The sequence below is a fragment of the Ovis aries genome, chromosome 20, assembly GCF_016772045.2.
Source record: "Ovis aries strain OAR_USU_Benz2616 breed Rambouillet chromosome 20, ARS-UI_Ramb_v3.0, whole genome shotgun sequence".
In the NCBI taxonomy this organism is placed as follows: Eukaryota; Metazoa; Chordata; class Mammalia; order Artiodactyla; family Bovidae; genus Ovis; species Ovis aries.
This window is the reverse complement of record NC_056073.1, coordinates 50,996,513-51,280,723: the sequence shown is the minus strand read 5'-3', so window position 1 is coordinate 51,280,723 and position 284,211 is coordinate 50,996,513. Positions and strand designations below refer to the sequence as shown.

At 51.6% G+C, this 284,211-nt stretch overlaps 2 protein-coding genes and 1 long non-coding RNA gene across 11 annotated transcripts; 1 reads left to right on the top strand and 2 right to left on the bottom strand.

Moving 5' to 3' along the window:
- Window positions 1-70,659: 70,659 nt before the first annotated feature.
- Window positions 70,660-86,210, bottom strand: LOC132658327 (uncharacterized). Its single transcript, XR_009597786.1, has 3 exons — window positions 80,759-86,210; window positions 76,970-80,099; window positions 70,660-76,240 (listed from the first exon to the last, which is right to left on the bottom strand). It is a non-coding gene; the product is annotated as an uncharacterized LOC132658327 (long non-coding RNA).
- Window positions 86,211-86,258: 48 nt separating this feature from the next.
- EXOC2 (exocyst complex component 2) lies at window positions 86,259-213,286 on the top strand. 6 transcript variants are annotated; one of them, XM_042237317.2, is made up of 28 exons: window positions 86,259-86,627; window positions 109,632-109,789; window positions 114,305-114,481; window positions 117,196-117,322; window positions 124,290-124,403; window positions 125,700-125,824; window positions 127,014-127,094; window positions 134,246-134,391; window positions 134,522-134,603; window positions 135,333-135,435; window positions 138,567-138,685; window positions 146,219-146,344; window positions 151,575-151,699; window positions 158,815-158,880; window positions 159,054-159,211; window positions 159,553-159,674; window positions 161,052-161,113; window positions 166,467-166,547; window positions 166,785-166,844; window positions 167,565-167,626; window positions 169,067-169,133; window positions 172,464-172,580; window positions 178,557-178,698; window positions 203,519-203,574; window positions 205,529-205,651; window positions 208,807-208,868; window positions 210,131-210,190; window positions 211,740-213,286. In XM_042237317.2, the coding sequence occupies exons 2-28, from the start codon at window positions 109,672-109,674 to the stop codon at window positions 211,855-211,857; spliced, it is 2,799 nt and encodes a 932-aa protein (XP_042093251.1). In that variant the 5' UTR covers window positions 86,259-86,627; window positions 109,632-109,671; the 3' UTR covers window positions 211,858-213,286. The 6 variants fall into 6 exon arrangements, 5 of the variants coding, with proteins under 5 accessions (XP_042093251.1, XP_042093252.1, XP_060259804.1 ...); XM_060403821.1 differs by lacking the exon at window positions 86,259-86,627 and adding an exon at window positions 87,097-87,203; XM_060403823.1 differs by lacking the exon at window positions 86,259-86,627 and adding an exon at window positions 87,135-89,329.
- Window positions 213,287-244,003: 30,717 nt separating this feature from the next.
- Window positions 244,004-261,277, bottom strand: IRF4 (interferon regulatory factor 4). 4 transcript variants are annotated; one of them, XR_009597785.1, is made up of 10 exons: window positions 261,218-261,277; window positions 259,772-260,047; window positions 258,603-258,789; window positions 257,744-257,832; window positions 256,952-257,096; window positions 254,862-254,969; window positions 252,515-252,868; window positions 249,163-249,275; window positions 246,418-247,270; window positions 244,004-246,252 (listed from the first exon to the last, which is right to left on the bottom strand). XR_009597785.1 is itself a non-coding variant. In XM_060403818.1 (9 exons), the coding sequence occupies exons 2-9, from the start codon at window positions 259,985-259,987 to the stop codon at window positions 247,127-247,129; spliced, it is 1,356 nt and encodes a 451-aa protein (XP_060259801.1). In that variant the 5' UTR covers window positions 259,988-260,047; window positions 261,218-261,277; the 3' UTR covers window positions 244,004-247,126. The 4 variants fall into 4 exon arrangements, 3 of the variants coding, with proteins under 3 accessions (XP_060259801.1, XP_060259802.1, XP_060259803.1); XM_060403818.1 differs by having other exon boundaries at window positions 244,004-247,270; XM_060403819.1 differs by having other exon boundaries at window positions 244,004-247,270; window positions 256,952-257,093.
- Window positions 261,278-284,211: the final 22,934 nt, after the last annotated feature.

Genomic DNA, 284,211 nt, shown 5'->3' with positions numbered 1-284,211 from the left:
CTCTTAGGGATGAAGACAGACTGGTGGTTCCCAGAGGTGGGGCCGGGCAGAGGGACCAAGGGCATCAGAAGGGGCAAGTCATCAGATAAGCGAGTCCTGGGGACAGGATGCTGCAGGACGGCTACAGCTAACTGCACTGAGCTTGCTGCATGTTTGAAGTTGCTAAGGGAGTAGGTCCTACAAGCCCTCATCACAAGGGGACACGTAACCATGTCATCACAAGGGGACACGTAACCATGTCATCACAAGGGGACACGTAACCATGTGCACTGAGGGACGCTAGCGAGACGCCGTGGTGATCAGCTCACAACATGAGCGAGTGTCCAGTCATCATGCCCTACACCCTGACCTGATGCAAAGCTCTATGTCAATCACGCCTCCACAAAGCTGGAACACAGGAAATAAAAGTGAGATGGGGGAAAGGGTTAATGAGACAGCAGTCGTTTGCGCGTGTTTGTGTGGGCATATGGTCTCTTAGTTATCTACCTGAGACTGGAATTGCTGAGTCATTCAGTAATTTTATGCTCGACTTTTTGGGAAACTGTCAAACTGCCTTTCAAAGTGGCAACAGCGTTCTGCATCCCCATCTGCCACGTCCGAGTGTGCACACCCTCGCGTCCTCACCCCGCCCGCTGCGGTCCGTCTTGGTTGTTTGGCCACCCTCGTCTGGGGACGCGCTCACGTCCTCACCTTGCTCACTGCGGTCCGTCTTGGTTGTTTGGCCACCCTGGTCTGGGGATGCACTCACGTCCTCACCCCGCCCACTGCGGTCCGTCTTGGTTGTTTGGCCACCCTGGCTGGGGGACGTGGTGTCTCACTGTGGCTTTGATTTGGGGCCCTGATGGCTCACCACCATCACCTTTTCATCGTGTGATCGTGTGTGGACTGCTCTTGAAGAGCCATCCAGATTCTTCACTTGCTTTTGATTGCATTATCTTTTCTTCATTGAGCTATAAGATCTCTAAGTTCTAAATCTAAATATTAGAAATTCTCATTTTCTAAATCCATGTCTCTTGTCAGATTATGATTTGCAAACATTTTCCCCCAATTTGCGGGTTGTCTGTTCATTTCTTTTTGTGACAGTGTCCTTGGCAAGCACAAAAGGTTACGGTTTCAATGAGTCTAGTTCACCCATTTTTTTCTTTTATTGCTTGTGATTTTAAAAAAGTGAAATTTGATTTTTTCCTTGATTTTCCTTATCCTCACATCTGTTTCTTCTTTTTTCTCCTGAACCTCGCGTCGTGGCTTGCCTGCTGTTTCTGCTCGTCTTAATCATGGTGTCATTAGAACTGCAGATTCAGTCAAACAATTAACTTCATCTTCAGTGAAAACAAACCACTTGAGCTATTTCCTTCTTTGACGAGACTCAAAGTTCCCAGGCCGTGGAGAGCACGGGTCCCTGCAGCCTGGATGCTGCAGCTGTGAGAACCTGTCCCCTGTCGCAGTGCTCCGGGAGGAGGGTGGGCTTCCTGTGACGCTCTTGTCAAGCCTCAGTCCAAACAGATCTGAAGGCGTCTGCAGGCCGGAAAGACAGAGGGCAGCGAGCTTCTGTGGGACCCCTGGCGCATTTGTTTTCCTAGTGCCGGGCTTGCCAATCAACGGAGTAAGCGAGCCCTGCCCGGCATGGCACAGACTAAACAGCGGGGCCGGGCGGGAGCTTGCTTACCCTGGGATTTCCTGCGTGGCTGGGAGGTCAGTGGTGGTGGAAAAATGTCAGCTGAGGGCCTTGATCTGTGACTCAACATATGTTCCTGAACATAAAGCCCCACGTTTGCAGCCAAACACGGCGAGCAGGACGAGGAGAGGGGTGCCACTCAAGGCCACCTGCCAGAGGCAGAGCCCTGGCGACAGTCCCCTGAGGGAGACACCTCAGGCTGGTCTCCTGCAGAGCAATGAGGCTGGGGCACATTTTCCGAAATGGACTGACTCGCAGCAAAACTATTTAACTAGAATTTACTTCTCATGAGTATTCTGCCAGTGAGTAATCAGGACCAAAATTCATTTCTCCTAGTGCTAAACTGAACTGCCATGGATAAGAGTCCAGTCCCCGAGGCTTTCTCTATTAAAGCATAGAAACACTGGGCGGGGGACACTGAAAAGTGGAGTCCTGACTTTGGAAGGTCCGTGCTTAGCCTCACCCAGCTCTCTGAGGCCCCAGGACCGCGGCCCGCCAGGCTCCGCTGTCCACGCGAGTCCCAGGCCAGAGCGCTGGCGCGGGCTGCCGTCTCCTCCTCAGGGGTCTTCCCCGCCCAGGGCCGAGTCCAGGCTTCTCGGCCTCTCGCATCGCCTGCCTTGGCAGATGGATTCTCTGCCACTAGCGCTGCCTGTGAAGCCCTTTAATTTGCTAGACTTTTTCAAATTCTAACTTTTGTGTGGAAATGACTTTTAGTTGGATATCTCACCAAAAATGTAACATGCCTTAACCAAAAAAATCTTTATTCCAGAATAACATATGCCACATAAGATAAACAGAGACTTCCACAAGGGAAAATAAATTTGGTTAAGTGGCAGTAATAATGAATCACAAAAGAAGTGAGGGAAAACACGCCATGTGGTGGGGGGCTGGCCAGCACCCCCAGCCTGGACTTCCAGCCCTCTTCCCCACCCCCAGGTTCAACTTTTCCACCTGGTCAACTGACACGTCTTTAAAGCATCTTCGTCCAAAAAGTCCCCATTCCCAGAGGAGGGAATGATTTCCTCTGACCTCCTGAGATACCAGGGAATGACCGGGCATCATCCACCTCCCTGTTGGACGCAGAGCTCCTGGAAGGCAGGGTCAGCGACCTGCTGGTCTCTATTCCAACCACCCAGCTAGGAATCTATTACATCATCACTCCAGAATGAATAAATGCATAAACACACAGAACTGATATACACAAATATGGCTCCCACCACGAGGATTATGATCACAGCCTACCCCAAGTAATCTAGAAAATCCAACACCCCATCACAGGTGACTGAAATATAGTTCATATAGGAAGCAACATCTCTTACTTTAGAGGTTAGTAAAACTGTTCTATGTTGAACTAATCACTGAGAACAAATATAATGACTTAAAGTGAGTGCATCATAAAATGGGGCTTCTCTTGTTACTCCTTTTCTCAAAGAAGGAAAGGAAAGATATAGCCATCTGAATGAAGAGTTCCAAAGAATAGCAAGGAGAGATAAGGAAGCCTTCCTCGGTGATTAATGAAAAGAAATAGAGGAAAACAACAGAATGGGAAAGACTAGAGATCTCTTCAAGAAAATCAGGGATACCAAGGGAACATTTCATGCAAAGATGGGCACAATAAAGGACAGAAATGGTCTGGACCTAACAGAAGCAGAAGATATTAAGTAGAAGTGGCAAGAATACACAGAAGTACTACACAAAAAAGATCTTCACGACTCAGATAACCGCGATGGTGTGATCCCTCACTCAGAGCCAGACATCCTGGAGTGTGAAGTTAAGTGGGCCTTAGGAAGCATCACTACCAACAAAGCTAGTGGAGGTGATGGAATTCCAGTTCAGCTGTTTCAAATCCTAAAAGATGATGCTGTGAAAGTGCTGCACTCAATATGCCAGCAAATTTGGAAAACTCACCAGTGGCCACAGGACTGGAAAAGGCCACTTTTCATTCCAATCCCAAAGAAAGGCAATGCCAAAGAATGCTCAAACTACCACACAATTGCATTGATTTCACACACTAGTAAAGTAATGCTCAAAATTCTCCAAGCCAGGCTTCAACAGTACATGAACCGTGAATCTCCAGATGTTCAAGCTGGATTTAGAAAAGGCAGTGGAAACAGAGATCAAATTGCCAACATCCGCTGGATCATGGAGAAAGCAAGAGAGTTCCAGAAAAACATCTACTTCTGCTTTACTCACTATGCCAAAGCCTTTGACTGTGTGGATCACAACAAACTCTGGAAAATTCTGAAAGAGATGGGAATACCAGACCACCTGACCTGCCTCCTGAGAAATCTGTATGCAGGTCAGGAAGCAACAGTTAGAACTGGACACAGAACAACAGCCTTGCTCAAAATCAGGAAGGAAGTCCGTCAAGGCTGTATATTGTCACCCTGCTTATTTAACTTCTATGCAGAGTACATCATGAGAAATGCTGGGCTGGATGAAGCACAAGCTGGAATCGAGACTGACGGGAGAAATATCAATCACCTCAGATATGCAGATGACACCACCCTTATGGCAGAAAGTGAAGAGGAACTAAAGAGCCTCTTGATGAAAGTGAAAGAGGAGAGTGAAAAGTTGGCCTAAAGCTCAACATTCAGAAAACGAAGATCATGGCATCTGGTCCCATCACTTCATGACAAATAGATGCGCAAGCAATGGAAACAGTGAGAGATTTTATTTGGGGGGTGGGGCTCCAAAATCATTGCAGATGGTGACTGCAGCCATGAAATTAAAAGACACTTGCTCCTTGGAAGAAAAGCTATGACCAAACTAGACAGCATATTAAAAAGCAGAGACATTACCTTGCCGACAAGGTCCGTCTAGTCAAAGCTATGATTTTTCCAGTAGTCCTGTACAGATGTGACATTTGGACTATAAAGAAAGCTGAGCGCTGAAGAATTGATGCTTCTGAACTGTGGTGTTGGAGAAGACTCTTGAGAGTCCCTTGGACAACAAGGAGATTCGACCAGTCCATCCTAAAGGAAATCAGTCCTGACTATTCATTGAAAGGACTGATGCTGAAGCTGAAACTCCAATATTTTGGGCACCTGATGCGAAGAACTGACCCATTTGAAAAGACCCTGATGCTGGGAAAGATTGAAGGTGGGAGGTGAAGGGGACGACAGAGGATGAGATGGTTGGATGGCATCACCTACTCAATGGATATGAGTTTGAGCAAGCTTCAGGAGTTGGTGATGGACAGGGAGGCCTGGTGTGCTGCAGTCCATGGGGTCACAAAATGTCGGGCACATCTGAGTGACTGAACTGAGCTGAACTAGTGATTCAGACGGTAAAGAATCTGCCTGCAATGCCAGAGACTTGGGTTTGATCCCTGGGTCGGGAAGATCCCCTGGAGGAGGGAATGGCAACCCATTTCAGCATTCTTGCCTGGAAAATTTCATGGACAGAGGAGCCTAGAGGGCTACATTCCATGGGGTCATGAAGAGTCAGACATAACTGACCCACACTTGTTTACATCATAGAATGTAACGTAAAAGTGGTAAAGAATTACTTTTTAAATTCTAGACATTGTCTTAATATATTCAAGCATAATAGCACTGGTTACTACATAGGTTCTGTATGGTCTGTGCTGAGTGATTTGTAATTAACTGCGTTTGTACAGAAGATTTTGAAAAATGCATTTTATTTTTTCTGGAGCTCCTTATGATACCAATCTGATGAGCAAACAGCTTTCTAGTGAGTAATTCAGGGTCAAATTTCAATCTGGTTCTTACAAAATTATGAATTAAGGTGAACTGAAATAACTAGTATTGCTTAGCAAATAGAGCTGGTTTTAGGAAATAACTAGCGAGAAAGTAATTGGATTGCCATAAAATAATTCTCGTCTACTTTTGCGTGTTGATTTGCTTTATTTATTTACTTTTGGTTTGTTTAACTTTAAAAAGACACAAACACATACCTTTAATTTACATCTTCTAACTTTTTAAACAATATATAGGCTTCTTTGCCAAAAAAAAAGCTATTTTAACTTAGCTATCTCTGGGCTCATAAAGTTTCAGTTCCAACAAAGTGAACTTAGCTTGATTAGCTCTGAACAACTATTTTTAATCACTACCACATTAAAACCTATGGCCATCTGAAGTAGCGTAACTTTGAAAAATGGAGTCCAACAAAAACAAAGGTAATTTCTGAAGCCCTGATATGTCCCAACTAGATCTTACCATGTTGAAGTCTATCACTCAGTCTATGATGGAAGGGAACCCAAAGCTTCGATTCGAGGCCAGGCCATTCCCTTACTAACGGTGAGTTTTCGTGCCAGTGTTTCTACACACAGCTTCATCACCACCAGCATCCCGCTGCCTGGTACGCTGCAGGAGAAAGCACTTGACGCCTAACTTTCGTAATGTGCTTAGTACATGCGTTTCCCTCACCAGCCTCACCATAGAAATTGCTCAGAAATCTATTAAAAACATAATAAAGAGCCCACAGCCCTCCCCTCCCCCTGGATCAGGATCTCCAGGGGCCGGCCCTCAAGTCTTTCTTTCTGCTTATCAAGCTCCCCCAAGTGGTCCCTGTGGTGGGAGTCTGGGAAACAGCTCAAGGATCCGAACGTCACTTCCTTACGTCCACATAATGCTCATGAGCTGAGCAAGGCAGGGACAGTGATCCTGAAAGCGCAGAGACGCGTGTAGAATCTCACAGACCAGATTCTAATATCACAGAGGGGAAAAGACGGAGGTCATTCCAGCCCGTGCGTCAGACCACGAGGGCTCCAACGGTGACTTCCGCCTTCACGCTCACTCACCCAGGGCGACGAGAGCAACAGATGGAATCTCGCTGCGAAGCCAGCACCCACAGGAGCGGCTGCGCTCAGGAAACGGCTGCTTCTGCCCGAGGGGCTGCTGTGGCTGCGGGGCAGGACGTACCCGCAGAGCAGACGCCTGGAGACGCCCGCCGGCGAAGCGGCCCCAGCCCCGGGCAGCGGCGGCCGAGGCCCTGCCTGCAGGACGGCTAGGGCAGCAGCTCGCCAGGAGCCTCGTGCCCTGCAGCGGCTCCTCTCTCCACCAGGAACGCCCTCTCGCTGCTTCTCCAGAGACCCGGGTGGCCTGCAAAGTGCACCGCAAATGTCACCCCCTGCGACGGCGGCCTGACCCTCCCGTGCGCGGCCGTCGCGCCTCCGCCCGTGGCCTGACCACGTGGTCGCTGGGCCCTTTATCTCCGGCCCGCTGCGCTCGGGGCGCGGGGACGGGCCTCAGAGCACCGGGCTCAGGTCTGCAGGAGGCTGGGGCTGACGGGTGGTCGCGACTTGTCAACATCTCGAGGCTCCTGGGGTGGTCACAACGCTCTGCTAAACGAAAGGTCTGTGAACGTGTTGAAATGGGATTTGTCTCCGCATAAAACAGGCTCTTTCCCCAACCAACCGAGCTTCCCGAGTGAAGACGCGTCCCCTTCCTGCCGCGGTTGCCGTCCTCGTCTCTGCGTGTGCAGAGGAGCCGGAAACCTCCCCGGTGAAGCCGCCAGAAGCTCCAGGCCTCTGTGATTTTAGAACCTGCCGAAGAGGGGCAGGTCGAGACCTCGGGGCCAGACGGCATTCCTGAGCAAAACTGATGCCACTGACGGGGGGTTCAGGCAGCTGTGCTGGGGACATGGCAGAAGCCCGACTGCCTTCACTGCCCACAAAAACGGCAACACCACTGAAGTCTTGGGAGTATGAAAATGTTAATTAAATCTGCTAAAAAGCTGTGTTCTTTGCTTATTGTTTCCACCCACCTCCAGGGCCCTGTGAAATGAAGCTGCAGTAGTCAAACCTGGTGTTCAGAAGAAAACTAAAGTGCTGCTATTTTAAGATTTATAAACCACTCAGACCCTTCAATGCAGGACCGGACGCTCAGCAGTCAGGGCCTCCAGCTGCTTGCAGTCCCACCAGCAGCCCTAGGATGGGCCTGGGCTCTGTGAACACGGAGGCCGCCCGGGGCCTCTGGGTGTCCCCTGCACGCGCCTGTCCCCTCATCTGCACAATACTTCTGTCCCACCTCCTGAGAGTGCTCGCGAAATTAGGATTGCTGTTTTGGTCTTTCTACTAAAATGTCTAAATCTTGCTGTGTCTCCTTTGGCATAGACACTGGGCAGTCACCCACGGCGCTCTCACCCTGCGCCTACACTCCCCGCTCCTCTTTACGCGCTGCGTGTGTGCCTACAATGCTACTTCACGCACACTTTACACACACGGAGTGTTGATTAAACGTGAAATAAACACAGCTTTGGGGCTGGTGCAGACCCTCAAACACCTCGGCTGCGTGCACAGAGACCAACGTACAAGCCACAGGGAGATGATGTCCCCAGCTGGATCTAGATGTCCTCAGCTGGATCTGGGTCTAAGAAAACAAAAGCCAACCACAGGAAGTAATTTCTCCTGAGCTCTTGCCTTAGCAGGGGCTCCTTCAGCTCCACTGGTCAGAAGCTTTCCTCCATGTGAGAATCTTCCTGGGACTTTGCAATGAATGAAAGACTCTGTAAGTTTCATAACAGGCATAACCAAGAGCAACCGTAAAACTCTAGGATTAGGCGAGATATCCACTGGAACATTGAACATGTGTATAAACCCCCACAAAACCCTTCAGATGAAACTCTACGCCTGCAGACCTCGAGGCGGTTAGTAAAGAGAGATTACTCCTGCCTGACATGGTGGTGAGAACAGAGCTTAGCCCCTCTGATAAGGGTCTTATTCAGACCCCAGAGCACAAACGTCTGTCAGTAATGGAGTCTCTGGAGGGATGGGAGCGGGGGAAATGCAGAATGGATTCCATGTAAATCCCGATTAAAACATCATCTTGAGCACCAGTGACCTTTGAGCTAATTCATTTAAAAACAATGGGAACCATGGAGATCAATTTCTCTGAAATCCCACGAAAACTAAAGACCTTCAAATCTGTCCGGTGTCACTGCCTCTGATTCTGAGAAACATCAGAACAGGTGTGTTGTCTGTCACTTGGCCTGAGGCCTCACTCGCCTGTGTGGCACTGACCGCGGAAGGAAGGATGGGACGGAGGGACGTGGGTTGCGAAGGTTTTCCAGCAACATGCAAAAAAAGAACAGCCCACCTTCGAACAACAATAAATCTTCAAACTCTACCAGGTCTTGCATCTACCAGCCAGTAGGTGTCCATCCAGAAAAGCACCTTAAGGGTTAACACTTGCAGATGCTGAAATCACAAGAGTCTGGCTATGTTCGTGAGCACAATCCTCACAACAACCGTTCCTGGTAAGTTTTATTAGCATCCTCATTTTATTGATATAAATGAGATAACTCTAACTCAGAGACGCTCGGTAACTGACCCAGGCACACAGCTAGAAAGTAGCAAAGCTCGAGTAGCTCAGACAGTGTGGTTGCGGAGCCCATATTCTTAAATACCACCCAACCTTTGTGAGAAGTTACATCACCTGCTGCACAAAAACGGGGTGTGTGAGCAGGCAGGGGTGCCTGCTTGACTCCCCAAGTCCAGCATCTCTGAGTGGCAGGTCCCCACCCACAGGCAGGTTCACGTGACCAGTTCAGGCCAACAAGGTAGGATTTTTTTTTAGGTGGCTCAGAAGGACCTTGGAGAAGGAAATGGCCACCCACTCCAGTATTCTTGCCTGGAGAAGTCCATGGACAGAGGAACCTGGTGAGCTATAGTCCATGGGGTCGCAAAGCGTCAGACATGACTGAATGACTAACACAAAAGGACCCGGTCTTTCCTCGTTACTGATGTAAATGTAGACGCAGACGCTGATCTGCAGGACGTTCACTATCATCAATTTGTTTAAAATTAGTTTCTCTTTATATTGGCATTTCTACCTGAATTGTTTAATAGAAGGTTCTAAAATTTTCATGTTTTAAAATTTGAAAGCAAATTTTTTAAAAGGACGTTTCTGCTCTAGTCTTGGCTCACCATTTTTAGCTTTCTTGCACTGTGCCCAGACAGTGCCGCTGGAAATATTATCTTCTAACTCTTACCTTTGCGTTGTGACAGATGATCAATTTTTATTGAATGAAGTAAGTATTGGATTTTCATATGAATGTAGTAAGAACTAGCACTCATCCATGCTTGGCGAGAGTGGTTTCCTGGGAACAAGCTTCATTCACAGGACAGGTCATTGTTTCCAGACTCCTACAAGCCTCAGAAGATGTCTGGGCTACAGAATTAAAGATGGAATTCGCTCAGGCCGGGCGGTCACAGTGCCCAGACTTCGCAGGCATCTGCTCTGTGATGTAGCCGTGCCTGACGGCACCCACGTGTGGGAACCGGCTCTCACATGTTCACATCGCTCCCCTCTGCTCGGCTTCCCGGGGGCCCAGGGTCGGACTCTCCTCACTGATCTGTGCCAGGAAGCTTGGTCCCCATCAGACTGCAGGATTTGGTGGCCTGAGAGAGTGTGTCCACTGAGTGTCCACCGGCCGCGGCTGGACTCACACAGGCTCGGCCTCAGGGACCCGCCGGGGCCACGCAGCCCCCGCTGGGACGCGCACGTCCAGCCTCCCTCCCCTCCAGGTCTCGCTTCTGCATCTCCGTGTTGCTTCCTGACGCTGCGTGCTCCCAGAGGAGACACAGATGTGCACGGGGCTCTTTCCACGCCCCTGGAATGGGTTCCCTGTGCCCAGCTGGTGATAACCATTGCTGGGGAGATCTAGAAACCAGGCTCCTCAGAACCCACGCCTGGGGCGGAGGTGCTCAGCTTCAGGCTGGGGGCCAGGAGAAGGGCTCCGCGTCCCCTCCGAGCTGCGGCTCACGGACCCAGATGCCCAGACGGTGGTCCTGCAGCCTGAGGCGTCTGTCCCCACCCAGACTGGGGCCTGGTTGGAATTCCACTGAGTCTTAACTTCTGGCATTTCTTCTAGCATGATGGTCCTAAATGCACCAGCATCCCTTCCGGGTACTTGGATGAATCCAAACAAGACAAATGATGCACAGACTCTACAGAAAAGGCAAACTTCAAGCCTGGAGAGAGCGTGCGTGTGGCTCTGCCCGAGCTTTATCAAGTCACGTCTCTAGCTCACTTCTTACCTGAGTTTCACGCCCAGCCCTCTGCAGGCTCAGCTCATCCCTCCTTAAGGAGCTGGCAGTGAGCAACCTGGGGCACCTGCCAACTTGAGCTAAGCGGTCTGCACTGCACGAAGCCTGAGCACTGAGGCCTGGAGAGGCGGGGTTCTGGGAGCTCAGCGATCCTAGGAAGGGCGTGGGCCGCGGCGGGGGGAGCTAGTCTCGAGCCCTGGAGCCCCTGTCCACACCTGGGCGTCTGCGTTATCTTTATCACACTTGTCTCCTCAGCCTTGTAAACAGAAGTGATACCATTAACCTTTTCAGCACACAAAGCAGAAACACTCACTCCATATATAGAGGGAAAACGGAGCGAAGAGAGAATGAGCGATTATCCTGAGGTTGGGGAGAGTTTCGCCTCTGATTTTAGAGAAAGATTCTTCCTTTACAGTGGCCAGCGATGCCGGCGGGAGCAGGGCAACGTCACGTGGCAGACGTGGGCGAGAAGAAAGGGTCCCAACGGGGGCACGTTGAGGCCACCATGCAGGGTTTTGGGGTCCCCCTGGGGTCTCGGTCTGAAACATCTAATAGATGTTTCTTTCATTGGAAACCAGCCAAATGTCCTTTAATGGGTGTATTATTAGCCCAGTGGTGGTACCTACACAGCAGGGAACACTCCTCAGCAGTAGTTACAGACATGGAGAGCAGGCCTGCGGCCACGGAGGTCAGCTCAAGTGCCTGGGCGTCTGCCACACGTCTGAGACCCACAGAGGTCCCAGGGCCGATCCCCCCAACCCAACTCCGGGCCCTGACTGTGTCTCGGGACCCTGCACTCATGATGTGTCTAGGTGCCGGCCCAGAACTGGGCAGTGCCAGGGAGAGTCTGGGGGTGGCACCCGAGCCCATTTGCAGACGGCCCCTCTCCACCCCAGGGGGAACTGGAGTGAGAGTGCGTGGCTCTTTCTGCATCATTTCTTATAACTGCATGTAAATCTACAGCCATCTCAGGATAAAACCACACTGATACAGTTAAGGAGAAGACCTCAAGAGCTCAGTGGAAGACAGCGGCGTCCACGACAGAGACGGAGCCCCCGACCCGCTGGTCTCTCTGGGAGCCGCCGGGGGGGTGGGGGCTGCCCCAGCCCCACATCCCCTGCGAGAGTCCACGGCAGCCCTGGCTGGACGCCGGGCTCTCGTGCCCGGGTCTCACCTGCAGAAGTGTCACTTGTGGAGGGTGGGCTGGGCACGTGGGTTTCCTAAGCCCCTGGCAGTGCAGGGCGGGTGTCAACGTGCTGCCGCCCCGCCCCGCCCCACCCTGCCTCCTTCACTCCTGCGCGCTGGTGCTCAGATCAGGGACTCCAGGGACAGCTGAGCAGCAGAGAAGGAGCTAGCCCCACCATCCCCCGGCCGCCAGGTTCCCCTGGGCCTCCTGGGCTCGTGGCCGCCATCCAGCCACCCACGCAGAGAAGGTGCTCCCCTCTAGGCCGTGAGGGCCAAGCTGATGCCTATGGCCCGGCTGCCCCATCAGCTGCACACCTCAGACTTGGATTTCCACCCCAGTGTCTCCCGGGCCTTATCTCGCACTCTGTTCCGAACACAGAAGCCGGGGGGCGGCGAGTGCTATTTTTTGGTCTTCTCAAAACCATAATAGTTATAACCAAGTTAAGAAATCTCCTGGACTCCAAGGAGATCCAACCAGTCCACCCTAAAGGAAATCAGTCCTGAATGTTCATTGGAAGGGCTGATGCTGAAGGAGAAACTCCAATACTTTTGGCCCCCTGATGGGAAGAGCTGACTCATTAGAAAAGACCCTGATGCTGAGAAAGACTGAAGGCAGGAGGAGAAGGGGACGACAGAGGATGAGATGGTTGGATGGCATCACGATGGCGATGGACATGAGTCTGAGTGAACTCCGGGAGCTGGTGATGGACAGGGAGGCCTGGTGTGCTGCAGTCCATGGGATGGCAAAGAGTCGGACGCGACTGAGCGACTGAACTGAACTGAACTGAAAGTGAAATGAAAGAGCTTAAGTTGTTATGCCTAAATAACCCCCAAGCCTGTTTCTTTAATCCTCAGGCTCTGAGCGCCTCCAGCTCCTCCAGCGCCTCCAGTCCAGGGCCCTGAACTCTCCGTGGACTCACGCGGCCAGAGACCGGGGTCACAGACGCCTCTCTCCAGGCCCCCTTTCCAGCTCCTTTTCCAGGCTCCCTTTCATGACCTTGGGAGCATTACTTCCCTTTCCAGTCTTGAGCCCTTTTCATTTCACCAGAAATCATCGCTCACATCACCATTGAGTAGATACAGCTTCTGAAGAGCCTAAAGTCGCTCCATGAACTATTAATACAAGGCACTTGGTTTCTGGTGTAGAGCATAGGTTCAAGGGACAGATGCCAAGTGAGCTCAGGCAAATGCAGTTAATTTTGTGGACACAAATCCTGTAATATAAGGGGAACAAAACTGAAGTCACAGGTCAGGAAACCCCTAGGATCTCAGCCCATGGAGTTGGGGTTGGGCCATGAGACACATTTGCTTTGTAAGCCTTCATCAAGAAGTCAACACATCCCCGGGTTCAGAACCATGTGAGAGAGACAGAGGCATAAATGATACTTCGTGTTCATAGAAGCCGGACCTGCGAGGGGCCAAGCTGGCCTGCACGCAGTACCCGTCAATTATTAAAGCAGTTTGCAGCCACGAACATGCACTTCTGCCCCACTGAACCCTGCAGTACCAACCTACAAAGCGCATGAGAGTAAGAATATTACCGCGCTCCAAGCCACATCTTTAAAGGGCATTCTACCTGCAAGTGAGCATTCAGACATGGACAGTAAGCATGTGTGAGTCACTTCAGACGTGTCCGACTCCGCAGCCCCATAAACTGCAGCCTCCAGGCTCCCCTGCCCATGAGATTCCCCAGGCAAGAATGCTGTCGTGGGTTGCCACGCCCTCCTCCAGAGGATCTTCCTGACCCAGGGACTGACCGCGCATCCCCTGCATGGCAGGCAGAGTCCTCACTGCTGAGCCACCGGGGAAACCCAGCAATAAACACGAACGCCTTGTAAGTGAAACAGACCTTGTCAAGCCTCCCGGGTGTGATGATCATCCTTATCGCTGGCCGCACAGATGCTCAGACATGACTCTAGATGGACATCTCCCGTCTGGTCTTCTAAAGGCTGAGACCCAAACCAAGGTGAAGACAGACTTTGTCTGGATCTTGGGGCATCTGAGCCTCAGACCTGCCTCAACAAAGAGAGATAGAAGGTGCAAGATGAGCTCTGGGATGGACCAGCCAGCAGAAAGACGGTTTAGTGTCTAGAGCCTCCTCACAGCCATGCAGAGCCGCCTCCCGCAGACCCTGAAATCTGGTCATTTCATCACTGGTTATAGACAGAAGGTATGCAGGGTCAAAGGGAAAAGGTCAGCTCCATCACAGTCTGCTTCACTGATATTCAATACTTCTTGCAAAATATTGGAAAGCAAGATCATTACATAAAGACTAAAGTTAGAGGTTTGCGGTCAACTGTGAATTTCAGTGACTCTTATTTCCCTTCACGGTAATAAAAAAAAATGGTTGTATACGAGCACACCTGGGTTTGGTTATAAGACTTCGAATCTTCCCCACTTGGAAGCACTTCACAACAATCTTTTAAAAAATATGACTAATATGCTTTGCTTGGAACTCTTGGCATGGGTTACCCGAGAACAATTTCACTATCCTGGCTCATGGGCTAAGAAGTAGCCACTTTGACAAAGTTGCTGAGCAGCGTGGAGAACAGAAGAGGCACAGACTGAAAGCATCTTCCCTCCGTTTCAGCGTTAGGTTCGGCCCACGCTGCTGCAGGCTTGGAAGAGGGAAAGATTCCCATGCAACCTATTGTTTGATTCCATTTCCAAGTCGCATAGATGGGCATGTTGAAGTTCCTCCTCACCAAAGGTTCTGTGCAGTTTTTAAATGCATCTTCTCCTCTGAGACCACAGCCTCTTCTCTACCAAGGAGCCTGAATCTTGACCTAGCCCAGAGGTCCTCCTCTCCTGATTCAAGATCATCGTACAACAAAAGGCAGGTGGCACGTCGTATCCAGCATCCCTCCATGAGCTGTGCTGACCTTCACACCCTTCCGACTCAAACTCCATGGGAGCCTCCAAGATGGTTTTACATTTAATGTTCATTAACGATCCCAAGATATTCTGCTAATGTGGTGGTCAAAATCACATGACGACTGTTTTTCAAAATAACAATGAGATGCTCCTGTGTGGAGTGGCCCAGAGTCTTCACGGGGCCCCCAGTGGACACAGCCTTGGCCTTAGGAATTGAGGCAGATGCGGAGCATCGTGAAGCCGACAGTGTGACTTGACCGGGGACACTGCAGGCTGCGTGCGGGCGATGGTGCAGTACCGCTTGGTGTCTTCAGATGGTGCGGAGAATGCCCAGAGGTCAGGCCTGTCCTCTCTCTGAACTGAAGACCACAGAGGTGTCCACGAGCTTCTTGGCGACCGAAGCGGGCCGTTACCAGTTTATGCTGGACCCAGTCTGTAGATCTCATGAACACATATTTTAAAAAATGGTCACAGGAGATGAGTGCTGGCGAGTACGTTCCCCAGCGTGTGCCCACAAGACATTGGGAAGCCAGTCAGCACTGAGCAGTTCACACTCACCTCATCCTGAGGACTCACCACCAAGAATCACATTTTCCAGAGAGCTTGACAGCGGCCAGTGGTGAGGAAAGACACCGACAATGGAGGAGGCCTGGAAGATCGCTGGGCTTTGGGCTGGGCACAGATAAATTCTGCAGGAATTTGGGCAACAAGTAGCAACTATTTGTCTCTTGTGTTTGCTTGGAAATTTGTTGGATCAAAATCGTAGTGTTTTCCTGACACCTTTTCTGATAAATTTTGTTGACTTACTAATGAGAATAACATGGACTGGGGTACCATTCATTGCAAACCTGTTTTGCCCCTCACCATAAAGAAGCATGGAGAGAAATGCTGCCCCTTATTTGAATTCTCTTCCCAGATGTTTAGGGTAATAATGTGCAGAAACTGGGCAACCTTAAAAGGTGCAATAGATGTTACTAAGTGAAAGTGTTCGTTGCTCAGTCATGCCTGACTCTCTGCAACCCCATGGCCTGCAGCCCACCAAGCTCCTCTGTCCATGGGACTCTCCAGGCAAGAGGACTGGAGTGGGTTGCCATTTCCTCCTCCAGGTGATATCCCAACCCAGGGCATGAACCTGTGTCTCCTGAAGTTCCTGCACTGCAGGCGAATTCTTTACTGCTGAGCCCCTGGGGAAGCCCCATGCCATGTACATCCTGTTAAACAAAGTTGTAAACACACTTGCTCTCACGACTTTAACGCGCAGTGTTCAATGCATGTTAACTGTCTGCTCTGACTCCTCCATAATGTTATTCTGTAGTGCTGAGATTTTTAGTCACTAATTTTCTTATGAACATTCCCAGCTCTCAAGCAATGGTCAAATTAAAGTCTGAAAAGCTTAAAAACCATAATAAGATGCATGTGTCCTTCTAAAATTTGTGAGATGCTTATGAACATCCTTTTAAAGCCTCATCCATAAATCACAGAAGTGCTTTTCCTAGGAAGGGTGTGGTGTGATATTTATTCACCACATTTCGGTACCATTTCTTCCAAGAAAGAGCAGAAGAGTATCCGAAAGGCCCAGCTACAGCAGGTAAATATTTCCATAAAGAACATCTGGCTTTTTGCAAAACCTTAGGTGGTTTCATGAGGGCTCCTCCCTTTCCCTGGCATGCTCCGCGCTCGGATGGTGCAAATCCACTCCATTTGGGCTGCAGAGAATGTTTCCCTTTTGCCTGAAAATCAATTTCTTTTGACTTGTTTTCTCTCCTCAGTGTTCTGGTGCGTTCTGGGCTTCAGGGCCTGACCTGAGGTTTGGCGCTTCATCCTCCTGTCGTGTGCGTTCATCTGCGTGTTTCCTTTACTCTCTAAGCTTCATTTTGTGTATGACTATTTGACGAGTACAATATACCAGTTAATATCTATTACTTCCCAGACCCAGTTCTGTCTCAGGACGCCAGGCAGTTTACGTCTGTGAGGCTGACTCTTGGGGTCGAGACGGCAGGTGTAGCACAGTCTAAAGTCCCTCTCCTCCTCTCCGACCAGATGAAAACGTCAGGCAGACCGCAGAGTGCCACAGCCGGCCTGCAAAGCACGAAATAAAGCACCGGAGGAAGCAGGGGCCCACGGCAGCCAGCAGGATTACGACTGCAGTGCACGAGGGGTTGCAGGAGTCGGGGGTTGACACTTGCTCAAGCAATGAGTCAAACAGCAGGTCCCGAGCCTAAACGAGGAGCAGGCCTGTCGTCCGCTGGAGGCCGGGATCCCACAGCGCTGCCCGTGCGGACGCGGCTACGAACCTCTCCGTCCACCCGCGGCGGCTACTCCAGCTCCACCCTTGGCGCTGGCGGTGGCTCGCGTCTGGTGCCAAGTTAGTGAATGGAAACGACATTGCAAGATCTCCCCGCGCTACACCCACACAAAAATTCCCTTCAGCCTAAGCGTCCGCCAGTAAATGAATGGATAAAAAGACGCATAAACCCGGAATGTCATTTAGCCGATAAGAAGGAATCTTGCCACTTGCAGCTACATGAATTTCAGGGGTTTTATGCTCCGTGAAATAAGCCAGTTACAGAAGGAAAAACACGCATGACTCCACATAAAGGAGGAAGCCAAGCTGATCAAGAGGACAGAAGCAGAGAGTGAGGGGCTTCCAGGGGCTGGAGGACGGGAGACAGTGAACTGTGATTCAACAGGCACTAAGTTTCAGGCACACAGGCGAACAGTCTCCAGAGGTTGGCTGTCTGCTTATGAGCTTAGAGCGGGCATCACTGTGTGCTTACGGTTTTGTTATCAGGGCAGGTCTCATGTTCTGTGTTATTACCACAATGTAAAAAACATCTACAGAATAATTTCATCCTATACATCTTAAAATCCGGCAACCGATGAAAGAAACAAACGGTTCTGGAATAAAGCATCAAATTCGGCAACTAACCCTAACCTCCTCTTCTTGTCTCTCCTCAAAAGAAGCCCAGTAAGTGAATCAAGTTTTTTCAGTGCTCAGCACCACCTCAGAACAGAAGGCAAGCAAACTGTCGGGGAGCTTACTCCTGCCCCCTCCCCTTCTGAACAACTGTGCGAACTTTACACGTCAAGGAGCCAGGCAAGACCAACAAAGTGAGTAGAAGGGAAAAGACAGACAAGTGTGCAGCAGAAATAAATTAGATAAAAAATAGGAAAGCAATAGGAAAACTCAATGAAACTGAGCTGGCTTTCTGAAAAGACAAAGTTGACAAACTCTTAGCTAGACTAACCAGAAAAAAAGAGAGAGAAAACTCAAATAAATAAAACCAGACGTGTAAAAAGAAACCGATGCCACAGAACTACAAAGGGCCGTGAGAGACTCTTACAAACAATTATGCACCGAAAAACTAGAAGGGATGGCTAAATTTCTAGAAACATACGCCCTTTCAAGAATCGTGAAGAAATACAAAGTCTAAACAGGCCTTTAACTAGTAAGGAGGTTGAATCAATAAACAGAACCTCCCATCCATGAAAAACCCAGGACCAGATGGCTTCTGGTGAACTCTACCAAACGTTTAAAGAATTAATGCCAATTCTTCTCAAACTCCCCCCTCAAACTGAAAAGGAATGAATACTTCCAAACTCATTTTATGGGCCCTGATATTAAAGTCAGACAGAACCATCCCAAGTAAAGAAAATTACAGGCCAATATTCCTTATAAATACATGCAAAAGTCCTCAGCAGAATACTAGCAAAATGAGAATTCAACAGCACATTCGAAGGATCAAGCACCATGGCCACGTGGACGCTACCCCTGGGATGCTAAGATGGCTCAACACACAAAAAGCGAGAAACCTGGCACGAAAGCAGCAGAATGGAGGGTGAGGGCACAGCCTCCTCAGCAAAAGAAAGAAAGGTCTGCCGAGATCCAACACACTTTCGTGAATGAAAGCTCCCAGAGAGTAGGAGTAGAAGAGACGCACCACAACATCACGAAAACCGTAAAGGAACGCTCACAGCCAACAGCGTGCAAGGAAACCAAGCTTTTCCCCTGAGGCCAGGACTAAGACAAGGGCGCCAATCTCAGCGCTTCTGTCAACAGAACACTGGGGGTTCTAGAAACCAAGCTTTTCCCCTAAGGCCAGGACTAACACAAGGGCACCAATCTCAGTACTTCTGGTCAACGGAACACTGGGGGTTCTAGAAACCAAGCTTTTCCCCTAAGGCCAGGACTAACACAAGGGCACCAATCTCAGTACTTCTGGTCAACAGAACACTGGGGGTTCTAGAAACCAAGCTTTTCTCCTGAGGCCAGGACTAACACAAGGGCACCAATCTCAGTACTTCTGGTCAACAGAACACTGGGGGTTCTAGCCAGAGCCGTGAGGTGAGAAAAAGATGCACGAGGCATTCAGCTCGGAAAGAAAGAATGTGCCTCTTCGTAAATAGCATTCCTCGTATACAGAAGACCGCAAGATCCCGCTGAAAATACCTGTTAGAGGCAGTGCGCAAACTCACTGAGGCTGCAGGACACAAAATCAACATTCAAAAGTCAGTTCCACTTCTAAACACCAAACACAAACTTTCTGAAAAACAAATCAGGAAAACGATCCCATCTACGATAGCACCAAGAAGAATGAAACACTCAGGAGTGTAGTTAACCAAGGAGGCAGACGGCCTGGATGTTGGAAACTATTAAACGCTGATGAAAACATTGAGGAGGACACAAGCCAATGGACACACGCCCTGGGACCTTGGGTTGGAAAAGCTAGTCTTGCCAACATGTCCACCCCCCAGAGAGCCGCAGGGTCAATTCAATCACTGGCAAAGCCCCCCGACCTTTTCTGCAGAACTAGACCGCACAATCCACGTGGAGTCAGAGAGGATCGTGGCTGCCCAGTCCATCCTAAGAGAGAACAATGCCGGGGGCATCGCACTTCCTGACTTCAAAATGTGTTGCAAAGGCCGGGGGATCACAGCAGCTTGGCGCTGGCAGGAGGCAGACGCATAGGTCGATGGGACAGAGAGAGGTCAGAAGTAAGTCGACACACAGAAGGCCGACTGACCTTCAGCAATACTCAAGGGGAAAGAGATCGTCCCTAGCGCTAGGAAAACCGGATCACCACACGCAAAAGAATAAAACGGTAGTCTTATTGTCCCACACACACGCATCAACACAAAATAGATTAAAGACTTAAACTTAAGGCCTAAAACTGTGAAACTTCCAGAAGAAAACACAGAGGGAACGCGCCATGACATTGGCCTTGGTGATGATTTGACAGAAAAGCAGAAGCAATAGAAGCAAAGATTCACAAAAGGGACAACGTCAGCCTAGGAGCTTCTGCACGAAGGAAACAGCAAAACGGAAAGGCGACCTCCAGAGTGGTGGGGGCCGCATGTCCCACAAGGGCTGACCTCCCAAACACAGAAGGAAAAGGCAATAGCAATAAAAACGAATGACTGATTTTGAAATGGGCTAACAACCTGAATAGTCATTTCTTCAAAGAAAGCATAGAAATCTCCGACAGGTATACAAAACTGCTCCGTGTAACCAAACAGCAAGGAAATTCAAATCAAACCTCAAGGAGACACCATCTCACACCTGTCAAGGTGGCTGTTATCAAAAAATAAAAGCCAACAAGCATTGGTGAGGACACAGAGAAATTCAAATCCTTGTGCAGAGACAGGGATGCGAAATGGTGCAGTCGCCATGAAAACAGCATGGATGTTCTTCAATAAATACGAGAACCACCACATGAACCAGCATTCCCAGGTGGCGCTGGGGATAAAGAAGCCGCTGGGGATAAAGAAGCCGCCTGCCAGTTCAGAAGACATAAGAGACATGGGTTCAGTCCCTAGTTCAGGAAGATCCCCTGGAGCAGGGCATGACAACCCACCCCGGTATTCTTGCCTGGAGCATCCCATGGACAGCAGAGCCTGGGGGGCTACAGGCCACGGGGTCGCACCGAGCTGGACACGGCTGAGCGAGTGAGCGTGCAGAAGCTCGTCGAGGTGCTGCGGCTCACGCCCTTCCTCGAGGGTGACCAGCACTGAGCCTCTCGCACAGTCCACCCTGCAGGCCCCTCGATGCACACCCGGGCCTCCTGGACTCCTGCCCTGCAAAGCGAGGTGTGATTTCTTCAGTGTATAAGCCCAGGAGCAGAACTGCTGTGTAAATCAGTGTGTGTGTGTTTAACTAAGCACTGCCAGACGTTTTATTTTTACAAGAAAATACTGAAAAGAACATTAATATTTTTTAAATTAAAGAAAAACACTTTAAATGCTGGCAAAAAAAGAGAGAAAGATTTGTTGTTTAGCCACCAGCCTTTTTTTTTTTTTTTTAAATAAAGCTATCAGCCTTTCTTTACCTTAAAAGCAGCGTTTCTGCTTTTTAGACCAGCGTTTCAGCGTTTTTAGACCAGAAAAAAGAAAGCTTTCTCCACTGAATCACAGCCTGAGGCTGAAAACATGTTTATCCTCAGAGAAAGACACCCGTTTCCTGGCGGGGACGCGGCAGGGCGGCGTCCCCACGTCCCCAGGGCCCGAGATCCCCTGGGCCTGGACCCTCGGAGGCGCCTCAGCCAGAACCTGCCAGGGAGCTGCGAGCTGGCGGGCCCAGTTTCACAAGGTGGAAGCTCAGACGCCAGGCGGCCTAGTTCAAAGCGGACTTCTGGCAACTCTAGCAGCAAATCTAGTTGTCTTTCCTCAGAGAAAATTCTGCATGTCACATAATTCCTGAAATTAGGTTAGACTGCAGCAAATTGTGGGGTGCAGAATTGGTAAATAAATGCAGCAGACGGACACCCCACCACCTAGCTCGGCTCTGCAAGTGACACCATGCCTGACCAGATGTGGTTAGACGCTATCGCTGTTTTACGGTCTACCCCATAGACACACTGCGTGAATAACCTGCGAGAAATCTTGCCTCTGTAGCTCATGGGTTTATCTTGGTGTTAACTTCAAGAGTGACTACAAATATGTACGTAAAATGTTTGCATAATTAGACCACCTCTGCTTCTCCAGCACGCCCCTCGCCCAACCTTCGCGCGTCAGGGTGCCTGTCCTTCACGTGCCGAGCGCAGGCTCCCTGACCCCAGAGGCGCGGCAGCCGGGGCCTGCAGGGGCTCGGGGGCCCTCGGCAGGTCAGCCCCAGAGTCACTGCTCAAACCAACACCTCCATCCTCGGCGTGTCCTCCGGCACTTCCAACCTCAGGCGCACCGCTGGCTTCACCCGCCTCAGCATCCAGGCACCGCGCGCCTGTGCACGCACGTGAGGCTGAACGGTACTAAGATGGTCCTCACGTAGGTGTCTAAATTGTGCGCAGCTTGAACGTCTCATTTCACCATCTCTGCATCATTGCAGCATGATTCCAAGCCTCCTTACTGTGTAAGCTACACTAGCCCGGAGGACAGACACCGACCAACAAGTTCTCTGTGAAACCACAGAGCAGGCACGAAGCCTGTCACTGCCAGGAGGTGCCTCTTGATTGTGAAGAAGAAACCTTTTAAGGCAATTGTTCCCAATAAAAGTACACGGATGCATCTCATGATTCTGAAGTGAGCAGGAGGGTTAGTGTCGTATTTATACTATAACACAAATTATATGAGTAAGGGGAGCCCACCACTCAGGGCAGCCCAGGTTTGTACCTGCGTGGGGAGCAAGGGTCTTCCCTGGTGGCCTTCCCTCAGGTCTGAGTGGCACAGCCGGGGTCTGAGGCAGTCAGCTGCCCTGGCTTCAGTGGGGGGTCGGGCGACCTGGGGGTGACAGGCAGCCTTGGACAGGTAGGGAGGCCCCTGTGTGAGGCAGGGCAAGCCTTGGCATGTGAGCTGTACAGCAGCCAAAAGCAGGTAGTGGCTGCTTGTTCCTGGAAAAACTAAGGCCGTATCCTCCACTCGGGGTTTGACGAGAGCACTTGTATCACAGGGTTGAGGGTGGGCCAGGCGACCTCTGAGCCCTCTGCCAGCTCTAAGACGCCAAGATTCTCCTCGTACATGGGAGATGCTCTGCATGCTGGAGAGCGGACACGGCCAACACAAAGAAATAGCCTCCGGAGAGACGGGAAGGTGCGGCCGCTGCAGCCGAAGGCACCGACAGCAGAGACTCGGCCGCCGCGGCGCCACGGCGGGAGGGGCCGCTCCTGCAGGCCCGGCCCTGCCGCTGCGGCGGGGGCGCCAAGCCTGTGTGCACGCACGCCTGCTGCTGGGGCAGCCCTGAGGGACGGGCGGCGGGGAAAGTGCGGCGTGGAAGCCGTCAAGGCAAACGTCGCTGCTTCACTCTCATCTCCAGGACGCTGAGCGCCGGACACCCCTGCAGACGGAACCCCGTTCCGGAGAACCAGAGGGGCGACACTGTGTTTTGATGTCTTTAAAGTGTTTGTCCTGAAGAGGAAGAGAAAACAAATAAGCTAGTATGTTCCCAGTCGCTGACCGTGTAAGGATCCATTGAAATGAAAGATTTTTCTTCATAAAGAAAGAATATAAAGTTAATCAATTTGGAATTTTTCTTTCTGTGATTCGAAACACATTTCTCCAAAAATTTTCCTATGTCTGAAAAATACATATCACCAGTTTTCTGAGTTTAAAAAACGCTGAGTTAAAAAGTCAGGCAGTGCAGTTAGACGTATATTCATGAAATATATATGAATCTGAGTGCCTGCTATATCATTTATTACACATAAAATTCCAATTTTGGAAATTCTTATGATTTTAATTAAATATTTTAATAAAAAACTAATTTTATTAAAACTTTAAAATATAAGTAATGTTTTATTCAGACGTCCAAACCCTAGTAATTGAACAAAAGATTCAAACATCTGCTTCCAAAGTGGGCTCAGCAAACGCTGGACAATAAAACCGTTCCTGCGCCCTCCCTCGGATGTGCGAGCGCTGCACAGAAGTCTCGGAGGGTCGCAAAGCCCCCTCGGCTTCCAGCCCGTCTGCCCGGCAGCCCGGCAGCCCGGCGCGCGCAGCGCGGAGACCGCAGAGCGCGAGCGGATGCGGCGCCCGCGCGGACGGCGGGCCCCGCGGAGAGTCCAGTCGCCAAGGTGCGTATACCTGATAAATACTCGCCAGAGACGCGCTCCACGCGAAGATGTTTCAATGCCACGAGTTTCAAGCAACAGTTTTGTAAAGACACAATTCTTACACCATGTAATCCATTCACTTAAAGCGTAGACTTAAACGACTTGTCCTATTTTAGACTCGTAAATCCACCTCCACAATTAGAGGATGTTTCCTCCCCCACAACACTGCTCCCGCCCGCATCCAGGCAACCGGCAGCTCCTCCCCCGGGAACCCCGGCCCCCCAAACCCCCGATACACACACACCTCACACGCACAGCACACACGCGCAGCACACACACACAGCACACGCACACAGCACACAACCACAGCACACACACACACACAGACAGCACACACACACACCGCACACACACACACCCCACACACCCCACACACACCCCACACACACACCATACACACACCCCACACACAGCATGCACACACACCCCACACACACACACCACACACACCATACACACACACCCCACACACAGCATGCACACACACCCCACACACCCACACACACCCCACACACACACCACACACACACCACACACACACATAGCACACACACACACCCCACACACCCACACACACACATAACACACACACCCCACACACACCACACACACCATACACACACCCCACACACAGCATGCACACACACCCCACACACCCACACACACCCCCACACACACACCCCACACCCCCCCCCCCCACCCCCACACACCCCACACACACCCCACACACACACCCCACACACACACACACACCACACACACACACACACCCCACACACAGCACACACACACACCCCACACACACCACACACCCCACACACACACCACACACACACACACACACACACACACACACACACACACACACACACCACACACCCCACACACACCCCACACACCCCACACACAGCATGCACACACCCCACACACAGCACACACACACACCCCCACACACACACACACACACCCCCACACACACACCCCCCACACACACCATACACACACACCCCACACACAGCATGCACACACACCCCACACACCCACACACACCCCACACACACCATACACACCACACACACACATAGCACACACACACACCCCCCACACACACACACACCCCACACACACCATACACACACCCCACACACAGCATGCACACACACCCCACACACACACACCACACACAGCATACACACATAGCACACACACAACACACACACACCACACACACACCCCACACACCCACACACCCACATGCACACAGCACACACACACCACACACACACAGCACACACACACCCCACACACACCACACACACCCACACACACCCCCCCCACACACACCACACACACACACCCCACACACCCACACACACACACACACACACACACCCCACACACACCACACACACACCACACACACACATAGCACACACACACCACACACACACCACACACACACACACACACAGCACACACACAGCATACACACATAGCACACACACAACACACACACACCACACATACCACACACAAAGACCCCGCACATACACCACACACACACACACACACACCACACAGCCCGCACACATACACCATACACACACCACACAGACACACCGACACACACACACCCCACCCCAAACCCCTTCCACACAGCCCCCACACACACCCCTCTCCCCACCTCCCCCTCCACCCCACCGCATCCGGGCCCATCCCATGCCCACACCCCCATTCCCCCACAGTCACCCCCTACCCCCCACCCCAGCGAACCCTGGCCCACCCCCACCCCACCCCACCCCACCCCACCCTAACCCAGGACCCTGCGCCCCTAACCCCCTCTGGACCCTGCACCCCTAACCCAGGACCCTGCGCCCCTAACCCCCTCTGGACCCTGCACCCCTAACCCCCTCTGGACCCTGCGCCCCTAACCCCTCTGGACCCTGCGCCCCTAACCCAGGACCCTGCGCCCCTAACCCCTCTGGACCCTGCGCCCCTAACCCCCTCTGGACCCCGCCCCACCCTAACCCAGGACCCTGCGCCCCTAACCCCCTCTGGACCCTGCGCCCCTAACCCCAGGACCCTGCACACCCCTAACCCCCTCTGGACCCTGCGCCCCTAACCCCAGGACCCTGCGCCCCTAACCCCCTCTGGACCCTGCGCCCCTAACCCAGGACCCTGCGCCCCTAACCCCCTCTGGACCCTGCGCCCCTAACCCAGGACCCTGCACACCCCTAACCCCCTCTGGACTCTGCACCCCTAACCCAGGACCCTGCACACCCCTAACCCCCTCTGGACTCTGCGCCCCCTAACCCAGGACCCCGCCCCACCCCTAACCCCAGGACCCTGCGCCCCTAACCCCCTCTGGACCCTGCACCCCTAACCCCAGGACCCTGCGCCCCTAACCCCCTCTGGACCCTGCGCCCCCTAACCCAGGACCCTGCGCCCCTAACCCCCTCTGGACCCTGCGCCCCTAACCCCCTCTGGACCCTGCACCCCTAACCCCAGGACCCTGCGCCCCTAACCCCCTCTGGACCCTGCGCCCCTAACCCCCTCTGGACCCTGCGCCCCTAACCCAGGACCCTGCGCCCCTAACCCCCTCTGGACCCTGCGCCCCTAACCCCCTCTGGACCCTGCGCCCCTAACCCAGGACCCTGCACCCCTAACCCCCTCTGGACCCTGCGCCCCTAACCCCCTCTGGACCCTGCACCCCTAACCCAGGACCCTGCGCCCCTAACCCCCTCTGGACCCTGCGCCCCTAACCCCTCTGGACCCTGCGCCCCTAACCCCTCTGGACCCTGCGCCCCTAACCCCCTCTGGACCCTGCGCCCCTAACCCCCTCTGGACCCTGCGCCCCTAACCCCCTCTGGACCCTGCGCCCCTAACCCCCTCTGGACCCTGCGCCCCTAACCCCAGGACCCTGCGCCCCTAACCCCCTCTGGACCCTGCGCCCCTAACCCCCTCTGGACCCTGCACCCCTAACCCAGGACCCTGCGCCCCTAACCCCCTCTGGACCCTGCGCCCCTAACCCCCTCTGGACCCTGCGCCCCTAACCCCCTCTGGACCCTGCGCCCCTAACCCCCTCTGGACCCCGCCCCACCCTAACCCCCTCTGGACCCTGCGCCCCTAACCCCCTCTGGACCCTGCGCCCTAACCCCCTCTGGACCCTGCGCCCCCTAACCCCCTCTGGACCCTGTGCCCCTAACCCCCTCTGGACCCTGCGCCCCTAACCCCCTCTGGACCCTGCGCCCCTAACCCCCTCTGGACCCTGCGCCCCTAACCCCCTCTGGACCCTGCGCCCCTAACCCCCTCTGGACCCTGCGCCCCTAACCCCCTCTGGACCCTGCGCCCCTAACCCCCTCTGGACCCTGCGCCCCTAACCCCCTCTGGACCCACCCCAGCCCTTTCGCCCGGTGAGGACACTTCACGTAAGCGGAACCAAACAAGACAAAGTCCTTTCAACTAGTTAAAGCCATTTTAAAACAATTCACAGCCAGAAACGTCCTCAGACCTCGACACCCTCTCTGTCAATGATTGGGGCTCCGCAGGGCGGGCACACGCGGTCTCCCGGCGGGGAGCCCGGCTCTGGGGGGCCCCGGGCTCTGGGGGCCCCGGGCTCTGCCGCCCCCTGCCGGCGCGGCCCGCCTTCCCGCGAGGCTGCACAGCACCATTAACTGGCATAAGATGGACGTTTCCTATCCTTTCCCTAGAAATTATGAAGCTTTCAGTTAGTCCTAAAGCTCTTATCAAAACCTCGCCCCAAAATGCCACCTTTCCTTTTTATCTTTCACAGGGACAATGCTGAATCTTACAGAATTTCGTTTCAATCCTAACAAGAATATAAACTGGAAAGCTCCTGCTTCACTGTTTAAAAGAATAAGACCCTGGAGAGATGAAGATTTTAGGAAAACCATGTGTGAAGACTACTGATTAAAAAGGAGGAAGCATAAAAATTCAAAACATGCGTAAATAAGAGCACCTTATGTTAAATAAGTCGCGGTCGGCAACGTGGACACGACTGAGCGACCCAGCTGAAGGCTCAGAGCCCCGTGTGAAGCTATTTTTAGTTAGTTAGCAGTGTCTATTGCTCTTTCAGAATTTCTAAATTTTTAAGTGGTTTTAAAATTGAAACTTTAATATTTACTGAACTTTTTTAACCTTAAGGATTGAAGTTTTTTGAAATTTGAATAAACATTGAAAGAAAATAAAATTTACAAACCACTTTCTGTGGCCTTCATCATGTAATGTTTAGCACTCTAGCTTTGTAAACATCACAATTATTTCTGATTTGCTAATAAAACGGCATAATCCTAGGACTAGTGCTTCAGATTCCACAGTTAGCAATGTCATTAGGCCTTTAGCCATTTTTTCAAAACCGTCATCTCCAACCTTGCAGAAACTTTAAGGAACTTTCAGAAGTGAATGCTCTGTTTAATACACATCACTCTGAATTTCTCTCCTGGTTTTAAAACAAAGAAGAAATACATCAAGAATTCCTTTGGGAGCAGATGCTGCATTTAGGAGGATTTCCGCTGCTTCACTGTTATTTGTGAGTCCTGGGTAAGTTCACAGCAAGTACTTGATTCTGTCTTATGGAAATTTTAAAACATAGCCATGTACCGCCTGAGGCAAAGAAACTTTTAATCAGTTTATGTGTAAATAAATAAATTTTGAGTTATAGGATGTGCATTGGGTTTACTATACTTTAAGTTTTTAATAAAATATTTTAATGTATAAATAAGATATGGATAATAAATTATGTCCTTTGAAAAATACCAAGTTTTGTATATGTGCAACGTACAGGAAGAGGGGATTTCGCGTTGGATCCGCATTTGGACATAAAGCTTTCTTTTCTGAAGGCTGACAAAGCAGACCGGCTCTGGAGCCCATTCCTGCGCTCTGCACCAGGGACCTCAGTCAGCAGCTGTCACTGGGGAGGAAGGGGCCAAGCGGTGGCTCCAGCGACATCCCAGAGGAGATCAGGGCATTTCAGGGCTGCCAGGGGGACCTGTGTGTGTGTGTGAGTGTGTGTGTGTGTATGTGTGTGCATGTGTGTGTGTGTGCTGCCACATTTAAAGCATGTTTCCCTACTCACTACCATCAGTTCCTCTTGCTTGTGGCAAAATGCACACACTTTAATATAGAAAATAATGCTGGGTGGGTCCCCTGGCCTTCTTTATTACGTAGCACTGCCCACAAAACTGATCCAGCCTGTCCCCTCTTAAATAAAACAGCCTCGTTTCTCATATATTTCAAGCCTACAAAGAATATTAGCTTCTCTCATTTCCTGTGGGTTCTCTTTTAAACAAATATTTCCGTGCTTTTGCGTCTTTGCTTTCACTTTTGTCAAAAAGTCAAAGAGAAACTCTTAAGTATTTTTTTTCAATCAATTTATTTCGCATTTGGTCAGAAACTAGCTTAACCATCCTTCCCACCTAAAGAAAAGTCCTGACAATCAGAGGGTGCTTTCCTGTCCAGGCTGGGGATGCTAGATGGTGGCGTCTAGCTCTGAGGGCTGTGGGAGGGGAGGAGCTGTGCCGCAGGAGCTCTTTCCTCGGAAAGCAGCCGGCCACCCTTCAGGCTCCACAGGCTGTGATGAGCCCGGGGAGTCCTCTGTGGCCCTTGGACACACTGGTGTGTACTGAGGAAGCGGCTGGAGTTTCAGTGCAGCAAAACACGCATTCTGCTGAGGACGCAGAGACTGAGGACCAAGACAAAGGCAGCATGGCAGAAGCAGCTGTGCCAGCAGCGGGCTCCCGGGCGGGCGACGCTGCGGACCAGAAGCCCGGCCGCAGGGCACGCAAAGGGGGAGCGCCTCCCGGAGACAGACGTGCTGTTCTGGCCTCTGGTGACCCCGGTAAAGCCCCCGACAGAATTCACCGACGACCCCGAGAGGTCCTGAGCGCCTCCACACCGCTAGGAGCTCCTGTTTTTGCTTCAGGGTGTCTGGTTGTAGCTCATCTCTCACCAGCCTGCTCATACCTGCTTCTGTGTCTCAGACCTAAGTCCATATGGGGACCCAGAAGCAGGCGGCAGTGACGGGCGTGTCCTGTCTGCAGGCAGGGCCAGGGGCGACGGGAGGTTTGCCAGTGACCAGGGTCCCAGCTCCATCTGCACAGTGGACACTGGCATCTTCTTCTGAACCAGTGACAAGTGACTGTGATGTTCCCTAAAGACCTCCCAGGATTATCTTGAATGTATCTCTCACGAACATGGGTACAAAGCCCTATGTGCCATCAAACCTGTGAAGAAACCATTTTTTAATTTCCCAACAAAATGTAAAGATGTAACCTCCAAGTCTTCCTCTCTCAGTTTTGCTCTCTGCACCAGAGGACTGGGGCCTGACAGCGTCTGGGGCTTCCCAGACAGACGACAGGACACCCCTTCTCCCCAACAGACAAGTAAGTAGGCAAGAAGGAGGCAGAAAGGGCTGGAGAGGGGCCCGCCCGCCTGGCAACCCCACCCTGCTCTAGCAGACCCCTCACTGCCTCCTCAGAGCGGACGTCACGGTCATCCTGGGCTCCCACGCCACGCCCCACCCCACACAGACCCTCCCCAGCAGAGCAGCCCAGTCAAGGGACGGGTGAAGCCACCGTCACGAAAGGCACTCAGGAATGTCCAGTGTTAAGGAGGCATCTGACCAAAGCCGCTGCTGATCTGTGGGAGAGTCCACTGCCTAGATTAAACTCAGAACCTATCATCACTTCTCATGACACATCCCAGACCAGTGTGCACGTCACAAACTCACGCTGATGTTGAACACTGATGTGCTTCCTATGAACACAATAAAGAGCCACAGGTATACACGTATTTGGGTTTCCCTGGCGGCTCAGACGGTAAAGAATTTGCCTACAGTGCAAGAGACCCTGGTTTGCTGTCTGGGTCAGGAAGAGCTCCTGGAGAAGAGGATAGCAACCCACTCCAGTTTCCTTGCCTGGGGAATTCCATGAGTAAAGGAGCCTTTCAATGCATATGAAAACTGATCTAATTAATTCCTTTAAATTTTGCTAAAAGCAGCAAAATGATTTCTAAGTGCCGTTTTACAAAGAAAAGTCACCTTTCCTAAGCAGAATATAGCTGGGGTCTAGGGCCCTGGATACTCTAAAGAAAATTCTGGTGAACACGCTGAATAACCAAGACTCCCTCTGCCCAGTGCTCAGAAGAGAAGGCTCAAGGCAAACTCCCGCTCACCCAGCTTGAAACTGCCAGTTCTGCCGGTTCTAAGCTTCTCTGCCACAAATGTATCACATCACTAGATGGCGAGATCGGAGGTGTCCCCAGATCATGGGCGTCAACTATTTTCAGATCTATAGCACAGAGACCCAATCCCGGAGGGATAGGGTGCGCATGTCTCCACCGCCCCCCCCCCCTCATTGTGGGTGAGAAGGAGGAGGATGTTGTCTGTAACAGGCTGACAGTCCACGGGAGAGCACACACTCACAGGCTTCTGTACAACTGACCGGGCAGGTGAGCACACTTCTCCTCCCACGGAGACCAGGATTTAAAGCTACATTGATGACCCAGGGGGCTCAGCAGGAAAGAATATTCCTGCAATGCAGGAGGCATTGGAGACACAGGTTCCACCCCTGGGGAGGGAAGATCCCCTGGAGAAGGAAATGGCAACCCACTCCAGTATTCTTGCCTGGGAAATCCCATGGACGGAGGAGCCTGGAGGGCTACAGTCCACGGGGTCACAAAGAGTCAGACACGACTGAGCAACTGAGCGTGACGCCAATCACAGCTGACGAAAAACATATGAAGACTGGCACAGACCTCCCTTGGAAGAGCTACCTAAGAGACCCTCCTAGAATTAGCGACCGGCACCAGCTGGTTCTCCAGCGCTGGCTGTGCACCCACGGTTGTCTCGTTGCCAAGAGCGCGGAAGGGGGTCTGAGTCTGCTAACCACCCAGCCCTGCTGCTTCCCTTTCCCTTTCTGCCGTGTTGAGCAACTTCTCCTTTTAGAGCTCCAGCCCCGTTAGACCCTCGCACCCCTCCCAGCCTCGGGGTCTCTCCAGTGAGTCAGCTCTCCGCATCAGGTGGCCAAAGTACTGGAGTTTCAGCTTCAGCATCAGTCCTTCCAGCAAATATTCAGGACTGGTTTCCTTTCAGATGAACTGGTTGGATCTCCTTGCTGTCCAAGGGACTCTCAAGAGTCTTCTCCAGCACCACAGTTCAAAAGCATCAATTCTTTGGCACTCAGCTTTCTTTATAGTCCAACTCACATCCATACATGACCACTGGAAAACCATAGCCTTGACTAGATGGATATTTGTTGGCAAAATAATGTCTACTTTTTAATATGCTGTCTAGGTTGGTCATAACTTTTCTTCCAAGGAGCAAGTGTCTTTTCATTTCACAGCTGCAGTCATCATCTGCAGTGATTTTGGAGCCCCCAGAATAAAGTCTGTCACTGTTTCCACTGTTTCCCCATCTATTTCCCATGAAGTGATGGGACCGGATGCCATGATCTTCGTTTTCTGAATGTTGAGCTTCAAGCCAACTTTTTCACTCTCCTGTTTCACTTTGATCAGGAGGCTCTTTAGTTCTTCACTTTCGGCTGTAAGGGTGGCGTTATCTCCATATCTGAAGTTGTTGATATTTCTCCCGGCAATCTTGATTCCAGCTTGTGCTTCACCCAGCCCAGCGTTTCTCTGATGTACTCTGGCCGAGGATAAAGAAGGCACTGCTAGGTCGCAGGTTTGAGCACTGAAAATCTTTCAGCAAAGACTGTAGGATTGCTGGTAAGGCAAGATGCAGAGAGGACAGGAGTTGGGAGAGGACTGTTTCTAAGTCTCCTCGCAGCTGTCATTTTAGAATTCCCTTGCCTTCCGTGAGCTCCTGTTCCTTCTGCAGTCCCTCCCTGCCTCACCCTGGTTTCAGGTAAGTTGTCAGACCTCTCTACACAGACTTCGGGGAACTCAGTACTGGTCGGCTGATCGATGGCTCGACAGCTTTCCGTCGTTGGTGGACTTGCCCGGTATAAAGCGCTGTGCCCTGCTCCCCACAAGGCCACAGTTCACAGCGGTGCAGCAGGCGGGGCCGAAGGACAAGAGGTGGAGAGCCTGGCGCCCGGGTCTGGGGAGCTGAGCGTGCCGAGACAGAGGGCGTCTGCCACTCCTCAGAACTTCCGCTCACAGGGGAAGCCTCTCTTTGGTCTCACATCCACAGCTAATCAAAATCGAGACAGGGTCAGGATGAAGACCCCGTCCCACAGCACCCCATGTCTTCGTCCTCCTTTCAGAGTCTTCTGAGAGCGACTTTGAGCTGGGTTGTGTACTGTTCGGGGGCCCTTTGACCTGTTCCCGTTAAATCAGAAGGAAACTGGGTCTCAGTCTTCACCACACGGCCGCCTGCTGAGGTCTGCGTGCAGCACCCTCGACCCCTGACGCAGCTGTGGTTCCAAGAGCTTCCCTGCCAGTTGGTCCACACAATAGACTGCTAACCTAGTTCCCATCAGTGAGTAATTCTGGAATCAGACGCCTCCAGGGAGAGTGGGTAACGGATGGGAGTTTACAGGGGACTTTACGGACCTTGGGGCTTCCCTGGTAGCTCAGCTGGTAAAGAGTCTGCCTACAATGCAGGAGATCTCGGTTCAGTTTCTGGGTCGGGAAGATCCCCTGGAGAAGGGATAGGCCACACACTCCAGGATTCTTGGGCTTCCCTGCTGGCTCAGCTGGCAAAGAATCCACCTGCAATACGGGAGACCTGGGTTCAGTTTCTGGGTTGGGAAGATCCCCTGGAGAAGGGAACAGCTATCCACTCCAGTATTCTGGCCTGGAGAATTCCATGGACCATATAGTCCATGCGGTTTGCAAAGAGTCGGACACAACTGACCAACTTTCACTTTAAAGACCTCGAAGATGGACAAACAAGTCCGAGGCAGGAGAGGGGGGAGGGGAGGGGAGGGAGGGGAGGCAACTGACAGGGCCCCAGACCCCTTCCAGCCCCACCCGTGTGTGGGCGACCCACATGGCACCTTGACTTTTCCAATATTGAGAGAAAAAGCCGCCAAGCTTTTATGTGAGAACGAAAAGCCTGAAGCACTTCAATTTCCTGTGCTAAACGAAAGAAGACACGCACGAGAAAAGCCAGCTCAAGGGCACACCAACGGCGGGACAGAAGAGGACGGGCATCAGCCTGAACAAAAGGGAAGCAGAAACGGCCTCGCTATTTGGATGGCGCGGCATTGCCTCGCAGGTGTCTTTTCATAAATCCCTTGGGCGTCAGGGGTGGGAGAGCAGGCCCGCGTCCCTCAGAGAGAGAACAGGCTCAGCCCTGCGTGATGGCCGAGCGCAGCTGTGGAGAGGGAAAGTCTTATCAGACGCGGACTGTGGTCTTAATTTCAGCCTGGGTGGGCCTGGAGCCCAGAGACACCCAGATTTCTCCGCGGGCCCACAGCCCCCGGGGAGCAGGGCCGCCCGCCCCCCAGGGCAGATCTTCTGTTAAAGTGCCCGTCAGGCAGAGTGGAGTCAGGAAAAGCTACAAATCGATTCCAGGCCTGCTTCTCTCAGGCCTTCCTGGGGTCGCTTGCTGGAGTTACTGCCAGGCTGTGACTGCCAGCTGCCGCTCCCGCATCTCCGGGGAACAGGCTGGGGTGGCGGGCGGTGCAGGAGGACCTGAGGCTTCCTGCAGGTGAGACGCGGGTGCCTCCTGAGGGCCTTGCGGCCACCTGCTCGTGCCCGGGAAGCACCTTCCCGGCACCTTTCACTGGCGCTTGGGTGCAGCCCCTTCTGGGAGGCGTACGTGGACCACATCTAGTCGTCTCTGGGGAATCAAGGAGAAACGAGAGCTGAGGGAAACTGTCGGGCGTGTCTGTCGGCCGGAGACTCCCTGTGGCCTGGGGGGGGGCGGCGTCGGTGACGCCGCCGCAGCAGACACCGGGCCGGCAGGGACAGCCGGTGCAGGGGACACGGCCCACGCCAAGCGCCGCCGGGCCCAGAGAGAAGGGGCGAGAACAAACCGCCGGAATTTATTAGAAATGCGAGTTTAAGAGACAGAGTTCTGACTGCAGTTTCACAGAAATAATTACACGGATCCAGTACAGACAGCGTCGCGCTCTGGAGGAAGGCCTGGGGTGAGGGGCCGCAGAGACGGACAGAGGCGCTGTGGCTGGGCGCTCGGGGTCCCATCACAGGGTCCGCGGGCCCCCGGCCCTGAGCGCTCAGCCCGCGGCCAGACCGCCTTCCCGGCTCCGCACCCGACTCCTCCTGCGGCCCCCTCCTCCCCACCGCACCCAGACGCCGGCCACACCCACGTGCCACGCTTAGCTGTAACGAGGTCTCTCCCACTCTTCAGCTTTGAAAACAGGACAGCACTGTCCATTTCAAGGCCAAGCTCAAGCCCCACCTTCCCTGCCTGGTTCTCCTTTTCTCACCAGTAGATGGTCCGTTCCCACCGCCCATGGACGCCACGGCTTGGGGTCCCCGTGATGCCCAGCAGGCTCACCAGAAACGGTCTCATCCAAGACCGATGGTTGCCTGTTACGGGTCCTGAACGGTTCTGCCGGCGGCTGAGTATGTAAACTGTACTTTCAGAGTCTGCGCTGGTCACATAGGCCTATCTGTATGATGGGGACGGAGGGGGTCCTGTGGCCACAGTGGGCTCCCACCTCCGTAACCCCAGGAGGCGGGGCTCCACTCGGTCACACGCCACATAGTGCGTGACGCCGGCCGTTGCCATGAGGCTGTAGAGCTCTGCATCAAGGTGAGGGTCAGCCTGCACACGCCTTGAGAGAGTCAGGCCCTGAGCTTGTTGACCGCCAGTTCCGGGTCTACACGGACGGACGGGCCCCTTACAGTCCCACTGCTGTCACGGCCCCTCCACCCCCGACCGAGGCGGGTCTCCAATATGCCCCCAAAGAGAACCTCAGTCCACAGGCAGCAATGCTAGGTGCAGAGAAAATCAGCAGTGATTTATTAAAAGGTCAGGGGGATTTGCAAGCATTTTCCCCCTGAGGCATATGTAGACAGAACTAGAAGAAAATTGGAGCATAAGATATATTACATTTCAAGCCAGTAAGCACTAGTTCAAAAAGCTGTAAAGAGGTGTGGCTACACAGTGAACCTGGGAGCCGGTCTGCCCAGCTCTGCTCCGGGCCTCGGAGGGTGCTGGGGAGGGTTAGGTCCGTGATCAGGGCTTCCATTAATAAACCCAGTTTGTTTTGGAAGCAGATTTCTTCTAGAACATCTTAGTGGGCTCTTACCATTTCTACTGAATCTCTCTCCTTCCTCCTTTTTGCTGGGATTTCAAGTTTGTCAACCACGGCAGGTTCAGGTCTGTGGCTGATGCCCATGAACCCTGTGAACACAGCCCTCCCTGGTCCTGGGTCCCTGGGACGGACTTACATACAAACTCATCCGAAGGGGCTCTGGGCGCGGGTCTCGCCTGACTCATGTCGTGATGCAGAGTGAGTCTGAGCTTCTCCTGTCAACCTTGAACTTGGATGTGAACACTTCTGGGAACAAAACAGATTTGTTCACCACTCCAAGCGACCCAGGGATCCCAAGGTCACCTGACCCAGGCTGACAATGAAACAGTCTGCCCCCTTCTTCTACCAAGATGGCTTTGCTCAGACGTGAAGACTCGGCCTGTGAGCATCAGTTGAAAGAACTCTCATTCCACCCCTGCAGACCCCACCCATGAAGACCCCGTAAGGGTTTATAGAGCCTGTGGAGCTCTAACACAGACACATTGTTGATGGAGAATGCTGGGCACTTTGCCTTATTTCCTGCTTCGAATTTATTCTTTTCTCCTTTTAAAATATTTTTTGCAGAGTGTAAAATTTGGATCAAGCGAAAATCTCAATCTTTATGTTTTATTTCTGAACATATTAACAGTAGACACTTGAAAATAAATGTTGAAGCACTTGGTCTCTTTTAACTAATCCATAACAAAGAATTTAAAATAAACTTCCCGAGACGCTTATCAATTACATGATGTACAAAAATTCCGCAAACACATGAAAATCTTACTTTTAAACATGTTATTTACATTATGAAAAAGATATCTTCAACATGTTTTTCTTCGACCTCCAGACAGCTTTTCAGATGAAGTACCTCTAAATTTAAAGCAATGATCCTATTGTTAATCTGAAACAAAATTGCAATAAGTACACTCCAAATATTCTGGAAACATGGGGGAAATAGTATATTTATTGTATTTTTTCAGGCTAAAGATCAAACTTCTTATTTTAAATTTAGTTACTTTACCTAAAAGGTGTCTGGAGGTTGAGGGGAAACATATTAAGTATATTATTTGAAAATGTAACTAATAAACTATTTGAAATAAGTTTATCCTCTGTTGCCAGACTTTTCAGACAGCCTGGATATTATTTTGGCTCAAATAGCAGAGCATTTTACATGCTAATGAATTACATATGGGTCGCAGAATTACTGCCCAATAAAAACTAAAGACATGAGCTTACATATCGATCTACAGAAAGAGGTTGGTTAGGCAAGGGCAGGGCCAGAGTCTCTCTGAACCTTCGTCAGAGAAAAGAAACTTCAACAAAAGCTGGGTGGACACCGCCCCCGGGGACTGCGGTTCTGGAAGGTGAGAGGTTCCTGAAGGCCTGGGTCGGTCAGCGATCCATCAAGCAGGCCCGGCACCTCTCAGCCCTGCTCTCCATCACCTCACTTATTCCACACACACCCTGAGTCTCTACTCTGCACCAGCATCACCATCCCGGGGAACCTCTTTCGGGCATTTAGGCACCAAGTTCCTGAAAGGCACAAGGCTCTACAGGCGGCAGTTCTGCTCACAGCACTGAGGCCCCTGCCCCAGAAGCTCCAGGGATGTGGGCCCAGGGTGCCGGTCACATGGGGCACCCAACAGAGGAGACGTGGTCCCCAGGTCCTTGGGAGGGGGCTCTTGGGCACCCCACTGCTCACTGCCCCAAACCATCCCTGGGATATTAATTAGCTGGCAGATAATGCTGATTTGATGCTTCTGATGAAGAGACAAGCCCTATACCCAGTGCTCAGTCGTGTCCAGCTCTCTGCGACCCCATGGACTGTAGCCCAGCAGGCCCCTCTGTCCTTGGGGATTCTCTAGACCAGAACACTGGAATGGGTTGCCATGCCCTCCTCCAGGGGACCTTCCCAACCCAGAAGCTGAAACCAGGTCTCCCAACTGCAAGCGGATTCTTTACCAGCTGAGCCACCAGGGAAGCCCGAGAACACTGGAGCGGGTAGCCTGTCCCTTCTCCGGGGATCTTCCCGACACAGGAGTCAACCCGGGGTCTCCTGCACTGTAGGCATGTTCCTTACCAGCTGAGCTACCAGGGACACACAGTTGGTGCCTTGCTTCCCTGGTGGCTCAGACGGTAAAGAATCTGCTTGCAGTGAGGGAGACCCGGGTTCGATTCCTCAGTTGGGAAGGTCTCCTGGAGAAGGGAATGGCAACCCACTCCAGTGTTCTAGCCCGGAGAATCCCATGGACAGAGGAGCCTGGTGGGCTAGAGTCCACGGGGTCGCAGAGTCGGACACAGCTGTGCGACTAACGCTTTCACTTTCACACTTTTCACTTTCTTTAATTCTAATCTCAGTTTAGAACAAGCATCACAAAGCCACTGAGGGTGAAAGCACATTCACCTTTCATCTCTGATGGGCTGTGTTACACGATCTGGGCTATGTTACCTGGTTGGATTGTAAATAGGCAACATTACAATTTATTAACTGCCTGATGCCCCCTGGGGCTTCCCCGATAGCTCGGTTGGCAGGAAAGAGTCAGACACGACTGGGTGACCAACACTTTCACTTTCAACGCCAGCTTAAGTGGCTTAACATGATTGCTCCCGCAACTCCTACCGGGAAGCACCAACCGTCCGTTTCCTCAGCCGGGTGCACCCGTCAGTCACGGGAGCCAACACTCACATGCGGGCACATGCGTGTGAAAACCCTCTGCCCTGGGAGACGCGAGGATGGTGCTGGGGGGCACACAGGAGGGCCTCCACACCTAGTCCTTTCTCGTGTGTCTCTGCCCAAAGTCCCCCTATCGACACAGTCCACGAGGGACCGGGCCCCGTGCCCTGCTGCTCATCAGACTTCCTTCACCAGCTCAGGCTCTCAGGAGGAGCCCCGAGACCAACCCCCCAACCTTCCTGACTGTCTGTAAAGGTCGCCCCTCACCGCGTCCCAGGAAGGCCCCCCCTCCTCTGAACTCCGCCACTTGCTACGCACACCTTCACCTAGTGATCACAACAGCAGGTGTCACAGAGGTCCCGACTGGTCCTCTGCGCTTGCCAAGAAGCTGCTGCCAGAACCTGCCGCTTTCCCACTGGTCCCGCCTGGAGGGGGAGGCCGGGCACGGCTGCCGTCTCCGCGTGGGGGTGGACCAGCTTCAGGCCGTCTGTGCCGTGCCCGGGGAGTCCTGGTGGGACTAGCTGGTGCCCATGGCTGGCCTCCCCTCTTCTGTGATTCTGCCCTGGCTCTGGGGTCACCCTAAACACATCCAGGTGGTCCTCAACCCTCACGCCAGCATCTGCTTCTGGGGCCCAAACGGAGACCAGCAGGCCCCACCGGCCCCCCTCCCTGGAGCTCTGGGAGGTTCTCCCGCCACCCTCTTGCGCTCAGCAGAGGCTGGGGCTTTGCAGAACTGACTGGGTCTGCATCCTCCTTCTCTGCCCTGAAACCAGTGTGGTAACTCGTGAGGTCAAGACCCAGGGTGCCCAGGAGAGACGGCTGCACGCCCAGAGGCCGATGGACCAGGCAGGACTGGCCTGCTGCTGACCACGCGGGTTCCACCCAGAAGGCGGCTCCTGGGCTTACAAAGCACAGCTAGCGCTTGGGCTTCCTCAGCACCACTTCACTAGGCAGGTCAAGGTGAAGTTCTCCGTTGGATGGCCCGGCACCAGGCTTTGCTCATCTGCCGAGTGAATGCGCTGATTCTGATTCACAGAATCCACTGTTTCCATGAAGACCCACCGTCCACTGTCCGAATGAGAGCCCCAGATGGCTCCACAGGGCTGAGAGCCCCCACTAGGCACCCTCCCCGCCTGGAGGGGGCCCAGGAGACAGGACCCTTCCTCTCAGGCAAAGCCGCCCATGAGCTGCTTGGACTTCCACCATCACTTTTGCTGTCTCTCTGGATCATTTCTAAATTTTTTGCAGTTGTGTTTGGTCACACGTGGAAAATTTTTTCAAGCATTTTGAATTCTGTAAAAATCCAGAAGAAACGTTGCCAAATCTGTTCCCTTCTTGCATTTTAAGCCCATATACATTTAAAGGGATATTCAATCCTTTTGGTTTTGAACTGGTTACCCACACCCCCATTAAAGCATTGTCTTTTAAAAGCTGTTTGCTATTCAAGGAATCTTGGAAGCCCATTTAAAATCCTTTTTAAGTCTTTCTCTGAAACAGGAAGCTGCGTTTTGCCCGCAGTAAACACTCCGGCCTGAGAGCAAGCTCAGGTGTGTGAATCCCCAGGGAAACCTCGACCCAGGTGGTCAGTGTCAGAGAGCAACAAGAGGGAAATTAGAGGCTAAAACGCCACAAGGAGCTTGTTGTTCTTCAATGACCAGAGAAGACGCTCGTTTCTCAGCATCTCGGGAGCTCCCAGGGCGGGCGGGCCGGAAGGCTGGCCTTTGGCTCCTTGCCCGGCGGCCTGGACTGCAGCCAGCTGGATGGTATGCGGCCCCAGTGACCATCTGGACTGTCTCACCCCTCACACTTCATGTCGCCTGTCACCGGCTCTTGGGGGGCACACGCCACCCAGACCGGAAAAAGCATGGTGATCTCCCCTTTCTCTCGCTGCTTCCTGCCTCTTCACGGAGACGTGGACTTGAGGAAACAAACGGCCACAAGAACAAGCACTCACCAGACGACTTCAGACGGCAGCAGTACGTTCCTCCTCCCGCGATTCTGGAGCTGGCCACCCGGCCTCCGCCCTGCTCAGGTGTGACCACATCCTAACTACGAACACCTGCAAAGACCCTGTTTCCAAACAGCATCACGTTCTGAGATCCCAGGGGGATGTGGCTTCTGGAAGGACAGTCTTCCAGCCTAGAGCAGCCCCACGGCCCCCAAGTGTGCTCTGTGTGCAAAGTGCAATTCACACTCACCTCGCCCCGGCGTCCCCAAGGCCTTACCTCAGCGTCACCTACGAGTGCAAAAGTGCAAACAAGTCTCATCGTATCAGCCAGATATGGGTAGGACCCTGGAAACTTCGGAGGTGGGCAGACTGGCTTTCTAGTCAAGGCAGGGGGCCAAAAGGGCCGCCTGTCTCAGGCAAGTACCAAACAGAGCAGGTAAATTCCATCAAGTTTCGAGGCCTGGTATAATATACTAACAGAATTCAACAGTGTAATAACGCCCTGGTCTCCGTGCTCTGGTGCCACGGAGACCTCAGGAAAAATCCAATCAGCTGGGAGGAGCCCCGGCAAAAGGACTTCACAAATAAGCCAGGGACATGTGGCAGGTTTTCCGCACAGGTATTCACAGTTAAATCACTGTACTTACCCAGAGATTTCCCAGCTTACGCTGAGTGGCGGCAGTTGGGGGCCCACGGGCTGGGCACAGTGGGCAGGGGCTGGCCCTGAGCCGGCACAGTAGGCGAAGAAGAGGGCGGAGAGTTGATCCAGCCTTTCTTTCATATCCTGCTGTCCCCACGTCCAGTTCCTCTCCCATCAGCTTGGCTAATTGTGCAGCTGGTTTTTCAGACCGACGACAGGACCTAGAGACAGAGGGGACCCAAGGCAGCAACTGTCGGCAGAACAACAGGAGTCAGCTTTGGAGTGGGCCGCCCTCACGTGGACACGTGGTGAAGAGGCCAGAATGCACCAGCCAGCTGGTGATCGGGGGCCTCCCAGGAAAGCGGCGTGGGCAGCCCCCTGCCCCACACCCGCCCCTGCAAGCTGGCATGCAGAGTCTTCATCCTGGGAATTCCAGCAGAGCAGAGAGCCTCTGCAGAGGCCATCAAAACCGAAGCACGCCTCTGCCCTTCCCAAAGACCCCCAGGCTCTGCTTTACTTGGAAGCACCACTTCTCCTTGTAAAAGACAAAACCAAGAGTTTCATGGCTGCACAAATGCGTCACTGACTCTTGACCAGGCCCAGGACTTGAGGTCCTTCCAGATCCGGCTCCAGCCCACGGCCGCCTGTGTTACCAGGGGGAAGCCCCCACCCCGGACCCTCTCTTGTGCCGCCCCCCTCTCTCCCCCCAGGCGCGATGCCCCGGTCTCCGGGCCACTTTGGTGACTGAGGGCCGCCGCTGGGGCTGGTGCCAGCGCAGTTCTCTCGCCATCGGTGGGGATGGAGTCGACGCAGGCTCCTCGGGCTCACATCGCACGTTTGACCGGGCTGAGGCCCTGCTGGGCTTCTGCGAGAGACTCCGTCTTCTTTCCAGCTCCTCGAGGCCCCACATCCGGGGCTCAGGATGCCTCCTCATCTTCAGAGCTGGCCGTGTCCATCTCTCTGACCTTCCGTGGTCACGTCTCCCCTGACTCACTTTTCCTGCCACCGAACCCACTTCTAGGGACACTTCTGGTGACCCCGGGTCCCCCGAGACAAGCCAAGATCATCCCCTTCCTCAGGGCCAGCCAGTTAGCAGCCTTAATTGCCCTGGCAACCCGAGCTGCCCTGTGCCGTGGGAGGCAGGCTGCGCCCAGTCTCCAGGATCGCGGCGGGGCAGCTTGAGTCAGGGAGGAGGGGAATGTTTCGTGGCTCCCACACCCGGGGCACCACGTCTCTGCCATGAGCACCTGCCCTCTTCCATCACGGCCTCACCGCAGGCTGGTCCGCACCATTGGTTGCTCGCTCATGGACGTATGCTTCGCGCACTTGCTTCTTGAGGGCGAGGACCACGCTTCAAACACGTCCTGTGTCTGAGGTGACATCTAGATGTGGGCATGAAGGCTCCTCTGACGACTGCAAAGTCTGCCCTTCCTGCAGTTGTCTTGCAGCCAGAGAGTCCCGTCATATGGCAGATCACGTGATGACCACAAAGCCATCATCAAGGCTATCAGGCTACAAACACCCTAAGTCACCACCACCTATCAAAGATTCCGAGGAGTGCTGCTGCTTTATACGCTCTCTAAAAATGAAGCCGATGGATTTCAAGGCTAACAAGTTCAGACTCACTTTAGCAAACCGACTTAACTGTAGCAACAGACCCAGGATAGAGGAATCTTTTCACACTTTTCCTACAAATCTTGGTTTAAAAAAGGTGTAAAGCTTAAGACTTGATAGTGTGGGGTAGTTACGGAGACTTTTTTTCTATTATTCTCTATACTTTGTGTTTATTTAAATTATTTTATAATTTAAATATACTTATATTTCAGGAGTGCTCAGAAGTAATACAATTAGCTTTGAGTTTAACAATTAAGAAGTCCCCCCAAAAAGCACACGAAGAGTGTCAGCATTAAGGAACAACCATAGGAAAGTGGCTGGAATTCGGGAAAGCACTCTTTGAGTGTCCCAAGTAAATGGACGAGAAGCACATGTTAGATGAGTCTCTCTGTGAAGAAACTGCCAGGCCGGCCTCAACTTCTCCCAAAGTCAGAAGTGACTCAGGAGACAGGTGACGATGCCTGTGATGGCTCAGTGACACGGGAGAAGGCCTGAGAGCGTCACGCCGACTGAGCTCTCACATAAAAAGTCAACTGCAGAAGCGCAGAACGTGAAGGAACTCAGTTCCCACGACCCTGAACTAAGGAAGTCACTGAAGGGTGGACTCTGGCCGAAAGCTTGCAGTGAGCACCGAGTCCATCAAATGGCAGGAGCAGGAGCTTGAACGTGGGTCGAGAACAGTGAACCCATGAATCTTGTCCGTGGAGACAATCCACAAATGGCGTGAGAAGGAAAAAGAAGAAAGTGCAAATAAAGCATGCATTTGCTGGTTTCGTCCACATCTTTTACTCTGGACAGACTGTGATGCCACTTGGAGCCGATGAATCTGGTAATAAAAGTATGTTTAAAGATATAAGATAACATAAGAATAAAATAAAATTGCGTGATGGGGGAATAAAAAGGTGAGAAGGGAAAATACATCAATCATAATACTGTTAATAGAAGGAAGACAAAGGATATTGTCTAAAGAAGGGGAAACTTATAAAGTTGATCATTAGAACAAAAATTTAACCCATCCAAGTTATCAGAAGAAATAGTGAAAAAGGAAATAAAACAAACCATATTATGAAACATTTAAATAAGATAAAAGGTATATTGTCACCCTGCTTATTTAACTTCTATGCAGAGTACATCATGAGAAACGCTGGGCTGGAGGAAGCACAAGCTAGAATCAAGATTGCCGGGATAAATATCAATAACCTCAGATATGCAGATGACACCACCCTTGTGGCAGAAAGTGAAGAGGAACTCAAAAGCCTCTTGATGAAAGTGAAAGAGGAGAGTGAAAAAGTTGGCCTAAAGCTCAACATTCAGAAAACGAAGATCATGGCATCTGGTCCCATCACTTCATGGGAAACAGATGGGAAAACAGTGGAAACAGTGTCAGACTTTATTTTGGGGGGCTCCAAAATCACTGCAGATGGTGATTGCAGCCATGAAATTAAAAGATGCTTACTCCTTGGAAAGAAAGTTATGACCAACCTAGATAGCATATTGAAAAGCAGAGACATTACTTTGCCAACAAAGATCCATCTAGTCAAGGCTATGGTTTTTCCAGTGGTCATGTATGGATGTGAGAGTTGGACTGTGAAGAAAGCTGAGTGCTGAAGAATTGATGCTTTTGAACTGTGGTGTTGGAGAAGACTCTTGAGAGTTCCTTGGACTGCAAGGAGATCCAACCAGTCCATCCTAAAGGAGATCAGTCCTGGGTGTTCATTGGAAGGAATGATGCTAAAGCTGAAACTCTAGTACTTTGGCCACCTCATGCGAAGAGTTGACTCATTGGAAAAGACCCTGATGCTGGGAGGGATTGGGGGCAGGAGGAGAAGGGGACGACTGAGGATGAGATGTCTGGATGGCATCACTGACTCGATGGACATGAGTCTGAGTGAACTCCGGGAGTTGGTGATGGACAGGGAGGCCTGGCATGCTGTGATTCATGGGGTCGCAAAGAGTCGGACACGACTGAGCGACTGAAATGAACTGAACTGAAAAGGTGTAATGTTAATAATCGTAGCATGTAGCAATTGGTATAAGAATCAGATTAACAAATACAACAGGCAAAACATGCTTAATAATAGAATAGACTTATGAGTTGTACCACAAAGCAAAACCCAACGTTATGTCATATGTAATCTAACCATAGACTCTCCCACATAGCACAGTGGTAGAGAATCCCCCTGCCAAGCAAGAGACAAACAGGTTCGATCCCTGGGTCAGAAAGACCCCTGGGAGGAGGGCATAGCGACCCATTCTAGTGTTCCTGCCTGGAGAGTCCCCATGGGCAGAGGAGCCTGGTGGCTACAGTCCATGGGTTGCAAAAGAGTTAGATATGACAAGCAACTGAGCAAGCAAGCAATCTAACCATTAAAATAAATGATGGTGAAAGATTTTAGGCAAATACAAACCAAAAACTTTGTTTTTAATATTATTTAAGGCTGATTTTAGAGCAAAAGTATTAAGCCAAGGAAGGTAAATGCATTAAATTCTATAAACCAAATAATATAATACCCCCGTTCATAAATCAAACTAATAATTGCTGTAAGAAGAAATATACAGAAGTGCATTATTCTCAGAAACCTTTATTTCACATGTCTCAGCCCAGGACAGATCAAGCGATCAGAAGAGATCTAATTAGTACAGTGAGGCACACCACCGCAGCGACGGGATATACCACGCAGGTAACCTGCCGGGTTCTGGTCAGATGGTCCTCCCCGACTCGCTTGTCACCTGGATGGGAGGAAGCCCCTGGCACAACCTTCCCGAAACCCCACGGGCCAGCCCCTCTCCCCAGCTGCGCTGCAGTCCAGCCAGACCCCTGCAGGTGACACTGGGCTGTCCACACAGAACCCCAGGCACATGGATGAGGGTCCCAGCTGCACACAGCCAGAAGGGAGGGTAATGAGGTTCCCATTGAGCAGCGTCCTCCTTTCCCTGGGTTTCCTTCCCTGAGAACGACCTCAGGTCCCACCTCCTCTTTCCCTACAAGACCGGTGACAATTCCTCCCCAAATCCACTTTGCAGAGCCCACTCAGAGCCTCGCAGTGACATCCCCCTTCCCCGGGGTGGGTCTCATCTCCCAGGGCGGCAGCTGCGGATCGCACCCCCAGACACACACGCCCAGGTCTTCTTTCTTAGGAGACCTTTCCCCGGGCAGGGTCTAAACTGGGCTTTTTCCAAAAGGTTTTTATACAAATCCTCTACCTAGTATCCACTGCAACTCTGAGTCTACAGCTCTACAGAAGCTACAAAAACGAACCGAACTTTAGCTCCACTTGAGATGGGGAAGCCAGGTCCCTGGAAGAACGGGTGTCCCGTTCAGCCCTGAGAGCCGACGGGCGGTCAGCCTCTCCTCAGCCCATCCTGAGACTTAGAGCCTGACCTTCTCACCACGAAAGAGCACCTCCCAGTGAGCCTCACCTTTCTGATTAACTTGGCTCCTTCCTCTTTATTTTCTCACCGATAAACTGAAGCTATACTTTATCCTGGAAAATTCAAGTGGCTTCTCTGAGGACACAGGCTGTGAATGTGTACACGCTGTGTGTTTCTTAGAAGAAAGAGCTCTAATCAGTTCAAGGTGTCACTCTAATAAGATCGAGTTTTGACCCCGATACATGTCAGTGACCAATGTCATGCATTTCAAAGCAAAATGTAGCCCGATATTGTCTGGGTAAACCAGGCATGTAAATTAACTCAGCCGTAAAACCTTCTTAAAAATTTTAAAAGAGACGGGCCTCGGCAAGTCATTAAACTGCAGAACAGCGTAAGTACTTCAGGCTGTGGGCGCTGCCAGCGGCAGGCCTGGAGGTTACGGCGGCAGCACCCGCAGTCTGGCAAGGCCGGCGCCTCCGCGGATGTAGACACGCCCGCACGTGTCCCTAAGGTCATTGAGGCCAACCCCGCTCTCACGGAGGAGAGGACACGGAGAGGACCGTGAGGTGGGCGCCCAGCGCCTCCCGCCTCCGGCTCCTGCGCTCGGCCAGTGGAGAGGAGGCGGCAATTGGAAGCGGACGGACGACCGTCCCCCCTTTTCCTGTCCCACGCGGCCGACTTCATGGCCGAGGCCGTGACGGCGTTCTAACCCACGTGCGGCAGCTGGTGAACGGCACGGCATTCATGTCATGCCCAGAAATCTGAAATTGCGTTTTGTTATGCTCCGGTTTTTAATGCAGAAACACATTTGAAATATATTTTCCTGGTAGGGAATGAGATTGGCATAAAGGTAAACAACCGGCAGACTGTTCATAGCAATGAATTTGTGCAGCGGATTTTCATTCCAAAGCTTCAGAAATTAGAGACTGTTCACCAGATGTTGTTAAATTTTTTTTTTTTTTTTTTTTTACTAATTAACTACTAAATTGCTAAAAGGTACACTCTGGTAAGTTCTCTTTTAGCTGAAAATGTCTGCGAATTGTTAGCTGTTTATTGAATAGAGTAATTATACTGCTTTTGCTATTAAATGATATTGACATTTTTGAATGAAGGCTTTTGCTCAAGAGAGTTGAATGAGCCTTCTGGCAGTAACCTTACATGCGACATTGAAACAAGCGAAAAGCGTGGACATTTCTGTTCTTTTCCCATTTCTGCCCCAGATTCTCCGGGTGTGATCCACGTCAGAACACACCTAAACATGAGGACTTTCTCACTTATCATGGAGATGGTCGGGGTGTATCAGTAGTGAGCTGGTGGCTGCTGGAGCTGGGGTCCATTTAGCCATGAAACAGCTGCTTTGCAGATGCTGGGACAGCTGCTTGGTGATGGCAAAAAAGGGAAAGATGATTCTAAAATAGACAATACGACCACCGATCTTTACAACGTCGCCAGACTGTAACGCTTCGTGCAACAGGCTTCTTAGGACTAGCGCACCGCAGCAGAGGGAAGCTAGTCTCCAGGTGGAACGTCAGTTTGCCGCAGGCCTCGTTCCCCACGCAGAGCGTTCTAGTTCGAGAATCTCTCACCGTATCTGTTATGTGACTAGCCCTCCACAAAGCCGCTATAATTAGGCCACAGGAAGAGGGTCGCGGCGGGCCGCCCCTTCGCCCTGGCACACTCCTCTCCTCTCTGTTCCCATTCCCACTGGGTAACAGAGCTTGACAGAAACGTGGCTCCGCTGTCCCCCAGAACGCCTCCTTCCTTTAAAGACACAGTTCCGATTCCTGTGGAAGACACGAGTTGAATGCAGCCCTGTCTCACAAGGAATCTGTGCCGTGGTTTCCATTTCAAAATTCAAGGCAGATTTTTTTCTTTTAGGTTTCCCTGTCAAAAAGTAGATTTAGATGTCAGAATAAGTCAAATACAATCCCATGCAAAGGCCTAACACCAGCTGCGTCTACACAGCAAAGCACCAGTTGACAAACCAACTCCTTTAATCCAAGCCCGAGTCTGGAGGCGTTTGCTCCTTTTGAGCGCCCAGAGTGGCTCTCGGGAAAGCCCCCGGCGGCCAGCGTCTCGGGGTGCTGTTTGCTTTGCTCACTTAAGCCTATTCCTGCACAGCCAAGGCTTGACCTTGAGGCCGAGAGACCGAGTCCCGGCCAGTCTGCGCCCCAGCACGGCTGCTGGGATGGCCTGAAATAAACAGGAAGACCCCAGCCCTGCAGTCCCAGAACAGGCCCCTGATCGCATGATCTCTGCTAGCTATGCACACAGGCCCGGAAACGCGGAGGGAATTGACAAAGGCTCCAAGTCCATCACAGGACGGGCGATAAAAACCACAGGGCGTTTGCGGTGGAAAATGGGTGGATCTAACGGCTCCGAGTAGGAGGCTACGTTCAGTCTGGAAAGACACGTGGGTGGCCGGTGGTGGGTGGACACGCAGCACGGCTGAGTTAGCCAGGCAGGTGAGGGTGACTGCTGCGGTCCGGCAGGCTGGAGCAGGACCTCTGGGAGTAGACGGGGATGACCTTACCTTGGCCTGAGTCAGGCAATGGAGTCCCGGGGCACGCTGGGGAGTGTGACTTTTGTCCAAGTGGCAGAGGTGTCTGGCTAGTCTGTGTTTTAGAATGATCGCCCTATGACGTTGTGGAGGTGGGTCGGAGGGACAGTAAAGAAAGACCAAGTGGGAGGAGAAGTTCTGAAAATTCCAGGCCAGGCCCCCTGTTAGGTGGAAGAGGATGGTGGTGAAGGTGGTTCAGATCGCCGCCTCCATGGAGGGGCTCATCCCAGATGCGAGGTAGGAGTTTGATCTGAGACCGGATGGTCTTAGGCGCTTGTGAAACACGGCATCTGAGGGGCTTTCCTGGCGGTCCAGTGGCTAGGACGCTGCACACTCACTGCCAAGGCCGCAGGTTCAGTCCCGGGTGGGAGCTAAGATCCTGCAAGCTCCTTGCTGATGCCTAAAAAAACCGACAACCACCAAAAAAACCGCATCGCTGAATTCCAGCAGATGGGACTAGAACTCAGGAAGGGCCACCAGAGCGGAGATACGCATCATGTATATGTGTATGCACATGTACATACGTAATATGTCTAAGATAGGGGCTTCCCTGGTGGCTCAGCTGGTAGAGAATCTGCCTGCAATGCAGGCGGCTCTGGTTTGATTTCTGGGTCGGGAAGATCCCCTGGAAAAAGGATAGGCTACCCACTCCAATATTCTTGGGCTTCTCTTGAGGCTCAGCTGGTAAAGAATCCGCCTGCAATACTGGAGACCTAGGTTCCATCCCTGGGTGGGGAAGATCACCTGCAGGAGGGAACGGTTACCCATCCAAACTGTGTGAATATGTAGTTTATATAGAATTATTCTGCATCTCTAAAAGTAATACAGGCTTATTTTAGAAAGTTTAGGACAATCAGCAAAGTGTGGAACATAAGCTCTGCAGTGGGGCTGGACGTACGGATTCAGCACTGAATGTCCTGAACGATCATTGCCCTCTTGTTCACATGTGAAGCATACATTTTCAAAAATTCATCATACGACAAAATGCATTTAAAAGCAAAACTTAATTGTATACAGGACGTAGTTTGACTTTCATGCCCTGAGAACAACCTTTAGAAATGGAGTCGTCACGAGAAGGAAGAGATCTGCATTAACTACACGGAATCTAAATAACATTCACATCAGCCAAACTGAGGCTTTGGGTGTGTGGGAACATCCTCGCCACTCACCTGGCCCAGCAGGCCCTTTGGACACGGTACCAAAACCTCATAGCCTCGAGCTCATCTACAGTTGACACAACTCCTGGGAACACCCTTCTGTTGTCTGTGGACGGGATTCTGAGGTCTCAGGTAGTAGTCACCCTCCACACGAGCAAATCCAGGCTCCCAAATCCAAGAACTTGGCTCTGTCTTTGGTCGTCTCTACGGCTAACGTGCATGACGAGGTGGGTCCGGGCTGGCAGGTGGGTCCTGGCTGAGGCGAGAGGGAAGGCCAGCCCCCACCAAGTCCACAGGCGCGTCTCACCCCTGTGGAACCTATGCACTCCAGCTCTTCACAAGCAGCCCGATTTGTCCAGGGGTGCATTCCACGAAGCGCACAGTCTGGAGTGGACAGCTAGATGCCTTCTCACACATCACCTCCAAGGTGTAGACGGAGGACCCTTGCACTCAAATGCCTTCCTTCCCTGTTCCTGAGGGCTGGTGGGAGGTGCTGGGGAGAAGCCACACTTGGGGGACCCCAGGGGACATGGGTAAGACACTGCGAGTCCATCCCATGGAGTGGTGTGCAGATGCAAGCTGGGGGCGTAGGAGGCTGAGAAGTGGGAAGACGCCCCAGTGGGGCTGAGGCTTGGCAGCAGCCATGGAACAGGACCCTTGAGGACCCTCTTGGGTTTAACAGCCCCCACCCCAGGGCCCCTGTCTCTTGAACTCAAGGGCCTTGCTCCAGGCCTCCCTGGAGCCCCAGATGCATGACTTAGGAGTTAATACTGAAGAAAACATGAATGCCTGGTGGACAAGGGAACAGAGGACAAGTTAAACAGCAGAGCCCCAGAGTCCAGAACCTCGGCTCCCCACTGAAGGGAGCAGGAGACGCTGTCTGACATGCATCCCTAAGTGGTTTTATAGAAACCAGATTCGCCCTGATGGAAGCAAGCACACGGACCCCGACAGGTTAGGACCAGAAGGTTGAGGATGCGGCGTCCCAAAACTCCACCCTGTCACCCCACCAATCCGGAGGGTCCACAAGCCGATCGCGCTTCCCGAAGCCCTCCCCCTCCTCCTGCTGCAGAATGCCTTCCCTGACAACCACCACCACTTCCCGGCCTTCCAAGCCTGAGCTGCCCGTTCTCCTTGCTGGGAGCCTTCAGTAAACCGGGCTTCCCTTCAGCACAACCCCAAGTCGGTAGATCGGCTTTGCCGGGCAGGGGACCCAGTTGAGTTCAGAAACAAGAGGTCAGGGAGGAAGACAAGTGGTCTAGTTGTCAAGAGGGTGTCCAAGGTGTCGGTTCTGACAGTGCAGACGCTGGAGACAGGGTGAGTGAGGTGCACATGGAAGGAGAGATTCCAGGACAGTTCTCTGAAACGCAAGCAGGCGGGATCTAGAGAAAGAAAGAGCCTGCAGAGAAGGGCCAGCCCCCTTCATGGAAGGGTCTGCGGGGGAGGCACAGAGGGAGAGCCAGGCTTCAGATGAAGAAGGATGAAAAAATGTTGAAACAAGTGTTCAAGATATAAAGGAGTTCACTAAAAATTAAATGCGGGAGTCATAAGAACAGTCCAACTACTATTTAGATAAGGAGTTAATTAATGAAAGCAGAAGGCCAGCGATCCATGTTAAAGCTGCCCAGCACTTCCCGCTGGGCAAGCCTGAGGCTGTACCACCCTCCTCCCCTCATCTGGGTGCTGAGTGCTGACGTGGAGGCAAGTGCTTCACTGGGTCGCTCTTTGCAAATCACAATTTTAAATCAAGAACTTAGCTTGACTGTCCGACATCTTGTCAAATGAATTCTAATTGATAGCAGTATTTAATGCCCTTCGGCCAGAGCTTCAAACATCAGGGTAGAATTATGGGAATTGACCCACTTTCCCAGGGTTAAATCTCCTCCCACATAAAAGCATGTTCTCCATCAGTGAAGCTTCGTACGCCGGTGACACATTTAAACACTGCTAGAGTTCTGATGTGAGGTGAAAAATTGACTTACGAGTACAGTGCTTTCCCACTAAAAACTCTCCTAGACGCTTTCTGATTTGGTGCATCAGGAAAACCAAGGAAATAGGCATCTGGCTTTGATGCTGTCGTTAAATAAGTCCTAGGAAGGAACATATTACTTTTGAAATTATTAGACTTTAGTGGCACTTAACTTCTCCTTGCGCTTATTTCCCTTGCTATATTCTAGCGTTCTTCTTTAAAAATGACTGCTTTCCCTCGTTACAGAACACTCAGCTGACGGCAGCGCCTGGAAGCCGGCTTTTCCCCTTTGTCATGAAATTGTTGGCGTCATATCATCCAAAAAGTGTTCACTGAGTAAAGGAAGCCAAAAGTGCTACAAGACCATCTTTCAGAGCTAGCTGTTCCTACAGTGGCAGGCCAGTGGCAGCCTGGAGGACTGCATGTCCACAGAAACCAGACCCTGAGGGAGCAGGCGGTGCAGCGGAGGTGCCGGGTGCCGGAGGACGCCTGCCCCCCTGCCGAGAGCCGGGCCCTGGTCCCCAGGCGGAGGCAGGCTCTGGAGCCTGCGGGAGGGCCTTCGGGTCTGCCCTTGTCCCGGATGCCTCAAGTTTAAGCTTCCGTGGACTGCCCCCAGGAATAGAGGGACAAAGCCAGGACCTGCACTGCTGGAAGATTCGCTGAGACACTAGAAAACAGCTGGAGGAGGGGCATGCTTCCAGCCAGGAGGGAGGGGGACACAGGAGAAGAGGAGGCCTGCTGCACTCTGCTCCCCCTCACCTTAGTGCTGGCACCCAAGGGCTCACTGTATTTTTATTCCCCAAATTACCCACGCATTCTTTCCATCAGGTTGTTTTAGCTCGATGTGGAATACCTTTACTGAAGTCAAACCCATGTCGAAATATCAAGGGCAATTTCAATTTAGAAAATGACCTTTGTTGCCCACAAAAAGCGCAGGTAACATGTTAATATCTGTGTATCTACAGTCACTCCAGAGGACTTGCTTTCACGACAGTTTCGCAATGACTTGCCTCTCTGCTTCATCACCAGTGCCCTGCTCTTGGGGAATCAGAGACGCACTGAGCCGGGCCTTGTCTGATGCTGAAGCTGCCTGTCTCCTCGCTTTGCCGTCATACCCTAACAGGTGACCCTTCAGAATCACCAGGATCGCTAAGAATGACGTGCAAGTTTCTAAAAACCAAATTCAGATACCCCAAGCAATGGCCACAAATGGGGTTTTATTTTAATTTTCCAATACTTGAAAATAACCCCAAATAGGAGACGTAAAGTACTCATTTCAAGGAATGGCTGCTCACCAGAATATGGGTCCAGCTTCCCACACAACAACACTGAGGAGGCCAACGTTCATTCCAAGTTCAAAAACTTTGTGTTATATTTTTAAAGTGATTTCCTTAATTTATATTATAACCAAATAATGTTTTATTAATGGAGAGTTGTTTCTGACAGCCCACAAACCACTTATAGAAGATGCCAGCTGTTGAAATAGTAAAGTTAATATTTTCTCTCTTAAGTACTTGAAGAAATTAAAGTAGATGTTGTGATTTGCAATTTTAATTAGATTCAATTGAAGCATACCCATAGCCTTCAGACCTAGCATCCTGAGGACAGCTGCAAGCCAAGAGCAAATGGCCCTGCATGCAGCTCTCAAAGGCAGGACCAGCCGCTCCGCCTCCTGCTCACCCCACACCCACGGGGGCACTCCAGCCTGGGCACCTGTGCTGGTCCTCCCACACAGACAGCTCCAGCCTGGCGCCCACGTCCAGGTCTGTGCGTCTTCCCTCAATGTCCTCACTTTATGTGAGCCCCTCCCCAGCCCCCCGGCCCCAGGCCTCCTCCTTATCTTCTTCTTTGGTGAGAAGATTCAGGTCCTGTTCTCTCAGCAAACGTCTGTATGTATCATGGAGCAGTCACCGTCTGCACACAAGGCCTCCAGACCTTGCCCGTCTTGCGGCTGGACGCCTGCGCCCTGGTCCGCAGCGGCCGCGCCTCTCCCCACGTCTGTCAACACCTGCTTCGCCTGTCTGGGAGTCCCGTGTTGTGTGCACAAACCTTTAAGACATCACGGCCTCTTGTGGGACTGACCCTTTGTCACACAGGAGCTTTTTTGTCTCTGCTCACCGTGTTGGCTTGAGGTCCTCGGCACGTGCTCCTTCACGGTCCCCGTCGCGGCTGACGCCTTCACACTCCTCACGGGTTTTGTTGTCCGCGTTCCCTGCTGGAGTGTAAGCCCTGCACCCGCAGGGAGTTCCGTTTTGTTCCTGCTGTGTCTCCAGCACCAGAAGAGAGCCCAGAACTCAGCAGACAGCAGGGAGTGTCCTCAAGTGAGCGGATAGAAGGGGGCCGCCCAAGCTCACCTGCTTCAGGTAGAAGCACCGAGGGCCTTCGGGGCGCCCAGGGTGTCTGACTCCGAGGCCGTCAGGTGGCCTCTGAGCCTCACAGCTGCACCAGGATCGTAGAGCAGGGGACACTCTTTAGCACTCACACCCCGCTTTGCCCACCTGTTGAATCAGGTGAACATTAGAGAAAGCTCCCTGACATCAGCAGATGTTGCCAACCCCCCCCCCCGCCCAGTAACTCCAGGGCAGCCCCCCAGAGCCGGAGCCCAGGGCCGGGAGCAGGCGCAGCGGCCGTCCGTGGCCGCGTCTCGGGCGCTTTCCACACCGCATTCCTTTCTCTTCTCTTCTGCTGCTTCTGCTGGCATTTTCCGTGGTGCATGTTCACCAAGGAATGATGATGGCGGTTAGGATCAGGACGGGAGAGCTGAGGCCTGCGTGGTGACCAGGAGCCCCGAGCGACAGCTCCCGCTGGCAACACGGGGCGGCCCCTGCTCTTCAGGCTCAGCCATGAACCGGCAGTGATGCACCGCATGCAGAGTAGCGGAGATTGGCGCGGCTTCCTCCGCCGCCCGTGGTTCAGCCGCTGCCCGAGCTCCTGCCTGGCACCCCTTGAGCAGGCTCCCCTGCTTCATCTGGAGATCAAGGATGCCAAGAGCTTCCTCCTGGGGTCCCTAGAGGCATCTGCGGGACAGGTACTGCCCTGCCCAGGGTAGTCCTGCCAGACAGCGAGCCAGGAACGCCCAGTGTCCACGAGCATCACGGGGCCCGGCCCTGCCTCTTCCCAAGGTGATCACAGCCAACAGCACGGGAGCGGTGGCCAGGGTCAGGGTCAGGGCCAGGGTCAGGGCCAGGGTCAGGGTCAGGGTCAGGGCCAGGGTCAGGGTCAGGGCCAGGGTCAGGGTCAGGGCGGGGCTGAAGGAGCCTTTCCACTTGTCACTGTTTCCACCCTCAAGAAGAGCCGAGGTTTTATTGTTCACTCATTTTAAAATCGGGTAGTTTATAAACAGAAGCAACACTGATTCACCGCCAATGTGGGGTGTGTTCCAAATGACTCCACGCTTCCAAGTTCCCAGAGGCATTTGCTCCTTGTTCCCGCAGGTGAGACGGCAGCTGGCCGACCAGCACCGCCTGCTCCGAGAGCCCACGCAGCAGCATGAAGCTAACCCAGGTGCCCCGGCCGCCAGAGCGAAAACAGAACGCGTTCTGAAAGGGACAAGACGCCGCGGCTCAGAACACACGGCTCGGACACCTGCCTCACGGAGGAGCGGCTCCTCCCGGCCGGCCACCTGGCTTCCCTTGTCTCGTTTATTATTACTAACCGTTTCAAAACACTTCGGAGATTTTCAAGAAAGGGGTAGATTGTGATCTCTGCGTCGAGTGTGGTCCAGCAGAGAGGCCCACTGGCTTTTTAAAGGTCCCAGAGTGACATGGTTCGTCTTAACTGATATTTTCCTTTTAAAAACAACAGTCCTTTTGGGGAGTGCCCAGAAAGGATATTAAGGATTATGTTTGAATAAAAACACTGGAACTTTCTTTCCTGTGTCCCTTCTTTTTCAGGGAAGAAATCCTCTTGGAATGTGGAAAAGAAATGAGTTTGAGCATGCTAAATCCAGACCCCCTCCCTGACCAGCCCTCGTCACAGGTCAGCACAAGAGCAGAAATCCCGGGATGTTCGCCGCCCTCCGGGAGCGGGACCCTGCGTGAGACGAGCGGGCAGTCTGCAGCTCGGGTCCTCCCGTGAAGACAAGCGCACACTCACACGCTCAAGGAGCCCCCTGAGGGGCCTTCCGGGCTCCCTGGCCCCCAGTCCTTCTGGCTGCAGCTGAGGAGCCTCCTGCTGTTCAGCCTGTCCCTATGCGTGCGCGTCCCCAGTCGCTCAGTCACGTCTGACTCTTTACGGCCCCAGAACTGCAGCCCGCCAGGCTCCTCTGTCCGTGGGATTCTCCAGGCAGGAACACTGCCTCCTCCAGGGCACCTTCCTGACCCGGGGATGGGACCCGCGTCTGTTACCCCTCCCGCCTTCGGGAGGCGGGTTCTCTGCCACTGGTGCCACCTGGGAAGCCCTCAGACTCTCCCTAAGTGCCCCCAGGTGCCAGGCTTTGCTGTGTCCTCCTAACATGACGCTTACTGGACTGGCCTAATCCACCCCTGTCTGAGAATAACCTCCTCGCTTCATACTTGATTCTCTTCAAACCCTAAACGGTGGTGGCCTCTCCTCACCACCCTCCAAAATGATCGTGAACCGGTGGACTTCAGGACAGCCAAGCCCCGGCTCAGTGACCCACACGACTCTTTGGTTCAGCCCAAACTTACCTGAGAGCACTTGCAAAGTGCTCACTCAGTGTGACAGCCGGGGCCACAGGCAACCTCGATCGTGGGAGGAAAAAAGCAGGTAGTCACGAGGGGTATCGCCTTCCAACACTGCCCCCGCGCCCCCCCCCCCGCCCGCCCCGAACAACACACAGGTGTTAGCAGTCTCCTGGGAACCGCTGAGAAGCTGATTTCTCTACCTGGCATAAGTACTTCTCCTGAATTCTTGTACTAGCTGAATCGCTTCACATATTAAAAATGTAATAAGTGCCCCCAGTTATGGAGAATTTTACAGCTAAAATGTAGAAATACCACAGTCAGAATATTTTATGAAAAAGCCAAAACACGTGGTAAATTAAGATTGATTTGCATGAAACTTTGCAGATGCCCAGATAATATAAAAAGGAAACACACTTTGCTTGAACCGTGTGGCTGTTTTATTCGATTGTCCCGTCTGCCCTGACTCCTGCTTCTGATCTAACACCTGTAAACGGCCGTGGAAATTGTGTATAAAATGTGCATTTCATATTGCAGAGGTAGGAAGTTCAAGCTGTATGAGAGCCTGCATTTTATTAGAGATTCTTGCTCACGCCTTTGCCCAGCCTTGAAAATGAGGTCAATCATTTCGATCACTTTTTGTAACTGGGAGGTTTTGGCAGGAGTTCCCAAAACAGTCAAGCAAGCTGGGAGACGTTGCTGGGCGTGAAGCACAGCCCAGGGGTGAACCAGATGAATCTGAACTTAATAGTCAACTTAATCTACTTTTAAATTAATTTCTTGAACAAACAGAAAAATTGGAGAAGCCCCCTGGTGGCTCCTGGAGTCAAGGGGCCGGACGAGGAGAGGCAGGCAGTCTGGCCCCACGGCTCCCAGGCAGCGGGGGCTCTGTGCTTTCTGGGGTCCATCCCAGCTTCCCTCCTTCCGTGGTGGGACTCGATCCACTGCGGCAAGCCTCCGAAAGCTAAGGCGTCGATCAGAGCAGCTCTTTCCCAGGTCGCCACTGTGCGCATCCCTCTGGCTATGGACTCAGCCGGAGTCTTCTAGCCAGAGAGCTGGGCCACGGCTGTCCCTGCCAACGTGCTGCGTCTCCTCCAGCTTCTTGTCTGGGCCCCTCTCTCTCCTCCCTCTCTGAATCTCCATCTGTGTCTCTCTCCGCCTCTCTGTCTCTGTGTCTCTAGTTTCTCTCTCCAGCTCTGTGTCTCTCAGTCTTTCTGTCTCTCCATCTTCATGTCTCTCCTAGTCTCTCTCTCATCTCTGTGTCTCTCCTCGTCTCTCTGTCTCCATTTCTCCATCTCAGGAGGATGGTGCCCAGTCCCCATGACAGTGTCTAGGAGAAAAGTACAGCCTGGGTCTGGAGGAAAGGGAAGCGGCCCGAATCCTTACTGGCAGCCACAGTCGGGAAGGGGCTCCTCAGTCCTCATGTCTCAGGATCAGCAGCACATGGACAGTCACCCAAGAATGCCCCCAGCCAGACTCCCAGACATGCTGCCCTTGTTTTTAATGCAAGAAATTCCCTACGATTTTCAATCTGGAAACAAATGAGAGAGCTTTCCGAGTGCAGGCGCTGGCGGCCCTGCAGGTCTCCCCGGCGCGCGCGCGCGTCTGCCTGCCCAGCTGCTCAGTCACAGCCTCAGTCCCAGGACATCACGGGCGCAGGAAGCAGTGCCGTGGCCACCTTCACTGTTACTACTGTGAACAGCTCCTGTGGCGAAAGTTTCAGCAGCTACTTTCCAAAATGACTGAATCTATTGCCAGGCTTCAGCAACACGTGAACCGTGAGCTTCCAGATGTTCAAGCTGGTTTTAGAAAAGGCAGAGGAACCAGAGATCAAATTGCCAACATCCACTGGATCAGGGAAAAAGCAAGAGAGTTCCAGAAAAAAAAAAAAAAAACCATCTATTTCTGCTTTATTGACTATGCCAAAGCCTTTGACTGTGTGGATCACAATAAACTCTGGAAAATTCTGAGAGAGATGGGAATACCAGACCACCTGACCTGCCTCTTGAGAAATCTGTATGCACGTCAGGAAGCAGCAGTTAGAACTGGACATGGAAAAACAGCCTGGTTCCAAATAGGAAAAGGAGTACGTCAAGGCTGTATATTGTCACCCTGCTTATTTCGCTTATGTGCAGAGTACATCATGAGAAACACTGGGCTGGAAGAAGCACAAGCTGGAATTAAGATTGCCAGGAGAAATATCAATAACCTCCGATATGCAGATAACACCACCCTTATGGCACAAAGTGAAGAGGAACTAAAAAGCCTCTTGATGAAAGTGAAAGAGGAGAGTGCAAAAGTTGGCTTAAAGCTCAACATTCAGAAAACGAAGATCATGGCATCCGGTCCCATCGCTTCATGGCAAATAGATGGGGAAACAGTGGAAACAATGTTGGACTTTATTTTTTGGGGCTCCAAAATCACTGCAGATGGTGACTGCAGCCATGAAATTAAAAGACGCTTACTCCTTCGGAGGAAAGTTATGACCAACCTAGATAGCATATTCAAAAGCAGAGACAGTACTTTGCCAACAAAGGTCCATCTAGTCAAGGCTATGGTTTTTCCAGTGGTCATGTATGGATGTGAGAGTTGGACTGTAAGAAAGCTGAGCACTGAAGAATTGATGCTTTTGAACTGTGGTGCTGGAGAAGACTCTTGAGAGTCCCTTGGACAGCAAGGAGATCAAACCAGTCCATCCTAAAGGAGATCAGTCCTGAATATTCTTTGGAAGGACTGATGCTGAAGCTGAAACTCTGGTACTTTGGCCACCTGATGCAAAGAGCTGACTCATTTGAAAAGACCCTGATGCTGGGAAAGATTGAGGGCAGGAGGAGAAGGGGACGACAGAGGATGAGATGGTTGGATAGCATCTCCGACTCAATGGACATGAGTTTGGGTAGACTCCGGGTGTTGGTGATGGACAGGGAGGCCTGGCATGCTGCGGTTCATGGGATGAACTGAATTGCTGAACTGGAACTAGAACCTAACTATCTGAAAAACCCCATCTGCCTGCTGCAGCAGCTCCATAAGCTTTGTTTGGTGTGAAAACACTCAAATCTTCTGGCGCCTCCGGCAGCGGACAGGGGAGCTCTGGCCGTGACCAACGGGTGGGCATCAGAGCCTTAGGGACAGGGTGACCCCAGAACATTAAAGCTGTGTAGCTCTTCCTCCTGCATAAATGCGAGCTTCCCATTCTTTCTTTCTTAATTAAAAAAATTGCTCTTCATCTAAATAGCAAAATGAGAACTATTATTTTAGAATTGACTTTTTAAAATCAAAGAAATGAAAGCAGAAATCTAACCAGTTGTTACCTTTTCCCCATCTACCACATATAATCTAGGCCTTTATTTTCAAACCTCCCTTCTGCTAGCAGTTTGTGGTGAATGTCTGGGCTGCCCAACCTACCACTCAGGGCGTGGGCAAAGGTCCTGCAGCTTCAGAGGCTGGTGGGAAGCTCTTGGGTGCTGGGCAATGACCGGGAGATCCTGATGCCACAACTTGGATCCCCAGCAGAAAGTGACTGTTTCACTCCATTTATTTTGAGTTTCCACCACCTGTTAGTTGCTCAGCTTCAGTAACAGCCCTAATCTGTGTGTTATACTCTGTTTATTGAGCTTTAGTATTGACAACAACCTAGACTTACAAACTGCTTAACTAAGAAAAGTCTGAACAAAATGAACCAGTCCCAGGACAGGCCCGTGCACTAACTGGATAATTACACATCCACTTCTTGAAACTGCCACACACACCCCCACCCGCCCCCAGTCACCAGAACCCCCTGCTGGGCTCCAGAAACACAGTAGAGCTTTGGCTCAACTGCAGGACAAGAAACCCCAAGGGTCACTGTGATCCACTTTTAAATTATAATTTCCCTCTGTGTGGAAGAAAATACTCAAGACCTATATCATTCACATACTTAGCAATGAAAACAACTTATTTTTGCCCTACTTTCTCAAATTGCTTGGAGGTGAAAAAATGTTAAACGGATAATATCTTTCAACACTGAATTGATTTCTCAGCTTAATTTAAACATGGAAATTATGTGCCAGATGGCACAATCAACATGTTCTGTTGAAAGACTGCAATTTTATTCCTATAAGAAAAAATAAAATAAGCGTTTTTCCACGTGGTCTGCTCAGCAGGAAGGAAATTTCATACACTCTGCCTCCGACAACGCCATCTTTGACAAGAAAAATGACAATAGCTTCGAATGTATGAACGCTGCCCTTTGTTCCACCCTGCCGCAGGCCCACCCGGGAGGAAGAGGAGCAAAGAGAATCATCGTGAGTGCAGTAGAACTCATCTTAGCGCCGCCCGACATTTAAAGGCTTTCAGAAAAGCGTTTCGTTTCCAATCATGTCATAACTGTGTTTCGCTCAATATCCTGAGCCTCGTGCTATAAAATTGGAATATGCCGTGGCGCTCCCCTCCTGGGAGGTTGTCCAGAGATCTCCGAGTCTGGGGAGAGATGGGAACTGCCTGTTTTCACAACCCTTTCCATTTTATGTGACATTCCCTCTCCTGCACGACCGTAAAGCGCTTGGCTGAGGAGCTCAGTCATGAGCTAAAGAGAAAAGCACGATGTTTACGAAGAGTGACCTGTGCAGTTCATGGTGCAAACATCTGAGTGTGAAGAGAGGTGGGTCAGGGGAGAGGAGGCAGGCACAGCCCAGCGACTGACGGGCGACCGTGTTCCCGCGGGGAGAGCAGCCCTCTTCCCACGCAGATCAGCTATTGCTAGGGAAGACGGGCCGCTTCTGCTTACTGTGAACAAGCATTTAATATCAGAGCAGATCCTGGGGATCTAACGTGCTCCAATAAAACAGTGAGCTCTCAGTCTGCACGTTATGGGTTCAGTCGACGCGCATAAGGTCACAGGGGCAAGCTCTTCTTTCAGCTCCAGGTTGAGACTGTTCCCTTTAATCTTTAAAACACCCGTATTTTGATGCCTCATCAACTCTAGGCACCTCTGGCCCACAAATGACACCCTGCTTGGCAGTATTTTGCTAAAATGTTTTCCAATCTTCTCATATAAAAATAACTATTGAAGATGCATTCACTTATCATATAAAATACATCTCAGAAGAACCATATTATGTTTATTCAGGCATCTAAATCTTATTCTGGAGTTTCAATTTTTCCCATCATTCTCATGATTACGTACTCATCACCATATTCTCTTACACAGGATTGCACGATAGACCATCTTCTTTGAAGTTTACTAGGTGTCAAACAGACCACTATTTACACATGGTTCACAGATGGCAAATCGCACCAGTTGGCACATTAATCGCTCCGTACCTGCGATGTTACGAGTTCTGCAGGCCTGGGGTCAAGCATAAATCTTCTAGGTGTTCCAACCATATTTCTATCCCCACATCAATGAAAATAGTATGAATCAAGGAAATTTATTTTCAAATGGTTGCTTCTTAGCTTACATTCTAGAATAAGTAGCCCGAATAAGTGGAACGTGGGGTGGAGGGAGCAACTTTTATTTATCAGACAAAGCGACAGAAGAGCCGCACTTTAGGAAGTGAGCAGCGTGAGGAAGAACGAGGTGCAGAGACCGCGGAGCCTGTGTCCGGAGCAGGGCACGTTTCCAGGAGGAGGCCGCTGCGGGCGATGTTGCTGTCGAAGGCAGTGCAGGGTCGAGGGTTCGGCTCATCAGAAGTCGCTGCTCGGGAGCTAGGCTGTGAGGTGAGTCTGAGCCCAAGGAGCAGGGTTTGGGGTGTGAGCCTGCCATGGGAAAAGCGGCGACAGAGAGCCTTCCGCAGAATTTAGAGCAATTGCTCTCCGTTTTTCTCCCTTGGAAGGAGGAGAGAATGCCTGCTCCGCCGTTGCAGCTCCGCCCTCAGTCCTTTAAGCACTGCGGCGCTTCTCAGGGCTTTGAGCCACTTTTGCACTCTACTTCCTCTGCATCTGAGTGATATTGAGTAGTCTGCGTCCTAGTGTGGACTTTTCCCCAGGGCAGAGCCTGAGAAGACTTGGGTGCAGAGAGGGCTGAGCGAGAGAGAGAAAGGGGAGGCGGGCAGAGGGTGCAGAGCCGGCTGTGCGGATGGAGCTGAGTTCTGCTGAGATCCAACTGGGCACCGGCTCAGCAGAAGTGCCCTCTTGAATGAAGCCTTACCTTAACAACCTTTCCTTAACGACCCTTCACAGACACACCAGCTTGAAAACTCTGAGGGTGGGGCACAGCCCTTGGGGGTTTCTGGTGATGAACTCAGTCTGAGACCCTGCGAAGGGCACTTTCCTGTTGCAGAGACAAGAATGGGGGCTAGCGCTGGGGCTGTGGCACCCTCTTTCCCACAGCGTCTCCAGTCACAGAGGGCTCCATCTGAGGGGGCGCCCACCTGAGAAAGGCTGGCCCGGGGCCACTAGAGAGACAGCGACCGTCTAAGTATCAGACGCTCTTCATCTACGATCTGGCTGTAGGCACAGAGGGCCTGAGACGCTCTTCATCTACGATCTGGCTGTAGGCACAGAGGGCCTGAGACGCTCTTCATCTACGATCTGGCTGTAGGCACAGAGGGCCTGAGACACTCTTCATCTACGATCTGGCTGTAGGCACAGAGGGCCTGAGACGCTCTTCATCTACGATCTGGCTGTAGGCACAGAGGGCCTGAGACGCTCTTCATCTACGATCTGGCTGTAGGCACAGAGGGCCTGAGATGCTCTTCAGCTTCCCTGGCGGCTCAGAGGTTAAAAGCATCTGCCTGCAATGCGGGACACCTGGGTTCAATCCCTGGGTCAGGAAGACCCCCTGGAGAAGGAAATGGCAACCCACTCCAGTATTCTTGCCTGGAGAAACCCATGGACAGAGGAGCCTGGTGGGCTACAGCCCATAGGGTCATGAAGAGTCGGACACGACTGAGCGACTTCACTTTCACTTTCTATGATCTGGGTGTAGGCTTGGAGCCACCTGTGGCTCCGAAAACCCTGCAGGACAGTGGCTAGAATGCCAAGTGTGAGGATCAGTTCTGTGGTTCTGGACTGACCTGTGGTTTCACATGAGAAAGACCCACAGCTGTAGAGGAAACCACAAAGGTCTGGGGACGGCAGGCAGAGGTAAACAGAGCCGCAGAGCATTCTGCACACCATCACAAGGAACCAGAAAAACATCAAGGGGAAAGTTCATTCCCTGGCTGGGAACTTCAATTGCTCAGTTCAGTTGCTCAGATGTGTCCAACTCTTTGCGACCCCATGGACTGCAGCACGCCAGGCCTCCCTGTCCTTCACCATCTCCCAGAGCTTGCTCAAACTCATGTCCATTGAGTCAGTGATGCCATCCAACCATCTCATCCTCTGTCGTCCCCTTCTCCTCCCACCTTCAATCTTTCCCAGCATCAGGGTCTTTTCCAGTGAGTCGGCTCTTCCCATCAGGTGCCCAAAATATTAGAGCTTCAGCTTTGGCATCAGTCCTTCCAATAAATATTCAGGGCTGGGGACCTACTGACTGTTTAAAGTCAGGGAGCGGACTGCTCAAAAGGGGAAGGGGTCTCCTAGGTTTCAATTCCACAAAGAAATAGCAGCTGACGCCTACATTTTTAGTCCCATTAAGGCCAGTTAAGAGCATAATACAGCAGAGGGTTTATTTCAGAATATGTCATTGTTTCCCTTTGGATTTGGATCCCATTTTCACATCTCTACAGACATTAGGAAAGGATGTGTCTTTGCAAACTTTGGAAAATACTGAAACTTTGTTAACAAATGTGCTTTTACAGGAGAAATATTCGAATAAAGAGAAATTTTACTTTCCCAGCTTCAGCTGTGGCATTACCACCAAGTCGACCAGCTAGCAGACAGTGGCCAGAGCGAGAGGCGGCTGCGGGAGGAAGGTCTGCGCAAGGCTGTGTGCAGCCTGTCCTCCCAGAACCCTTAGGCTCCCTCTGCTGGCAGCTCCTTCAGAGCCAGGGAACAGGGCGTCTCAGAACTCCGCAGACAGAACTTAAGGTGGACTTTCAAGTCCCCAGACAGCTCCACAGCTAATGCCTGACCCCTCTGAGACAAAAGCACCTTTTCCTGACTGCACTGGAAATATAGGGACAGGGTTTTACTTTGTGGCAAACTCTGGTGCAGCATTTGCTTAACCATTCTTTAAACTAGTCCTTAATATTATAATTTTAATGTTAATACTTAGACATCCTATCAGGGACAGTGTTTAATATTCAAAGCACAGAAAGACAAAAGTTAATTCTTTAATTATGAATTGTCTGCTCTACAAAAATTAGGAAGACAGAAACTGTATATCTTTGCAAAGGTTTAGAACATTTAAAATTAGGAGAAACTGCAATTCTCTGACTTCAGTTTCTTTTTTTCCCCTTATTTAAATTGTTTTATATTTAATTCATTTAATTTTTAAAATTTTATTCATTTTAATCGGAGGCTAATTACTTTACAATTTTGTGGTGGTTTTTGCCATACATTGACATGAATCAGCCATGGGTGTACATGTGTCCCCCATCCTGAAGCCCCCTCCCATCTCCCTCCCTCCCCATCCCATCCCTCAGGGTCATCCCAGTGCACCAGCCCTGAGCGCCCTGTCTCATGCATCAAACCTGGACTGGCGATCTATTTCACATATGATAATATACATGTTTCAATGCTATTCTCTCAAATCAAGATCAATATAGTGAAAATGAGTATACTACACAAAGCTATCTATAGATTCAATGCAATCCCTATCAAGCTACCAATGGTATTTTTCAGAGAACTAAAACAAATAATTTCACAATTTGTATGGAAATACAAAAAAATCTCGAAAAGCCAAAGCAATCCTGACAAAGAAGAATGGACCTGGAGGAATCAACCTGCCTGACTTCAGTTTCTTTGGCACCGTTGTTTAAGCGCCAAATCCCTCCGTCCAGACCACCCTGGGATGAAGCCTCTTCCCACAGCCCGGCCCCTGAGCACAGCTGTCCACTCAGCTGCCCTGGCCCCTTCCTCCCCCGCCCCCTTCTCTCCTCGGTGCGCGCTAGCTTGTGCTGCTTCGTCTGGCCACATCCAGGGCTCCTTCGATGCCCTTCCTACTTCCTAAGGGGGTCTGGGCCCCACTAAGCCCCCAAGTCATGAACCTCTACCTGCTGCCCACTGCAAACGGAAGGAAACGCAGTCCCCGAGGCCAGTAAGATGCTGGGTCATCCAGCACCCGCCAGACCTCTGCTCCCGCCCCTCACACCTGCCCCTCACACCTGACCCCTCACACCTGCCCCTCACACCCACCCCTCACATGCCCACACACATGCCCCCACACATGCCCCCCACACCCACCCCTCACATGCCCACACACATGCCCCTCACACCCGCCCCTCACACCCGCCCCTCACACCCGCCCCTCACACCCGCCCCTCACACCTGACCCCTCACACCTGCCCCCTCACACCTGCCCCTCACACCCACCCCTCACACCCGCCCCTCACATGCCCACACACATGCCCCTCACACCCGCCCCTCACACCCGCCCCTCACACCTGACCCCTCACACCTGCCCCCTCACACCTGCCCTCACACCCACCCCTCACATGCCCCTCACACCCGCCCCTCATACCTGACCCCTCACACCTGCCCCCTCACACCTGCCCCTCACACCCACCCCTCACATGCCCACACACATGCCCCCCACACCCACCCCTCACACCCGCCCCTCACACCCGCCCCTCACACCTGACCCCTCACACCTGCCCCCTCACACCTGCCCTCACACCCACCCCTCACATGCCCCTCACACCCGCCCCCTCATACCTGACCCCTCACACCTGCCCCCTCACACCTGCCCCTCACACCCACCCCTCACATGCCCACACACATGCCCCCACACATGCCCCCCACACCCACCCCTCACATGCCCACACACATGCCCCTCACACCCGCCCCTCACACCCGCCCCCTCACACCCGCCCCTCACACCCACCCCTCACACCTGACCCCTCACACCTGCCCCTCACACCTGCCCCTCACACCCACCCCTCACACCTGCCCTCACATGCCCACACACATGCCCCTCACACCCGCCCCTCACACCCGCCCCTCACACCTGACCCCTCACACCTGCCCCCTCACACCTGCCCTCACACCCACCCCTCACATGCCCCTCACACCCGCCCCCTCATACCTGACCCCTCACACCTGCCCCCTCACACCTGCCCCTCACACCCACCCCTCACATGCCCACACACATGCCCCCCACACCCACCCCTCACACCCGCCCCTCACACCCGCCCCTCACACTCGACCCCTCACACCTGACCCCTCACACCTGCCCCTCACACCCAACCCCTCACATCCACCACTCACACTCGCCCCTCACACCCGCCCCCTCACACCCGCCCACACACGCCCCCCACCCCCCTCACACCTGCCCCCCACACACAACCCCGCCCGCGCTGCATCACCTTCTCGGCCTCCAGGCGCCTCCCCCCTCGCATCCTCCTGCCAGTTGCTGGGGGGGGCTCCGCCAGTGGAACGAACGCTCATCCCGGCCAAGGGTCTCTTCCTGCTCAGCCACCACCGGGTGTGGGTGTCAGGCGCTCGAGACGCGGCCTGACTAGTGAACCGAACAACGAAGGAGCCGATGGGCGGTGCCCCGCCGGAGCCTCTGCGTCCGGGGCCTGGGCCTGCGGCCATCCCCACCTCGGCCCCGCGTCCCGGGCACCAGGCGGGCCTCCCACTCCTGCTCTCCTCCCGGCTCTGGTCCCAGAGGCAAACGAAGGATGAGCGGAGACAGACACGGAGGCGATCCCAACAGTCTAGGAAAGAGCTGAGTGCCTGAGGCACGGCCCCAGGATGACGAGAGGAGAGGGATAGCTGGACGGGTGGCAGCGGTAGAGCTGGCGGCTCGGTGAGAGGCGGGCAGGGCCCCCAGCGGCGGGGCTGCGGCGGACGCTGCGCCAGCGAGCCGCGTGCGCACCCCGCTCTGAGGCAGGGCGAGACCAGGCGTCCCGCTTCCTCCTGGCGCCCCCTCTCTCCTGGGCCTGCTGGAGGCCACGTCTCACACTGTGCGTCTGTGTATGGACAGCAGTCCTTGGGATTTAGGGCCCCACCAGTGACCTCCTCTAACCTTAATTGCCTCCTGAAAGGTCCATCTCCAAATACCACCACACTGGGGTGAGGCTTCAACATGAATTTGTGGGGAACATGATTCAGTCCATAACAGGAAGAAGACTCATTTAGATTAAGAAGCATTTATAATGATTTCCAAAATGATATGAGCTCCCTGATATTCTTCATTGCTATTACAGATGTCTTTTATTTTATATATTAAGGACATTCAGTTCAGTTCAGCTTAGTCGTGTCTGACTCTTTGCAATCCCATGGACTGCAGCATGCCAGGCTTCCCTGTCCATCACCAGCTCCTGGAGTTTACTCAAACTCATGTCCATCGAGTCAGTGATGCCATCCAGCCATCTCATCCTCTGTCGTCCCCTTCTCCTCCTGCCTTCAGTCTTTCCCAGCATCAAGGTCTTCTCCAATGAGTCAGTTCGTCACATCAGGTGGCCAAAGTATTGAAGTTTCAACTTCAGCATCAGTCCTTCAAATGAATATTCAGGACTCATTTCCTTTAGGATGGACTCGTTGGATCTCCTTGCAGTCCAAGGGACGCTCAAGAGTCTTCTCCAACACCACAGTTCAAAAGCATCAGTTCTTCAGTGCTCAGCTTTCTTTATAGTCCAACTCTCACATCTATACATGACTACTGGAAAAATTAGGACGTATGGTCATTTTAAAGGGCAAGAAAACCTTCTGTTACTTGAAGAGCATAATCTATAGATTAGCTTTAGAACATAGGATCCCTCAGCTTCCAAACAACACCTGCAAACCTCTTCGAGCAAGTTTCTGTGTCATTTGGATAAATGTGTCTAGCGTCTTCACTCTTTAAGTGCTTGAACTATCACCGCTGCCTCTCAATTCTTCTTGGAAATATTGGGAAGTGCTGAGAACACCATGGTCCCTACAGAAGTGCCAGCTGAAGGCTGAGGGTTTGAAGATTGGAGCTTGCACACCCCAGGTGGGACAACATGAGTGATGGAACCAGGGTGCTGACCCCAGGGGCCCCTGCACCTCCTCTACTCCTCCTGCGAAGCATACACAGGCCACCTCTGACCTCATGGAAGCCCCTTCAGCCCCAGTCTCCAAGACCGCCATGTACCACACTCCACTGTACTGACTGCTGCGGCAGAATAAACACAGCCAAGCACGCCTCTGCTTGAAGCTCCATCACCCTCCAGCCCGATGGGCCCTCCTGCACCTCTCCTGGCACCTCCATTTCCCCAGCTGCTCCGTGCTCTCGATCGTCCTCAGGACCCTTGCTTTCAAGATCACATCTGTGTCTTTAGCTCCGCCCTTGTCCGGCCACTCCCGGCCTAGCCTTCTTCTACACAATACCTTCAAGCAGGATTCCTGATGGTCCCCTCCAGGCGTCTCCATCACCACCCTGAACTCACTCTTAATGGTGGTAATAATACCCACTAATACATATATGCCTATTAGAGGCAAATCCTGTTCTCAGCAGGAAACCTGCTCGCTTTTAAGGCTTTACATGTTCTGCTCTGGGCTTCCTTTGTGCCCTGGTTTCTTAGGAAAGTTCCTTCTGTAGATGGAAGAAGCACGATCACAGGACAAGGTCCCAGCTATGCTCCCATCGCAGACCTCCCACCTGTCGGACCGCGGATGCTGCAAGTCTGCACCTGAGCAACTTTGCCCCACCCCCACGAGAGCCGTGCTTTCTTCTCCGTGAGAGGATCAGCTGATGGAGATAATTCCCACAACTTCACACCCAGGAAAGAGAGCCCACAGGAGATGCTGCCTCTCAAAACTGCAGCGGGGAAACTGTTCACACACAACCTCAAGAACAGGCTTTGGCTGCAGATGCAGGGGGTCTGCGATGCTCCGGTCCACTCTCCCAGCCCGCCTCCACCCCACTTCCAGCCCTGGAAGGCACTCCGCTGCTGGCCCCGTCCCAAGTCGGTGGGCACAGGGTGGTGGCTGTGGACACACGTGTCCCTCCATCCCAGCTGCGGGGGCGTCTCTGTTGATGGGCTCAGGCAAGCGGCTCAGTTTCATAGCCGTCAGGACTCCGGGTAAACACGCTTGACTGATTAATGATAACAGCTCTTAAACCCCACAATCGTTTCCAGTACCCAGAAATGTTTATTTTTAATACTAAATTAAATTCATTTTTCCTCTCACTCCCTCTAAGGAAAATGGTGACAAATTCAAACCCAGAGTGGCCTGCTCCCCTGGAGGTGGCCCTCTGCCATGACCTCTGAATAGGCTCTGGTTTGGGTTTGTCTTTCAGCAGGAGGCGGGGGAGGGGGTTGAAGGGCAGGAAAAGGGAAGTCCCGGGCAGCGCCCTGAGCCCACCTCTCACGCAAGAAGGAACCTGATGAGTATCTCATAGTTACCACGTACGTGGTGAATAATTACTTAGATGGAAAAGAAGGAGCAACTGCCTTGTGCCAGACACCACGATGCTGGAATCAGAAGACATGGTCTCCATGGCTGATGAGTGGAGGGCTCATGTACCCAGAGCACCGCCAGGCAGAACCAGGGCTTCACATGTGTCTCGGGTCCTGAGGCCCATTCCCATCTCTGCATGTTTGTCTGCACCGCCTCCAGTGAGGAGGGCAGCAATGCACTCTGACTTATATGGTGACTATTTTATTTATATAAATCGTTCTGGTCTGGTCATTTTTCTGCTAAGAAATTTGTTACCTTTTGGAAATCTGTATTGGACTAGACAGTCTTTGTGGTTCTTTCCATGTTGACCCAACCTGGCAGTTCCCACCAGCTGCCCACTGACCAGCAGACAGATGCACTCGGACAAGCACGTTCCTGCAAGAACTGCCTGCCCTGCACGCCAAGCCTCTATCTCTGGACTCAGGGACATTCTCAGCTCCTCCGGGAGCTGAGACAGGACAAGAAATTCAGATTTGGGGGAACATCATTTTATTTATTTATTTTTTTGGGGGGAACATCATTTTAAAACACTGAGCTGAAATAAAGTAAAAATAAAAATTTGTTTAAAAAAATAAATAAAAGAAAATAAAACCAGTTTGAAAAAAAAAAAAAAAAAACACTGAGCTGAAAAAAAGCCACAGTGTGTCAGTCAATTTCTAAGGACAATCAGACATTGCTTTTTTAAGGTTTTTTTTTTTTTTAATTTTAGTCATTGATGAAATTGTAAAGGCACATACAGTTCCACATAAAATAGGAATATATACAGCTTAGCTGTGAATTCCGATCTTCATGGAAAGAAGACACGTGACTTGCTGCTCAGGAAAAGTCGTAAATGTTGGGCAAATCTTGACGTCTCTGGTTTTTTTCTACATGTTAAGCACAGCCCTGGATTTTCTTCGCTTCTTAAAGTGTGACTATTTCCTATGTTATGTTTACGTGAGGAAGGCCGGCAAGTTGGACTGGTTGCCCTTCACTGAGCGCCCGGGTTCAGGAGCGCGGCTTAGCCAGACACTGCCCTGTGCTGAGCGCCTGGCACTGGGTGGACACACAGGAGTGAGAGCAGAGGAACCGTGTGAATGCAGGACTTGAGCCAAACTGCCAGCAATTTCTGGGAGAGACAGATTGCATTTTGCTCCTTGTCTCCCGTCTAAACAAACACACACTTGCCCTGATGTAGTAAATACGGATTCTTCGAGTTTAAGGCTCACTCTGGAAGGATTCAGGCCTTCCTCCTGGGCCTGGGTTCAGCACGGTGAACCCATGAGCTTGGAGTGCGAGTTCCCGCTCATTCCTCAGAGCCCGGCAGAAAGGCCGCCTCCTCCAGGAGGGTGCTCTGTGCAGGCTCTCCTGCTGCCCTAGCAACAGACCATCCTCTGCCCGACATGGCAGCCTTCTCTGGCGTTCGCCTGCGGGCCACACGGCCCTGGTGGAGACGGCCTGCAGGCACCAAAGGCAGAGAGCTCTCCTGCCTCCTTCCTTCTAAAGACCCTCCTCTCGTGGCGCCTAGCTGATGCTTCTGGCATTTGGTCAGATGAGGTCTCTGAAGACGGGGGTGTGGGCCTCTGCCCTCCATAAGCCCACTGTTTGAACTTAGTGCAAAAGACTGGGACAGTGACGCAGAGAATCCCGATCGCAGTGAAGCAGCGCCTTTGCAGCAACACCACGTCGCCTGAGCAGAGCTTTGCTGCCGTAACAATCCTGGACCCTCAGAGCTGACGATGGCAGCGCTTCTCTCTGGCTCTTGGGGTCCCCATCCTGGCTGAGGCTCTGCTCCACCCAGTCCTTCTCCCAGGACCCGGACTGAAGAAGCCGTCTTCATCCAGAACGAGGCAGACGTCCTCCAAGAGGGGAAGAAGGGGAAGCGCCGGTGATGGCCATCCCTCCACTGCTGCCGCAGCTCCCCTGGGGAAACAGGCCTGGGGAGACCAGGCCTGGGGGACGGGGCACCGCAGGGAAGGGAAGACTTCCCCCCGCCATGACCGGTGAGAAAGACAAGCCACCAAAGCCACTCAAAGAAACTAGCCCAGCAGGCTCCTGCAGAGTTTTACTGAAAACAGCCACTGTCCCGGCTGTCAGGTTCTAGGCCTCCACTTCTTGATCCATAAAATCAGAGGCTCAGTCCACGCGGTCTTGAGTCGAGCCTGAAGACTTGCCACTTGGTTATCTGTTTCAGTGTCTTATCCAAAGGGCAAACACCAATGTCATTTCTGTATTTCACACCAAGTGTGGCGCGTGAGAACATTTGCTGAATAAATAAGCTCAACCTAACGAATAACGCCAGAGAAGGCGATGGCACCCCACTCCATTCCTCTTGCCTGGAAAATCCCATGGATGGAGGAGCCTGGTGGGCTGCAGTCCACAGGGTTGCACAGAGTCGGACACGACTGAGTGACTTCACTTTCACTTTTCACTTTCACTCATTGGAGAAGGAAATGGCAACCCACTCCAGTGTTCTTGTCTGGAGAATCCCAGGGACAGGAGAGCCTGGTGGGCTGCCATCTCTGGGGTCGCACAGAGTCGGACACGACTGAAGCAACTTAGCAGCAGCAGCAGCAACCAATAACACACTTCAGTGGGAATCCCTCAGGTGGCTTCCTCGATAGCCTCGGTCACGGCAAAGACGGGAGAGAAGAGGGAGAAGACACAGGGAGGCGGCAGCCGGGGGCCTGGGGTGCCCGGCTCACGGGGACCCCCGAGAGCAGCTCCCTCCCCGCAGGGCTGGACCCCAGATCTCCCCAGGGCTGGAAACTGCTTCACTTACCAAATGTGAAGGCATATATATATACATACATAGAGAGAGAAACTATTGCAAATGGAAAGAGGTTTCTTTTCTTCCCCTGTTTCTTATTTTGTGTAGGAAAACTGGGAGCACACCAGCAAACCATAAGCTTTCAGTTATCGTGTAGGAAAAGCTGCAGCATTGTGTGAAATGGGCATTCGTGGCTTCACTGTGAAAAGGAAATGATAGCCTTTCGACCCTAACAAAATAGCTGATTTGCCAAGAAAATGTTTCCAACAAGAAGGAACTCTCCAGGAAGAAAGAGAGCCACTGCTCAGGCCTCCTTGACTCTGTGTTTGTAAGGTGGTGAATAATCGGTGTTTAGAAGCTCTCCTGTGTTTACAATAAGTGCACGGTATCCTCGCTTCAACAATGACAAAGCATCTTGTGGGTTTCATGCTTTATCCTCAGCTGCAGAGCCGGGCATAGTCTTCCACCAGCCCTGGCCCACCTGTGAGTTCCCGCCTTGTTTTAACAATTGTAGTCCACAGTAATGCCTCAGTTATTATTTCACTCCTTGTCGTAAGAGTAAATCCAGTGCGTAGATTGACTTTCCATCAGGGTAGTGTGAAGGTGACCCAAGGCTTTAGTGTGGATTGAAATTAAATACAAGTAGACGCACAGCACAGATAAAACCCATCAAAATATCAGGGGCTGCTTTGGAGCTCAACCAACATCGTGTGGCTGGAAAACAACCCTTTTTCTTTAACTAACTTCAACATGATGAGCTGCAAAACTCCAAATGCCGTAGTGAAACCTGAGAAGTGAAAGAGAACGCCAGCGAGGGAACGTGAGTCAGGTACAGACACACAGCCCTGAAGAGTCTGCTGTCTTCCAGCTCTCCTACTTTTAAACCAGCGACTGAGCATCTCAGAAACACACTTAAGGAAAGGAAGTTCTGCAGCGTGACTGTCTACCCCTCAGACACCTGTCCTCAGAAGAAGCCGGCCCTCGCTTTGGGGCAGGAAGGGCCCCAGATCCCCGGCTCACGATACACCCACGGGCTGCAGGCTGTGCCACCACGGCGAGGCCACCCACCTGCCTGACACCGTGACTCACGAGCATGTTCTAATTTTTACCGAGTGTCTGCAGCATGTCTGTTTCCAGCGGCTACTACTCCGTATGTGAGGGACAGTGAGCATGTTCAGGAAGCTTGGGATTTAATACATAACGCAGCAGAACTTTCAAGTGTTCCTCCACCGCTACACCCACAAGCTGTGCAGCCTGGCAGCTCCCGGGCAGGGTGGGAGGCCGCCGGCAGCCCCAGCCTCAGCGCCCCCAGTGGGCTGCAGTTTTCCTTGGAGGCAGGCCATCTCTACACGGCCCTGCAGCCCCTTCCAGCCTCCTGCACCGCGTCCGCGACCTTGCCTGGGGCGCTGGGACGGATCTCCTGCCACTTCCTGCATTCTGCACAGCTCTAATTGAAAATTTGGGTGGCCTTGCTTATTTATTTTCCTGGAATGCAGTAGGTTATATTTTCATGGCATTTTCTCAGCAGTTCAGTGTTTCCATTTCAAACTAGGACAATGAGATGAAAAGCCAGTCCCCGTCAGCAAAAGATGACTGTGCCCCATTTGGCTTTGCAGGACAGCGTTTATAAATTGCAACTAAATGTAAACCATCAGAAATGCCTGTTTTTTTCAGGAAACTAAAAAGACAAGTTGGCTTTCTCCTTTAAAAAAAAAAAAAGGAAGAAAGAAAGAAAACCCAGTGATGGACTCAGTTACCAGAGAAGATGAACAATAAATAGAAGGTAAAATTCAGAACTCTTTGGTAAAATTCAACAATTGACTGTCTGTGTCTGAATCTTCATAAGATGCTTTGGCTCAAATCCTCTGTTGGACTCATGCATGTAAGGCTTCATGGCAGCACTAGAGTTTCTTAAAGATCACAGCCTGGCTGGCATGGGCATTTCTCTTTAGGAATATGAAGGCTAACAGTGGAATTTTTAATTTTATCAAGATGTTATCCCATGTTGTTCTAATAATCTACCACTGCTGTAAATTTTGTATTGCCTAATATTCAAAGGGGAATCTACTTCAATGAAGTTGTATAAAAACACAATGTTGGCAAAAATTGAATTATACACATGGCTTAGAGAATTTACACCTTAAAACTGACTTTCCATTTCATCCTGAATGTGTGCGTCTTTTATTTCTGAAATGAGTGTGCAGAGTGAATTTTTAACATCTGATACATTTTGCATGAAATATTTTAAAATCATAATTTAGAATAGTTAAAAACAAATATACATGTTAAGTAAATTAGTTAACAAAGACAAGTACTTTAATTTGACTCCCTGAAAGAATGCCAGTTGAGGGTGGAAAAATCTCCCATTTTGAGTCTTATGCGGGGCTGGTCTAGGCCGCTTCCTTAGTCGGGAGAGCTGCCTTCCCATGGTCTCTACGTGTTTCTGCCCCTGGCGTAACTGATGGGCACACTCGTCACGTGTCAATTCACCTCAAACGGGAAGTTAATAAGACCTTTCTGTGGAGCAAAACTGCCAAGGCTGCGATCTGAAAGTAAAATCTTCAAACATATTTGTTCTAATTAGTTTGGACAACTGATATGGGAAATAAAAGTTTTCATCTGTTCATCTTAATCAAACAATAACATTAAATTGCTATTCTGAGTTACTTTTTAAAAAAATGAGAAATAGTGCTAAACTGTCAAAAAAATCAATGACGATGGCACATATCTTCACATGAAAATAAATTCATAAAGGTGTCTGGCTGCTCAGGTGATCAAACTTGTTAAAACGTCACTATAATTCTTAAATAGAATTCCTTTTCCATATATACTTTGTCTTAAAATTAAAGGTGCTAAAAGAGGAAAATGTCTGCTTGGACTATGCAAATATTGCTGAAGTTCTGATTCTGAATGTACAGATGTGAGCTGAACAACATAATTATGGTTTTTCATGTGCTACTGATTATGTATTTGAAAGTCACTCTATAAGAAATGCTGTGCCTGTAATAACGGTAACACTTGATGTTTACACAGCTCTTCATAAACTACAAAAGTCTTTTTCAACATATGTAATTGAGGTTCACAATAATTCTCTAAGGCTTGCTTGTTTAAAAAGCACATTAAAGTACGTGCTTTAAGAAAAGGTACTAAAGGAAAGTAAGTCTATGTTTATTAAAAATATAGACATAGTAATGGAACCAAGCATGAAAATAGGAAAATATTACAGTTTAAATAAAGAAGACACTTGACCCTGGATGGCCGTGCCAAACGTTTAATCCAGTGTAGCTCTTTTGACCTTCTGAACAGCTTAGAAAACAGGCTGGCAGAACTTCACTAATTTGGTAAATTCAGATAAATTTTTAGGAGTTTTTCTTTTCATTTCACTTGTTTTAATAAAATGTTAAAAAGAAATCACACCATCCACATTCATATCGCTTCTCCCAGTAGTGGCCTCTTCTCGTGTCTGTCTTGTTGGGCAAATCAGGCCTTTAAAGAAAATAAATGCCGTCAGATGCAGGGCATTAGGAGACTCGCCTTCTGCGCTGAGTCAGAACAGACTCGGGGGAAGGTGTCGCTCCACTGTGTGTACAGAGTCTCAAAACTAACTTATATATTTAAGTTAGTTCTAATATTTCCCACTTCTAATATTTCCCACTATCGTTTCCACTTTGCTGGAGTTAACGATGAATTTTAGCACGGCTGATGATTTCTTCCCTAGATGTGAAATGGCAAAATATTTTAAAAATGAAATGTACTTCACAGGAGAAACGAGAACCAAACCCCTGCTTGTGACCAGCCCTGCCCCGTGTCTGGAGAGAGCTGCTGCTGCTCCCTGAGGTCGGGCTGTACGACGCTGAGTATACTTTACAACTTGTGCGTTGACATAGCTCACAGCGGAATTTAGGAACTGCCCAGCAGACATTAATTCTGAAAATGTCTAAACTACTCCTGGTAAAACTCCCAGCCTGGGCTGAGGGTTTCTATGACGGGGTGGCTGTTACCTGCAGTGTGGGCTCTGGGGGCACAGGCGGCCAAGAGGGTCGCGCAGAAGAGAAAACTGAAAGCCTGACTGTGAACGTCTCGTCTGTGCTTCCTCTTGGAACGTAACGACTCGGACAGCAAACGAGGCGCACGCACACTGCTGGAGAACGGGCCTGTTGGATCTGTGTGCCGTTTTCTGCGCCTGACATCCAACTGTACACACTGACAACTCACCTGATTCTGATCAGTTTATCCAAAGCGTAAGGCAAAACAACCCAGTTTGGTCCTGATTTCTTTCTCTTGAGAAAATAAGCTGGTTCTTCTGAACACTATCCTGTAAGAGAGGCAAACTGCAGCGCAATATGCTAAGAGAACAAGACACTACCAGGCTTCCAGGCCAAGGCTCCGCAGCGAGGGCTGCCCGCCCAAGGCTCCGCAGCGTGGGCTGCCCACCCACTGCAAGACGGAGAGCTGGAGCCCAGACCCTCCCAAGCGTGGCTCTCCAGTTACACGGCCTCCGACGCGCTCAAGAGCTGCTGAAAGCACAGCGCGGTTTGCAACCTCCCTGTGCTGAGGAGGCAGCCACAAAAGAGAAGGGTGTCAATCGCAGAATGTTTTAAAAATTAGAACACCGCTGTCAGCATTCTTTTCATACACACAGAATTCTGCCGAAGGCCTCAATTCACAGAAAAGATTAAAGAGATGCAAGGAAAATAAATATTTGAACTGTGATTGATGAGACAGGATGAGGCAGGTGGGTTAAACCAGGCTAAGACAGTGGAATCTGAACATCCAACGCCTGCAGCCCCCACGGCACCCCAGTCCTCACGCCGGCATCCGTGGGATTGGGCCTCCCAGGGCAGCCCCCCACTGTCCTGTAGTCTTCTCAGCTGCCGATTCCTCCAAACTCGGCTTTCCATTCTGTGGGTGTGTGTCTGGATATGGGTGTGTGTGCATACATACATGTGGCCGTGTACATATACACGTGTGCACACGTGTGGGTGTGCTTATGCGTGTGCATACGTGTACATGTAGGTGTGCACGCGTGTGGGTGTGTGCGCACGTGTGGGTGTGCGTGTGTACATGTGTGTGCATAAACGAGGTGGCCTAAAGAAGGTGAAAGCCAAAGCCCCTGCAGTCACTTAAGACTCTTTTCATTTTCTCAGAAGCGTTTGCTCTGCTGAGAAATGGAAGTGGGAGGGGAGCGTGGAGGAGCGTCCCCATATGTGGACGCCCCTGTTCCCACTCCATCTGATCCCCCATCCTCACTCGTCAGCTGAGGGCCCTTGTCTGCCCGCTATTACAGGTATGTTAAAAAGCTAAGTCAGCCTAAATTCATATGCCATAGTTACTAAAATGTTTTATTTTTAATTTTTTCATCTTTAAATCAGCTGCTTGTCTAGTCTTCTTAGAAGCGCAGTTCATTAAAATGCTTCTACAAAGAGAACTATTCTAATTTCCACTTTAAAAGATGTAAAGTTCCTAAAGGTTATAAGTTAATTTGCTGTTGCTGTTTAAATGCTAAGACAATATGAAATCTCACTGGGTAAAGGAGATAGCTTTGATTCCACAAAAGAGTTACCTGCAACCTATATTTTATAAGCAAGGCCAGTGTTCTAAATAATTTAGGTTCATAAAATGTCATGAAATATATAACATTTGTAGTAATTTAAAACTGTTTAACATGTAGTTATTAGATTTCTAATCAGGATGGGCATACAGTTTCAAAGCACGTTTGAATGATTTGTTATTGTCCTTTTCCAAAAATAATGGTAATAGTGTATATTTAATTGCAAATGTATTCTCATATGAAGCTTACCAAAGGCCTATATTTCTACGTCTCCATAGAGTTCACAACAATGTGGCTGTGTGTGCATATAATGTGGATATATATATTGCTTCCTATACGAATAAGATTACTTTAAAAAATTCAAAGGTTAATAGTGTATAGGTCACTCGCTTTGAAAGCAGCAAGTTTATCAGGGTTATTTCCACCCCTAACATGGCTTACATAACTATCAACTCAAATCTCACCAATGTCCCAGTCCTTTACTTGTTTCCAATCAAAATTTGCTGATTTAAATATGTTAGCGTATGCTTGAAAAACAAGCAGGAGTCAGATTCTTCAGTGTTTAGCTGCTATTTTCTTATTTGTTAAATGTCTTCCCCCAAAAGATTCTCTCAGGCAATCACTTTGTTTTGGCCTGAACTGTAAATATTTATGAAACAGGACCTGCACACAAAAAATACAAAGACGAAAAGCAGGATTTTCCATTTATCATCCTCACCTCCCACCAATCCAAAATATATTTTTCTTACTTTACTTTTGAAAAATAAATCTTGCAAAAAGTGACAATTATAATGTCTTTAATGGCAGATAAGCTTAATTCGCAGAAACCAAGAAAGGGTGTGCAGGAGAGGAGCGCAGCACCCAGACTGTGAGGCACGGCGCCAAGGCTCGCTGACCTGAGGAGTGAGCTCGGACGGCTGCCAAGTGCTCGTGTGGAGACAGCGTCTGCATCACTGGTTGGACGATCAGTTTCGTGCAGAAAATAAACTTCTGAAAGTGCTTTCTAGAATTCAACTGCCTCTAGCATCTATTAAACATAGATATCTTAGACATTTTTTAAAAAATTACTACCAGCTCTATTGAGGTAGAATTGAACACAAAAATCACACATGTTTAATGTATACAATTTGGTGAGTCTGGAAATTAGACATCTTTAAAGGAAAGAGCGTGATGGTGTGTAAACCAAGCAAGGAAAGCCACGTGAACATTCTGTAAGTACAGGAGATAAACTAAAAATTCAAAAAGCTTGCCTCAGGAAGACATCCTCAAGTCTTTAAGAATTAATTTGTCTCCATTTCTCTTAAAGTATGCCAACACCCCGGGCGGGGGGGGGGGGGGCAGGGCACGGGAGGGCCAGACAGGGCTGTGCAGCAATGCACTGCACGCTTTATTTGGAGGATGTTCCATTTTGCATCATAATTTCTGGTCTGAAATTATATTACCAGAAAACCTGCTGCCAAATTTAAAGTCAGTCACTAGCTAGGCCTCCTAGGAGGCTCATCGATAAAGAATCTGCCTGCCAGTGCAGGAGAGGTGGTTCGATCCCCAGGCAGGGAAGATCTCTTAGAGAAGGAAATGGCAATCCATTCCAGTATTCCTGTCTGGGAAATCCTATGGACAGAGGAACCTGATGGGCTACAGTCCATGGGCTCGAAAAGCGTCAGACGTGACTCAGTGGCGAAACTGCATCAGCAACAGCAGCAAGTTTATGCAAAGCACTATTGAACTGGATGGTGCTTACCTTTTTTCTATTAATCCATATTGTGTCTTGTCACACCATGGCTGGTCGCTCTCCTGTTAGACAGCGAAAGAGAATTAGCACTTCAGACCAAGCCAGCATTGTAACCAAGGAAAGTATGTTTTATAAATTCTGGTTCAAAAATTATTCATTCACAGAACAAAAACCTCCTTCTAAATGTGTTCTGACAAATACACGCTCACAAACAGAAGCCGCTTAACAGCAGCGAGAGTGACATTTAAACATAGCGAAGCTCGAATGGCGTGAACGGGCTGCCAGCAGCCGCTGGTTTCCTTCCACACCCTGAAATCAGCAAGCAGAGCATATTCGTTTATAGGATAAAATACAATTACAGCATTAGAGACGCGGTCTTCACAAATTCTCAGACAGAATTTTGTTAGGGAGGCTCACATGTCTACAGTTTGAAAAGCTCTTGAGTATTAGAAAGACAGCATATGCACGGGGGAAGTGTGTCTGTGTGTCTGCGCGTCTGAGCGCCTCTGATAGCGGGGTGTGTACACAGCATGGCGCGTGTATGTAAAGCGCAACAGTGCGAATCAACACTGCCCCGCACACCTGGGGTCCAAACACACGAGGCCAAGCTTAGAAGGAATTACTTTATGGAAAGGGAGGAATTCAGTAAAAACACAAGGCTGACAATCACCCCTCCTGTCTACAGTACACTGCTCTCCTCTTATTCCCCTTCACAGCTAACCTGTTGTTGGCGTTCCACTCAGCACCGGGCCAGGGGGAGAGAAGCAATGCAATCAGCTCACAGGGCTGCGGGCAGCTCGGAGGGGTGCATGTGATTCAGGATGGAGGGGCAAAAGTCAGGCAGACAGCGCAGGGTCAACGACTGGCTTCAAGTTCAGAGAAAGTAACCCAGGAGTTCTGTTTTAAAATGCACTGCCTCAAAAAAAAAAAAAAATAAATAAAATAAAATGGACTGCCTCATAGGCGGCAGATTTAAGGAACAAAATATTCCTTTAATTGAATACCAAGAACAATTAATGCGACCCACTACCATCGGCACATAGTTCTTTGGGAAACCTCCACTAACTCCTCCCGCATCCTGTCCTATACATACGGTCAGATGGCGTTGCCTGAGGAAGGCCTGCAGTGCAGCCAAACTTCACTGTGGAACAGCTGCTTGTTGGAAGAAGGGTCAGGAGATTTGAGAGCTTAAAGGACTTTTCAGTGTCTCCAACCCACCACCTTATTTTAAAAATGAGATGACCAGAACTCTCAAGGGGTCAGAGAATGTCTCTGATCAGGGTTCACATAAGGCTGGCTCAGAATGTGGGTTTCGGACTCTCAGTGTGATTAGCCTCTATCCCTATCTACCTTCCTGTCCATGAAAGTGAAAGTGTTAGTGTCTCAGTCGTGTCTGACTCTTCGCAACCCTGTGGACTGTAGCCCACCAGGCTCCTGTCCACGGGGCTCTCCAGGCAGCAATACTGGAGTGGGCTGCCATTCCCTTCTTCAGAAGGTCTTCCCAACCTAGGGATTGAACCCAGGTCTCCTGCATTGCAGGTGGATTCTTTACCATGTGAGCCACCAGGGAGTCCCACTATTAATATTTAAACCAACAGCAATATAGTCAATTCCTGGTTTTTCAGGGACCGTGGATATTTGTTTATTTTTAGTATGTCTCTGCTCAAACTCCACCAGGAGCACAAAAATAAAGTGAAAGTGAAGCTCGCTCAGTCGTGTCCACCTCTTCGTGACCCCGTCTACACAGTCCATGGGATTCTCCAGGCCAGAACGCTAGGGTGGGTAGCCTTCCCTTTCTCCAGCGGATCTTCCCCACCCAGTAATCAAACTGGGGTCTCCTGCATTGCAGGCAGATTCTTTACCAGCTGAGCTAACAGGGAAGTGCGCAAAAATAAGTCCTTACTCAAATCAGGTGCCCACACTTTATGTCATCACTTTTGCTATGGGGTCCAGTCAGAAAGAACAAAGGTACAGGCTGCTATCTGCAGAGTGGGTTGGACATTCCCTTGGCTTTTGACTTTTTGGGTACTTGCCCCTCTGTGCTACGCCAAGTGCAGAGGGAGCTTCGCCCTGCTGGGGGCCGGCTGCTGCTTGCAGAGGGCAGAGCTCCCAGCGGGAGGGGGCTGGGGGCCCGGACGAGCCCCCCAGTTCATGTTCACTACCCAAGAGGGGACAGCTTAGTTCACAATGTAGGTGAAACCTACCGAAGACAGGATGAGAAAACTGCCTTCAGGGAGTTTAAAATCTCTAATCAACTTTGTGGCAAACAAGGTGTTAGCCGAGCAATGAAGACTCAGATATTAATCAAAGGAATAAGATCTGACGCCAGGCTATGTGTGCATATGAGGCTTTCCTGAAACTCCTGAGAAGTGGGAAGCCTTCACGAAGAAGCGTCCAGAGGACTGGGATCCTACATGAAAGCCGAGAGGCTGGCAACACCTCTCCCTGCCTGGGTGGAACCGAAATGGTGACATTCCTGCACTGCAGAGAAGGGCCACCCAGCCAGCCGGCGGCTCTGAGCCCCAGCTCATCGGGGCAGGGTCGCGTCAGTGGGATCGGCTAGAACCACGGCGCCACTTCCCGTGGCCGCCGGCAGAGGCGAGGCACACAGGGCCTTCGGGCAGGAAGCCTGAAGACAAAGCACACACACGCAAAAGCCTACAAAGCAAAGCAGCCCCCAACCGCCTCCCACTGCCTAGCGGGTTAAAATGAATTAAAACGCAGCCTTATATTCAGGGAAGGCCTTCAGTTAGAGCATAGAGAGGTCTAAATTCCTAGCTGGAGATCCCCAGCAGCAGGAGGACCTAGCAGGGCTGCACACCTCTCGTCCCCACAGCAGTCAGTGACTTCCCACAATTCCTCTGTTCTCTTCCAGACCACCTACAGACACCCAGGAGAGAGCCCGAAATAAACACAGCTGCGTCTTTGTGCTGGGTGGCAGCCGTGGAGTTACGCCATATCCTTGTGTAGACCAAGCTTTATTTACAGTTTTCTTAACAAAATATGCAAATAGAAGGTAAGCAGAAAAATATAAGGGCTCTGCTTTGCAGTAAAACTAGGGACATTTACTTTGAGGCCTTTGTGCTACAGAGCTTTGAAGCTGGAGACAGATAGATCAAGCGCCACAAAGGCATTTGCAAGAGTACAGGGTAGCAAGACTCCTTAACCAGTAGACCCAATCCAAGAATCGCCGAAACAGCCTCATGACCATTACAACCTTGGAGGGTTTCAAACCGTCTTTGTGGTCTTAAACCATAAAGGATTCCACCAAAGAATGACAAAGTTGGGTGGTACTCGATAAAACATCTCCACAATTCACATATGGTCAAGATTTACAGAGCACACTCGGCTTACCATTGTTGCTTCTAAGTGAGCCTTAGGCATGTTTTGAAACAGAACTTCTCTCCAACTCTGCCACTATCATAACGTATTGTCATGATACTTTCAGTTTCCAACATTTATTTAGGTTGTGGTTAGTGCTATTACAAGGCAGCTGGCCCGCTGGATTGGACACCTGCTGTGTAAGACTCTGTGGTATCTACAATACAGACAGGAATTTGTCGGCAAGGGGCTTTGTTAAGCTGTGCGTTATCAGAACAAATGACGGTCCGTCTTTGGTAAAAAGGATCTGCTATGGCAGATCACAACTGGCCTGAGGATTAGAATCTGTACTGGCTGTGGTCCATTACGAACTGACATGCGTGTAGCAGGAGACACTTCCGGTGCTCTTTATGTTAAAAAAAGAACACGACCCTATAGAATCGCGAACTGTGACATCAGTGTTTCCTGACTGAAACCAAAGGAATTCCATGCTTCAGAATTATTTTTTCCTCTAGGTCAAACGAAATCTGATGTGGAATTGAAAACACAAGCTATACAATGGTATTTAATTGCTTCAACAGCTACTACAGCGATTTGGGGTTTAATGCTTTCATTTCCGGCCAGCTTCTGCACGCACGGCACTAACGCTTGCCAGCTGGCTCCAGAATGTGGACCAGAAGCCTAAGAAGAAAGAAGGGAAACACTACCCGTAATTTTTACATTCGTAAAAGACTCTCTCTCCTTCTGATTGTTGTCTCAGGGATACAGTATTGCTTGTCTTTTTTTTGATCCAGGAGAGACCTGTGAGTCCTCAAGTCATTCAAACCAGTTTAATGGCAGGATCGCCTGACTTCGGCATGACGCATCATGGAGACAGAAGGAGCAAGAAACAGGTTCAGCTTCACCACGAGGAGGTAGTGCCAGCTGCCTGTGTTTAAGGTGGCTGATCCTGGGGCAGCTGAATTACTGCACACGGGAGGGAGCACTTCCTCCGAGGTGAGGGGGAGAAAAACTGAGTCACACCAAGTCCCACAACCCAGAGTGTTTGTTCAAAATTATTACCTTTTTCTCAGGATGTATTTCTCTAACAGGTGTTCAACACATATTCAAATTGCAGTTAAGTATAGGTTCCTTTTTTTTCTGTGATGACAACTATCTTGGCTGGATTCCCCAGAAGCTGACCCTGAGATATGGTTTCCAGGCTAGTATTTAACTTGGGAAGTGAGGCCAGGAGTCAGTGGGAAAGGGGAGGAAGCAAGAAGAGGTGTGGGTGAAGGGGGTCCCCTGGGTACCCGGCCCCAGCCAGGAGGGGAGCTCTGGACATGCTGATCCGCTTCCCAGCCGCCCAGGGAGCCAGGCAGCTGGTCTTTTGCTGCAGCCTGTTTTCAGCCGCTGGAGAAGGCAATGGCACCCCACTCCAGTACTCTTTTTCTGGAAAATCTCATGGACAGAGGAGCCTAGCAGGCTGCAGTCCATGGGGTTGCACAGAGTCGGACACAACTGAGCGACTTCACTCTCACTTTTCACTTTCATGCATTGGAGAAGGAAATAGCAACCCACTCCAGTGTTCTTGCCTGGAGAATCCCAGGGATGGGTGAGTCTGGTGGGCTGCCGTCTATGGGGTCACACAGTCGGACACAACTGAAGTGACTTAGCAGCAGCAGCAGCAGCTTTCAGCCGCCATGTGTCCAGGGGAAAAGTCCCGAGGCACAGGGGCAGCTGTGAGAGCAGAGGGCAGCAGAGGGGTGTGCATGGGCTCTGGGGAGCGCTGCTGCACCCTGCTGCGCTCAGGTGGTCCTTTGGCTCTTCACACTGATGTCACACCCACACCAGGAGTGTTGACAGGTGGAGCTATGGGCTCCTGCCGCAGCTGGTCCTGGGGCCGGATTCATCTTTCTCCTTTTATCACTCTTTCTGGATTTCGCTCACCCTCCACCAGCCGGCCTAGGCTGCATGCTTGACGATGAGATCAGACCTTTGTCCTTGTGGGGTCTGAACTGTTGCCATGTCTGCCAGGCCAGGGGTGCTGCTTTACCCATTTGCTGGAATCACCAGGCACAGAAAAGATGCCCAGGGAGCGCCCTGAGTCCAGAAGTATCCCTCCCTGCCCCGATTTTCCCCTAACGAGAAGGGGCATTTGTCTGTGGCCCGTATGAGGAGCCCAGAGGAGAGTTCTTAGGGTCGAGGGGACTTTCGTACGCCCTGGCAGAGCATCCTTCCCTGCCGCGGAAGCCACGGCTCTGCTGGAGACACCGCACCAGTGTGGTACGAGGTTCACAGGAGCCCGTGCGGCCCACAGCACCGCACCCAGCGCGGCAAGACGCTGTTCCCGGCTGGAGCCACAGCCGTGCCCTTGAGGCCGTTCTCCCATCCCAGGGGGAGCGGCTTCTGGGTGCGCGGTGCGGGGCAGGGCAGTGCGTCCTGCGCCGCCGGCCCCTCTGTCACAGCGCTTTCCCTCTGAAAGGCCTGTCCCAGGCGCCACCCGGGACTCTCGGGATGATCCAGCAGACACCAGGAGCGACGCTCGGCGCCTGCTCGAGCCCTGCCGTCACGGGAGACTAACCCGAACCCGGGCCCGTATCCGGCTCCGAGGAAACCGCCAGCCACCAGCTGCTGCCTGACCTCCGGGGAGGGGGGCCCGGTTCCCCGGCTGCACCGCCGCGGTCAGCACCGCGACACCCCCAGGGCCCGGGGCGACACCCGGGCCCATCTGCCGGGGCACCCGCTGGAGTGACCGCGCGGCCGCGTGGAGAGGAGGGCCGGGCAGGCAGCGGCAGAGGCCCCGGCCGCCCCGCCTGCCCCGCCGGACCGCAGCCCCGGACGCGCGCCGAGCCCGGCGGCCGGAAGAACACGCCCCCTTCCGGCCCCGCCGCGTCCGGGGCGGCGCGTCACTTCCGGCCGGCCCGCGGCGGCCGCCCCGTCAGGCAGCCGGTTTCCTCTGGCCGGGCCGGCGAGCGCCGTCTCTCCGAGTCCGGGGCCGGCGGCCGCGTCCGAGTGTCCGCGCTCAGGGCTCCTGGCCGCCAGCACCGCGCCCTCGCGGGCTGCGTGTCGCTGCTGCCAGACGCGGGTCAGTCCGCGGCTTCTGAGGGACCGGGGTCGCGGCCCGGCCCCCACCCGTCTCCCAACCCCTGCCCCCGCCCCGCCCCCGAGGCCCGCTCATCGGGCGCTCGACGCTCGGTCGCGCGGCCGATCGACGGCCTCGGCGCTCCGACGGCGGAAGTGCGGGTGCGGGCCGCCGCGGCGCGGGGTCCTGTTCTGCGGGCCTGCAGGTAGGTGTGGGGGCCGAGGCCTTGGAGAGGCTGCCGGGGGCGCGGGCGGCGGGCGAGGGCGCCGGCAGCCGCCGTCAGGCCCCAGTCGCTCTGCAGCCCGGACTGTTGGAGTGCAGCTGCGGGCGTCCCGAGCCCCAGCCCTGCCTACCAGGGAACCGAGAGGGTCCTGGAGCCGGGCCCAGCTTCCTGGGCAGCTGCGGGCGTCCCGAGCCCCAGCCCCGCTGACCGGGGGACCGAGAGGGTCCTGGAGCCGGGCCCAGCTTCCTGGGCAGCTGCGGGCGTCCCGGAGTCCGGCCCCTCCTCTCTGCTAGCGCCCCTGGAGCGGGCTGACGCTCGGGGATGGGTTGCAGTTGGCCTCTCCTGCCACTTGGCGCACCTGCTCACCTGTCACTCTGTAAAGTTTGAGTATTTATTGGTGAAGAGCGAATCCCAGAGGCAGGTTTTGCTTGTTTCAACCTTCGGTTGCGTCACTGGAGATCTATACTGAGACTTAACTCGGTGCCGGTCAGGGTTTCTCTGGGTTGAAGGTATCATCAGCGTTTTACAGACCGGGAGACGGAAGCTCAGAATGCTTGTGTAAGTACCCTGAAATCGTGCAGTTACTCAGTGTTTATCTGCCAGTGACAGCCTGCAGTGAGGCCCTGGGCCCGAACTCTTCTTGTGTGCTCTCCTAAGCAGCAGCTGTCTTTGAATGGAAGTAAGGTTTTCTTACATCGCTGAAGACTGCTCCTTCTAATATGTGTGAGAAAACGTGTCTTTTTTTTTTTTAGTCTGAGTAAACTTATAAGGAAAATTTAAAAAAAAATACTTAAAAAAGCTTAACGAGTTCATTTGGGTGTACTGTTTTGAAAAGCTAATTCTAGCTGAGGTTGTGTGGATTCCTTTTCCAATGCCTAGTAATGGTTTAATTATTTTCTAGGCAGGCTTCGTGTCAGGGTGTCTGGGATTGGAAGCAGAAAGCTTCCTAAGGGACCTCTGTGTTAAAAGTTGCTGACCCACAGGGAGGCAATAGAAAGAGGATGATGTGTGCTTAGTACTGAAATCTTTTCTGTCTGGTTAAGTAAAAATTTTGTGGTTTTAAACAGAAAATCCCCCAGTGTAACATGGAACAATGCTTGGAAGTTTCAGAAAATGATGTTTTCTTCTTTTCAGGTATTTAATTTCCTAAACTGAATATCATTTTGAAAATTACCTCTCTAAAAGATATTAACCTGATAAGTTAAATTTTCATTCATTCCACGAAAATTTGAGAGCCTGTTATGGATAAACCTGGTGGGAAATGAAATTAGTACTTAATATTTTTGCGCAGGCAGTCCTTTAATACCTCTTTAATACATCTAGAACAATTTCTAGTGTCAGGCCTGGCACCTTTAGGCAATGTAGGCAGTGCTGCTTGTACAGTTAGGGTCTCCATTACTTCCCACCCTTTCTCTAGTTTACTCATCTCATCTAGCCCAGATTCCTAGATCAGCACCTCCATAGAGTGGAGCTTACATGTTTGCTGAGTAGGTGAGTTTCAGGCCAGTTTTAGGTTGGCGTAAATTTAGGATTTAAGAGGATTTTAGATTGACTGGAATGGGAAGTAACGCTGGTAACTCTGGTGAGCAGTGTGCTAGGGCCTTGCTTATTCTCAGGTTCCCAGGAAGGTGTTCCTGAGTCACCTGGAGTGGTCCCCTGGTAAGACCGCATGGTGGAAGTATTGAGTTACAGTCACGTGACTTCCCACACTGTTATGTTAGCTTAAAAGAATTATTGATACAAACAGACAGACTCACAGTGACGTGAAGAAGTTGCACCCCGTGGAGCTGTGGACACGCCTGCCCGCGCCCTTAGGCTTCAGGCTGGAAAGCACAGAGTGGAAGCTCCGCGCCCTGGCCCGTGTGCTGCCCCTCCCCGCCTTGTAGCGTGGGCTGAGGTGCTGAGCAGTCTTTTTGGGCCTCAGTTTTCTTGTTCCCGAGAATATAGAAAACCAGATTATCTCAGAGTTTCCTGCTCTGAAAGTTTCCAGCTCCGTGGATCCTGTAACCACTTAGCACGTGTCCTGTCCTGTGTTATCTCAGGGGTTGCAGCTATTTACATGTCTGTCAAAAGAAGAAGCTCTTGCCAGACAGGGATTAGTCTTAGTCATTTTCGTGTCTCCCGATTTTAACATACGCCTGACACATGTTAGAAATAAAAGCGGTCTGGATTCAGAAGGGAACACTTTTGTCTACTCCATTAAATAGTCAAGAACTAAGCTGCGATAGTCAGTGTAAATACAGTAGGAATTCGGAGAGGGGAGAGGATGTTTCGGGGTTGAAAGAATTGGGAAGGCTTCATGGAAATCAGCGGAGAAGGCAGTGGCACCCCACTCCAGTACTCTCGCTTGGAAAATCCCATGGACGGAGGAGCCTGGTAGGCTGCAGTCCATGGGGTTTTAAGAGTCGGACACAACTGAGCGACTTCACTCTCACTTTTCACTTTCATGCATTGGAGAAGGAAATGGTAACCCACTCCAGTGTTCTTGCCTGGAGAATCCCAGGGATGGGAGAGTCTGGTGGGCTGCCGTCTATGGGGTCACGCAGAGTCGGACACGACTGAAGCGACTTAGCAGCAGCAGCAGCATGGAAATCAGACCCTAATGGGGGAGAATGTGGCCCTCTGGAGAGAAGGCACGTGAGTGTCTGGCTGGCTTACTAGGAACAGAGGCCCAGAGCTGAGAGGTGAGTGCATTTTAGATTATGGAATGCCTGGAGTTCAGGCAGAGGGAGTTTGGAACTGACTTAATAAGGCTGTTTGTGTGCTGTTGTTTTTTTCCTGGAAAATTGTACTGGGTTTGTTCAAAAGCTTCATTAACACCCTTTAACACTGTCGGTGGCATTTAAGACTGGGGTGGACTATACAGTTTGCATTAAGTTTCGGCTTTGGTGTTCGTGGTTCCGTCCTTGCTCTTTCCCACTTACAGCTTGGTGCCAGGATGGAAAGGACGGTGGATCGCGGGGCTCAGGAAGCCTGGATCTTTGTTAGAATGTAAGCTGCACAGTGTAGGTCCTCGGCCCAACCTAGGGTGTGCCTGCCGCAGGGTAGCTCTCAGGAGTCCTGCAGCCCTGAAGAGCTGACCCTCTGCCTCTTGCCCATGTCAAGGCTGGCTTCTGTGAATTGTTCAGGACCATACCCGCTTGTAAAGTGCTGTGATTAGGCAGGGGGGGTATGATGCTAGCTTCTGTTGCATTCTTGTTGCTCAGTTGCTCAGTTGTGTCCGACTCTTTGCGACCCCGTGGACTCCAACATGCCACCCTCCCTGTCCTTCACCATCTCTCAGAGTGTGCTCAAACTCATGTCCACTGAGTCGATGATACCATCTAACCATCTCATCCTCCGTCATTCCCTCCTCCTCCTGGCCTCAGTCTTTTCCAGCATCAGGGTCTTTTCCAATGAGTTGGCTCTTCGCATCAGGTGGCCAAATTACTGGAGTTTCAGCATCAGTCCTTCCAGTGAATATTCAGGGTTTATTTCCTTGAGGATTGACTGATTTGATCTCCTTGCTGTCCTCTAAAGAGTCTTCTCCAACTCCACACAGTTCAAAAGTGTCAGTTCTTTGGCACTCAGCCTTCTTCATGGTCCAATTCTCACATCCATATAGGACTACTGGAAAACCATAGCTTTGACTATGTGGACTTCGTCTGCAAAGTGATGTCTCTGCTTTTTAAAGCACTATCTAGGTTTTTCATAGTTTTTCTTCCAAGGATCAGACGTCTTTTAATTTCATGGGTGCAGTCACTGTCTGCAGTCATTTTGGAGTCCCTGAACGTGAAGTCTGTCACTGTTGCCATTTTTTCCCCATCTCTTTGCCATGAACTGATGGGACCGGATGTTTATGTCGTGTCCTCAGCTGTAGCCTCTCTTCTAAAGTTTGTGCCTGCCCCCTTCTCTGTTTCAGTACCTGATTGGGAAAGATCACCTGATCCCTTGGTTTGTTCACATTTCCTGTCTGCTATTCAGATAAAAATTCTTCCATACTAAATAGTTTTAAAAAATTGATTTAATCCTTTAAAATTGATTTAAATCCTTTTAATCCTATTTTTATGCTTACATTTTCTGCTTTTTCTCCCCTAATGCCACTACTTGTTATTTTTTCTATGTATATTTACTCTGAAGTTATGTACAAAACCATTTACTGTCTTTTATTCTACCAGTAAGTCTTTTGAAAAATTAAAGATTGTTCCACAGTGAAATACGGAAAAAGTACAGAATTAAAATGCTCTGATCTCTGTTGCAGAAACACTTCCCATTCGTGTTGTGTGTTTCATTAAAGGGAAAGAGGAAGGCAGGTTAAAGTAAACGGTGATATCGATCTAAAAGGATGTGCCCTTATCTAAGTATTTATTATAGATTATAGGAAAATGCATCTGTCTTTTTCGTAATGAAAGGCTTTTATAATGGTAATTTTCTCTTTTGACCTGTGATGGACAGGAGGTTAATTGATGTTAAATGGATGCTTTGTTAATCCTTCATCAGCTACTAAATTGGTTGGGGGAGTGCAGGTCAAGGCCACGCCGGGCCTGGCGGCTTGTTTTCTCAGGAAACCGCACTTCACGGCGGCTGCGCTCCGCCCCGCCCGGCCCCTCTTCCCCTCCCTCCCTCCGGAGTGTCCCTGGTGGACGCCCGCTCCCCTCCGCCCGCCTGCTCTCCCCTCCCGTCCCTTCCCCTCCTTCCGTCTCCCCTCCCCCGCAATGACAGCTGGTGGACGTTGCGTGCGAGTTGAGCTGGCGCTGTGTGGTCCGAGTGTGTGGTCTCCCTCAGCCAAGAGGCTGCTAACAGGCTGGATGGGAGGGAGCCCGACTGTTTATGTTACTTCAGATGCCGGGACTGTGCCCAGAGTTCCTCCTAAGCCGGCTCCGCTGCAGCAGCGTCATCCTTCACAGCTGGGCTGCAGCCTCCTCCGGAGGCGTCTCCCCGTTTGATCCCCAGGCTCAGAAATCACGGCGCTGCTGAGTGCGGCGGGATTTTGCTTTCACTGTGTCAAAATTTGTGGCCTTGGGGAAGTTTCTTTTGAGATAGAGCTAGGCAGTTAAAGCAGAAGTTTTAAGATAAGTGACAAAGTTGATGCATTTTTAGAAATTGGGAAAGCCATTCTGTAAAATTTGGTCAAATTAATCCAGCTCTGCTCATGTAAAGGAATCTGGGAGTTAAGTGACATCTTGTCATGTTTAACAGTTTCAGTAAAAGTGACCAATTTAAACTGACAGTTGATTCCTTGACCTTTTTTGAAAATCTGCATTGATTTTGGCATACCCGTTTACTGTAGTTGTCTGTTAACAGTCATATTGACTTATTCGTAGTAAAGATTCCACAAGTCAAGACTAGCAAGAAAAAGAGACAGCAGGCCCCATATGGGAGTGCGTGTGCTGAGCCTGTCGCCGTGGACCAAATGGAACTTTGTTTTCATGCAGCAGTCTGCATTTAGGACACTGTCTTTTTCCCTGACTTGCTCATTGTGAACAATTGAGCAGTAGTTTCTCGGTTGCATTCCTCGGTCATTCCTGAACAGTCTCGCAGAGAAGGCTGAGCGTCTCGCGGTTTAAGTGAGCACAGGTAGACCGTCGATGGTGTTGGGTTTCCACTTCCTGCCGCTTCCTCTTCCCGGCGGTCTTGCTGGGATGGGGTCAGTGCCGCCAGTGCCTGTCAGGAGAGGAGGCTGGGCCACTGGCGCTCGCCAGAGGAGCTCACATAGGCGGCTGGTTGGTCTGCTTTTCCTGCTGACGCTGACCCTGAACTTCGGTGAATGATCTGAGAGGGAAAGCCTCCCTCCTGTCCCTTGCTCGCTTTCCATTCTGCCCTTGGAAATGAAAGGCACTCAGTCGTGTCCGACTCTTTGTGACCCATGGACTATACTGTCCATGGGATTCTCTTGGCCAGAATACTGGAGCAGGTCTCTAGGGGATCTTTCCAACCCAGGGGTCGAACCCAAGTCTCCTGTATTGCAGGCAGATTCTTTACCATCTGAGCCACAATCAGAAGATTTTAGAAGTTAGCCATGTCAGAAGTTTTTTTTTTTTTTTTTTTTTTTAAGTGCTGCAATGCTGTATTTCCTCTTTGTGTCCTTTTTTGAGGGGTTCTGTGTTCGTGGTGATAGTGATAACCTAATGCTCCCAGGAGTTCTTAAGCACAGTTAGCGTATCCCTTTACAGAGTCACGCTGAAGTGTTTATGGGTGAGACGGTGTACCTGGGATTTGCTTTAAAGTGCTCACTGAAAACAGCATAAACGTATGTTGAGGAGATGTGGTTGAAAACGGACAAAATGGGAATGTGGAGGTTCCTTATGCTGGGCTCTGTTCTTTTACGTATGTTTAAAATTTCCATAATAAAAACTTAATCACACGGAGAGTCGAATAGCGTGGCCCTGAGCCTGGCTTTGGATGGATCTCAGCTCTGCTGCTCTCTCCTGTGACTGGACAAGCTGATCTCTGAGGTCTCACCATTACTAATCAAACTCTCAGCATGTTAGAATGCTGAACTTTTTCTGTACATTCTAAAGTCAATATATATATATAAACTATATAGTAACATTTATCTGTATAGATTATCTAATTTTTTTAAAAAAGGAATTATATTTTTTTTATTTGCAAGAGTTGAAAGTGCTCATATAAATTACTAGCTCAGAGCTTGAATTTCCATTCGATTGATTGCAGGAAACAAGAGTCAGTCACTTCATGCCAGCTTTGGGGCCCTTTTCTAGGACTTTCTAGGCCCTCTTTGAGGAAGCTGATACTCTTCAAACACAGCTGGCTGAGGTGGCCGGCCTGCTTCCTGCATCTGGACCTGCAGGTTGGCTCTGGCCCCAGGGGCCAGGAGGGGCCGTGGTGCTTGCCCAGCATCACTCCTGGGGGTCCCAGGCCTCCAAGGTCAGGACCAGGCTTACCTGTTCCTGGAGGCTCTCTGGGGTTTCCCTAGTAACTCAAGGCTCTCTGTGCGGAGCTGCTGCCAGCTGGGCAGGTCTTGCTCTTTCTTCACAACAGGGTCTCACCCGGGAAGGGCGGCTGCTGTGCAGGCTGCAGCTTCTCTGAACATACGGTCAGGAAGCCGCCCCGTGGAAGCTTTGTGCACTGTGTCACGTGTGTGTGTGTGCACACCTACATCCGTGTGTGTGTGTGTGTGTGTGTAGGTATTTTTGGTTGTTTAGTCGCTAAGTTTATGTATTTAGTTGCTAAATACATGTATTATAAAAGTTACAATATATAAGTACGTGTAATATGTATATATAAAAATATATAATCTAAAATTTATAGAAAAAGTTTCTGGCACTAAGTATTCTGAAACGACAAATATTTAGCTAAATATGTGTGTGTGTGCGCGCGCGCGCGTGTGCCTACCTATGTCTTTTTTTAACCACTTTTAGTGTTCTCTTGGCCTTGCATTCTTTTCAGAACATTTAGAGTATCACCCTGTCAGCTAATTCGTGGCATCACTTGAGTTCAGTTCAGCCGCTCAGTCTTATCTGACTCTGCGACCCCATGGCCTGCAGCACGCTAGGCCTCCCTGTCCATCACCCACTCCTGGAGTTTACTCAGACTCATGTCCATTGAGTCAGTGATGCCATCCAACCATCTCATCCTCTGTCATCCCCTTCTCCTCCTGCCTTCAGTCTTTCCCAGCATCAAGGTCTTTTCCAGTGAGTCAGTTCTTCACATCAGGTGGCCAAAGTATTGGAGTTTCAGCTTCAGCATCAGTCTTTCCAATGAATATTCAGGACTGATTTCAGGATGGACTGGTTGGATCTCCTTGCTGTCCAAGGGACTCTTAGGAGTCTTCTCCAGCACCACAGTTCAAAAGCCTCAGTTCTTCAGCGCTCAGCTTTCTGTATAGTCCAACTCTCACGTCTGTACATGACTGCTGGAAAAACCATAGCTTTGACTAGACGGACCTTTGTTGGCAAAGTTGGACCAATCACTTAGCTTAAAGAAAAGGAGTTAGAGTGCAGACATTATGAGCTATTTCTGTAGCTTTCCACACTAGAAGTGAAAAGCCACTTAAGCATCCTGTGTTGTGTGTGTGCTCCGTCATGTCTGACTCTCTGCAATCCATGGACTATGGCCCGCCGGGCTCCTCTGTCCATGGGATTCTCCAGGCAGGAATACTGGAATGGCTTGCCATTTCCTTCTCCAGGGGATCTTCCCAGCGTAGGGACTGAACGCACATCTCTTAGTCTTCTGCAGTGGCCGGCCGATTCTTTACCACTGGCAACAAGTGGGAAGCCCTGAAGCACCCTACAGGTGTAGATTTCTAATAAAGTAAATATTAATTGCCATCACTTACATAAACCAAAGGTCCTTTGGGGGAGGTCCCCCTCTCTTTTTTAAAAAGAGTTTAAGGGGCTTTGCGACCAGAACAGTGAGAAAACCACTGTGGATTGCCTCCAGCTACTGTTGGCCCTTTTCTCGCTGTGACCTTATAAGAAACCACTGTCAGAAGCCACTTTAAAGGATTGTTGTTGTTATTTTCTTATTTAGCATACAGTTTAGGGGACAGGGTGGAGGGGTGGAGGGATGAACATGGGCGGCAGGGTCTAGGTAGCAGGCGGGTGAGTCTCCTGTGCATGAATGCCTCTCTGTGGAACGTCGTGAAACAATAGTGACTGAGACTCTTCCAGTATTAAAGAATCCGTAGAACCAGGAAGCTTGGAGAAGGCCAGGCAGGATCAGTGCTAGAAAGTGTGCATCTGATCATGTTACATTCAAGCCACAGAGAATCACAAAGCGGACATCTTGAAGTGAGCCAGAGGGAAAGCATCCTTACCTGTGGGGGTCAAGAGTGAGAATTATATTGGATTAGAACAAATTAAGTAAGTGTTCAGTCCAGACAGATAGAAAGGCAAAGTAAAATACAAGGAAGAGGAATTAACACATGCTGAAGTTGTCAGAAATGAATTAGTAATGTTGCTTCTGAAAAAGAAGATAGAATGGATAGCTTACATCAGGACTGTGATAAAAGGTCATTAAAACAAAGTGTTGATGAGTCTAGCCATGAAGAGATGTTATAGATGCTCAAGGCAATGGAAGACATAATAAAATCATGGCTCTGGGAGAAGTAGTGTGAAATTCAACTTGAAAATCAGAACAAAATAACTGCCTTTCTGAAAAAAACACTAAAATTGTCTTAAGATTTATAACCTGTAGACCCAGGATCATTAAGATTTATAAACTACAGACCCAGGATCAAGCTTAGGGTTAGGCTTCCCTGGTGGCTCAGCTGGTTCAGAATCCGCCGGCAGTGCAGGAGACCTGGGTTCGATCCCTGGGTTGGGAAGATCCCTGGAGAAGGGAACGGCTCCCCACTCCAGGATTCCAGCCTGGAGAATTCCGTGGACTGTGTAGTCCACGGGGTTGCAAAGAGTCGGACACAAATGAGCGACTTTCACCTTCATGATCATGAAGGAAATAATCATACCCAAATAATACCCAATCACACCCAATAATTATACTCAGTGTGCTACTAGAATGAGATGGTTTTATAGGCCAGTAACAGAAACCTACAAGGAATAGAAAATTCCTATGCTGTGTATAAAACGACAAATATGAAAAACTTCAGATTCTTTCTGTAAGCCAGCATAGCACTCTGGACAGAGTGAGTTCTCAGTGACACTTGTAAACTGCTGCATGCTTCTGGATACTACCGCAGACAGTGGAATAAAAGAGAAGGGAGTTGCTGACTAATGGTGAATGAGATTGGAGATGCAGGGCTCCTAAATTAGCAAATTAAATCCAGGAATGCCTGAAGGACTAGCAAAACTGAGCCAAGTACGCTTACTCTTAGGACAGAGATAATCCATCGATAGGGAGATTATCTCAGTTCCTTGTATTAATGAGTAAAAGATGCTGGAAAAATATTTGATAAAATCGGTTTCTACTTTAAAAAAGTAACTTTCAGTAAATGAGAATAAAGATTTTCTGCAGTATAACCACATGATAGTAGTAGCAGACGTCTTAGTGGTAAAATGCTAGAGCATGTATTCCTAACAGGCGCAGTGACGGAGAATTAGCTCTTGAAGGGACCAGAAATTCTCAAACCTTGGTGTATAATGTGCAGATAGACATAGACACGCGATGCAGGTTTCGCAGTATGTTTGTGAGGTGAAAACTTCTTGGGGGTGACTCGGGAAAAGACCTAAGTGGAAAGGCTTCTCCTGGGGCGATGCAGTAAGACGGACGGAGGAGCGTGGCTCTCGAGGGCTGCCTGCTGTGGTCGGCCTGCTTGTGAATGCCGTGGTTGGCACCGTTTGGGACATCCCAGCAAACGCAGTAAAGCAGTTGAAACAAACGATGCAAGTGCTGATGATTCAGGGCCAGAGTTGTTACCGTATTTGAAGGCAGTAAGATTTCCTGCAGAGACAACATGAAAGATCTGTTGGGAAATGATTTCAATTGAGAGAGACTCAATAAGTTGGTTTCAGATTAATTACATGAACTTTTCCTGTGAACAGAGCTGAATAGTTTCTTGATAGTCATTAAAAAAAATGAGTATGTGGGAAGATTCAACATTGTAGACATTCTAACTGTTCTGAAATTACCCAGAAATGCTGTGCAGTTGATACATTTGTTCATTTAACAAGTGTGTCTTAAGTATTCCTTGTATGACACTCTGTTCTGCATTCTGGACGTACAGCAGTATATGGGGCAGACAAAACCCCTTCTCTGCTGGAACTTGAGTCAGTAGACACAGACGAAAAAATAATGAAGTGTTTCAGGGTGGTGATACTTGCCATCCGAATCCTGGTAGGATTAGTTTTATAATGAAATAAAATAGTTTAGAGTTCATCTGGACCAGTGTCTGTGTGCTGTGGCCAAGATAACTTGTTAAAGGTTAATCGTACTATCAGACAATTGATTATAATGTAGAATTATGTCATCGGTGCAAATTAGGTCAGCAGGGTGAAAGACGTCCAGAAACAGACCCAAAATGAGAACTTTCGTCAGTGGTGAAAGTGGCATTTCAGATCAGTGGAGGAAACTGGGTCATCTGGTGAGATGCTGTTGTGGTCAGCCAGCTAGTCTCAATACTCCAGAATGGATTCCAAATGAGTTAAATAATCTTAAAGGTAAAACAGCATTAAAATACCAGGACTCGACTTTGAACGCGTGACTCTGGGCTTGCTGTTAAAAGACCAAGGATTTCTGGAGGGCCAAGAGCACTGTTGTTGCTTAGTTGCCAAGTCGTACCTGACTCTTTCGACCTCATGGACTGTTGGTAGCTCCCCTGTCCATGGGATTTCCCAGGCAGGAATACTGGAGTGCGTTGCCATTTCCTTCTCCAGGGGATCTTCCTGACCTAGGGATTGGTCGAACCTGCGTCTCCTGCTTGGCAGGTGGACCCTTTATCACTGCACCACCTGGAAGCCCTCAGGAGCAGCATGAGCAATGTGGAAAACCGGTGATAACCGGGAAGATTGGACAGTGTAGACAGAGAGTGAGCATTCTCACTAGAGGTTCTATAATTAAGGGACTTAACCCTAATAAAAAGGTGCAAAGGTGACGAAGATGGGGTGGCGCACAGTGGGAGCTGAAGCTCTTGGTTGCGCTTTGCCTGTCAGATAGCTGCAGGTGAGACGGGTTGCTGACGCCCGCCACTGCTGGTGGGAGGGTGTGCTGATAGTGTGCAGGGCAGCTTGGTACTCATGTCACACCCTTCGGCAGCAATCCCTCTTCGAATGTTTTGAAAGGAACTGTTAATAGCTGGGTAAATGTGCAAAAACCTTTTGTGGTCAAGTGTTCATTGTTATGGTCCAATAACAAAAAATCGGAAGCCATCTAAATGCCACTTTGATGATGTATCCATACAGTGGAATACTGAGGAGCCTGAAACTAGTGTAGATTTGTATTTGCAGACATAGGTGGAGACCGGGCCCAGTGGGCTCACTGGTGGGTAGAGCAGGTTCCTGAGTATCTTCTGCAGGGTCCTGGGGGCCCTTGAGCTGATGCCTGCCCACTGGTGGGTGGGGCCCGTGGCTGACAGGGCTGGGTGCAGACTCCAGGGCACCCCAAAGCTGGTGTTGGCTCACGGTGGGCAGAGCTGGGGCCCAGCGCCGCTTATTCACACAGGGATTCAAAGAAACAGTGAAGTTGATGTGCACCAAGATGTTTTATGGGTAATTTATGCAAACCAAATTCCCTTGTTTTCCCCATGGTATTCTGTATTCTATTTAGAAAATAATTTTTATTGCTTTATTAGTTTAAGAGGAAGAAGAGATCATAAAAGGCTAGTACAGTGAGTTAAAATCTTGTGAAGAGGGGAGGTTCATGTTCTTTGAATGTTCGTTTGTTAATAACTTAGGCAATAAGCACTAACTTGGCAGCCTTTATTTTTGCATACTCAGTAAATTCCCACAACTCTATTTCCATCAGTAATGAATAATTTCCTACTAGATTTGGTGATAAAATACTTTGTTAATGTGTTTTATTTGCTGATTTCTGAATTCCGATCCTGGTGTTTTGAAAAGAACACAGGAACGCAAGACCTAGGCCAGTCCCGTGAAGTCTGGCTGCTCCAGGCTGCTTCCGGTTTGAGTGGATTCTGATTCTCTGCAGGTTATAGTATAGGACAGTTAAACTTGTTTTCAAAAGTAGTGTCTTAAAATTAATGCATAACCATTTCAGAGTTAAAGTTTAAGCTTTGTGAAGCTGTTTACTTTCTGATTCCTGAGTTAAACTCAAGTGCTTGGTGAATATTTTCAAAGCTGTTTGTGAAGATTGTTTTAAAAACTACTTTTAATGCTTTAAAATTCCTTGACCTTGTGGGCATTTTTATAGACCTTAAATGAAAGATAAAAAAATACAAAACAGATCTTTAACACAGAAAATTATACGATCTGTATTTTTTTTTTATTGTGCCATCACACAGAAATGACATATCATGCTTGATTCTGGTACCTTTTCCACATTTTCCTTTGGTTTATTAATTAGATGAGACTTTCTGCGCTGTAGTTAAATTCCCTCTTTCTATGTAAATGACCCATCCCATCCCCCCTCCTTCCCTCCCTCTGTCTGTTCATCTCATTCTCTGTTTCTTCTTTAATGAAACTGGGGAAATGAGAAGCCTGTGGCTCGTTTCTGAGCAAGTAGCTGTGCGCTTCAGTCTGTGGCGACTGTGGCTGTGCTTTGTTGCTGTTGTTCAGTTGCTGAGTTGTGTCCTCTTCTTTTGCGACCCCATGGACTGTGGCCCGCAGGCTCCTCTGTCCCTCGAATTCTCCAGGCAAGGACACTGGAGTGAGTTGTTAGGCCTTTCTCCAGGGACTCTCCCCAACCCAGGGACTGTGCCTGCGCCTCACGCCTCTCGTGACTGCTCCGGTAGCAGGTGGGTTCTTTACTGTCTGAGCCACCGGGAAGCCCACTACAGTGCCTTTCTTCTAATAATTTATTTCTAGAAGTGTCTGTAAAAGCTTTGCAGCCTAGACATAAAGTTACATTGCAAAGATAACTTTGGAGTCTTTGCAATATAACTTTCAGAAATGAAGGGAATAATTAGGCTATCAAATACCCTAACATTGAAATATAAGATCTTAAAAATTCAGATTCTTCTGATATACAGAAATTTTTATAATAAGTACAAGAATTTTTAAATGAATAACAACATGCTTTTATAGCTTAATTGTTAAAAGCTAGGAAGGACAGTTTCTATAGTCCTACATTAGTAATTGAATTTAAAACCTTTGTCCTAATTAGTAAGACTTTCATAGAATCAAGAGCTAAAAAGTGAGCTTAAGAGTAATCTCATCCAACCGCCTCATATGCAGACGAGAAAACTGTTTGATAGCACATGGAAGAAACCAGGGGCTCGCAGCTGTCGGTGCCAGAGCCCAGCCCAGAGCCCAGAGCCCAGATCTCCACACTGTTAATAGATGTTCAGTTTTTGAGGCTGTTCTATCAGAGCTTCATTCAGAGACCTACAGCTTGGAATATTTTTGGTTTATTAAAATATGTCTAGATTACCATGTGATCTGTTACCTAAAAAGATACAATTTAAGCGACTGTCTAAACCCTTTTTGAAGATGCCCTTATTGTCCTAGGATGATGGCCTTTTTTCTTATAGGTAGGAAGGAATTTATTTACCACAAAATGATAACTGTGTGGTAAACCAGAACCTCACATTAAAAAAAAAAAAAAAGGCATCAAGTTTAGAATTTATTTCAGCTTCTTCCAGTTCTTTATGTTAGAGAAACAGCGCTGAGAAGCAAGAGAACACTTAGGTTCTAACTTTCAGTTTATCTACAGAATAAGTCACTGACAGAATGTAGTATTATAGTGCTTCCTTATATCCAGAAATGTGTCAGTGTAGTGTTTATTGTTCCACTAAATATAATTCGCTAAAAACTAGACCAGCAATTCATAAGATACAGTGACTTTTTAATTCCATTACTGAAAAAAAAAATCACTCTTAAGTGTATGTTTTTTTCAGGGTAAACATACCAACACCGTACCAACATAACAAGAGATGAGAGAATTGTCTGTCTAATCCCCGTAAGGGTCCTCCTAGTCCTGTTTATCCCCATTCAGGTTCAGGTAGTTGAAAACTTCTTGGTAAATTAACATGAGTCTGGAGACATGTCAGAATTATTGCTGTTTAAAATTTTCAAAAATTTTAAGTTGAATATAATTGACTTGGGCTACCCTGGTGGCTCAGTGGTAAAGAACCTGCCTGCCGATGCAGGAGACACAGGTTGGGAAGATCCCCTGGAGAAGGAAATGGCAGACCACTCCAGTATTCTTTCCTGGGAAATCCCAGGCAAGAATAGAGGCGCCTGGCAGGCTGCAGTCCATGGGGTCACAGAAGAGTCGGACATGAGTCAGCAACTAAACAGCAGCAAATAATCGACTTACACTGTTGCATTAGTTGCCTCCTGAGAAACCTGCACGCAGGTCAGGAAGCAGCAGTTAGAACTGGACATGGAACAATAGACCGGTTCCAAATAGGGAAAGGGGTATGTCAAGGCTGTACATTATCACTCTGCTTATTTAACTTACATGCAGACTACATCATGCAAAACTCTGGGCTAGGTGAAGCACAAGCTGGAATCAAGATTGCCGGGAGAAATATCAGTGACATCAGACATGCAGATGAGACCACCGCGATGGCAGAAAGCGAAGAACTAAAGAGCCTCTTGATGAAAGTGAAAGAGGAGAGTGAAAAGGTGACTTAAAGCTCAACATTCAGAAAACGAAGATCATGGCATCCGGTCCCAACACTTCATGGGAAATCAATGTGGAAACAGTGAGAAACTTTATTTTTTGGCTCCAAAATCACTGCAGATGGTGACTGCAGCCATGAAATTAAAAGGCGCTTGCTCCTTGGAAGAAAAGTTATGACCAACCTAGACAGTGTATTAAAAGGCAGAGACGTTACTTTGCCAACGAAGGTCCGTCTAGTCAAAGCTATGATTTTTCCAGTAGTCATGTATGGATGTGAGTTGGACTATAAAGAAAGCTGAGTACCAAAGAATTGATGCTTTTGAACTGTGGTGTTGGAGAAGACTCTTGAGAGTCCCTTGGACTGCAAGGAGATCCAACCAGTCCATCCTAAAGGAAATCAGTCTTGAATATTCATTGGAAGGACTGATGCTGAAGCTGAAACTAATACTTTGGCCACCTGATGTGAAGAACTCATTCATTTGAAAAGACCCTGATGCTGGGCAAGATTGAAGGTGGGAGGAGAGGGGACGACAGAGGATGAGATGGTTGGATGGCGTCACTGACTCGACGGACATGAGTCTGAGTAAACTCCAGGAGTTGGTGAAGGACACGGAGGCCTGACGTGCTGCAGGCCATGGGGTCGCAGAGAGTCGGACACGACTGGGCGGGTTGTATTGGTGCCAGGTGCACGGTGTGGCGGCTCGGTGTTTATAGATGGTGCCGCAGGTAACATTATTATAACGCAGTTCTGCATTTCCTGCCTGTACTTTGCACCCTTTGATTTACACGTGGTGGTTCGCTCTTCTTCCCCATCCCCGTAAGACTCACCCCATTCCCCCCTCACCACTGGCGACCGCCGGTTTGGTGTCCGTATCTGTGAGTCTGTTTCTGTTTTGTGGTTTTCATTCGTTTGCTTTCTTTGTTAAATCCTATTTATAAGTCAGGGCTTCCCAAGTGGCAAGACTGGTACGGAGTGTGTGTGCCAGTGCAGAAGGCATAAGAGATGGGGGTTCGATTCCTGGGTTGGGAAGATGCCCTTGGAAAGGGCATGGCAGCCCACGCCAGTGTTCTTGCCTGGAGAACCCTATGGGCAGAGGAGCCTGGTGGGCTACAGTCCATGGGGTCATCAAGAGTCGGACACGACTGAAGTACCTTAGCACACACATACAAGTGAAAAGATACAGTGCTTGTCTTTGTTTGTGTGGCTTTTTCCTCTAAGCATGATATCCTGTGGGTCCGTCCATGTTGTTGCAAATGGCAGACTTTATTCTGTGTAATAGCTGAGCAGTGTTCCCGTGTGTGCGAATGTGTGTGTCTGTGTGTGTACCTGTGTGTGTATCTACACACACCCACACACCCCGCATCTGTATATCTGTTCTTCTGTTGATGGGCACTTGGACTGTTTCCGTATCTTGGCTGTTGTAAATAAAGCTGCCATAAACTTCGGCAGGGGGCGTGAATCTTTCTGAATTATTGTTTTTGTTTACTTCAGATACAGACCCAGGGTGGACCCTCTGAATCGTATGATAGTTATTGTTAGTTTCTTTCGAGGAGCCTCTGTGCTGTTTTCCGCAGTGGCAGCAGCAGCTCGCATCCCCACCAACCCGGCCTGGCCGGCGCTCCTCTCTCCTCTGCCTGTGAGTGGCCACTTTGACTGATGGGAGGTGACCCTTGTTGTGGCTTTGATCGGCACTTCGGTTGGTGGCGTCGAGCATCTTTGCGCGCCTCTTCACATCTTTGCGCGCCTCTTCACATCTGCGTGTCTTCTTTGGGAAAGTGCCTGTTGGTCCCTCTCCGCAGCCTTTATTCAGGTTGTCTGATACTGAGCTATGTGAATATATTTTGTGTAGTAGCCCGTATTAGACATTTTATTTGCAAACATCTTATGTTCAGTAGGTTGCATTTTTGTTCCGATGATGGTTTCCTTTGCTGTGCCAGAGGCCTTTGGTTTGCTGTAGCTCCGTGTATTTGTTTTTGCTTTCGTTTCCCTTGCTGAGAAGACAGAGACAAAAAGCATTGCTGAAATCAGTGTGAAAGAGTGCAGTTCTTGGGCTTCCTTGCATACCGCTCTTTGGTCCATTCTGAGTTTCTGTTTATGGTGTGAGAAACACAGTTTGCTTGTTTGCGTGTCCAGTTCTCTCAGCAGCATTTGCTGAAGTGGCCGTTTCCCTCGCTGTGTAGTCTGGCCTCCTGTGCCGTGAATAACTGTGTGTTTCTGGGCACTCTGTTCTGTGGATGTGCATATCTGTTTTCATGCCAGCATCGTCGCTTTGTAGTACAGTCTCAAGTTGGAGCGTGCTTCCTCCATCTCTGTGCTTTCTCAAGAGTGCTTCGGCTATATGAAGTCTTCTGTGGTTCCGTACACATTGTAGGATTGTTTGTTCTAGTTCTGTGAAGCATGTCATGGATAGGAATTTGACAGGAATGGCTTTAAATCTGTATTTTGCTGTGGGTAGTGCAGACATTTTGATAAAATTATTTCATTCTGTCTGTGAACATGGGATATCTTCCCATTTCTTTGTATCATCTTCCATTTCCTTCCTGAATGCTTTATAGTTTTTGGAGTATTGGCCTTTCACCTCCTCGGTTAAGTTTTTTCCTGAGTATTTTATTCTTTTTGGTGTGATTTTAAATGGGGTTATTTTCTTTCTAGGCACTTAAAGACCACTGTAGATGAAAGCTGTCCTTTAAAAACACTCTTGCTAGTTTGGCGTGAGCTGTGAAACTAAAGATGTTTAGAAACAACATTCTGCTTAGCAACACAGCAGATTTTTGTATGATTCCTTTTTAGCAAACCTGTAGCCCTGATCGGCCCCAAGTGTGGAGCTGAGGCTGAGAGCCAGTGTGTAGTGACGTGTGGCTCCCCTGCCCACGCCTGTGCGTGTGTGAAGTTCTGCCCCGTGCTGTCCGCCTTTGCCACTTGTCTCTTTGTATCACTGAATCCTTTATTACTAGTGTGCTTGGGTGAGGATGTTGCCCTGAAAACGGCTTATTCTGTGTCTGTATTGAGTCTCCTTACGTGAGTAGCGATGGCTCCTTTACCCCCTGCCTTTGTCATTCTGCTTTCAAAAGATAGAGTTAGCCTGTGGCGTGTGGTCTTAGATGGTCACTGCTCTTCCTCACCTCTTTCGCTCTCGCATGGCTGTGTATTGTAAAGGCTGGACATCGCTTTAATTAAAGAACGAGGCTTATGACAGCAAAGTCAGACTTTTGCTAACCTCTGTTCAGTGTATTTATATAAGAAAGATCTTATGACAGAGTTTCAGACTATTGCTTCATCGAGTTTGTAAAATCCTTGTGAGGAAAATCCGTAGGCACTTAATGACAACCGTAGATGAAAGTTTCCCTTTGAAAGTATCCTTGTTAATTTAGCATGAGTTATGGAACTGAAAATGTTCATAACCTAAATTCTGTTTTCTTGAGGCTTAGAGTCTTTCTTGAGAATGATAGTAATATATTTCATGTATTTCTGATTTTAAATTTTAAAACATTAGTTTTAACGCTAGATGTTTCTAATTGGAGGTGGGTTGAAAAGAGACATCTTCCAGGATTCATTCCACAGATAATTACGGAGTGTGTACCTTGTGGGTGGGCACTGTCCTGTGCATTGAGGGTGTTGGAATGTAGACAGCGGACACTCTTGTGTTTGCAATCTAAGTGGCTCACTGATCTTGCTGAGGTCAGGGTCTGTCCGCGCTTGAAGATACGTAGATGATGCTTCATGGTAAGGGAATGCCAGCTTAAGCTTTGCATGTGAACCAATGTAATGAACGCTGGATTTTCAGCTGCCTTTGATGTGTGTGTCTGGAGTAGAGCTGTACTTTTTCAGTCATGAATAAGAAAATAGATTTTGTGCTTGTGATTCAAGGCTGTCCATTGTGGCCCGGATAATTACCTGTTATTACCAGACACCACTTTGTTTTACTTGGACAAGCTTTGAGATGTGAAAAGTAAGATTATGCTCCTCTGTAAATGCCTTCAAAATGGATTTAGAAATTTGGGAGTAAACTGAATTGTCTGTCCTAGCTGTTTTGTGTGTGTGCGTGTGTGTGTGTGTGCGTGTGTGTGTGTGTGTGTGTGCGCGCACATGGATTTAGAAATTTGGGAGTAAACTGAATTGTCTGTCCTAGCTGTTTTGTGTGTGCGTGTGTGTGTGTGTGTGTGCGCACATGCTTGCTTTTCTGAATTTTTTTGAGTCCAGAGGTATTTTAATTTCAGTTCTGTTTCACAGCAGGATGAAGTTCTGTGGAAGGAGGGATCCAGGAGACTTCTTAGAGAAAGTGACCTGAGGGAGAGAGCCAATCAGCCAAGAGGGTGGTGGTCAGGCTCTGTCGCCCCACAGCCCTGGCCCTCACCCCTCGTTTCGTAAATGCGTCGTGACGCAGCAGCTGAGATCACTCATAGCGCTGCGCGTGGACGCTGGGCCGCGGGCTGCTTTTGCTCTGCGAGCATGTAAGCGCCACCTGAAAATGCCTTGTGGCTACGCTGTGGCTGCTGCGCCAGTCAGCGGAGAACAAACGTGTCTGCGGTCGCTACAGCTTCTCGAGTCTTACCCCAGCTCCCCGCGCACCTTGCCCACCCCAGGTTCAGCGAACAGTGAGCGCAGTGGGTAGATGTTACCGCGAGACCGTAACATGTAAGCTTGACTTTGAAACATTGGTAAGGATCTAACAAACTCGGAAAGCCGTTCCATTCAGTCGAATCAGGCAGATGACATCAGGGAGGCTGGCTCGCGAGAAGTGAGGGGCTTGTGCAGCTAGTGTCAGGTGGATGACGGAGAGCATGAGGTGCCGGGTAGGGTAGACAGGTCTGATTGCGCAGGTTTAATAACTGCTGAGCGTGTTGTGGGCACTGGAGACCACTGAGCGGTGGGTGTCTTGGAGGCTGTTTTTGAATCAGGGGTGATTATTAGGCCTCTAATTGGAGGTCTGACAAGTTGGAGAATTGACACCAGTGTTTGCTGAGGGTGGATTGCAGGGGAGGGCTGGTGGGGGCAGAGCGGCCAGGCAGGAGCTGGCTGGCTTTGGCCTCTCTGGAGAGGAGCAGTCGGCCTAGCGCTCTGCAGGGGGACTTGATTCACGGGGCGCGACGGCGAGGGAGGGGAGTTGGAGAGAGCCTCGGCTTGCAGGTCTGGTTTATGGAGGGACAGTGGCGTGCTCTGGCCCGACACCCTCTGCTGCTGCTGCTTTGCTGTTTTAGTCGTGTTGGGTGAGTCACACAGGCTGACTGAACCCCGTCTCCAGCATCCTCGCTTTTTCCAGAGGAGCAAGCTGAAGGCACTTGGCTCAGAACCCCAGCCCTCCACTCACAGGGCTGCTCTCTCAGGGCTGGTTTGGCAGCCCTGTTACTGGGCAGCCCCGAGGAGCACGCGCAAATGGTACTAGGGCTTGTGGAAAGTGAAGACACTCCCTGGATTTTGCATCTCCCACCAGAACCCGGGGGCAGAGGCCCGTCACCTCCTCATTATCCCCCACACCCCAGACTCGCTGAGCTCTCTGCCAGCACCGCCTGTGTGTTTCCAGGCCCCGTGGCTAATCTGCCAGTGTCCTGATGGTCACTTCTGGATGAAGTTTAAAACTCCCTCCTTCTCCCAGAAACACACCTGCCTATCTGCAGCCTTGTTACCACTTTGGTTAAACCAACAGTCAGTTCCTACATTAACAGGACAATATAAATCTTGTTTCTTTTGCCTCTTTTGAAGGTGGCATCTTGTTCTTTTAAGCGTAAGAGTTTTCTCCTTCTGCAGATACTTATTTGGGGTCAAAGTTTACAGTACTTTTGAAGGGTGTGTCAGCCACTGTGTTAATTTGCTGGGGCTGCCATAACAAAGTACAGTAGGCTGAAACAACAGACATCATTTTCTCACAATCTGGAGGCTAGAAGTCCAAGATCAGGGTGTCACAGGACCGGCTTCTCCGGCGGCCTTCCCCCTGGGCTCGCGGGCGCCACCTTCCCCCGTGTTGTCATGTGGCCCTGCTCGGTGTGTCTGTGTCCTCGCGCCTCTTCCCGTGAGGACGCTGGTCCTGTGGGATCAGAGCCCACCTCGTGACCGCGTCTCCCTCACTTTAAAGAGGACGGTCTGTAGAGTCCCGACTCTTAAACACAGTCACTCTCTGAGGCCCTGCCTCTGGACTTGCTAGAGAAAGAGCAGATGAGCCAAGACGGCGCGGCCAGGCTCTCTCGCCCCGTGGCCTCTCCCGCGTGCCCCGTGTTTCGTGGAATACGACTGTGGACGCTGAGATGGCGTGCAGCCCTGCGCACAGCGCGTGCACGCTGCGGGGCGCTCTCTTGGCCCCACGCTGCTTCTGTGCTGTAAGCATATATAAGCGCCACCTGGAAGGCACTTGGAGTTATTTGATGGCTGCTGCTAACGGCTGCTGCCTCAGCCGGGAGAGAAGAAACGTGTCTGCAGTCCCTGCGGCTCCTTGCATCGTCTTCCAGCTCCTTAGCTCGTGCCTTGCCTACCATGGGTTCAACAAACAGTGTGCACAGTTAGACACAGAGAGACAGACTTCAGCACAAGTTTGGGGGAAACACTTCTGCCCACACCACCAGCCTTATCTCTGTTTCCTCTGGGTCTTTCTTAGATCTTTCACCTCTCGCATCTTCCCTGACCACCATACACTTTCTTTCTGTCCTTGAGTATTTTAGGACAAGGCTGTGACAGCTGTTTGTCTCATCTGTGCGTGGGCAGAATTGGTCTGTGTCTGGGTTTTCTCTGGGTGATGTGGCTGCATGAGGCCTTCTTCTCGGGAGGACCTTCCCTGTTGAAGTCTTTGGTTCCCTCTTCTCAGGGCCCCTTAGCTTCCCCAGAGTGGCTCTTGTTGCCCGGACAGGGTGGAGTTAGGCTAGAGGGTGGGCACCCTCCTCCCCCCATGCCTGATGTCCCCGAGCCCTGTCCTTTCTGTTGGGTCACATCAGAGACTGAACTTCTCACCTGGGCAAAGGCAGGGGCCACAGTCTAGCTCACGAGACTGCCCGTGAAGACAGGCAGCCAGCACGCCCCCCTGCTCTTCCCCTGAGCCCACCCTCCCCTCGTCTTCTGGGGCATCTCAAGTCTTCAGCCCTTAAAGAGTTCTCTTCATTTACCGGGCTGCCAAGGTGGCGCTGGTGGTAAAGAGCCCGCCTGCCAAAGCAGGAGACAGACCGGGTTCGATCCCTCGGTGGGGAAGATCCCCTGGAGGAGGCTATGGCAACCCACTCCAGCGCTCTTGCCTGGCGGATCCCGTGGACAGAGGAGCCTGGCGGGCCACGGTCCACGGGGTCACGAGAGTTGGACACGGCGGGGCGCCCTGTGCGCTCGGTGCTGCGCCTTGCAGGGGAGCGCCAGGGCTAGAGGGCAGAGCCTCTGACCCAGGAGCGTCATGCCCGCTGCCCTGCGCGGGGGCGCACGGCAGGTCGCTGCTCCCGCCTGCCTGTTGGAACTGTCAGTGTATTGATCTGAGCACATTTAAAAGTTGCTGTGCTAAGTCTAATACGAAAACAAAATAAAGTTCCATACACCTATGAGAACAGAGACGTTCTTTAACTGTCATGAATCTGTTTAGGTCAGAACCTCCTCTTTGAGGCGCTTCCAGCATGTGTCTGGGGTGCAGAGGTGGTGTGCAGAGCTCAGGGGGCCTCTGTCTTTCCTGATGTGAAGTCCACGTGCCTGCTTTCCCTCCCCACATGAGCTTGTGTCCTGGGTCACTCGTGTTCAGGAGATGTGGCCAGTGGGCTAACCGGCCGCTGAAATCCAGCACCAGTGTGTGCAGAAGGCGGCCGGGCGTGGCCCTGTGTGCGTCTCTGGCCTTTCTCGTGCGTGCTGGTCTCAGTCGGCACTAACTCTTCTTTTTCTTTTAATAGGTCATTTCTGTAGCGCGACCTCGTTTCGTCAACAAGCACAATGTCTCGATCCCGACAGCCCCCTCTTGTGACAGGCATCTCTCCGAATGAAGGCATCCCGTGGACGAAGGTCACGATTAGAGGAGAAAACCTGGGGACGGGGCCAGCGGACCTCATAGGTAAGGGCAGGGCCGGTGCTGTGTGTTCCCAGTACAAGCGTCTTTATGTTGGCAGCGAGGCAAGGTGCCAGGTCATTGTTGGAAATAGTGACGGTGTTAGGAAAGCACCCCTGGTCTGTGCAGGGTCACCTGGATGGAAATGAAAGAATTATTTGGTTTTCTGACTTTTTGTTAAAAGCGTTAGTTTATCAACTCTTGTCTGTGCTGTCTTTCTCTTGGTCCTGAGACAGACCCCGGCAGTGGGGAGCTGTCTTACCTGCTCAGTGCTGGCTTTTCCTGCTGGGATCGCCAGTGCAGCTGCCCGGCTCGCTTCCTTGTCCTTGCGTGGCCATCTGCATTCCTCTTCAGGCTCAGCTCAGCGTAGCCTCTTCTGGTCCTGCTGCTCTTGGAACCAAATCCAAATTCCCTCCACCTGGAGGAGCCTGTGCTCTCTGCCTGGCCACACCTGGGACCTGCGGGCCACCTGTCTGCACGAAGATGCCCTGCAAGGTGGGGATCGCCAAGGCTCCAGACGTACAGCCACAGGCTGTCCGTAAACTTACGCCCGTGGATAGAGAGCAGACCGTCAGTGTCCATTGTGTGGTCAGTTGTGAACAACTCTGTGAGGGTGTGCAGATACGTTCCGGGCGAGGAAGGGAGGCATCTCAGGATGTGCTTCTGAATATGTATTCTGATTTCCCACTTTAATTTATTTGGACTCAGACATTCTGTTGACTCATTTCGTAATTTATGAAGGAACCAGAGCCTCTTGATGAGGGTGAAAGAGAATGGAAAATCTGGCCTGAAACTCAAGATTCAAAACACTAAGATCATGGCCTCCAATCCCAACACTTCATCTCAAACAGAAGGGAGAAAGTGGGAGCAGGGACAGACTTTGTTTCCTTGGGATCCAGAATCACTGCAGACAGTGGCACCTAGGGAATTAAAGACACCTGCTCCTTGGAAGGAGAGCTATGGCAAACCTACGCAGCATATTGAGAAATGGGGGACGTCACTTTGCCGACAAAGGTCTGTATACTCGAAACTATGGTTTTTCCATTAGTCCTGCATGGATGTGAGAGTTGGACCGTAAAGAAGGCTGAGCACCAAAGAACAGATGCTTTCAAATTGTGTTGCTAGAGAAGACTTGAGAATCCACTGGACAGCGAGGAGATCAAACCAGTCAGTCCTAAAGGAAACCAACCCTGAATATTCATTGGAAGGACTGATGCTGAAGGTGAAGCTCCGGTACTTTGGTCATCTGATGCAAAGAGCCGACTCAATGGAAAAAGACCCTGATGCTGGGAAAGACTGAGGGCAGGAGAAGAAGGGGACGAAATGAGGATGAGATGGCTGGATGGCATCACCGATGCCATGGACACAAGTTTGAGCAAACTCCAGGAGATGGTGGCAGATGGGAGCCTGGTGTGCTGCAGTCTATGGGGTTGCAAAGAGTCAGACATGACTTAGCAGTTGAACAGCGACGCCATGGGTAAACACTGGAGGGTATGAGTTGGCGCCTGTTTCTTTTGCAGTATAGCTGCTGGTTGACATTGTTTTGTGGCTGCCCAGAAATCCCTTGCGGAGGAGAAAGTTGACTGGAGCTGGGTGCCATGTTTAGTTATTGAGTCTTGCCCTCCCCAGCTTGGTCTTTTCACTAGTGCCACTTAAATGTGCCTCATTTTAAGCTGCTTCCTTTAGCTGTAGTTTGTGATTGTTACGTAAATAAAACTTAAGTTTATTACCCTTATGAAAGTAGTCTAATTTTGTGTCTTGGTTCTGGACAAAGCTCATTCCAGATTGTTCTTTATAAAAATTGGAAACATCCCTAGAATTCTTGGAAATGACCGTCTAGCTGGAAGTTCTATCCCGCAGTTAAACTGGTGGTCCCCGAGCCCCCACATGGGACGGTCACAGACCTGTGTGGACGCTGACTGCGTCTGCTGGACCAAGTGTTTTGGACTTGTGTGAACCTGATAGTTCAGCTTCCAGCTTGTCCAGGTATTGCCAAGAAACCATTTTTTTAAAAAGCAGATTTAACCTACTAAATAATTTAAACATTTTTAACTCTGATGACATCTATACTAGCCAAGTAAAACACTTTAAAAACACTTTATTTGGAATTCTACAAGGTATTTTAAAAAATGTTATAGTTCATGAAGCAGATTTCTTAGCAGAACATGCTTAAGAAATAGATCTTATGGTTTTATTTAATTTCCATAACATTTAAAATGACCTGTTTAAATCTGTTTTAAATAATATGATGATTATTCTTTTTTTTTTTTTTTTAAGTTAAAATACAGGGCCTGTTGAGTCTGAGGCTGATGCCGCTGCGGTGGGATGAGCGAGCGGCTGCTCTGGCTCTTTCCCTGCGAGCGTGGGCCATCGTGGCGGTCGTGCGCGCCTGCTTATCCGCGTGTGCTTTCACGACTCGGCACGTCTGAGGTCTCCCAGTTCTCAGTGCGAACTGGAAGCTGGCTCCCCAGCAGTGACCTCACATTAGGACCTGTGGTACATTGAGTCCTGATGTTTACCATTGGGTTGTTTCCTTTCTGAAGTTTTTCAGATCATAGAATCTTGATATTATGAAACTTAAAAATATCAACTTAGGTATTGACCTACAGTGATATCAAAATACCCAGCATCTGTAATTAAACAGTTCATAAAGTAAAACGTTTATCTCCACTTATTTGAATGCATAGTCTGATGAATGTGTGCATGAAAGGTACTTGAGGAAATAAGTATTGAAGTGGTTTTCGGGCTTATCTTGCAGATGGAAAGGTGTTCCAGGGGTGCTTACAACTTCTTAAATTGCTTAGATTTTTCATAATAAAAACTAAGAATCAGGAAAACTAATAAACATTCCCATTTTGAAAAATAATTTTGAGTTATGATTGCATTTTAAACTATGTCAATGTCATCACTTTAAAAACAACAGAAAACTTAACTCTAAAGGAGCTTTTAAGCGCTGCTGCTGCTAAGTCGCTTCAGTCGTGCCCGACTCTGTGCGACCCCATAGATGGCAGCCCCCAGGCTGGCAATAGAAAAACTAAATTTCTTATGTGAATAAATAATAATAGATCTTATAGGAAAATCTCTGAAATTAATTATTTCAGTTATTATTCACTTAGTCTTATCTGACCGTGCAACCCCATGGACTGCAGCACACCAGGCTCCCCTGTCCTTCACCCTCTCCCAGAGTTTGCTCAAGTTCCTGTCCATCGAGTCAGTGATGCCGTCCAACCATCTCATCTTCTGTTGCCCTCTTCTCCTCCTGCCCTCAATCTTTCCCAGCATCAGAGTCTTTTCTAATGAGTTGACTGTTGGCATCAGATGGCCAAAGTATTGGAGCTTCAGCATCAGTACTTCCAGTGAATATTCAGGGTTGAATATTATTTCAATAAATTATTATAATTTATAATTATTTTCAGTAATTATTTCAATAAATAAAATGGAGTTTTTATTCTTTTATGGTTAATATAGCATTCTTACTAAATAGTGCTTTAAGTTGTAACAAAAGATGGCTTGAATCCCTCACTGCATTTTTTAAAACTGAATTTGGCATAAGTTGAGGTGTTCCTGGTATCTGATTTTTTTAAAAAAATACTACATTTGTCACACTTGACTGCTAAGCAGTATCAGAAGTTAAATGACGAGAAGGAAAGGTGCGTGTGTTTGCCACGTACACTTTGGTCTCTTTTCTCCCTGAATGTTCACCACGTTGGTATGTGTGCTGCAGAAACGTGCGTGGGGGGATGTTGGTGCCCTGCTGGGACCACGTCTTCCCTGTGCATTCACTGCCCCACAGTTCACGTGGGTGGGCAGAGATGCCAGGCGCGGGCTGGGCTCTTGGAGCAGAGTGTAGCGCAGCGACAGGACCTTGGGGAACACTGAGGCCGGTGGGCCGACAGCACTGCAGGAGTGACGCGCAGCCGCGAGGGGCGCGCCAGCGGTCCAGTGGGGCCTGAGGACACTTGCCGACCCAGCAGACGCCAGGCTGTGCTCAGCGTGACGCTTGCTGTATTCTGTAATATTACGTGTAACTAAACACCAGGGGAAGCATCTGCAGACTTGTTAGGAAAACGGTAAATTTTTTTCCCAGAATGATGTACGCGTTTATTAATAATACACTTTAGAACTTTATAGCAATAACTTAGGCTTCTAAAAATAGAACAGTTTCCTTTCTAATTCCTATGAAAGCAGTTCAAGACTCTTATAGTTAAGTAATCTGGAATGCTTAGAGCTGTTGTCATGTTATTAGTTCCTTATTCCACTCATGTTTGCAGAAAATCAGCTGTAATCTAGAGGAGTCTTAAATGTTAGAGAGAAAACAGACAGAATCCAGTCGAGGCCGTAGTTTATCTGCAAATAATATTGGGTACATTAAAAAATGAGAATAACCAATGAACCAGGATATGTTATTTCTGTGTTTGCTTTTCAGTTCATGGAAAAGGCCTAGCGACACTAACAGAGTTGTCTCTTCGTGGAAGCAGTCGTCGGTTTGGACTTTGTTACAGTGCGTGCTTTTACTTTCAGGTCTGACAATCTGTGGGCATAATTGCCTCCTGACAGCAGAGTGGATGTCTGCAAGTAAAATCGTGTGTCGAGTGGGACAGGCCAAGAATGACAAAGGGGACATCATCGTCACGACCAAGTCGGGTGGCAGAGGAACCTCCACGGTGTCTTTCAAGCTGCTCAGACCTGAGAAGATAGGTATCGCCTCCTGCGACTTTTCTCTCAAGAATAAGCTGAAGTTGGGTTTTGTCTTTTAAAATTGACAGTCGATAAATTAGTATAAAATTTATTTACTCTCAGATTTAGTTTCTTTCTTTCTTTAGGAATAGGATATTGGTTAAAATTTGTATTACTTTTGAAAAAGCAGTGTACTGAGCTAACGTAAACCCTAAGGGTGATAATCCTTAGAACAAATCTTGTTTTAAGTTCTATATAAAGTCTGCTCATTTAACATGTCAAAATGCCAGTTTTAGTTTCTTGGTCGTGATACAATAATGACATTTCTTTCTGGGACACAAATTAGCCAGTGATACCATCTAAATCGGGTTTCATTTTTCTTCCCTTCCTGTGTTCCTGGCCTGGACAAGACTTGGCTGGCAGAGGTGTGCCTCTCGTCTCCAGATTAGAGAAGCCCGCTGCTTGGGCCCCAGGCAGCTCTGTGTTCCCTCTGTGCACTTAGCTGCACTTCCTCGTCTGGGGCGGAGCTTGGTGTGAGACAGGACTCGGGATAGCCTGGGGGCAGCCCCAGCTGTGGCACAGTGGCACCTGACCTGCCTGCCAGCGTGGAAGACGCAGGGGCTGCAGGTGCAGTCCCTGGGTCAGGATGGTCCCTGGAGGAGGGAATGGCAACCGACTCCAGTGCACTTGCCTGGAGTGGACAGAGGAGCCTGGCGGGCTACAGTCCGTGTGGTCGCAAAGAGTCGGACGCAACTGATCATACACGCGGCCCGCAGCTGTGGGTGGGAGTGGCGTCCCAGGGTCGCCTCCGCCAGAGGTCTGATGAGCTGGGACATTCAGGGGCGAGCCTGGCGAAGGCCTTCGCGTGGAGTAGGAGCCAGTGCTCCGCAGACGATCGTTTGACCGCTCTTTCCAGCTCTCCATGCGCACAGCGTCTCCGCTGCTTTGTCTTTGTGGTTTTGTAGTGCCTGGCACGTGGTCAGCAGATAGATACTTATTTAATGTGGAGCTCTCACAGGCAAAATTAAACCCAGGCCATACTTCTCTCATATAGAAAAGCAAAGAATTTTGCAAATATTGTGTTCTGTCTTAGAGCATAAAACCTTTCTTTACCATTATATCGTTAAAGTTTTTAATACATAAATGATTTTTAAATTTTTTAAATAAAAGTTTGAGGGATTTAAGGGAAAATTCAAAATGTGATTTACATATAGGTACTTGCTGTACTGTGCTTAGTTGCTCAGTCCTGTCCAAGTCTTTGTGACCCAATGGATGTAGCCCACCAGGGTCCTCTATCCATGGAATTTTCCAGACAGGAATACTGGAGTTGCCATGCCCTCCTCCAGGGGATCTTCCCAACCCAGGGATTGAACCCAGGTCTCCCACATTACAGGCGGATTCTTTACTGTCTGAGCCACCAGGGAATCCCTGTACATAGGTATACAAATGTATATGCAAATATGTGTATACATTTTTATATGCACAGTATTCTTATTTTTGCTTAATTTTGTTTAATGTCTTTGAAAACTGAACTATGAAATTACAAAGTAGGAGCTTGTTTTCAGTTTTCTGGAGGAACCTTTTTGATTTTGTCAAACATTTTGACAGAACCTAGTACCATCTTGTCGGAGAAGGCAATGGCAACCCTCTCCAGTACTCTTGCCTCTAAAATCCCATGGACAGAGGAGCCTGGTAGGCCGCAAGTCCATGGGGTCGCTAAGAGTTCGGCATTACCGAGCAACTTCGCTTTCACTTTTCACTTTCATGCGTTGGAGAAGGAAATGGCAACCCACTCCAGTGTTCTTGGCTGGAGAATCCCAGGGACGGGGGAGCCTGGTGGGTTGCCGACTATGGGGTTGCACAGAGTTGGACACGACTGAAGCGACTTGGCAGCGGCAGCACCAGCAGTGCCATCTTGTATCATGTTTGTACAGCAGACACAGAGAACTTATTATCAAGTATTGATTTTATCCTAAAGTGCTCTGCCCAGGACTCAACACGTACAGGCTCAGGAAAGGCTCACGGAGCCGCACTTGGGAGTGTCTGGACCTGCACTTCCCTCTGACAGCCTCCTTGCGTCCTGGCATGAGTGTGGTGTTGATCGAAACAGAAGGTTCACCAGGGGTCCTGCCACTGAAGGCTGCCTGGGCCCAGAGCCCTCCCTTCAGGGGGCTCGGGCCCCGCCCTGCATTCTGCTTCCCCCATCTCCCTGCCCAGCCCCTGGGTCTGAGAGTGGACCATGGGGAGCATCGTGCCAGGGAGAGTGAAGAAAGACTCAGTCACGTGAGAGAGGGTGCTGCTTTCAGAGACGACGTTTTGTTTTTCCTGAATGTCTCAGCCATTTCCATCACCCAAGCTGTGCGTTCCTTGGAACGTGTTTGACTGATTTCTTTATATAAGGAATTGTTGGATACTTTCTTGATATACCAGATTCACTGTACTGCTTATTACTTGTAAAACACATTTGTTTTAGCAGAACTTTTTCTCAGATGTTAATTTATTTTCTGTTTTGAATAATGAACGGTACAGTGAAGAGGTGTTATTTTTGCCTTTCTGTGGATTTTTAGTGCTTTTAATTAAGAAAGAAATTAAAGTTTTTGTGCCCTCAGATCTTTAAAAAATTACTTTAGTGTGCATTTTGTGTTAGGTATTAAACCAGTAAAGCAGTAAAGTAAGGTTTAGACAGGGCCTGGGGAGTGTGTGCCCTGTTAAGCCCGTGTTCCTTGTCTCGGCAGGCATTTTGGATCAGTCCGCTGTGTGGGTTGATGAGATGAATTACTATGACATGCGCACCGACAGGAATAAAGGGATTCCTCCCTTGTCCCTGCGTCCTGCCAACCCACTCGGCATCGAGATTGAAAAGTGAGTCCTGCCTCGCCTCAGTTGCCTTGCTTTCCATGTGCTGAGTTTCATGTATTCAGGCTCCAGAAATATGCAAGGAAGCACAACTGAAGATGCCTCTATCGTTGGGAGTCAGCGTCATTTCTGGAGCCTGCCAGAGAGAATGTTCCAATTAAAATGTTGGCAAAACTACCTGCCTCTTTAGTTTTTGAGTTTTCATTTTGTGAAGGAAAAAAGTATTTTGAAATTTTTAATAACATACTTCTAATGATGTGAGAGTTAGTGTGTTGTCTGGAGCTGTTAAGTTTAAATGTTTAGATGGTATTTGAGATTAAAATAGAAATTTCCATGTGCTTGATTTTTCAGGAAACATTCCACAGTGATTAGACCCAGTGTAGTCTCGTCATTCTGTTCATGTCCTCTACCTGTAATTCACACTTAATTCAGACTCACTTTACCAGCGTTACGGCAAGTAAATGGTATCTTTCAAAATGTCTCGGGCCAGACCTGGTGTTCCCGGTTCTTCGTCCCGAGCGCGGTGCTCACAGCTCTTGTGCCAGCGCCTGGGTCCTTGCATCTTCCCACACAAGCTCCCTGCACAGCAGTCCTGTCTGATCTCTCTCTCGGCCTTGGCGGCTCTGCTGGCAATAGTGCTGCTGAGTGCTGCTTCATGAGCACTCCTGCAGGCTGCGGAGCAATCTGCTAGCCGTTAGCCTTGCTTCTCTAGGAATGGGGAAGGTTGACCACTAACCTCGATGTATTTAACCTTCAGGCCTCCCCTTGAAGACCACCAGTCGGCCACCAGCTGGCTGCTTTCCCCTGCTAGGGTTTCTGCCAGCTGAGGGGGTAGGGGGCACCTGTGTGTCTTGAGAGGTTGTCCTGTTTTGAAAAAGGCCGGAGGGTTTTAAAAGGCGGTTTCAGTGAGTGTGGACTGTTCTGGGTCACAGCTGTGAAGCTCTTTGGCCACCATGGGTCATTCTGGAGCTGTTTGAAGGGTTTCAGTGCCTGATAAATTAAGAGTTTAAGGATTAAGAACATCCAGGAAAGAAAGGTAATTGCTGGGTCTTTATTTGAACAGTGTTTCCTGCACAAGGGGACCTTGTGGTTGAGAGTAAATCCTCCAGTGGCCTGCTTCAGCGCCCTGGATTCCACTTCTTTCTAAGGTCCGCCGCATGCAGTGTGGAGCAGAAGGGCCCTCTGGGTTTTCTTCTGAATAAGATTCACACAGGAGTGTAGGAATACATTGTGACTTTTGTTTGAGCTTTAGACAGAACTATCAAAGTTAGGATTAAATTGGTTATTTCCTGTCATATAATGAACTTCCCTTGTGGCTCAGCTGATTAAGAATCCACCTGCGATGTGGGAGACATTGTAGGTTTGGTCCCTGGGTTGGGAAGATCCCCTAGAGAAGGGAAAGGCCACCCACTCTAGTATTCTGGCCTGGAGAATTCCGTGGGCTGCATAGTCCATGGGGTCATGAAGAGCCGGACGCGGCTGAGTGACTTTCACGATCATAAAAGGATTTCCTTGAGTTTTCGTTTACCTTGTGATCCACCCACAGTTCAATCTCTTGACCTTTTCATGCCCTCTCACCTTCTGATTGTCTTGTCACTGCCGCTGCCGCTAACCGTGAAGGGGGCTTGAACTGTCTCTTACTGCCCTCTTCCTTTAGCTTATTTTTCAAACCGTAAACTTCATTTTGTATTGAGGTATAGCCAATTAACAATGTTGTGGTGACTTCAGGTGGACAGTGATGGGACTCAGCCGCACGTGCACCTGGGTCCGTTCTCCCCCAGACCCCTCCCATCCAGTCGAGCCCTCTTTCTGAATAGGCTTCAGGATAATCCTTACGTAATGGTGGCCAGCCAGAAGGCACTCAGAGTGCGACTCTTTGGGGATGGTCTTCCTTTCTCCTCTGAAGGAGCTGGCTGGGTCCAGGCCCCTCTCTCAGTCGGCTCCGGGCCCTCCCGCTGCCTGCAGGTGACTTGGAGGCTGCAGGCAGGGGCCTGTGTCGCTCGTGCTGCGCGGGTGGGGCAGGGGCGGGTGTGTGCTCGCAGCCTGCTGGTCAGGGCTCTGCTGCCCAGGAGGAGAGTCCTTCCTTGACTCAGGATTTCAGGTGATGCGTTGTGTTCAGATCTTAAGATAGTGACATGTGCATTCGAGAAGTGCTCAGACGGTGAGAAAATTGACTATAAGGTTTCTTCCAAGCTGTTCTTGAAAGTTTCAATAATAATTTGCTCAGCCATGGAATAACTAAAGGGTAGTTTTGGAAAAGGTAGAAGCTTGACTGTCATACAAATACAAAATGCAGACATGTCCAAGCTTTTGTTTAATTCATTAATTAATGGGGAGCCCAGTGGAGCGTTAAGCCAGCTGAGAGGGAGTCCCAGGGCACAGGCAGAGTGGGCAGTGCTAGGTGGCGCCGCGCCGGATCCCCCCCGCCCCCGCCTGGCGGTCTCCTGGGCGCACCCGCACCGGACAGGCCTCTGTGCCAGCCCCCCAGTTGCTCTCAGCCCCCACTTCCGCTTCTGTGACACAGAGAGCAGGCACGCCTGGACGACGTGGGGCCCTGGCAGGCCTCCACACTGCGGAAGGACGGCCCATGTGAAGTCTCTCACAAGTGTTCTGATCAAAAGGAAGAATGAATAGAGATTCCAGAAAGCAAGAAAACAGAAGGCGAAAGTTGGAAAATGTATGGAAACCAAGATAAGAGTGGTTTTGGCCAGAAAAATGCTTTTCAGGTTCCTTCTTAGCTTTTAAAGATACTGTCAGGAAAGCTGCATTTGTTTTATTGAAGTCTGACCTCAAATAGAGAAGCTGTATTTTAGAAAAAGAGGATGGGAAAGGAAGAACAGATGTTAAAATGTGGGTATGGATTTTATTTCCCCGGCTCACTTCATGTTTTTTAGGGAAAAGCTTTGGTCCCTGTAGAGAACGGTGTTGCACTCAGGCTAGAAGCCCTGGGAATATTTCCTCTTACTGTCTCTTTCATTTCTGTTTATTAATGTCATTGGGGCTTCTTTTATAATTAGAAGATGGGAGGCAACCTATTTTTAATTTTTTAAAAAATGTCATCAGAGAAGGAATAACAGGATTTAATTACTTGCTTGTTGAAATATATTAATTGAGAAGGTTTGAAGAATTACAGCTACTTGCTGTAAAGTGCTGTGGTCCTGATTTATTCCCAGACAGAAGTGCTGAGGCCGCCTGTGGGAGAGGAGTCGGCTCCTGTCTGGCGGTGTGAGTATTTATGGGGGTTCTTGCCCCATAGCCGCACGCGCAGGATGGAGCCCGGGGGCCCTGCGGTGCCTCTGAGTGGGAGCCGCCAGTGAGAGGCAGCGAGGGGGGCTCCTCCCTGTGTGCGCGGCGGGGCGCGGCTGCCCTTCTGCCCACAGGCCTAGCGGCGGGCGTTGATGGCCTCCTTCGGCTGCTGAAGGCCTTCACCGTCCTAGGCTTTTAACTGATGTTTTTCACACGCAGAGCCTTGAAACTTACAAAGATGTTACTAATAACTTGGAAAAAAATAACTTCACTTGAACTGAGACTAGAATTTGCTCGTAAAAAGTCTGTATTTCTAATTTATTATACTGATTGTCACAAATGGGCATTTTTTTGCACTGCTTAAATTATGATGGAGACGTCATAATTTAAAAAGAAAAGAAAAAGAAGATAGAAACAGGTTCATATTAATAAGTGAAAGCCTTCCCTAGGTTTTATTTCTTAAAAGTCCTTTCTACCTAGTAGGAGAGTATTTGTAAGTGAAACTTTTGGAGATGGTACTTTTATGGATGAAGCACAAGCTGGAATCAAGATTGCCGGGAGAAATACCAATAACCTCAGACATGCAGGTGACAGGACCCTTATGGCAGGAAGTGAAGAAGAACTAAAGAGCCTCTTGATGAAAGTCAAAGAGGAGAGTGAAAAAGTTGGCTTAAAGCTCAACATGCAGAAAACTAAGATCACGGCATCCAGTCCCATCACTTCATGGCAAATAGATGGGGAAACAATGGAAACAGTGACAGATTTTATTATAATTTTGGGCTCCAAAATCACTGAAGATAGTGACTGTAGCCATGAAATTAAAAGACATTTATTCCTTGAAAGAAAAGCTATGACCAACCTAGACAGCATATTAAAAAGCAGAGACATCATTTTGCCAACAAGGATGCATCTAATCAAAGCTGTGGCTTCTCCAGTAATCATTTATGGTGTGAGAGTTGGACTATAAAGAGAGCTGAGCACTGAAGAACTGATGCTTTTGAATTGTGGTGTTGGGGAAGACTCTTGAGAGTCCCTTGGACTGCAAGATCCAACCAGTCCATCCTAAAGGAAATGAGTCCTGAATATTCATTGGAAGGACTGATGTTGAAGCTGAAACTCCAATACTTTGGCCACCTGATGCGGAGAGCTGACTCATTGGGAAAGACCCTGATGCTGGGGAAAGATTGAAGGCGGGAGGAGAAGGGGATGACAGAGGATGAGATGGTTGGATGGCATCACCGACTCGATGGACACGAGTCTGAGTAAACTCTGGGAGTTGGGGATGGACAGGGAGGCCTGGTGTGCTGCAGTCCATGGGGTCTCAGAGAGTCGGGCACGACCGAGTGACTAGACTGACTGGCGTGTGTGGGAGTAAGGGCATCACAGTGGAGCGTCTCCCCCCACACCACACCCCGGTTTTGTATGATTCACCGTTTGTTGGGAGTTACTGCCTGGGAAGAGGTGTCCCGAGCAGTGCATTGATGCCCGCCTGGCCTCTGGGTTGTGTCCACAGAGGCTTTGTAAACCGTGCAGTCTGGTGTGTCCTCAGTAGGCTGCCTTCCAGAAGCAAGAGAAGGTGACCAGTCTTCCTGCTCCAGTCAGAAAGCAGGGGAGGGTGGCAAGTAGTTCTTAGTGTGAGTGCGGAAGGGAAGCGCCTTGGAAAAGAGGGCCATCTAGAAGTTTCAGAAACAGGCTTGTGGACTGTGGTACAGTGCCTGCGCCCAGAAACTGTGTGAGACCAAAACAGGGAAAGAACGCGCAGCCTCCAGCAGGCTGATGACACTCAACGCACAGAGCAGCTGGGGTGAGAGCCGTGCGGCCGCGTGCGGCCCGGCCGGGGCAGGGCGTGAGGCCGCGTGCGACCTGGCCGGGGGGCGGGGGGGGGGTGGCGCGCTCCCCAGCACCCCCATACCCCTGCAGCTCCTGCCTGCAGTCGGGAGCTGTTGCGCGGGCCTGGGCGCAGCCGTGCTTGCGCCCAGCCCTCTCTGCAGAGACGGGGAACTCTTTTCAGAAGGGCTTCTGTTGCTCTGCTGACTGGGGTCTCCAGGTCAGTCTCCTCTTTGAGCGTGAAGCTGCTGAGTTGAGGACATTGCTGTAGTCCTGCACCTGACCCCTGTGCCTGGGTCCTCATGGCCAAACCCTTCGGAAGGTGTAGTCTGAGCTCACACTGCCGTCTAATGGGGAGCGTGCGCTGTGGGGGCACGGCTGTCAGCTGCTAGAACTGTTGGTTCCCTAGTGAAAGCACTGCGCATGTTACACGTCAGCCTGTTGCTCGCACGCTCTGGTTCGTGAGGTTGAAGTGTGGGTTTAGTCCGTCGCTTAGAGTGTGCCTTGCTGTTCATCTGTGGCTTCACATGGAGGGTCAGACCCAGGGCCCAGTCGCTCAGGACCAAGGGCTAAGCCCCCAGACCGCATATGCTCCTGAGACAGCGCTGCTGCTCTTGCTCGTGCCCCGAGCGGGACCGCCAACAGCTCTCTGCATTCGAAACCTCCCCTCACTTTCTGTGTTCCTAGACTTACAGCTGCGTATGCAGACGCTTTTCATAAGATTCTCCGGTTCTTTGTTTGACCATTGAAGTACTGGGGCTGTTTCTTTGTAAAATGGGGTTCTATAACTCATCATGTTGTTAGAATCAGATAAAATGGTTCTTAATGAAAGAATCTATTAAATATAGAGAACCAAGTGTAAACAATAAAGGTAACAAAGTAACATTGTTGAGCATTTATTAAGTGTCAAAACCTGTTAAACCTTCCACATGCATTATCTACTTTACTCCTCAGCATTTTCTTAAGAGGAAGAGATGATGATCTCATTATCCTCCTGAATAAATGGAGCCTTAGGGAGGTAAAGAGGTTTCCTCAAGGTTATTCAGAAACTCTGTGAACCTGTGCACACTGCCCTGAGCTGCCTCTGCCCCTGCGGGCGTGCTCCCCACGGGGCATTGCTGCTTCAGCGGTGTCACTCACTGTCAGCTTTCTAGGTGTTTGTGTAACAGATCTTATTTTGGGGTAGATTCAGGGTGCCTTCAGCTGTAAGTAATAGAAAACAAAAATTCACTGTGGTGTAAGCAAGGAAGATATTTATTTCTCATAATATACGAAGTCCAGAGATAGTGGGTTCCATGACTGGTTGAGTCAGAACCCAGAGGTGTCGCTGAGCTGTGAGGAGCCTGGCCCTGCCGCCCTCCGCCTGTGACGGCACAGACTCCCTCCTGGCTGCAGAGGGGCCGCAGGTAAGGGACTGTCCCTCAGCGTCAGCTCTCCGTGGACTTGATCTAGACGTGTGCATAGAAGCGTGCGTGCTGAGTGGATCTGCCTGGGTCAGCAACTGCCGTGCGTCGGCATCAGTGTGTCTTAAGCCAGCTCTCACATAGGTCTTTGACAGAAAGTATTTTAACAGGTTGATGTACTGTTTTTAATGTCAGTGTACCCAAATTTTGTCTATTGGATAGGAAATGATTTCATATTTGCATAGATTTCATGAAGTATCAACGCAGCCTCTTCAAGTTTTATATTCTTTTATTGATACAATTTCTGCATTTTAACTAATTTGCTATCTTATATATACACAAAGTTTATATCTACAGTTCTGTGGGCTACGCACAGACTTAGACTCCGTAGTGCATCGTGTATCGTTGCAGTGATGTGTGTCCGTGTTTATTCCTGTTGGTTACGTCTTTGTAGCAATAGCACTCTAAACGCATCTTAAGCCTTTTTCCTCCCTCAGAGGTAAATTTCCCCAGAAGGACTTAGAAACGCTGTTCCCTGGAATGAGTGCTGACTTTACAAGTGAGAACTTCTCTGCTGCCTGGTACCTGATTGAGAACCACTCCAGCGCGAGGTGAGGAGCGGGCCATGCCGTGTGGCTTCTCGGGGTGCTTGTGAGCATGTCAGAGTGTCTGGCTCCTTACTTGTAAAATGGGATCGTTACTTCCAGGAGCCCTGTCTCCTCCTCCCCTGACGCTTCTGTATGTTTCGTTGTTTGTGCCGCCCGGTGAAGCTTGGGTCTCAGCTGTTGTCCTGTGTCTGCATGTGACCCCCTCCTTGCTCAGGTAGCAGAGTTCTCAAGTACTGGTCTGAAACAAGGAAGACACCTCCTTCTTGACCAGAGAGCAAAGGAAGATGAGTTGTTTGTCATTTTTCAAAGACTTGACTTAGAATCAGCAGAAGGTACACATGGGCCACCCACTTACAGGGCCCCTTGTTCCTGCTGCCTAAGAGCCTGCCTGACCTCTGGGCGACAGCAGGCCTGTGGCTCGCATGCAAGGCTAGCTGGAGCACTCTGCTGTAGTAGAAATGCTTGACTAAATGGTTTATTGTTTGAAATTGGTATCCTTGAAACACCCCAACTTGTTAAAATACATCTTAGAAGAAATTCTTCCTTCACCTATGGGATCAAAACCATCATAGGCAACAAGAAAAGTTGGTATACAGTCAGAGTGAATTTGGCCTGGTGCATTGAGAGCAAATGTCTGGAGTCTGTCTTTGGGGAAGATGGTTCTGATTTCACGGTATAGATGCGCTTCTCTTACCAAAAGTCAGGATTGATCTCCAGTCTCTGTGTAGTACTGTCTTGGCACTCAAGAATATAGTGAACAATTTATAGCCAGATTTTCTTAGCTTCAGTGGTAATGAAACTTCTGAAATACAGAGGCCAGCCGATTTTTCTCTGCTTGAGTTATCAAGATGAAGTAGTATGGTCTGTTCAGTCATGTAAATTTTGAGCCGACCCCCATGATTCCTGTGAAATCACTGTTAATGGTGGGGCCTGGCTGCGACGTGCATGGAGTGGACGTCCAGGGGTCCTGCCACCCACCCCTGTGTGGTCCAGGCCTCTGCACCTGGGAGATGCTCTTCAGAACTCCTTACCTGGCAAACCCTGTGTTGATTTGGGTCAAGTGTAAGCATATCTGCGTGTATAGTTACTTCTCAGGGGTCTGACACGTGAGGGTTGTGCAAAGCTGTTGTACAGCCGCTGTAACTTTGGCATCTGTAATGTGCAGAGGGTTAGATCTGGGAAAGACTTTGAAAGCATGGTCTGATCTGACTACATACTGTATTAGTCTGTGTCTCTCCAGTGTAGCTTCAGTATTTTACAACTAACGCATTGTCTTCTCGTGGCTTCATTTCACTTCAGTTTTGAACAACTCAAAATGGCGATCACCCACCTGAAGAGACAGGCCAACAAGAAGAGCGAGGGCAGCCTGGCGTACGTGAAAGGGGGGCTCAGCACTTTCTTTGAGGCACAGGACGCCCTCTCAGGTAGGTAACCCTCGGTGTCTGCTGGGGCTTCCCCGTTGACTGCAGTCCTGAGCTTGCAGACGGCTAGCAGGCGGTGGTGCTGGGGCTGTGTGCGTGGCTGTTACCGTGGAGAGAATCTCCTCTTTGCGACTGAACGCTGTTCCCATGCACACGGCTCTATGTTCCCGATTTACAGGCGTGAAAGCAGGCGGAGGCGTTTGTCATCTGCCCACGAAATGTGGGCCGGATGGGGTGAAGCTGTTGTCCTGGGATCGCGCTGCCTTGGCTCAAACTTTGGGTTTGCCTGTGTGACCTTGGTCAACTTGTTTAATTTCACTGAACCATGGTTTCCCGTCTGTGAAACAGGAGTAATGTTAGGACCTCATCCCTGGCTTCTTACTGGATGTACATCGTGTGTTGGAAGCTCACTGTGGTGTCTGCCTAAGGTCACGTCTCAGTGACGCTTACCTTGCTGTTTTTATTACTTTAACTGTGTCTCAGTTTTGGATTTCATATTGTATTTTAGAGATTTACTTTGAAAATTTTCTTAGTGATTCACTTGAGGAAACCTGATTTGCTTTTAAAACTTCCTCTCATTAGTAGGTAAAAGTTTTTACATATAAATTAATGATTTCCTGATACTTTATCAGAATCATTCAGACATATATAAATACTAGCAAAAAAACTCTGATGTAATTTGCACGTCGACAGATTGACGTGTTGGTAGATACTACTAGAGATTTCTTGAGAACCTCCAGGGAAATACAGACTGAGTAGAACATGAATAATATGTATTTGCCATGTTATGTCCCACGGCTGAAAGTAAATATTTTGAGGTTGATATCAAGTAGCAGTATTTCTGTTTTGTAGATGGTGAGACTGAGAAATAAGAATGACTTTCCTGTGGCCAAATGCCAAACATATTAGTGATCCAAGCTTATTTTTCTTTCTTTGATCCAGTCATCTTTACTCCTCAGGCTTCATGGTCAGGTGACTAAGCACACGCACTATGTACTGTTTTCATAGCGTTAAACTACCGTGACTTAGACGGGTGTCTGCTGGTTACGTTGCAGGGTTTTTGTGTGTTTGTGCTTCTTGCTAGCAGTGAAAATAGAACCATTTTTTGAGCTGTTTAAAAATGTCTTTTTTGACGTATCATTTTCCCACCCATTAAAATAGCCTACATTTTAACTTGGTGCTTTTTTTCTAGCTATCCATCAAAAACTAGAAGCGGATGGAACAGAAAAAGTAGAAGGGTCCATGACACAGAAACTGGAGAATGTTCTGAACAGTAAGTTTTGTCCCACTACCCAAACTTATTTATGGACTTTATAACAAGCTTTGATTCAGTTCTTGGACCTGGTTTCACAGAATAAGGCAGTTAAGTTGTATTTTGGTATTTATTTCTGAATAGTGATTTAATGAGCATAGAGGAGAATAAAAATGTTGGAAATGAATGTTCTCTTTCTGTTTGCATTTTATTTATGAGAAATCGTCATTTGAGAGCAAGCCAGTGTGCTGCTTAAAAAGTAAAATTTGCTGCCGCAAAGGAGACCAGTGCATAAATGACACCATCAAAGGTAAAGAATTGCTGTGGCGGCCGCCAGGGCCATCGTTGACCAGGGACGGAGAGGAGTGTCTCCGAGCATCTGCCGGCGGCAGCACGGAAAACATCAGCTGCTGGAAGGGCAGGCCCCGAGCTGTCTGTCTGTGTGCCATGCCTTTTTCCGAAACAAACTTAAGACAGCTGCATTCTTGAGTGCTTCTAACTCTGAGACATTTTGTAAGAATTGTAGGCCAAGAGAAACTGATGCATGGAATTCAAGGCTCTCTCCACCTCCCCTTCTTTGCTGACATATGAACTTCCAGCTACTTACCCTACAGATTTAGAAGAAACTCAGCAGATAAATCAGTCCCTGTTATAATATTAGTGGCTTGAAACTAAACTGTTGTCTTCACGAACACAGTGAAACGCTTGACAAGGAGCAGTGGTGTCCAGGGGGCTCTCCTTGTCACGTGTGAGCATGTGGAGCACACAGCTTCACCAGGAAGTTGGGTTGAGAATAGCTAGGGTACTGAAGACCCCCAGCATCGGCCCTTTAGGGATGCTGTAATGTAGGGCTGTACTAACAGGTCAGTTTTGCACTTCTGTCTTAACGTAGTCCCATCAGCAGAAGTTTCTGAGCTTTTTTGTAATGACCTGTTCATAAACCTTGGGATCTCTGATAATAAGTGTTTTCTAGAAAGAAATTTTAATTTGATATAGGCTTTCCTTGGTAGTAGAATTTGAGTACTTCAAGTTCATCTCAAAATTTATGAGTTTTACAACACTTTAAATATTTTTCTCTCTGTTTTTTTGTATTACTATCATTTTGCCTTGAGATTTTACCTCATTTCTTTTTCTTGTCTGAGTATCAGGTCACCAGCTTTGTTCAAATGAATATAGTCTGAATTCAGCCCAAACAAGCATTTACTAAATCTGTTTCTGTATTAACATAGTCAGACATTTTAAAGGGTTGAAGGCTATTTTCTACTTGGGGATGCTATTTTCCCTGGGGAAATTGCCATCAAACCATGATATCTGTTTAAAAAAAAAAATGATAGCTAACTTTGAAAAGGTGATTTGTGAGAACAAGCTGGCTTAGTAAGTATCTCATTGTTTCAGTAGATGAAAATGGATATTTGTTAATGTCGGAAAAAATTAAGATCTGTTTCATGCTGAGGCCCAGCATAGTGTATAACATCACTTTTTTCAGCACTTTAGGTAATTCTCCCTTGAGACTTGTGGTAGTAAAATTTGTAAGGGAAATTGTTTCAGTTCTATTCCTTTATAAGCACAAACTTTTTCTGGAAATGTGTCCTTTTAAATTTCTACTGATGTTTGCTCTGTTTTGAGTAAATTGGCTTACCATGAATGTCGCTTCTCTGAGAAGCCCTTTGCGATTCAGGACTTTCCGGGATGAACATTTTCTGTAGAATATATTCCTTTGTAACAGTCCCTTTTCCCTAGAGATATTTTTCTGTCGGCTGTGTGCTGGTGTTTGCTGTCGTAGGGGAAGCTTGTGGTCCAGGTGAACTCGGCCAGCTTAACGCTGATGTGCCCAGTGTCGTGCTGGGCCGGCGTCCAGTGCAGAGCTGGGGGCATGTGGCTGCCGCCCTCAAGCAGGTCCCAGCCCAGAAAGTGGGACCTGATCACTGCTCTTGAGGAGCCGTGCAGAGATTATACAGGAGTATGAGCACCATCTGGGGCATGATCACATACTAACTTACGTGTGCTTTTCCTGAGTTATTTTAAATGAAACTTCTTAAGATTTGGGAAACCCTTCTCACTTTAAGATTCTGAAGGGTGACGTTGGCTGTAAGAAATTCAGTCCATTTGGTTCAGAATTTACCAGTTTTGAAACCTTTCACTGAAATGCTTGAAAACATGTTCTCACTGATGCATTTCTCATATTTGCTTTGATATTCAATAATTCCTTCTTAATTTCAAAGCAGTGATGTAATGACGACTGTTGATTTCTGTGGAATCCGCAGTCCTCTGTGTGTGCCGCCTGTTGCAGGAGAGTACAGCCACCCTGTTCAGTACCGCTTCTGTGTGCAGTGACGGCTGTTGATTTCTGTGGAATCCGCAGTCCTCTGTGTGTGCCGCCTGTTGCAGGAGAGTACAGCCACACTGTCCAGTACCGCTTCTGTGTGCAGTGACGACTGTTGATTTCTGTGGAGTCTGCATTCCTCTGTGTGCCGCCTGTTGCAGGAGAGTACAGCCAGCAGCTTCAGGGGCTGTGGAGATGTAGCTGTTGATTTCTGTGGAATCCGCATTCCCCTGTGTGTGCCACCTGTTGCAGGAGAGTACAGCCACACTGTCCAGTACCGCTTCTGTGTGCAGTGACGAGTGTTGCTTTCTGTGGAATCCGCAGTCCTCTGTGTGTGCCGCCTGTTGCAGGAGAGTACAGCCAGCAGCTTCGGTGTGCAGTGACGGCTGTTGATTTCTGTGGAATCCGCAGTCCTCTGTGTGTGCTGCCTGTTGCAGGAGAGTACAGCCACACTGTTCAGTACTGCTTCTGTGTGCAGTGATGAGTGTTGATTTCTGTGGAGTCTGCATTCCTCTGTGTGCCGCCTGTTGCAGGAGAGTACAGCCAGCAGCTTCAGGGGCCGTGGAGCTGTAGCTGTTGAGCACTTAAAACATGGCTAGTGTCACTGAGGAATGTAGGTTTTAATTTCAGTTTCACTTTAAGTAGCCCCATGTGCCCGATGCTGCGGGTTAGATAGCGCCGGTTGCAGGGAGAGACGGTGTGACCTAGGTGTCGTGGTTGCAGCTGTGACCGCCAGACCTCTGTCCCTCAGCCTGGCCAGGGGCTGCTTCTGCACCCTACAGGTGCTCAGCTCTGCAAGCTGGGAAGCTTGTTCTGTTATCTCCATTTTATTGATGAAAGAGCTGAGGCTCAGAAAGACGCCGTGTGTTCCCTGAATCACTTCCCGTAGTGAATGGCATTTGGGTCTGGAGGCCTGGCTCCGAGTCTGTGCTGTAAACTGCGGACGGGCTGTGCTGGGTTGGAGCTCGTGGCTCTCGGGGCCCTGTGTCTGCACCGCCTGGCATCGGTTCTCGCCGGCTTCTGGCTGCCCACCCCCCTCGCTCACCAGTTACGGACGCCCAGCTGCCCTCGGGGTAGAGTCACGCTCAGACGCTGAGCGTGCCTGTGTGTGGCCTCCGCGTCTCCCAGAGAGACACTCGCAGGAGGGCGGGGCCTGCAGAGATGACTGTGCACCAGCAGGGGGAAGCGGGGTTCAGAGCCCATCAGCTGGGCTGCAGACAGGCACCAGTGGGGCGCCGTCATGTGTGGGAGCCCCAAGGAGCTCGGTGAGGGTGCGCGTCCCCACGGGAACCAGGAGGGTGTGACGAGGGACTCACCTGGGATGCTTGGGACATGGTGGACAGGTGTGGACACGAGGGTGATTGTTTGTCGGAGCCCAGAAAGGGTGCCTGATACATGCTGCAGATTTTATGACGAGAAGAGAAGGCAGGCTATCTTGATAATGTTGTATACAAAGAAATTAAGTACTTGAGTTTTCAGTGTTTCTAATATTTTATATTAATAGTGTACTAAATGAAAATTAGTTTTATTGTTTTTTCTTTTTTTTTCAGTTTCTAACCAACAGCAAGTTTTTAACATTTCAGCAAAAATTTTAGAAGTCACAGAATAAGCGTCATCTTCCAATTGTTAGGATTGTTTGCTCCGCTCAGCTGCGCGATCCCTGATGCGGTCCTGCACACGCCCCTGCGCTGCCCTGCCCTCCGTGGGCCCACGTGCGTCCCCGGTCAGGGAGCCACTGCGGTTCAGTAAGCAGGAAACAAGGGGTGCGGCTGCAGGTCGAGGGGTGTGCTTGTGAGGAGCTTTCCATACAATGTCGTGGAGTTTGTCTGTTCTGAGGCTGCTGGTGAGCCCCGGAAGGATTTTAAATAAAGCAGTCATTGTGGACTTAAACATGCTGCCATTTGTTGGGGATGGACTGGAAGGAAGCTGGGTGCAGACAGAAGAGGAGCCAGGGAGAGGCGTGAGCGGGGCCTGAGGCTGGTGGGGGCTCGGCCCCAGGCGGGCTGGAGGCGAGCGCTGGTGGCTCAGAGGCCCCTGGTCAGCCCGCGTTGCCCTGTGAAGCCTGCCTGTCTGTCCCTCTCTGGGGTTTGTTAGGAGAAGCAAGACACATGGTAGGGTGCTCAGCCTCTTTGTGTCAGGGTCTTGCTGTGAGTTTAACTGTACGTTGAAAAGTTTTCCTTAACTTTGGTTAGCTTTCCTGTTCCGGGGGTGAATAGCCTCACGGGTCGGGGGGAGCCCTAGCTCCCCAGGCAGAGACGTGGGTCGCCGCCGCCTGGGCTGCACTCTGTGCCTGGTGCGAGCGCCCTGAGCAGGACCCCAAAGAGCTCGAGTGTGCTGACAGGCAGGCTCGAGGCAGCCAGGCACCCCGGAGCTGCACGCGCTCTTGGGGTGCGACGGCCCCTGGCGCAGGCTCAGGCTTCCCCGTCGCTGAGGACCTCAGATCCGGGGCCGCGCTGCAGTGGCCCGTCTCCCCATCTTGTCCTCCTGCTCTGTTGAGAAGCATGTGACACGGATATCGTGTAAGTTCAAGGCGCGCCACGTGATGGCTGGGCGACCATGTGTGACACCTCGTGTCACGCCCGGGACTGGCGCCACGTGGAGTGCCGCACGTGGCCTGTGGTGAGAGGGCGCGAGGCTTTCTCCTGGGGCAGTGCTGCCGTCCCCACCCGGCTGCCTGCAGTGGTGTCAGCTCCGTTCCTGAGGCCGCCCGTCCACCCCTGGCCCCGTCTGCCTGCCTCCAGGAGTGGGAGCCGTGCGCTGTCTGCCTCTGGCTGCCTGAACGTGGAGCCCTCCAGGCCCATGCCGGTCGCCCTGTCTGAGGCCGAGGGACATGCCACCGCCCTGCCAGCCCAGCTGAGGCCTCTGTGCTTGCTGTCTGTGCTGGGGGTGTCCGTCCCCAAGAGCAGGGCACACTGTCCCTGCGAGGGGGAGGGACGGCCTCCAGTCCGGACGGGCCTGGGGCTGCTCCAGGGCGTCCTGCCTCAGCTCCAGGAGCCAGCCTGTCCTTTACTTCTCAGTTGCCCCGCAGAATGAAGACCTCAAGTGCGGCTGGTGAGCTGCTGCTGCTTTTTATCTGCTTGCCCAAATCTTGGCTTCACTGCTTCCATTATTTTCTTACTGTATATAATCGTCCAGTTACCAGTTACGAGCTCCCAGAGTTTTGTTGTGAATACAGTAAAGTTCACGACAGAATGATAATTCATGGACAGTGTTTTATAAATTAAAATAATAATTTCATAACTTAGAATTTGTGCATAAATTAAAGTTTTATATATGCTATATAATTAGAGTTTGATAGGTTATAATTTCTGCCTCTGTGATTTCGGTATTAAATGTTTATATTATTCAATTTTAAGTGGATTTTCTACCTGTGCTTGTTTTTGTGCTTTTTAGGAGTGTTTGAAATTATCAGTTAGTATTGTTTCATCGTCTTTAAGATGAAGAAAGTCTGATTTTGATGTTTTGTACTCCTTCATTGTAGAGAAAGTGCTTGAGGATCTAACATTCGCAGCACACACCTAAGTAATCAGCCTTTAAAAATATTCAGTCCTCATTCACAAATGTATTCATTTATGAAGCCTCAATTCATGAAGTCTGTTTCTAAATGATAAATGCTTAATAATAAGCATTCCAAGAAAAACACTTTTTAACCTTAATCAGATTTCCAATATTCATTTACTCATCATTATATGATTTGGTGGCAATAAGGGAATATATATATTTTTCTCATAGCAGAAATTTAGTATTCTGCGTTAAATAACGTGGTGAAAATAGCTATACTGACAAAGTTTATATATCAGGCCTTTAAAATTTCGACAGAATTTAAACATTATTTAGATAAAATAATTATGTTGCAAAGACGACTTTTAACACACTCAGGCCACCCACAGTGTGGACTAGAGAATGTGGCATGCCAGCCACCCAGCGAGACGGAGGTCATTTTTTTCATCTTTGCTTAAAGTATAGTCACTAGACCAGATAATGTAGAAACTTTATATGAGCAGTGATCAAACAGCCAAAAAGAGTTTATCCTTTTTCTCTACTTTCCTTGTGACTAATTAAAATTAATTCACAAGTTGAAAAAGCCTAAGTATTTTTATATACAGTAAATTTTGTTTTAGATAAACGTTTATTAGTGATTCATATAATTTGAGGCCTTTAAGGTAAAAAAATACATATATATGTAAATATAAAATGTCCAGTGTGTGTATCATTCTAAGAAATATTAAGCTGGTTTAAGAACTATTCATTAACGATGGTGTGTTAGAATTTGATATTTTAAATTGCTCATGTAGTTTTTCTGCCTGCTGCATAGATGATTTTACACAGAAATAGGGTTAGATCTAAAATGCTTCTTGTGAATAACTTTTCTGAAAAGTTTTTCTTCCTTTTTTTTCTAATTACTGTGAATATATAGATACTGAATCCGGAGAAGTTAACTAGCGTACTTGTGTGTGCACACACCGTGTATATGTGTGTGTGTTTTAACCTATTATCTGAATTAATGAAATGACCTAAGGGTCCATAATGCTGTAAAAGTTAAAAGAAGCTAAAATAAATGTAGATTCACATTAGAGAATTTATTTGGGCCTGGTAAGTATGGTTATTCTTAATTGGATACCATTAATTGGTATACACATATGAAAAGACTTAGCAAGCAAGATGGAAATTGTGTTTTAGCAAACTTTAAAAAAATAAAAACTCCAATATAATTGACTTTTAGAAAAGTGTGCTGAGCTTTATAAAATCAAGGATAATAGCAGTCTAACATTTCGTTTCTTTTGTCCAGTTGCACATTTCTGACTAAAATTAGTTCTTATCTAAATTTCTTTTTCTCCTTTTAAAATAGGAGCAAGTAACACTGCAGATACATTATTTCAAGAAGTCTTAGGTCGAAAGGACAAGGCAGATTCCACTAGAAATGCACTCAATGTGCTGCAGCGATTCAAGTTTCTTTTCAACCTCCCCCTGAGCATCGAGAGGAACATCCAGAAGGTACGGTGCCCGCCTGCGCGCCTGTGGGCACGGGGGTCTTACGCTTTAAAGAGCTGTGAAGATGCTTTTTATCTTAACCGAATTAATTAAACTTTACTGACAATCTCCAAAATGTTTCTTTATTTTAAAGGGTGATTATGATGTGGTTATTAATGATTATGAAAAGGCCAAGTCACTTTTTGGGAAAACAGAGGTGCAAGTTTTCAAGAAATGTAAGATTTATTACTTTAAGATTTTCTACTTTGCTTTTATCAGAAAACTGTGGAATGTATTTTGCAAAGAATGTTTACGTGCATTTTAGCTTTTGTTTATATGGTGCCCTTTTTCAAGTGTAAGATGGGTACTTCAGGAGTAACATAGTGGAATTTCTTAACTGACCTGGAGAGAGAACTGTAGGATGGGTGGACATTCTTTGATGCTTGATAATTGTGATGCTACTTAGGTCTTTTTTACTGGAAAGAATTGTTACAGATATTTTACAGAAATGGAAATCTACATTTTATTCTTCCCTCTTTAGAAAGACTAATAATATATTTATGAATTCTGGCCCTACTTTAAGCTAGTTTTGAAATTATCTCTATGGTAGAGTTATAGAAAATAAAAGCAAAAATGCCTATTACCTGGGAGAACTATCACAGGACTTGATTAAATTTGTAAAGAAATTCATAAGGACCCAGAAAAGTTAATTTTCAGTGTGATAAATTTACGTGCACAGTGGGGGGGTGTGTGCACGCACAGGTTCACACAGTGCAGACCAGTGAGTCTGGCGGGCACACACACCCTGTAACCCGAGTCCTGGAGAGAGCGTCTTCATCGCTGGGGCAGTTCCCCTCCTGCCTCTTCTCAGTCAGCCCCTCCGTCCCGCACAGCCAGTCTGCTTTCCGTACTTCGATTTTAAACTTTCATTCTGTAAATCATGTAATTCTTCCCTTTTTAATCAGATTATGCTGAAGTAGAAACACGGATTGAAGCCTTAAGAGAATTGCTTCTGGAGAAGCTGCTTGAGACCCCGTCGACTTTGCATGACCAGAAACGTTACATAAGGTAGCCTGCTGCGAGAGCCTTAACGAGTCACGTGTGTCGGGGTGACGCCGGGCCGTCCTGAGCTCGTTCAGAGACTCGGGGAGACTGAGAGAGCGATGAGATGGCAGAAGGGAAGACAAGCAGCAGAAAGAAGTTTGGGGACCCATGTAGGTCACCCGGTCTTGTATGTATTCAGAGACTGGGGAGCAGTCGCCCTTTAAAGGCAAGAGAATCCTGCCGGCTTGGACGAAGGGAAAGCAGCCTCGTTGCCCCTCTCCTGTCCACAGGGTCTAGCCCGGCTGGGGGGGGCTGCTCCCTGACTCGCTTCGGGGGTGGTGCTGTCCCACGGGCCCCCAGTGCGGCAGGTGCGGCAGGGCTCGACAGCTGAGGGTTCTGAAAGCTTCCAGGCTTGAAAAGGAGGTGGGGATGCCGACTTGGAAAGGACAGCAGTAGCAGCAGAAACGTTGACCCCACAGCGTGGTGGGAACCGTGTTGCTCGAGAGGGAGGGAGTTTTAACGTGGGCAGGCGTCAGGAGCTGGGATGCCGGCTGCCCCCCAACAAGCCACGCGGTCGCCACATGGCACCTGGTCACACTTGCTCCACAGGTGGGGGCCTCTGGCTGTCTGCCTTCCCAGCCTGTCTGCTTTTCTCTAAGTGTCCCCAGAAGAAAGCACACACTGAGGGATTTTTCTGGCTTGTAGAATCATGGAAACTTAATGCTGCTAATTAACTGTGTGTTGTTAGCCAACTGCTTTTTTTTTTTTTTTTTTTTTTTTTAACATGTAAAGTAACAGAGTCCCAGGAAGATTAACCCATCATCTAGGATACGAAGCTGTTGGCGTCTTGTCTGTGTTCTGCCATGCTGCCTCACTAATAATTACAGTTATTCTGTTACATCTCCTGGTAGGAAAATGATGTTAAACCTTATCGAGTGCAGGATTTCTTTATGTAGTGAATTGCCGTTGTGTAGATAACTCATGATAGTTCCCGTGACCGGTTAACCTACTGGATACCATTTAAAAGATAGTGATATTAGAAAAGGTTCTTTTAAATGACCTATTGCTTTATTCTCTGTCCTTTCAAAAGGAAAAGAACAAGAATGTCGCTGAAAACGTCAAGTAATTAATTTACTTCTCAACCTTTATTTTTGACACTTTGAGACTACATGGAGCAAGTTATCCTCCTTTTAAAATTAAGGGTTTAGTTATTAAAGAATAGGAAACACGTCACAGCCACGCCAGCCATCTGCTGGAGTCTGGGATCTGTGACGAGCCACCCTGTGAGCACCAGGTGGGGGGCGGGGCGCTCAGCTCGAGCGCCAGCAGGGCTGCGTGTCCGAGCCCCACACTGGGAGCTGTGCGTGGCGTGAGCGTGGGCGCCCCCGTGCCGCGCGGGGGCTCAGTGCTGACTCCGGTCCGAGGCACCCTCACAGTCTCCTCTCCCTGCTCCGCTGCTGCTAGCAGCCTGATCAAGAGGCAGAGTGCCCGTAGCAGCGCTCCTTTCCATTCCAGTGCGATTCTCTCCTTGGTCTTTGCTAACAGTCATGTCCAAGTATGCCTAACAGCTCTAACCCTTAACTTTTAAAATTTTGAGTCTGTGCTCACCGTAACTAACATTCCTTACCTTTTCCCCACTAAAAAGCCTTTTTAAAAAGTGTTCTTTGGTAATGAAGTTTAGAAGGAAATAGCAATAATCCGTATCAGATTCTAAGCCAAGGTTTTTGAAATGATACTACATGTCTTTATACCCTAAAAGAAGAGAAAAGTTACTGAATTAAGCCATTTACCAGGGGAAGGAGAGCCTTAGCACAAGTTGTACTTTTGAACTGAAACACTGCAGAGTTTCTGAGACAAATTTATCTTTCTTTATAAACTCTTTTGTGTGATACCCATTGACAAGATGGTAGAGAGAGGATTATTCTTAATTTCGGAAGGACTGAAGAGCCTTAAATTTGAGGGGGCGCTGAGCAGAGGGGCGTCTTGGTCTCCTAGCCGTGCTGCTCCACGCGTGCCTCAGAGAGGAAGGCGGGCGCAGGGGCGGGAGGGGGCTGAGCTCACTGCTGGTGTGGCTCTGAGGGTGCTGTGTGAGCCCAGGCGTCAGGAGGAGGCGCTGCAGGAGCCTCGGGGGCCCACACGGCTCCTCCTGCCTGAGGCCACAGCCTCCCCTCCTGGAAAACCACCGCCCGCTTCGTCCTGGGGCGGGGAGGGGGTTGTTCCCGAATGCCAGGTTTTGTTTATCACTGACTTGCTTCTCCTCTGGTTAACTGCTGGTTGAGAAGCCTGAGTGAGGAAGTGCTCGGTGCTGAGGGACCTGGGAGAGATGCCCAGGGGTGTCCCTGCGAGACGTCACGCTTGTCACCATTAGTGACAGTTTATTCTTAAACGAAACTTCAGCCCCAAGACAGTAGACAGCTCAAGGTTTGGAGTAGTTTTAAGACAGCAGGTCCAGCTTTGGGAGCTGATTCGATTTGCTTCAGGTTGCTGTATTTACGTCTTTCCTGAGGGCTGAGTTTTGAATATTTGTCAGTTTTTCAGCAGAAATCTGCTTCAGTTGTCCATCTGGGTTGGAAACTTTCACAGACAGATAAGACTTTAAATATTTTTCAACCTATTTTAAGACTAAGAAAAATGGCGCCTCTACTGTATGTTTTTGAGGACTGTCTCCTCATGAATCAGGGTTTAGACTTACAGGCCAGTGTTTGCTGTCACCAAACCTCTGTACTGTGGTCTGAATCTCAGCTGCCCTGTTGGGAGCATATAGAAAGCAGGGTCACACTGCCATCTGGTGGCTGTGAGTTTCAGACCAGAGAGGAAGGTCACCCGGCGGAGACCCTGCTGGCGTTTCCTGTGCCGCCCAGAGCTGAGCAGGCGCACCCTGATCAGGACACTGCGCGCCATCTCTGTCACCGTGGTTGGCTTTTTATAAAGTCCTAGCGTTTAAAATGTACTTTCATTGTTAACTGCATGCAAAGAAGTTTGAATATGTTTCATTTAGAACCGGAATATTAAAGAGTAAGTATTGACTGCTTTGCTAGTTCACAGAGTTTTAGGCATCCTTAAAAGCTATGACTTTAAGACATGCTAGCTACCATTTTGACCTTATGGCTGAGCAGCAGAAGCTGGCTCGGTCAGCCATTGCCTTGCTGTTTCAGGCACCTGTCCGACCTCCACGCGCCTGGCGACCCTGCGTGGCAGTGCATCGGGGCCCAGCACCGGTGGATCCTCCAGCTCATGCACGGCTGCCGGGAGGGCTGCATGCGGGACCTCAAAGGCAAGGCCCTCCCCACCCCACCCCCACTGTGAGCACCCTGCCTGAGCCAGGGACTGAGAGGCGTGGGGTAAGCCTCAGCACGCCTGCCTTGTGCGGACTGGCCGTGTGGATGGAGCTTTGGGCAGCGGATGGTAACCCCAGCGGGAGTGTCATGCCGTATAGGGATGGTGCCCGTGTCCGTCAGCAGGAGCGTGTGCTCGTCACTCCACCAGCTGCCTGTTGAGCTCTGCTGCACACCAGGCCCTGAGCTAAGTCCAGGGGTGCAGACGTGGGCCCTGCCCTCACCTCTCGGTGACGCTGGGTTTGGAAGGAGGGTGAGGCAGTGTGGGAGTGAGGCTGGCGCAGAAGGGAGGCCGCAGGTGTGTGTTAGTCTGTTGTGGGTTAGCTGGCTTGGATGTGAGTGTTCTCCAGCTGTGAATCAGGTTTTTTCTATTCTTAATGTTTAGGAAAACCCAAATATCTCTTTTCCTGATGCCATATCCAACCTCCTCTCGTGTCGTTAATTATTTTATAGTTTTAACAAGTGAAAACATCAAGCAGCACGCACAGCCTGAGGCGGGCATGGATTCTGGAGGCCTTCGTTTCTGGTGCTCAGAGTCTGCTCGGTTGGGCAGGCTCTCGCCCGGGGCTGCCTGACGCAGTCCCTGGTGTTTCTAAAGACTGTCACTCCCCAGCCTCCTCCTCCCCCTCCCACTGTGTTAGACTCTCTCCTGGCAGCGTCCACACGTCAGTGGTTTTAAAGCTTCCAGGGGACTCTGCTGCAGCAGGGCTGGCAGGCAGTGTGGTGGGTGCGTGCTCGGGACTGAAGTACTGTGCTGAGCGGACCCAGGTGGTCTGCAGCCTCTTGGAGCTTGTCCTCTAGTGAGAGAGAAGCGGTTTAAAAAGTCACATAGGTGTTTATTTGTCACATAAGTATAATTGTGAGAGGTATTCCGAAGTGGGGAGTACAGAACTCCGCCTCAGCCTGGTTAACCGGAGGCCCCGGAATGTTCCTGGAGGAGATGCTGTTGCCACTGAGCCTCAAGGAGGAGTGTGGTTTTCCAGGGAAGGGCCGCTGAAGGGTGGTCAGATGGCCCGGCGTATAGACAGGGCTGTGGTCTGTCCGAAGGCTTCCCTGCTCAGGTTTGTAAGAAATGATCCGACTGCACGATTTAGTTTTGAAAATATGCAAATTTCTGGAAAACGTGTCTAATTTATAAAGACCACACAGGAAATCTCATGCTTGTTATTGCATCCATACCCGAAAGCTCTGATGCTCAGTATCCCGTCACTGAAGCCTGGGTCCTTCCTGGAGGTGAATGGAGAGGCGCCCTCACCTGGTGGAGCCCGCCCTTGCCATCTGGATGCTCCGTACTGTCACACTCACCACCCGGCACCGCCGAGAGGCAGCGTCTCCGGGAAGAAGGACACTCGCTTCTGTGAGGCTGGAGACCGGCCCCTTTATTTAGCTAAACTTACCCAGCACTGCTGAAAGTCAGTGTCTCTGAACTCACTCACCCAGCACTGCTGCAAGTCAGCATCTCCAGGGAAGAGGACACTCGCTTCTGGGAGGCTGGAGGCCGGCCCTTTTCTTTAGCTAAGCTTACTCACCCAGCACTGCCGAGAGGCAGCGTCTCCGGGAAGAGGACCCTCGCTTCTGGGAGGCTGGGGACCGGCCCTTTTCTTCACTCTGACCAAGCCTGTTGTAGAGGTTGTCCTTGCTGGCGGCACAGTTGAAGGGATGTGCATTGACTGGAATTTCTTGTTAGTGATGAGGTTTGCGTAGTTATTTCCATAAGTTGGTCTTTCTGATTGAAAAGTGCAACATAATAGTTTATAGCTCTTTCAACTTACTCCACAAATTTCATGACAATACAGTACAAGTTTCCTAAATCCATTAGCCAGATGTTTATAGATTATGATTTTAACCGTCCTTTGACGTTCAGAACATCCTGAGCCATACCCACCTGTTGCCAGCGACACAGCTAATATAAACAATATAGACAGTCCTAACAAGTCCATGCTCTTTAATTGCAAAGCTGGTACATTCTTTGAGCTCACATCAGAAGGAGTTTATTACTTTGGAGAATTCCAAACATACTTAGGAGCACCAAGGGTGATCCCATGACTTCTTCTGTGTCTGCCCAGTTTAGACAGTTATGTGCTCACAGCCAGTCTCATTTCACCTGCGACCCCTCCCTCACCCTGAACTATTTTTGAAGCGGGTCACTTTGTTTCATTTATAGTTATTTCAATATGTAATTTTCAAAGATAAACATGCTTTGAGAAAACTATGTCACTTGAACGTGTCGAAAGCTATTGTCATTCCCTGAAGTGTTACCAGCACTTTCTTGATATCAAGCATTTAGTTAACTGTCACTTTCAAAAGTAGTTCAATTTGTCCAGTAGCTCTTGAAGTACATAGATGCTGTGACTTTTTAATCAGTGGTCGGTGCACAGGCAGACGGTGGCAGCGCAGAGGCGGCACGCAGATGGAGGCAGGACTCGTGTTTCTTGCAGGAGTTAGCCGCTGGTGACATAGCGTCCACGGTGGCTGGCTGGCTCCTGGACACTTCCCTGGTTGCCGTCATCAGTGTGTGTGCCCCTGGGCACGGCCGCTCTGTGCCGTGCACCTGTGTGCCCTGTGCAGACACTGTAACGATGTAGTGAAGGCATGTGTGTGCGGTTCAGTTCAGTCCAGTGGCTCAGTCGTGTCTGACTCTTTGCAACCCCATGAACCGCAGCACGCCAGGCCTCCCTGTCCATCACCAGCTCCCGGAGTCCACCCAAACCCATGTCCGTTGTGTCAGTGATGCCATCAAACCATCTCATCCTCTGTCGTCCCCTTCTCCTCCTGCCCTCAATCTTTCCCAGCATCCGGGTCTTTTCAAATGAGTCAGCTCTCCGCATCAGGTAGCCAGAGTACTGGAGTTTCAGCTTCAAAATCAGTCCCTCCAGCGAACACCCAGGACTGGTCTTTAGGATGGACTGGTTGGATCTCCTTGCAGTCCAAGGGACTCTTAAGAGTCTTCTCCAACACCACAGTTCAAAAGCATCAATTCTTCAGCACTCAGCTTTCTTTATAGTCCAACTCTCACATCCATACATGTCTACTGGAAAAACCATAGCCTTGACTAGGTGGACCTTAGTCGGCAAAGTAATGTCTCTGGTTTTTAATATGCTGTCTAGGTTGGTCATAACTTTTCTTCCAAGGAGTAAGCGTCTTTTAATTTCATGGCTGCAGTCACCATCTGCAGTGATTTCGGAGCCCAAAAAATAAAGTCAGCCACTGTTGCCACTGTTTCCCCATCTATTTCCCATGAAGTGATGGGACTGGATGCCATGATCTTCGTTTTTTGAATGTTGAGCTTTAAGCCACCTTTTTCACTCTCCTGTTTCACTTTCATCAAGAGGCTCTTTAGTTCTTCTTCACTTTGTGCCATAAGGGTGGTGTCATCTGCATGTCTGAGGTGATAGTGTTTGTGGGTGGATGTTTATATAAAATATTGGCCTTAGTTATAAGTTTGCTGGGAATAACTATAGTTTTTTGTTGTTGCTGTTGTTAATTCACAACCAGTTGTTCTGACAGACTCCTGGTTTACAGATATCCGAGTTATGTGTAACAGAAATGAGGTCAGTGCGGAGCAGGACTCCTAAGTATCATTTGGACTTTCTGTTGGCACCCTGTCGTAACTACACCCTTGTGGGTCTGGTAGAAACCTGGGATGTCTGGTTCAGACATGACTCGGGCCTACATTTTGCATGTGAGGTGACTGCCTCAGAGGAGCCACACGACTGCTCAGCTTCTCTGAGTCGGGCACACAGTTCCACGGACCTTCCTGTTCTGGTGCTGAAGCTAATGTTCCATCAGGTGGGCTTCTGGACACAGTGAGCTGACGGCGTGGTGGCGGCAGTGCCTGTGTCTCTTCCGGCTCTGCTCACTTCCTGTGAAGCTGCGTCGCTTCCACTCAGGTCCTCTCCAGAGCCTGTTTTCAGTACGGAGGCTCGTTGGGCTCTACGTCTGGAGCAGGGATTGTGAGTTGTGTTGTGTCATCTGCACTTGGCCTTTGACACCAAAGAGGAGAACTTGGTTCCCCTGCCCTAGGCAGAAGGGTCACGACCCCAGACAGTGTTTGTGACGTGGAACTGCAGCTTTAAAAGATAGAGTGTAAATGCTTCAGACAGGAGATGTCTTTGTAGGTAAAGCTGGTTTTCATGCATTAATTTAAGGAACCTGATATAATTTTTAAGAAGTTTTACATGGTGCTAAGTCACTTCAGTCGTGTCCGACTCTGTGCGACCCCATAGACAGCAGCCCACCAGGCTCCCCTGTCCCTGGGATTCTCCAGGCAAGAACACCGGAGTGGGTTGCCCTTCCCTTCTACATGGTGGTTTGTGTTAAAAAATGCCGATTGTATTTGCCTTGTGGTCTGCAAGAAAAGCTCATGAGCAGAGATGGTGGTAGATTTTCGGAGCCAGGGAAACCTGGTGTGTTGCAGTCCGTCGGAGAGTCAGACATAACCGAGCCGAGCTGAGTCCTCCGTAAAAGCCACATTTTTCCAGGACAGGTTGTTTGCATATGAAGCTTGTCCGCAGAGGTAGGTCCCAGGGTGCTGTTCTTGTGGGCACTGCAGCAGCACCTCCTCTGGATGCCTGCTTTATGGCCGCAGCACAGACCAGCCTGGTGAGTGGGCCTGAGGGTGCACACCGGGACTCAGACAGGAGGTGACCGCTGCCCCTCCGCACGGCCAGCCGGGCACCGGGGAGCGCGTCGCTGCGCCTCGTGGCCTGCCTCTGTAGCCCTCATGCTATCTTTTGGCTTTTCTAAGGGGAGACAAACATGGGGAAAGAGCAAAAATAAGGATCAGCATTAAAGAATTCATCTTTAAAGCATGAATGCCTGTGGACGAGTCTGTTTTCTTCCAGCCTGGGCTAGTTAACTGTTTGGCTTCTCTTCCAAAACTTTTACCGCCTTATAAGAAGTGTCATTTGTCTCTTAAAATTCCTATGAAATAGGGCCAAAATGAGGCTAAATCTTCAGGTTTCCTGTCAGGAAAAGCCTTTGGTTTAACCCCCTACTGACATTCTCAAACAGGATTTTTAAAGGTAGCCTTCAAAGGCATGTTTTCCTTTGTTCTGAGAACAAGTTTAAGTCTTAAAATACATGCTGACTCTATCTAGTAACTCCAGGGAGCATCGTTAGGACTCACCAGCGGCAGGGTCGGGCAGAGGTGGACCAGCGCTTCTAGAGCAGATAGAAGCAGGAGCTTCCTGTGCACAGTCGCGCGACAGAAAGAAGCACGCTTCCGTGTGGCGCAGGCTGTCTCTGAAAACATAGACTGACGCATCACACCTGAAAGGCCTAATCTGAACCATCACAGTGTGGCTCTATCATAAGGGGAACGTCGCGCATAGGCAGGGCAAGCGAGCAGTTGCCCAGTCGTGTCTGACTCTGCGACCCCGTGGACTGTAATCTTCCAGGCTTCTCTGTCCATGGGATTTTCCAGGCAAGAGTGCTGGAGTGGGTTGCCATTTCCTTCTCCAGGGGATTAAGCATAGAGGCTGTGCTAAATATCTCCTCTTTTAAATATTTCAGACCTTGAGCAGATTATTAAGTTAATTACTTGCGGAAATAAAAATGTTTGTTTATCCAGTTGTCTTGAAACATAAAAAGGCTGTATTTTTCAAGTCAAGCTCATCGAAATACATGCATAAACTATATTTCAAATTTATGTGCGGTTTTGTGAATTTATGCAGCATAACTAAACTGTATTTTTTCTTGATATTTAAAAAATACAACTGGGACCTTTATGTAGACAATCAGTTACTAAATTTAATTGCAGTGTCTCCATAATGTAGGCTCAGGTGGCTCCAGGCAGCTGGTTGGTGTAACCTCTACTAGGAGACTTGCTACAGAGTCCTCAAGTCTTCTGCAAAACTATGAAAACAGCTCTGTGCTTAAAAAGACAGTGAAGAGAAGTCGCTCAGTCATGTCTGATTCTTTGCAACCCCATGGACTGTAGCCTACCAGGCTCCTCTGTCCATGGGATTTTCCAGGCAACAGTACTGGAGTGGATTGCCATTTCCTTCTCCAGGGGATCTTCCCGACCCAGGGATCGAACCCGGGTCTCCCTCATTGTAGACAGATGCTTAACCGTCTGAGCCACCAGGGAAGTCACGTGTTTTTATACATATATTAGATGTGTTAATAAGTTTTATTTTAAAGTTGTTATAATGAGGATATATATTAGGAAGTTTCTAAAGTTTATTTTTTGGAGATTTAAAAAAACAGTTCCTCTCCTGAATGTTTTGCACGTTGTTGATCACGGTGTTGATTTAAAGAGAAAAGGCAAGTCCCAGGGGCAGTGCTGGCTGTGTCTCCCCACCCCGAGTCCTGCGTGGCGTGCCCTCCCTGCTCACCCTTGCTTCAGTGGCTTTAGAAGAGGCAGTGCCTCCAGGCTCTTGCACTGGGATTTTATTCGCTTGCTTTGAGATTTGTAAGCCATAGCGGATATACAGAAGAAAATAGATCCAGGAGAGAGGGATCGGAGAACAGCACCAGCTTGTGACTGCAGTGGCAACAGCCGTCTCTCCAGCACAGTGGGGGTCTGGTTGTCCTTTCGCTCTTGTCCTTTCTTCAGGAGAAGATATTGAGATGATATTCAGGGTGCTGTGAATCCGATGCACAGTGCATCCCATTAGAAATTGCTGCTGCTGTAGGCAAGAATACTGGAGTGGGCTGCCATTTCCTTCTCCAGGGGATCTTCCCAACCCAGGGATCGAACCCAGGTCTCCTGCATTGCAGACAGACAGACTACCATCTGAGCCGCCAGGGAAACCCGTGGGTCAGCGGAGCAAGTTTATTGAAGCCGTTTTCGTACTAGATGCAGCTCAGCAGGATTTTACACAATTGTACATTTGTTTCTTAATCTAATTTGGAAAGACGAAATTAGCTTCCGCATTAAAAGGGAGACTAGTAATAAGTACACTGGCACTTGGACATCTGATTTGCTGCTGAAACAGGGTAGCGTTCCCTCGGTCCTGTCAGGGGTGCATTAGCTTCTGGGGTGTTCACAGTGTGGGCTGGGAAGGACCCAGGCCGGGCAGCTGGCAGCGGGAACAGAAATGGGAAGCCAGGTCCCACGGCCCAGAAAAAGAAATCGTGGAATTTGGGCTCAAAGGCAGGAGCAGAGCTTTCTGCTGCAAGTCGGCTCCACTAGACCCCGTGCCTGCCTTCTCCAGCCAAGCTGCTTTCAAAGATGAGTTTCACCCTGGTGTTCATGTACATGGCCCCCCCGCCCCCGTTTTGCCAGACATTGATTCTGAAATGATACGTAAGTTTTGTGTCTGTACTAAGCCAGAGTAACAGATTTAATCCTCCATATCTGTATGGTGGGAGTGACTTTTAAAAGCTATTCAGACTAAATATTTCTAGTTCTACTTCAGTTGATGTCTTATTTAAAAGATGGAAATTTAGAGCGAGGTCTAAATTTCGGTGCATTTAATCACCTAGTACTTTCCGGGAGTCCAAGAAAACACCGCCTCTCTTTTCAGGGCCCCCGGGCCTTCACGGCACCTCGCTGGACCTCGACGCCGAGTTGCGTGCCTCCGCGCCCAGTCACCTCGGGCAGATGGCGTCACTGAAGAGGGGCAGCAGCTTCCAGCCTGGTCGGGATGACGGTGCGTGTCTCCCTCCACTTCTTTCAGATTTGTGTTTGCGTAGCTGCCGTTTTCTCCTGGGAAGTTCCATAATTCCTTGTGTTGCTGCTGCTCTTGCCATCATGCTTTCCACTTGCTAAGCGACAGCCCAGAAATTAAGCTCAGAGAATCGCAGCGCATCTCACCTGCACACTGAGGAAATGCCATTAGATTTTAAGAAGCCATTGGGAATAGGTCAGTGTTACTCACGGTTCTGTGGTTGAGTTTTTCAAAATATGCCACAGGAGAAATTCTCTGAGAACTTCTTCAGGATGAATGTTGCAGCAAAAGTTAGTTTCTGTAGGCAGTACAGAAAAATAGTAGACAGTTTCTTACCGAATTTTAGAATTTGGTTTGAAAAGAGTTGCTCATTTAATATTAATCATAAATTGGTGACCATCTTTCCTGGGGTAAGTAAGGCATCTCAGATTGTGACTGTGTTACGTTTTTTCCTGAGGTTGACACTTGCCTGCTGCTTGTTTGCAGGTGAGATAAAACACGTGGCTATAGTGCGTTCATGTACCGGTTAGTCACTGACGGCTCATAACCTCAGTAGTCAATATAAGGAATGCACGTGAGGTAATAGAAATACGTCTTCCTAATCTCAAGTACCTCTGAAGGTTACTTCAAAGCGTCTCTCATTATTCTTTCAAGTATCGGGGCAGAGGTTTACCGATAATATGAACGAATGCACATCGTGAGCGCAGCTTAAAGTCAGGTGACTCTTCTGTGCTCAATGAAAGGTTCCCTGTGTAACTGTCAGCGCTCCCCCTTCTTACCCTGTTCCCACCAGACACTGGAGTAAATACCGGGAGGAACATGGCTACTTGCTTCTGTCCAGTGTGTAGCGTGTAGCCCTGTGAGCAGAGGCCACCAGGGTCTGATCCACAGTCAGACTGCGGAGTGTCGGGGCACACCTCCTTCCCTGACGAGGGTGGTGCGGAGTCTGAACGCTGGTGTGCACCTCTCCCTGCTGCTCCGTGCTGCCCTGCCGCCAGCTGACCCTCTAACAGGCTTAACTCAGAAGCGACACTTGAGGCTGACTGAATTATATCATCCTCATCTCGAGTCCATTCAGTTCAGTCACTCAGTCGTGTCCGACTCTTTGCGACCCCATGGACTGCAGCGCACCAGGCTTCCCTTTCCATCACCAACTCCTGGAGCTTGCTCAAACTCATGTCCATCAAGTTGGTGATGCCATCCAACCATCTCATTCTCTCTCGTCCCCTTCTCCTCCCGCCTTCAGTCTTTCCCAGCATCAGATAGGGTCTTTTCCAATGAGTCAGTTCTTCACATCAGGTGGCTAGAGTATTGGAGTTTCAGCTTCAGCATCAGCCCTTCGAATGAATATTCAGGACTGATTTCCTTTAGGATGGACTGGTTGGATCTCCTTGCAGTCCAAGGGACTCTCAGGAGTCTTCTTCAACACCACAGTTCAGAAGCATCAGTTCTTCAGCGCTCAGCCTTCTTTACAGTCCAACTCTCATATCCATACATGACCACTGGGAAAACCATAGCCTTGACTAGACGGACCTTTTTCAGTGAAGTAATGTCTCTGCTTTTTACTGTGCTGTCTAGGTTGGTCATAGCTTTTCTTCCAAGGACCAAGCTTCCTTTTAATTTCATGGCTGCAGTCACCATCTGCAGTGATTTTGGAGCCCCCCAAAATAGAGTCTCTCACTCTCCACTGTTTCCCCATCTATTTGCCGTGAAGTGATGGGACCGGATGCCATGATCTTAGTTTGCCATGATCCGTGTCAAGTAGTTCGGATTTATCCTGCCTGGGTTTTGTCAAGCTTCTTGCATCTGCTTTATCCAGTTCTGAAAGTTTTCATCCAGTTTGGGAGATCCTGGGCAATCACTTTGTCAGACTTTCTGCTTCCTTTTCTGGACCCCAGTGGCATGTCTGTTGATCCAGTGGGTTACCCATAGACTGCAGAGGTCTGGTCCTCACCCGTCTTCCCACTCTGCCCCATTATAGAGTTGACTACTCTGCCTTCAGCTCCTCTGGTGCTCATCTTCAGTGGCTAACGCAAACATTTCACGTTGTTTTTTCATCTCTAGAAGTTCCATTTGGTTCTTTTGAATTTCTTCCCTTTCTTTCCTCATCGTTTTCATGTTTTCTTTTACTTGAACATTGTCTTTGTGGGTTAATTCCATCTCTGTCATTTACTCTTAACTAGTTACTCTTAACTAGTTTTCTCCCGGTTTTCTGGTTCCGATTCTCTTTCCCCTGCCTTTCATTCTGGCTAGTCATGTTTTATTGTTTCTCAGACACTGGGGATGTTCAGTGTTGAGTGTCTGGGTTTTGTTGTCTCCCTTTAAAGAGTGTGAGACTTCATCAGTTACTTGGGAATAGGTGTGTTTCTGGGAAGGCCTGTGGTCAATCTGCTGGGGCAGTAGCCTTCCATCTAGAGCCCCAGCTGAAAGGACTGGGCTGGTCAGGAGGGCTGCTCCCTGCCTGCCTGTGGGGCTCCCGGCCCCTGCCCTCCCCACTGCCCGGCTGTGAGGGTCCTGGGCCCCTGCCCTCCCCACTGCCCCACTGTGAGTTTCCCTGGCCCCTGCCCTCCCCACTGCCCTGCTGTGAGGTTCCCGGGCCCCTGCCCTCCCCACTGCCCTGCTGTGAGGTTCCCTGGCCCCTGGCCTGCCCACTGCCCTGCTGTGAGGCTCCCTGGCCCCTGCCCTCCCCATTGCCCTGCTGTGAGGCTCCCTGGCCCCTGCCCTCCCCACTGCCCTGCTGTGAGGTTCCCGGGCCCCTGTCCTCCCCACTGCCCTGCTGTGAGGCTCCCTGGCCCCTGCCCTCCCCACTGCCCTGCTGTGAGGCTCCCTGGCCCCTGCCCTCCCCACTGCCCTGCTGTGAGGCTCCCTGGCCCCTGCCCTCCCCATTGCCCTGCTGTGAGGCTCCCTGGCCCCTGCCCTCCCCACTGCCCTGCTGTGAGGTTCCCTGGCCCCTGGCCTGCCCACTGCCCTGCTGTGAGGCTCCCTGGCCCCTGCCCTCCCCATTGCCCTGCTGTGAGGCTCCCTGGCCCCTGCCCTCCCCATTGCCCTGCTGTGAGGCTCCCTGGCCCCTGCCCTCCCCACTGCCCTGCTGTGAGGCTCCCTGGCCCCTGCCCTCCCCACTGCCCTGCTGTGAGGCTCCCTGGCCCCTGCCCTCCCCACTGCCCTGCTGTGAGGTTCCCGGGCCCCTGTCCTCCCCACTGCCCTGCTGTGAGGTTCCCGGGCCCCTGTCCTCCCCACTGCCCTGCTGTGAGGTTCCCGGGCCCCTGTCCTCCCCACTGCCCTGCTGTGAGGTTCCCGGGCCCCTGTCCTCCCCACTGCCCTGCTGTGAGGTTCCCTGGCCCCTGGCCTGCCCACTGCCCTGCTGTGAGGTTCCCGGGCCCCTGTCCTCCCCACTGCCCTGCTGTGAGGCTCCCTGGCCCCTGCCCTCCCCACTGCCCTGCTGTGAGGTTCCCGGGCCCCTGTCCTCCCCACTGCCCTGCTGTGAGGTTCCCTGGCCCCTGCCCTCCCCACTGCCCTGCTGTGAGGCTCCCTGGCCCCTGCCCTCCCCACTGCCCGGCTGTGAGGGTCCTGGGCCCCTGCCCTCCCCACTGCCCTGCTGTGAGGCTCCCTGGCCCCTGTCCTCCCCACTGCCCTGCTGTGAGGTTCCCGGGCCCCTGTCCTCCCCACTGCCCTGCTGTGAGGCTCCCTGGCCCCTGTCCTCCCCACTGCCCTGCTGTGAGGTTCCCGGGCCCCTGCCCTCCCCATTGCCCTGCTGTGAGGCTCCCTGGCCCCTGCCCTCCCCATTGCCCTGCTGTGAGGCTCCCTGGCCCCTGCCCTCCCCATTGCCCTGCTGTGAGGCTCCCTGGCCCCTGCCCTCCCCACTGCCCTGCTGTGAGGCTCCCTGGCCCCTGCCCTCCCCACTGCCCTGCTGTGAGGCTCCCTGGCCCCTGTCCTCCCCACTGCCCTGCTGTGAGGCTCCCTGGCCCCTGCCCTCCCCACTGCCCTGCTGTGAGGCTCCCTGGCCCCTGTCCTCCCCACTGCCCTGCTGTGAGGTTCCCGGGCTCCTGCCCTCCCCATTGCCCTGCTGTGAGGCTCCCTGGCCCCTGCCCTCCCCATTGCCCTGCTGTGAGGTTCCCTGGCCCCTGCCCTCCCCACTGCCCAGCTGTGAGGTTCCCGGGCCCCTGGCCTGCCCACTGCCCTGCTGTGAGGCTCCCTGGCCCCTGCCCTCCCCATTGCCCGGCTGTGAGGTTCCCGGGCCCCTGCCCTCCCCACTGCCCTGCTGTGAGGCTCCCGGGCCCCTGTCCTCCCCACTGCCCTGCTGTGAGGCTCCCGGGCCCCTGCCCTCCCCATTGCCCTGCTGTGAGGCTCCCTGGCCCCTGCCCTCCCCATTGCCCTGCTGTGAGGTTCCCGGGCCCCTGTCCTCCCCACTGCCCGGCTGTGAGGTTCCCGGGCCCCTGCCCTCCCCACTGCCCTGCTGTGAGGTTCCCTGGCCCCTGGCCTGCCCACTGCCCTGCTGTGAGGCTCCCTGGCCCCTGTCCTCCCCACTGCCCTGCTGTGAGGCTCCCTGGCCCCTGCCCTCCCCATTGCCCTGCTGTGAGGCTCCCTGGCCCCTGTCCTCCCCACTGCCCAGCTGTGAGGTTCCCGGGCTCCTGCCCTCCCCATTGCCCTGCTGTGAGGCTCCCGGGCCCCTGCCCTCCCCATTGCCCTGCTGTGAGGCTCCCTGGCCCCTGCCCTCCCCATTGCCCTGCTGTGAGGCTCCCGGGCCCCTGCCCTCCCCATTGCCCTGCTGTGAGGCTCCCTGGCCCCTGTCCTCCCCACTGCCCTGCTGTGAGGCTCCCTGGCCCCTGTCCTCCCCATTGCCCTGCTGTGAGGCTCCCTGGCCCCTGTCCTCCCCACTGCCCGGCTGTGAGGTTCCCGGGCCCCTGTCCTCCCCACTGCCCTGCTGTGAGGTTCCCGGGCCCCTGCCCTCCCCACTGCCCTGCTGTGAGGCTCCCTGGCCCCTGCCCTCCCCACTGCCCAGCTGTGAGGTTCCCTGGCCCCTGCCCTCCCCACTGCCCTGCTGTGAGGCTCCCTGGCCCCTGCCCTCCCCACTGCCCGGCTGTGAGGCTCCCGGGCTCCTGACTGCACCACTGCCCAGTTGTGAAGCTAGTTGTGGGTACAGCAGTGTGTTCAAAGAGATCTTCACTCTTGATTCAGAAGTATACTAACACTGTTCCCTTCCTTTCCCCTTTAGCATGGAGATGCAAGACCCCTCATCGGGTGGCATTTGTTGAAAAATTGACCAAGCTTGTTTTAAGTCAGCTGCCCAACTTCTGGAAACTCTGGATTTCATATGTCAATGGAAGCCTTTTCAGCGAGGTATGTGTGCAGATTTGACTGTAGATGTAGCTCAGTCATTGTGAGCTTCTAGTCTTAATCATTTTAGATTTTGAAGTGACTTTTTTAAAACCTCAGAAGCCCAGAGCCTCTATCGTCAGATATTTTTAGATTAGTTGAAAATTCTGTACAGCCCTAACACTGATAGCTGTGTGGCCTTGATCAGGTGCCCTCCCTGTTCTGGCCTCGGGCCCTCGACTGTAGAGAGAGTAGTGAGTGTCTCCCAGGAGGTGGGTGAGGGTTTGGGGAGACGGCCACTCAGAGAACAAGACTCTGGGGTGAGGACAGTGCCAGTCTGCCGTGCTGTGGGTGAGACTGGTGCAGTCGACAGGAAGCAAGTGATAAATCAAGGAGAAAATGTCTGCATCCTGCACCTAGGTCTGAAGTGGGCAGGACTCTCCCGGTTGGACAGAACTTAAAGATCCTGTTTTCTGGCCCCTGCGTGCTCCACCTGAGAAGTTGTCTAAGTGTTTACGTTCTCAGAAGCTGCACATGTGCTCAGTGTCCTGATCACAGATAGTTGGCAGCACAGGAGTCAGGGACGCAAAGAAGCGGCTCTGCTGTCTCCCTCCCTGTTCACCTGTGGCAGGCCCCCAGGTCCCAGGGTGTAGACTCCGAGGCTTTTTATCAGTGGTTAGAAGAAAGCTCTGTGCAGAGGGCAGCCTCCCGTACAGCGTGCACAGAGTTTGGCCTTCACACATGCAGAGCTGCTTGTTGCTCCCAAAGAGGAGCGTGCCTTCAGGCGTCCTGAAGCAGCTTCGTCAGCGCTCCACTGCACACGGGCCCCCCCGCCATGTTGCACCCTCACCCTCTTACCTGCCCCCCAAAAGCAGGTCCCTCTTGAGACTGGAAAGAGGAGGTGCCTCCACACCAGTGCCTGGACAGGTGTGTTCATAGCTTCCTTTGCAGAGTGTCAGCGTCTGAACACCCAGTGTGTGCCGCTGACTAGCTATGATGTGGCAGCTAGCGGCATGTGAAATGCTTACGACAGAATCTGGCAGATAAATGAGATGCTGCTCTTTCTGTTTGGAGAAAGCATTCTTTCAGTATTTGAAGTGTTGTTGGCCTGGCACACAGTAGGTGTCTCATAGCTGTAAGGAGTGCGGCAGTGGTGCTGACCAGAGGTGTGTGGGGCGGCGTTGAGGCAGGGGCTCACGTGCCTAAGGGAGCGATGCCCTGGACACTGCCTGAAGCTCACTGCTGTTTTTCCCAGCAGAGTGTGTTTCCTTCCGGTTGTATCAGTTTCTGGAGGTGCTCCCCATCCACGTGGACAGTAGTTATCTCGAGTCTTTTTAGAGTTTTTGATCTGGAATAATGTAGTGAAAAGGGGCTACATTTCCCTGCCTTACAGGTCATACCTAGTTGTGGTAAATGTCTAGATGAAGTATTTAATTGCAGACGAAAAATAAATGAGCTCAGGGATAATATTAGCCCTGAAAAAAAATCACTCGTAATTAGTTGTATGAGTTGGATTTGCCTGTGGAGTTCCTACCTATTTATAGTCGTAAACTTCTCTTAAAAGTTTATAGTAATGTTATTAGTCAAGTGCAGTTTACTCCACAGGTTTGGGTGTGTTTTTAACTAAGTTACCCTCTACTGGAGAGCTAGTAAGACCCCAGAGGACAGTGGAGGGAGTGGGCGAGTGAGGAGAGGGTCCTGTCATGCCATGAGTCAGAACCAGAGACTGGAGTCAATGTTGGGAAGAGCTCCAGGGTTTTTGGTATTTCATTTCATACAAGAAAGCTCTGAAATATTTAGTTACAACTTACTTGAATTTCTTTTCTTGTTGTAAAACTATTTTTGTTTTATTTAGAGTTCATCCGTTAAAAGATTTAGATGGAGTTTCCAACAGTTTAACAAATAGTTCTTCAGACGAGTCACGGCCACGCGAAGCGACTCGTGTGAATCAGAACAGTGCAGTCTAACCGTCGGTCTGACCACAGAGCAGTTTTGGTCTGTGTGTGCAGGAAAGGGTTAAGGGTTTAGCTAGTGAAATGGTTAATAGTAGGGTAAGATCTCACCTTTAGATATCTTTTAAATATAGTGTATTTTCAGGTGAAAACTTTTAAAGTATCCAAATTTTTAAATATTAGGAGTCAGCATTTTAAAAAGTTGTATAACTCATAGTATGTAAATTAAAATGTTCTTCCTGTTGCAAAATTTTCTTTTCATTTTATTATTTTTTTAAAAATTTATTTATTTTTTTTAATTTTAAAATCTTTAATTCTTACATGCGTTCCCAAACATGAACCCCCCTCCCACCTCCCTCCCCATAACATCTCTCTGGGTCATCCCCATGCACCAGCCCCAAGCATGCTGTATCCTGCGTCAGACATAGACTGGTGATTCAATTCTTACATGATAGTATACATGTTAGAATGCCATTCTCCCAAATCATCCCACCCTCAAAATTTTCTTTTTAAAAGCAGGGCAAACTGCATATAATTCAGCGTGTTGGAGATATTCAACTCTTTATCAAACAAAAACAATAAGTAACAAATTTTTTTACCGGTTGGAAGAGGAAGGCCTTACAACTGGTTCCCCCACCCACTCACTCCAGCTGCTCACTTCTTTACGTGATTGGAGACGCCCTCGGAGTCTGAGCAGCCATTCTGTCCCCTCGGCGTCTTCACGCACGCACTAGCACCTGTTTGGTGGGCGAGACTGTTGTGGAAAAGTGTAGCCTTAATTTTAGTATGATGTTTTTAACAGTTGATTTTTACTCTTTCCATTGATTCAAAGCTATTTCACAGGACAAAGGACTTTGAAGTAATCTTCCCATCGGACAGACATTTAGTGCTGTGGCAGATACAGCAAGAAAAACGCCGTCCGGCAGTCAGGATACTTAGTTCTATATGGGCACAGCCCTTCACGGAGACAGATCGCGCCTTCTGTGAGAGCCCCTCCCCTTCCTGCGCAGCACAGCAAGCCAGGCCCTATGGTCAGCGCTCAGGAAAACAGGCGACGCCGGCTCTGCTTTCAGCAGGATGTGTGGAGAGAGTGGGTTTATTCCAAGCAGCTGTCTCCCAGGACTGCGGAGTTAATGGCCCAGGGCCCATAGTCAGTGTGCTGGAGGCCCTGTGGTTCCCAGCTGCAGGCCAGCAGACTCCAGACCCAGAAAGCCACCCTTTCACTCTGTTCTGCTCAGGCCATCTGCAGACACCAAGAAGGCAATCTGAAATTCAGATTTGGAAAGAGATCTTTCTGCGAGGAAAGATTTGGGCTGGAAATGTGAATTTGGAGCTGTGATCTTATGACTTATAATGAGAAGTATGTATTTGGTCTTCACTTCTGATACTGTGACTTCGTAAGTGTGCAGGCATGTTAGCGAGTGTCTCATCTCCCCGCTGAGGCCAGGCTCGTTGTCCAGAGGACCGGCCGTGGGTTTAGAGGGTAGGAACTTTCAGTGCCACCCCAGAGAGAAGGGCTGAAGGCTGAGATCAGCCGCCAGGGATCTCGTCAGATGTGTCTGCACGGTGAAGCCTCAGTCGCAGCCCTGGGGATGGGGACACCGCGCCCTTTGCCCCTTGCCCTTCCGGCTGGTCGGGCTCCGCCGTGAGCCCCTCCGCTCGCACCTCACCGCAGGTCTGCATCACCTCAGTTGCTTCTCAAGTGTCTTAAAGGGAGAAAAGCATCAACTTCTGTAAATCCCTGTGTACAAAGAATTTTGAGTGTTGTTGGCCAAGAGACTTAGGAATTCACTTGTTGAATTATTATCGTGATTTTTCGTTCTTTCAAAAAAAGCATCACTACAAAGAAAAAAACTTTAAAAGTTGCATAAGAAGTGAGAGTTACTGCCAGAGAGGGGTGTGTGTCTGTGTCGGCTGGCCTTGTCCATCAGGGTGTCTCCCTCTTGGTGAAAACACCAGCATCCTTATCCTTGTCTTCCTCCTTCGGGTCAAAAGTGTTGACTGTGTAGATGGCTCTCCACAGTTTCTCTAGCTTATACCTAAAAAAAAAATGACATTACCTGAAGTATTTTAAAATTACCTTGGTGTCAGTATCATAGTCATTTATAATGCATTATTCCACCTAAATACACCACTGTTTTCCCTTTTCACGTTATGGTGGTGAGTTTTTTTATATTATGCCATTTCATGATGACTTGTTCCTTTGGAAAGCGTCCTAAGTTTGTCCTGCTAGGACATTCTATAGAATAATACTGGCTTGTAAGAAAATTTGATAAGTTAACTGAAATCCAGTTGAAGAGATTTCTCTCTCAATCAGTGTGAAGTGGTCTTCTACACGCTGCTCTGAGGAGAAAGGGAGAAATCAGAGGGAAACGTGATTCTACAGTCAGTTCTAGAGTACATTCCCTCCAAACTGGACTAAAATCCCTGGAAGAAGAGTGCTGATGTGTAATTAAAAAAAAAATAAAACACCACCGTTCATGCTTATAGTCTCGAATACTTTGGGGAGTGTGGGGGCAGGGTTTCCCACGTGGTGCGTTTGTAAAGAGCCCGCCTGCCAATGCAGGAGGTACCAGAGATGCAGGTTCAATCCCTGGGTCAGGAAGGTCCCCTGGAGGAGGGCATGGCAACCCACTCCAGTGTTCTTGCCTGGATATGCCAGGGACAGAGGAGCCTCGTGGGCAGCAGCCCATGGGGTCACAAAGAGTTGGACACCACTGAGCACACACACTGAGCACACACACACTGAGCACACACACGCTGAGCACACACACACTGAGCGCACACACACTGAGCGCACACACACTGAGCACACACACGCTGAGCACACACACGCTGAGCACACACACACTGAGGGCACACACACTGAGCACACACACTGAGCGCACACCACTGAGCACACACACACTGAGCGCACACACACTGAGCACACTGAGCACACACACTGAGCACACACAGCGCGCACACACTGAGCACGCACACACTGAGCACACACTGAGCGCACACACACTGAGCACACACACGCTGAGCGCACACCACTGAGCACACACACACTGAGCGCACACACACTGAGCACACACACACTGAGCACACACACACTGAGCACACACATTGAGCACACACGCACTGAGTACACACACTGAGCACACACACTGAGGGGGGGGGCGGTGGACCGGGGCCCCGCAGATGGCTGGACCCACCCGGAGCTGCTCTCGCTCCCGTTTCTCTTCAGCCCAGGAAGCGGCTCTGGAGCGCCGTCGTGGGCGCCATGCCTGTGGGTCCAACCGTAGAAAGTCGCAGATGAGAGCGGCATGTGACACGCACCTACAGAAAGGATAGCTTCAGCCTCGTACTTAGGGTACTTTCGGGAATTGTACTTAAAGCTTTTAGGAAGATAAACAGCTTCTTGTTGAAATAAGGAGGGTTTTCTAATTCAGCTCAGTTCAGTCGCTCAGTCATGTCCGAATCTTTGCGACCCCATGAATCGCAGCACGCCAGGCCTCCCTGTCCATCACCAAATCCCAGAGTTCATGCAGACTCGTGTCCATCGAGTCCATGATGCCATCCAGCCATCTCATCCTCGGTCGTCCCTTTCTCCTCCTGCCCCCAATCCCACCCAGCATCAGAGTCTTTTCCAGTGAGTCAACTCTTCGCATGAGGTGGCCAAAGTACTGAAGTTTCAGCTTCAGCATCATTCCTTCCAAAGAAATCCCAGGGTTGATCTCCTTCAGAATGGACTGGTTGGATCTCCTTGCAGTCCAAGGGACTCTCAAGAGTCTTCTCCAACACCACAGTTCAAAAGCATCAATTCTTCGGCGCTCAGCCTTCTTCACAGTCCAACTCTCGCATCCATACATGACCACAGGAAAAACCACAGCCTTGACTAGACGGACCTTAGTTGTCAAAGTAATGTCTCTGCTTTTGAATATGCTATCTAGGATGGTCATAACTTTCCTTCCGAGGAGCAAGAGTTTTATTTCATGGCTGCAGTCACCATCTGCAGTGATTTTGGAGCCCCCAAAAATAAAGTCTGCCACTGTTTCCACTGTTTCTCCATCTATTTGCCATGAAGTGATGGGCGCGGATCCCATGATCTTTGTTTTCTGAATGTTGAGCTTTAAGCCAACTTTTTCACTCTCCTCTTTCACTTTCATCAAGAGGCTTTTGAGTTCCTCTTCCCTTTCTGCCATAAGGGTGGTGTCGTCTGCATATCTGAGGTTATTGATATTTCTCCTGGCAATCTTGATTCCAGCTTGTGCTTCCTCCAGCCCAGTGTTTCTCATGATGTACTCTGCATATGAGTTAAATAAGCAGGGTGACAATATACAGCCTTGACGTACTCCTCTACCTATTTGGAACCAGTCTGTTGTTCCATGTCCAGTTCTAACTGTTGCTTCCTGACCTGCATACAGGTTTCTGAAGAGGCAAGTCAGGTGGTGTGGTATTCCCATCTCTTTCAGAATTTTCCACAGTTTATTGTGATCCACACAGTCAAAGGCTTTGGCATAGACAATAAAGCAGAAATAGATGTTTTTCTGGAACTCTCTTGCTTTTTCCATGATCCAGTGGATGTTGGCAATTTGATCTCTGGTTCCTCTGTCTTTTCTAAAACCAGCTTGAACATCTGGAAGTTCACGGTTCACGTATTGCTGAAGCCTGGCTTGGAGAATTTTGAGCATTACTTTACTAGCGTGTGAGATGAGTGCAATTGTGCGGTAGTTTGAGCATTCTTTGGCATTGCCTTTCTTAGGGATTGGAATGAAAACTGAGCTTTTCCAGTCCTGTGGCCACTGCTGAGTTTTCCAAATTTGTTGGCCTATTGAGTGCAGTACTTTCACAGCATCATCTTTCAGGATTTGAAATAGCTCTACTGGAATTCCATCACTCCACTAGCTTTGTTCGTAGTGATGCTTTCTAAGGCCCACGTGACTTCACATTCCAGGATGTCTGGCTCTAGATGAGTGATCACACCATCGTGATTATCTGGGTCGTGAAGATCTTTTTTGTACAGTTCTGTGTATTCTTGCCATTAATCAGAGACTGAGACTACTTATACATTCCTTTTAATCAAGTCATAACCATATTTCATATTCTCCTTACATGTAACAGCTAAGCTTTCTTATTTTATGAATTATTTCTAGAGACAACTAATAAGTTTTTTGTTTTTTTATTATTTTCATTTTTCAGACCGCCGAGAAGTCAGGCCACAGTGAGAGATCAAAGAATGTAAGGCAAAGACAAAATGAATTTAAGGTGAGTGAGGGTAAGTGTGCAGACTCTCTCTTGGGGTAGGGTTTTCTCAAACAAAGTGGCTGGAAGGCCTGATCCCCATTCAAGACATTCGTCTTGTGCGGGCTGACACATGTGATTGATTCGGGCAAGTGTGACGCCTTCTAATGCAGTTCTGCTTGTCCATCAATGTGTAGAGAATGATCCAGGAAGTCATGCAGTGTCTGGCGAAGCTGGTCCGTGGGGCCCTGCTCCCACTCGGCGCGGCGGAGGGCGGCGGGCGGCAGCACGGAGGCTGGGAGGGGAAGGCTGAGCTCCCTGGACAGTGGCTGGCCCACATCATCCAGACCCTCAGGTAAACGTGGGTGCATTCTCCAGAGAAGGGGCAAATATTTTTGTCTTTTTAGGGGAGAAAAAGACACACTCAGCAAAGAATTTTGCTCTGCCCTTTTGTGTCCACTGTTTGCTGCGTGTCGTCTGATGACCCAGCTCCTGAGCCTCCCGGGTGCTCAGGCCTGATGAGAGTGTCACCTTTGTTGCTGTTCAGTCAGAGTCACTGTGGCGTTACAGCCCTTGTCTTCAGCATACAGCGGAAGCCCGTCAGCGCCGCCGTGAAGCGTGGTGGGACGCAGAACGATGCTGGGAACCACTCCAGGCCCCCGTGCTCAGCTTCGTCTCGCTGTGTTTGCCCCACAGGCTGACGTATGACTCGCTGGCCGCCCTTGAGATCCCTAGTGACCTGCTGCAGACCATCCAGGACCTCGTCTTGGACCTCCGAGTGCGCTGCGTGGTGGCCACGCTGCAGCACACAGCCGAAGGTGCGTCGGGGACACTGACGGCACTGGCTCGGCAGCAGCTGCGCACACGCCGCCTCTTTCCAGTTCCCAAACCCTCAGAGACAAGAAGGGAGCTCGTGTGCAAATGCGAATGTTTCATATTGTCTGTTGCTGTTCGGTGTGGTTTTTTTTTTCTTTCAAATCCTGTTTACTTTGAGATGCCGGGCCATGAAGAAATTAAATGGATACTCTTGAAAAATACTTAAGGATGTAAGACCACCCTTATGGAAAATGTCAAGTGGAAAAAGTAGACTATAAAATGTGTATAAAGTATGATCTTAATTTGGAAAATACGCATGTATATTTAAATTTTAAAAATCTTTGATTTAGAAACATCAGCGTTAAGTCAGAAGAAGGACTTAAGTTTCTCTCTGCAGCAGAAGCTACAGGTGATGCTCACTCTCTTAATACTTTTGGAGTTTTCAGGGCTTTCGCATATATAAGAAGAAGATTATGGAGCAGCCTTTTGGGTGTGACGTGTTTCAGAAACAGTTGAGAACATTGTTAGGAACGGTGCAGGCCGCTAGTGTCTTCCTTGGGACTTTGTCGTAGCCCGGCCATGTCTGCGTGACACTGGCCCCTGCCCTGGTGAGGGGCTGCGCCCTCAAGTGTGCCCAGGTCTCTCCCTCCCGCCGTGGGCACCACGCTGTTGTTCTAGGGGCGTGCAGGACGGAGAGTCCACGCTGGCTATTAGAAAATTGTGTCACAGGCCGGCTGGTCTGCCCCCGGCCCAGCTGAGGGGCCACGCCCAGGTCTGTTCCTCCCGCCGTGGGCAGCACACTTTTGTTGTTGGGAACGTGCAGGACAGAGAGAGTCCACACTGGTTATTAGAAATCTCGGGGGAAATGCCTTGTGTCTTATACTGTACCTGTTGAATATTATCAGGAGTGCTGAGTAAGTGTGAAGGTGTCAGTGAACCTGGCCTGGCATTTTTCAGACAGTTTTATATACATTAATGTTTTAATAGAAAAATCCAGTGAGTAACACACATTTAAATCCTTGAGTCTTCCAGAATTAGGTGTGTTAGTCATTCAGTCGTGTCCGACTCTTCGTGACCCCATGGGCTGTAGCCCACCAGGCCCCTCTGTCCGTGGAATTTTCCAGGCACGAACGCTAGAGTGGGTAGCCATTTCCTTTTCCAGGGGATCCTCCCAACTCAGGGGTCGCAGCCGGGTCTCCTGCACTGGCAGGGGAGTCTTTACTGTCTGAGCCACCAAGGAGGCCTATCCCTGTTTTCACTAATTTTTTGCAAACTTATATAAAACAATTAAAAACCATAACCTTTATGGATTTTTATGTCTCTGAAGGTCAATGAAATAACTATAGTAAGACGTGCTTGTGTACTTGTCTTCCCTGTAGACATAAAGAGGTTGGCTGAAAAGGAAGACTGGGTTGTCGACAGCGAAGGCCTGACGTCTCTAGTAAGTTTAAATTCCTCTAGATGATTAGTCATTAGTGTCTGTTACGTTCAGAATAATTGATTTATTATGATGATAATGAGTGATGCACTATTGCAACCCTAAAAATTTTCTGGAAATGGAAAAGCAAATTTCTTAAAGTTTTCCTTCTCATAGTCATTTTTGGTTAACACTAACCACATATGCTTGCTGCTGCTGCTGAGTCACTTCAGTCGTGTCCAACTCTGTGAGACCCTGTAGACGGCAGCCCACCAGGCTTCCCCGCCCCTGGGATTCTCCAGGCAAGAACACTGGAGTGGATTGCCATTTCCTTCTCCAATGCATGAAAGTGAAAGGTGAAAGTGAAGTCCCTCAGTCGTGTCCGACTCTTAGCGACCCCATGGACTGCAGCCTACCAGGCTCCTCTGTCCATGGGATTTTCCAGGCAAGAGTACTGGAGTGGGGTGCCATTGCCTTCTCCGAACCACATATGCTTAAAAATTAGTGAAACAGTGGACCGCCTCTAGAGTGATCATTCTTCATCCTGTAACTCCTGTTTGTTTGTGTTAACATTTTTCAATGTAATGCTAAGCTTCCCAACAACTTGAATTTTTCAGAACAGCGGGATACAAAAAAACAAAATGTTGTTGCTGGACCCTAAGGCAGAACAGAGGACAGTAAGCATTTCTCCAGATGCGCACAGAGGTGAGGTGGGCAGTCAGAGCCGCAGCCTCTCACTCTAGCACTGCCATCGTCCCAGATGGGACTTGAGGTTTTCCAGAGTCCCCTTGAAATTAAGGTCAGGGATCCTGTGTTTTGTGTTTTCAAGTCTGTTTCATGGATCCCACAACAGCCCTATAGGTGGGTTTTCAGTTCAGTTCAGTCGCTCAGTCGTGTCCAGCTCTTTGCGACCCCATGAATCGCAGCACGCCAGGCCTCCCTGTCCATCACCAAATCCCAGAGTTCACTCAAACTCAGTCCATCGAGTCGGTGATGCCATCCAGCCATCTCACCCTCGGTCGTCCCCTTTTCCTCCTGCCCCCAATCCCTTCCCAGCATCAGAGTCTTTTCCAGTGAGTCAACTGTTCACATGAGGTGGCCAAAGTACTGGAGTTTCAGCTTCAGCATCAGTCCTTCCATTGAACACGCAGGACTGATCTCCTTCAGAATGGACTGGTTGGATCTTCTTGCAGTCCAAGGGACTCTCAAGAGTCTTCTCCAACACCACAGCTCAAAAGCATCAATTCTTTGGCGCTCGGCTTTCTTCACAGTCCAACTCTCACATCCATACACGACCACTGGAAAACCATAGCCTTGACTAGACGGACCTTTGCTGGCAAAGTAATGTCTCTGTTTTTGAATATACTATCTAGGATGGTCATAACTTTCCTTCCAAGGAGTAAGCATCTTTTAATTTCATGGCTGCAGTCACCATCTGCAGTGATTTTGGAGCCCCCCAAAATAAAGTCTGCCACTGTTTCCATTGTTTCCCCATCTACTTCCCATGAAGTGATGGGACCAGATGCCATGATCTTCGTTTTCTGAATGTTGAGCTTTAAGCCACCTTTTTCACGCTCATCTTTCACTTTCATCAAGAGGCTCTTTAGCTCCTCTTCACTTTGCGCCATAAGGGTGGTGCCATCTGCATATCTGAGGTGACTGATGTTTTTTCTCCCGGCAATCTTGATTCCAGCTTGTGCTTCTTCCAGCCCAGCGTTTCTCAGGTGGATGTTAGGCAAGGTTAGACATGCAGTGGCTTAAACAAGGGGTGTGTCCTTTTTCTCTCCCTCTGAAGAGGTCGGTACTGGTGTGGCAGCTGTAGCACGCAGTGCAGGCAGGGTCCAGGGCTCCTCTGACCCCTGCTTTGTGGGCCTTAGTGTGGCTTCTTTCTCAGGATACCTCATGGTCACAGGATGGCAACTGCAACTCCGGCCATCACATCAGGCCTTATTCCTGTCCACAGGGAAGTCCAGCATTTTCCCAGGAGCCACAGCTGACAGCTCTGTTTACATCTAATTGGCCAGAATTTATCCGCGTGCCCACTACTATCTGCAACAGATGCTGGGGAAAATATCTAGTTTTTCAGCCAAGCACATTGCTTGTCCAGTAACTTGTCTTACCTTAGGGGACAGGGACGCTAGAATAAAATGGTCTGCCTTGCCCACACTTACAGGGTGGTGGGGCTGAGCTTGTTGAGGAGGTAACATTTCTTCACGTCCTTGAATTTTTTTGTGTGCATGTCCACAGTCTTTCTCTGACAGTTGGGGAATTTTGACAAGTTGAAATTCTTTCCTTCAAGATTCTCTTTTAAGTTAATACAAAGATATGCAAGTGTGTGTGTGGAATACCACACGCTTCTGAATTTTTGTAAATTAAATCATGCTGAAATTATAACTTTGTTACAATTATATTTTAAAGGATTTTTTAAAATTTCTGTTTTATGTAGTTTATTTTTCACATATTTGTGTTTAAATACAAACTCTCCTATAACTAAATATTTAGGAGAGGCGGTATGGAACCGCCCTGTACCACTCAAACTGCATGCAGCCACTCAAACCAGACCCAAAAAACAACTCAAAAAATCTCAACTTTGTATGTTGCCTACGTGTTGAAATAAGACTTTGAAATACTGCATGTTATAAATTAAAACTTCTTTCACTTTCCGGATTGTGGTTCCTGGAAACTAAAACATCTCATGCACAGCGTGCGTCTGGCTGGCACTGAGCTTGTGTCGGGCGTGGTGAGCAGGCGGCGCTGCGCGGCTTGAGCGTCTGACCTGGCTCTCCTCAGCTGCCTCAGTACCGTGCATCTTCCGAAGCTACTTAACCTCTCTGCCTCTAGTTAAAGAAGCAGCAGAACCCTTGTTCACTGTATTGTTGGTTAGAATTAAGCAAGATGCTGTAGAAAAAAGCTGTAAAAAGCTTTGCACATATACAGAGGAGTTTAATTGATTACCACTGTAATGAAAGCGCCCTACATTTACATGAAGGCTTACTGTTATCAAAGCTCTTCCTATACTCCTGTCCTCCCCAGCTATCACAGTGAGCCTGGTTGGCAGGCCGCAGACGCACCACCGGACCAGCCCCCCTGAATACCTGCCGGGAATGACACAAGCCAGGCAGAGCAGGTAGCGCCGGCCTGGCCCTGGGTCTTGGTGCCGGCTTCAGATCATCTTGTACAAAGAAAAAGATGTATGTTCATTTTGAGAAAACACAGCATCTGCTTTCAGGGATTTATGTTCATTTTTTTAAAAAAAAGTCTGACAGAAATCGAACCAGTCAGTCATAAAGAAGGGGTTGAGTTCAGGTGCTTCTGCCGGTCGGTGTCCCTCGCACACGCGTGCAGCGTGTGTGGTGGGTGCACGTCTGGGCCCACAGTGTGTGCAGAGATGGCCACGCCTGAGGCTGTGTGTAGACGGTGAGTCCCCTGGAAGGCCCTCTGAGATGGTCACTGTCGAGGCTTGTTTCTGGCCAAGTTAAGCTATGATGTGGCGAGAGACGGCCACCGTAGAGTCATTGCCTCTTGTCTCGTGACGCATGAGACAGAGGCCTAGACCACTCACGGTGATTCGGCGCCAGCCAGCGTGCCTCATGCCCGTGCTCACCGCGTCCGCCTGCCGGAGCCGGGCGGCTGTCAGCCCCGGGCACAGACTTGCGGGACGAGGGATGAGTCCAGGCTTGGAGCCACATACAGGGCCCAGTCATGAGTGCTGGCCTGGAGTGCATCTGGGGTTCTCAGGTTTGAACAGATCAGTGGTTTCAAAGGCTGTTATACTCAGGACTTTGTCGTCAGCATTTGGTAGTACTGATCCCGTTTGTTTGACGTGAGGCTGTTTTGCTTTCCCTGTGAGTCCTTATCAAGTTAAGGAAGTGCACACAAGCTTTGCGCCATGCCTGTGCCTGAAACACTCGCTGGAGAGCATCCTGTTTTCTACAAGTGCTGAAAATGTTTTCTGCCTTCTTTCAGTTTGGATAATACTGAGAATTCTCTTCTTTCAGAATAAGTGGAATGATACCATGACAAGTTACAATGCGCTGACTCGGGCGATGCCCTGGCACAGTGCAGACACGGCGCCTCTTCTTTCTTTTCATAAAAAAAGCAGCCGCCGCCGTGTAGACTCACCTGTCCCCGGGCCTTCTGGCCCCGGGGCTCTCTGCTCGCTTTCTGACCCGAACCCTGACCCTCGTGCAGGAAAGCAAGATGGCCACACAGGGAAGCAGCACCCAGCTGCCCGCCGTTGACATTCGGGGTTGGACTCCCAGTGTTCCTGTGCTAACATCTCAGATCTTCCTGCCTTCTGGGGCAAGTAGGCGGGCTCATCAGGTCTGATCTAAGAGGCTTTTCAATTCCTTAAATACTTGGTGCGGGCGGCATTTCATTCGGCATCCACCCCCAACCTTGTTTTTCTCTCTTGGACTTTGGCATGTTCTCTCTGGTGTCCTCTGGCGGCTCCAAAGTGCAGTATTAAAATGACATCAAGTCGAGGTACTGTTAGCTTTTCTTAGGCCTGGATTCCTTCTTGTGAGAAAGTATAAACTTGTGTTTCTTTGGTTTGTATACAATGTCTCCCCCTAAGTTGTTAATAACAAGCATGTTATGGAGGAGAGTTCTGCCTGCAGGTTCTGCATGGGGCGGTCCACACAGGCTGTGCCACCTCCCATGGGCCCCTCGACTCTGTCTGTGGGGACCGCCCCTGTCCTTCAGGTCTTGCTGTCCCAGGGGCTTCTCCTGCCGAGACAGATCCCTCCGTTTGTCTTCCTCTGAGGGCCCAGTCCTCCTCTCCATTGCATCTACTCTACTTTGGAATCCACTGTTTTATTTCTGTGCCTTTTTTTGTAAAAAGGGACAGTTTTGATTCCACTCCAGAATGTCCAGGTAACAAGAGCGTGTGCTGCTGCCCCTGAAACGGGTTTGCACAGAGGGAACCCGTAGGAGCAGCTGGGGCTTGTGCAGACTCATCTCAAATGAGATGTTTTCAAGTTTCATTTTCTGACTCGATGGACACAGAAGGAGACTGTGGAGAGGGCTCTGAATGGCAGGTGCCAGCCCTCCTCCGGTCATGGTTGCCAGCACCTCGTGTTGATGGGTCCAGAGGCGAGCGAGGCCTGGGGCGCACGCTTCTCCCAGAGTGTGCTTCATCCTGGCCCCTGCCCTCTTCCAGAAGAGACTGAGGGGGAAGGGTTCTCGCTTTACCTGGCTTGTGTTCTAGCTGAGTTAGACGTCCTCTCCCCTGCTGGGGCCACTGTCTGCTGACGCCCAGTGCAGACTGTGCTGGCCCGGGCAGCAGGGACGCCGCGTGGGGCCCTGCCCTCCCCGCGTGCCTGGGGAGCCGGGTGTGGGGGCTGCACGCCCAGGCCCGTCTGCTCTGTCTCCGCAGCCCTGCCGGTTCGAGCGCTGTGTGCTGCTGTCCCTGCAGTCGCTGCGTGGCGTCCTGGAGTGCAAGCCCGGAGAGGCCAGCGTGAGTGTCAGGGGGCGGCTCCTGGGCAGGGGGCGCCCAGCACACGGGCGTGGGTCAGTGCGGAGCCAGAACTGCCGCCCTGTCGCTCGGCTGGAGGCTGGCTCTCTGTCTGCGTCCCCTTTCAGAATCGGGTTGTCCACCCTGGATGCCCTCGTCCACGTGTTCACTGTTCACATCGAGCTCCATGAACAAAAGGTTTTCTTAGCTAAGTACAAAAGTTCTCATCCCTCCTTACAGGTCTTCCAGCACCCTAAAACCCAGGAAGAGGTTTGCCAGCTGAGCATCAATATCATGCAGGTACTTGGTGGAAGCAGTGGAGACCCGAGGCAGTGCAGACCGTCGGTCTCCCTCCTGTTTATAATCAGTGTAGAGCAGATGCTGACACTTACGTGTGCCCTTTTCATTTTGTGTGAGTCCATCATAGTTTATGGTGGGCAAGTTCAAGGTAAGAGTAGTTGCAGCTTGCTTAGCAGCACCTCCCCCAGTGGCTCGCTGTTGTCATGCTGCCCTTCTGTTTCTTGTGGGACTTTGCGTGTGTCTCTGTGTGTGTGCATGTATGTGTATGTGTGTGTGCATGTATGCGTATATGTGTCTCTCCTGGAGCACAGATTAAATGGCGTGACAGCGATTTACATTTTATCTAGAGCCCCAGGTTCTTTGGGGCCAGTGCCTTGTGGGCACATATACAAAGCTGAACACATGAGTGAGTGAGGGGAGGGAAATAAAATATATTCAAGAACTTAACAGTGGGATCGAAACATAGGTGCTGTAAGCTTTTTTAATCACTCAGCGTTATACATGGGGACACGTGCCCCCAGTGCTCATGTTCTTATATGTGCGTGTGCAGATATGCTGTGTATGTGGGATGCAGCTTACCCCTAACAAGGCCCAAATACATACAGACCACGTGCAGGAGATACACTGTATTTCTGGTTATTTACGGAAAATTATCTTTGCTGTCCAAACAGATGAGCCTCTGAGGGTTCCTGTCACTGAAATGTCCCATTTTTGACCTAGGGTTTCCTGTACTGCCTGGAGCAGCTGAGCACCAAGCCTGACGCCGATGTAGACACTGCGCAGTAAGTAGGGCCGAGATCAGCCTCGCCGGGGCGTCTGTGCCGACTGGAAACACAGCCTCCTGCTCTGTGTTTGGTCTTGCATCCTGAGACTTAGCAATAAGAGAGCGAGTGTTCATGGGAATCGCACGTTTCTATATTTGGCCTGGACTCTTTCCATAGTTTCCTCATCTTCTGGACTTGTCTCAGCTTTACTAGAGGCCCTGTGAGCAAACTGAGTACACGGTTAGCTCCCTAACTATCCAGAGAAGCAGGGTTTTAATCATAGGGTGAAAACGCACCTCCTCGTTGTTGGCAGCCGTGCGGTTCTGTGTCGGGTGTTGGCCCAGCTGCTGCTAGAGGCCCGCAGTGTGGGTGGGGTGATGTTCCGGCCGGCTCAGTCACCTGCCTCCTGATGCTTGAGATCCGAGAGAGCGTTCTGTCATCGTGCTGCTCCCTGGGGTTGTTGAAACTTCGTCTTTCTGAATATTTGGCACATGGGACTTGCTGTACCTGAGGTTTCTGCTTGCACACACATAATACTGAGATAAATGCCTCTTAATTAAAGCTGTAATCTAACTGACAGCTGGAGATTTTCCCATATTTGCCTGGTTTTGCCTCTCACTCTATGAGACATTGATTCCTCTGAGGCCTGATAAGTTTCCAGTTCTGGTCTGCCTTTGATTTTTTAGGGTCAGCGTATTCGTTTACCAGGAATTCGTGTTGTTAGCAGCTTCCTGATATTTTTGGTTGAGTCTTGTTTTGCTGCGGCTTCTGTTCCACATGTCACTGAAGTCTAGCAGCCTTTTCTGCTCTGTTTACTCACAGATGTTTCCTAGCAGTTTATATTGTTTTAATTATCATTATTTTAACTCTTTTTCAGATTGCTTTTATTGCTTTTTCTATTTTAAAATATTATTTGATATCTTTTTCATCTTCCATATGAATTCTGAAATCAGATGGTCAGATTTGAAGAAAGAGATCCTGCCGAGGTGTTACTTGTCACCTGCCGTGTCTATAAATTTACTGGTAGCTCTTGGGTGTCTCTTCCCCTGCAGTTCTGTGTATCTGGTCACTTGTGGGTTAGTAACTAATTTCCTGACTCAGCTCTCCTGTTAGTCATTTACTGTGAACATGAGCTTGAACAAGTTCCCTCTAGATTGTGATGGGCAAAAACATTTCGATTATGAGAGTCTATACCTAGAAATTAAATTATTGGGAAGACCCCACAAACACATTTTATATGGCCCACATTAACAGATAGTTCACAGTTTCTACTTTGAGCTGTTAGGTGTTAAATATTAAAAAGCAGAAAGTTATATGACTTTTGACCAAAAGATTTTAAAGTCAGATTTACACAGGTTTTATAGAATTTTTTACTGAGGTACAGCTGACATATTGTATTAACGGTTTTAATTTCAGTGCTTTACCTGTAACCGTTCTCTTCCTCACTTCCCTATTCAGTCTCTCCGTTGACGTTTCTTCTCCTGATTTGTTTGGAAGTGTCCATGAAGACTTCGGTCTGACTTCTGTAAGTGAGATTGTAAAGAGATGGTAGATCGAAAGTGAAGCATGTCATTGGAAACTACACAGTGGCTGCTCATAGCTCCGCCTGAGCGTCCGTTGTGGCCGCGCTATTCCTGTGGCATGCTGCTCTTACTTTGGTGCTTCATTTTGTTTTGGGGAAGTTTTAGTAAAATACAATGCTGTACGCATCCCATACTTATTAGCTGAAACTTACAGCATAAGTATTTCCATCTGCCCTCTGCATCATGTCACGCTCTAGTGCTTGAAAGGCAGGAAGGAGGCAAAGGACAGGCACCATTTCCCGGTTTTCCTCTTTAATCAGAGAAGCTCTGCTCTTCTCTGGTTTTTTTTTGGTAAGCTCCCTATTAGCATTTTATTTAAACTCAGAATTCCATGGCAAAACCGAATCACCTTTCCTATAAACTCACGTGTATTTTAAACACACGCGTGTGTTTAGGGACGACTCGCACACATGCTTTGTTCTGTGTGTTACTCTAGCTGTTAAAATTCAGACCCCAGTTTTCTTAGGAATTAGCGGTGGCCCTCTCCGCTTGCCGTCAGCTTGAAGGGGGGTTGTGTTTGTTTCTCTCGAGAAAGGAAGCGTGACCCAGATCCTGCCACACATCATCTCTGCGGCTATAAGTGTCAGCTCCTAAATGAGGGTTTGTTTCATTAGAAGAAGTATAATCAAAATAATGTTTTTAAAAACACTGTTGTAGGTTTAATTACTTGTGTGACTAGGCACATAATAGTACTGTTCACAGAGAGAATTCAGGAAGAAAATAGGTCTACAGAAAGATTAAAACATCAGTTTGGGACCAGATGTGTTGAATGAGAAGTGTTCAGATGGGCTATCTAGTGGGCAGTTGGTCCCCGGGAGAGAAGTCCAGGTACAGATTTGTAGATCAGCAGTGCAAGGCCCGGGAAGGGATGAGGATTCAAGGGACAATCCTAGTGGCTAGAGAGGAGACCACGTATATAGAAATCATATTGGGGTTCAGGATTCAAGGGGAGGCCCGAAGAGAGAGCCTGGGAGCTCCAGAGAAGGAAGCTTCGAGAGGAAGCAATCCAGATGGGAAAGCGGCTGCTGGAGTGCCCGCAGGCCGGACGGGAGCCAGGGCTCGTGGGGCGTGTGGACGGCTGTGGGGCGCTGCGGGCTCTGGGCCAGGGGGGAGTGCAGGCCGTCTGGTGAGCCCAGACCATGCTCCTACCGTGAACATGAAGAGGAGGCTGGAGAAGCACATGCCGAGGCAGCTCCCTTCTCTGTGGAGGGGAGGGCTGCCCCTTTCCCGGCCTGTGGGACGGGCCCTTTTCGCTCACCTTCTCGGGCTGACACCGCCCGCTGGGCCCAGTTCTCCTCAGAGCCTGGACCCCGCCTTGAACCGCGCCTTAGCCTCCGTCTGCCTGCTCTCAGCCAGAACCCTGAGTCAGCCACACTGCCTCCTGCCCCTCTCGTGAGATTGTCCCAGATTCGGTGCCAGGCTCAGTCCCTGTGCTTGCCTCCGCTGGATGATACTGCGTTAGGTTTGGCCCCTGGGGACTCAGGTGTTTGTAGGGTCTTGTTCTGCTTCTCAGTGAGGGCAGCGTGGGAAGAAAGGGGGCTCATCTCTGGCCCTCCTCTAGCTGCTGTTCCTGACTGAAGGGCTTCACGTACCACCGTCAGGCTTGAGGGCAGCCTGATGCCCGCATCACAGGTGCTGTGGAGGGCCAGGACGGTGCCTGAGGCCATGGAGTCCTCCGTCTGCAGACCCTGCCGTGGATGGGCCACAGAGCAGGGCAGAGGCGACGCGGCAGGCGGGGCAGGCCCCTGGCAGGCGGGGCGGGGGCGGTGCTTGGTGGCCGGCTCCCCAGGGAAGGCGAGTAAGGATGAACTGTGGGCCTGGGAGACCAGCTGAGATCAGATTGGCTGCAGAGGAGTCACGTGACCACATCCCAAGCGCCTCACAAGGGCCACGTGATGACGGCATGGGGCGCGGGCAGGGGTCTGGCCTCCCCAAGCCTCGCCTGCCACCCCAGTCTCACAGTGCCCATCTCACGAGGTTTGAGCATGGAACATGGAGGAGGGTAGACGACAGCCCATTTTCCTTATTTCAGCCTCCGCTTCCCATCCATAGAGTCATCCAGGTCGTTCCGTTGCTTTAAAAGCAGCGTAATAATTCTGGGCCTTTTAATTATATTTTTTGATGACCACAAAAGACAAGTAGATCACACTGTGCCAGAACTAAATAATAAGATTTTAAATAAAGACCTAGCAGTCTACACACTGCAGACACTGAATGGGATTCTTGGGTGACGTGGGCCCAGCCAGGGTGGCCCCGTGGTCTGCGCACCTGCCTTTCTGTCGCTGACCGCAGTCACCCACAAGTGCACCACAGCGAGCCCAGGACGGGTGGGAGTGTCTCCTGGGGAGGAGCTCTGCCCTTGAGTCCAGTCAGGATGTGAACCGAGGCCTCGGATTACTCACACTTATTCTGGAGAAACCTTCCCCTGAGGAGGTGGGACAGAGCCGTTCCTAGAACTTTCCTTACAAGCCAGTTCTTCTGAACTCTACGGTGAGGATTGATTCGTCAGCCTGGGGGTCTGGTCATTTTGATGTGAAATCACCGTGAGCAGCCAGAAGCCTGGGGGTGTAGCATGGCCCTCTCTGTGGCTGACTGGGCGGGCGCCCGGCTCTGTCCCCTCGCTCCCCCCAAGAGGGAGACTCCATGAGGAGGGCTGCAGCAGTCTCATGGCTGAGGGAGCCCGTCTGTAGGCGCCATTACAGTTTTCTTCCAAGTTATGAAAAATTTACAAGTTATTGTCCAAGAATTTCAACGCTTTTTGGTAGTTATTTTTAATATTCATTTTTATAGCTATTTTGGGCGCAAAACATGTGAAGTAGAATAGAACCGCTGCTGCTGCTGCCGAGTCACTTCGACCGAGTCCGACTCTGTGCGGCCCCAGAGACGGCAGCCCACCAGGCTCCCCCGTCCCTGGGATTCTCCAGGCAAGAACGCTGGAGTGGGCTGCCATTGCTTGCTCCACCTAAGAACAGCATCTGACCCCATCTCACTGGTTTCCTGCGCTCCGTCCGTCTGCTTTCTGTACAGCTGTTAGATTTCCAAAGGAATTTGAGTTAAACGTGATTTGACTTCTCAGTGTGTTAGGTGATTAGTTAGTAGAGTTACAGCTTTGTGTCACGTTTCTCTGTTACTGGGAAGAAGGAACCAAGGGAAAGTGCTGAATATCGATAGGAAACACTAAGAGACTGTAATTAGCAAGTGGTAAATGTTATCTGTTAGACTTTCAATTTGTTACTGGAAATGTAATTTTTAAAATTTTGTCTTGGTTTTAGGAACAGCGACTTTTGATAGTCCTGAGTAATTGCTGCTACCTGGAACGCCACACCTTCCTAAACATAGCGGAGCATTTTGAAAAACACAACTTCCAGGGAATAGAAAGAATAACACAGGTAATGACTTGGGAAGGGTCAGTGGTCTCGGCACCCGCTTAGTTTCAGCTGTCCCCCTGCTCCTCCCACCCCGCTTGCCCCTCCCCTGCTCCTCCACCCTCACCTCCCGGTCCGGTCTCCTCACAGCTCATCTGAAGTTAATGCTCTTCTCTTTCTCTGGAGCAAAGTCCTTACAGGGTAGAGCTGGGATATTACCCACCCAGGCTTCCCAAAACTGAGGGAAGGAAAGGAGAGAAAGGCTTCCAGAGGCACCTCGGATGCGGCTCCTTTCAGGTTAGAGCTGTCACTAGCCAACAGCAAACCCCGAGCCTGCACAATCACCTCTCCTTCCTCTCTCCTGCTCCGGGGACCGCAGCGGAGCTTCTGCGTGCCTGCCGAAGCATTTGCACAGGTGCGGTGCAGACACACACACGTGCGCACACACACATGCTCGCAGGCATAGCTCTAGGTTGCTTTGTCTTTCCCGAAAAACACGCGCCCTCCCCTCTGCAGTCCTGCATGAGGAGAACTGGACAGCAGTGAGTCCTGCGTAAATAAATCACTGGAGCGTTTTTGTTTCTTTTCAATGATGTTGCACTTTGGTGTTTACACTTTTCAAGTAATCAGAAAAGGAAAAGTGAAGCAGTCTTGCCGCTATTGAAGGCTGCTTGGTTCCTGGGCGGAGCTCTCTCGGGTTTCCAAGTAAAGCAGGCTGGAGCCACTTCTGTTAATGTCAGTGTAGCTTTCTTAGTGCGAAGAACAAGATAGCGATCTTGTTAATCTTACAATCAGAAAGTGCTCTGGACGGATTGCATACTTTTCACAAATGATGGTTCCAGTTCATGAACTTGATTGGGATTTTTTTTTTTAAAGATTGAAAATGTCAGAGTGGGTGGCTGTGTCTTGTTTTCCTGCCTTTTCGTAAAGATTAATCATCCTGATGAGAAATGTTGTGACTTAAGACTTAAGGGCCAAATGTCGAGTTTATTTCCAGAAAGTTTTGGTTGAGAATTGCAAGGTGTTTTCTTGCAGTAAAAAGTTAGTATTTGTAGAAAGTGGGCATTTTGTTTGCATGCAGGAATAATAATGACACTAACATTATTCCTGGAGAAGTTTTAAAAACATATGAAATGATTAGGAATTGCATATAAAAGCAGGCAAAGATTTCAGTTCAGTCGCTCAGTCATGCTTGACTCTTTGCAACACCATGGACTGCAGCATGCCAGGCCTCTCTGTCCATCACCAACTCTTGGAGTTTACTCAAATTCATGTTCCTTGAGTCGGTGATGCCATCCAACCATCTCATCCTCTGTTGTCCCCTTCTCCTCCCACCTTCAATCTTTCTCAGCATCAGGGTCTTTTCAAATGCATCAGGTGGCCAGAGTATTGGAGTTTCAGCTTCAACATCAGTCCTTCCAATGAACACCCAGAACTGATCTCCTTTAGGATGGACTGATTGGATCGCCTTGCAGTCCAAGGGACTCTCAAGAGTCTTCTCCAACACCACAGTTCCAAAGCATTAATTCTTCAGTGCTCAGCTTTCTTTATAGTCCACCTCTCACATCTGTACATGACTACTGGAAAAACCATAGCCTTAACTAGACGGACCTTTCTTGACAAAGTAATGTCTCTGCTTTTCAATATGCTGTCTAGGTTGTTTATAACTTTCCTTCCAAGGAGCAAGTGTCTTTTAATTTCATGGCTGCAGTCACCATCTGCAGTGATTTTGGAGCCCAGAAAAATAAAGTCTGACGCTGTTGCCACTGTTTCCCCATCTATTTGCCATGAAGTGATGAGACCAGATGCCATGATCTTCGTTTTCTGAATGTTGAGCTTTAAGCGACCTTTTTCACTCTCCTCTTTCACTTTCATCAAGAGGCTTTTGAGTTCCTCTTCCCTTTGTGCCATAAGGGTGATGTCATCTGCATATCTGAGGTGATTGATGTTTCTCCCGGCAATCTTGATTCCAGCTTGTGCTTCCTCCAGCCCAGCGTTTCTCATGATGTACTCTGCATCTAAGTTAAATAAGCAGGGTGACAATATACAGCCTTGATGTACTCCTTTCTCTGTTTGGAACCAGTCTGTTGTTCCATGTCCAGTTCTAACTGTTGCTTCCTGACCTGCATATAGGTTTCTCAAGAGGCAGGTCAGGTGGTCTAGTATTCCCATCTCTTTCAGAATTTTCCACAGTTTATTGTGATCCACACAGTCAAAGGCTTTGGCATAGTCAATAAAGCAGAAATAGATGTTTTTTCTGGAACTCTCTTGCCTTTTCCAAGATCCAGCGGATGTTGGCAATTTGATCTCTGGTTCCTCTGCCTTTTCTAAAACCAGCTTGAACATCTGGAAATTCACGGTTCATGTATTGCTGAAGCCTGGCTTGGAGAATTTTGAGCATTTCTTATAAGTGGGGGTTTTCTGTTAGATCCAGTCTGTGTCAGTAAGAAGCAGAATGAAACTGACCTGCAGGTGGGTTCTTGTGTCCTTCCACGTCTTTGTCCAGGCTCTTGTGTTCTGAAACTAAGATGATTTGAGGACCTGGGGGGTCCTGTTTGTGGCACTCAGAATTTGGAATTGAATATTTTGAAAGCATTCAACTGAGCATTAAAGGAATAGACAGTAAACCAGATTTATAGTCTTTGCACTGTTTCTGGTTTCATTAGTGAATTCATTAATTTCATGAGGGCAGTGAAGTAAGATGCATTTCTTGCATTCAGGTAAAAAAGCTGCCAGCTGCCCCTTTCTCATGGTTCCCTTCTCAGCTAACATAACTCTGGAGGCCCAGATCCCAAAGCAGTCTGGGGCATTCAGGTCCCCTGAACACTGGTCACCTGTGCTCCGCTCTGTTGTCAGAGGGAAGGCCACCTCAGAGCTGCTGCTGGGCGTCCTCTCCCCTCGGAGCCCATCTCTCACAGGCCTCCCCCGAGCCGAGCGCAGGGACTCAGCCAGTTTCTCCAGGCACAGCTCCTTCTGTATTCTGTTTCACCAAGAGCGTCACTGGCCTTTTTAGTTCCCTTTATCTTACTCTTCATCTGCAAGAGTAGAATTAAGTTTTACATAAGTAATCATGCTTGTTAGGAGTTTATTAAAATTTAAGCATCATTCATCCTTTGGGGCTTGCTTCCCTGGCGGCTCAGACAGTAAAGAATCTGCCTGAGATGCAGGGATACAGGCTGGATACCTGGATTGGGGAAATCCTCTGAAGAAGGGAATGGCAACCCTCTCCAGTATTCTTGCCTGAAGAATCCCATGGACAGAAGAGCCTGGTGAGCCACAGTCCATGGGCTTACAGAGTCGGACACGACTGAGCAACTAACTCGCTTTTTCACTTTTCATCCTTTAAAACTAGCATGATTTTTTTTACAGTTTTGTTTGATGAAAATAGCTCTCTGAAGTAATGAAGGAAAGTATTATTAACTCCGTTTTTCATGCAGAAAGATGCTCAGAGAGAGGGAGGTTAGCACAGCAGGCCTCCAGTTCACATTTTCTCAGGCTGAGTCCAGAGTGCCTGCTGGTCTGGCATCATACATGTGCCAAAGAAAAGGACAAAATTGTTTCTATGAGAAGACACCAGAGGAATAGGATCTGATGCTGGTTGGTTAAGTGTGTATCATTTTGAGCTTTATAAAACAGCATTAAATAATAAACATGAAACCTGTCAGCATTTCCAGATCCTCTTTCCTGACGAGCCCTGTTGGAGGCCGTTGCTGGGCTGCGCTGGGGAGCCCTGCGCGCCCGCACCGCCACGTGCGGTGCCAGCGCCTCCCGGTCTCAAGTGTTGGAAGTGTTTGTTTATCGTGCATTTTCTTTTTCTTATTATAAAAATAAGACCTCTGGACTCCCCTGGTGGGCAGTGGTTAAGAACCCATCTGCCAGTGCAGGGACCCAGGTTCAGTTCCTGGTCTGGAATGTTCCACATGCCGCAGGACAGCTAAGCCCGTGCATGCCCCAGGACTGCTGAGACTCTGGGGCCCACGCTGCGCAACACGAGGAGCCGCAGCGAGAAGCCCTCGGAGCGCAACCAGAGATGGCCCGCGCAAAAGCAGAGGCCCAGCACAGCCGAGAACAAGCGTGTTGTTTTTTAAGTAAAACTTAATCATTTTTTAAAAGGAGAAATACTGAAAAACCTAAAAAAGTTTTAATCACCTGTAATCCACCAAAGATAAGCTCTGTCTTATTTTAGAGTATGTAGTAATCAGTCTCTTCCGTGGGCCTGTGTCTGGACATGCCGCTGCACTGTGGAGCAGTGTTCTGAGTTCAGCTCGTGGTGAGACAGCTCTCTCTTGGCCGTTCTGTTGAGAGCACTCCTCCTCTACAAATGTGCGCCTCATGGCTTTGTAGTATGTGTTACTGCTGGATGTGCCACTGTGAAATCCTTGTTTTCACTTTTTCCTGCTGGGAACCTTCAGGTGGTTTTTGTGGCTGTCACTGAGAGGGGACGCTGGCTGCGTCACCCTCCTCCCTTCCTCGCAGTGAATTTCTGGACGTGAACTGCTGCTGCAGAGGCTCCCTCCCGGCAGACGCTGCCTGCCAGGGCTGCTGTTCAGAAGCTGCGCCCTCATGTTTGCCCGTCACTGCTGATTAGTTCTCATTTGATAGGAAACATCCCCTTGTGGTGTTTTCTTTTGCATGTCTTTCCCTGCTTAGCAGGTTAACACTTTCTCATGTGCTCATTGGCTAGAACGGTCTCTTTAAAGGGGCTCAGAGGCTGCAGGCCAGTCTCTGAGCCCTTTGAGAAGGGAAAACCAGAGCTGTATGGTTAATAAACTTTGGCTTATAATTTTATTAGTAGCTGTAATTACATAAACCCAAGGAATGACCTTTATATATATAAAAAGCTGGTTTACTCTGTGCCAGTCTTTTTAAAAGAATGATCTAATTTGCAGTTTGGATAGTTGCAGACTTTTGATCTACCCAAGAATGTTATAATTGCCGTTAAAGTCTGGCATTAAATTATTATTTTTTTTTAAGTCGAATGCCTAGAGAGAAAAGGATGGGATGGGCCCCCACCCCCAGCCTCTCCTGAAGCATTCACAGGCCAGGGAGGGGAGGCGCGCTTCTCTAGACATGTACACTCATTGTTACGTATTTATCACTTACTCGGCCAGGCCGCGTCCTAGTTGCGGCACGTGAACTCTTTTAGTTTGGCGTTCAATTCTTGCGTGAGGTTTTCTGTGATGCCTGTAAATCTCTTTCCAATATTTCAGCGTGAAGGTAGAGAAAGGACAGGTTTTTTTTTTAAGTCCAGGGAAACTCCTTTACAGCAAACGGTTTTAACGATTTTAGAGTCACTTGAGCCATAGACAATATATTTTACATATTTGATTATTTTTAGCATAATTGTATATAATTTTTTTTGCTGTAATCTAGTTAGAATTTTGTTGTTTTTTTAATACAACTGTCAAAGGTTACCCTCCATTTACAGTTACTACGAAATAGTGGCTCTGTTCCTCATCTTAGAGTCTTGTACAGTCCATCCTTGAGCCTCTTGAGCCTGTCTTACCCAGCAGTTTGCACCCCACCCACTGCTCCCCATAGTGGTTCTGATTATAGTTTAGTGAGTTTATTTCTATAGCGTTGGCTCAGTTAAAAGTGCTCTTTCTGTCATCTTTGAAATGAAAATAACAGGGCTTTTTTTTCTGTTATTTTTTTTCTTTCTCAGAAGTTTAATTTTTACAAACTATTGTTACCAAAAAAGTTTTAAAAATAGTAAACTAGAAAATTTAAGTTGGAAGCATTGAAATAAAGCCATGCATTCATGTTCTGTACCCGTTTTGAGTGGGCTTCAGAGCGCTGTGTGGGAAGTGCTCTTTACTACCTGTGGCGAAGTAAGGCCTCACCTCTTTGTGGGAAAGCCGGTAAGTGCTGCCCAAGCCTACTCAGCATTCACTTACGTTGTTTCACTGTTTTCTCCACCCGCGAGTAGACGCCCTGCGTGCTCCACTTGTGCATGTGAGCGGGCGCGGCCTCACTGGTGTGCCCTCCCTGTGCTCACAGGTGAGCATGGCCTCACTCAAAGATCTGGACCAGAGGCTGTTTGAAAGCTACATTGAGCTGAAGGCAGACCCCATCGTGGGCTCCTTGGAACCTGGCATTTACGCTGGCTACTTCGACTGGAGGGACTGCCTGCCCCCAACAGGTGGGTGGTTTCAGGTCCCTGGTCTCCAGGTCCATGCATCCTGAGCCGTGACTGTGGATTTGCTTCTCTTGATACATGCTTAAGATGCTTTTCTTTTTGTTCCCATTTTTTTCATATTTGCTAAGGGATTGACTTGGTTTTTAAATCGTTATTAGGTTAAACCCACTGTTTAATAGTTTGGAGTTTAGGAGACTTTAAATTATTAGTGCTTAAAATGGCTTAGAGATAATCTTAAATTCCAGAGGATAATTAATCACACCTCAGAGTGTGTGATCATCTCAGTAACACACACTTGCTTCCGGGGGTGCTTCTTGCCTGCATAGAAGCAGTAGCCAGCACTGTTCTCTGCAGTGACCTTGTGACCTCCATTGAAAAATTTACTTAAGACGTTTGATCGCTTCTACGGAAGACCCAGTTACAGTTGCCGAAGATAGGAAAGATTCAAGGAGAAGGTATGGGAGTGAAACCATCATGATCGAGCAGAGAAAATTCAGCTGCGGAAAGATGGTAGACGGTTCCGGTATTATCGTTGTGACGTCAAATAAATGTCACTTAGATCACTTGATAATGTGTGTTTTAGAAATAACTTGTCATTGAAAGATACAGTGTTGATGATCAGACACTTGTCTCTGTGTTTGAAGTACCGTGGAATACACAGAGCCAGGCCACCTGCTACCGTGTTGGTGCCGCCTGGTGTGACAATGGCTCTGTTCTTACTAGACGTCAGGTCTTTGGGGCGCGCGTGCTGTACCCGTGACCTGCTGGAAAGCTGTGTTACCTTTATTTGTTCAACAGCTTGCTGTGACACCCTGCCGCCATTGCTGTGTGGCGCTTTTATTAGACGGTGGTGGCGTCATTGTTCAGATATGGTTTTTGCTTCTATTGTTGCTGCTCACATTGCTGTTCAGTCGCTCAGTCGTGTCAGACTCTCTGCAACCCCGTGGACTGCAGCACACCAGGCCTCCCTGTCCCTCACTGTCTTCTGGAGTTTGCTCAGACTCATGTCCATCGAGTTGGTGATGCCGTCCAACCATCTCATCCTCTGTCGCCCTCTTCTCCTCCTGCCCTCAATCTTTCCCAACATCAGGGGCTTTTTCAGTGAGTCAGCTCTTCGCATCAGGTGGCCAGCGTATTGGAGCTTCAGCCTCGGTGTCAGTCCTTCCAATGAATATTCAGGGTTGATTTCCTTTAGGATTGACTGGTTTGATCTCCTTGCCATTCAAGGGATTCTCAAGAGTCTTCTCCAGCACCACCATTTGAAAGCATCAAGTTGTTCATATTAGGGATAATGATGCCAGAAGTATAAGCTAAGACTCAGAATCATTAAATTAGTAATGTTTATGTGATTGTAGCTATTTAATTCCTGAAGTCGTCCTCCATCACTATAGACGTTTGAGCCTTCTGCGTAAAGTCGGTCATAGTTGACCTTTCTCCCCCAAGGCCACTCATCACCTTCCTAAAGCCTCCTTCCTGTATCACCTTCTTAAATCTCCCGAATGTTAAAATTCCCGAAGTCACCGAGCCCAGGAGCTTAGAGAAAGATTGCAGACGGAGGGCTCCAGAGGCTGCTCGCAGATGACCTTGAGACCAGTGGCCCCCCCCCGCCCCCCGGGAGCTGGGTTTGCTCGTGCTTACGTTCTTTTCTGTGTCCAGACTGGACGGCAGCTCACATCCCAAGTGCACCCTCTTACAGTGTGTCAGGTCTTGCCGGAAACGTGCTTAAAATTCTTGTAGTGTCTTCCAGCAAAATGTGCGGCGCAGTCAGTACTGACCCTATACCTTACTCCACGGCCTCGCCAGCCGCCCGCAGCACACAGGGAAGACCTCCCACGTCCTCCCTGCGGGGTCTTCCCATTGCCCATGTGGTCAGGAGTCCTTGGTCCTCAGGCGTCCGCTTAAGTGTCAAGACCCCAGCCGTCCACTCTGCACTTGTGACGTGGCCGCTGGAGGGTGGGCATCATGTTTTAGATGGACCCTGTGGGAATTACACGTGTTTTATGTGCAAGATAATTACCAACCAGGGAGTATCCTGTCCATTGGTTCCAGCACTGCCCTTTACATTGGTGGAGCTTCTTACAGCCCAGTCTGTGAGCTCAGGGGTAGTGGTCAGTTACCCAGGGCAGCTGATGACATACACCTTCAGTGTAAGCTCAGTTCCTGACCGCGCATGGGCAAACCTAACTCCCTGGGTGGATCACTGGTCTCAAGGTCATCTGTCAACAGCCTCTGGAGCTTTCGATCTACAGTCTTTTTCAAAACTCTCGGGCTGGGTGACTTTGGGAATCTCACCATCTGGGAGCTTTAGGAGGCAGCACAGTGCAGACGCCACGCTTCACGTTGCATTCCAGGAGCGCTGCCGGCCGGGGAGTGGGCGAGGTTAGATGAGGAGTGACGGCCAAGATCCTGATCAGTTCAGGCGACCTGTGCCGCCACGAAGGGTTATTGGGAGTTTGCAAATTCACAACCAAAATTTGGGCCCTGCTGTACCAAACTCTTGTGACAACAGTTAACCAATCCCTGGTTCACAAATAAAGGAGTTGTTGTACAGCAGGCCCAGCACACGTGTACACGCGTGTATACATGGGCACGCGTGCGCACGCTAGGCGCTTTACTCCTCGCAGTGTCAGTCGTTCGTGCACCTGTGATGCACGTGCCTGTGTGTGCTCGCCTCTTAGTACTCAGTCCAGCACGTGCCTGTGTAAGCTCGCCTCTTAATATTCAGTCCAGCACGAGCCTGTGTATGCTCGCCTCTTAGTACTCAGTCCAGCACGGGCCTGTGTATACTCGCCTCTTAATACTCAGTCCAGCACGGGCCTGTCTATACTCGCCTCTTAGTACTCAGTCCAGCACGGGCCTGTGTATACTCGCCTCTTAGTACTCAGTCCAGCACGGGCCTGTGTATGCTCGCCTCTTAGTACTCAGTCCAGCACGGGCCTGTGTATGCTCGCCTCTTAGTACTCAGTCCAGCACGAGCCTGTGTATGCTCGCCTCTTAGTACTCAGTCCAGCACGGGCCTGTGTATGCTCGCCTCTTAGTACTCAGTCCAGCACGGGCCTGTGTATGCTCGCCTCTTAGTACTCAGTCCAGCACGGGCCTGTGTATGCTCGCCTCTTAGTACTCAGTCCAGCACGAGCCTGTGCATGCTCGCCTCTTAATACTCAGTCCAGCACGAGCCTGTGCATGCTCGCCTCTTAATACTCAGTCCAGCACGAGCCTGTGCATGCTCGCCTCTTAATACTCAGTCCACCACGTGCCTGTGTATACTCGCTTCTTAATGTTCAGTCCAGCACAAGCCTGTGTATACTCGCCTCTTAGTACTCAGTCCAGCACGGGCCTGTGTATACTCGCCTCTTAATACTCAGTCCAGCACGAGCCTGTGCATGCTCGCCTCTAATACTCAGTCCAGCACAAGCCTGTGTATACTCGCCTCTTAGTACTCAGTCCAGCACAGGCCTGTGTATACTCGCCTCTTAGTACTCAGTCCAGCACGAGCCTGTGCATGCTCGCCTCTTAGTACTCAGTCCAGCACGGGCCTGTGTATACTCGCCTCTTAATACTCAGTCCAGCACGAGCGTGTGCATGCTCGCCTCTTAGTACTCAGTCCAGCACGAGCCTGTGCATGCTCGCCTCTAATACTCAGTCCAGCACAAGCCTGTGTATACTCGCCTCTTAATACTCAGTCCAGCACGTGCCTGTGTATGCTCGCCTCTTAATACTCAGTCCAGCACGAGCCTGTGCATGCTCGCCTCTTAGTACTCAGTCCAGCACGTGCCTGTGTATGCTCGCCTCTTAGTACTCAGTCCAGCACATGCCTGTGTATACTCGCCTGTTAATACTCAGTCCAGCACGAGCCTGTGTATACTCGCCTCTTAATACTCAGTCCAGCACGAGCCTGTGCATGCTCGCCTCTTAATACTCAGTCCAGCACGAGCCTGTGCATGCTCGCCTCTTAATACTCAGTCCACCACGTGCCTGTGTATACTCGCTTCTTAATGTTCAGTCCAGCACGAGCCTGTGTATACTCGCCTCTTAGAACTCAGTCCAGCACGAGCCTGTGCATGCTCGCCTCTTAATACTCAGTCCAGCACGAGCCTGTGCATATTCGCCTCTTAATACTCAGTCCAGCACGAGCCTGTGCATGCTCGCCTCTTAATACTCAGTCCAGCACGTGCCTGTGTATACTCGCCTCTTAGTACTCAGTCCAGCACGAGCCTGTGCATGCTCGCCTCTTAGTACTCAGTCCAGCATGGGCCTGTGTATACTCGCCTCTTAATACTCAGTCCAGCACGAGCCTGTGTATACTCGCCTCTTAATACTCAGTCCAGCACGAGCGTGTGCATGCTCGCCTCTTAGTACTCAGTCCAGCACGAGCCTGTGCATGCTCGCCTCTTAATACTCAGTCCAGCACGAGCCTGTGTATACTCGCCTCTTAATACTCAGTCCAGCACGTGCCTGTGTATACTCGCCTCTTAATACTCAGTCCAGCACGAGCCTGTGCATGCTCGCCTCTTAATACTCAGTCCAGCACGAGCCTGTGCATATTCGCCTCTTAATACTCAGTCCAGCTCAGTCACGCAGTTGTGTCCGACTCTTTGCGACCCCATGAACCGCAGCACGCCAGGCCTCCCTGTCCATCACCAAATCCCGGAGTTTACCCGAACTCATGTCCATCGAGTTGGTGATGCCATCCAGCCATCTCATCCTCTGTCGTCCCCTTCTCCTGCCTTCAATCTTTCCGAGCGTCAGGGTCTTTTCAAATGAGTCAACTCTTCACATCAGGTGACCAAAGTATTGGAGTTTCAGCTTCAGCATCAGTCCTTCCAATGAACATTCAGGACTGATCTCCTTCAGAATGGACTGGTTGGATCTCCTTGCAGTCCAAGGGACTCTCAAGAGTCTTCTCTAACACCACAGTTCAAAAGCATCAATTCTTTGGTGCTCAGCTTTCTTCACAGTCCAACTCTCACATCCATACATGACCACTGGAGAAACCATAGCCTTGACTAGACGGACCTTTGTTGGCAAAGTAATGTCTCTGCTTTTGAATATGCTGTCTAGGTTAGTTATAACTTTCCTTCTGAGGATTAAGCATCTTTTAATTTCATGGCTCCAGTCACCATCTGCAGTGATTTTGGAGCCCCCAAAAATAAAGTGCCACTGTTTCCACTGTTTCCGTATCTATTTGCCATGAAGTGATGGGACCGGATGCCATGATCTTAGTTTTCTGAATGTTGAGCTTTAAGTCAATTTATTACAGTTGTCTAAATTTCAGCTGTCTTAAGACAAATCCTCGTTCCCTCCGGAGGGTCGGGGAGGGTTGGCCAGGACCTCAGGCTCTGAACCCCCCGAGCTCCTGTTGCTCTGACTACTCACAGCCCCACACGTTCCACGTTACAGCCCAGCGTGAACTAGCCGTCTGGGCGGCGCTGAGGCCCCTGCGTCCTCTCGTGTCTCTCGTGCCTCCAGCCACCCTGGGGTCCGTGGGCGTGCTGGCCTTGGTGCTCTGCAGAGCGCTTCCAGGCTGGTCCCGCTCCTGGGAGAGACGCCCCCCCTGCCCTGCCGCCCTCCCCCTGTGGTGAGCGGCCCCCAGCCTCCTCCTGCAGCCCCTGCGCTGGGAATGGCCCTGGACGCTGGCTCCCCCTGGGGTTGCCAATCTTTGTTCAAACTCCAAGATTCCATCCCCTCGAGCAAGCTGACTGGTCACCCACTCTGCGGTCTGCCCTCTGCTCTGAGCGTCAGGCCTCCCTCCTCTGTGGACAGATGTCCCCCCGCCCGGACTCTCCTGCACCTTCCTCACCCCTCGGGTCGGCCGCCAGGGTGCCGCTCCTCCTCGGACCCTAGTTCTGTCCCCACCGTGCCGGTCCCTGCAGGGTGCCCCGTGCCACTGCAGGGCCGCACTGTCTGCCTGTCCCCAGCCCTTCGCCTGTCGGCAAAGCCCATCTGTCACCCCTGCTCCAACCCTTCAGGCCCCCTCCCTCCCCAGGCTGAGACCTTGGCTCATGGGCACTGCTCCTCCCGCTCCGGGCTCCTCCCACGCCGCCTCCAGGCAGCCAGGGCCTCTCCTGGTTCCCAGGCCGCACCTCCCTGCCAAGGTCCAGTCGCACAGTGGGAATTCGTGGCTCAGAGTCTGAGCAAACGTGGGTCATGCCTCAGTTTATCTTTCGTGTATTTGTTCTGTGGTTCAGCAGTGATTTTTCTCAGTTGTTTTTCGATAGGAAAGTAAATTGTGTGATGTTCTCATTTCCATTAATCTTCTTGTTCACTTTTTAATAGGGTCTCCCTGCTGCCAGGTGTGGACCGACTCAGTGTGGGTCCTTCTCTGCCCCTCACGTCTTCCCAGCCCACAGTGTGAGTGGTAGTTACCAGGGAGCTTTTTGCACAAGCTGAGGTGCTGCTGGCCTGTGGCATGGAGGCCCTGGTGCTCTCTTTCAGGCAAGCACCCTCTCCTCAGCATGCACGACACCACTGCGCCGTCCGCCCGTCACGTGCCATTCCTCTGGCGCCGAGACGCTTAGAGACCAACACCGCCTTTTACAGACTCTTCTGAGCTGTATCGAGTCCTGTTCTCTGCAGTTTTGACTGGATCCCCAGCTGAACCTCAGTCTCTCATAGTCACAGAGGGACTTTTTGTTTCTTTAAAGTTGACTGAAGTTTTGAGACCAAGCTGAGCAGCCACAGTAGTTTGACTTTAGTCTTCCAAAAGAATTTCAGTTACCTTAGTATTATCTTTAGAATTTTCATCTCCAATTTCATTTTTCATTTCAGAGCTGAATTTTGCAAATCATATAGGTACCTGTATATTGCTGTAGTTAGAAATAAATTTAGTTTCTGACACTGTAGTAATTTTTTAAAGAATCCAGTTGATCACCTCTCTAATTATATATATGTCAGGAAGGGCTATTCTGGTTAGTTCTGAGTCACTTACCTGACTCTCATTTTCCTGTTATCCTCAATTATTAAGAGCTCTGAGTATTTGCGTTTGTTTTAGCTCAATTAAAAATAATCTCATTTACAAGTACACTTGAAAGTTTAAATCTTAAAAACATACTAAATAAGAGAAGTAATCTTTCTTTAAATTGTCACTTAAATATTTGTTTTCTATCTAGAACATGTATGTTTACATATATTCATAAAGGGAATAGATTAATATAAAATCAACCATTTTTAAATAAGTACTTAACTGATTTTTATCTCAAAATGCTTTCCTGTTAACTGCAGTCATTGGAAGTATCGGGGGAGGGAAGACATCTGTGTGGTGGATGCTGTGAGTGTGGGGGGGCCAGGTGGCCGGGGAGGGCAGCCGGCTCGTGTGGGACGCTGGGCGCTTCCCTTGTTCACTGTGGATCCCGCGTGCGGAGGCAGAGGCCAGCCTGCAGTCGGCGCTCTTCATCCTGCTTGGTCGCCTCTCCTGCCGGTAAAGGCATTCCCACTGCTGTGTGAAGAGTGTCTTGATTGCCTCTCGTGTGTCTCCTTTTCCCCAGCACTTTTCTCCTAATACTCTTTTGTGATTTAACCAGATCCTTGTGTTCCAGTGAGCTAACGGCACTAACCTCAAGTGAAGAGCACAGGCGGGGGGCAGGCTGCCTGCCGTCTGTCTCATCAAAGCAGCACCTCCTGGGAAACACCCATCTCACTCCTTGTTAAACTGTGCACACCCCTAGGGAGAATCCTTTCCTGGAGCATGTGGGGAGGTTTACTAAGTGCTGGGATAGCTCCTTGGATCCTCCTAAGAGAGGAGTAGTCGTGTCCTGTGTCGGAGGGGCGGAGAGGAGGGATTGTCACCCATCGCTGCCTCAGCCTGCATGAAGCAAAGGCAAGAAACACCATTAGAATCTCTGGGCCCAGAACTTATGAAGGACAGTCGTCTCTCCTGACCTCACACTAATCACAGGATAAGACAGAGGCACCAGCAGGTGGGGCCACGGGGGCCGTGGGGGCCGAGTGAGCCCAGCCCTCGCCAGCTCCTCCTGCAGGTAGCTACTCTGCCCTCTCGCTGCCTCCCACAGGCAAGGCGGGGAGTGGAGAAGAAGGGGACAGATTCCCCCAGAGGTGGACAAAGGCTCTCCTCCCTCCCCCGGGGAAGCCCCTCTCGGAACCCAGCAGCGCCGGGAGGCACCTTTCTCCTTAAACCCAATCTCCAGGCTTAAACCCCAGGCTGGCTCCAGGCGTGCCGGCAAAAGATACGAGCTGAGCTCAGCAAAGAGAGAGTTTGTTTTGTCCCATTAATAAAGAAGAGGAGTGATTTCAGCATCCGAATATTAGCTCCTGTTTCTAATGAGATACCCCAGCCAGCCATTCAAGGGCCAGTCCACAGTGCATGCGGAACTAGACAGGGCCTCGGCAGTGTCTGCCCTGCACACCCAGGGCCGCTCCCTCCCCCGCCTCGTCCCCACTGTCTCCAGGCCTCCCTCTGTGCCGTCGCCCTCCTGGGTGCCAGTGGAGAGAAAGCCTGCCTTAGTACATTCCTCCATCGGTTGGCTGCTTAGCGAGAAACACCTTGGCATAAATTACTCAAGCTGGAGGTAACAGGGAAAACACACGTTAAGTAAAATGCTAACTTACAGTTTGGCTTTTACCCTAATAGGTATTTTCAACAGGATATCAGATTGAATTATCTTTTAATTCAGTTTAATGTTGAAGAAGAGAATTTTGGTTGATTAAATAAGAAAACAGTTACCAAAAACACGATGTGAGCTATTCGTTTAGAAGTAATTAGATCATTACAAAGTAGGTGTCACCCAAAGGCCTCCGAGTGTCAGCCCACCTCTCCCGATTCACTCTGAATGCCGAGCCTCACGGAACCCTGAGGGCGCCTTGATGAGCATCCCTTTTCCGGTGCTGCTTGTTAGGCCCTGTGCCGTCTGCTCTCGCCTCTGGCGTGGCACCCGAGTGGCAGTGCCCACTGGCCTGCCGCACTCCTGACCGCCCTCCACAGGTCTCCCGTGCCCTGCGCGCGGGCCAGCCTGCCGCCTTACTGATTCTGCTTTTAACCGAAAGAGCCCAGTTGAGTGAATTCTACCTTTGGAGAGACATCCAACTCAGTGGTCTTTCCTGGTGCTGAACTCAGAGTAGTATTATCAGTTCCTTGAACTGTTTTTCTTAATTTCATTTTAAAAATACTGTCAGGAAGATTTTAATAAATTTGTATTCCGTCTGCTTACAGGAGAAGAGCAGTTTTACATTTTCCAAAGGAGGATGACCTGGTCCTCTCTTCTCAAACCGCACTTTCACTGTTCCCCTTTCCTTTTCTCCCGCCGTTCTTCCTTTTTTATGAGCAGCTCACTGCATCACTGTCAGGGAGGTGAGACCATGCAGCGCTTTGGACAGTTGGCTGCAGAATGTCTGCCAAGCATTTTCAGTAAAGCTAAGTGTTGGCTCTGATGCTATTCAGTGTGAAATGTATTAACCTTGAGATGACCTATGGCCTACATACTTTCGTCATTGCATGTATTATCTGCTGAAGTATTTATTCTATTGTGTCTTAAACTGATAGCTGTTTGGCACCAGGGAAAATTAATGTGCTGTTGTGCAAAAGGCCATTGTTTGAACTTGTTTTGGACATTCCTAGAGGTTGATCACAGCAGAACAGGGAAGCGCAGAGCTGACTTCGTGGCGGCTTCAGCAGCCCTGAGCCCACGGCCAGTCCCCCGCCCTCTCTGGATGAAGGGTCATTTCATCCACACACGGATCAGATAAGGATGATGTCTTTGAAAAGACAATCTCAGTGCTATTATCAGATCTGGAAAAAAATGTAACAATCCATTAATTTTATCAAATATCCAGTTGCATAGGAAAGAACCTTTTGTATTCTATTACAGGTTAATCACTAGAGGGATGGTGCCTGTAAGCTTAGATTGTACATGGCTCATCTCTGAGAATTTTGCCTCCCAGGTCATGAGCATCAAGCTAATAAAATGCTTTGGTGTAACTCACAGGAAGCCTCCTGACCAGGCCCCCTGCGAATGGCTGCAGGGAAGGAGGAATTCACACAGGCCCTCTGGAGGCTGGCAGGGACAGGGAGGTGTTTGGCTGTACTCCCTCCCCTTCCAGTGCAGAAGGAGCCTGCATCCTGACTCAGGCAACAGGGTTCTTTGGGGCATGAGCCCACCATCCTCTCGGTTTGCCAGCTTTCCGAATAAAGCCACGTTCCTTGTCCTGACAGCTCACCTCTCGATTACTGGCCTGTTTTGCAGCAAGCAGTCTGAGCTTAGACTCGGGAACACAGTCAGTGTCCATTCTCATAAAAGTTCTTTAGACAGTGCGGTCAGATCAGGGCTTCTGTCAAGGTCTGTGTGTTGCTTTTACTCATCTCTGAAGTAATTTTTCCCATCTCTAGGGTCTTTTCAATCCTAAAGGAAGTCAGTCCTGAATATTCATTGGAAGGACTGATGCTGAAGCTGAAACTCTTAATACTTTGGCCACCTGATCCAAAGAACTGACTCACTGGAAAACCCCCCGATGCTGGGAAAGATTGGAGGCAGGAAGAAAAGGGGGTGACAGGTTGAGTTGGTTGGATGCATCACCAGCTTGATGGATGTGAGTCTGAGCAAGCTCTGTGAGTTGGTGATGGACAGGGAAGCCTGGCGTGCTGCAGTCCGCGGGGTCGCACAGAGTCGGACGTGACCGAGCGAGTGAACTGACTGATGGCCTTCCCTTCAGCTTGCTTGTCGAGTGACTCGTGGCTCTGCGGGCGGGCCGTGGCTCTGTGGATGCTCTCATTTTCTGGAGCTTCCATATGGCTTCCTCCTTGTGCAAGCAGCATGTTTCTCTGCTCCTTGTGTTTCCAAACTTAACGATTAACGAAGTTTTATCAGTTTCAGGCTTGATTTTTGGATTTTGTCACCAGAGTCCATAATGTTTGATTGTCTCCCTGTTTGTGATGTTAAGATTGAAAACTGGATTCAAGTGTTATCAGCTCGCTCCACCCTTTAAAACGGTCAGACTTTTCATCTAATAGTTTTAGCACCATTGGTAATTGTTGCCATGATCCTTTTTTTCCTAGTTGTTCAGTCACGGAGTTGTGTCCGACTCTTTGCAACCCCGTGGACTGCGGCACACCAGGCTTCGCTGTCCGTCACCATCTCCTGGAGTTTGCTCAAGCTCATGTCCATTGAGTTGGTGATGCCATCCAACCATCTCATCCTTTGTCATCCCCTTCTCCTCCTGCCTGCAGTCTTTCCCAGCATCAGGGTCTTTTCCAGTGAGTCATCTCTTCTTGTCAGGTGGCCAAAGTATTGGCCTTATTTCCTTGGAGATTGCAAACTAATGATTGGTAGCTGGAGCATGAAATTAAAAAATAAAAAATTTCATCAGCGATTCAGTTACTCTGAAGTCCAGTTCATACAGGAAAGGCAGGGTAAACCTTGATTTCACTCTCTAATTCGTTTTCAGAGTGAGTTGGTTCCCTCACCATTTTTTTTAAAGGTAATGAAGATGTTTTCTAATTATCACGGCTTGAGCATATTTTTCTAACTCCGCTTGAGCATATTTAAGTGAGTTTCAATTCATCATCATAGTGCTGCTGTTTTAGTAATCAAACTGTCCCCTTTCTGGCTGGGAGTCTGCACAGGGGCTCGGGGCCCTGCCTGGTTTCTGTGTCCAGGCCACACCCACTGCGTACCCTCTCTTCCCGGATGTTCAGCCAGCCGTCAGTCGGGAATGAAATGACAGGAAATGGGGGAAAACTTCCCTCTGTCAAACTTGTCCTACTCTCTCTACGTGTGCATCGCCCTCCCTGGAACCCCCCTTGCCTTTGGCGACCCCTTTCGCTCCCGTTAGTCCGCACCCGGAAGTCCTGCACAACTGGACGAGCACTGCGCTCCTTTGCTTGCTTAAGTCCCGGCAGTGCCATCGCTTCCGCTCAGTCGCATCAGCTGGCCCATTCCTTAAGCACAGGTTCCTGCCTGTCAGGTCCTGCCAGGCTGTGTCTCCTCTGGTGTTGGGGAAACCGCGTGGATGTCTCATAATTGTCCCTGCGGAACTTCTGTTCCTGGGTCTTGTGAACAGTGTCGGAGGTTCTTTCATTCACTTCGCCTGATTCTGTCCAATTACGACCAAGAGTCATTTTCTAAAGCGTGTGTGCGCCGTGGGAGATGGCGGGGGCCCTCATGCACATCCTGCCCTTTGGGCACTCCTTTATGCTTCCCAGCTGCTCGTCGCCTCCTGTGACCTTGGCTGCTGTGAGCTCAGTGCACGCTCTGAACTTACAGGTGCCTGTCTGCAGATGGCTCTGGGGGAGGAGTTTGAAAGGGCGCCAAAGGGTCTGCCCCAGCTCTGCTCTCCAGCTCAGCGCACGACCTGGAGGCTGGCGGGAGCTGTGGCCCAGCGTGCTGAGCCGACAGCGGCCCCTCCGTTTATCCACAAGCCCAGCCCAGGAGCAGGCGGGCACCCCCACGCGTCCATGGGGCGGACACTGCGGCTCAGCCCAGGAGCACTGGCCCGTCACTGAGCACCTGGCCTGGCTGTTGCAGCCACGCTGCCTTCGCTCAGACTCCTCCTCAGAGCCAAAGGCGCGTGCCTGTCCTCCTGGCGCTGCTCGGCGCGGGCACAGGTTTCCTGGGCGCACTGTGCTGCCCCTGTACTCGGGGGCACGGGGTGCATGAGTAGCGTGGTAGGAAGACAACTCCAAGTTGTTGCTCTGACCTGAAACTGGTGGCCAGCGCTCGCTTTCCCAGTCGTTTAAAACATGCACCACAATAGAAAGGTGAGGTTCAGATGATTCCAGCTGTTGTATTTTGACTGTCTAACAAATTAGGTCACCGCCAAAGTGTTTTAATAAATTAGTGGTGAACAGACTGAAGGACTGAAGTCACAGTAGTGAAACTGAGGACAGACCGTGGCTAAAGGAAACCCAGGAAGCTTCTGGTGCACGGGTGTGCGTGTGTGCGTGTGTGTGTGTGTGTGCACGGTCTCCTCTCTTTACTGACAGTCGTTGATGACATGATGTCGTTGTCACCTCTCCCACAGGACTAGTGAGCCTTGTCAGCACACCACTTCCACCTCCCAAGACAGCCTTACCTCCAACCGTGGTGCAGACGTTTTGATTTCAAAGGGAGCAGGAGAAATTAGGGAGCAGCCATGGGTAGACAGGTCTGAAGACGCGGTGCGGAAAGGGTAGAAAGACGCTAAGGACAGAACTTTCTTCACCCCCGTACTCGCTCCTGCTGCCTGTGTTCCCTCGCCTGCCGTCCTGCAGTTTCTGCTGTGAACTCCCCGTTTCCCTTTGGTTTCTGGAGTGGGGTGGGTCAGTCAGGGCCTCCAGTTGCTGCCTTCTAGGCAGAGCTGCTCTCCCCTGTGCAGGAACAGCGGTGACTGTTTCTGGAGGGTTTGCTGTGAACCCCAGAGTGTGCCGTGTCATTTAAGTTGTCATCCGTGTGCCTTCCCCACCGCGGGCTGGGGGAGAAGAGCCCCGAGCCTCTGCTAGCTCGGCTTCAAGGCTTCCCACGCTCAGGTCTCTCGCAGGGCGTGCTCAGGGACGCCTCTTCACCCTCGCTTGGCATTTCCAGCCCTTCCTCCTCCGCAGGACTGGCCTTTGCAGCCTGGCCCGGAGTCTCGTGCACCTGGGGAGTGTTGTTACCTGCATGTACTGCACGCTCGGAAACTGCCAAGTTCGCTGGTTCCAGCAGAGCACGCGCGCCTGCCAGGTTTTGTGAGAACACCAAACCAGAGAGTGGTCTTTGGATGTCTCACCTCTAACCTGTCACAGCTGGACCAGAAATGCCAGCTCTCTGTGTCTCTCCCAATTCCAGCTGACCTTTCGTGACTGTCTTCTCTTAATAATGAGCCAAGAAAGCCAGCCCCTGACTGTTCTGAGTATAGCTTAACAGTTAGCCATTTTGATGGCTCTGTATTCTTCACATGCTGGTGGAAATCTTGTGAGTGTGTGTTTTAAAGCAGCATCTCGAGAATTTCCTGGGAGCCCACGATAGAACGGAGACGTCCAGGCCAGCCTCCCTCCCTAAAGCCGAGGCTGCATGGCTGGCAGAAGCAGGGCTGCTGTGCGTCTCAGCTCCTGGGCGCCCCGGCGCCCCGGCAGCCGCCTGTCTCCGCCACTCAGGTGGGGCGCGGGACAGCTTGCCCTGCGGTCAGCTGGGGATCAGGCATCGGGGACAGGGCGGGTGCCCTCCGCAGGAGCCAGTGGGAGAGACTGAATGAAGCCTTCATGTTGTGCGGGAAGGCACTTGAGTAAGAGTTTTCTTTTGGATCATTCTACTTCAATTTTCTGTCAATATCTCATACTAATAATCGAAGCGTTTGAGTGACAACCGAAGTCTATTCACAAGCATGATACATTTGAAAACGCAGTTTCCAGCTTTGCCGTTGCTTTCATCGCCGATTGCAAACGGTGTGACGGCCTGTGGTGACAGCATCAGGGCCTGAGACGGACGTGGAGTGCGTGTCACTCTGAGCAGGTTTGTGTATTGACGGACGTGGAGTGCGTGTCACTCTGAGCAGGTTTGTGTATTGAAGGAGAGGTGATGGTAGGCTTTATGAAACACAAAGACAGTTTCAGGGACTTCAGATGTGATGGAAATGAAAGGTACACACCTTCTTACATTGCACGGTTGGGCTGTATTAGTGAAAAGAAAATTCTGTGTATATTCTCAGACTTTTTTCTCTCTTTCCCTTTGTGCTGTGGCTTTTTCATCTTATGCTAAGGAAAACAGGTGCAGAAATCCATTTTTCTTTAAACTAGAGCAGATGCTCCTTTGGACACATTCATGGGCCCATATCCACCGAGACGGCACGTAGACTGCCCCCAACATGGCTGTTTGGGATGCAGGGTCTCTCTGCTCTCCCCGGGAGAAGGCTGGCAGAGGCAGTGGTGTGCTTGGCAGTGGCCCACTCCCTCCCAGGACATCCCCGAGGGGAGCGTCTCTGCACCAGCAGACAGCGTCTCCACTGCAGCTCTGTCTGAAGTAACTGGAAGCTGGAGACCAGTCAGTGCCCACAGCGTGGAATGGGCATGTGAGCATGATGTGCTCGTCCAGGCAGGGAGACCTATCCCACCCAAGGCCAGGCCATGACGTTGAAGAGAGCCTGGAGGGCGGCGCCCTGCTGTGTGTTCCCTCCTCTGCTGGGGAGCGCGGGCAGCAGGGCGATCTCCCAGTCCTGAGCCCACAGGGACGAGGTGCAGGAGTGCCTGCGGGGAGCAGGCTGCCGCGTCTCCGTCAGGATGCTGGTACATGTGTGTGTGGGAAACACAGGATTTGTGTGCTTTCCTCGACGCGAGTTCTGCTTAATTGGAGAAAAGGGGACAACTCCAACTTGCAGACGGAGGAACCTTGCCAGCGGAACGGCACAGTCAGCAAATAACCATCGGCGCTGTTTCCAGGCTCACTTGCCACGTGGAGCTTGGCACTCTCTCAGCTCTGATAGCTGCAAGGTCAAGGTCTCCACTGCAACCAGCCAGGCCTGCAGCCCCTCCTCACAATTACGCTTCTCCATACACCGACTCCAGAGATTCCCTTCTGATACAAATGAAGACGAAGTGCTAGGTCAGTTCCTGGCTTTCATGTTTTTTCTGCCTCTGATTTTATTACAACTCCTCTGTCTTCGATTCCAAGGCCTTTTCTTTGGTTTAATAGCAGAAACGTGGCCTAGTTGTCCCTTACTTCTTACACTGTGGGTGGAACCCAGTCCTGAGAGTGGGCACTGTGTGCTCTGCTCACCATGCCAGCTCCAGCACTGGGGGCAGAGCTGCTGAGGGCCAGGCTGCCTGCAGTGGCCGCACATGTGCGTCCTCGGCCGTGGCCGTGGCGTAGACGGCGGGGCTGCCGTCCCGACCCAGGCTGTCCATGTGCGTCCTCGGCCGTGGCTGTGGCCGTGGCGTAGACGGCAGAGCTGCCGTCCTGACCCAGGCTGTCAGGCTCCAGAGCTGTGGTCTGCTGTCTGGCTTCCCTCACAAGCATTTATTAGTTTGATTTCCTCTGAGGTCATTCTTGCTGAGGGCTGGGGCGGGGCTCCTGGAGACTGTGAACCTGAAGATTCTGCAGACCTTTATGAAGTAGGTCTATAACTGTGACACCTCACAGTGTGAAGCAAAGCGCGTCTCTGTGCAGAGCGTTAGTTCCATTGTCTTGTCACCTTTATATTTTTACCTTTTAATTGAAGGATGATTGCTTTATAATGTTGTGTTGGTTTCTGCCATGCAACAACGTGAATCAGCCACAAATATACACGTGTCCCTCCCCACTTGCGCCTCCCTCCCACCCCAGTCCCACTTGCCCCTCTTGGTTGTCACGGAGCACCGAGCCGAGCTCCCTGGGTCACACAGCAGCTCCCCACTGGCTGTTTCACACGGGGCCGTGTATAGTGTCAGCACTGCTCTCGGTCCGTCCCACCCTGCCCTTCGCCCGCTGTGTCCACAGTCTGTCCCCCTCGTCCGTGTCTCTGTTCCTGCCCTGCAAGTAGACCCGTCGGCGCCGTTCTTCGAGATTCCGTATCGATGATTGATGAGCAGTGGCTGCCTGCGCTTCACCCCACTCTGTGTGACAGGCTCTGGGTTCATGCACCTCAGTCCACCTGGCTCCGTCACGTCCCTGTTCTAGGTGAAGTTGCCTTCTGATGGAAACATGGTTTTCCTGCCAAAAGAAGAAATTGAAACAAATAGAATTGATTTATGTTGGTGTTATATTAATTATATTTTTATACCTTAAGTCTAAAATTCAGTATCAGTTTTGAATGTTGAAACTGATATTTCATCCTAAATGTATCGTGTTCTGTACTATTTTAGGTTAGAATAAGTTCACAGACTATTTTGCACATCAGATTCTGACTTTCAAATCGGAGAGAATGTGACTCCCTTGCCTGTATTGGAATCTTCAAAGGTACAGTTTGTCTCTGAAGTTTATGAAAGCTGAACTCTTATGAATATAAATCCTCTTTAGTTCAGTTCAGGCGCTCAGTCGTGTCCAACTCTTTGCAACCCCATGATTCACAGCACGCCAGGCCTCCCTGTCCATCAAGTCGGTAATGCCATCCAGCCATCTCATCCTCTGTCATCCCCTTCTCCTCCTGCTCCCAATCCCTCCCAGCATCAGAGTCTTTTCCAGTGAGTCAACTCTTTGCATGAGGTGGCCCAAAGTACTGGAGTTTCAGCTTTAGCATCATTTCTTCCAAAGAAATCCCAGGGCTGATCTCCTTTAGAATGGACTAGTTGGATCTCCTTGCAGCCCAAGGGACTTCCAAGAGTCTTCTCCAACCCCACAGTTCAAAAGCATCAATTCTTCCGTGGTCAGCTTTCTTCACAGTCCAACTCTCACATCCATACATGACCACTGGAAAAACCATAGCCTTGACTAGACGGACCTTTGTTGGCAAAGTAATGTCTCTGCTTTATAATATGCTATCTAGGTTGGTTATAAATTTTCTTCCAAGTAGTAAGCATCTTTTAATTTCATGGCTGCAGTCACCATCTGCAGTGATTTTGGAGCCCCCAGAAATAAAGTCAGCCACTGTTTCCACTGTTTCCCCATCTATTTGCCATGAAGTGATGAGACCAGATGCCATGATCTTCGTTTTCTGAATGTTGAGCTTTAAGCCAATTTTTTCACTCTTCACTTTGACTTTCATCAAGAGGCTTTTTAGTTCCTCTTCCCTTTCTGCCATAAGGGTGGTGTTATCTGCGTATCTGAGGTGACTGATATTTCTCCCGGCAATCTTGATTCCAGCTTGTGTTTCTTCCAGCCCAGCGTTTCTCATGATGTACTCTGCATCTAAGTTAAATAAGCAGGGTGACAGTATAAAGCCTTGATGTACTCCTTTTCCTATTTGGAACCAGTCTGTTGTTCCATGTCCAGTTCTAACTGTTGCTTCCTGACCTGCATATAGGTTTCTCAAGAGGCAGGTCAGGTGGTCTAGTACTCCCATCTCTTTCAGAATTTTCCACAGTTTATTGTGATCCATGCAGTCAAAGGCTTTGGCATAGTCAATAAAGCAGAAATAGATATTTTTCTGGAACTCTCTTACTTTTTCGATGATCCAGTAGATGTTGGCAATTTGATCTCTGGTTCCTCTGCCTTTTCTAAAACCAGCTTGAACATCTGGAAGTTTACAGTTCACGTATAAATCCTCTTAGAAATGGAAAAAATAAGCCATGAAATAAATTTACTGTTATTTTCATGGATGGTGATATTTTATTTTCTGTTTTCATAGGACAGAATTTTCCTTAAAAACTAGGAGATATGTTCAGTCCAGTTGCTCAGTTGTGTCCAACTCTTTGCAGGCCCATGGACTGCAGCACACCAGGCCTCCCTGTCCATCAGCAATTCCTGGAGTTTACTCAAACTCATGTCCATTGAATCGGTGATGCCATCCAACCATCTCGTCCTCTATTGTCCCGGTCTCCTGCCTTCAGTCTTTCCCAGCATCAGGGTCTTTTCAAATGAGTCAGCTCTTCACATCAGGTGACCAAAGTATTGGAGTTTCAGCTTCAACATCAGTCCTTCCAATGAACATTAGGACTGATTTCCTTTAGGATGGACTGGTTGGATCTCCTTGCTGTCCAAGGGACTCTCAAGAGTCTTCTCCAAAACCACAGTTCAAAGGCATCAATTCTTCAGCACTCAGCTTTCTTTATAGTCCAACTCTCACGTCCATACATGACTACTGGAAAAACCATAGCCTTGATTAGACGGACCTTTGTTGGCAAAGTAATGTCTCTGCTTTTCAATATGCTGTCTAGGTTGGTCATAACTTTCCTTCCAAGGAGCAAGGGTTTTATTTCATGGCTGCAGTCACCATCTGCAGTGATTTTGGAGCCCCCCAAAATAAAGTCTGCCACTGTTTCCACTGTTTCTCCATCTATTTGCCATGAAGTGATGGGCGCGGATCCCATGATCTTTGTTTTCTGAATGTTGAGCTTTAAGCCAACTTTTTCACTCTCCTCTTTCACTTTGATCAAGAGGCTTTTGAGTTCCTCTTCCCTTTATGCCATAAGGGTGGTGTCATCTGCATATCTGAGGTGATTGATATTTCTCCCGGCAATCTTGATTCCAGCTTGTGCTTCCTCCAGCCCAGTGTTTCTCATGATGTACTCTGCATCTAAGTTAAATAAGCAGGGTGACAGTATACAGCCTTGACGTACTTCTCTACCTATTTGGAACCAGTCTGTTGTTCCATGTCCAGTTCTAACTGTTGCTTCCTGACCTGCATACAAATTTCTCAAGAGGCAGGTCAGGTAGTCTGGTATTCCCATCTCTTTCAGAATTTTCCAGAGTTTATTGTGATCCACATAGTCAGAGGCTTTGGCATAGTCAATAAAGCAGAAATAGATATTTTTCTGGAATTCTCTTGCTTTTTCCAAGATCCAGTGGATGTTGGCAATTTGATCTCTGGTTCCTCTGCCTTTTCTAAAACCAGCTTGAACATCTTGAACTTGAAAGTTCACAGTTCACATATTGTTGAAGCCTGGCTTGGAGAATTTTGAGCATTACTTTGCTAGCGTGTTAGATGAGTGCAATTGTGCGGTAGTTTGAGCATTCTTTGTCGCTGCCTTTCTTTGGGATTGGAATGAAAAGTGGCCTTTTCCAGTCCTATGGCCACTGCTGAGTTTTCCAGATTTGCTGGCATATTGAGTGCAGCACTTTCACAGCATCATCTTTCAGGATTTGAAATAGCTCAACTGGAATTCCATCACCTCCACTAGTTTTGTTGGTAGCGATGCTTTCTAAGGCCCACTTGACTTCACATTCCAGGATGTCTGGCTCTAGGTGAGTGATCACACCATCGTGATTATCTGGGTCGTGAAGATCTTTTTTGTACAGTTCTTCTGTGTATTCTTGCCACCTCTTCTTAATATCTTCTGCTTCTGTTAGGTCCATACCGTTTCTGTCCTTTGTCGAGCCCATCTTTGCATGAAATGTTCCCTTGGTATCTCTGATTTTCTTGAAGAGATCTCTAGGCTTTCCCATTCTGTTTTCCTCTATTTCTTTGCATTGATCGCTGAAGAAAGCTTTCTTATCTCTTCTTACTATTCTTTGGAACTCTGCATTCAGATGGCTATATCTTTCCTTTTCTCCTTTGCTTTTCACTTCTCTTGTTTTCACAGCTATTTGTAAGGCCTCCTCAGACAGCCATTTTGCTTTTTTGCATTTCTTTTTCTTGGTAATGGTCTTGCTCCCTGTCTCCTGTGCAGTGTCACAAACCTCCATCCATAGTTCGTCAGGCACCCTGTCTATCAGATCTAGGCCCTTAAATCTGTTTCTCCCTTCCACTGTAGAATCTTGAGGGATTGATTTAGGTCATGCCTCAATGGTCTAGCGGTTTTCCCCACTTTCTTCAATTTGAGTCTGAATTTGGCAAAAAGCAGCCCATGATCTGACATATACTAATTAAAGCCAAAAAAAAAAAAAAAAGGTTCTGAGAAAGAAGAAGGGCGCTGCTTATTCATTCACATGCTGCATTCGAGATGCGCTGCTTTGACCCCAAGCATCCATGTATAAATCCCGGATATGTCGAGAAAGGGTGAGTTACACATAAAGGCCTGGACCTGAAACTGCTCTCTGCTCCAGCACAAGCAATTCTGCTGCCGAAGTTTCGAGCTGTTCCAGCTGACAGTCGGTGCCGTTCGTAGTTGCTGTTAATAGGCGGTGATTTCAATAATGTGTCTTCACACTGTAATTGAATAGATGATTTACTTGAAAAGAAATGCCCCAAAGTTCTTTGATGTAATGTTTCAGTTTGACCCAAAAAAAAAAGTACATTGTGGGATATTTATAGTATTTTTCAGTCTATTTTTATCTGTAGACTAGGACTGGTAACTGATTTAGGCACAAGGGTTAAAAACAGGAAATGTGGTTTATAAAGTAGGCAGTCTCTCCAGAGTTTCCAGAGTCAGACTTTTATTACTGACTGAGTGCAGTGTTTCAGAACAACAGGAGGCAGGGTGCCTGAGACCAGTGTGTGTGTGGAGGGTTAACAGGAAATGCCTTGGAGGAAAGCTGGGTGTGTGTGCAGGGGGCCACCCGTGCCTTCAGTACATGCAGTGTCTCTGTCCACCTCTCTCTCAGACACTCTATTCTTTCGGCCTGAGTATAAGTCTTGTATAGCAAAGTGGATTTCCTTTGACCTTTGCATTTTGCTTGAATTTTTCTTAGAGTGTTTTGATGGAAAGTTTTGTCATCATCATAGTTGAGAAGCATATATTATGGTTTTTATTAATTATAGTAAGTAGAGAATCCAAGTTAAGAAAGTGAAAAAGGCATGAGGAAGTGGGGGTTTAATTTTGAGTAGCCTTTTCAATTTCAAGTTGGCAGAATGGATCAAAACCTTTGACTCAGCAATTTCACTTCTGGAAGGTATCTGAGTAAATTATTCTATGAGAATGTAAGGACCGGTAGCCTCGTGGTGGTGTTTATGGTGGTGTATACCGAAAGGTAGCGTGACTGCCAAGTAGTTACGAGTAAGGAGAAGTAATGCAACAACTTAGAATAAATAGAATAAGTGAATTACGGGCCGTCCATGCTGAAGAGCCACAGCAGCCAGTGGAGATGTGGTCCGTGTGTGCACACCAGCACAGAAGAGTGCGTGGACATCAGGAAAGAAGCAAGCAAGAGTCGCTTTTTAGGGAAAGAATCACATTCATAGGAGAAGATCTAGAAGGCACAGCATGCTCGGGAGAAAGATAAAGGGGAAGCCCCCTGGACTTTCATTTGTTAGTAGGAAACCTTACAGTTCTGTGTCTTCTTTTTAGTGTGCATTTAATATTTTCAAAACAAGCATATAGGCTTGATCAATCCAGAGTTTTCACTATTCTGGTCTTTAATGTGGGTACATTCTAGAGAGGTCTGCCTAGCCATTTGTCCAGATTATCATAGGAAGACTCAAGTCTGCCTGTATAACACTTTTTAATTGAATAGACAGTTTCCCATTTGTCCAAATTATTATAGCAAAACTCGAGTCTGCCTGTATAACACTTTTTAATTAAAAACACAGTCTCCCATATTTTGAGGGAAACCCGAAGCTTCAGTCACTGCGCGCCCCGGGCCCCCGCGCTTCAGCCGTCGCTGGGTGCCGTTCCTGGGGGAGGCGCAGAGGGGCTCTGCTTCTTCTCTGCCTGGCAGGGCCCATCTCTCCGCAGACAGTGCTGACGGCTCTTGTCGGGCAGAGGCGCTCTGCTGGGCTGCTGCGAGCCGTCTGCTCCTGGCGCCTGCTTTCCTGAGGGCTGCTTCCGGGCCCGCCACGGCGCCCTCCTGTGCCCAGTGGCCATGTGCTCAGGCGTGAGGGGGCTTCGTTTTTTGTGAGTTTGTTCCTGAGGCCGCTCCTGTGTCCCCAGCACATGGAGCAGAGTCTGGCAGGCAGTAGTAACAGGCATTCAGTAAAAATCCTGGTAGTTATTCCAGAATGGTGTCCTCCCTATCTGACTGAAACAGGAAACCAATAAATACAGCTAGAAGAGAGACTTCTTTTCCACTTTGATGTATGAAAAACAAGACCTTCACTGTTGGCAAACATGTTCTGAGATCCAGGCCCCCCCATGAGAAGCCCACTCTGCCGGGGGCGCGGGGACTCTTGCCCAGAAGAGCTGGGCTCTGCCTTCTCCGTGGGGAATTCCCACTGGGCCGCTGGGCGCGCGGCTCGGTGACGGTCTGGGCTGGTGCTGTGTGGGTGGGGACACTTCTCTCGTCAGATACCGTGACACACTCTGATTCCACATTCAGAGTTGAGGAGGCAAGATTGTAAATACTTAGAAGCTGTTGTCATTCTGCATCTGAAGAACATGGAAAGTTGTGGGCGTTCTTCTAAGAGGAACCTTCTCACAAACAACACCGACTGCCCATCACAACAGAGCGGCGCTTGCTCTGCCCTTCCTGTGCGTGCCCGCCGGCTCGAGGCCCGTGAGGCTGGCGTGCGTGACCCGCTGCTGCCGGGCCGACCCGAGAGCCAGCACCTGTCCCGAGTGTTCACCGCTCTGGGAAGCAGGCGACTTCTAAGTACCTGGCATTGTGAGCATTGAGGCCGTGTTAATGATCTGCTCTTTGGAGCAGGCCGTTTGCTCAGGGATACAGCTGGAAAAATCAGACTGAAAACAGATGTATTTAGCCTCAGCAATATTGTATTCTGCTATACTTTCTTTATTCAAATTGTATTTTTCAAATGGATCTTGAAAACTTATTTCAGAAGGCTGTCTTTGTTTTCTTAAATCCCTTGAAAGGGGAGAGACTTGACTTAGCTGATATCCCCTTCACACAGACACCCAGTGTTGACCCTCTTTGTGGATACTACAGAATCCTGCCTGTACTTTTTCTCTCGCCTGTTTGTTCACTCACGCATTGACTTTTTAGCCTAAGAGGGCTCAGTCCTAGGAGCGTCGTCGTGAGTAAGCGTATGCTGCCATTGCCCTTTTTGTTTCTCATGCGTAAACATTCTTGAGCTGCTGCCCAGCCGGTGTGGTGGGTCTGCGGCTCCAGAGGTGCGGTGAAGGGGACAAGCCCCGTGCCCACGAAACTGACAGTCCGGCCGGGAGACAGTGTTAGCTGGGCCTGGGCCGGGGTGCCTGGGGGGCCTGCGTGCTGGCGTGGCCGCACTGGGGAGAGCTCCCCACCCTGCTGTCCTCTGAGAGATGGCCCTGTGTGGAGTGGGCAGCATCTCTGCTGCAGTCCCAGGCAGCCCACCAGTCAGGGCCGTGCAGGAGCTCCGGGGAGGCTGAGCACGGCCACCAGGGAGGCCTGAGGTCAGGGCTGGCTGCGGCCCGCAGGTCGGACTTCTGGGTTCACTCAGTCCAATGCCCCTATGTCACCGGGGAGCCAGGCGCCCCTTCCCTGGGGCAAGCGACACGAACCATCCTTCCCAAACCCGTGCAGAGTGTGACCAGAGTCCCAGTGGGCTCACAACCTCCCAAGGACTCCGTGTGTGTTTGCACGTGCGTGTGTGTGTGTGTGTGGTCACTGTGGCGGGCCCAGGAACTGTGTTTACCTCTGGATGTGCAGAAGCCAGCCCTCCACATGGTTCGGTTTAAAGACTCAAGTCTAGAGCCCAGTGGTCGCGTTGACCAGAGCACAGCGCTGGGGCCCACAAGCCCCTGCCTGGCCTGGGGGCCTCCTCTCGGGGAGACAGCTCTGCTGGTCCTCGCACTAGACACACGCTCCACCTTTCACCTCGCTAGGACGGCTCTTTCCTCCCAGACAGGACCCACTACCCCGCAGCTGTCCTTGTTCTCAGGAAGAACCAACTTGCTTCTGGATTGTAGTTAATTATGTTTCAATCTGTTTTCTCAGTTATTCCATCAACAAAACAGAACCAAAGAAATATCTGTGAGATTGGCCCCTCACAAACTGAGCATACCCGGAGCTCCGCAGCCTGGCGCAGCGGTGTGTGCAGAGCCGGCCTGCGCTGGGCCCTCACGAGCTGTGGCCCCGCCCTCCAGCTGATCAGCAGCCCGGGCAGGTTGTGGGGAACGCAACTTTGCGACACAGTATGATTCTCTGTTTCACGCAGAAGAAATTCTCAATTTGTGCTGTTAACTCGCAAAGGCATCCTGAAACACTACTCTCCTCCAAGTGAAAGTAATTATTTTGGAGTTACTAGAGCAGTATTTTGTTTTTATACTTTTTCTTGCAAAATAGCACTGGGGCTATTAGGAACCCTGTGAGCACCAGGGCCTCCTCACTGCAACCCCATGAGGGTGCGAACCTGGCACTTGTGGATGGGAGATGGGATGGCCTCCCAGCCCTCCTGCCGTGGGTCCTGGCTTGTGAGGAGGAGACGGAAACGGAAGTGCCCTCAGGAGCTCTGGGCCTGTGCTGGCCCTCTGCCTCCTGGAAGGTGCGAGGCACTCGCGTCTCCACTGAATGCCTTTCCCTTCCCCGTCTGATTGCAGGTGTCAGAAACTACTTGAAAGAAGCGTTGGTGAATATAATCGCCGTGCACGCAGAGGTAAGCTGTCACTGCTGCTCCTGAGGGGTGTGGGTGACTGGGCAAGAGAGAAGGGGTAAATTCAGTGGTTCTTGTGGGGGCCTTCTCCCTTCAGAATGTATTTCTAGTCTGAGTAAAACAGAGATTTGAGTGTTTTACTGAGTTTTACCGAGTAAAATACAGTATCTTGTTTCAACGCATATATATGCATGTTTTAACTGTGAGAGTCTTTTTTATGAAATATAGTATGTTTTTTCTTTATAATTAAGACTAGTGGATATTTGGCAGGTAGGGAGATGAGAGGGTGAAAGGGTGTTTGCTCCACCTTGGGCACCCACTGCCCTCGTCTTCACCAGTGTACCAGCGAGTGCTGGCGTCTTCTTCTGGCAGCCACCCACTGCCCTCGTCTTCACCAGTGTACCAGCGAGTGCTGGCGTCTTCTTCTGGCAGCCGTGGGGCATGCTGGAGGACAGGCTCAGCCTGCTGCAGGGCGCAGGCGATGGCCTCCCCTGTGTGGCTGACGAGGGTTCCTGGACGCTGGTGCTGCCAGTCACGCCTGGCCTGCTCCCGGGGAGCTTTCCGCTAGTGTCCCGTCCACCATCGTTCTGGCTTGGCTGCAGCCCGTGGGCCGTCGTCCAGCAGAGGTTCTCGGCAGAAGACTGCTGTTGCAGTGGCCACTGCCAGAACCCTCCTCCTGAGTGTCTGCCTCTGTGCAGGTGCGCTGGGGGGTGGGGCTGCCTCCCCCTCTGCACCCACAGGTGCTGTCTGGGTCACCTCGGTGGCCTGGAGACACGTGGTCATGGAGGCTGAACCAGAGCATGAGCAGAGGACACAGTGCTCCCTGCTTGCCGAGGCAGCCAAGCCCAGCAGCCTCCCCAGAAAGCGGCCACGGGGTCCGCCCCTCTCAGGTCCTTGTGAGGCACAGCACACTCGTCCTCCATGAAATAAAGTTTTACATGGTTTAGCTCAGGCGGGAGCTTACCACGCACACCTTTTTAAGATGAGTGACATACTTTCAACTTGGATACTTTTTATACATCAGAGACCCTTATAAGAATGCTCTTCTGTTAGGGTAGCTTCTGGGAAAGTCAGTGCTGCGTCAGGCCCTCAGGCGGTGGGGAAGGCCCTTCACAGGCGGTGCCAAGGGCGCTGCAGGGTGCGCAGGCCTTGGCGTGGTGATGGTGGCTCCGACTGAGGCACCCACTGTCACTGTTTACAAACACACAAACAGAAAGGCTCTTCCGGTCCGTTTCCCACACATCCCAGTGGCCGAAAGTAGAATTCTGTACATAACATTTACTATTCACTGTTCACAAGCAATCTTACCTTGCCCAGAATTTTCTTCAATGCTCAGGTTATGTTTGGGTTGACCCGAAGGTTTAATACTAGGGATTGAATCTGAAAAATGGAAAAGCTAAAAAAAATATGATTTAGTTTAACATAGAAGTCAGGATCGTAGTGTTTCACCAAATATAGTAATTCTTAGTTTGAAACTATCAAAATTCAAGACTTGCAAATGGTGTTTTTGTCAAATGAAAGGAAACATATTTTTAATTCAGCAGATAGTAAAATTGAGAATGCTTGTGCAATACAGAGTTACGTACCCAGTATGAAGTAGCAGTTGTTTTGATCCAAGGAGAGCCTGACCCAGTATGTGTTTATTTCTACAATTTCCTCTTTAGAAATCACGTTTCTTCTTGTGAAAAGGTTAAGAGGAGGAAAAAATCCTTAAACTGTTTCACCGTGTCACCATCAACAGCACCTTTCAGAATTCTGTCTGCCGATCTATCTTTGGAGGTTACCTTCTGTTGAGCGTGGTGAACACAGCCTGAGTGTCAGCCGTGTCTCCCTTCCATTCCTGGCTGAGGAGACCTGGGCGTGGTTTTGCTGTGTGCGTCCCTTTATTTCTAACACATTCGGGTCAAGGAGAGTCTGCGTAACACACCGTTTCTCTGTGTTTCCAACCTTCTCTCAGGTGTTCACTGTCTCCAGGGACCTGGTGCCCCGGGTGCTGTCCAGGGTGGTGGAGGCAGTCTCTGAGGAGCTGAGCCGGCTCATGCAGTGCGTCTCGTCCTTCAGCAGAAACGGGGCTTTGCAGGTACCGTGCCCCGCTGTGCACGTGGACGCAGTTGTCTGAACCGCAGGGATGTGTGTCAGCTGCAGTCCCAAGAGCCCGCACAGGCTTGGTGCCATCTTCTCGGTGGCTCTGCCAGTTGGAGGGCGCATCGTCCCCTGGGACCGCATCCAGGACATCAGTGGTCCCAGAACTGCTCTCCCTTGAGAGTGTGGCAGTGCTCGTGTGCCGGTCCGAGGGCAGAGCCCTTCTGCAGCTCAGCGATATTTTTGTTGTTTGTTTTACAGATGTCTTCACTACATTTAATTTAACAGGAAATTTTTAGCAACTTACTTGTAAATAGTCTTTCCAGAGCAATCAGTGCAGTTTGCATAGAAATGACAGCTATTTCTTTCCACTCATACTCCTTTGGTTTATGTTGCGTTTCATGGAATTACATAATTACAGTAACAAGTGTAACTTGCACAAGTCAGGTGGGTCTGGGTTTGCACGTGGCCAGATTGTAGGAGCCAGGCCTGCAGACTTGTGGGGGCCGGAGCCCCACCCACGGGCCTCATGGCAAGGGCCTTGTGGGGGTTGCTAAAAATCCCGGAAGTGTTGCTTCTAGTACTGGCTGAGGCCCTAACCCCCTTCAGATAACAACTTAAACCTGAGTAATAGTAAAAATAAGAAAATGTATCAGTAAAAAGAAAAACCTGAAGACTCATAACAGGAACCTTGTGTGTGTGAAGATGAATTAAAGGGAAGTTGCAGTATCTGCTTTGGGCCTAAGGGGTCTTGAAAGTGAAAGTGAAAATCGCTCCGTCGTCTCTGACTCTTTGTGACCCTGTGGACAGTCCATGGGATTCTCCAGGCCAGAACGCTGGAGTGGGTAGCCTTTCCCTTCTCCAGCGGATCTTCCCTATCCAGGGATCAAACACAGGTCTCCCACATTGCAGGCGGATTCTTTAGCAGCTGAGCCACAGGGGAAGCCCAAAGGGTCTTGGAATTACAACAGAAATCCCCCCTCCCCACACCTTCTCTGCAGCCCGTCTAGCTGGTGGCCGAGTTTCTCTCACGGCTGACAGGAAGGGGCCGGAAGCAATGTCAGAATCAGCTGGAGGCCCAGCCTCCATGCCCGCCTGGCCTCCCGTGCCCTGTGCCCCCTGGAGACACTCAGTTCTGTTCTGAAAACCTCTGCCCACTGCCCTTGGGGCCTCCTGTGTGTGACCTCCTCCTCTGCAGGTGACCGAGAGGGCCTAACATGAAGGGCTGAGCGGCCACCAGTCTCAGACCTTCCCAAGAGCCAGCCAGGAGGAACGTTTGCTGGCCAGCAGCCTATGTGTTTTGTGTGAATCGTCAGCTCTTACAATAGGTATAATTCATAGGTCAATTAAAGCAGCTTATCACTTTGTCTGAATAAAGTTTCTAGCAAAGGTTAGTTTTATCGGTTTAATCGATCTCCTAAAATACTGAGCTGAAAGTTCTACCTAATTTTTTCTCTTTGATAGTCTCCTTGTAGGTCCATTTTTAGATATACACAGAACATAAACAGTAAAGACAGATAGTCCCATGAACACTTTTTCATTATGAGCTGTTTCAGGCTTCTGACCCACTGAAAAATGGGACCAAATATCTGCTTTCTATACTGCACGTTTACCTTATGTAAGACAGCCTTCCTCTCTGTTGGTGAATTTAAGCCCAGCCCTGGCATTCATCCTTGTTTGTGTGTGTGTGCCCGTGCTGCTGAGGGCCGTGTGTCTTAAACAGCCTCCTGGGCAGCTCCAGGGCTGTCTGTGTGGCGCCTGCGTTGTGCCCGTCCGCGCGGTGCCTGCGTCGGGCCTTTCTGTGGCTGAGGCTCCACCGTGTAGGTACGCTGCCTCGTGCCCGTCTGCTCCTCGTTTGTTGGACATGAGGGCTTGCGCTTTTTGGCTGAGAGGAAACATGGCTCTGTGAGCGCTTGTGTGCAGATTCTCTGTGGCCACGTGCTCTCACTTCTCTTGGGTGCGTACCAGGGACTGGATCGCCGGGTGCACTCCAGGCTGCTTTCAGAGCAGCTGCAGCTGCTTTCCTCCCAGCGGTCCATGAAGATCCCAGATTCCCCACATCCTCAGCGGCAGTGTGTGACTGGCTGGTCGTGGCCATCCCCGTGTTCAAGGGTGTCTCCTGTGTGATCCTCGGGCCTGTGGCAATGTCCTTAGTGGCAGAGGATGTGTCAACCCTGAGGAATCCCACATGTCCTCCTTCTCTTCTGTTGCTTGCACCTCTGTTGTCGTCCCTGAGAAGGCAGGCCTGGCCCGACACCGCAGAGGTCCGCTCTGGCTTTCTTCCCGGCGTGCTACAGTCTCATCGTGCACATGATCTGTGCTGTACTTCAAGTTAGGTTTTGTTTTAAGGCAGAGACTCACCTTCAGTCCTGGGAGTGCAGACATGCTGTCCTGCTGCCCCAGGACCACGGATTAGAGAGGCCGTCTGCCCCAGCGAGTGGCCCTGGCGCCTTGTGGAAAGCCACTTGGCTGTAGATGTACAGGTTTGCTTCTGGGCCTCAGTCCTGTCCCGTTGAGCTGTGTGTCAGCCCCCGTGCCAGTGCCACACCGTTTGGACTCCCGTAGCTTTGCAGTGCATCTTGAAGCCTGGAGGTCTGAGTTTCTCTAACGATGCTACTCCTTTGCCATGTTGTTTGTCTGGGGCCAACTTGTCATGTTTTGTTTTTAAAAAGAAAAGAAAAAACATAAGAGAAAAGTCAGCTATAGCTTTCACAGCACTGCACTGAGTCTGTGGCACTCGGCGCCAAGGGCACTCGTGGTGCTGGAAGGCAGCAGGGGGCAGCGAGGCAGCCTGGGTCCCTCCATCCCCGTCAGCCTCAGTGCAGTGAGGCCTCACTTCCTCCCCGAGGAGACAGGGAGATGTTGTTGAATGGTGAGGCCTGGGGGCTGGACGGCCCTGGCACAGTCTGCACCCTTCAGAGCAAGACCCCTGCCTTCATGGAGTCAGACTTGACAGCTTGTGCCCTTGTTCAGTAACAGGGAACGTTGTCACAGCCAGGCTGTCTGGGCTAATTCAAAAGGTCTTCTGTAAGGAGCTGGTGCTGTGGCCGTGGCGGTCTGCTCTGCAGGGAGCAGGCTGGGGCCCATCCTCGCTTCTCTCTGCTGGACAGTCGACGTGGTTCCCTGTGGTCACCTGTCCATTTCTCACCCCAGGCCAGGCTTGAAATCTGCACCCTGCGGGACACTGTAGCGGCCCACCTGACACTGGAAAGCAGGTGAGCTGCTCCGTGCTGCGTCCCGCGTGCCCCGGGAGCCCCCACGAGGCCTTGGTTCGGGGGGTGGTCCCGCATGTGCATTCGTGACTCGGCAACCTCGTGTTTGCATCTGATTGGTTGTCCTGCTAAACACACGAAGCGACACCAAGCCAAGGACACATAGGCTTTTCCTCAAGGTGGGGATGAGCCTCGGTCTTGTGAGTGTTGTCACAGAGCATCATGTACTTCTTCTGAAAAGGAGAAAATAAGAATTGAGTCAGTTTACGCATTGCAGACTCTTAGTGAATATCAGCATAAGAAGAAGCCTTGTGGTTTCTCTGCAAAATTTTGTAGTGGAAATTTGATGATAATTTTTAGCTGTTTTGAATGAAAGTCAGGATTTCCTATCACTGAGACATCATTAGGCGAACTGAAACAGCTCTGCCTACGCAAGACTGTTTACCCCACAGGCAGGGCCGCCTGGGAAGTGCCAGGTCCACAAGGAGGCTGTTTGAACACGTCCCACAATGCACTTGCCGTTGTTTGGATGGCGTGCTCGGGCCCCCATCCTGCCTGTCACCACACAGTTGGTGTGAGGTTGTTCACCAGGAGCCTGTCTGGTGGCTCCCACCGCTGTCTGCTCTGCGTCACTGCTTGACTTAGCTACTCTACTGGTACTTTCTACTTTAGAAACTGAGACATACCAGATCATTTGAAAAACTCTCCCCCTTTTCTGTATCTCACAGAATGAGATGATGTCGAGTCATGCACATGTGTGCGCATACCTCCATCATCTTACAGGTTTTAGATGCAACAGCTAAGTGCTCGTAAGACGTGGTCCGTTATTGTAGGAAATTGGCTGTACGTCGGGCCCGGCTCCTGTCGACTCCAGAAGTGCCCCCTTTGTATCAGTTTGCACAAGATCACCTCTGTTCCTGCCTAGCTCCCTTCCTTCCTTAGCAGCTGCTTTATTTGTGTAGTTCAGTTTTGGTTTGAAAGTAAAGACCTTTATAAATTTAACAACTCCACACCAAGCTCTCATCTACCAGTAGAAGCCCGTTGTGTGAAATCAGTTTCTCCTTTGCTTTTAAAGTCGTGTTTTATTTCCTGGTTTAGTTCTTCTGGCCCTGCTTCTGCAAACCTCGCTTTCATTTTCACTTTCCCTCCTGCTCTGCTTGCTTCGCCGGCCTGTGAGTTCCTCTGAACATAAGACACGCTTTTCTCTAACGTCCCTCTTCCCGGTGGGGCCGGCATGTCTCCACCTGGGACGCTGCCTCTTACAGATCCAGTTTCAAGCAGGCCCTGGAAGCCCTGCCCCAGCTCTCGAGCGGAGCCGACAGAAAGTAAGTCACGAGCTGCTCTCGGGTGGCGTGTTGTCACCTGGGCATCTCCTCTTCACGCGGAGCCCAGAGGGAGGTGGGACTCGGTGGCCCTCAGACACGCCTTGTGTTAGCCCGTCTCCCACGTGGCAGGAGGAGGTGGAACCTGGTTTATGACGTTTCAGAAATTAGTTCTTTCCTTTTTTTAAGTAACTATACCAGTCACTTAAACTTTCATAAGAAAGTTTAAAATTTTTAAGAAGATAGCACTCAGAAACGTGAGAGGAGACGGCATGCTGAAGGCAGGGCTTGGGCTTCGTCTGTCAAGCAGGTCAGCGTGTACGTTTGTGCTCCCCGCGACATGAAGCATGGGGAGTAAGTGTGCACGCGTGACGAAATGAAGTCACGCATGCTCCGCTAGTGCTGAATTAATAGTCTCAGCCTGGCCTTCAACTTGCTACTCACGTAACAGGAAGTTCTGACCTGAGACACAGCCTAGGCCAGGCAGATGTCAGCGTGCCTGGGCTCTTCCTCAGCCCAGCCGAGGTCCCCCACCCTGCAGCTGCTAGATGGGCCGTGGACAGTTACGGAGCCCCGGCCGCGTGCAGCCCTCGGGGTCAGCTGTGACGGCTCAGGGGAGCGTGGTGGACCCGCACGTGCAGGGGTGCCCCGGAGGCATGGACGAGGCTGGGAGGGCGGGGTGACCTGGTCTGTCTGAGAAGAGCTGGGCAGCCCTGCCTTCCCGTCCCGCCTCCTTACTGACTGCATGTTCAAAGCCTGTGCAGTCCTTTAACATAATGAAGTGAAAGATTTAAAGCCTCACTTACCATCAGCCCGTGCAAGTGGGGCTCACTTATCTGCTCAGAAGACTAGTGGTTTGGGGCGGCCGACAGCAGCAGACACCGTGAGGAAGGCCAGGCGGGGCTGCTGTGGGCCTGCTGGGAGCATCGCTAAACCAGGATGCGAGCCCGTGACCCAGGCACCAGCAAGCTCGTTTCTTGGTTGCTTCACCTGAGCCCAGTGAGCTGTCCAGACCCCTCATGGCCGTGAAATTATCCAGTTGTGTCTGGCCAGCAGGGGGGCCAGATGAAGTCACTGCTGCCGCTTGGACTACCCCGACTCTGTGGGTGCCTGCTTCACCCCTTCAGTTCACCTCTCCGATACTTATTAAAGGCAGAGATGCAAAATAAGAAGAATGGAAAATAGACCAGTTGTTGCCAAGGAGTGGGGTGAGGGCAAAGGTGACTGCAGGTGGGCAGCACAGGAGGGTTTGTCCTGATGTGGGGGTCGTGAGATGCTGTGCTGTGTTATCAGAGTCACAGAGAGTGCCTGTCAGAGCTCTGGAGTGCCCGGACCCCAGACGTCAGTCTGTTTAGGGAGGGGTCCAGTTAATCCCGGGGAAGGGGCAGGAGGATGGTTTTGTGTATAAACGCATGTCTACAGATAGATGCTCCCTTAGAGCTCCTCCTCTAGCTGGCTTTACTTTGTCACGGAGTTCAGAGCCCATAGAGAGTGACTGCTGGCGGGAGCTGCGCCGCAGGGCAGGAGCCACGTGGCTGTGTGTCTCCCGCAGGCTGCTGGAGGAGCTGCTGAGCCGGGTCAAGAGCGGCATGCATCTGCAGCTGGCCTGCTTCCAGGCTGCCCCCCCGCCCGCCGTGAAGACGCAGAGCCTCCAGGCCGTGCTCCGCTGAGCGCCCACAGGTGTCTGCATGGAAGCTCAGGCTGCCCCCCTCTCTCTTCTTTCCCCTTATTGGGGAGCTTAGAAAGATGGTGTATGTGGTATTTCAACCAAATTGACCTAATTTAAAATGCCCAGAAAGTATTTGCTTTGCTGTTCTTATTACCCTAGGCCTTGTATGCCACCTGCAATGCAGGAGACCTGGGTTCGATCCCTGGGTTGGGAAGATCCCCTGGAGAAAGGAAAGGCTACTCACCCCTGTTCTGGCCTGGAGAATTCCATGGACGGCACAGTGCATGGGGTAGCAGAGTCAGACACGACTGAGCGACTTTCACAGTGTGACTTTAAAATACCTTTCTAAAAATTAGGGAGCATCTCAAAGCTACGCGCTGCATGGTGAAGGCTACAGAAGGCAGGGCAGCTCAGACCCAGGGCTTCTCCCCGGGTTCCCTGCAGCTTCCGGGACACCTTGGGAGGGGATGCGTGGGTTAGCAGAAAGTCACACATGAACACCTGGAGCCGCCCTGAACTCTGCAGCTGTGTGAAAGCCTTCATTTCACGCCGATGGCTCTAGCGCTCCTGACCCAAGTGGACTTTCAGAAAAGCGGACGGCCCGCCTACCAAGGTATTAACGTTGGGGAGGTTACTTGTGGGCCTCGGTTCCAGAGTTGACTCGCTGCCTGGCTTCTGTGTTCACAGCACTCATGTCATCAGGCCTTTTCTGTGTGACTCGCCCTGAACCTGACATGGGCCTCCTGCCCCCGTGACCCCTGCACACGTGAGGGGCTGTGGTCAGCGTCTCCTCCAGAACCGGGCGCCCTGCCACCCACCCGCACCACTTCTCTGGCCTCTGCAGTGTGCTGCCCACTAGCTCAGGGTCTCTGCTCTGGTGGTGTCTGTGTCACCAGGCACGGGAGCCACCAGTGACGCTGTCACCAGAACAGGTCAGGCCGCCATGTCCTCCTGCAGACTCGGCTTCCCTGGCTTGCCTTCGTCACACCATTTGCTTCAGAAAACTGAATCAGGTTTTAGGTTGTTCCCCAGTGCCACAGGCCCGTTTTCTATGCTGGCGTCAGTGTATTCGTGCAGGGAGCTCTGAGGTCCTCCGTGGCCATGTGCTGTGTCCATCATTTGGAGTCAGTCAGTCTTGTGCTTGTTTCTTTGGTGTCAGGACAAAACCTATGAAGAAATACACTGAAGGTTGGGCTCTCCTAGGCATGTTCACGCCTGTACCCACTGTGGCTGTAACTCAGAGCACAGAGCCACAGTCCTGAACATCTGCCTTATTTTGAGTGGATGACGAAGACCCTTCAGTCAATAAAGAATGTGTCTTTAGTACAAGACATAATTGGTATTTTTTTTACTTCAGCAGTTTCGTTTGCTGTGTGATTCTTCTGTGTGTCTGATTCTAACGCCCAAATAAAGACTTAAGTCCCGGTTTACCTGTGTCTTCTGATTGCTGCTGGACACCATTACTAGGTGGCCTGCTAACTGTCCTCTTGGCGGCGGCTCCCTGCCACCAGGCCCCTGGGAGCCAGACGGGAGTGTTGGGCTCAGAGCCGCACAGCGCCCGAGGACAGTGGCGGTGACGCAGAGACTCAGGATCTCCAGCTCTGAGTGGAGCGTGGGCACGCATGAACTCCAGACTCAAAGCCGGGCTCATGGAAGAAGCAGCTCCTGGAGAAGACCTGCTTGGGCTGTGAAAGAGAATTTAGTGGTTGAGGAGATCGCCGGATGCAGTGGTGTTAGGAGGAAGCCAAGAGGCAGAGCAGAACATGGAGCAACCTTACAAAGAGGGAAAGAGGTGCTGAGAAGTGAGGTGTGCTGAGGACCTTGCGTTTGGCACAGCCACAGCTGCACGTCGGCCTGGCCTTCTGCGCTAGGAGAGTCCTGGAAACAGTCTGGGTTTGCGAGACCTTGGCATCCGTGAAAGTGCATTCCAGAAACGACCCCGTCGTTGAAGACAAGCATCACTGCCTTGTCTTGGTACCCGAGTCAGTCCTGCCCCGTCCTGCAGCCGGTTTTCCTGAAGGTGAACTAAAGAGGTTGCCTTCTGCTCTGACGTGGTTCCAGACGATGCTGCCTCTGTCCTGCTCATGTGCCTAAGGGCTCGGCCGGTGGCTGCATGAGGGTCAAAACGTGTCTCCACCGGTTTTTAATGAAGACAAGTTTCCTAAAACACGTAGATTTGAGTGTCTGTCATGTATTAACACTCGTGTGAAGTAGGTGTGCCTGGTCAGTCCTCTGGCGGGACTGGGGCCGAGCTTTCCACGCAGGTGTCCACGCTGCTCTGGCCCTGGTACCACGCAGGCTCCTGCGTCCACCATTGAGGAGGACGCACCAGCTCCACTGTGGTGGGTGGGTGGGTTCGGCTGGGGACAGCTGCGTCTTTCTCAACGGCCTTTACGGACTGCGTTCCTGTAGCATAAGTTCTTGACTCGGGCTCAGTTCTGCAGTGTGAACTAGGTTGCATCTTTGTTCTCACGCTGCCAAGTAAGGACCTAAGTTTGACCCCATCAGTTTCCACGCACCCATATTCTCGGCAGCTGGTAAACTCCTGTGTGTTTATTTGACTGTGGTTTACCTCTGTCTGTGTAACGACCTCTGTGCTGTGTGCAGATGGTGGACCGTGCGTGCACGCTGCTCTGGCATCTAAGTGGGGCTTTGGTTGGAGGTACGGTTGATGTGTGGCTTCAGTCTGCCGTCCGTGACTGAAAGTTCAGGTTAGCCTTTTGTTTTTGTTCTGTTTAATCATAACACCAAACTGCTCACACACGCGTGCTTCGTATTTGTTGCTCACACACATGAGCATTTATGGCAGCTTTTAAAACTTGAAAAAGGAGCCATGAGCCTCCTGTCTTGACGACCCCATTCCCCATGCCAGGAGCCGATGGTGCCAAGTCAGACTGAGTATGCAGAACATACCTTTCATCCCATAATCAGAAATACGTGTCACAATACAACGAATTCTTGCTAAAAAGTGAGATTTGAAGTCTGGGTCTGCCTGCCTCATAATCTACAGGAAATACAGGGGAGTGAAGAACACGCCATGGACGATGAGCGGAATTGCTGTGGTCGGCCTCGACCGTGGGCTCAGCCCAGGCCCCCGCAGCAGAAGGGGCAAGCATGAAGACGGGTGGATTCTCAGAGCGTGTGTACGCTGCACGGTAAGCTGCAGCAGCATACCTAAGAAGCGTACATACTTCCGTAAAAACACACTTCATTGCTGAACAGTGCTGACGAAACGTCGTCTTCCGGGAGTCACGGTCTTTCTGCTGGTGGAGGGCCTTGCCTCTGTGTTGACGGCTGCCGGTTCTCAGAGTGGTGGTCGCTGCAAGTCGTCGTGGCTGCGGCTGTTCCTCAAGATGAGTCAGTGAACTTTGCCCCATGGATTGACTGCCTCTCACCAGTGGCTTCTCTGCAGTAGCACTGCTGTTTGGTGGAATTTTACCCAGAACTTCTTTCAAAATTGGAGTCCATCCTCTCAAACTCTGCCACTCTTTTAGCTTTTAAGCTTTATAGAACATCCTAAACCCTTGTTATAATTTCCAGTCTTCACAGCATCTTCACCAGGAGTAAATTCTGTCTCAAGCAGCCGCTTCCTTCGCTTACCCCTGGGAAGCAGTGCCGCCTCTGTTCAGACTTCGCCCCGAGATCCATGCGCTTCAGTCCCGTCTTCAGGCTCCGTGCGTGACCGCAGGCCGCTCCACCACACTCGCTGCTGCTCCTCCACTGAAGTCTCTCTTCCTTTTTCTCCTTTTTTTTTTAAATTGAGGAGTATTTCTTTACAGAATTTTGTGGGTTTTTGTCATACATGAATAAGACTCTTGAGCCCTGAGAAGCCATCCCTGAAGGGCTGAGATCCACTTCCTGCAGCTCCTGTTACTGTGGACATTCTGACCTCTTTGCACAGATCACAAACGTTCTTCACAGCATCTGGAATGCCGACTCCTCTCCAGAAGGTTGCCCAGATCCACCAAAGAACTGCTGTCTGTGGCAGCTGTAGCTTGGTGAGATGGGTTTCTCAAATGGCAAGACTTGACAGTCAGGGCTCCATGGGCTGCAGGTTGGCTGTGTTAGCAGGTGTGAAAACAGCGCGAGCCTCATCATCCGTCAGAGCTCTTGGGGGAGCGGGTGCCTGTCAGCGAGCAGTAATCAGGAAAGAATCTTGTTTTCTGAGCAATAGGTCTCAACAGTGGGCTTAAAATAGTAAAAAAAAAAAAAAAAAAAGTGTTAGTTGCTCAGTCGTGTCTGACTCGCTGTGACCCCATGGACTGTAGCCCAGCAGGCTCCTCTGTCCGTGGAATTCTCTAGGCAAGATTCCTGGAGTGGGTTGCTGTTTCCTTCTCCAAAGGATTTTCATGACCCAAGGATCAAGCCTGGGTCTCCTGCAAGATTCTCTACCATCTGAGTCACCAGGAAATTTTTTGAAACAGTAAACTACGCAGTAAATAGATCTGCTGTCGTCCCGACTTTGCTGTTCATTCACAGAGCACGGGCAAAGTAGACCTAACACGATTCTTAAGGCCCGGGGTTTCCCGGCGGTAGATGAGCACTGGCCTCACTTGGTCACCAGCTGCCAGAGCTGCTGCCAAGAGCGTCAGCCTCCCCTGGAAGCTTGGGCGCCGGCGTGGGCCTCTCTGGGCACCAGAGTCCTGGGCGGCACTCCTGCTGGACCGTGGCTGGCGGCACCCCGTGGCCACTGTGGCTGCGTCCTCTCGGCACCTGCCTGCGCTTCGGCACCAGCACCTCACAGCACTCCCGTCCTGGAGGCAGCGGCTTCCCGGCGGCCCCACGAGCCAGCCTCTGTGGTCTCATGCTGCCCTCCAGCAGTCTCCTCACTCGTGTTGGCCTCACAGTGAAGGGAGCTGGGCCTCGCTCTGGATCGCACGTCGGCTGAAGGGGATGACGCAGCTGGTCGTCCTCTCCACTTTCTCCTTATCCGCAGTGAGGCTGATTCACTTTCTTATCACCTGTGTGTTCAGGGGAGCAGCACTCTTCATTTCCTTTAAGAACTTTTCAGTCACTGTTACAGCTTGGCTAGCTGGCAGGAGGGGCCCGTCTCGCCTTTCAATGTGCCTTCCTCACTAAGCTTAAAGTGAGAGACATATATATCATTCTCTTCACTTTTGATACAGTTGAAATTTTCCATAGTAAAATTTTAAACAGGAAAGACACGCAGAGATGGCCACCAAGTAGACCGGCTCCATTTACTAAAGTGCAGTCGGCTGGAGAAGACCCTGACGCTGAGAAACATTGGGGATGGGAAGAGAAGAGGGTGGCAGAGGATGAGATGGCTGGACGGCGTCACCGACTCAATGGACATGAGTTTAAGCAAACTCCGGGCATTGGTGATGGACAGGGAGGCCTGGTGTGCTGCAGTCCATGGGGTTGCAAAGCGTCGGCCACGACTGAGCCGCTGAAAACAGTGACGGTCAGCAGAGCTAGTGGGGTGACTGATGGGGGCCCTTTTGTGATTGAAAAGAGATGTCTGGAGGGTGAGGGAGCGTCAGGCCCAGCGAGGGGCCGTGAGGCACTGTGAGCACCACCACTTGCCCGCATGCACTGCCAAACAAGAAGGTGTGGCTGAGGCTCTTGGTTAAGGCACATTGTCCTGGGTCATGTCCTGAGGAATCAGAGCTGCAGTCTCGCCTCAGCATAAAGAGGGCACTGATGGCTGCTGCCCTGGCACCAGCCACAGATTCTGACGGGTGGAGCAGTCCTTCCTGCCAAACTGCTGTGGGTGTATTCTGAAAGTAACTCTAAGAAAAAGATGACCTCTATGAAAGGAGATGAATTTACATAGAAAAACACAGGTATTTCCCTTATGCATCCTAGGAGTATTAGTGTTTTAGGGGATAATAATTACCATCAGAGTAAAGCTTAGGCTTTCAAAAGGTGGGGTTCTAATTCTCCTTGCTGGGTAAAATCCTCTCAGATGAGTCTTGGGGTTGACAACCAAGAACTCTGGCCATTGTCCATAAGGCAACCACCTGAAGGCCCTGAGGAATGGACGGAGCAAGCGGCGTCCACTCAACGATCATGGTGCCCGGAGCAGCTCTTGCTTCTGTGGCCTGTAGCTGGGAACCAGGTGCAGTTGGCATGGTGAGGAGGGTGGCAAGGGGCTCTTGGGGGGAACTGATGTGTTTCTGCTTTTAGAAGATTGTCTGGAAAAGCGCCCGTACTGGAGAGAGGAGGGATTTTAGGAAAGAAGGAGCCAGAGATGAGACCCCCAAATTCTGCTGCCCAACTTTCTGGCCAACACCCCTGAACCCCTGAGAAGTGGAGCAGTTGAGCTAAAGACCAAGATGCAGCCTGAGATTAAAGCTACAGGCAAGAAACTCGCACAGACTCTTTCCATGTAAGTCTAACCAACCACTTGCAGTTGGTTGCTGATCAGATTATTAGCAATTTATCTCCAGGAGTTGGTGAAGGGCAGGGAAGCTGGCGTGCTGCAGTCCATGGGGTCGCAAAGAGTTGGACACGACCGAGCAACTGAACTGATCTAGAGTTAAAACCCCCAAATCACCTAACACATGAACAAGGAAAATGGAGGACATTTTCAAGAGAACAGAAAAATCAACTGAGACCGACATCTACAGGTCACTGGGTTTAATCTAAAATGTAGAGTAGAGAGGAGAATATTTGGGATAAAGGGCTAGACGTTGTCAGATAGTGTGACGTGTAACTGGACTTCTAGAAGGGTAACAGAGAGGCAAAAAGATGAAGAGCAGATCCAGTAGCAGCAGCAGAGAAACAAGCTGTCTTGGGTGAGCAGATTCTGGATTCACTCTGGCCTCACGTCGGAAGCCACAGGCCCAGAAAAGTGAAATGGCCGTGTCTGAAGTCAGCCGGAATTCCACATCAAGTGAAAATACTCCTCCAGAATGGAGGCAAAATGCATGTTCAGATAGGACTCAGAGGATGCGTTGCCAGCAGAGCTGGACCATAGGAACGCCAAAGGGAGCTCTTCAGACGGGGGGCGGGGCGGCATCTGATGAGGCCTCCGTTCCTCAGCAGTGGACCGAAGGCATCTGGCATGGCGGGCGCCTCTCAGCATCTGTGCAGACGCTCGCATGCACCGTAGAACGACATCTCAGGGAATGCAGAGGTTTGCTGTTGCTTTGTTTTTGTTTTTTTGCTTCTCTGTTAAAACTTATAATGTATGTGACAGACACATAACATTTGATTGTTTAGAGTGAAAACGAACAGTTTTTGTCATGTGGGTTTATAGAATTTGTGGATGTAACTTGAGAGAACAAGGTATGGACAGGCAGCCGCAAGATTTCTGCAAGTTGCATGAAATGAACATTGGCCGCGAGTGGGCTGTGTGAGGGGGATGCCCTGTCGCCCCACACAGTCTTGAGACAGGTACATAGAGGGGTGCAGCCGAAAAGCAATAGGAGAACGGAAAATTCAGTTACAGTTGGAATGATATTTTGTATTCAAATAATATTTAGTATGTTTGAAAGAATAGAAAGCAAACAATAGAGTTGTTTACCCAAACAAAACCATAGCAACAGTTTCATTAAACATTAAAAGGCTAAACATGTCAAATAAAAGGGCAGAAAGGATGTCAAAATGGATATTAAGCAACACAAACCCAAATTATGCTATACACAGAAGATTCACTTTATATTTAAAGACGGAAAAAATATATCCTTTATAATTAAAACCACAGATAGGTTGAAAGTGAAGTAAAAGTTACTCAGTCGTGTCCGACTCTTTGCGATCCCATGGCCTATACAGTCCATGGGATTCTCCAGGCCAGAATACTGGAGCGGGTGGCCTTTCCCTTCTCCAGGGGATCTTCCCAGCCCAGGGACCAAACCTAGGTCTCCTGCATTGTAGGTGGATTCTTTACCAGCTGAGTCACAAGGGAAGCCTAGATTGAAAGTAACTGGATGGAAAACGTACACCATGCAAACAGTTCAGCATAAACCAGGCTGAAGTGGCTCTGCTAATGAGGTAAAGCAGATTTCAAGACAGATGTCACAAGCGACAAGGAAGGACTTTTCATAATTCTAAAACATTCAGAAAGATGATTCTGCATGTGTCTGACCTGATAATAGAACAAATAGAGCATTGAAATACAGGAAGAAAAAATGAGAAAGGGAGGAATGGGCAATTCTGATATTACCATATTTGGAGAGTTTTAAACTCCTTAGCAATTGATACAGCTGGACCAAAAAGAAAAAAAAATCAGGAAAGATGTAGGTTCTGAGTAAGACCACCACCTGTCTTAAACTGAGTGCATTCATGAAACTACACTCAGCACCTGTAGGATACACGCTGTTAAGGTCCATAGAACATTCACCAGGACAGACTGACCTAACACACGACATGTACGTCGGATGGAGAACTAAGAAGTCAGTAAACTGTGTTAACTTTTATTAGAAGTCAATAAAATAAAGCTAAATATTTGGAAGTTAACACACTTTGAAATATTTGGAACCTAACCCAAGGAGGAAATCACCAGAGAATTTAGAAAATACTTTGAAATGGAAAGGAGCTGAATGAAAACAAGATTGGGGGGATGCAGCTAGGGGGGTGCTTAGAGGAGGGCTGCGGGCTTTAAAGGCTCATTTTAGGCGGGAGGTGGCAGTGGATAGACGCTCTCCGCGCCCGTGGTTGGGACGAGCAGAGGAAGCCCGCGTGAGTGGGCAAAGGACGGCGTGGGCGGCTCTGAGCGGCTCTGGGTGGGCCCTCTGTCCAGCCTCCACTTCAGCTCTGCAGCAGCCGGGAACACTTCCAACTCTCAAAGCATCTGTTGACTCATCTGTAGCAAATGGTCGGGCTCAGACGCCACACTCTGTGCTCTAGGTTGTAGGTGCTTCCGAGGCGGGAAAGCAACCAAAGTGGAATTGTAACCGTAGGCAAGTGCTGGTAGTTGCTCAGTGAAGACGCCAAATAAATGAAGCCTCCAAGTACAATCGTGTCTCCAGGCTACAAGATCGGCTGGCGTGTTCTCTCAGTGCTCAGATGTTTCCCAGGGGCACAGACATGGCACAAACAGTTCTGTCTCAAGCACCAGATGGTTGACTTCCCTGCCAGTGACCTTGTTCTCGCAGTCGGTGCAAACCAGAGGCAGGAGGTCCAAGCTGATTTCTGTTTGACTTGCTCCGGAGGCCCTTGGAAAATCACTGTCTTTGTTCTTTGGGTCTATTTCCCCTTATAAGTTGCCTGCATGATTTTTAAGATTTAATCAGATACTGAGCAAAGTCAAAATCTTCTGCCTCAAAGTAAATTCTGGTAAGACAGGTACAAGGAGCATCTCTGATTTGTCCCAGCTCTCATTAAAGGAGATTCTTTCTCAAAGTTACTGGATTCCTGCAATAGTAATTTAGAATATGGTTTAATGTCTAGAAGGAAGCACACCTTGCTGCATCTTACACTTGAATAAACCGCCCTTCTGAGTAGTACCAGACCAGCTCCCAAGAGGCCGCTACAATAGCTGCCCCAGCAGCTTCTCTGGGCTGTGGGAGGCAGTGGGCTGCCTGGGGCTGACCTCGTCCCGCTGAATTGTATGTGATAAGCACAGTATTTGGAATGAAACACCTCCAGTTTGCCAACTGGCAGCATCAACATACTTTTTGGCAAAACTGTCAGAGAAGCAATACTCATAAATTTAATCAAGCACGAAACAAGCGTGACTAAGGGACAGTCCACGGAGCGCTGCATCGACCGTCTCCGGAGTGCAGAGTCACGGCAGGTGGCCAGGCGCTGTCCGGGGCTGGAGGCACGACATCCCTGAGACGGGTGGTCCTGAGCCAGGAAAAGCGCCTCCACGGACACTTGGCGATGCTGGAATAAGATCGGCAGATGCATCAGTAATCTTTCCAGCGTGGACCTGGTTTGGGTCACTGTGCAGCGACTAACATTTGGAGAAGCTGGGTGAAGAGAAGGAGCATGTGGCTCCTTCATACTGTTTCTTGAAGCTTTTTATGTCTTAAATTATTTAAAAATGAAAAATTGCCTTTTTTTAAAAGAAAAATATAGAAAACTTTCAAATCAGTGTATGTTGGTGAGGAATTAAACGAATTTAAAACAATATCACAATGTTTTCAGATAAACTAGAACCTCAGATTAGAACAATAACAAATTCCATGTACATGGTATTTTTAAATATGTTGTTTCTGGATCCTAAGTGGGCTTCCCTGATTGCCCACCAGGTAAAGAATCTGCCTGCAGTGCAGGAGACAGGAAATACGGGTTTGATTCCAGGGTGAGGAAGATCCCCTGGAGGAGGGCATGGCAACCCACTCCAGTATTCCTGCCTGGAGAATCCCAAAGAGAGAGGAGCCTGGCGGGCTACAGTCCACAGGGTCGCAAAGAGTCAGACATGACTGAGTGCCTAGACACGCATGGGTCCTAAAAGATAAAGATTCATAAAGATTGAAAGCAAAAGAATGCCAGACCAGGGAAAAAATAAACCATTATGCTGGGAAAATATTGATGAAGGCAGTAGTGCTAATTTGATATCAAATAAAGGAGACTTTAAAGCAAAATGTGCTCAGGAATAAAAATAGTTACTATGTAATGGTAAAAGTAATAATTCTCAAGGAAGCTAAAATAGCTCTAAATTTAGGGTACACTTAATGATATAATCTCAAGAAATATAATTTTTAAACAAATCCACAGATTGGTAGGGTTTTCTTTTTTTTAAACATTCTTCTCAGTATTCATGGATTAAGAAGGCAAAATAATTATAAAATTTAAAGAAAACTTGTAAAGCACAATTAGCAATCTGGCAGAAGTTTATAGAACCCTACTATGCTTCAGTTCAGTCGCTCAGTCGTGTCCGACTCTTTGCGACCCCATGAATCGCAGCACGCCAGGCCTCCCTGTCCATCACCATCTCCCAGAGTTCACTCAGACTCACGTCCATCGAGTCCGTGATGCCATCCAGCCATCTCATCCTCAGTGGTCCCCTTCTCCTCCTGCCCCCAATCCCTCCCAGCATCAGAGTCTTTTCCAATGAGTCAACTCTTCGCATGAGGTGGCCAAAGTACTGGAGTTTCAGCTTCAGCATCATTCCTTCCAAAGAAATCCCAGTGCTGATCTTCAGAATGGACTGGTTGGGTCTCCCTGCAGTCCAAGGGACCCTCAAGAGTCTTCTCCAACACCACAGTTCACAAGCATCCATTCTTTGGCGCTCAGCCTCCTTCACAGTCCAGCTCTCACATCCATACACGACCACTGGAAAACCATAGCCTTGACTAGACGGACCTTAGTTGGCAAAGTAATGTCTCTGCTTTTGAATATGCTATCTAGGTTGGTCATAACTTTTCTTCCAAGGAGTAAGCGTCTTTTAATTTCATGGCTGCAGTCATAGTAGCCACAAAGCAAGTGTCAAGAAATAACAGGATCAGCATCACGTTCCCTAACCACAACAAAACTATTAGAAATTAGTGATGAGAGGGAACTTAAGAAAATGTACGCGTGTGAATTTTCAACCCGGTTTCTGAAGAACACATTGGTCAAAACAGAAACCATCGCAAAAAGTAGAAAAACTCGAGAGCTGAATGATGGTAATTTCACACCGAAATGTGAGACGCAGCTTAGGGAAGACTCCAAGAGGAGGAGATGCGTCGGACTCAAAGGGGAGAAGAAACCCCGATCCCGAAGGAAACGGCCTCCGCAGGCACGGTCGGCTGCGAAGGCCGCACGGAGGCGGGCCCGACGGGGGGCGGCGCGCGGAGCCGGACGCGGGCGAGCGGGGCACGCGGGCGGCCTCTCAGGAGCAGGGCGGCCCCGTGCTCACCCGGGGCCCCGGGCCTGGAGCCGGCGGTCGGCGGGGAGGGCAGGCCCGCGCGGCCGCTCCGCCGTCGGAGGGCGGGGAGGCTCAGCCCAGAGCGCGGGGCCCGCGCGACCGCCCTGCGGGCCCCTCGGAGCCTCGGGGAAGTACCTCGCCCGCCGGCGACGCGAGACGGGTGTGCGGGGCCCCGCCGCTCGCCCAGCTCCTGACACCGGCCCGGGCGCCGCAGCCCCAGGCCGCAGGGCCCGCGCGCCGCCCCCAGACCCGGCACCCGGCCGCGCCCCGGGACCAGGGGGCCCTTCCCCCGCCACGCTCGGCCGACCTACCAGCTCCCGTCCTCCTCGCGCCCAGCAGCCCCGCGTTTCTGCTTGCGTCTGAAGAAGCTGGATGTGCCACTCAGGACCCCCAGGGCTGTGAGAACGAGAAGGCACGGAGGGACGGATCCAGGGCAGAACTCCTGGGTCAGGGGTCAGGGCGGGTGCAGGAGGCACCAGGGGTCCCGGCGGACACAGAGGCTCTGGAAGAGGTCACACTGAAGTCCACTTTTTAGAAGTGTTCAGACCTGGTGCCTTAGCTGACCGACGTCCTGGACTGTCCGGGGCCCTGCTCTGAGCACTGTTTACAAACACCGGTCCCCAGTCCTCCCCCTACCTCGCTCCTCTCCCTGCCGGGCCTCTTTCCATTAAATCCAGGGCTGTGTACCCAGAAGGCTCTAGCCAGGCTTCCAGTGGCTCTTCACCAAGGTGGCTGGGTGGTAAAGGGTCTGCCTGCAGTGCGGGAGACCTGGGTTCAATCCCTGGGTCGGGAAGTTCCCCTGGAGAAGGAAATGGGAGCCAGTACTCTTACCTGGAAAATTCCATGGACAGAGGAGCCTGGTAGGCAACAGTCCAGCTCCAGTTCAGTCCAGTTCAGTCGCTCAGTCGTGTCCGACTCTTTGCGACCCCATGAATCGCAGCACGCCAGGCCCTCCTGTCCATCACCAACTCCCGGAGTTCACTCAGACTCACGTCCATCGAGTCCGTGATGCCATCCAGCCATCTCATCCTCGGTCATCCCTTTCTCCTCCTGCCCCCAATCCCTCCCAGCATCAGAGTCTTTTCCAGTGAGTCAGCTCTTCGCATGAGGTGGCCAAAGTACTGGAGTTTCAGCTTCAGCATCATTCCTTCCAAAGAAATCCCAGGGCTGATCTCCTTCAGAATGGACTGGTTGGATCTCCTTGCAGTCCAAGGGACCTCCAAGAGTCTTCTCCAACACCACAATTCAAATGCATCAATTCTTCAGCGCTCAGCTTTCTTCACAGTCCAACTCTCACATGCATACATGACCACTGGGAAAACCATAGCCTTGACTAGACGGACCTTTGTTGGCAAAGTAATGTCTCTGCTTTTTAATATGCTATCTAGGTTGATCATAACTTTTCTTCCAAGGAGTAAGCATCTTTTAATTTCATGGCTGCAGTCACCATCTGCAGTGACTTTGGAGCCCCCCAAAATAAAGCCTGACACTGTTTCCCCTGTTTCCCCATCTATTTCCCATGAAGTGATGGGACCAGATGCAATGATCTTCGTTTTCTGAATGTTGAGTTTTAAGCCAACTTTTTCACTCTCCACTTTTACTTTCATCAAGAGGCTTTTAGCTCCTCTTCACTTTCTGCCATAAGGGTGGTGTCACCTGCATATCTGAGGTGATTGATATTTCTCCCGGCAATCTATCCAGCTTGTGCTTCTTCCAGCCCAGCGTTTCTCATGATATACTCTGCATAGAAGTTAAATAAGGAGGGTGACAGTATACAGCCTTGACGTACTCCTTTTCCTATTTGGAACCAGTCTGTTGTTCCATGTCCAATTCTAACTGTTGCTTCCTGACCTGCATACAGGTTTCTCAAGAGGCAGGTCAGGTGGTCTAGTAGTCCCATCTCTTTCAGAATTTTCCACAGTTTATTGTGATCCACACAGTCAAAGGCTTTGGCATAGTCAATAAAGCAGAAATAGATGTTTTTCTGGAACTCTTTTGCTTTTTCCATGATCCAGTGGATGTTGGCAATTTGATCTCTGGTTCCTCTGCCTTTTCTAAAACCAGGTTGAACATCTGGAAGTTCACAGTTCACATATTGCTGAAGCCTGGCTTAGAGAATTTTGAGCATTACTTTACTAGCGTGTGAGATGAGTGCAATTGTGTGGTAGTTTGAGCATTCTTTGGCATTGCCTTTCTTAGGGATTGGAATGAAAACTGAGCTTTTCCAGTCCTGTGGCCACTGCTGAGTTTTCCAGATTTGCTGACATATTGAGTGCAGCACTTTCACAGCATCATCTTTCAGGATTCGAAATAGCTCAACTGGAATTCCGTCACCTCCACTAGCTTTGTCCGTAGTGATGCTTTCTAAGGCCCACTTGACTTCACATTCCAGGATGTCTGGCTCTACATGAGTGATTACACCATTGCAATTATCTTGGTTGTGAAGATCTTTGTACAGTTCTTCTGTGTATTCTTGCCACCTCTTCTTAATATCTTCTGCTTCTGTTAGGTACATACCATTTCTGTCCTTTATCAAGCCCATCTTTGCATGAAATGTTCCCTTGGTATCTCTAATTTTCTTGAAGAGATCTCTAGTCTTTCCCATTCTGTTGTTTTCCTCTATTTCTTTGCATTGATCGCTGAGGAAGGCTTGCTTCTCTCTCCTTGCTGTTCTTTGGAACTCTGCATTGAGATGCTTATATCTTTCCTTTTCTCCTTTGCTTTTTGCTTCTCTTGTTTTCACAGCTATTTGTAAGGCCTCCCCAGACAGCCATTTTGCTTTTTTGCATTTCTTTTCCATGGGGATGGTCTTGATCCCTGTCTCCTGTACAATGTCACAAACCTCCGTCCATAGTTCATCAGGGACTCTATCTATCAGATCTAGGCCCTTAAATCTATTTCTCACTTCCACTGTATAGTCATAAGGAGTTTGATTTAGGTCATACCTGAATGGTCTAGTGGTTTTCCATACTTTCTTCAATTTAAGTCTGAATTTGGTAATAAGGAGTTCATGATCTGAGCCACAGTCAGCTCCTGGTCTTGTTTTTGCTGACTGTATAGAGCTTCTCCATCTTTGGCTGCAAAGAATATAATCAATCTGATTTTGGTGTTGACCATCTGGTGATGTCCATGTGTAGAGTCTTCTCTTGTGTTGTCGGAAGAAGGTGTTTGCTATGACCAGTGCGTTTTCTTGGCAAAACTCTATTAGCCTTTGCCCTGCTTCATTCCGTATTCCAAGGCCAAATTTGCCTGTTACCCCAGGTGTTTCTTGACTTCCTCCTTTTGCATTCCAGTCCCCTATAATGAAAAGGACATCTTTTTTGGGTGTTAGTTCTAAAAGGTCTTGTAGGTCTTCATAGAACCATTCAACTTCAGCTGCTTCAGTGTTACTGGTTGGGGCATAGACTTGGATTACTGTGATATTGAATGGTTTGCCTTGGAAACGAACAGAGATCATTCTGTTGGTTTTGAGACTGCATCCAAGTACTGCATTTCGGAGTCTTTTGTTGACCATGATGGCTACTCCATTTATTCTGAGGGATTCCTGCCCGCAGTAGGCTACATACAGTCCATAAGGTCACAAAGGGTCGGACAAGACTGAGCAACTTCACTTTCACTTTCAGGCTTCCAGCATAAATTCCCCGCATTCTAAGCCTCTCCAGCCTCAAGCCAGTTGGGTAAGGCCTGGCCGGCCACTGAGGCCACTTCTCAGCAGGACCCACGATGCTGAGTGAGGCTGGGGTGGTGGTTCCCCATGGATAGGGCGGCCGCGGCCCCTGACTCGGCCTCACCAGCCAGGCCTCACTGGCTCCGTGGAGGCTCACCTGCCACACCGTCTTGGAAAGCGAGAATTATGCCGATTTCCTGTGAGAGTACCTGGCACCTTGGCACTGAGTCTTTAATATTCTGTTGAATAAGACCTATCTTCAAGTATTTGAATGGCTAACTCATAGAAGATGTGTTGAACTTATTTTTAGCCTAAACAGGTGGAGTTAATGAGTGGAAATTATGGGAGGACTAACCTTGCCAAAGACAGTGGATAAACATCTTTAGCACTGAAACAAATCGCCCATCTGAAGTTCTTTACCAAGTCAGTGCAGCTCTCCAAAATGAGGGAGTAAAGTATAGGTGCTTTCAGACAAAGTAAAGCTGAGGCAGTTCGTTTCCGGCAAACAAAGACCTATTTTATAAGAAATGTTCAAGGAAGATTTTCAATCAAAGGGGAAGATGCTAGGTGGAAATTATTACCTACACACACACTGAAGAATACTGTTTTTAAAATGAGAAAGAATATACATCAAAGACATTTTTTCTTAATTGCTTTAAAAGCCTGTCTAAACCAAAAGTAGGAAGACGTGTCATGGGGTCTGTAACCTGTAGACAAAGGATTCATGGAAGCCCTGGGGCGGAGGAGCGGCCAGTAGCCCTTCGCGCACTGAGGGCTGAGCCGCGGCCCCTCCCAGTGTCCTCACCCCACCCACGACCCTCCCACTGGCCCCAGGCGCCCTCTCGGCTTCGCCTGGGCCCCCGGCCCAGCCGGGCCCCCGGGTCTCTGCAGCCCGGTCTTGGGACTCGGCCACGTCGGATCTATTGGCAGATCCCGTCGTCTCCCTTTAAAGTGTGTCTGTCCCAAACGTGAGCGTGTAATGAGCATGCACACCCGTGGTGGGTTCATGTCAACGTATGGCAAAACCGACACAGTATTGTAACATAAAGTAAAAATAAACATTTAAACGAATGAATAAGCAAGTACAGCGTGTCCGTAGCTTGCCCCCGGCAGCCGCGGTCCTCAGGCTGCCCTGGCCGGCCTCCTGGAAGGGGGGCCTGTCAACTCGCTCAGTGGTTGTGAGTTGAGCTCAGATGCATCACAGATTTGGGGGCTCATTTTTCTCGTCTGTAAAGTTTGGGGGACTCGCTACTTCCAAGCCTCCTTTTTCTTAAAAAAAAAAAAAGAGGTGTCTAGAAAGATGGTGTGGGCCTGCCCAGGCCGCCACAAACAGCAGGGCCCCAGACAGGGCGGCTGGAGCCAGGGCGGCTGAAGCCAGGAAGGCTGTCCACACTCAGCCCTGGAGGCTGGCCGGCCGGGCCCAGCGTGTCCACCCGAGGCTGCTGTCCTGGGCCTGCGCGTGCCGCCTGCACCCCTGCCCCCGGGCGGGCGTCGCCCTCTGCGTGCCCATTGCCTGTGCCCTTGTCTCCTCTTGGCCTGAGACACCAGTCCAGTGGGGTCGGGACCCACCCGAGGCACCCCACCTCACCTCTTTACAGGCCCGTCTCCAGACCCGAGGTGCAGGGTTAGTGCTGCAGTGCATGAATTTTGAGGGGACCAGTTCAGCCCCCGACAGATGACAGGGTTGCAGTCTGGGGTGCAGTGTGTGACTGCCGGCCACTGGAGGGGACCCGGTGCCCAGGCCTCAGGGCGCTGGCCACAGAGAGAGGCGATCGTGAAAACAACAGTGAGCGAAGAGAAGGCGGTTTCGAGATTGCTGTGCTTCCGACTCTGTTTATTAGAAGATTTTCCAGTAAAGCCTCCTTGTGAAAAAGTGGGGATTTTTTCCTCCCGTTGTTTTGCTGCCTGATCACCACCGAGACAGGCGAGTGGAACACACGCTGCGCCCAGACGGCCTGGCTGCCCGGCGTCACCTCTGCCGAGGAGGGTGTTTTCAGCGAACTCTTTCATCTGGTTTATTGTGCTTCACTCTGGTTTAAATATAGACACGAACCCGGTGTGGCACTTCAAAGGCGGCTCACCCGGGCTGCTCGTCCTGGAGCCTCCTGTGAACCTTGCTTCCGAGGGCAGGAGGCCAGGGCCCCAGCCCCAGGCCCCCGGCCCCCAGCCCATGGTCCCTAGCCCCCGGCCCTCGGCCCCCCTGGCCCCTGGCCCCCGGCCTCCGGTCCCTGGCCCCCGGACCCTGGCCCACATTCCACAGCCCGGGCCTGGGACTGGGCCTCCACGGACGCTGTGTCCTAAGAGTCTGGCCACCTCCCCAGGGTGGTGGACACCATTCACATGTCAACGGAACAGCCATTTTCTCGCTTCAGCCCTTACCAGTGCAGCCCTGTCCCTACAGGGTAGGAGCTGTGACCTCTGAACTGGTTTCTGGGGAAACTGCCAACCTCAGGGCCCCTAGGACGCCCGGGCCCCAGCCGTTCAAGGGTCCCGGCACCCCGCACACCTGCTGCACACTGACCATCCTCCAGGGCTCCCAGCCCGGCCTGGCCCCGGGGTGGACCTGCATCCCCCGCCCCCGGATGTCAGCTGTTGGCACAGCCCGTCTCGAGAAGGCACCGCTGGACAGGGGGCTCGGCCTGGGGCGCAGCCTGGAGCAGGCCCCCTCCCCGCGGGCATCCTCGGGTTTCCCCGGCGTCTCCCGCCTCTCAGCCCCCTCCCAGCGTTCCACTGGGGGCTTCTTATTTCTTGTAAAAGACGAGATTAGAGTAACCATGGGGCCTGTTCCCACCTCGTCTCATAAACACGGCAGGGAAATGCCGGTGACACACACGCCGTCCTGAAACCACTTGTTTTGAGCTGAGTGGAAAGACGACTTCCTCCCTGAGTCAGGCCGGGGCCGTGGCTCCGCTGCCCAGGCACCTCGCGGCTCCATCACTGTTTCCACCGAGGCACCCGCTCTCCCGGGACCTTCAGGAGAGGGGGCTGTTTGTGTTTGTCCTGTGGTGTGTTAAAGTCACCAGGTGAGTTCTGAGGAGTGAGCGCCCCTCCATCCGCCGTCCACCTTCCCAACAGAGTAGAGCGCCCCCCCCGACCCCAGCTCTGGGCAGGCCGGGGGTGATGCCTGCTCAGCAGCGCCAGGAGCCTTGGAAGCCCGGGACCCCTGGAGGGCGGCTGCGGCCCCCACTGCAGCGGGGCCCCTCCTGTCAGCCTGCAGCCCTCTGGTCACACTGCTCTAGAACGGTCCCTCCCCCGCCCCCTGCCCCCTGCCCCACGGGCAGTGTCCCGCCCTGCATCCTCCCAGGTGGGTCAGGGGAGGGACCAGCAGGCTCCGCGTCCTGGGAATCAGCTGGGGAGGGATGGGGAGCCCCAGCCCGGAGGGGACACAGGATCTGAATCGGGCAGGCGTTCAGGGACAGGACGCAAATACGTCCCTTAAAACCGTGACTCGGCGCTAAGCCTGCAGAGGTCCGATGCCCCTGCGTGTGCGGTGAGCGAGGCCCCTGCCGTCATCTCCTCGAGGGCTGGACCTGCTGGAGTCCAGCGCCCAGGGCTCCCGACCCCAGGGTCCCCGAGGGCTGAGCGCTTGCAGACGCGGGGGGCTCTGCCCCAGGGTCCCCGAGGGCCCCCTGCCCCGCCCGTCTCTGGCTCCATCGCTCATTCCGCCGTGCTCTGCCGAGGGCAGGTGCTCATCATGGCTGATCCACTTGCTGCCGTTTTCCAGCTTCTTTGCGGTTTCTTTGATCGGTTCTCACAACAGCTTCCGGAAAGGCCAGACCTGGGCTCCGGGCGAAGCTCCACGCCTCACCCGTGTTTGTTCCAGACTCTGTTGTAACACCTGCTCTGAAACCACAGAGGCCAGTGGCATGCGGCTGCTTATTTACCCTGATTCTTACGAATCCCCTCACAGATCACTTCAAAGTCTGAAAAGCCAGAAAAACAGCAAAACAATCGCCGCTGTCATCAGGGAAGGAGCGAGCCGCGTCTCTGGGCTTCTGCAGCCCCGCCCCACGGCCGCTTTTCCATCCCTGCGGCCTCACTCTCTGCAGCCTCTCTGCTTCTTCTCATGGGCTGTGGTTTCGTCTTTGATTTCAAGTTCATTCAACACTCGGCACAACATCGTCACATGGACTCCCCTCGTGCCTGCTCTGTGCCCCCAGGCCCCCAGGCTTGACGCCCCCTGTTGCCCCTCTGAGGTTGGCACTGCCCCCCCACCCCGCTCCTCCAAGTGCTCTGAACCCGCCTGTGCCCCAAACATCCAGGCGGGGTCGACAGGTGGCCCAGTCCTGCTGTGGAGACGGCATGCTAGCAGTGAGGAGGCTGCTCCCCCTGAGCCTGGATGTGGGGGCCAGCCTGTGTCCCGGGGCCCTCGGGGCAGAGGGGGGGCTGCTCACCCTCCATATCCATGCCGTGTCTGGTGTGGACACAGCGCAGACGCAGGGTGGGAGACCCCAGCCAGCATGAAGGTGGAACTGGGGGCTTTGAAATGTTCCCTCCTCAAAGCAGGGCTGAGAGACCTTCCTTCACCCACAAGGCAGCCCCCGAACAGGCTGACGCACCAGGCTCTCTGCCCACATGATGTAGGCACCACCTTTCTAGTTTCCCAGAAACGCAGTCGGGGGGTGGCGGACTCCCGGGGCCAGGGGGCGCCTGCCAGCCTGCTGGTGGGCGTCACACTGGCCTCACGCCCTGGGCTCCAAGCACAAAGCGCTGATGGTCAGGGACGGCTCTGCTCTGAGCTGCGCCGCCTGTGAGCCGTCCGCGCTGGGGCTTCCTCCGGCCGTACGTCCACAGGGCTCTCCAGGGAAATGAAACTTTCTTGTATTTCTAATATTGCGTGATGTTCTCTTTGACCATTCTTTTTTTTTGGCAAATGAGTGTGCACTGGAATGTGATTTCAGGTCAACTAGATTCGAGAGACATCTTTGGCGCATTTATGTCAGGAAATTTTGAGGTAAACCCAGATGAATCTGAGCAATACAAAATCATGGACTTTTAATATAATCCTTAAATGATTTGCTTGATATGTTAAATAAAAAGTTTTCTAAGGCATATGTGCTTTTAAAACTTATTTATTTCTTGGAGTGATGCCTTGGAGTCATTTCACGCTAATTCTGGGAGTGAGAGTAGCGTCGGGGTCACAGGTGGAGCAAGACCCCCACCAAAGACAGGGAACCCCGGAGAAGCTGCGGCCCGGGCCTGGGCCGTGCGCTGGGAGTGGCTGACGGCACAACCGTCGTTTCATTCACACTTGGGCACCAAGGCCATTTGAGGCATCAGAGCAAGTCCTGGCGCTGCTGTCGATGACGGAAGTTGTCAGTGCCACTCAATGGGGTCTAAGAAGCGTTTCACGTTTTTTTTTTTTAAGGCTGGTGAAAACTACAAACCCAGTCAAATGGCCTGGCCCCATGGACCGTGCTGTGCAGACCCTGCTACAGTGTCTGGTGGAGACACATCTAAGGCAAAAATGAGGGCACAAGACCCCCACCCCGTCCTGGGGGCCCACGCTCGTCAGAAGTGAAACGTCAGCTTCCGCAAACGGAGCCCGGCTGGAGCCGCGCTCACCGCCGCTCGGCGGTGTCGCCTGACGCGGAACCCCCGCAGCAGGCCCTTAAGGAGCTGCCTTAGAGATGGACAGAACATTCCGGGCTTTCCCTCCCGCCCCAGCCCGCCCCGGGCTGTGTGTCTGCTTCTCCTGGGGGCGGGCGCCTGGGCGTCGGGCAGAGAAGGCAGAGCCCAGGGCAGAGCCAGACGACCTGCCCCAAGCCGGGCCCCTCCCTGTCCTCGGCGGGACCTTGGGTGGCTCTTCACGTGTGTAAAGTGGGGGCTTGTGGTTCCTGCCTCGTGGACCTGTGAAGGCGGTCAGCACGTGGACACCTGTAAATCACAGCTCTTTGCAGGTTTACTGTGATTATTACCCTCAAAGTGTCTGAACTCCTATCAGCAGGCCCCTAGATCCACCTCCGGGCCAAAAAGGCCCCCAAAGTCTGAAAGCCCCACGTGCTCCCCAGGCACGTGGTCCCCCTGCAGTCTCGGCAGGTTCAAGCGGCTGGACTTCACCTCCAGCTTCCCCAATCCCCATCGAGGACGCCGCCCAGCGCATGGGTGACCCTCCCTGCCTCCCGCCAGAGTGCACTCCTTCACAAGGACACATCCCCCGAAGAGGCCCCAGAAACGCTGGTCAGCTGGCAGGCTCTCCCGGGGCCCAGCGCCGTCCGCAGCTCCACTGCACCTGCCTGTCTCCAACTTAGAGAAGACTCGGTCCTGGGGAGCTGCGGTCTGCATGCCTGTGACCCTGAGTTCATCTGCTGAAACCCTACCCCTCAGGGTGTTTTCCAATAAAGACCCTGATGCTGGGAAGATTGGGGGCAGGAGGAGAAGGGGATGACAGAGGATGAGATGGCTGGATGGCATCACCAACTCAATGGACATGGGTTTGGGTGGACTCCGGGAGTTGGTGATAGACAGGGAGGCCTGGCGCGCTGCAGTCCGTGGGGTCGCAGAGAGTCGGACACGACTGAGTGGCTGAACTGACTGAAGGGAATGGTCTCAGGACAAGGGGCCTCTGGGAGAGGGCTGGGTCTCAAGGCTCATCACTCGGGGCTGGTGGCCCAGTCAGAGGGACCCTGAAAGCTCCCGCGCCCCCAGCACCCACCACGTGAGACCTGTGTGCCGGAAAGGTCCTCCCAGACACCGCGCCTGCCCACACTGCTGTCCTGGCCTCACCCCCACAACCGTGCGGGGCAGACGCGTCTCCACAGGCGGCAGCCCCTGGACCAAGAGGAGCGCGGGCGACACGGCGCAGCCCTGACGGCTCCTCAAGACCCCGAGCGAGGGAGGACCACGTGGCCCAGCAGTTCCGCCCCGGGCGCCCGAGGACAGGAGAGCGGGGCCTCGGGAGCTGCTTACGCTCGCAGGCTCCCAGCGGCTGGGAGGTGGGAGCAAGCCCCATGTCCGGCTGCAGGACAGACAGCGCGGCCCATCCGCGCAGCGCAGTACCACTCGGCCTTCAGGAGGACGGGGTCCCGACCCAGCTGCACCGCAGATGGACTCAGAACGTGCCGCCCAGTGAAGGGAACCGGGCGCGGTGAGGCAAGCGCCGCCGTGCGGCTCTGCTCGCGGGAGGCCTGGAGGCGTCCGGCCAGGCAGGCGGAGGGCGAGGGTGGGCCCCGGGCTGCAGGCGGGCGGGCGTCGCTCTGGGTTTTGCAGGGGAGCCCTGTGTGGTGACGGCCGCGCTGCAGGGTGGCTGAGCGTCTGGTGGCTGGGCCGTCACGTCAGCGTGGTCAGGACGGTTGGTGTGACGTTCTGCGTATGAAGCTGGAGTCCGAGCCGGCGTCTCCCCTCGGGAAGTCTTTCCAGGGCACAGGTTGCAGGTTCTTGGGGGCATTCACAACAGGCGTCAGTGAGATTGATTTGGGAGGCAGCCAAGCGTTGCTCAGGGTCCAGGCGGCGCCGCGTTCGACTCCGGGGCTCACAAGTGGGGCCATCTCAGCATCTCCAGCCCCGGCACCCGGGCCGGCCTGCAGGCCCCAAGGCCGGGAGGCAGGGCGACTCGGCGCCCGACCCTCCGGTCGCAGACCTCCGCGCAGGAGCCTCTGGGTCAGAACTCCTGCCTCTGCAGGTCCTGAGCCAGACGCAGCCCTAGAACCTCAAGAAAGACCTGCTATGTCCTGTCTCTAACACAAAGTTCATCTTAATCAAAACCAAGTGAGGCCAGTGAGCGGGCGGCTCTCTTCGCACACTTGGCTTGTGCCAGCGACTCGGGCCAAGGACGGGGAACCACACAGCGTTTCCAATAACTGAGGAACTGCGTTTGACCTGGGCGTTTTCCCCTGAAAGCGAGCGCTGATCGCTGCTGCGGAACGAGATGAGTCACTGCTCTGACCGCTCCTTCTGGCTCCTCCTAGCTGCGGCCTTGCCGCCCTGCAGGCCAGGGGGCTCGCGGGCAAGCCCCCACCCTGGCATAGAGAAGAGGTACCCGGCACACAGAGGGTCCTGGGCGCTCCTGCCTGGCCCAGGGGGATGGAACGCACCCCGCTTGGTGTCACTTGGCCGCTTCTGTGATTAAGGTAATTCTTATGTCAGTTATGAAATATCCATTCTGAGTGTGTGTGGTCAGAGGTGCTGTGCAGAGAACTCATTTGAGGTCGCTCGCCTTTCCCCTCTGTTTCCCCCTTCCCAGGAGAGGCAGAGCCGGGACAGGAGGCAAGACTGTAGCGTGGAACCAGGTGTCAGTCCCTGAGGACATGGGTCCAGTCAAACGCAGCCCACAGCACTAGCAGCCCCAGGACGCAGTGAGCAGAGGACGCCTGCACCCAAGGACCCGCATCCGCACAGCACGGCCCGCCAGGGGCTCAGGGAGCGTGCGGTGTGCTAGCCGGGAGAGGAGGGACCCCAGACCCTGACTGGAGCTGCTGCTCGTTTCCTGGGTCCTGGCCTTCTGCACTCTGCTGCCAGAGAGAAACGCCAAGGGCCGGGAAAGGGCTGCGAGAGCTTGTTGACCGGCGAGCCACGGCCCTGCCACCCCTCTCCTCTCTGTCCTCAGCCCCCACTGCCCATCAGCTCTTTGGGGCCCAGTGTGTGTCCATGCGCATCTGAGCAGAGGGTGGGCGGGAGGAGGCCCAGCCACCAGGAGGCAGCTGCACGCAAGCCCCGCGGGCAGAGCGTGGTTTAAGGCTGCTTGAGGGCAGGAGCGACGCTCAGCATGGAGGGGAGGCGTCTCCTAGTGGCGCCCGGGGCTGCGCAAGGCCTCATGCTCCCGTGCCCCTGTGGGTTGGGCCTCCAGCCTGGACACAGGCCAGAGCCCGTCCGCTGAGCCTCAGCTCGCCCAAACAGCGGCCGCAGACGGTGGGCGGGTCACTCCACTCGCCAGCCCCCCACTTCCTACGTCTGACGCTCACCCGTCCTCCCAGGTGTGTCGGCTCCTTACCCTCTGTCGCATCGAAGCTCGTCTGGATGTGCCAGAGCAAACAGAAGGCAAAGACGACCCTCAGAATGGGGAAAAGTATCTGCAAACAAAGAGGACAACGGATTCATCTCCAAAATACACCAACAGCTCACACGGCTCTGTGTCAAAAACGCAAAAAGCCCAATCGAAAAATGAACATATCTAAATAGACATTTCTCCCAAGAAGACATACAGGTGGCCAAAAACACATACAAAGATGCCCGGCATCACTAATTATCAGAAAAAAGGCATACGGGAGGTTTCTGATAACGTGTTTCTAACAACTTGACTGAGGAAGTCTGAGGAAGCGACACCCTTCTCAGAGCCCCGGGGAGGCCACCCCTAAGGGCCTCCCTCTGCGCCCGGAGAGCACTGAGCCGGAGGAGGTCGCAAGGCTGTCTAGGTGACCCCTGGAAGTAGAACCCAAGCTCGCGAGCCTCCATGGCCTCCCCGCCCTGCACCGCCATCTCCATGTCCGGAAAAGCGGAAGGATGTCCACCTCGGGTCTTAACGGCGTTAAAGGCAAAGGACGCTTGCTTCTCTTCGCCCCTAAACACGGCCCGCAGCCCCGGCGGACGTGGGTGAGGCTTCCTTCAGACCTAGAGGATTGCCAGCTGCTGTTCCCTGAGCCACGAAAGGCACATGGCCCGTTCACTTGGACGACACTCGTGGGCAAAGGGACCTGTAGGTGCAAGAAAGCCAACTCACTTTGGTTCTCAGCGACTCATGCAGCTTATTTCTTTCTTGTGGTTTATTTATTTCATCAACAGAGGACCTTGATGTAATCATTTCCCTGTAATCTGGAGATAACATCTCTTTCACTAAATATAGATGGTGCCTCTGTCAATGCATTTTACAGGCAAGCCCTATCTCGCATGGAAATTAAGCAAGAAATTGGGATTACTAATAATGACATACCAGTGGCGTGGGTGGGCAGCTGAACTTAAGGTGTCCACATTAGTATACATGACTGGAATCAAGATGCAGAAAACAGGTCACACCCCTGTGGCCGCAGACGCACGCCCTTTGGACTGACCCCTCTGTATACACGGGGCTGTGCACATCCGTTCAGACACTTGGTAAGGCCGTGGCCTCTAGAAACAGGCCCGCAGGAGTCCCTCCTTGTTCCGAGGGGCTAGGTCTGCACCTGGAGAACTGGCCTTGACCATCGGCATCTCAGGAGCAGGAAGTGCGGGGAGACCAGGCAGGTCACCCAGGCGCGTTCCACCCCACGAGGGCAGAGCCCAGGCGGTTGGCACCCTGGTCCACGCATGCCCTCTGGGTGGGCCCTCCACCCAGCCACCAGGAGAGCCCCCCGGAGTGCCGCGCGCCCCCGACGGAGGCCGAGGCTCAGTGTCCACACACACCTGCACCCCTTCCCTCCGGAGCTCGCCCCCTCTCTGTGGGTGCCAGGTGGTGAGGCGGCCTGGGGACAGGGCCAAGCAGACGCTGTCAAGGAGAGAAGGTGGCATACACTCTGGGCAGAGTCCCAAGCTGGCTCTGTGGTCACCCTGCCCGGGGCACACCCTCTCCTGCTTCCTAGACTTGGGGGGACAGGCCGGGGGGTGTCTCTTCTGTGCCTGGGGAGGGGCTCCAGGAAACCCCTGGGGGGCTGGAGAGCCTGCCCTGGGAGAGACTCCCAGTGCATTTCTTCGGCCAGAAGAAGGCCCCAGAGAGAGGCTGGCAACGCCCAGGGCTGGGCAGCCACTGTCGGTGTGCGGAGGCCAGTTTGGCCTGGAGCACCCCCGCTCGACCCATCCCCCTCCCCAGGCCCCCGGGAGACACCAGGGCTGTTCGTCTCCCACCTTCCTCCCTCTGAGCTGGGCTGGAGGGGGCGCCCCCGGGGGCTCACGGATGCAGAAGGAGACTGGGGGCTGCGCCGTGACCCGCAGCACAGACTTGCTGCCCGTAAACTCCAGAGCAGAGATGGTGGCCAGGTAATCTGAAACAATGAGAATTTGCTGTTTTCCTCTTATTATAATTTATGAAATTTAATTTTCAATAATGGCTCTGTTTAATGACCCTGGAGCCGGCAGACCCAGGCCCGGCCTCGAGATGGGAGGAGGTGGAGGCTGGGCCAGTGACGCCGGCTCGCGCTCAGCCACACGCGTCCGCCGGCCGCCCTCCTCCTGGGCCTGGCTGCCCGTGTCCGGCGCTGCCCAGCCGGCGGCCCGGGGCACCCCGGGGACCCGTCCAGCTGCCCCTCTCTCCTGCCTCAGAGCCCCCTCTCTGCCAACAGCCCCACAGGCACCCCCGCCCTTCAGCAGGAGGGTGGGAACTTCAGCCCCAGTCCCGGGAGGCCTGGTGGCCTGAGAAAGCCTGGGCCTCCCAGAGGGACCCCCGGGGGAGGGGGCGCAGGGCCCTCAGATGGGGCCGCGGCTCTTCCCTGTCTTGGCCCCAGGGACCTAGAGCCACAGGGGTGGGGGTGGGGGCGTGGGGTGGGGGGGGCGGGGCGGGGGCTGGGGGGGGGGCAGCTCGGCCCGGGCCGGCTGTCGAGGAGGAAGGTCAGTATTTCCCCTCCTGAGGTTTGCCTGCTGCCCGGCGGTGCTTTCTAATCACAGAGCAGTTATTCATCGGCCGCGGGGGCTTTTGCTGGGCTTCCAGGAACAAGCGGGCCCTTCTCGCTCGGCGGCGGGGCTGGGGGCGCCCGGGGGTCCGGGAGCGGGGCTGCCGCAGGTCCAGCGCCCCCCGACGCCCGGCCAGCGGAAGACGCTGGAGGTCCCTCGAAGACGCCCTGGCCTCGCCGCCCTGGGAGACCGCGTTCGTGGCCCCCGCCCACCCCCTCCCCTGCCCGCCGCGACCGCAGGCGCCTGGCCCGGGGCGCGTGGGGCCCACCCTGTGCCCACTGCGTTCTCTGCCCCACAGGTCTTGTTGGTCTGTAAACGGCCGTGTGATGTCTTGCTGCCTTTCCAGGGGGCCTCCTGAGGGCCCTTTCCCACGAAGACATCGGTGTTAGTGGAAGGGTGCAGACCCCTGCCCTCCCCCTCCCCTCCTAGCCCCTCGAGTGGGGAAGCGCCCTTGGCAGAATCTTGGGCTCCCAGGGTGGTGGAGTCCCGGCTCCAGCTGGAAGGAGCGCGGAGCCCCAGGGCCGCTGCGGTCACAGACAGGGAGGAGGAGGGGTGACGGGAAGGGCCCGTGTCCGGCCCTGTGCCCGGCCCTGTGCCCACAGCCCGCACCTTCTTCAGGAGAAGAGACACTTTCATCTACACCTGAGCAATCCTCCCCAAAGTGTAGCTGCGCGAGATGCCCGGGGCCCTGAGTCTCCGTGGACCTTGACTTTGCTGCTGCAGCTCGTTTCCCAAGGGGAAAGACGCCCAGGCAGCGGGGTCCCAGGGAGACCAGGGTCCCAGAGTGAGCCGGGGCTGCTGGGCCTGGGAGCCCTGTGGATACCCTGCTTGGTCCTCTGGCCAGGAGAAGTCGCTGGCGAGTCCCCATCTACAGAGGGGAGCCGTGTGGAGAAGCCCCAGGATGCAGGTGGGAGGGAGGCAAGAGTCAGGGAGCCCCAGCCTCCAGGCCTGTCCCACCTGAGCGCTGGGGACCCCCCCGGGCCCGGAGCCCCCTGTGGGCACAGGGTGCATGGCTCCCAGGAGCACAGGCTTTGTTAGGAGCTGCTGTGACCCATTTCTATAAACTGAACCCTTGGAGCTTTTTCAGAAAAAGAACCTGAGATGTATTACAGCATTTCCACTAATAGGAGATTTCATTGCCAATGAAAGGTACCAGCTTAGAGATGGAACATATTGATATTTCCCATGAAGCCAGTAGTCAATTAAGAAATTAATTCTTTTAAATTAACTTATTTAATTAACTAAACAATCCACTGATTTGACAAACACTGACACAAAGACCAGGCTGTGTTCCTGGGAAGCTGAGGACCAAGAAGCCTGGTGTCTTCCCTGGAGGCACGTTTCAGATGCTTCAGGGGAGGGTGTCCTTACAGTCATTGTTACTTCAGTGGATACTGGGAAATGGAAATAAAACAATCACACCTACTTTGTGTATTTACAAATCGTCATTGCTTGCAGTGACACTAAAGCAGACATTTAAACTCGAAAAGTGAGTCAACCTAAAGGGTTTTTTATAAGTACTTTTACATGTATTTTGAAAAGTCACATTTTAAATGATAATAGCGAATTGAATAAGGATATTTGTTATAGACCCCAGGGAACTTTTTGGCCAGCCCAACAGTAACTTTAGGGTTCCTGAGCCTGTTTCTTCACCTCTTTTACTGAAGGCCATCCTGCCCCAGCCAGGGAGAGCCTGACCACGCCCTGCTCCCCCTTCCCCGGATGAGGCAGAGGCCGGGAACACAGTGGGTCTTCAGGAGGTGCTTCATAGCGAGTGGCATTTTGTTTCACTGTTCCAACCAGTGTCGGTGAGGGTGTGGAGACAGTGGAGCACCTGTGCCCGGGGGCTGGGCGTGTGAGCCTGTGCAGCTCTGGGGAAAGTGATGTGGAAGGCCCTCGAAAGTTAAAAGTGAATTACCAGATGGCCTGATATGCCCCAGAAATTTAGAAGGGTCTCAGAACAGGTATTGCATCCCCATACTGACAGCAGCATCACTCACTACAGCCCAGAGGTGAAGGCAACCGGAATGCCCATCTGTGCAAGGATGCTGGGGGGAATGTGGCCCTCCCTCCCTGACCTTCACACGGCCTTGAAAAGGGAGCCCAGCACAGGCCACACATGCTGGACCTTGAGGACATATGTTCATGAAGCCAACCAGTCACAGAGGGCAAGTCCTGAATAATCTGACTTACATGAGGCCCCTAGAAGCCTCCGATTCACAGACTGAAAGTGGATGGTGGTTTCCAGGGCCCGAGGGAGGGGTAGGTGGCTGAGTATTCTTGGGACCGTTTCAGTCTGAGATGAAGCGCTTGGGGGTGACGGTGGGGGTGGCTGCACAGCGTTAGGTGACTGGACTCGGTGCCACAGAGCTGTGCGCTCACAAACCATGCATTCTACCCGTGCTGCACCGAGGTTAGAAATCTACATCGATGTTCTTTTCCTTCCTGTTTTCAAGCAACCTTCCCTTTTGCCATTCACGTGAGGGAAACAGTAGAACCAAAGGCAGGGTGAACCTGCAGGAGCAAAGAGGGTGGGGGAGGGGGGAGGGGAGGTCCCCAGGGAGGGGGGAGGGGGAGGTCCCCAGGGAGGGTGGGGGTGATGGGGGAGGGGGAGGTCCCCAGGGAGGGTGGGGTGATGGGGGAGGGGGAGGTCCCCAGGGAGGGTGGGGTGATGGGGGAGGGGGAGGTCCCCAGGGAGGGTGGGATGATGTGGGAGGGGGGAAGTCCCCAGGGAGGGTGGGGGTGATGGGGGAGGGGAGAGGTCCCCAGGGAGGGTGGGGGTGATGGGGGTGGGGGAGGTCCCCAGGGAGGGTGGGGTGATACAGAAAGGGGTCACCTCAGACGCAGAGGGGCCAGAGTGGAGCTCAGCACAGTATAGAGCTTCCCTGGTGAAGAGATAATTTTGAGAGGAGAGTGTCCCAGGGGAAACAGCAGAAAGACAAAGGCCCAAGGCGGGGCGGGGCTGGCAGGGCAGGGCTGAGGGCACAGGCCTCTGCTTCCTGCCAGAAGGGCTGGTGCGCACGCTCTGTGCCCTGCGAGCTGGGCCACCACGCAACCCTGACGAGCATGTCCCCACCAGGCATGCTGCAGTGGCCTTCGCGTAACCCACACGCCCGACACTGCCTTCTGAGTTTCGAGGGCAGGCCCCGCACGCACCAGGACGCGAGACCCAGCACCTGTCTTCAAGGACTTTATTTTGCGAAAGAAAATTAGTGAGCAGCGACTACAGCCCAGAATGAACATGACCAGGGCCGCGCCGCACGCGCGGCAGCTGCAGCTCTGAGCCGAGGCTGATGTTTCTAAGAAACACGGCGTGTGCCGCTCAGCAGTGCAGTTTCATTTTAGCGCTCACTCCACCGAGGGAGCTCGGCCTCTGCTCCCTGCGGATCGCACCCCTTCCCTCGAGCTGGCACTCAGCTTGGTGCTGGCCCTCAGTGTGGCCTCCGTGCAGACACCGCCGACACCCACGGCTCAGCCCGCCCCGGCGTGCACGGACGGCTCCTCCGGCTCCCTCTTCCCAGGTCTGCCTCGCGGTGCCTCTTTCCAGGAGGACAGCTGGCCTTCACCCGGGAGAAGCCGGCGCCTGGACACGCATTTCTTCTCACGCGGCCCCTTTCCTCGGCTCTGAGCATCTTTCTCTGGTCCGGGTGAGCGTCCAGAGGGCTGAAGGGGCGGTTGATCTTTCTTAAACTCCCAGCCTCCTCGAGCCCTCCCTTTTTCCACCAAGGACCAGTGTTGTCTTTCTGCCGGGGAGTGAGCCAGGCGGGGTGGGGGGGGTGTACACTTTGGGGCAAGAAACGCCTCCAGAAGGGCCACCGCCGGAGCTGGGCCCTGGGTGGGGGCGGCAGCCGGGCGGCCAGGAGAGGCTTTCCGGGAGAGGAGGCACCGGGCCGCTGTGGGATCCTGACCCGAAGGAGAGGCCAGAGGAGGCAAAGAGCCCTTATCTGCTGGGATGATTCTCTGCGAAGCCAGCATCGTGCCCGCCTGATGGGAAGGCAGGGGCCGGAGAGCGGTAATTTCTAAAGAAGTGAAGCGACAGCTTTCAAGGATCGTGAGATGTCCACAGGTTCCAAACTTCTGACCATTAGCTCCAGGACTGGGATAAAATGAACTTTATATTATTTTGGACCAGACGCCCGCTGACAGCGCCAGGGTCCCCACCCTCCAGCAAGTCTGCCCGGACAGCTGTGGGCCACACGCTGTCCCCTGGTGGACAGAGGTCACTGAAGAGTTCCTGGCTCGCCAGGTGCCTGTAACAGCCCAGGACTCATAACTAGTTCAGAAAACACTGAGCCGGTTGCCTGGGTCAGCTCAGGGACAGCATCTCCTGGAAAAAGATGACCTCACTCGACCCCTGGAGCTTCTTTCCAGAGAGACGACGTGGAAGATGATGATTCTCCCAGCAGAGGCATGCTTCACGTAAAAGGAGATGCTTGTTGAGGAGACTGAGCCCAGGACAGCCAGCCCCGCCCTGTGGGTGGAGAAAGGCTCACGCCTGCGGTACCTGACAGGTGCAGAGCATCACCTGAGACCAAGCTCAAGGGCACAGAACCCCTCGAAAGCCTCTTTCAGATGCAACGCACGGACAGGCTGTTTGAACAAAACTTACTGTGAGACTAAGTCCACTCACACTTTCTGAGCAGACAGCCCCCAGAGCAGTGTAATAGTTTATTTCCCCATTATTTTGATTTGGTTACCACTTAGCAAATCTGAAATTTTTCAGATCTAGCATTCTAGGATTCCTAGATGCAAAGGACACACAGGCTTCTGAGAGCATCACAGTCTTCAGCTGCAAGGGTTTTAACAGCACAGCGGGGGCAGGAGCTGGGGCTGAAGATCCGGGGGAGGGGCGCAGGCCCTGGGGTGGGGTTCTGTCTCATCTGTGCCCCCCCCCCCCGGCACACAGCTTATCACTGTCCACAGTCTGGATGCTGGTGAACTGACGATGGAACAGAAGGCAGCGTCGACACAGGTCCTCAGCGCTGAGACCCTCACGGTGGTCGGGAGCGAGGCGGGGCGCTGCTCGACACTGGGACGCACGGCAGGGTGTGTGTTTTTTTTTTAAAAACAAGCTGAACGTGTGAGATCTGATTTTTGGGAGGCTCATCGCAGCCAGGAAGGAAACAGGCTGCTGAACGCAACAGGAGGAGGGAGTGTTTAAAGAGCTGTCGAGATGAGGGCTCAGTAACACAGCCCATGAAAAACTGCCCTTTAAAACCTTTATTAAGATTCAAAATATCACAAATAAAAATCTGCTTTGAGAAGCAATTCACAGCAAAATTCATGACAAGATTATGTACAACTGTCCAAGGACTGTTCGGCCTGGAACAGTCCCAGGAGGGAGGCTGGGCAGTGGGAGGCCCTCTGCACCCGCAAAGTCCCCTCGCCGAGAGGCTGACGCGCGTTTGCCCTGGAGGAGGCTGGCCTGTCTCCTGCACTTCAGCTGTGCTGCAGACCCTTGTCTTCTTAAAGCGGTGAAGAGAGAAACCGGGAACCGGCCCTCACGACCTCCACATCGGGAACAGGGCTGGACGAGGCCACCCCCACACGCTGACACGTGTCCAGCTCCGAGTCGGGGCCCGAAAGGCGAGGCGCAAGATGACGCACATGGCAGGCAGACCGCGTGAGCTACACAGTGAGCTACAGCAGTTTATGGAGACAGGTAACAAAGACACAGAGCTTATGGAAGCTCAGCTCCTTCAGAGGAGACCCGCCTGTGGAGGGTGGGGTGATGTGACCGCGGAGGACGGGAGGGCTTACGCTTTGTCTGGATTTTCGCTAATAAAACGATTCACAGAAATGAAAGACCTTCCCTGGTGCAGCCTTCCCCAGGGACGCAGCTCGATCACCAGTCTGAGGACACAGCCCATGTCAGACCTGCACCCGGGCTTGCTCGCAGGGACCTGGTAAGAGAGCCTTGTTCACAGCTGAGCCCACGGATGCCTCTCTGCTCACGCTGGGCACAGCTGGACTCAGGTGGTCCCCACGGTCGTGGGCTTGTTGGGCCACGTGGAGCAGCTTCTCCACTGCAAAACGACCGCCTGGCTGGGTCTCTGCGTGGTGACGGAGGAGCTTCCGAAGCCATGATGTGAAGGAGCTCTCCGTGGTGCTCCAAAGACGCCGGTCTCTGCCCATGGTGTGACCAAACCTCAGGAACAAGAAACAAGCCGGGGGAGCCCCCGAGACCTTCCCTGCGGACCTAAAACTCTTCCAAGTAACAAGGGCCTAAGCTTGACAGCGCCCTCCGCTAACACCACACGGAGCTGCTGAGCCCACATCAGGGTCCCTCACCCAGACTGCTTCACGGTTCATCTGCCGCCCCACACTGTGGGTCCCCCAGACCACAGAAAGCCACGGCGCGCACGCGCTGTGCACGTGGACGGGCTGTGGCCCCAGCCAACAGCATCTGCCAGACACGGAGCTTGAGCCAGAGCAGCTTCATGTTGGAAAGGAGGCGAGGGAGCCGCATGCCTGCCCCTCCTGCCCCCTGGGGGTAATGTACCCCAGATGCTCACATCTATGAGATGTATAAGTCACTGTAGCCCACGGAGTGCAATCCCCTGTCGGAAGGGGCTCCCTCCGCCTGCTAATGAACCGCTTAGACTGCGCTGCAGGCCTCAAGGTGGGCTTGGCAGAAGTGCCCCAGGGGCAGGCGAGTCTGCATGTGGGGGGCACAAAGGACCCCTGAGATTTTTTTTTAAGTTTGTGTGTATCTGTAGAAAAGTAAAATCTGTTGGAAGAATCAAATTCTTCTTGTGGACGAGGTTGGATTGGAAAATAGGAAGATTCTCTTTGGGTTTTGCATTTTTATACTGTCTAACATTTCTGTAGTTAATATGAATTGTTTTACCCCTAAAAACGTCTCCCCCCCCAAAAAAAAGAAGAAATGACATTTCCAGGCTTCATTGCTTACTAAGCTGGATAAAAGCTACAATCTGTCTAATGCAAGTTTGTTGAATGACTTAAAGATACAGACTAGAATAAGAGAATACCAGTTTGTACACTGAGCCTAAAAGTCATGGCAGTTACTTCCCAGTAGGACAAAAATAAGCTGCTGCACCATGGCCCAGACATCTGTACTTTTCCAAAAGGAACAACAAATAAGTGGTTAAGTTCACTTAAGCAAGTAGATATCTTAGTGATTCTATAAAAAGCTGTGTTTGGAAAAAGCCCAATAATTTTAAGGCCCTGTCACACTATCACTGGCATGAGGAAGCGTGTAATATACAGAATAAGCAAAAACAGCTCCCTGGGCCTGCAGTTGCTCAATCTGCAGAGCGCCGTCCTGCCCTGAGCAGGGCCCCCCCGCCTCGAGCAGGGCCCCCCCCCGGGACGTAGTGTTGCCATGGCAGCCGGTCTCCTAACAAACAGGACGGGAGGGGACGCTCACCCAGCTTCAGAAACGCAGCTCGGGCTGCTGGTCTGTCAGTCTCTTTCTGCTATAGCAAGAATTTCTATAGCATGAGAGATAAAAAGACAAACAGAAGATATCTTAACCAGTCAGCTCAGCTCAGTTCAGTTCAGTCGCTCAGGCGTGTCCGACTCTTTGCGACCCCATGAATCTCAGCACGCCAGGCCTCCCTGTCCATCACCAAATCCCAGAGTTCACTCAGACTCACGTTCGTCGAGTCCGTGATGCCATCCAGCCATCTCATCCTCGGTCGTCCCCTTCTCCTCCTGCCCCCGATCCCTCCCGGCACCAGTCTTTTCCAATGAGTACGAAGTGACAAAACCTGGTACTCGGGGTGGCCCTGATGCTTTTGGCTCGAGAAACACCACAGGGTCACACCAGCTGGGTTCTGGGCCTAGGGCTGCGGGGATTGCAGGCAGGAGGTGGTGGGCCACCCAGGGAGGGGCCCCGGGAAGGTGGGGACCCCAGGAGCCGAGTCTGTCCTGCCGTCAGCATCCCGAGGCGCGTCACCCCCAGCGGCTGGAGCGCTCCTCCTCTGGGCAGGATGGCCTCACACGTAGGTTCTACTTCCCTGAGAAGCAGGCTGGCACTTGGGCCCCTTCGTGCCACCCTAGTAGTCAGCAATGAAGCACAGGCTTCTCGATCTTCACACAAGAAAGAGTTCACATCAGACAGGAGACAGCAAGTCAGTAAGTGTAAACCAGGTGACGATGAATTTCCACATTCGTCCGCAGAAGGTCCTGAGAAGCATTCTTTCTCCTGGAAAAAGCTCATCTGTCACATTGATTTTCTACCAGTGTTCTCCTCAGGAGTGGGACTGAAGCCCCCATTCCCCATTTTGCAGAGAAGGAGCAGGGGCTCAGCCAGCGGCTCTCTGTGCGCGTGTCACACACGCACGGTCTCCGGCCCCGGGGCTCTCATTCCTGGATGGAGGAGTGTCTCGGGGGCCTGTGGAAGTCCTCCGGGCCACCGACGTGCTCGGGCAGGTCGTAGCCCCTGAGGAAGTGTCCGCTGTTTTGCTGGGCAAAATAATACAGCTGTCTGGCTAGCAGAGGTTCAACCTGCAGTGAAGATTGAAACAAGACATCATGGCCATCTGGCAGGAAGCCTCCACATCTGAGGACACGGTCACACATGCAGGGAGGTGCTGCGACCGTGAGGACGTGTCACGTGAGGAGCCTTCTGGAGGACACACTGACCTACAAGCAGGATCTACTGAATTTTGCGCTTCAGTTGAACGGAAAGGTAATAATGCTGTTTGTAAACCAACTGCCACTTGAAATTTATACTAAACGAGAACTAAACAAAGCACATTGGTAAAATGACCAAATTAAGGGCAAGTTCAAGGTGCACGCGAGCTCAGGCACTGCCGTTGCGTCCAGCTCTTTGCAGCCCTATGTTCTGCAGCTAGCCAGGCCCCTCTGTCCATGGGGTTCTCCAGGCAAGAACACCAGAACGGGTTGCCAAGCCCACCTCCAGGGATCTTCCTGACCCAGGGACCAAACCTGAGTCTCATTAAAGTTTAAGGTAATCCGGTAAGTTAGACCAAGGGACTTATTTTTCCACATCTGGCGTTTAACAGGGATGGTGGAGAAAGGGAAGTGAGCTGACCCCAGATCCCTCTAGTCTCAGTATGAGGGTGGAGCACACTCACCAGAGTATTCAAGCTCAGCTTTTTCTGAACTCACAGTGAGAAGCTGAGCACATTCATCCTGTCAGGTATGCGAGCCCACATATAGCGGCTCAAGCGTAACTCATCTGAAGCCACTGAAGCAAATCCAACCCATGATAAGAGGGGCAAGACTCCTGGGTGCACCCAGGGTCCCAGCTGACCCAGGCCAGTGCGTGCCAGCCCCGAGACTCAGACGCAGGGCTCACCACCATCTTCCGAGGTGCCGTGTGCCCGCGCCGAGGTCATTCAGTCCTTGGACAGTTGTTAACAAGAATCCGTTATTATATCAGTAACTGTCGGTCAGTGAGAGAATTCACGAGAAAACTCTAAAGATTTATGGGGACTACATTTCTGTTGGTTGGTCAGTTGTTTTTTGATTTTATGATCAAGAAGCAGGGGTTGTGTGGATACATATATATGTATGGCCAAGTCCCTTTGCCATCCACCTGAGACGATCACAACATTGTTAGTTGGCTATACTCTAAAATATAATTTAAAGTTTTTTTTTTTAATTTTAATTAAAATCTTTTTTTTAAAGATGTGACCTGAATTCTATTATTGTTTGGTGTGACGTTCCCTGCTGCTATTTGTCACCTGGGCTTGTTAATAACCTCCACAGGTCACAGCCACACAGAGGCTTCAATTTCAAATTTGAAAATTCCAAGTATTCAAAACTCTGCTTTCTGCGGCAAATCAATGCTACATGCTATCTCTCTAACCCTTCCTGCCTTCCTTTTCTGTGAAAGATGTTTGCTCGGTGCAGGTGAGCCCGTGCTAGACTCTGCTGGAAAGCGAGACCATGGCCTGAGCTGCCCAAAGGCCGTAAGAGACTCTGCTCCACCAAACACACACAGCCCTCAGCTCGCGACAATCTAATAAATTCTAACAACCAGAAATAAAAGAGGATGGGGGCCTTTTGGAGGGGCTTACACAATACTCAAGTCAGGGGGAAAGCTTCCCCTTAAGGGAAGATCAGCTAGAAGGCATTTTTAAAGTAACATTAAATGTCAAGAATTTTAAAGGGCAACTTTTAGCCCCATCCTTTTACATCCCTATGAAATGGGAATATGACTATTTCCTTGGAAAACAAAACAGATGGGATGCGTGCAGTGCAGGCCAGAGGTCACCCCAGGTGGTGATGGGCAGGTGTCCAGGGCGGGGAGGCTGCTCACCGGACATCCTCCCTCCCACTCTGCCCAGGGCCCAGGGCACTTATTTCCCATCTGAACTCCTCTAAGTGGGGCCCTGCCCTGATTCACCCGAAGGTAAGCAGACACTCACGTGGGCAGTGATGAGCTTGCGCTGCCTCTGAGGGTCTGGGAACTCCTCCCCGAAGCACAGAGTCACCTGGAACCTCGGCAGTGGCCGGCCGTGGTGCGCGAACGCCTGCAGCTCTGCAGACCAATGGAAGCAGTTCAGAGACCCACACGCTGGACGCGGGGCAGGGATGGGAGCCCACGCAGGTGTGGGGGCCAGACAGCAGTGAGGGTGGGACCAGACGCAGGGTGCACATGAGCGTTTGTTTCCACAGGTCTCCCCTGGGCATCACCTCCACCTCGAGGGGGCTGCACCCCAAGAGGGGGGCTCCTTTTGCAGCTTTGGACCCACAAGGAGGCAAAGGTCTCGGAAAGGAGTAGGGGAGGCCAAAAAGGAAATGGAGCTGTGTTTAGCCAAAAGAATCGTTTACACGAGGAGAATCTGCTTCTTCCAAAAAATCAGAAGTTTCTGATTTGACCCAGGACCTCTAAGCCGTGGTCTGTGTTGCCCACGACCTCCGACATCCGCAGAGTGCAGGACGTTATCTTGGAGACCCGGTGACTCTGAGCTGCTTCCCTCAGAAGGGAGGGTGGGATGAGGCCCCAGGCCCGCGCCGCCCACGTGCACCAGCGCCCTGGCCCCGCCCCCAGAGCACATGTCAGTCCGCAGAGGAGAGGCTCACATGGGCGCGGCCGCGTGCGCACAGCCGCCTGGCCTTATCAGATGTGCGCGCGGGCTGCGGGGCTGTCCCCAGAAGGTTGCAGATCCTGAATGGGTAGATATCAAAGATTTCCACTGTTCTCTTCAACCGAAGAAGTTTCTAGCTAACTCACTGGACCATTGACTTCCTGCTTTTTTTTTTTCTTCCAGAATTCAAATCAGACCTAACTGACTTCAGCAGAACGTGTGCCAGGCTTGCACACTGCGAGGGGGCGGGGGTGACACCCACGCCTCTGTGTTGGCTCACTTCTCTGAAACAGTTGGCTGAGAGGCCTGGCGGCTCAAGAAGGTTCGCGGGAATCCCTGACTGGAGGGGCCTGTCTGCACAGCTGCAGCTTTTCGTTCACAGTTTCCTCCCTGAACCTCAGAAAACACTTCAAGACGAGAGGCTGCCCTAGCACAGAGCACAGCCCTGGCTCACAGGGGAGAGCGAGACCGAGGCAGCTCCTGGTCAGAGACAACATGAGGGGCACACAGCCCCACATGAGGGGGCACACAGCCCTCCATGAGGGGAGACACAGCCCCACACGAGGGACACACAGCCCCACACGAGGGGACACACAGCCCCACACGAGGGGAGACACAGCCCCACACGAGGGGAGACACAGCCCCCCATGAGGGACACACAGCCCCACATGAGGGAGCACGCAGCCCCACATGAGGGAGCACGCAGCCCTCCATGAGGGGAGACACAGCCCCACACGAGGGACACACAGCCCCACACGAGGGACACACAGCCCCACACGAGGGACACACAGCCCCACATGAGGACATGAGGGGACACACAGCCTCACATGAAAGGGCACACAGTCCCACATGAGGGACACACAGTCCCCTATGACGGGGCACACAGTCCCCCATGAGGGACACACAGTCCCACATGAGGGAGCACGCAGCCCCACATGAGGGAGCACGCAGCCCTCCATGAGGGGAGACACAGCCCCACACGAGGGACACACAGCCCCACATGAGGGAGCACGCAGCCCCACACGAGGGACACACAGCCCCACACGAGGGACACACAGCCCCACACGAGGGACACACAGCCCCACATGAGGGAGCACGCAGCCCTCCATGAGGGGAGACACAGCCCCACACGAGGGGAGACACAGCCCCACACGAGGGACACACAGCCCCACACGAGGACATGAGGGCACACACAGCCCCACATGAAAGGGCACACAGTCCCCCATGAAGACATAAGGGAGTACACAGCCTCCCATGAAGACATGAGGGGACACACAGCCCCACATGAGGGAACACGCAGTCCCCCATGAGGACATGAGGGGGCACACGGCCCCACATGAGGGGACACACAGCCTCACGTGAGGACATGAAGGGACACACAGCCCCTCATGAGGGGGCGTAGAGTCCCTCATGAAGAAGCGCACGGCCCCACATGACGGGCCCACAGTCCCAGAGGCTGACGGCCATGCACAACAGAGCTCCCTTCCTGCAGCTGCGGGGCCAGAGACACCCCAAGAGGCGAGGGCCCCTTCTCCAGGATGAAGCCCTCCCACCCACAGCGAACCTTCTGAATCCAAGACCTGTCACCTCGAGGAGGCCCAGAGCCAGGCTCTTTTGGACTTGGCCACAGACCTCAGACTCCTGGCTCCTCCTCGAGCCCTGCGGCAGGCGGTCCACACACTGGGCCCAGGGTGGACAGCCCCATGTGTTGTGAGGCCTGGGTCAGGCAGGGATTGCTGCCAGGGACCAGAGGTTAGCTCTCCCTCCTCCTCCCGGTTTGCCTCTTGGGGAGGGTGAGTCACCAGGGACATGTTTGCTTGGGCAACGAAAGAGAATCTAGAGCAGTCTCAGCAAATGGGAGCCATGGACCCCGGAGCTGAGCACCGTCTCTGCTGGCGGACTGCAGGGGCTGTGCTCCAGGTGAGCTGAACCAAGAAGCAGCTTCGGGGAAGGGAGGCCCAGGAAAGCCCAGACACAGGCTGTTTCTGAAGGAGGCGCTCATACAAAAAGAGCTAAGTATGAGGGAGGACCAGCTCTCCGTCCAGAAGAGGCCTGATGATGGGGACAGCCGAATGGACGCTGGGGACGGACTCCCCCACAAGGTGGCCGCAGGGCTCACAAAAGCCCGGGGCCTGATTTAACTGCCACGAAATCAATACTAGGAAAACAAAACCTGGTGACTCTGGAAAATGTGATTTGAAATCTAGAAACAACTCATAAATTCCCCTCTGCAAAATCAGTTCTGCGCACTCGCGGGGTCCCGCCTGCTGGGAGACGTCTGCTGAGGGTGGTGCATCTCGCAGCCACGAGCGCTGGCGATGCGTCCCGAACTCTTAGTGTTTCCAGGGGCCACAAAAGAGCTGAACCATCACAAATATGCTGCTGCAGCCACTGTACCAGGAAAACAGGAGCCTCACTGGCCGGTGAGGAGTAGCTACGTCCTCAAACTCTAGGACCTCAGCCTGAACCCCAGCCCCGGGACAATCTCCCGCTCTTCACAGGCCCCCGCAGATGGGGTGACAGGTGAACCAACAGGAGGCCTACTCTGGGGCCGGGCCGGGTGGGCGCAGGGCCGCAGAGAAGGGAGCCCTGCCCAGCGGCCTGCTGCCATGCCAACCGTCACCAGCCCCACGCCCCCAGGCCCAGCTCGCACAGGCGCCGCGTCCCGGCCAAGCCTCTCCAACCTCACCTGATAGGAACTGCTGCGTGTCGAACAGCTTGCAGGTCTGGTCTCTCTCCAGCTTGTTGGGCCGGTCGCTGGGGATCGCCAGGGGCCCGTCCCAGTAGATCCTGCTTTGGCAGAGTCTCTTGGCATAGAGCCCATCGGGGGCCATCCAGAGGACCACGCCCCTCTCCAAGTGGCCGAGCAGCTTCTCAATGTTCTTCCTCTGGCTGTTGTCCTCCGGGTAGGGAAACAGGACCTGGTCCAGGCTGCTGGCGTCGTAGGTGTGGCCGTGGGAGATCCGGCAGCCCTCGGGGCTGGACGTGGTCAGCTCCTTGACCAGGATTTCCCGGTAGTACAGGCAGATGTGGAGCCGGCAGTCTGGAAGCACAGCCCTGGCGGTCAGTGTGGGCTCTGCGCCGGGGGCCTGGGGCTGGTGCTCGGCAGGGGCCAGGCGACGGCCCGAGAAGAGCGTCGTCGGTGGGACGCCTGTGCCAAGGGGTCTCGGGGCAGACACTGCAAGGCCTATGCCCCTCTCTGAGCCTGAGCCCGCCCAATGGTGGAGGACTTCTGCGTCAGTCTGTGCCGCTCTCTAACCCAGCATTTTTCCAAATGTGTGGGACACAGAATTCGGGGAAGAGCTCAGTGGTGGTGATGACAGCATTTATGTCTAACGCACCAAGTCACATGCCACCAAACAAAAGCTCACTTTAAGCTTGGCAGTCAGTTTTGACTTTGGAAGAAGTAAACCCTGCCTTAAATGATTCTTATAGGCAAAAAAGTACAGTGGTCTTTCAGAAAAAAGGCAAATATATCCACACATCCAAAACTACACTAAAAACATCAGTATGATGTCATTTAGGAAAAGAAAATCATACACACAGCAGCACACTGAAGTTTGGGGAAGGACGAGCCTTGATAGCTGGTGAGCTCTGAGTGGTGGGACTACGTTTTTATTTCACATTTTGCTTTACTGATTTTTAACTTATTTTCTCACTCTGCATGTTCTACTCTTATTATAAAATTACCTCGAGAAGGAAACAGCCCAAGCGTAAAGTCCGCTGAGACGTACCTCGGTTTGTGTTTGAGTCTGAGGATGGCTCTAGAGCCGCACTTTCTCCAAAACTAAACAATATAAGTTCAGTTCTGAAATTTTGCTGATTTTAGAATCCTCTCTAAAATCTGACCAATGGGCTGAAAGGACCAACCTGGTTTGCTGAGGGCCCCGGACTTGAAGTACGAGGGGGAACTGTGTGGGGCTCAAGCCTGAGCAGGTGGCTGACCTTGGATAAACGGCTAGGATGGTAATCTGTACTGAGCTCTCATTCCTCAAGGGTAAGTTTTGAGGCTCAGACAGTCCACGTTACTGCCTCCAGCCGCCTCTGCCACTCCTGCCGCTGTGAACCCAGAGGAGTAGGTGTCGGCTACTCAGGGTTTCATTTCGTTGAACGTCATCAGAAATCACGAGGTCACAGGGATATAAATAGCTGCTTATTTCCTACTTTCTAGGCACACACTCAAGTCTTAAGTGCTTAAGGAAAGGGTTTGAAAGTTTCTAAAAACAACACAGGCCTTTCTGCTCAGACACCTCTGCTCCCTCCACCATCCAGGAGCATCTGAAACAAGCAGCAAGCCTCCAGAACCTCAGAGCCAGAAAGAGCCCATCGGCCAGCCCAGCTCTCCCGGGAGCAAGGAAGGGCCCCAGCTGTGCTCTCTTGAAACCTGGAGAATCCAGCTTATGTTTCCTGTCACTGATTTTCAAAAAGGGCAGGGAGCAGGTTGAGAATTCCAAAGCACAAGCTATTCATCTTTAACATATGCAAGTCTCATTTCAAAACAATCAAAACATTATCTAAAGATAAATATACATATATCACACCTGCTTAGTACAGCTCAAGGTGTTTTCCTTAAAACAGGTGAGATGGCTGAGATGCAGGCCTCTTTTAGAGGTGAAACTCTAAAGACCAGATCTGATCTGGATTTGTGTGTGAGACACACCACACTCAAAGGAAGAGCAAGATGCTGGCTGCGAAGGCACTGTACGTGATGAGGAGAAAGAACCCGGAACTAGCGTCCTGGGAAGCCGATGGGCCACCTGTTTGCAGCTAAGCCTGCAAGGACGATGAGGAGCTCCTGCGGTGCGGTGTGAGAAGCTGGCTGGAGGGGCCCTTGGCAAATGGAACTGGGGCACCTGAACGTTCCTGGGGAGCTGACACGGCTCAGAGCCACCTGGGGAAGCGGGTCAGGCTGGGAAGCTGGCCACGGATGCTAACTCTTCTACCCACTCCAGACCCCAGCTGCTCTCACGGACCCCTCAAATCCACCCACGGTGACAGGACCCTCGCAGACGCCGCCTCCAGGGGGCCCCACTCACCTGAGAGGGCCAAAGCTTCGGCAGACCTTATGCTTGGCTCTATGGGGATCCCGGGGGCCTGGGACTCAGGCGGGGCACAAGCATAAAAGGTTCCTGTGACCTGGCAACCTGCATTTGCAAATAAAAGTCAGATGCTGTCTAACAGAGTCCCTCGGACGCAGAGGGAAGTTGCCTCTGCCTGAGGGTGGCCCGTCAGCCCCAGGGGTGCACCAGGCTGGGAGGGAAGGGCCTGGGCCCTCTAGAGCGACACTGCCCACCCCGCACACACCTCCTCCTGAGAGGCAAGGAGGCTGAGGTCCTACTGGAAAACCAAGGCTGAAGAAGGACGGAGCCTCTTCACAGCTGGGAGGAACCCTGGCGTCACCTCTGCAGTCTTCTCCCTCCCTCTCTCCCTGCCTTCCTTCCCTTCTTTTTTGTCCTCAACCCCTCCACCGCCTCAGAGTCACCTGTGTGTGTGTGTCTGCTGAGAATGCTTGAGACCCACTGTCCCAGTCACTTTCCAGGCCACACTGCAGCGTCCACCGTGCACACCAGGCTCAACCCCTAGGCATCACTTGTCTCACAGCTGGAAGGCTGTGCCCGGTCCCTGCACAGCTGATGGGCAGGGTGACTGAGTCCAGAGTCCGTGCGATTCACCCCACGCACACAGCGAGCTCACAGCAGAGCTGAGCCCAGGTCTCTACATGAGTTCCAACCTCCAAGAGCCAGACCAAAACCCTACACGTTGACAGGCCCGCTTCCTTAGTTGCTGCTCCTGGGTTCAGGAGGAAAGGGAACCACGTCTCCAGCCGGCACGGCAGCTGTGTTGCGTGAGACGTTAACGGAGCGTGTGCGCCAGAACCTCAGTCGGCTGGCGCATCACTTAATGTCTCTCACGCGTCAAGGTCTGTCCACCAGCCTGCCCTCTGCACCAGAGCCGCTAGCTCAGCGGAGCTGACGCACCAGACCCAGGTCTGAACTGCAGGAACCCGTCCAGCACCAGCTGACTCTCCCACCACAATACGGAAGGCCAACTTTTGCTGCAAATCACTCTTAAAAAGCTAATAAAACCAAACTTTGTGACTTAAAAAAAATATGTCACTCAAAACCAATCTTAAATAATAGGCTACTTCTTCAATTCCATAAGCCAAGAGTGAGCTGGACATGACTAAAAAGGAGCCGATACTGCTAGAACATTCAAAAGATCTAGGTGTTGACAGTCTCAGGATTTCTGTGTAAACAACTAACTCACAGGCCTTGACAGCTTCTGCTCTGAAGCACTGAACACACGGTGTGAAATTCTCTCTGCACTTGGCACACTGGTGCTTCTGAGAGAGGCCTCATTCTGGGGGGAGGCCTGCAGGGAGCACAGCGGCCAGCCCAAGAGCAGCGCACACCAGGCCCTGTTCTGTGGAGGCCTTCTGTGTTTCCTTCACAGGACTTGCACATCCCTTTCTTACTGTCACCTCTAATCCCAGGAACGACTGCCTGGACACACCACTGCTTAAGAGAAATCTATCAGCACAAAAATCCCCTGGGGTCCCTGCGGGCTGAGGTGGGCGCAGGGGGGTTGGGCCACAGCTGTGGGATGCCAGCTTTACAGATGTGTAGACAGAGACAGTCAGGATTAAGGGACGGTCCAGCCTTCTCTGGGAACACTAACAAAATCAACTACTTCTTGCCCAAGATTAAAAATAAAATTTAAGATTATTCAAGGAGGAACAAACACGTTAGCTTACTAAACATAAAGTCGGCCAGTCTGAATTCTGAGTTCCCTGTCCTGTGTGGCTGGGCTCTGGGGTCAGGGGACCTGGAAGTGGTCCCCAGCCCTCAGTCTCACTCGGCAGTGATGGGCACATTGCTTACATTCTGTGAAAAGCAGGGCAGCTTCCCGGGGCCTGGTGTGACCCCTGGTTCCATGACGCAGCCCCGAGTCTGTCCAGGTGCACAGTGGGCCGGGCACCGTGGACCCGGAGTCCTCTGGGGCACGTGCCCTCCTTTACTGCACCCGGGGCCCTCCCCGGCAGCTCTGAGCAGGGAGAGAGCCATGGGACTGCCCGGAGGTCAGGCCAGGAGGGGCCAGGCCCTCTGGCCACAGGCCCTGCCCTTACCATTTTCACAGGCTGGGCTTTGCCAGTGGTGGCCGCGGGGTCCGAAGGTCACGGGACACTGATACGGGATCTCTGCGTGCGGCTGGTCCGGGACGAACTCCCTCCAGCCCCGGTCATGGGCCGGGATCATGTAGTTGTGAACCTGCTGGAGGAATCAGAGGGGGGCTGGAGAGCAGAGCGGCCAGCTCGGGGTCAGCCTGGGGGAGCCCCCCAGACTCCTCCGGGACTGCTTGTGTGGCGGGCAGCCAAATCCTCTTATTATAGGAAAAGCTGTGGTGGAAACTCGCCACGAAGAATCGAAAGCGCAAGTGAGACAGTGCCGTAAAGCGGCGCTTTATGTGAGGCTTTATGTGACGCTTCATCACATGGCTAAACCAAGAGCCTTTCTGGGGGCTCTGCCTCCCTTCCAGCAAAGTGGATAAAACAGGGCTGGGATTCACATCGGAAAAGTCCGACGGGGTCAGCTGCCCTGTGGTTTCACATGACAAAGCCCTGCTTCCAAAATCTTTGGCTTCCACAAAAGGTCTGTTTCCCAGAAGATTGAAGAGTCAGTGGGGAAATCTAACCAGCAAGCAGATACACCCACCCTCGTCTCCCTCTCTTCAAACCCCAGCACCAGGTGGAGACTGACACACCCATCCAGTGACCTGGGACGTGGCTCAGCAGTTTGACAAACAGCAAAACGGAGTTCTGCTCGCTTCTGTTTGCAGGCCGCTCCCGCCACGTGGGACCTGGCCCAAGCGCCCCTCACAGGCCCAGCCTTCCCTGCTCGGAGCCCTGCCCCTCCCGCACCTGGGCAGGCAGCGAGGCGTACGGGGTCGGCATGCTGTACGGGTGGCTCATCTGCATCTGCGGGTCCTCCATGGTCAGCTGCTTTGCTCCTGAGGGTTTGGGGAAAAGGGAAATGCGCGGTGTGAAGAAGGAACTGACAGCATGAAACGTCAAATCTTAGAAAAACACCTGAGAGTCCAGTTCCTAGAATGCATAGCACAGTGTTGACAAATAGGGCATTTTCCTGCAACTCCCTTGGGCAATTGTTTGTCCAGGCCATTAAACTGGTTCCTACAAGGCGCCACAAAGCGAGCCCAAGTCGAGAAGCCTGAGGGCGATGGGCCTCGTGGCACGAGCTCCCCCAGCAGACGTCCATCTAGTGAGGTCACCTGTGGTTTGTTAAACTGGGCTTTGCTCTGGGTCCAGAATCTTGGAAAGTGGGAACCTTAGTTTCAATAAGCAGCCCAGTTGACCACGGCAAAGTTTGAATGTTGACACTTCTCTTACTACAAATGGTAACGAAATGTAGATCATGAACCTTCCCTTCCTCAAAATGGCTAATCACGAGAGACAGATGAATAAGTAAAGTTTCAAACAGCTTTTCCGTTCTTGGCTTGGAAATCGGGCCCGAATCTCAGGAGAACTTCCTAGAAAACGCAGGCGTATGCACACACAGGAAGAGACCAGGAGCCTGAGACCACCCGGCAGCACCACCGCGAGAACTCCCCCTTGGGGCCCAGAGAAGCTGGGAAACCCGCCCGCTAGGCTGGACCGGGAGGCCAAGGCGAGCCGGCTACAAAGCAGCAAAGGGAAAACAGGACCCTGACAGGGAGCCGTCTTGAGGCGCGAGCGCAGGTGGCCCCAGCCCGGCAAGCCCCACCTTTCTTGGCTCCCTCGGGGACGATCCGGTACACTTTGTAGGGGTCCGAGATGTCCAGCTGGCTCCGCTCCACCAGCTCCTCGAAGTCGTTGCTCTTGTTCAGAGCACACCGCAGGCGTGTCTTCCAGGTGGGAGGGTCTGGCTTGTCGATGCCTTCTCGAAACTTCCCTTTAAACAGTGCCCAAGCCTGGTGAGAAAAAGTGGGGAAAAGTTAAAATGCAGGTCTTTCAAAAAAGAATCTGGAAATTGTATCTCTAAAGCAAAGAATGGCGGCAGGGGCTTCAGGTCCACAGGAAGGTGGGACAGAGGGTGTTTATGAAAGACGGGTGAGATTGAGGACCCCACAAAGCCCACCCCTCAGGAAGCAGTTAGGCTGGAAGCAAAGACAGAGCTGAGGGCTGAGGGGCCACCGCAGGGCACCTCTGGACGTTAGGGAGCCTGAGGCAAGCCTTACTCTTCCAGCAAGTTTCCTGAGGAAGTCCCCCTGCCACGCTCTGCCCACAGGTGGTGGGGCTGGGCCCTAAAGCACTGGCCACTGGGTAAACTGCCCAAGGGGAAAACGGTCAGGACAGGGACACACACACGGGGCAAAGAGAAACCCCCAGAGAGAGGCCCAAAGGAGACCCTGAGAGGGAGAGAGAGGAGAAAGAGGAAGGGAGAGAGACGGAGAAAACTTTCCAGGGAGAGACTCGGGAAGAGGGAGTCACACAGAGACAGTGAGACAGAGGGAGAGACGCGCCCAAGGACCAGAGAGAGCCCGAAGGAGAGCGCTGGCCAGAGAGGGGGCGTGAGGCGGGACAGCGTGGAGAGGGCGCAGGGACCAGCCCCGAGCGGCGCGGCGCACACAGCTGCCCGCGCGCAAGGAGGAGACACAGTCGGTACGTGGAGGCGAGGAGGTACCCAAAGTTCCAGAAAGAGGGCCCCAGGGAGAGAGAGGCGCAGCCTTGGCCCACCCCTCTACCCGGCGGGAGCGCGGACGGGCATCTGACTCCGGGGGACCGTGCGCCCCTCAGGCGTGGCACCGGCTCCGCCCTCTGCGAAGTTACCAGAGCAGCCGCGGGACCCCCGCGCTCCCGCACCAGGCCCGGTGCGCGCGGCGCGGACCGGCCCCCGGAGCCCGGGGCGGGTCGGCGCGCGGGCCCTGGCCCCTCCCAGCCCCGCCCGGGCACCTTGAAGAGCGCGGCGTCCTCCTCGCGGTTGTAGTCCTGCTTGCCCGCGTGCTTCCAGGGGATGCGGAAGATGCTCTTCTCCTCGTTCTCCCACACCAGCCCCGGGTACTTGCCGCTGTCGATCTGGTCGATGAGCCACTGGCGGAGCTTCCCGTTGCCGCAGCTCACGGAGCTCATGCCGAACTCGCCGCCTCGGCTGCCGCCCTCCAGGTTCATGCCCCGCGCGCCGACGCTGTCCCTTCGCAACCCAGGCTTCGCTCCGGCACTCGCTCCGCGCTGCGGGGAGAGGAGGCGGCCCTCGGCAATGACCACGAGGCCGCAGAGCCTCGGAGGCGGCGAGGCGCGCGCCGCCGAGTCTGTGACGCCCGAGCCGCGAGAGAAGGCCCTTCTCAGCCGCCCCGGCTCGTGCGTGCCCCTGGCGCGCCGCCCTCCCGCCTCCCTGAGCTCGTGCGCGACCTCACCTTCTGGACGCTCCACTCGCGTTTCCCCCCGCGGCCCGCACGCCGCCCAGACTCAGGGCTCTGATCTTCGCGCACCCCCGAAATCCAGCCGCCCCCACGCGTGGGCCTCCGTTTGCTCTCGTACTCCCGCTCCCCTGCCCAGGCCCAAGCCGTGGACAGTCCATCCCCCGTGCCACGGCCAGTTTCCGCCCGCGCCCCCGCCCGCGCCCCCGCGCCCCGGTGGCCCCGCGTGTTCCGCACGCGGGCTCCCCCGTGGCCTGGCCTTCCAGGTGCGCGGCGGCGGCAGCTCCCCCGCGGCTCTCTCTGAAACCCGCACTCTTTGCCCCAAGAATGCCCCGGAGCCCCAGACAGGTAGCGACGACCAGGTGGCCCGGGAGCCACACGCGGCAGAGGGACCCGGCCTCAGGCGGCGAGCGCAGCCTCGTCGTGGGGGATCCCCGCGCGCCGAGCATCAGCCGGGCGGGGAGGCCCGCGGGGAGCGCGGGGGCGGGAAGGTGCCGGGAAGGCGGGGGTCGCGGAGCGCGGGGCCCCTCGTGGCCTGAACTTGGAGCGCCTCCTCTTCCACCACCGGTCGGGAAGACGCGGGCTCGGGGCCGAGGGGGCTGTGAGCCCCTCAAGAGCGAGGAGCAAGAGAAGCAGCCTCGGGAGGAAGGGGCCGTCCCCGCGGTCAGGGCTGCCGCCCGGGGTGGGTCCCTTCGACGACCCCCTCGGGCGCTGATGGCCCAGCGACCTCGTTACCACAGCCGGCCCCGCGCGTGGCCTCCGGGGCCCGGGCTCGGCCGACCCGCGGACGCCGGGGCCGCGGGACTCCCCGGCCAAGGGCAGACGGGGTGGGCGTCGGGGTCCCTCGAGGGGCGTGCTCTCGCCTGGCGCCGACGCCGCGGCGGCCCGCGCTGCCCCGAGGCGGCCCCCACCCGGCTGGCCTCGCGCCGGGCTCCTGCGGTAGCGGGCTGGCAGCCCGCGTCCTTCCCGACCCCAGTCTTACCTCGCCCCGGCTTGAGCTGAGGGCAGCGGTGAGTCCCAAGTCCAAGCAGCGAAACTAACCTCGGAGGTAGGAAAGAGGAACTTTATAAAGCTTGAAAGCCGCGCTCGGGGCGGGGCCTACGCGGGGCGGGGCCGACCGGGGCGCCTCCCGGCGGGGCGGGGGCCGCGGGCGCGGGCCGGGCGCGCGGGGCTGGCCCGGGGGTTCCGGGCAGGGGGCCGGGCGCGCGGGGTGCGGCGGGGTCTGCGGACGGAGGGCCGGGGGCGCGGGGCCGGAGCTGGGCTAGGGGCTGCGGACGCAGAGCGCGGGGCGCGGGGCCGGGTCGGAACCCGGGCTGGCGGGGCGCCGGCTCCCAGCTGGGCGCGCGGGGCTGGTCTGGGGGCTCTGGGCAGGGAGCCGGGTGCGCGGGGTGGGGTAGTGGGCTGCGGACCGAGAGCCGAGGGCGCGGGGCCAGGCGGCGCTGGGGACGCACCTCGAGTCGGGCGCACGGGCCGGGGGAGCCTCACTCGGGCGGTTTCCTGCCGAGGGCAAGGCGCGAGGGGACCTCGTCTCCGCGGCGGGACCGCTGAGCAGGAGCTCAGCTACAGCGGCGCTGTCAGGGCGGGAAGTGGGGGCGTGCAGGAGCGGGAATCTGGTGCGATGGGGACTGGGCTTGCAGAGCTCGTAACCAAAGACAGGACTGTCCGTGTCGACCGACCGTGGGTGGGTGGGGGGCACCCTTGGCTGTCACCGAGAGCCCCGCCCCTCCGCCGTGTTTAGAGAACATCACACTCATTGAAAAGAAAAAAGGAAATGGCCCAGATACCTTGAGCTATAAACTGCGCTCACACGCTGTCTGGGCTTGAAATGCTCTCATCCTGCTGGTCGGCTCAACTGGAGGACTTCAGTAACTGAGACAGCACCCCCACAGCTTTAGCTGTGGCAGCAGGGAAGAACTGGAAGAAGTGTCCAGGTCCACCTCTCAGTGGCATAGTTTTAACCTCAACGTGGGAGAAACAATTTACAAGTGGGAGCTTAAATGGCCAGAATAAGAACAATATTTAAACAAAGGGATTTTACTTAATGTTCCAAGATCTAACGCCCCCCCCCCCCCCAGCATCTCGAATGCTTCAGCATGTTTGTGTAGACACCAATTTCAGGTAAACCGTCAGATCACTGGTTTCTGTATGATTTTAGGCCACCACCACCCTAGGTCAACTCGCTACTTTTGAAAAACTTTTGATTTCTCTTATTTCTCAGTTTTTCTTTTAAATATTGGGCCACTGTCTCCCATCCAAAAAAACAACCAAGCCAGCCTAGAGCAAAACAGCCGTGAGGCACAGAGTGGGTGAGCTTTTCCTCAAACTAACGGCTTTCTCAGAAATTAACAGGATGCTATGCTTTTATTCACTCAAGTAAGTTTTCCACTATCAGAGTCTGTGTAGTAAACAGCAGGTATTTTTCAAAGAAAATTCTGGTCACGGCGGTTTTCCTTCCTTTCTTCTTTCATGGATTCATTCATTCAACAGATATTTTGGGGGCCCCTCTGACTGTCAGGAACTGAGCTCAGCACTTGGATACCTCAGCCAACAAAGTGGACATGGCCGCCTCCCAGCTGCCTTGCGCTCTAACCAGTGGATTGCTTTCTCCAGCGTGCTCACCAGCAACAGGACGATTGCAGAGAACAAACCCCGCCAACTAGAGCTTTCTGCGCTTTCGCACACGTGTCCTCTGCCGCGACTTGGTTATCTCACCGCTCCCCTCATGCACTTTCAGACGCTGAAAACCACGTCGGCCTTGTTTTAAAATGTGATTGCAAACCTTCAACGCCATCTTCTGGCTTACTCATTTGTCGTATTGATCTACCAGAAGTGGTATTTTCTGTTATGATGAGGTGGATACAGAGAATCGTGTGTTTTAATCACTGAACTCTTGAAGTCCTCACTGCCCCAGGAGGTGGGGAGGGAGGGCTTGGCCTCACCAGTTAGCTGCTCACTGCAGACTTCCCTGTCTTAGTCACGGCTGAAACAGAAGGGAGAGAAGGTTCAGACTGGCCCTCCCCCACACGCCTGAGATCAGAGTGCCCCTCAGAGAAGACTAGACGCCCCTCCAAGTGGCGCAGCCTGTAAAGATCAGCTGGTCGGACGTGTATCCTAAACAGCCCATCGGCGTGCTCTGTGAGGGGGTGTGTACTTCAGCCACTTGTATGCTGTTGTAGATGGGGCCGCAGGAGCTCGATTTTCGCTTCACATTTATCATAAAGAAACCATAAGAAAAGTTGAATTTACCTAAATTCAGTAATTTAGAAATCAATCTTTTAAAATTATGCATTTGCATGCAAGAAATGTATTTTAGAAAAACCCATACTAGGTACAAAAAAACACCTTGTTTTGGATAAAACTATTTTCTCACTAACTTATTTTTCAAGAAGGGAGGAACTGTTGTTCAGTTGCTCAGCCGTGTCTGACCCTTTGTGACCCCGTGGACTAGAGCCCGCCAGGCTCCTCTGCCCATGGGATTCTCCAGGCAAGACTACTGCAGTGAGTTGCCGTTTCCTTCTCCAGGGGATCTTCCTGACCCAGGGTTCGCATCCACGTCTCCGGCACTGCAGGCAGATTCTTTACCACTGAGCCACCAGGGGGGCCCAGGGAGGGAGCAACGGTGCATTTCAAACAGTGCAGCTGCATGTGGCCACGGAAGCGTCTGTAGGGCAGTGGGTTCGGCACTCATAGAAATCCAGGAAAATACTGAGAGGCTTGGCTGTTATGATGAAGTTCATCTAAGATAAAGATCTCCTCTCACACTCTGTGGCTGTTTGTATATGCAGTGCTAACTATTACCTTTGACCGTGGCATCCTGTATGACAGTATTTTTATGGTATTATTGTATTATCAGAAATATATAGTAGGCCGTGGAATTCTCTCGGCCAGAATACTGGAGTGGGTAGTCTTTCCCTTCTCCAGGGGATCTTCCCAACCCAGGAACTGAACCAGGGTCTCCTTTACTCCGCAGATTCTTCACCAACTGAGCTATCAGGGAAGCCCCTGAGTTGGTGATGGACAGGGAAGCCTGGCATGAGGCAGTCCATGGGGTCGCAGAGAGTTGGACGCGACGGAGCGACTGAGCCGAGCTGACTGGTTGTACGTGCCGTGTGGGAGTTCAGTTACATACAGCGTCCTCCGCTGTCACAGCACGGCACCACCTCTAGTGTGTGCTGTGCAGCACGCTCTGGCCCTCTAGCGAGGCTGTGCGCGCGCGTCACAGGGCTCGAGTAGTACACCGTGCCACTAAGGCGTCACGGTGCTCTGTGATGGCGTGGGGCTGGATTCTGTAGACAGTAATGCTACTGTGTGGTGTCATTAACAGCTCGACGCTCGGGCGCGGAGGCAGCAGCCCCGGCTCAGACTCCCAAGGTCTGAACTGACCGAGGTTTTCCCTTTCGAGGTCAGAGGCGAGGCGCTCGTGGCTTTCCTGCCTCCCGGCGTCCTGCGGGAACCCAGACCCGGCACACCCCGTGTTCAACCCAAGACTCTTATCGCTTACGCGCCAACATCCAAAGAAACCCCAGAGAGTCCTCCTCGCTCGCTCTCCAGCTGCAGCTGCCCCGAGGGCAGGGCGGGCAGCACCCAGGCCGTGCCCAGGTAAGGAGAGAGAGACGCCCTCCGAGACCCCCGCGGCTCCCCTCGGCCACGTTCCATCCTCCCGCCGCCTGCACGGCCTTGGCTGCTGTCCAGACGGCTCCCAGGCGGGTCTGTCTGCCGGGGCAGCACTCCCAGGGCAGCTGGGCGCCCCCTCCGGTGAGAGAGGAGAGGCAGCCTTCCCGCTGCAGAGGCTGGCCGCAGGGACCAGGGAGACTCCTCCCAACCCTAAACAGCTGTTTCCTCGTCTGCTCTTAGAACCAGTGGCCTTTCAGGTTACAGTGAGTTCAGAGTAAGAAAAACGGCCTTTTCTTCAAGCCACTGACCTAACCTCTGGTCTCCACTTCATTCTTCTCCATACAGCTCCTTTCACACTCAGAGCATCCTGCTCGCAAGTATTTCATCCTCTGGGAAGTCTAACCTTATCAACCACTTCCACAGGACAGGAGTTGCGGTGGAGCGCTGCTGCCACCACACACCCAGCCTAAAGGGGCTGAGCTGGACTTTCCACCGTGACAAACCCCTTGGCAATATCAACAGTACCCCTAAAGCTGGTCTTTTTTCATGCAGGACTGTATACCCTTTTCCACTTAATTTAGTGGCCTGAGCTTCTTCAATGAGACAAGAGCAGCCTGGAGCACTCCCAGAGCCCAGGCCTGGCTGGGACCCTGTTGCCTGCAGGCACGGAGAACAACCCCCTGCCAGGCACACAGGAAACTGGGTCTGTGACTTTAATCAATTATGTGACAGAAAGTCACAGAATCAAAGACACCGTGTGAACAGCTGTTCCCTTTCGTCTCCTCCTCATGCCAGTGTTCTGAGAAGCCTCCCGTGACGTGTCTTCCTGACTCTACATCAGCAGTGACGTGACTTGAGCAAGGGACTGTGTGTGTCTGTCAGCTCCCTTCACCAAGCCAAAAACAGGGCAAATGGTTTGCAAAGACTTTGGGCAATTTTCTGAAAGTTGAAGCAATAGGTGAAAAGCCAGTTCCTCCCATTTGCAGCTGGGTTATTCTTAAGCTCACCCCTTCTTCCCGCTGGACACTGTGGGCATGCTGCCGCTTGACACGTGAGAAGTGTCACCCTGAGCCTTGCGGGCCCTGTCGGGGGCAGGCTGTGATGACTGACTCTGCCCGGCACCCAGTCCCCCCGTTCTCAGGGGCTTGGAATCACTCAGGCTGCCTCTTGTTCACATGTGATCATCACCACTCTGAGAATTCAGGCCAAGCCAGCTGCGCACACCCAGAACGCTCCTGGTCACACAATGTAGAGATGGTGCTGGTTTTCTGAGCATCGTCTCACCACGACCCCTGCACCCTTGGTGGGAGGTGAGGACTCTCCATGGAAAGCAGGAGGGCCTGGGTGAGGCAGGAACCCGGGGCCCAGGAAGAGCGGGGGCTCTCGGTCCAGGGTGCGCGGAGGGCGGTCAGAGGAGGGCAGCAGGGGGCCTGGGTGCAGAGAGCTGGAGCTGAAATGAGGCGCTTCCAGGCACAGGGATTGGGGGTGGGGGCAGCAGGCTTCGGGGGTGGAGAGGACGCTGGGGGCACACCTCCCCAACACGGTCTCTGGGAGTGATGGCTCCATTCCTCCTAGCTGTCCCCACGCTGGCCCCTGAGCCACCTGGGCAGCCAGTGGTGAAGACTGTGACCTGCAGGTCCCAGCCCGCTCCCAGCGCCACCCCCCTGGGTGGGGCTGGTGCTCTCGCCTCCTTCCTAAGCGTGGCCGGCATCTCCTGGGGCCCCGCTGGGGGTTCAGTGCCGTCTGTCTTAGTTGAAGGTCCCCGCACCGCACACCTGGTGCCCTCAGAGCCCATCCAGGAGCACTGGCCTGCATCTTGCCAGTGCCTCCCCCGAGCAGGGCTGGGGTCCTCCTCACCCCCAGCCAGGCTGTCTAGGCCCCTGACCTCAGTGCCCAGCCTGGAGGCACAACGGGGCTGAGTCTGAGTGCATATTGTCTGCATCGATTCCGGATAGAGGAGCAGCAGCCTCGGTAGGAAGGGGCGCTTCTGCCTGCTCAGAGCTTCCAGGACAGGCTGCGGTTGGGCTCTGCTCAGGGACCCCGCATGCCCCCTCATCCTCACCTGTGCCCACCACGGGCTGCGCCTGGCCAGCTCCCCTGGGTCCTGTGGAGGGCCAGCACCTCTCCGGAGGTTCTAGTAGGGGAACCAAGGGTGACAGTACAGGAACTCGGGGAGTCTGGCAGTTGGGCCGGGGTCTGGAGGGGGTGTCCAGGGCCGGGAAGCAGCCTCGTCCCGGTCTCCTGGAAGTTGTCGGTTCCTTGCTTGCTCTGTGCTTTCTGCGTTAGACGCCCTTGACACTCAGCTGTTTAGAGGCTTTGTACGCATTAACTGATTTTAGCTTGAGTTGCTAACCTTAATTTGGGTACTAAAAACCTTTCTTTCAACTGCTCTCCACATGTTTAGCTTAAAAAATCTGAACATGTCTTCTTTTTAATGTTCTAAGGCCATTTCTGAATGAGGATGTCTCACCCTGTTTCTGAAGTGTGAGGGGGCCAAGTCGGACTTTGTCTGAGGACACGGGTCTCCCGCTGAGCCCGCCACGCCCCCAGGGCTGTGGGAGCAGATGCCCTGGGAAGTGCAGTGTGCATTCTCGGCTCTGAGCAGGGCCAGGCCTGGGTCTTTCCTTGGAAGATGTGCGCAGGGCGCCACAGACCACACTGTTCTGCCCCTTCCGAGCTCGGGGGGTGCCAGTGGGGGGGTGAGACAGGTGTTAGGGCTCCATCTGAGAGGCAGACACTCGTGAGTAGGGTCGGGGCACTGATGTCAACAGGACCTGCTGGTCCATGAGGCCACACAGCTTGCTGCACGCCCCGGCCTCGGACCCGTCACTGGCCTTTCTGCGAGGCGCCCGGGACCTGGCCCCCATGTGCCGATTCCCTGGCTCTGCTGGTCCTGAGAAACAGTTGCCCTCTGCCCTAGCCGCCCTCCTGCCCTCCCGTGCCTCCCGCATCAGAGCGCTTGCTGCCCAGCTCACCTTTGTCCAGCAACCACGGCGGGAGCAGAGGGGTGGCTGGAGCTCCCCTCGTGGAGTCCTATCTGGGTGCTGGACTTCCAGCCTTCAAAGGTCTGAACGGTCCGTGTGGCCAGGGAGACAAGGCAAGCAGGGTGCTCGTGGCCCCTGGGGAGTGATGGGGTGGGCCGGACACTGACAGCTCTCCAGCTTTCTCAAGAGCTTGTGGTGGGTGCCTTCATAAGCCTTACTCTGCCGCGGCTCCGGCGCCCGCAGCCGGGGCGGCTCTGCGGGAATGGCTGAGGTCCCCGCGGGCGCCTGCTCTCCCCCTGCTGGCCCTGCCAGTGTCCGGCTGTCCCCCCATTCTGTCCTCTCTGCTGTGTGCGGTCCCCCAGCGCCCTGGGAAGTCTGACCCCAGCAGCTCCTCCTAGGCACCCCGTGTCCAGGAGGCTCCATGAGTTACTGAAGTAGTCTGTGTCCTTCAGCCTGTTTAAACTGAAGTTTGTTTTGAAACTCCCTTCAGAAAATCCCTTTCTCTTCTAAATGTTGTGCTTCTTCAACTCTTTGCAAAATCATCATTCAAAGCCAGTAGTTGAACTGGAGTGCTCCTTTCTGCTCACTGAACTCTGTTCTGTTCTGGGTGATACTGTCTGGAACCAGCTGTATGAGGAGCCAGCTTCGGCAGAAGTAAGGCCTCACAGGAGCAGTGCTGGCACGCTCTAGCCACACCTCTTCGGCTCATGCACTTTGCTTGTATCTTGAACCAAGTGTCGCCAGCGTCCCTGATGGTCACAGGTGGTGAATGGATTCTTACAGGTTGTTCTCTGAAGTGTTTTTTCTGGGCGACCCTCATAGAATCTTTGGGAGGCTTAAAATTTTGCCAGTTTGTGATTTATACCAATTTTTATTTTATAAATTAATATGTCATCCCTCTGGGGGATAAATTTTTGTTGTTTCTTGACTTTGTAGCATCAGTAACGAAAGTCCTCTAATCCATTCTTCTGTGCCTCCATCTTTATATATTAAAAATCCTTTTTAAAAGTTTACTAAAAAAAAAAAGCTCAATGAGATTTCCCAGTTCCTCCGAAGTTTCTTCCTTTTGAAAATCGAGTTCAGGGCCCATCAGCAAAGTCCTTATTTGTTTCCTTTGCATCTCGAATTAAAGCACCCGGTTGGTGAGTGTGTATGAGGGAGTATGGTGGGTGCTGCTTTTTTCTGTTAGCTAACTGGATAATGCTCAGGAAAAAAAGCTTATTCTTGAAACCCTGAAAATCATGCACAGGTCTCAGTGGGTGGGCGCTTCAGTTCTTTGTGAGGAGGCCCCATGAGCCCACCGGTGTCCCTCTATCTGTTCATCCTGAGGTTTCTGTTCTCGTGTCCAGGTGTCTCGACCTGCAGCAACAGAACCTCAGGCCCAGGCTTTGCCACAGGCTGCAACCCCCACCGTGCAACCAGGTCTTGGAGAAGCAGAAGCAGGTGCCCCCAAGATCCAGGCCCGAGCACCTGTCCAGGTCCTGCCCTCCTCCATGGGGTCAGGGATGGTCCTCCCCTCGCAGCAGTGGAGCCCTGTGACTTCAGGGTCCCCTCTCTCAGTGAGACTCGGCTGTGGCCTTCTCTTGTGGGAGGCGGGGCTTGTAGAAGCAGGGTCCTGAAATTGGAAGTAAGGACCCTACTCTCCCTTTCAGGCTGGAGTCACCCCTTGGATCTCTGCAGAGACCTTCTGAGATTCTCGGGGCCCTGGAGCCAGGCTCCTAGGAAGCCAGGAGGAGGGCCTGCCTGCCCCCAGAGGAAATCTGGTCAGGCCACAGGAAGGGGGCGGCACTGAGGGAACCCAGCGTCCCAAAGATGGTGTTTGACCTGAACTTGAAGGCGTCAGTGTCACAGAGGAAGGGAAGGACGTTCGAGCTGGGGCCCTGTGGGAGAGCGTGGTCTGGACCAAGGGGGACTCGGGGAGAAAGGGCCAGGAAGCCCATGAGAGCCTCAGGGAGGGAAGCCGTGGGGCCCGCGCTGTGTGGGCAGGACCCTGGCTGTCCAGTGTCACTGGGGTCCAGGGTGCAGACTTGGGCACTGGGCCCAGAACACTGCATTTCCATCCACTTGTCTCTGGGGTCCCAGGACCACTCACCTTGGACGCAGCTGGGAGAAGGGGGCCGGGGGCCAGGAGGGCCACTGCACAGTGGGGGCACTAGGGGTTGGAGGGGCCGGCTCGGCGGGCAGGAGATGGGGTGCTGCTGGATCTGGGGGTGCCGAGACGCAGGTGGGGGGTGACCGCGTTCAGGGTGGAGGATGGGAGCCGGACGCGGGGTCAGGGCCATTGGGGTGGACTGTCCTCTGAAGAGCAGCAAAGTCCTCCTCAGAAGCCTGGGGGCGGTCAGACAGGCCCTGGCGGGCAGTGAGGTGGGGGGACTCCAGCCTCTCCGGCATGGTGGGTCCCCAGAGCACTCAGGCTGGAGAGTGGAGGTCAGGAGGGACATGCTCCCAAACGTGGTCCTGTCACTTCCCTTCCAGGAGGTTTCCTGGCACAGCTCTGGGGTGGCCCGGATGCAAGCCACCCAAAGGCGACTTCCTTCAAGGCTCCGGGTCCTGGAAGGACACGTGCTGGGGCGGGAGGGAGGAGAGGGTCGGGGGGAAGGGCAGGGGTGCCCCGAGGAGGCAGCAACTCTGGGGAGGCTCGTCCCCCAAACCGAGCCTGGACTGTGACGCTGCCCCGCCCTCGCTGCGTGTGGTCAGGAATCTGCTCCCACAACTGTCCCCAGGTGGCCTGCCTGTGTGGGGAGGTCAGAGCTCTCCACAAGGTGAACCTTCGGCTCAGGGGGCCAACCTCACCTCTGGCCTGCAGCTGCCACTTGGGGCTGCCCACAGAGAGCAGGCAGGGCGGGGCGGGTGCTAGGACTCTCCTTAGGGATGAACCCTTGAGGTCAGGGGCACCCACGTCAACAGACGAGCGGGACACAGAGCCCCTCAGCCACCTGCCTCCTGAGAGCGGAGCCCAGCGCGACCAGCATGAAAACCACGGCGCAGGAAGAGCCCTGGGCCAGACGGTCCTTCAGGTCAGAGACCGACGGCCTCCACTCCCATCACTGTCCGGGCCGGTCACCCGCGCTCGCTCCCCGGAGGGCGGCCCGCGAGGGCAGAGCAGTGTCCGCACACAGCAGGCGCTCTCAGCTTGATGCCCCCTCCTGCCCCGCATGTTTCTCTAGCCCCTCGGTCTATGCCAGCCCCACGTTCCCCTCCTTCTTGCTGTAAAAGTTGTCCTCTAATGTCTCTGATGCTAGTTACACATCTTCACGCTGGTGTGCTTGTCTGGATTGTTTGAAGTCCGGCTTGCACTGAAGCTCTCAGCAGGGAAACCAGAATACCACTGTCAGAGTTCCAGGATGGCCTTCTGGACACGTTGGGTATTTGGGCGGAAGTACGGAGGTTTACTGGGCTTGCCAGGGTTAGAACCTACTTGCCAGTGCAGGAGGCAATGGAGACTTGGGTTCGGTCCCTGGGTCAGGAGGATCCCCTGGAGGAGGGAGCGGCCACCCACTCCAGTGTTCTTGCCTGGAGAATCCCATGGGCAGAGGAGCCTGGAGGGCTGCAGTCCGCGGGTCGTAGAGAGTCGGACACGGAGCGGCTGAGCACGTGTGCACAGAGATGTAATAAGCATAGCGAGCCTGCTGCCCCCGGCGCGTTCTCAGTGGACCTCCGGTTCTCTGGTCTTCACCATGAAGAAGCTACTTTTATTAATCAACCACCAAGGACATTCTCCTGGCAGAAACCCGACGGCGCCCTCCTTTCTCTGAGTCTCGGGGCCTCTCTCTCGCTCCTCTGCAGAGGCCGACCAGCCCCTCCTCCGCCGGGGCTCAGACCTCCTGCTCGGACACCGTCGCCTTCATCTTCCGCTGGCATCCAACTAAATCCCTCTCCTGCTTGTCAGCATCTCCTGGCCTCACAGTCCTCTGAATCAGTCCTGGTTATCTGACCAAATACTTCAGAGATATTCATCTTCCTGATACAATCACCCTTATGACCTTGGACCCAATGGCCTATTCTATTCTCTTCAATCAGAAGCTCGAACCTCACTGATGTGTCTCACCTCCACCACCTCCAGCTCCTCGTGCCTGAGTGCTGTGTCTTCTGTGGAAAAAAGCAGGTCTCCCTCCATCCCAGAATACTCTCCTTGCAGCCAGAATTTGAGTATTCACCCACAGCTCTCGAGTCTGCCTTCCTGGACTGGCCTCGTCTGTCTTGCTCGCCTTTAACGGGCTGTCTCTTTGCTTAGCAGGAGTTCCACCTCAGAGTTCACCTCACGTCTACGTGCATGGCTTCTAAAAGTCAATTAATTATGGATTTAAATTGTGACCTGCTATATTGAGGTATGAATGACATGTGAGAAGCTGTGCCTACTTAATGTATATAACTTGAGTTTGGGAATAAGTATCATCTAGGACGTGATCAAGGCCACAAACATACCCATCACCTCCCACAGTTTCCTCCCATCCCTTTTATTATTACTATCGCCACTACTATTGCTGTTACTCTGTGGCAAGAACACTTAACCCAGGTCAACCATCTCAGCCAAGTGTGAGTGCGCCACAGCGCCGGCAGCTGCAGGCCCCAGGCTCAACACCGACACCAGGACCTGTGCGTGCAGCTGGTGCCTGCGGCTGCTGGCGCTCTCTGAGCATCACCTGCTCTCCTCCTCCGGCCTTCACGGACACTCTTTTTCCCTCTGCTGTGAGTGTGACAACTTGAGATTCTGCACACAAGTGAGGCCATGCAGGATCTGTCCTGCATCCGCCTGCCTCCCCAGGTACGAGGTCTGCCCTCCTCCCCAGGTTCGGCATCCGCCCACCTCACTGAGTACAACATCCACCTTCAAGGTCCGTCCATGATGTCGAACAATCCCCATGTATGTATATAACACATTTCTTTATCCACTCATCATAAGCATTTTTGGAAATTGTAAGACATTTTATTCATGGAACAAATATTTCCGAGCACCTTTAACAACATGCGAGGCACTTCTTAGGCTATGAGCCCAGGCACTGACAAATTGACACCCATCTCCAAACAATTGCACTTTAGGGCGTCCCTGGTGGCCCAGTGGTTAAAAGTCCATCTGCCAATGCAGGAGACACAGGTTTGACCCTTGGCCTGGGAGGGCCCCACATGTCCTGGGGCAACCGAGCCCCCAGTGCTCCAGAACTTCTGAGCCTGGGCTCTGCACATACTGCAGCCCACACGCCCCAGAGCACACGCTGCCCAATGAGAGAGGCCACCACACGAGAACGCTGCTCCCCATGCCTGGAGACAGGCTGCACCCAGCAGCAAAGGCCGAGAGCTGCCAAAGACACGCAGACAGTGACTTAACCCCTGTCCACTCGCAAGGTGGAGGCCAATGACTAGAGTTAGCAAAAGGCCGAGAGCTGCCAAAGACACGCAGACGGTGACTTAACCCCCGTCCACTCGCAAGGTGGAGGCCAATGACTAGAGTTAGCAAGTGCTGCAGTGGAGGGAAGTGCGTGGCTAACGACTATAGGCATATCCTAATCTTTGATTTATGTCTTTGCCTTGCAATGCCTTATTTCCCCCGAGGTTCTAAGGGTAAGTAAGGATCATGTTTTCTAACTCTTTTCTTTCTCCAAGGACTTATAATAGTGCTCTACATGAAGCAAGTTCTCAGGCAACAAGAGTTCAGACAGTTTTTCAAATAAGACTAAAATTAAAAAAAAAAAAAAACACAAGACATCTGAGTTTGTACTCTCTTAACTGTCCGTCTCCACCTGCCACACTCGGGCGCTTTTCTCTCACTCCCCATTTCATCCTGACAGACTTTGGGGCCACGCTGCGCTGGATTGGCAAGGCTTCCCGGTGATGCCAAGCACAGGCCAGGCTCATGAGCTTCTCTGCATCTCAACCCTCATCATCTGGTTTTAGGAGAGCAGATCATTAGAACTTTCTATGGTTTCTCAACGTTTTCTTGCCTTTCACGCCCTTGGGCTCATGATCTTGTGGAAAGTGTCAGCGCGGGGACTTGTCTGGTGTTTCCTCAGTGCAGAGTGGTTGAGGTGATGCATTTCAGCAGGAACCCCATAGAGATGTGCGTGGTCCTCTGTGAGCATCACCTCGGGGGGCTTCTTCTTCCTGGAGATGGGCCCTCCTCACCGGTTACCACGGCTGCAGGTTCTCTCCACGGTACGGACTGTGCAGTCGTTTTCTTTCTTTTAAACTGACCAGTCTTTGGGGAGGGATAAGTTGCCTGTCTTGTCATAAGAGGAATCTTTCATAAGAGACTACGAAAACACCCTGTTTTCCTCTCAAAGTCCAGCGACTTGCGTCCACAAGCAGGTCTCTCCTGTCGCGCCTCTTGCTGTGAAGTTTGCCTGTCGGTGATTCGGCCCTTTCCTCCTTTCTTCCACGTTTGTTGGCTTGAATTCTTCTGTAAGGAGGGGCTGCCTGGCTCTGTCCTTTGTTTATCTATTTATGTGTTTATATCCATCACTGTGGACTCATGGACGCTTACTTTGTTCCATGGATCAGGACCCGACAGTTGTAATCCATGGTTTGGAAGCTCCTATGTGCTGGCCGATCACGCTAGGTGTGTCTGCCTGGAGGTGGGAGGGGTTGGGGCGCCTGTCCTGCCACTGAGCTCTCAGCTCCTCCCTCTCTTCCTCAAGCCGGCCAGGCTTCTGGCCCCACGCGTCTCGGCTTCCTGGGTCGTTTCCCCCACTCCCCCCACAGCAGGTCATATTGCTGGAAACAGCCTTCAGGATGGTGGGGCTTGAGCTTGACTGTTCTGAGTCTCGTTTCACAACCACAGTTGTGCCCAATCCACACCTCCTGGAGCGAGGCCTCTGCGTCCATCCCTGGCAGAGGTGCCCCTTAGCCCCCACCCCGACCCTTATCCACCCCTCACCCCCACCCTCGCCCATCCCCCTGCCCCCACCCCTGCCCGTGAATCGCTCTGGGACCACTGCCCGCATGTGAGCCACAGAAGGAATTAGGCTTTTAGGCAGTTCCAGCTTCTGCCAGCCTGGGGAGCCGGAAACTAGGAATCAAGAGTCTCATCTTTCTAAAACTAGCTGGTGAGGAAACAGAATCCAGGAGAGGGTAAGTCACCCTGCAGAACTGGGTGCTGTCAGAGCAGCTGGGACTCAGGACAGGTGTGTCTCAGGGCATCAGTGGGCAGGGCGCACAGGCCACGGGTTGGCAGGGCTCCTCTGCACGCTCGTGGGGGACACACGAGCCCGCGGCAGAGGCGGGGGTGGTGGTGGTGGTGGGCATCCAGAGCTGAGGGCATCGACAGCTGCGGTGTTGAGAGCTTGGAGGCCTTCAGAGCCTGGGGGCGTCCAGAGCTTAGGGGCATCCAGAGCTGGGGGGCGTCCAGAACTGGGGGCTTCCAGAGTTGGAGGGTCCAGAGCCTGGAGGCATCCAGAGCTGGGGCATCCAGAGCTGGGGCGTCCAGAGCTGGAGGGTCTAGAGCTGGGGGCGGGCAGAGCTGGGGGTGGACAGAGCTGGAGGGTCTAGAGCTGGGGGCATCCAGAGCCTGGGGGCGTCCAGAACTGGGGCGTCCAGAGCTGAAGGGTCCAGAGCTGGGGTTGGGCAGAGCTGGGGGTGTTCAGAGCCGGGGGGCATCCAGAGCCGGGGGGCATCCAGAGCTGGGGGGTGTCCAGAGCTGGAGGGTCTAGAGCTGGGGGCGTCCGGAGCTGGGGGCGGGCAGAGCTTGGGGGCATTCAGAGCTCTGGCGTCCAGAACTGGGGCGTGCAGAGCTGGAGGGTCCAGAGCTGGGGGCCTCCAGAGCTGGGGGCGGGCAGAGCTGGGGGCATCTAGGGCTGGAGGGTCTAGAGCTGGGGGTGTCCAGAGCCTGGGGGCATCCACAGCTGGGGGTGGGTAGAGCTGGGGGCGTCCAGAGCTGGGGGCGGGCAGAGCTGGGGGGGTCCAGAGCTGGGGGCGTCCAGAGCTGGGGGCGGGCAGCCCCAGGAGTGATCGTGACTGTTGAAATTGCCTACAATGCAGGGTTTTTACTTGTATCTCTATCATGTGAGACACTCTGATACTGGACTTCTCTAAGCAAGGCCTGAGTGAATCCCATCTCTGTTTGAGGGGGGCACCCAGGGCTCCTGGCGGACTCCTGGGTCCCTGGTGCTGGTGGTGGGAGGCAAGCTCACAGGCACACGTGCTGTCTGTGTCAGCCTGGCCCCCGACTCGCTTCGCGAGGTGAGAGCGCAGAAAGCAGAGCTTGCACCCCGAGTCTCCCCCTGGGCCCCTGTTACTCCCTGCCCATCTGGAGGCACCACCTCACGGTTCAGACTCTGCGGGGCCCCCCAGATTAGGGGGAGCTCGGAGGCTCAGCCCCACCCGAAGGCTTATCACCTGGCCCTGCCAGTCTTTGACAGGAAGGTGACTTCTGTCCGAATTCCTTCTCTCGCCCAGTGGGCCTGTGTCAGCACCGCCCCTGCACAGCTCCCTTCTAGGGGCCGGGGCGCCGCAGGGCCCTCTGTGCTCTTAGCAGATCTCCAAAGGGGTATGCCAGAACTTCTGTCTGTTCTAACGCAAAGTTTAAACAAAGGCTTCCCTGGTGGCTCAGAGGGTAAAGTGTTTGCCTGCAATGCGGGAGACCCGGGTTTGATCCCTGGGTCGAGAAGATCCCCTGGAGAAGGAAATGGCAGCCCACTCCAGTACTCTGACCTGGAAAATTCCGTGGATGGTGGAGCCTGGTGGGCTACAGTCCATGCGGTCACAAAGAGTCGGACACGACTGAGCGACTTCACTTTAAACAAATGAGCCGACCCCTCGCTTAGCCTAGGGAGCGATAGTGGCCCCTCCTGGAGGAGACCAGCATGGGCCCTGTACGTGGATTCGAGCAGACAGCCCCCCAGAGGACTATCAGCAAGAAACCGTGACTGAAGGCGGCAGGAATGAAGAGCAAGCAGACAGAAATGGCAGAGCCTCCTCGCTCTGAACACAAGCCTTTCGTCCGCCGCCTTTCCAGGTGAGGGTCGAGCAGCGCTAGCCTGACAGGAAGTCGGTGCCCACGGGCGAGCTCCCCGGGACGGCTGTCTGAAGGGTCGGTGCCCACGGGCGAGCTCCCCGGGACGGCTGTCTGAAGCATTGGTGCCATCTGCGTTCGCGTCTGCAGCCCTGGCCCCCAAGGTGAAGGTGTTAGGAGGTTGGGCCTTGGGGGTGGGAGTGATCAGTCCTGAGGATGGAGCCTTGGGAATGGGATTAGCGTCCCCACAGAGGTGACCCAGACAGCTGCCTCGGCCTTTCTGCCGCAAGAGGACACAAGCGAGGACAGAGATCTGTGAACCGGGAAGGGGCCTCCCCAGATGCCCCATCTGCTGACACCTTGACCCTGGACTTCTGCCTCCAGAACCAGGAGATATAAATGCTTGTCATCACTTGGTCTGTTTATGTTGGGTACCGATTTTAAGGGCCGCTGTATTTAGAGAAAACTCCATTCTAATCTCCACTACTTACCAGCTGTGTGGCCCTGTTAGAATCACTCGACCTCTCTGAGCCTGTGTCCTCAGCTGTAACACAGACACAGAATAACCACCTGGGGTGATGCACGTGTCTTCACAGTGCTTATGGTCACCCTGGGGAATGTGTGTGTGCACACCTGAGCCGTGCCCACGTGTACCGTGTACGTGCACGTGTGTGCCATGCGGCTGTACATGCAGGCGGCCTGTGCCGTGCCCACGTGTACCGTGTGTGCGCACACGTGTGTGCCATGTGTCATGCGGCTGTACACGCAGGCGGCCGTGTGCATACGTGCGTGCGTACAAGCGTGCACCTGTGCCGTGCCCACGTGTACCATGTGAACGTGTACGTGTGTGCCATGTGGCTGTACACGCAGGCAGCCGTGTGCTTACGTGTGTGCACAGCTGCACATGTGTGATGCATTTGTCCTCAGTTTACCTCCACCACGTAGTTCTGGCGTGAAGGCAGGAGGAGCTGGTGAGACCCAGGGGCAGTACGGGAGGTCAGAAAGCAGGCGAGCTTCCAGGAGACCCCACCCAGCCTGCCCCACGCCCTGCCTCGCCCGCGGAGACACAGGAGTGGTCTGAGGTCTGAGCGGGAAGCAACCCAGGGCGGCGGGAACACACTGTTTATTTGCCAGATACCCAGAGGTGCCCCTGCTGGGGCAGCTTTTCCACTCACAGCACTTCAGTCCCCTCTTGCATTTTTAAGCTCCAGAGAGCTTTGTTTCTTACTCCTCACCACACAAAGCTCAAAGCAACCAGGAGACAATCCCACCTCTTGGCACCTCAACCACTTGAGAGGGAAAGTCAAGCAGGGCCCCTGCTGCTGCTGCTGCTGCTGAGTCGCTTCAGTCGTGTCCGACTCTGTGCCACCCCATAGACGGCAGCCCGCCAGGCTCGCCCGCCCCTGGGATTCTCCAGGCAAGAACACTGGAGCGGGTGCCATTGCCTTCTCCAGCAAGGACCCTAGTCTCAGATAAAACAAAGTATTTCAATTCTGGTTGATTTCTTTTTCTCAAGAGAGGTGTTAGGCTGGCTGATAAGAACATCTTCAGTTTTGCTTTTTGGATCTGTTTCTTTTAACTCCTGCCCCTTGTAAACTTTATTCATTAATGTTAAGAATAACACTGAGATTCAAAGGTCTGGAGATGAAATGGAAAAGTATAACCAGAGTAGATAACACTGTTATGCCACAAAAATTATGGTGCAAAGTTTTCCTAAGTAAACTTAATGTCCTTTATTAAATTCCTTTATTATAAGCCCCCAACGATTCTTGCAGCTCCTAGAATTTAAGCTATACAAGCCACACCATTTGCCCCTTTTCTGTCAATAAATTTTCGGAACCAAGTTCTACTGAGGCCTCAACCAGGAGACGAGAGCTGTGTACCCCCTCCCTCCTCCTTCTCCCTGGTGGACAACGCAACCTGTCGAATAATATTTGCGGAGATTGCAAAATTTTCCCGAATGGTAAAAAATAGTATCAGTTTTACAAATGAGTGTATATTTTAAATATACATATAAATTAGACAAACAGAACGTCAATGGTGTGTGGTACACGCAGAGGAAGAGGCCCTCAGGCCACGCTTGGCTTTGAACATGTGCCTCGAGGGTCGGAGGATGTTTCCTGAGGCTCAACCCAGGGAGTCTCAGCTTCAGCACCGCTGCCGTGTTGGCACAGGCCACGTTTGCTGTTGGGCTTGTCTATCAGCGTCGCCAGCCTCTCCAGCAGGTGCTGGGAGCAGCCTGCCTCCACACGTAGCAATACGGTGCCCCCAGACATCCCAGTGGAGGGCCATCAGCGAACCCTTCACTCTGGCAAAAAGCAAAGCAAAACTAAACTAAATCAACGGCTGTTCAATAGAAAGGGGAGGAGCAGCAGCACATGCTGTACCATGTATGACCCTCAAAGCTTTACGCCACGAAGGGCGCCGGGCCCAGAGGCCACACACTGCGTGGGCCTGTTCTGACGGCACATTCTGCAAGGCAGTTCACGGGGGACTCCCGTGCCCGGGTGGGCGTCGGCGTGGGCAGGGGGCTGCTGGCTGGTGGAGACGGCGTGTCTGGCTTACAGTGATGGCTGCACAGCCAGGTTGGGGTTCTCAGCCTCACTGAGATGAATGCTCAGACAAGTGACGGTTTTAGTATGTGAATCTGACCTCAGTGAAGCTGTTTTTAAAAAATGGACAAAAACACAAAACAATAGGAAGGTAAACCACTGCAGGAGGACGGGCAGCCTGATCCCGGGGGCCTCCCTGGACTCCGGGCCGTGGCCTCCCCAAACCCAGGCCAGACCCCAGCGTGCCGCTGACCACAGTGACCGTTAGAGCGAGCAAGGTGTTTTTGCCGGTCAAACAGCTGCGCCGTCTGTTAGCACCTGATGCAGCTCAGCGGGCTGTGTAGTCAGCGCTTGTGTGTGTCTTTCTATGGAAAACAGTGTGTACGCATGGTCAGCCATGTCCAACCTGGCCAGGAAGAAGACAGGTGGCCCGTGGGCTCTGCCCGTAGGACCTTGAGCTTTCTTTGGGGGGGGGGCGGGGCATTCATGATGGAGCATGCCCACTGTGACAGGAGATGCAAAGGGGAAAAGGCTTGAAACCCCCCAGAATCCCCCATGGCAGACTCAAACCTCTGCCACAGCAAAAGAAAGAAAACAGAAGCCTGTCTCCTTTGCTATGTGTTAAACAACAGCTACTGTTGCTATTCAAACAATTCTGGGGCCTCTTCTTGGGGAACAGAAATGCTCTCCCTTACCTGGGATCCTGGTTATTCCCAGGGGTTTGGAGCCTTCCTGGTGAAGTTATAATTGCCTACTGTAAATGCCCAATACATATTCAACCCTCTGTGAGGCAGCACTTGACATTTCTAGAATCTTAAGCTCTAATGGACGTGTGAAGCATGAACAGTGGGTTAGAAATGGAGGCTGCTGGGTAAATTATCCCAAGACTCCACTGTGGCCAAGTTTTGGATAAAGGTGTTGATAGTGAATTCATCCCCCACTCCCTTTGGCTGGAAGCTGTGGGGACTTTGTGGAAGAGAAGAGATGATTTCATTTTCAATTTAAATTTAACAATTTAAATTTCCCCCAAGGCCTCTCACGCAAAAAGATAGCTTTCTGTTTTAATGATTCTACATCTGATATGTTACAAGGCAGTGAAATTCTGAGAAGTCCTGTCCCTGCTTGAAGGCCAGCAAACTGAGGACATGGGAACTCACACCAGCCCCGATGGACGGCGCTAGTAGGAGGTTCACCCCACAACACCTGCCAACGTCTCAGGAAAAGCAACTGAATGATCAGTAATTCTGACTAGGCCCAGCCTCCAAAGGTTGGGGCAGGAAGGATGCTGACCTACCGGTTAAATCCCACTGGTTTCCTAGAAAGTGTCATGTAGAATGTTCTCTTTGACCTGCTGATCAGCCAGAACAATGGGCAGGAAAAGACTGAAAGACGGAGGTTGTCTCACGCATATTCTGTGAAATATGCACCCCTTTACAGCGGTGTTTTGCTGAGCAGGGTCTGGGCGACAAACACATGTTAAAAACAAGCATGTTCTAACACAGTGGGGGAGAAGGCGACGTTGCTAGAGCAGACCCAAAGTCAGGGCTTTCTTGCCTACCTCTTTTTGACAGATACATAAAGATAAGCTTCAGGAGTAATTTTGAAAGTTCTCTTTCCAAATATTGGCAGTTGCCGCGTGCCATGGCCGGAGTGAGCCGCATGGCCCTCACTGCCCAACTGATGTGAGCTAGGTCACGAGCACACCGGTGGCTCGCTTTCTACGCTTCAAGTTTCAAACTTACAGAAACCAAAGTGGGAGGCAAGGTTACTGGTTCAACAACTCAACTAGGCTTATTCTAGCTAAGAGAGTCAGAGACGTAGTCACCACCGAACTGAACCATCGTCCATGAGAACAGTTGCCGCTGCCTCTTCAGGTTGGTTGTTGTAACTACTTTCCAACCGCCCCGTGGTTTCTTTTCCTATCCAAATTTTCTCTTGAAAAAGTCAATTCTTTTCCATGGACCTGAGACCTATTTTTTTTTTTTTTTAAGTTTTACGGTAAAAGAATTCTGGACGAGAGGAGACCGAGTCTCTGGTCTTAAAGGCATGTTGAGGTATGCCTGATGCCTCGGTATAGGCTGGAGCTGCCACTGGTCTAGAGTTGCGCTGCAGAACGCATGGCTCACGCTGGCCCGTCCAGCGCAATGGCAGCGCACTGCGCTCCTCCTGGGCAGTCCCCAGGGCCGCGGCCCCCTCCTGGTCCGTCCCTCCCCTAGACCAACGCCCCCTGCCTGTCTGCCCGGCTCCCGGGCCGCCCGCCCGCTGCCGCTCCCCTCTAGCTCACTGTCTGCACCTCTGCCTTGCTTCTCCCAGCAGGTGCCCTCTCTACCTGCTGCCCTTCTGCCCACTGGCTTCTCTGGGCCTCGTCAGTGGGTCTTTGACACAACCAGCTCGTCTACAAGCCTCAAGACAGTTTCAGAGCCACAGTCCTCGAAGAATGACACTTTCCTGCGTGAGTGGATCATGTGGAGACCAGGTAACTGTGGCCTGCGACTCTGCGATTCATTTCTGCTTTATCAGATCATAAGTCGATCCGCCGGGACCTGGCTGGGTCATATGGCAGCCCTGCCTCAACCTTTGTGCCCAGTTATTTTGGCGGTCATCTTTGTTTGGCTCACACAGAGAGCCCATTGGTTCTGACGTGGTGTAGAGCAAAGAGCACTGGACTAGGAGTCGGACCTGAGTTCCAGGTCAGCTGAACACGGGTGCTGGCCACTACGCGGCTCTGCTGGGAAAATGAGCACATGTGCCTGGAGGTGCTCTCTGCATGGGAGCATTTTGTGAAGCGTCATGGAGCTGACCAATTAAGCCAGAGTGACCTTCTGAATGCTGTTGCAGATGCCTTTCACGGGGGAGGGGGCGGGGGTGGATAAATTTTCATAATCTCGGGAGGAGCCTGTTGGAGAGACGACCTGGAGTGTAGACTTTTCCCTGAGAAACCTGGTGCCGCCAGAAAGGGCGCCGCCACAAAGCAGGCACGTCTGCACGCGGTGACGCAGCAGAGCACCTCACGCCGAGCCTGGGCACACTCAGCGTGCCTGCCGACGTTGTCCGCGTGTTTTCCAGAGAGGTGTGCGGCGCCAGGACCAGCCGTGGTTCTCTGGAGAGAAGAAACATGGCTTTAAGCAACCGTTTCAACTGGTTCCGTGAACTTTGTCCAGAGCTAGTTTCACAGCAAACAATCAGCATCACCCTCTTCTGAGAAATGAATATAAATTGTGAGAAAGGCAGCGACTGAAGAAATCCAGGAAACAGAACAGGGCTATCAGATAGCAAGTGCATGGATCCGAGTGAAAGGTGACAAGATGGAGGGCGGTGACACTGTGAGAAATAATACGGAGCTGTGTTTGGAAGTCCCAGCCACAAGAACGCATCTGCAGTCAGAGAAGCGGGGCTGGGCTCCGGCTGCAGAGGGGGTCCCGGAGGAGCCCCTGGAGCAGGCCTTTCTGTGCACAGAGCAGCCTGGGCCCTCGCAGACCCGTGGGCTTGGCTGGGCGGGGCCTGGCCCAGGGCTGTGGGCGCAGTGGGGCCACTAGCGGTTTTGACTGATTAACTTACGTACAGAGAAGTAAACATGTCAGCAGAATTATATTTTTAGCTTGAGAAGCAAAATAAAACAAGATTCAGGTGCTAGTGCTGCTGCTGCTGCTGCTAAGTCGCTTCAGTTGTGTCCGACTGTGTGCGACCCCATAGACGGCATCCCACCAGGCTCCTCTGTCCCTGGGATTCTCCAGGCAAGAGTACTGGAGTGGGGTGCCATTTCCTTCTCCAATACATGAAAGTGAAAAGTGAAAGTGAAGTTGCTCAGTCGTGCCAACTCTTAGCGACCCCAGAGATGGCAGCCCACCAGGCTCCTCTGTCCGTAGGACTCTCCAGGCAAGAGTACTGGAGTGGGGTGCCATTGCCTTTTTGTGAGGCCTTGATAAAAATAAAGAGGCTGAAATTCCATTCTCAAAACATTCGACTGTTATGCATTTATTTCTTAAAGAAAGGGCTCGGAAACGAACGGTGTGGGCACCTGGCAGGCTTGACTCCCGCAGTTCCCACGGTGCTAACTGCATGCAGACCAGGCCCTGAGCACAGTCCTCGGCCTGGGCGGGCCAGCAGGAGCAGGGGGTCCTGTCCTCCGACGATGGCTCAGCCCACACTCCAGGAGCAGGATGCAGCACAGATTGTGCCCTGGGGTTTGGGGACAAGAGGGGCAGGAGCTGGGGCCTGAGGGCTTGCTGGCCCGAGGAGCACCCAAGGAGGGTTCCGGGGTGGGGAGGGGGTGGACTCAGGCTCCTGCTATGGGCCAGGCCCCGCCCCCAAGGAACTGAGGGTCCTCTGGCCTAGGCTGTACCCCTACCTTAGAAATGCAAGGGACAAGGATTTACCAAACAGCATGGGGATCTCTACTCAGTCTCTTGTAATAACCTAGAATGGAAAATAAATCCCTTAAAGCACCGTATATAAAACTGAGTCACTCTGCTGCACACTGGAGACCAACACAATGCTGTGAATCGACGAAAGTTCAATTAAAAAAAGAAGAAATGCACTTGGTAATTTCTGACAAAGAAGAGAGGCATGCTTTTAAAATTTTTTAAAAGACATTTATTTCTGGATCACCAGGGAAGTCCCAGGAAAGGCATGCGTTACGGCTGGTATTCATCAAAGCCTCATAAACACTTAAATTAGGTTCCAACAGCAAACAGAGAGGCTTTGTGATTTTTGCAGTAGAGGAGACAGGAAGTTGTATGTATGTAGAATGACTGTATACCCGAGTCTCTGGAATGCACTCCGACAGAAAGCAATCTGAAGATGCAATGATAGGAGAGAGGGGGTCCTTCAGACTCTGGTCCCCTCTTGTGAAAAGAACGTTTTGGTACCTGAGCCTCTTGTG

Bases quoted from the DNA above. Each gene is read 5' to 3' on its own strand.
- IRF4 (XM_060403818.1), bottom strand. From the start codon at position 259,987: ATGAACCTGGAGGGCGGCAGCCGAGGCGGCGAGTTCGGCATGAGCTCC. The intron at 257,097-257,743 runs GTGCGGGAGGGG...TGATTCCTCCAG, and splicing joins ACGCCTCGCTGCCTGCCCAG to CAGGTTCACAACTACATGAT. The intron at 247,271-249,162 runs GTGAGTGTCTGC...TCTTCACTGCAG, and splicing joins GCAAGCTCATCACTGCCCAC to GTTGAACCTCTGCTAGCCAG.
- EXOC2 (XM_042237317.2), top strand. From the start codon at position 109,672: ATGTCTCGATCCCGACAGCCCCCTCTTGTGACAGGCATCTCTCCGAAT. The intron at 117,323-124,289 runs GTGAGTCCTGCC...TTCCTCCCTCAG, and splicing joins CTCGGCATCGAGATTGAAAA to AGGTAAATTTCCCCAGAAGG. The intron at 169,134-172,463 runs GTAAGTGAGATT...TCTTGGTTTTAG, and splicing joins AAGACTTCGGTCTGACTTCT to GAACAGCGACTTTTGATAGT.